General features: G+C 50.0%; 1 protein-coding gene across 1 annotated transcript; it reads right to left on the bottom strand.

Moving 5' to 3' along the window:
• Positions 1-94842: 94842 nt before the first annotated feature.
• Positions 94843-239162, bottom strand: RTN4R (reticulon 4 receptor). Its single transcript, XM_084649197.1, has 2 exons — positions 238800-239162; positions 94843-96561 (listed from the first exon to the last, which is right to left on the bottom strand). Exons 1-2 carry the CDS (start codon positions 238819-238821, stop codon positions 95132-95134), a joined length of 1452 nt encoding a protein of 483 aa, XP_084505323.1. The 5' UTR covers positions 238822-239162; the 3' UTR covers positions 94843-95131.
• Positions 239163-256583: the final 17421 nt, after the last annotated feature.

Consider the following 256583-nt stretch of genomic DNA (forward strand, 5'->3'; position numbering starts at 1 on the left):
TAGAAACAGAGCCCCATGCAGCTGCAGAAGGTGCAAAATCAGACCTTCTCTAATAGACAGGCAGGCTGGTTTGGCGGGTGGGGCACTCACTTAGCCTGTGGGCAGATTGGGTTCAAATTCCTGCTCCACTACAGCCTCCATGTGTGACACTGGGCATGTCTCGGTGCCTCCATTCGCCTCAGTGTCATGGGGATAACAGCACAGGGGGGTGCGATGGTAGATCCATTAGAGATAGTGAGGTTCTCAGTTCCTGTGTTAATGGGGGCCATCTATCTACCTAAGATAGATACATTTCCTGTCATGGGGCTGTTGGAGCGGATGGTGCAGCCAATCTGACTGCTAGGTAGGGTGAATGGTTTGAGAGGAAAACAGCTTTTATACAAAATGGGGAATAACGGGCTGGGTTATAGGGGATCTGGGAGTTATAGTGGATCACAAATTGAATATGCGCCGACAATGGGATGCAGCTGTGAAAAAATGCACCTATAATTCTGGGGTGTATTAACAAGTATCAGATATAAAACATGGGAGGTTGGTGTCCTGCCCCACTCGGCACTGATGAGGCCTCAGCTGATCTGATGTGTCCAGTTTTGGGCATCACACTTTAAAAAAGATGTGGAGAAGCTGAAGAGGAGGAGCAACAAAAATGATAAAGCAACCCACCTCCAACCAGCAGGCGTCGGCTTTCCCTTCCCATGCTCCTCACCCGACTGGGCATGTTTAGTCTTGAGAAAAGAAGACTGAGGGGGGACCTGATAACAGTCTTCCAGTATATTAAGGGCTGTTAGAGAGAAGGGTGATCATTTGTTCTCCATGTCCGCTGAAGGCAGGACAAGAAGCAGTGGGCTGCAGCAAAGGAGATTTAGGTTAGCTATTAGGAAAAACTTTCTGACCATAAGGATAGTCAAGCTCTGGAATAGGTTTCAAAGGGAGGTTGTGCAAACGCCATCATTGGAGACGGTTAAGAACAGGGATGGTCTAGGATGACTTGGACCGGTCTCAGCACAAGGGGCTGGACTAGATGACCTCTCGAGGTCCCTTCCAGGCCTGCATTTCTATGATTCTATGATAAACCAGACACTCCACTCCACTGCACATCACCCTCAGTGCTGCAGTAGGGGGAGAGATTCTGCTCAAGACGTGGGAAAAATTCCTGTTAAGGGTTATCAAAGATAGGGCGATGACGTGGGGGGTTTTAGTGGGTTTAAGAGCAGCAGACAGGGGCCTGGATTTAGGACTCAGCACCAGCAAAACTGCTCTGTGTCTCCAGGACATACGTTTCATATGCAAACTCCTAGCAGCCTGGGACAGTAGCAAGATTGTTGTGTTTGGTGCAGAGAGTTGGCATGGCAAAAATGTGGTGAGCGTCCAGGTTTCCTTATATTTCTTTTCCTAAAAAAAAAAGAGAATTCTCCCACAAAAATTGTGGTTAAGTAATATCACCTTGATCCAGAAAACAAGGTGAGTACATTAGAATGAACCCCCTAAGGATTAAATGGAAACAGTGAGTCAAGGTAGTTAACAGAAGGATTCATTACCCCCAACAGGTCAGACATCCAGTCAATGAAAAAGCTGACACGTGAAAATCCAACTAACCAAAGCCAGTCGCCCTGGTGACTTGGAGACATACATGTATCTACCAACACTTCAGCACCCACAACCTCATCTCCATATGCCTTGTCAGTGTCACCATGGTGGCTTTGCTGTGTCTCACTCTGGGGCCAACCAATGAGGAGAAGCCTGGATGGGGAGGATCTAACAGCCTGGAAGGAAAGATGGCAGCACCTGAAGAGGAGAAGAGGGAGAGTGTTACCATCTCTGCCTCCATTCCTTAGCTCAGATCCAATTTTTCCTGACTGCACCAACAGCCATGCCTCTTCCCCATGCCCCAGTCACAGCCCTCAATGGACACTCCAGCCTCCTGGTCTCTGACAACCCCATGGTCTCAGGCAGGACCCCAGAATTCCTACACCCCAGGCTCAGGTAACTGCTGCCTGCAACCAAAACTTGGCATTTGGAAATTTGACATCACTCTGCTCCCTTATTGCAAGGAGCCTGTCCCAGGAGTGGGGCGCTCGCTGATAAAGATGGTGGCTGCTGTTTGAAGGCTACTGTAGAAAAACTCAGTCACCACAGCTCCACTTTGGACTTGTTTATCAAACTCTTTATTAATTACAAGTAATCCTGTGTGTTATTGTTCAGCTAGAAGTGGCCTCTGTACCCTCTCAAGCACAGAAACATTTTATTACAGATCCCAGTTCCAACTTCCTTCTCAGAACCTGCTGGGTGCTACGTTCTCCCAACATGGGCTCAATGCCACTTTCCTGGTAACCTGGACCCATCCAGTCCCCAATGGACCTGTCTCTGGTGTCTTGACAGCATACTCCTGGCTCCTATAGCCAGGTTCTGAAACAAGCCACCTCCAACCAGCTGGCATCAGCTCTCCTTCCCCATGGTCTTTGCCCAACAGCTGACGTTGGAACTAACTTGCATGCCAACCCCTAGAAACCAAATGGGCCTTTACAGCATCCACATATGTTACCTCACTCTCTCATGTCTGCCCAGTGCAAGCAGGCCTTTAAATCTGGCTTTGGGCTCACCAGACCCTGGTGTCTACTGCCAGACACAGAATCTTGTCCAGTCCTGCTTTGTCAAGACAGCCACCCCTGCCCTTTCTTCTGGGGTGCAACTCCACTTTTCCCAGTGGGAACCCCCACAGCTTGGCTGCTGGGAGCATCCCTCGCTCCCCCGGCCCTCGCCCTGTACTGCTGGGTCCGGCTCTCCAGCCTTGGAGGTGTCAGCAGCTCAGCTTCTCCACTCATCCCCTGCACTTAGCCCTGGATCTCTGGCTCCAAGCCAGCAGGCAACTCCCGCTGCTCCTTCTCCTGCCTTCAGCCCGCTGACCTGGGGACACCAACAGATAGCCAGCAAAGCCATCTTGCTGATTTCCTGCCTTCAGCCTCCCCCAGGAGACCCCTTCTCTCTCTGGCAGCTGTCCTCTCCTGCCCTTCTTCTGGTTGACTCCTGACTGACCTTTATAGCCTCCCTGGTTCTGCCCCACCCTCTTAATTGCCCCACCGAGGAGCCCCTGCACTGGAACAGGAGAGCGGGGCCCAGTTCCATTTAATGGGCCTGCTCCATGGACCCATTTCTCTCCCTCTGTCACTAAGAACAGGTAGACAGACAAGGCGTGGGAGGGAATATCTTCTATTGGACCAACTTCTGGTGGTGGCAGAGAAGAGCTTTCAAGCCACACAGAGCTCTTCTTACGCTGCGTACAACTGTTACCAGGCAGACACATCACAGTGAAAGCTCCCTCTGCAGCCCGTTGTCTGTTTCTCTCTCAGCTCTTTATTTGCTCATTTCAGTTTTCTCATCTCCAACAATGCAAATCGATGTAGTCAGCTTCCTTCCTATTGAGAGCCACTGGCTCTTTCGGGCCCCTATTGGGGATCCTCGTAGAGCAGCAGAAAATCCGTTTTTTTATAAGTGTCTCCTCTTGCTGGGATTTTAACAGAACTGTGTGACCATTTCTACATTTACATCTCAAGCTACATGGCAGCAGACAGGGTCCCTTTGCCTGGCATCCAGAGAGAAAAGAGAATGAGCTGACACCAATCGAATGACACCACAACACATTGCTTGGAAAGCGGGAGAGAAGCAAAGGAGAGAACCAAACGTCTGGCCGCCATCTGTAGTTTTTAGAAGGTGCTCAGCTGCCTCAGCGAAGGAAAGGAAGGAAGGAGAGAGAGATGCCTTTGGGCTGAAGGGGGACTTCTCGGTCCCTCGGCTTGATGGGACTTTAAAGATAATGATGAATTTCACCCTTTGCTGAGGTTTGGGCACTCAGTGGTTGAGTCCTTCCAGCCAGATTCCCATGTAGAAATGGGGCCCTCAGAGGGTGGCAGTCAATTCACTTTCCACCATCTTTTGGGCTTGATGGTACAAATGCTGACGGAGGCTGAACTTCTCTGCTGTACCAAGGGACAGCCCTGTTGGAGGGCCACGTACGCCTTCCAGCAGGCTAACATGGGGAAAGGGTCTGCCGCTGGCTTACTGCACAGGGGTGAATTTCACCCAGGCAGTGAAAATATGCACCGGGGTGTGGTCATGGTCAAATAGTCATGGGAAATCCCTCTGCATGCCTCTGTGTTACTCAGCACTCCACTGTGCGAGGCTGAGGAAGCTCCTCCTCTTTGGTCCATTGCACCCACAAGGGAAGTCAGCACCAGATATTGAACCAGGGCCCTTCTGGATCTAAACACATGAGCTTCTGCTGTAGCAGGTTTGTCTGTGGCCCAACCACTGCTAGATGGGGACAGAGCACCATACTGAACGTGTGTGGGCTGCACCTGCCCTCTTGTGCCTTGCACTCACGAGTGCACGTATGTTTGAGCTCTTCCTGATGGAAGAAACCACCCTTTTCCGTCTGATGCCACTGCCCACTCAGAGGTAATGCCATAAGGGAAGGGCCTGCAGATTTATACCCTGCAAAGGACCTACTTCCTCCAACTGGATCAGCTGCCCTCTTGAGAAGCCAGCCAGAGGGGTGCATTGCACAGATGGACAGGCCCTCTGCGTGCAGACTGCTGCTTCCCACAATTCCTGGAATCGCTGAAGCGTCCCCGACTGCTGAGCCGCAGCCTCTAAACGTGGCTAACAACAGCCTGCCTGAAGAAACATCAAAGAGGGCCTTTCCAGCTGCACTTTCAAAAACACAGCACTAAGCAGCCGCAGATGGGAGCAGGGGTGATTAAATATGCATAATCTAGCAGATCACAAGGTAGCGCTTAGCTGTCCTCTAATTAAAAGGGAGCTGGTTCTTAATACAGTGAGGAAAGCTGCCAGTGGAAGATGTGTGCAGCCAGATTTTCCCCAATTGAGACTGAACCGTTTACAAGGGACCCTCCAACCATTCCTGCCTGGCTCAAAGGTGCTAGGGGGCTTTGCCAGGTTGCACAGCATTGTGGAGAATCCCAGATGGTCTCTGCACCGCGTAGTCAAACAAAGTGTGCCTGGCTAGAGCACGGCAGAACCACGGTCCCACGGCTCAAGGTCATAGCCCTGATGGGATGGGAACTTTGAGCTGTGCCCTTGCTGTGTAAAAACTATCCCTGTAATGAGCAGGAAGACGCTGACACCCACCCCATCCATCTCTCAGAGCCGGGATGAATTAAGGAACTAGGGGAATCTTGTGCAATAAAGGACACGGTGGGGTGTAGCTGTGAACGCTTGTTTGGTTTGTGGGAGCGATTGTTAGTGCAGGAACCAGAGCCCTGATAGTGCAACATTTCCTCACCAGCTGGGGGGGACCAGAGCTCATACAGCCCCCTCCCCACACATTCCCCTGCTGCACAGCACTCCTCCCTCATACAGCCCCCTCCCCACACATTCCCCTGCTGCACAGCACTCCTCCTCATACAGCCCCCCGCCCACGTTCCCCCTGCCCCACAGCATTCCTCCATTGTACAGCCCACAAAGAAGGGGGAGGAGCTTGGGGAAGAGATGGAGAACGGGGCAAGGCTTCGAGGGAAGAGGTGGAGAAGGGGCAGTGTCTTGGGGGAAGAGGAGGAGCAGGGGCAAGGTCTTGTGGGGAAGAGGTGGAGCAGGGATGGGGCCTTGGGGGTCCACTTACGAGATGTTAGAAAGGTGGCAACCCTCCCCGTCCCCCACAGAACTCCTCCCCATGTAGCCCTCCTCCCCAGTATAGCCCTCCTTCCCCCCAACAGCCCTCCACATAGCTCCCATCCCCCACAGAATCCTCCTCTCCTTTTACACCATATAGGCCCCCATGGTTACCAAAGGCCAAAGGCCTCTTTCCTCCCACAGCCCCCATGGTTACCAACCTTGATCCTTGGGCCCACGTGGAAAGCTGCTGGTTAAGCTGCCTGTGTCAATCCCACCTCTCTGCACATCTGCCCTGGGCTGATCGGTGGGCTGGATCCCAGTGGGGCTGGGGAGTGGGGCTCAGGCACCCCACACAGTAGCCACATTGCTTACTGCTTTGGAGGAGCCTTCGGGCTGTTTTCAGCAGCTTGGCTTCTGGGATGACACGTCTCCAGTGTGGCCAACCCCAGCGATCATGGGGCTTTTCCTGAAACAAGGTGTTCCCAGCCCTTCCAAGGCACTGGCCGGGGGGGGGGGGGGAAGCGCTCCAGCCCTGCTGCAGGGACCTGGCAGAGCTTCCCAGTCCCCCCCCCCAGCACATTAGTGAATTCTATGCCCCCATTTCCAACCTCCCCCAGCCCAGCAATTAATTCCACCCCCACATCAGTTCTGTCATCCTCCCCTGCTCCTCCTGAACATTCAGAGGCTCTTTATTCCCCTCTGCCCAGCTGGGGAGCAGCAGATCTGCCCTGAGCTGCTGGTCTCATTCAGCTCTCTCGTCACTCCCTTACCCCATATTCCCCTCGGAGCTGCTGGGTGGAGCGGGAGGGCTCTACCTGTTTCCTGCTGCAGCACTGATTGGCTGCTCTTCCCAAGAGGTGGGGCTGTGGGGGAGGCAGACAATCAGAGGGGGAAATTCCCATGGGGGCAGAGCCTTTTGATGGGTCATGGCTGGACAGCCGGCAGCCCTGGCCACCACTCTGAGACCCGGGAGGTGGAAGCGCTGTGTCTCAGACAGAGCTGGTCAGGAAGCAGATTTTGTCTGGGGGGAAAAAATTTGAGATTTTGAAAAAAAAAAAAAAAGTCATTCTGAACTGGGATGAAAACCCAATATTTTGATTATTTTTTTGCCAAAGAAAAATCTGAAACATTTGTTTTGGGTCAATCTAAATGTTTCATTTTGATGTTAACTCCTTTTTAAAAATATTTTTTCATTGAAAATAAAGTAAATTACAATAGTAATAATACTGCTTATAATAATTGAAACGTTTCATCGGGAATGACATTTTTGAAACAGTATTTTTCCCCACGTGTTTTACTAAACAAAATGTTGTTGTAATCGGTATACTTTCCCCCCAGAATTGAAAAGGCATTTTCCGGCTGGAGAACGTGGAAAACGTCTGTATTATTGAAAAGTATGTATGATGCAGTTTCCTCACTCACTTTTGTGTTGTTACCCATTGGATGTGCAGGGGTTAATTTCCTTCTTGGGACAGAGGATAAGCAATGAAGTGGCTGGGGGTGAGAAACATAGGCAAACATAGGCATTTAACACCATTAATTTGGGCTTGGATAGGGACTGGGAGTGGCTGGCTCACTACAAAAGCAACTTTCCCTCTCTTGGTATTGACACCTCCTCCTCAATTTTTGGCAGTGGATCACGTCCACCCTGATTGAACTGGCCCTGTCAGCACTGGTTCTCCACTTGTAAGTCCCTTTTTTTCATGTGCCAGTATAATAATACCTGCATCTGTAATTTTCACTCCATGCATCTGAAGAAGTGGTTTTTTTCCCATGAAAGCTTATGCCCAAATAAATCTGTTAGTCTTTAAGGTGCCACCGGACTCCTCGTTGGTTTTGTGGATACAGACTAACACAGCTACCCCCTGATAATAGGCATGTAGGGCTTCTACATGAATGGTCTATAATGAACTGTCACCATGTGAATAGAGCTACCTTGGAAATACAATGGAAGACCATGGACTGGACAATTAACTTTTAATGGTGGCAGGCTGAGGAGTGCAGGATATGTGAAAACAGCCTGTTTGGACCTGAAGCTTGTCACAAACAGCTGAGATGTGAGCAGACTGTAATGAGACTCCAGCTGCCCAGTGCACGGGGGGCCTTCCCAGGACATCTGGGGAAGCAGAGAGGTGGTGCTGAGCATGTAGATTTTGCTTTACCATTCTAACCTAATTCTCCTAAACACTGTATTCCAGGTGACTAATAAATTCCAGCTCATTTTGAAAAGGCTGCCCTGGGTCACTGCAAACAGCTGTTGGTTGCTTCATTCCCGAGAAAGGAAGTCTCCAACAGGGGTGCTGAGCCAGGGAGCCAGTCTAGGAGTTTCAGAGTAGCAGCCGTGTTAGTCTGTATTCGCAAGAAGAAAAGGAGTACTTGTGGCACCTTAGAGACTAACCAATTTATCTGAGCATGAGCTTTCGTGAGCTACAGCTCACTTCATCGGATGCATAGTCTAGGAGTTGTGTGGCTCCCACCTGTAACAGGTAGCGGCCCCATGGCCAGCTCTAAGGAGGGGACACTCCCAGAGAGACTATGTTGAAGGTCAGAGGCAGAACCCAGCCTGTGGATCTGTGGCACTGATTGAAAACACTTCAGATGATAATTTTCTGGCCAGTTCATAGAATAACAGGGTTGGAAGGGACCTCAGGAGGTCATCTAGTCCAACTCCCTGCTCAAAGCAGGACCAATCCCCAATTTTTGCCCTAGAACCCTAAACGGCCTCCTCAAGATTGAACTCACAACCCTGGGTTTAGCAGACCATTTCTCAAATCCCTGAGCTATGCCTCCCCTCCCCAGGAGAACTGAGTTGTAGTCTCAAAACATAGCTTGACGGGAGGCGCTGACTGTGGCGAAGCTGTTTGGTAACAAGCTATTTCTGTATGAGGGATGCCCGCTGGAGACCCTGGAGCAAAACTGAGCAGCTTTGCCTGCAGCCTCACTGCAACTGTCCAGGCCACGAAACACCTATGTTGGGAACATAGCCACTGGGCCCCAATGTAAGGAGGCAGACTACAGCCAATGTCAGAAATGCAAGAAGGACCAGCACTCCCCCAGAAAAGGGAGAGTCTGACAATAGGACCTGGGATAAGCCCAGGAATGTGAGGCAGGAGTCATGCATTTCAAAAAGGCTAGAAAAGAAAATGGATCAATCAATCCATGTTGCCACCCCTCCCCGCCTCCCACCTTTCTCAGCTCCAGCTTGTGTGATTCATTGGGGGAAGGGGATGCACAGCAAGGGGTGAGGAGAAATCAGGGCAGGTGTGAGGGCAGCACGTTGGGGTGATTCTGTTGCCCCAGTAGGGGCAAGCAAGTAGCCCAGTGCTTCTTCAAAGTGTGGCTGGGGGTCATGAAAGGATACGAGGGGGTCATGAGACATTGAAAATCTACGGAGGGGCAGACAGGCCAAACCTAAGCAGTGCTGCATCGTGCTCACAGATGTATACATGTCACGTCAGCCGGGCTCACGGAGAAGCACCAGTACCCCAAGGGACACTCGCGGGGTCACTTCTCCAGGTGACACAGGTAAGATCCCCTGGCAGGAGGAGCCTGTCCCAGGCCTGTGCGTCTGTGTAGGGCCCAAATACGTGGCTGCTGCGCCACCACCGCCAGGAGCAGAGGGCCAGGCTGAGAGCACCAGCAGCAGCTGGCAGAGAGCCATATGGCCCCCTGTGCATTGTCCTCCAGGGGCTGCCGGTACCCGGAGCTGTCCAGGCTGGATGGGCACCTCAGCTATAGGATACACTGAGCATCTGCCTGCCTACCTCCGCCCCACTTAGCACCACCTGCACCTGGTATTGGTGCCTCTCCCTGAGTCCAACTGATACTGGACAGCTACTCCCCTTCCCCACACCAGGCCTCCTCCATGCTTCCATCTGCACTCCCCCACATCGCCAAGCAGCCCCCTTCATTGTATCCCCTCTCCACCCACCCCAGTAAGTCCCTTTCTCCATTCTCCCAAACACATCTAATGCCTCTTTCGGCCCAGCAAGCCAGCTGCTCAAGCATCTGACCCCAACCCACCTGGCCTTCCTTCCCTCAGGGGTAGGACCTGCCCCCACCCCCAGGGTACTGTGAGAGAAATTTCTGGGGTGTCCCTGGTGGGATGGGCTTGCTTTCAGCCCCCAGGCCCAGCCTGGGGGTTGCATTAACAGAGGTGAGCCCTACTGGGGTCACAGCATGGACGAGTTTGGGAGCCGCTGTTCTAGCCCAATCCCTGTGCTGTGGAAATCAAGAGCCACAATGCAAAGTCCAGCGGCGGGTAGAAGAGGCCGCGCTCCCATTCTCCACAGACAGCTGGCATGAGGCGGTAGCACCACGCTCTCAGTGCTTTGTGGAATCACCTATAAATCTCTGACTGCAGTGAAGCTACAGCCCAGAGGAAGTTGGCTCAATGTGTTAATCCAGTACTGGAAGGGTTAATTACCGCAGTGTATGTGTGGGAGATACCGTGGATAACCAAGCCAGCTCCTGTGTCTCCTGGTGGCTAGAGCTGCCTGGAATCAGCACAGCGCATTGTTGCAGCAAATGTTGTAGTCTGCACCTGCCTGACAGTCCCTCCATTGGGCAGGAGGGCAGAACTGGCCTTGGAACGTATGAAGCTGCAAAGCGGCTGGAGGAGTGTGCTGACTTCTCAGTTGGTTAATCCTAATATTTATTTATTTATTAATTATTTGTGTCATGACAGCCCCTAGGAGCCCCAGTCATGGAGCAGGGCCCCACTGTGCTAGGCACTGTGCAAACACAGACCAAACGACAGGCCCTGCCCCAAGGAGCTCACAGTCTAGACCAGAGACAACAGGTGGATATAGACAGGCAGACAAGGAGCTCACAGTCTAGACCAGAGACAACAGGTGGATGTAGACAGGCAGACAAGGAGCTCACAGTCTAGACCAGAGACAACAGGTGGATATAGACAGGCAGACAAGGAGCTCGACGAAACAATGAGACTGTACTGGTCAGCACGATAGGCAGTGGTATCAGCATACCAGCAGCTTTGCTGTGATCGAGTTTTTTGTAGGCCTGACGGCAGCAGTGCTGGAACCAGGGGAGCCAGGGAGCCACGCGACCCCCCCCTCCCAATGTGTTAACAATAGTAACGTATGTGCTCTCTGCAGGATATTTAAGTAGTGTTTTAATTCTTTCCTCACTTTGGCCTTGCCCCCCCCCACAACTTTCTGTTGCCCTTGCCTGACGGCGAAGGAGGGCTCTAAGCTCAGCCTCCTGTTTGGGTCTCACTTCTTTCTGTTGCAAGTGGATTCTTCAGTCCGGAGCTCTGGATTCCTCCAAAGAGCAGGGGTGGGCCTTTGTACTCAGCCAGGCTCCTCTCGGTTTGGGGGCTAATAAGAAGCATGGTGTGGAATCCTGGCCCCATTGAAATCAATGGGAGTTTTGCCATTGACTCCAGTGGGGCCAGGATTTCACCAATGGCATCTCACCACAGGGAGCAGGGGTGGAGAGGCCTCTGCAATTCCCTCTAGGCGCCCCCGGCTTAGCTATTTTGGGTGAGGTGTTATCCTGAACACTCCACCCTGCCGCCAGCAATCAGTGCCTGAGAAAGGGAGAGCAGGTCTGAGACACGTCGCAAAGGAGCTCCTCATGTTCAGCACGACCTACCCTCCATGGCACTGGTGGGATCAAAGAGACACTGACTCACAGTCAGCAGTACACAGACTGCATGTTAAGTAGCTGCACGCAGCCCCCAAAGGAAGCTTCCTATTAACAGCAACCTTTGTTCCTCATTAGGGATGAGTCTGTAATTTATCCCCCAGCAGAACAGAGAGGACGCTGAGATGATGTTCTGCAGTGCTGCCCATCCCAGCCATAATGATGCACAGTCCCCCACCCCCTGACTCTCCACCCCTCTCTCTGCCCAGGGTTAGGCTGGAATACCCAGAGCTGGGATGGTAGTCAGGGAGAGATGGGCTCTGGGTTGGATCTGGGCTTCCACCCTTGGAAAAGCACTTAAAAAAAAAGATCTTGAAAAAAGAGAGAGAAATGAGAAGAAAAAATGACAAAAATGAAAAACACCAGAAACATGTTTTTAATGTGAAAAGAATTTGTAATGTGTTTTAATGTGTATAAAGAAAAATGTGGGAACCTTTCGAACCTGGGGAATGAAAAGAACTTTGTGATTTCAATATTTTTGGTGATTTTTTTTCTCCCATTGCTCCTAATTTCAGGGGCAAAGAATGCCCAATGTACATGTCCACCCATGGGCTGCAAGCACATAGCTAGGGGCCACAGGAAGCACTGGGACTGCACTCAGTGCAAAAAGAAAAGTTTGTGCGTAAGTCTTCACAGGATCGGGGCCTAAGGGTATAAGCAGATCTCTGATGTGTGCACTGGATGTTGTGTAATTGTGGTAGGGTGTACCAATCCCGCACTGGTGAGGCAAGGGTTAAGGAGCTGCTCTGGATGCAGGAAGCCAGACCCCTTTCCCCTGCTGGGCACCCTCCCTGTGAACAGCATTCAAAAGGGCATGGCTCAGCTCAGCCTGGGTGGATGGAGCAGGAGAGTAGTTGGGTGCAGTAGCCTCCTGCAGAGACACTGCTGGACCTCATAGCCAAGCTACTGCAATGCAGACTCTTCAGCTGGACAGACCAAGGGTGATACGTTGCTTCTGGCAGGGGAAGGTGCTCTGGAGACTGACCTGAGAGGATGCCAAGAGGGATCCGAAGGCAGACCCATGACATGATGGAGGAATAGAACCTGGGGTAGGAAGTGACCCAGGAAACTGGAGTAAAGGTGCCAGTCCCTAAGACATGTGTATGGACTATTGTTTTGAAGGGCCCTGGGTTGGAACCTGGTGGATCAGGGTGTGCCTGGGTTTCCCTACCCCACTGCAGACTGTAACCACCAGATACGGCAGCCCTTACTCTTGCCACTAGGATACATAGTTCACAGTGTTGCCACTAGATGGTACTGCTGGCCTCGGACACCCAAACACCCCACATCAGTAAAGCAGAAAAGTGTGTGTGGCAATTTGGCTTGATCCCGTCTGAAAAGAGGGCTGAGAAGGCAGCAGATGTGTCACAGGTGTAAATGCCTCTAAAGAGAAGGGGCTAGTTAAGATGAACCAAGCTACAGTGGTGAGGGGTCATGGCATGAAGTCAAGAAACGGAAAAGTTAGGCTGAAGAGCAGTACTGACTCCCTGGCAGAGATTGTCAGAATGTGGAATCATCTTCCAGGATGAAGAGCACATTAAATATCCACATTGCCTGGGGTATTTAAATCGAGCTAGGACGCAGCACATGGAGATGTAATAGCATCCCTGTAATACGTTGCACGTCTGTAGCGTCTCCCATCTAGTTTTACAAAGCCCTTTCCAAATGTGCCAGCAGCTAGGAATGGGCGACAGGGGATGGGTCACTTGATGATTTCCTGTTCTGTTCATTCCCTCTGGGGCACCTGGCATTGGCCACTGTCGGCTGACAGGATACTGGGCTAGGTGGACCTTTGCTCTGACCCAGTAGGGCCATTCTTATGTTCTTATGCTATTATTCTCTTTTCACAGGTAGAGTAACTGGGGCACAGGGTGGTTAAGTGATGCTCCAGATTTACTCAGCAAGAGTCCCACTGCACGGCAATAAAAGCCTTGCGGTATGACCACTGCTGGCCTGGGTCAGCTGACTTGGGCTTGTGGAGCTCAGGCTGCGGGCTATAAAATTGCAGTGTAGACTTTCGGGCTCAGGCTAGAGCCCGGGCTCTGAAACCTCCCACTGCAGGCTCCAGTCTGAGACTGAACATTGACACTCCATTTCTATAGTCCCAGAGCCTGAACTTGGCAAGCATGAGTGAGCTGACATGGGCTCCAAGACATGGTGCCATGGGGTTTGTTTTGCAGTGTAGACCTACCCCAGGACAACACTAGAATCAGGATTAGAAACTAGATCTCCCAATTGTTATTCCCTGGTCTCCAGTGGGATCATTCAGTGCTGGGGGGAGGGACTAGACCATCCAGCTGCAATGACTGTGATTTTATACTTGCAGTGTTGTTGTAGCCATGCATCTCCCAGCATATGAGAGAGGTAATATCATTTATTGGACCAACTTGTGTTGGTGGACGGGACAAGGGGGAAACTAGACTGTCCAAGCTAAATACAAGGTGGGACAGATTGTTACATGTAAGGGGTTCACACATGTTGTAGAAGACCACTTAAAATGAAGGGGGCAGTTAAAACTGCTGTAGTCATAGGTCAATGGAGAGTTAGTAGGCAGCAGACTGTGTTACATATTGTTGTAATGGGGCATAAAAACAGTGTCTCTGTTAAGTCCAAGGTTTTTAGTGTCCATCACAGTTATGAATTTAAGTTCCCAGGCTTGCCTTTTGAAGGTGTTTTGCAGGTTTCCTTTGAGAAAGAGGACTGTGAGGTCAGATATAGAGTGATTGCTTTGTGAAAAGTGTTTGTCCACTGGTAATATGGTATTTTTGTCTTCGATCATTTTCAACCACCTCCCGTCCATGAAACTTTCTTTGGAACACTCCCACACTAACATCAATTTCCTGGACACCACAATCAGCTTCAATCAGCTTGGAAAAAACACAACTAAGGGGGGATACGCTAGAGGTCTGTAAAATCATGACTGGTGTGGAGAAAGTAAATAAGGAAGTGTTATTTACTCCTTCTCATAACACAAGAACTAGGGGTCACCAAATGAAATGAATAGGCAGAAGGTTTAAAACAAACAAAAGGAAGCATTTTTTCACACTATGCACAGTCAACCTGTGGAACTCCTTGCTAGTGGATGTTGTGAAGGCCAAGACTATAACAGGGTTAAAAAAAACTAGATAAGTTCATGAAGGATAGGTCCATCACTGGCTATTAGCCAGGATGGGCAGTGATGGTGTCCCTAGCCTCTGTTTGCCAGAAGGTGGGAATGGGCAACAGGGGATGGATCCCTTGATGATTACCTGTTCTGTTCATTCCCTCTGGTGCTCCTGGCATTGGCCACTGTCAGAAGACAAGATACTGGGCTAGATAGACCTTTGGTCTGACCCAGTATGGCTGTTCTTATATTCTTAACAATGGGACCTTACAGACAACTATATATGAGAAATCTATGGATCACTGCACTTACCCTTCATTGACCCAGTAACCACCCAGACACACCAAGAAACCCATTACCTACAGCCAGGCACTCAGATACCACAAAATGACTGAAGAAGCAATACAAGATACACACCTTAGTGCACTTAAAACTGCCTTCACCAAACAAGGACGCTCCAACAGAGAAGTAAATTGCATCGTAGAACGGGGCACCAGAATACCCTGAGAGAACTTGCTTCAATACAGAAAAAGACCCCACACTAGGAGTAGCTGTCACCTACCACCCTACACCAAAACCCATAAGGGGCATTATGAAACAATTACAACTCATCATTGATGGGGACCACATCCTGAACATCTTTGCAAAACTCCCTCCTCTGCCCTTCAAACAACCATCCAATCGCACCAAGCTCATCCTCAGAAGCAAGCTCCCCACAGACCAGGACACACCCACTCAGACCAGCACCAGACCCTGCCAGAACAACAGTTGCAAAACCTGGAGACATCTCTCCTGCAAAACCTGCAGATAGCTACGATGATCAATAACCCCCACAACACACCTTTCAAGATCCATGGGTCCTACACATGCCTATCACAACATGCGGTGTACCTCATCCAGTGCATTCAATGCCCCAACAACAACTATGCAGAGGAAACCAGGCAATCACTACACTTCTCACAGGCACTAGCCGCTCTCTCCACATAACCTTGGTCTGCCATGCTTGTGAATGCTCCCAGATATCAGCCTCCATCAGGCTTTCCTTATCCTCCCCATTAAATGAGATTTCAGTCACTCACTGCTCTCCCAGTGGTAATACAGGATGCATCACATTTATCTTGACCAGCTTCTGCCTGTGCCAGGAGGCGGGAAGAAAGCCATAGGATTTATGAGTAACCTTTTTGTTTTTTCTCCTGTGGAATGTTTTCAACATTTAAAAATCATTTGAATATTATGCAAATGGCAGTGACTTGGCTCCTAAATATAATGAAAAATGCCCACTCCAGCAGTCTGTGCCATATGGAAATTACCTCTGCTGAGTTGTTGCAAAATAAATCACTGTTAAGGGAAGGATGGATTGGCTGAAAGTGAACAGCTGATTTGCAAGAAAGAAAAGACTGTGGGTTAACCCTTTCAGTTTTCGTCTGCTCTCTGGTTACCACCATTAAGAAAATGCTTTCCACACCATAGTTCTAAAGCAGGTACTCTGGAGAAGGGCAAGAACTGTCACATGCACAGCATAGTGTCACTCCATTGGCCAGCAGGCATTTAAGTAGGTGTCTAGGTAGCTCAGTGCTAGTAGGATGTCTCACAGCAAAGCTACCAAGGGAGGTCAGGGGAGGTCCCTGAATTACTTCCATTTTAGCAAACTGCAGGCAACATGTGACTTCTATAAATGCTGCTTGTGAAATGCTTAGGAACCTGTTAAGACTCCTAAACAAGCTGGTGCCTCTGAGGGGCTGTTGGGAACCAATTCAATCTCCTTTTGAAACAAAGAGTAACGACTTCAGTATAAAGTTACAAGTGTAGATGATTATTATTGGCCATAAACCATACAGTCATCCAGGGCTTTGCAATATTCAGTGAGATGTTCCCTACCAAGAGAGTCTGAGACAAGATAAATGAAACACAGAACAGTTCAGACAAGGGAGGGTGTGGGGAAATTATTGGGAAGCAGCACAAGACAAGAAGAATCCTTGGAAGGGGAAATTTAGGGATGGGTTTGATGATGGTGAGAGAGGAGCTGCTTGGCACAGAAGAAGAGAGATAGTTCTCATGCTGATGAGTAGCATGAGCCAAGGTAGGAAGCCAGGAGTGGGTGAGGGAGGGAGGATTAGGAGTGTGGAGAGTTAGAGGAAGAAAAGGAGGAGAAAAGATCAGAGCTGTAGGTGGGGCCAAGATGACAGGGCTTTGAGGAGAGGAGAAGAAGATTGAGTGTGAGCCAAGGAAGGGACTGAACACTGGTAGGGGGTTGGGGATTCATGGAACTGGAGCAGCAGTGGTGGGGAAATGGATTTGGAAGCAGCATTTTGGGTAAAATGGAGAAAGGGGTTGACTAGCGAGGAAAAGGTGAGAGGAGAGGTGATCAAGGGTTTGAGCAGTGGGGAGAGAAAGGAAAGAAGAAATTCTGGGGGAATTAAAGAGCATGATTACAATGTAGCCAGATCCATAGACAGATAGATAATGAGGGGACCACCTCCTGTCAGCACTGGCCATTTCATTTCCCACTTCTGGCCAGCTCATGTCAGGATCTCTCCCTGAAATCCCTCTCCTGTCCAGCCCTCTAGGAGATCCTCCTCCAACTCAGGTGTGCAGTCAGTGACACATGCTTTTGGTCTCTGGAGTATGAAAATATAGGCCTAAATTACTAAGAATTCGGCCTCTTTGCAGAAACAGCAGCCATTTTGTGCTCAGCATTGCTACAGCCACTCACAAAGCGGGGACACACACTGCGCTCTCTCTTGCTCTCTCTCTGTGTCATAAACATTTTACTTGTTCTTTCTTCTTTTTCCTTCTTCTAAAATTAAAGACCTTTTACACAAAGGACTTTTTGTGTTTAGAAAAATAACATAAACTATCAAAGCAGCAAAGAGTCCTCTGGCACCTTATAGACTAACAGATGTATTGTAGCATAAGCTTTCGTGGGTGAATACCCACTACATGCATCTGAAGAATCCATCCAATGAAGTGAGCTGTAGCTTATGCTCAGATAAATTGGTTAGTCTCTAAAGTGCCACAAGTCCTCCTTTTCTTTTTGCAGATACAGACTAACATGGCTGCTACTCTGAAACAGGACTCTTTGCCGCTTTTACAGATCCAGACTAACACACCTACCCCTCTGATATAAACTATCAAACACAGCAGGTGGTTGTATAATTTATTGGCCTATCCCAGCACTTCTCAACCTTGGGGCTGTTGTCTGGGGGGAGCTAATGTTTTCTAAGGTTTCATTTAAAAGAAAAAATATCTTTAGTTCTGCTACATTTGAAGAAAACATTCCAGATGTAAATGCTGGCATGGCAATAGTGGCTTTATTGACTACACCACAATGGGGAATGTGTAAATCAGGAGATTTTCCATAAGCATGTATAAATTAGACTTTTAATATGTTTTTAAATGTGAAATTATCTAATTTATATACAGGGGATGGAGTCACTGGCTTTTCCTACAGATGGTAAAACAAACTGTAAACACAATGACAAATGGTTAGGGATCAATCACAGCAAGCAGTCTGTATGTGCTTTGGTCTTGCTGAAGCAGCACAAAGGATTCTGGGATGGAGATGCATAGGATTCTGGGACATGTGGTCATAATTGAAAAGGGTGATTTGGGGGTCATAAGAGGAAAAAAATGGGTGATTTGTGGGTGGAGGATGGACAGAGCTCTGGGGTCTATTCTTCTTTAGTCCAATGGGCTCTTCGCTTATCCAGTGTTTGGGCTTGCATTGCAGTGGGACATTGGATCCATAGAGGGAAAGGAGAAGGGATAAAAGGCAGGTGAAATGGGGATTTATGCAGGGGGAGAGGAGGAGACAGCAGGGGGAAAAGACAGATGAGTTGGCAAGAAGAGAAAGGGAAAGAGAGAGAAAAGACAGGTGTGGGGGAAAGCAGAGAGTGGGAAGAGGGTGAGGGCCAGAAGACAAACTTGGATGTGCGTGGAGGAAAGGGAGCAGGGGAGCAAACAGATCACTCACTGGGCTCTGTGAGATGCCCTTGCTGGCTAGGAGAGAGACAGAAGGACTCCTGAGAGGCAGGTGGCAGAGATGGCTCCAGGCCATAGGGTGCAGTGCACCTTGGAGCCCTTGGGGTTCTCATGAGAGGGAATGCCCTTAGACTGTGAGGGGATGCAGCTCCCCTAGACAAGCTAGGCAGGCCGGGGGCTCCCCCTGCCATTGGAGCTGTCCCTAGTCTGAGGGGAGCTTGGGGTGCAGCTTATCAAGATGGAGCCAGTCGAAAGCTCCTTGCTGCCAGACATATTTCACCAGCGATGGGATTAATCACAGACAGAAAAGTTCTCCAAGCCTGGCCCCAGCCAAGGCTGAGTGAATGAACAAGGGCATCTAAGCACTCCAGGCCACAGGTCAGGGGGCAGGGGAGAAAGCAGACTGGCATTGAACTGATCAGACGAGAGCCCTGGTGAGGGATCTTCTGGGTGACGCCTACAGCCAGGGATAGACGGACACATTGAGCTATAGGGAGAACCTCTTCCTGACTCACAGGGCTGAGGGCAATGGTGAATTGGGATTCGTAACTGATTGCTAATCTTGGAGCAGGAATTTAAGGGAAATCCTGGAGCATGGGCCCATGAGCTCAGTGAAAATAAGACGGCAGCCAGATGTCAAGGGCACCAGATCTCAAAAAGCCCAGTTTGGGAAATTAAGGGACCTCATGTTAAGGGACTTCTGGGTTGAGGTGTGATGTAGGTACAGCCCAGAAGCTTTAAGCCAGCACCGCCTAGCCTGCATCCATAGCCTATTATGCTGTGATCAAGATAAGCAAGACCAGACTAAGCCAATAGTGGGAGGGGAGACCTCCAAGGAAAGGCTGTGAGCAGCAGAAAATGCCAATGGGGGAGTCACTAGATGGTGCTTTTCCCATTGAGTCAATACTGAGACTGTGACATCCCTGTGTGATGCTAGGAGGTGACGTGCTGCTGGAGGGGCAGTCATTTGGATGAGATGTAACCTGAGCAGCTGATCGCTTGTGATCCTTCCAGCTTCCATGACCCTTTAGACAAGATCTGGCATGTTAACCCTAGTGTCCTGGCCATATTTCAGTTTGAACGACAATCTCCCTGTGTTCAATCCCCCTGCAGTTTCACTGGGATACCGGATTCTTTTCCCCTTCTTGCCATAAACTGGTGTGGAGCAGCTGAACTCTCAGAAACATGGGTGCATTGCACCCTGCAAGGTAAAGGAATTCCTTTATGTAGCCCGTACAGTGTATTGGTGTAAATTTCTATTTGGCTCTAGAGAGAGAGGGCTTGTGTAATTATAAGATGATGATGATAATGATTATTAAGAGTTAATGAAAGACCTGAAGTATCATAAGTGAGGAGAAGTAAAATGAGAAGAAAATAGACAGCAGTAAGAAAAACTTGGAGGAATGCTAGGTAAAAGTTTTATTGTCACCCAGAGTAAAAAGAAACCACAAAAATAAATCCAGGGACAGAGCAAAACTCAGCGCAAAATAAGGATTGGCCACATTTTAAAAAGGATATTGAAAAATTGGACAGGGTGCAGAAAAAAGTCACAACAATTATTAGAGAACTGGAGAAAATGCCTTCGAGCGAGAGACTTAAAGAGCTCAGTCTTTTTAGCTTATCAAAAAGAAGATTGAGAGGTGACTTGTGTTAGAGGGCTTATTCCTTCACCCACTTACTTCCCTGGTCCTTCTCACATGAACAGAAAGCAACAATACCCGAAGTCCAAAGGTGCAAACAATTCGATGTTTATTGGGGTGAACTTCCAGCAAGCATGATTCCAGTTTCCTTCCTTAGTATCCTCCTTCCCAGCTCTGACACCACAGAGCCTTACACCTGTGTCCCTGTTCCCATTCCTACCCTTAGCCAAACATGATTCCAACTTCCTTACTCCCATTCCCATTTCCCCCTTTAGCAAAACATGATTCCAATTTTCTTACCCCCATTCCCTGTTCCCATCTCACACACCCACATGCCCACCCCCACCCACGCCCAGTCACTTCCTCATTGACTACAGATTATATAGTAAAACTTGAGTTCTGCTTAGCTATACCTTAACCAATCATCTTCCTGAAATTTAACTAACCAATCCTAACATATTGTAACATGATTATGTAACCAATTATATCCCACCACCTTAATTAGTTTACACCCAGCAAAATTAATTATACAGCAGACAGGAACAATCACAGAACCAGACAGAGATTATACAGACAAACAACAGCAAAGTGGGAACTATAATGACAAGACAATACAGAAGTGAGGATTTCACATCCCAGCTATTGATAAGTGAGTTCTTGCCAGACAGGATGCTATCAAACTAAGTTTCCTTTTACATTTTCTAGGCACTTCCCTTTCTCTGGAGGTGATAGGAACTATCAGGACAGGATTATATTCCTAACAGCCGAATAGCACCTTATTTCAGTGTGACTAGTTTGGAATGTGAGGATGTGACTGTTCGCTTCCCAGCTTATGGCTGCCTCTGCTGCTTAGCCAAAGGCCTTAGCCTAAGAACAGGGCCTCAGACTGTCACAGTAAGAGAAGGCCCTTACACCAGCAGACAGTGATTTTGATTCTTTCTTTTATACCTCTAGAACTAGCCAAGTGATAAGAATACACCTAAATTCTTAGAGTATAGGCCTTTACAGACAGGCCTGAATATCTATTTCCTAACAACTTGATTGCACTGTCTAAGGACCTTCACGGGGAGAAAATACTAGGAACTAAAAAGCTCTTTACCGTAGCGGAGACAGGCAGAACAAGAACCAGTGGCTGGAAGCTGAAGCCAGACAGATTCCAGTTAGAAACACAGCACACATTTTTAACACGGAAGGTGATTAATCACTGAAATAACTACCAAGGGAAATGGTGGATTCTTGTGGAGTCTTCAGACCGAGACTGGCTGCCTGTTTGGAAGAGATGTTTTAGTCAAACACAAGTTGTAGGGCTCCATACAGGAGTAACTGGATTAAATTCTCTCTGTGTTATATAAGAGGTCAGACTACTAGATGATCTGATGGTCCCTGATGGTCTTAAACTCTATGAATCTAAGACAACTGATAAATAAAGGATGAACTCAAATGACAGAAAATAATGTGATGGCTAAATTCACCCTACTGTACAACTTCCTCTCAGTAGGTATAAAGAAAAGAACAGGGCCATGTTTACACTATGGCTCTGTAGCTATGCCTCTGTAACCCCATGGTGTGGATGCAGACTACAGTCACAGAATGGATTTTTCCATCATGGCAGGAAATCCACTTCCCTGAGCAATAGTAGCTAGGTTGATGGCAGTATTCTTCCATTGACCTAGCTGCGTCTGGGGTTAGGTTGGCATAGCTACAGCACTCAGGAGTGTGGATTTTTCATACCCCTGAGTGCCATCGTTATGTTGACCTAAATTTTAAGTGTAGACCATGCCTAAATGGGTGGGGAATTTTCACACTTGAATAGAGAGGTTTGAGGCCATGTCTACACTATAAACTTTAGTTGATGCGAGTTATGTTGAACTCTGGGGGAAAGGAATAAAAATCCTTGTCAAGAAGAAATTGTTATCTCTATGCTGCTTGGGATTCAGGGCGAGGGCCAGATTTCTAAGGGTATGTCTACACTACGAAATTAGGTCGATATTATAGAAGTCAGTTTTTAGAAATTGATTTTATACAGTCAATTGCATATGTCCATATTAAGTGCATTGAGTCGGCGATATGCATCCTCACTACCATGGCTAGCATCAACTTACAGAGTGGTGCACTGTGGGTAGCTATCCCACAGTTCCCGCAGTCTCCACCGCTCATTGGAATACCAGGTTAAGCTCCCAATGCCTGATGGGGCAAAAACATCGTCGTGGGTGGTTTTGGGTACGTGTCATCTGTCGCCCCTCCCTCCATGAAAGCAATGGCAGACAATCGTTTTGCGCCTTTTTTCTGCGCAGACGCCATACCATGGCAAGCATGCAGCCCGCTCAGCTCAGCTCACCAACACCGCCGCTGTTGTGTCCTGAGTGCTGCTGGCAGCAGACGGTGCAGTAGAACTGCTAACCACCATCATACACTGCTTCCGCTGCAACTCTGCTCTGCTGCTATTGTCTCAATAGCGAATTTCCCCATGTTGTCTGTCACGGGCTCCTGGGTACATATGTTCTTTTTTGGGAAATGTGTGCAGTGCTAATCGTCATCCTCCACCGCTTCCGCTGCAACTCTGCTCTCTTGCTCTCATGAATCCACCTCACAGGTCCTCTCGTTGTTCCCTATAAATATCTATTCTTGTGGCATCCGTCATCAGCCACCGCTTCTGCTGCAACTCTGATCTCCTGCTCTCCTGAAGACGCCATACCACGGCAAGCATGGAGCCCACTCAGATCACTGCACCAGTTATGAGCATTGTATCCTGCAGTATGTGCAGAACCAGAACCTGCAAAAGCAGGCAAGGAGGCAACGGCAGTGTGGTAACGAGAGTGATGAGGACATGGACACAGACTTCTCTCAAAGCTGGGCCCTGGCAATTTAGACATCCTGGTGGCAATGGGGCAGGTTCATGGCGTGGAATGCCGATTCTGGGCCCAGGAAACAAGCACAGACTGGTGGGACCACATAGTGTTGCAGGTCTGGGATGATTCCCAGTGGCTGCGAAACTTTTGCATGCATAAGGGCAGTTTCATGGAACTTTGTGACTTGCTTTCACCTACCCTGAAGAGCACCCTGGACAGTAGTAAGGAGCTGTTCAACTGTTCAGCTATAGGCTGAGCAAGTGCAGAATGGTGGTAGAATGTGCATTTGGACATTTAAAAGCTCTCTGGCACAGTTTACTGATTCAGTTAGACCTCAGCAAAACCAATATTCCCATTGTTATTGCTGCTTGCTGTGTGCTCCACAATATCTGTGAGAGTAAGGGAGAGATGTTTATGGTGGGGTGGGAGATGGAGGCAAATTGCCTAGCTGCTGATTACACGCAGCCAGACACCAGGGTGATTAGAAGAGCACAGCAGGGTGTGCTGCTCATCAGAGAAGCTTTGAAAACCAGTTTCATGACTGGCCAGGCTATGATGTGACAGTTCTGTTAGTTTCTCCTTGATGAAAACCCGCCCCCTTGGTTCACTCTACTTCCCTGTAAGCCAACTACCCTCTCCTCTTCGATCACCGCTTGCAGAGGCAATAAAGTCATTGTTGTTTCAAAATCATGCATTCTTTATTAATTCGTCACACACAGGGGGATAACTTAGCCAAAGGGCCAAAGTAGCCCAGGAGGGGTGGGGGAGGAGGAAAGCACCGGGTGGGGTGGTGGAGGAGGGAAGGACAAGGCCACACTGCACTTCAAATCTTATTGAATGCCAGCCTTCTGTTGCTTGGGCAGTGGAGTGGTTGGGTGCCCAGAGGGCCCTCCCCCCGCCCCTGCGTTCTTGGGCATCTGGGTGAGGAGGCTATGGAACTTGGGGAGGAGGGCGGGCAGTTACACAGGGGCTGCAGCGGCTGTCTGTGCTCCTCCTGCCTTTCCTGCAGCTCCACCAGATGCCAGAGCATGTCAGTTTGATCCCCCCATAGCCTCAGCATTGCCTTCTGCCTCCTCTCATCACACTGACACCACCTCTCATCTTGCTCCCGCCACCTCTCATCTTGCTCGTCCCTCCTGTCCTCGCGTTCATTTTCTGCTTTCCTGGACTCTGCCATTGTTTGCCTCCACACATTCTGCTGAGCTCTTTCAGTGCGGGAGGACTGCATGAGCTCAGAGAACATTTCATCGTGAATGCGGCTTTTTGCCTTCTTATCTGCGCTAGCCTCTGGGACGGAGATGATAGGGGGAGCGTTGAAACATTTGCATCTGTGGGAGGAAAAAAAGGGAGAGTAGTAGTTAAAAAGACACATTTTAGAGAACAATGGGTAGACTCTTTCACGGTGAACCAAGCTATTAACAATACTATAGCACATGTGCTTTCGGTACAAGGTCGTATTTTGCATCTTATATTGAGGGCCTGCCAGTTTGGTGTGGGTGATCACACATGCAGGGACGGGCAACAGAATTCGGCTTGCAGGCAGCCACGGTAAGCCACAGTCTTTCAGCTTCTTCAACCTTCATAACATGTGGGAATGGTTTCAAACAGCAGCGTCCTCCTGTCCCATACCAAGCACCCATTGGGTTAGCCATTTAAAAGGAGGGGCTGCGGTTTTTGGGTTAACGTGCAGCACAAACCCAACTACACACACCCAATTCTCTGGGATGATCGCTTCACCCCTCTCCCCACCGTGTGACTAGTATCAGGGAAGATCCCTGCCAGCCAAATGCGAACAGCTCACCATGAACACCCCCCGCCCCACCGCGTGGCTAACAGCGGGGATGATTTCTTTTCAGCCACAAGCAAACAGCCCAGCAGGAACAGCCACCTCTGAATGTCCCCTTAATAAAATTCCCCTATTTCAACCAGGTGACCATGAATGATATCACTCTCCTCGTCCCCAAAATCCTCATCTCTGTTGCATGAAACTCATGCCTTGCCGGGTGTCCACAGACAGGGGTGGGGTAGTGGTAGGGGCATCCCCTAGAATTGCAAGCAACTTATCATAGAAGTGACATGTCTGGGGCTCTGACCCGGAGTGGCGGTTGGCCTCTTTGGTTTTTTGGTAGGCTTGCCTAAGCTCCGTAAGTTTCATGTGGCACTGCTGAGGGTCCCTGTTGTAGCCTCTGTCCATCATGCCCTTGGAGATTTTTGCAAATATTTTGGCATTTTGTCTTTTGGAATGGAGTTCTGATAGCACGGATTCATCTCCCTATACAGCGATCAGATCCAGTACCTCCCATTTGGTCCATGCTGGAGCTCTTTTGCAATTCTGGGACTGCATGGTCACCTGTGCCGATGAGCTCACCACTCTGGCCAAACAGGAAATGGAATTCAAAAGTTCTCGGGGCTTTTCCTGTGTACCTGGCTAGTGCATCTGAGTTGAAAGTGCTGTCCAGAGCGGTCACAATGGAGCACTCTGGGATAGCTCCTGGAGGCCAATACTATCAGGTTGCATACACACTACCCCTAATTCGACCCAGCGATGTCGATTTCAGGACTAATCCCCTCGTCGGGGAAGAGTACAGAAATCGATTTTAAGAGACCTTTAAGTTGACAAAAATGGCTTCGTAGTGCGGATGGGTGCAGGGCTAAACCGATCTAATGCTGCTAAATTCGACCTAAACTCATAGTGTAGACCAGGGCTTAGCATAAGCAAGAGATCCCCAGCTGTTTAGTCTGGGTTAGTGCTAAAGGACATATAGAGTTTGTGTAATACAGCAGCTTCTATTGTCTTTGAAATCTGAGACTGTGACTGATTTGTGGGTGTATGTGTACCTGATCTAACCTTGTAAATAACTCTTATTTCTTTTCTTAGTTAATAAATCTTTAGTTAGTTTATTACAGAATTGGCTACAAGCATTGTCTTTGGTGTGGGATCTGAGGTACAACTGATCTGGGGTAAGTGACTGGTCCTTTGGGAGTAACCTGAATGTTGTTGTGATTTTTTGGTGTAAGGGACCATCTATCACAGAAGCAAGTTTGCCTCGGTGGGAAGATAGACCGGAGTGTCAGCAGAAGTAAAGGGGCAGATTCCCCAGCCCGGTCAGGAAGACATCAGGTCTTTAGGCCTTAAATATTTCTGAGCTATGGAGTCTAACGGCTGCCTGTTGGGATGGGTTGGGATTGGGATGGGTTTTGTTGCCTTCTCATTGTGGGGTCAGTCCCCTGTTTTTGCCAAGTCCTCCTGTGAGGCTGGTGTGAGGAACATGAAGTGCTCAAGATAAATTGGGATGTTTTAGACCCAAATGGCTGAATATCAGGGCTTCACAACATGATGTCAGCTATCTGTGTTTCCCTAGCAACAGAAGCTGACATCACAAGTACCAAGGGGCAATTTAAGGCAGGAAACTCAGGAACTAGCCCCTGCCTCTGAAGTGGCTCAGCAGGGCAGCGATCTCATGAGTAGCCAAGGGCCAGTGGGAGGAGAACAACTAGGAGTACTGAGAATGAGGGGCGATCAGCAGGTTATCTCAAGTGCTTATATACGAATGCACAAAGCCTTGGAAACAAGCAGGGAGAACTGGAGGTCCTGGTGATGTCAAGGAATTATGATGTGATTGGAATAACAGAGACTTGGTGGGATAACTCACATGACTAGAGTACTGTCATGGATGGTTATAAACTGTTCAGGAAGGACAGGCAGGGCAGAAAAGGTGGAGGAGTAGCACTGTATGTAAGGGATCAGTATGACTGCTCAGAGCTCCGGCACGAAACTGCAGAAAAACCTGAGTGTCTCTGGATTAAGTTTAGAAGTGTGAGCAACAAGAGTGATGTAGTGGTGGGAGTCTGCTATAGACCACTGGACCAGGGGGATGAGGTGGATGAGGCTTTCTTCCGGCAGCTCACAGAAGCTACTAGATTGCACGCCCTAGTTCTCATGGGTGACTTTAATTTTCCTGATATCTGCTGGGAGAGCAATACAGCAGTGCACAGACAATCCAGGAAGTTTTGGGAAAGCGTAGGGGACAATTTCCCTGGTGCAAGTGCTAGAGGAGCCAACTATGGGGGCAGCTTTTCTTGACCTGCTGCTCACAAACCTGGAAGAATTAGTAGGGGAAGCAAAAGTGGATGGGAATCTGGGAGGCAGTGACCATGAGTTGGTTGAGTTCAGGATCCTGACACAGGGGAGAAAAGTAAGCAGCAGGATACGGACCCTGGACTTCAGGAAAGCAGACTTCGACTCCCTCAGGGAATGGATGGGTAGGATCCCCTGGGGGACTAACATGAAGGGGAAAGGAGTCCAGGAGAGCTGGCTGTATTTCAAGGAATCCCTGTTGAGGTTACAGGGACAAACCATCCCGATGTGTAGAAAGAATAGTAAATATGGCAGGCGACCAGCTTGGCTTAATGGTGAAATCCTAGCGGATCTTAAACATAAAAAAGAAGCTTACAAGAAGTGGAAGGTTGGACATATGACCAGGGAAGAGTATAAAAATATTGCTCGGGCATGTAGGAATGAAATCAGGAGGACCAAATCGCACCTGGAGCTGCAGCTAGCGAGAGATGCCAAGAGTAACAAGAAGGGTTTCTTCAGGTATGTTGGCAACAAGAAGAGAGCCAAGGAAAGCGTGGGCCCCTTAATGAATGAGGGAGGCAACCTAGTGACAGAGGATGTGGAAAAAGCGAATGTACTCAATGCTTTTTTTGCCTCTGTCTTCACTAACAAGGTCAGCTCCCAGACTGCTGTGCTGGGCATCACAACATGGGGAATAGATGGCCAGCCCTCTGTGGAGAAAGAGGTGGTTAGGGACTATTTAGAAAAGCTGGACTGCACAAATCCATGGGGCTTGACGAGTTGCATCCAAGAGTGCTAAAGGAATTGGCGGCTGTGATTGCAGAGCCATTGGCCATTATCTTTGAAAACTCGTGGCGAACGGGGGAAGTCCCGGATGACTGGAAAAAGGCTAATGTAGTGCCAATCTTTAAAAAAGGGAAGAAGGAGGATCCTGGGAACTACAGGCCAGTCAGCTTCACCTCAGTCCCCAGAAAAATCATGGAGCAGGTCCTCAAAGAATCAATCCTGAAGCACTTACATGAGAGGAAAGTGATCAAGAACAGTCAGCATGGATTCACCAAGGGAAGGTCATGCCTGACTAATCTAATCGCCTACTATGATGAGATTACTGGTTCTGTGGATGAAGGGAAAGCAGTGGATGTATTGTTTCTTGACTTTAGCAAAGCTTTTGACACGGTCTCCCACAGTATTCTTGTCAGCAAGTTAAAGAAGTATGGGCTGGATGAATGCACTATAAGGTGGGTAGAAAGTTGGCTAGATTGTCGGGCTCAGCAGGTAGTGATCAATGGCTCCATGTCTCGTTGGCAGCCGGTGTCAAGTGGAGTGCCCCAGGGGTAGGTCCTGGGGCCGGTTTTGTTCAATATCTTCATAAATGATCTGGAGGATGGTGTGGATTGCACTCTCAGCAAATTTGCGGATGATACTAAACTGGGAGGAGTGGTAGATACGCGGGAGGGCAGGGATAGGATACAGAGGGACCTAGACAAATTGGAGTATTGGGCCAAAAGAAATCTTATGAGGTTCAATAAGGATAAGTGCAGGGTCCTGCACTTAGGACGGAAGAACCCAATGCACAGCTACAGACTAGGGACCAAATGGCTAGGCAGCAGTTCTGCGGAAAAGGACCTAGGGGTGACAGTGGACAAGAAGCTGGATATGAGTCAGCAGTGTGCGCTTGTTGCCAAGAAGCCAATGGCATTTTGGGATGTATAAGTAGGGGCATAGCGAGCTGATCGAGGGACGTGATCGTCCCCCTCTATTCGACATTGGTGAGGCCTCATCTGGAGTACTGTGTCCAGTTTTGGGCCCCGCACTACAAGAAGGATGTGGATAAATCGGAGAGAGTCCAGCAAAGGGCAACAAAAATGATTAGGGGTCTGGAACACATGACTTATGAGGAGAGGCTGAGGGAACTGGGATTGTTTAGTCTGCAGAAGAGAAGAATAAGGGGAGATTTGATAGCTGCTTTCAACTACCTGGGAGGTGGTTCCAGAGAGGATGGTTCTAGACTATTCTCAGTGGTAGAAGAGGACAGGACAAGGAGTAATGGTCTCAAGTTGCAGTGGGGGAGGTTTAGGTTGGATATTAGGAAAAACTTTTTCACTAGGAGGGTGGTGAAACACTGGAATGCGTTACCTAGGGAGGTGGTGGAATCTCCTTCCTTAGAAGTTTTTAAGGTCAGGCTTGACAAAGCCCTGGCTGGGATGATTTAATTGGGGATTGGTCCTGCTTTGAGCAGGGGGTTGGACTAGATGACCTCCTGAGGTCCCTTCCAACCCTGATATTCTATGATTCTATGATTCTATGAGTTCGTTGGAGCAGGAGCAGGACAGGTGGCAGAGGAGAGAATAATAGAAATGTCGACTGAGAGGAACCTCAATGAGTTATTAAGTCCAGTCCTGTGCACAGTGACAAGACTAAGATGAAGGAATCCAGGAGGTGGGGATTCACAGATTACAAGGCCAAAAGGGACCATTGTGACCATCAAGTCTGATAGCATAGGCCAGAGGTCTGTCCCAGAATATTCTCCGTTTGGACTAGTGCAGATATTTCAGAAAAACATCCAGTCTTGATTTAAAAATTACCTGCAATGGTGGCTCCAACACGACCCTTAGTAAATTGGTCCAGTGGTTAATTGCCCTCACTGTTAAATATTTATGCCTTAATGTCAGTCTGAATTTGTCTAGATTCAACTTACAGCCATTGTATCATATTAGACATTTGTCTGCTAGACTGTTGAGCCAGTTATCAATTTTTTCTTTCCAGTGCAGATACTTAGAGACTGTGAACAAATCACCACTTAAACTTCTCTTTATTAAGTTAAATAGATTGAGCTTCTTGAGTCTATCACTATTTCCAGTCTTTTGATCATTCTCATGGCTCTTCTCTAAACCCTCTCCAATTTTATCAACATCAGTATTCCAGTGGTGGTCACACTAGTGCCAAATACAGAGATAACAGAACCTCCTCATTCCTACTTGAGATTTTCTTGTTTATACATGTAAGGATCACATTAGCCCCTTTGGCCACAGTGTTATACTGGGAGCTCATGTTCAGCTGATTATCCACCATGATCCTCAAGTGTTTTCCAGAGTCACTGCTTTCCAGGATAGAGTCCCCCTCCTGTAAGTATGGCCCACATTCTTTGTTCCTAAAGATGTACATTTGCCACATTAAAATTCATATTGTTTGCTTGTACCCTGCTTACCAAGTGTTCCAGATTGCTCTGTATTAGTGACCTCTTTATGATTTACCATTCCCCCAATCTTTCTGTCATCTGAAAACCTTAGCAGGGATAATTTTATGTTTTCTTCCAGGTGTCTGATAAAAATGTTCAATAGCGTAGGGCCAAGACCCAGACCCTAACAATGCGGGACCCTACTAGAAACACACTGGCTTGATGATTATTGCCCATTTTCAAATACATTTTGAGACCTGTCAGCAAACCAGTTTTACTCCATCTGCTATTTGATTTTGCATCAATCTAGATTCTTAATCAAAATGTCGTGCAGTTCCAAGGCAAACGCCTTACAGAAGTCTAAGTGTATTACATCAAGACTATTACCTTTATCAACCAAATATGTAATCTCATTAAAAAAAATGAAGTTAATGTGACAGGATCTATTTCCCATGAACCCATGATGATTGCCATTTAATTCTTCATTAATCGAGTCCTGTATTAACTGCTCCATTATTTTTCCCAGGACCAAAGTCAGGCTGACAGGCCTCTAATTACCTGCATCATCTCGGGTGCCCTTTTTAAATATTGGCACACCAGGAGCTTTTGTCCAGTCCTCTGGAACTTCCCTTGTGCCCCATGGCTTATTGCAAATTGACATGAACAGTCCGGCAAGTGCCTTAGGATGGAGATGCAGGTGATGCGTCTTGTAAGGAGCTCTGAGATTTGGTGGACCCAGGACCCCACCCCCGCTGACTATAGCAGGCATTGCTCAGAAACCTGCACCCAGCACCTAAGTGACAGAGAACCAGGTTTGCAGACAGTTGGCACTAAAACATGATGCTGTACAGGAAACTGCTGCCTGTATTCCCTGGGCACATGGCTAGAGAGAGGTAGCATGGGCTAGAGGAAGGAGTCACGAGCTCTGCTACTGATCACTGCATGACCGTGGGCGACCCCTGTGCCTGTGACCTCTCTGTGCCTCAGTATCCCGTACCTGTGAAATGGAGGCAATGCTAGGTGTTCTCTGCCGTTCTGAGGTGGTGTGCAGCTTCATTGGCTCCTGATTGTAGAGTACTTTGAAGTCATAAAGTGCTAACTAAGTGCTAAGGATTGTCAGGCAGGCATTTTTTGTGTTCATTTTGTAATGGAAGCTTAGCGTTTCCCCTGTAACTGGAAGCCCCTTTGAATCAGAGGGACAACACTTTTTCTTGGCTTCATTAAGCCCCATTAGAAACTTCCCATTGCTTTGTTTAGTAGCTGAGCTGGACTGAAATTCACTGCCCAAGTCACTAGTTGGACTGAACTCCCCTCCCTCCCAAGTCGTATTGTTGCTGTTGTTTGCTGCGGTGCCTTTTTACCAAGAGAGGCAGGGCACAGGCCTCCCAGGGGACCAGCCCCAGCCAGATGCTTTTTGTCTCTAACAAGCAGCAGGCTGCTAAGTTGACTGCAGGCACTGAGTCAGAAATTGTAATTCTGTTTCTCTTCATCCCGTGGGGAATTCTCTTCCTGCCTGCTGAATGCTGGACGAAAAACAGCCCTCCCTGGCACCATCAGAGCCCAACAATCAAAGCAAAGCAAAAGGCTTGAGAGACACAGATAGGAGGCCGGCTCTGGAATCTATTTTCTGCCTCCCTTCCACTCCCCTCATCTCCTCTAGCAGGCATTATCGCCTTCGGTGGCACGACACAGAGTTCCTGACATGCTGCGAAGCAGAGAGGTTTATTTTGAGGTTCCCGGTCAAGGTGTGAAATTCTAATCATATTCATTAAGACGCCTACGCTCACTGAGACCTGAAGGGATTTAGTAGGTGAGGTTTCCTCCCTCCGGTGCCATATGGACCATCATGCAGCTGCAGTGTGGGATGGCACCCACACTTTTGTTCTGACCCTGAGAGCTCAGGTCCAGATGCTGGGGGGCCAAGTGTCCATTGGCGTCAATGGGAGCTGTGGATGCTCAACCTCTCCTCCCACCCTTCAGCTTTCCTCTTCCCCACACCATACAAAACACAGCTCCCTCCCCAGTCCCTCTGACCATGTCAGTCTCTTCATGGCCTCTGTGTTTGCCAAGCTCCTTGATCCAACCTTTAAGGCTCTTTCTCTCTCTGATCCATCTTATTGTGTGTGCTTGTCTCTGCATCCATTGTTACTTTGCCCCTCTGTCCCAGGAGTCCGACCAGCCTCAACCAGACATTTGGCCTGTTTTCCCACATCCATCTTTGCACATGATTCCATATGCCCTTTGCAGATGGATGGAGCGCCCCCCTTCAACTGATCCTCAAAGTCACTGTTGGTTAGAAAAACACCTATCTGGAATGGACTAGCTATTACTTAGTCCTGCTTTGGTGCAGGGGACTGGACTAGATGACCTATTGATGTCCCTTTCAGTTCTACAGTTCTATGATTCTACTCTCAACTCCTTTGGATCCCCTTTGCTGTGGTGTCTGAAAGAAATCGGGCAACTAACAGCAGCTTCGCCTGAAGCAACCATCAAAACAGACAAGCCAACCAACCCCAAATCCTGGCCAGTAACTGAGGAAGCCATGAACATGAGTGATCTTTGCAACCATGAGGTCTTAGCACTGCTGCCCTCGATCTCCATCTCCCCTTCCAGCCAACTGTTGGTGACACTCACTTGTCAAGTCATGTATGAAATTGTGATCTCCTCTAGACTAAGACTGTGTCTTTCTATGTTTTGTACCATGCCTAGCACAATGGGGCCCTGGTCTGAGTTGGGGCAAAACAAACTGGGATCTATTGCAACACAAATATTAATAAATAATAATAATGCAATCAGAAGGGAAATAGAAGTAACCGGAAGTTTATTTCTAGAGCTGGTCAGCAAATGGGCTTTTTGTCTCATCCACATTTTGATTTTTCATCAAAAAACCCCCAAGAGTTTTGGGTTTTCTCTGAAAAGTTTGCAAAGAAAACTTACAATTTCTACAGAAATAGACACTTTGCAAAACATTTTGTTTTACTCAAAAACCCAATTTTTCATTGAAAAAAGTTTTAATGGAAAATTTTCAACTGCCCCTCATAATAATGCAACCACCAGAGTCACAGCTGTAAGAGGAAGATTATTTCTAGAGTTGTTTGGAAAATCCATATTTTGCATGGAAAAATTGACACAAATGAAGAAAGATTTGTTTTTGCTGAAATTTTCTGCAGAATATTTTGGCTTTTCATCAAAAACCCTGAAGTGGTTAGCCTACCAGTTTTGTTGAAAACTTGACACTTTTTGTGAACATTTTTGCTTAGCAGAAACCCCAATTTTCCATCAAAAAACAGTTGAAATGGGTTAATTTCATCCAGCCCTACTTATTTAAAATGTCTTCTCCATCTCCTACTTTAGCACATCACAAAAATTGCAGTTCAATTTGCCTTTGAAATATTTGCTTTCTCCAGAGTACATCAAGTAGCCTCAGTCTGTATCCCATTACTAGCCTTCCTTCTTCTCTCTTGGGTTTTCAAAGTGGATGATGAAAGTCTTATATGGTTGAATTGTACCTAGGCAGGTGGTTTGGCAGCCCTTCCATATTCAAAGTATTAGTTATTGGAATACGTATGTATTAGCTGAGCCAGCATGGGAGATGCTTCTGCTGTAACTGTGGCTGTGAATGACACTGTTCTGTATAGACACTACCTAATGGTGGGTTATAAATGTTTGATCGCTGCGACTTTGTGATGGGTACAATATGCATGAGCTGTTGAGGTCATCCTGGGGAAATGCCTACAAAGCCTCCATCCCACTCCACACTGGCCTGCTTTCTGTGAATACCATGGGAAATGTTTGAGAGCGTTTCAGACCGTCATTGGGACGGCTCCCTTGGTACCAGAGGCTGTCCATATTCCTAGGACTCTAAGGGGGAGGAAACCTATAACAAACCCATTTAGAAACACTGACCCCTCACCCCTATGGTTTTTCTATACATCACATTGGAGGCTTCCTTTAAATCAATGGCATTGTTTGCTTACTCCTTAATTTGGTATCTTCTGATAGCAAAACTGTCCTCGTCTCCCCTCAGCCATGAAAAGGGGGGAAGGAAGAATCTGGCTGGAGGAAATGCTGACAGTTTCATGCTGTCCTAATGGTTTTGCAGTGAGGCTGGGTCTAAGGGAAAATAAAGTTCATTTGGGAGCAACCCAGACCTGTGCTATGTACCAAGCGCTATCAGGACAATGTAACTTTGTACTGGGAGAAGGAAGGGCTGGCATGCCAGAAGACAAGTGGTAAATGTTCATATTGCTAGCGATTAAAAGCGTTGGTGAGGTGGATTGATATTGAAAATGGTGAAGCCCCGCATGTCTGTTACAAAGCTAGGCAGCCAACCTGCCAATCCCAGGGAGTGCTCCTGTGCTAGCTATTGCTGCTGGCTGGGCCCTGTGCTGGGCTTACTAACAAGATACTGCACCTGGCAGGTACGTTCTGGGTGTTCACCAGGAGTCATGGTCAGCAGAGGTGCAGTATACAGTGAACATGTGTCCCCCGCACTGTATACCGTATAATTGTATTACCATAGCATCTAGGAGCCCCAGTCGAAAAACACTGCAGAGAGCACAACTGGGAAAGCCCCTGGGTCAAGGAGCAAAAATGTTCACCCAAAGTTTCCATGAGCACCTTGCAAATACACACACGCTTGGAAGGAAGCCCAGCTCTTCTCCTGCATATTCCTGCTGACATCCTTCCTGTGACTAGCAACTCCATCCAGCTAGAACCCAGGAGTGTAGTGGGATCTGCAAAAATAGAAAAGGATGTGGGGAAGGAGGGTTTCTGCTCTCAAAAGAAATGTTTATATCCTGTTTGGTGATGGCATACCTGGGTGGGTTGGTAGCTTTGATTGGATACTAACCCCTCCTTAGATAGGCAATCCAATCTGAGAGTTGCTACATCACATCGGACTTATCTCCTACTTACTCTTATGCTTCTAAAGTTCTCCCAAAGTCCAAGGGCAGGGTCTTTCTCAAGTGGGACCCAGATGACCTGTAAGAGCATCTCTCCTCAATCCCAGACTGGAATCCTTCTCCAGTGTCTGCAAGCTCCCTGTGCCCCAAGGCAATTGTCTGAGCCATGAGGCCATGTCACGCTGGTGAACAGCAAATTAAGTTTGTAGCCATTAATAAAGCGTATTAGGGGAGTTTGCTATATCTATTTCTGAGAGCTAAAGAGAAAAATCTGTCTGCGCTGCTTTGCATGGAGATAATTCCTGCCTGCTCTGCTGACAGGGAACCCCAGCCCTGTGCTCTCGATCACGTGGGCAGTCAGGAGAGGTGGAACAGGAAGCAATCCAAGTGTTAGCAGGAGGACAAGTAGGGAGCCGCGTTACAGCCACGCCAGGCTGGGATTGGATGGATTGTCACTGTCCAGGGTTTTCATTAATGTTTAATAAGGAAAAATGATTCTCGAGATTGAAACTAGAAGGAACAAGCCTGGCTATTAAAACCCCAGGCCTAGTCTTTCAACCTTCCCCCTCTCTGAGGAAAGTGCCACAGTGGAGGGGGTGCTGCAGCAGCAGATTCCCCAGCATGCTCTCGAAGACTATGTCAACACACACAGCGGTGTGTAGAGTACATACACAGCATGCCTCCCTCCCAGCACAGCTCTAAATAGTAACATAGATGGGGAGGCACTGCTTAGGTGAACAAGGTGAAGACAGGTCAAAACCATTGGGTATATTCCCTACACAGCCCTCCACATGCCCAAGCAGTGCCTCCCATGTCTACACTGCTAATGTTAGCAATGTCGTGTCCAGCAGCTGGATCCTTTCCCCACTGCTCCCCCCACCAGAGCCTTTCCTCACTACTGGCTAGGCAGGCCACTCGTTGGCTATTAAACTGGACAGTTCTGCTTTTCTAGGGTTCGTCCCCCGTCCGGTACTCAGACAAAACCAGATGTGGTTTTGCCTGATATTGGGGGGCGGGGGGGAGAGACACCATTTTGAAGAGCGCCCCACCTTGTGTGAGACCTCGCACACAAGGTGACACTGGCGGGGCAGAGCAACGCGAGCTTTGAAATAGCACCCCCCATGGGGCATGACCTCACATGTACCGTGTGTCCAACGTTATGCCGACAGACGTCGGGGTCACACGGGCAGGGGCAGGCCCAGGTCATTCCCGGAAATACTGGAATGTCCCACATGGTGGGAATGTTACTGCCAGAGCCTTTTCCTTCTGCCTTCCCCCTGCCAGAGCCTTTCACTGCCCCGTGTAGCTGCACACCACAGTGTCATGTATCTACCCCTATATACACGCTGCTGCCAGTGTAGACAAGGCCTGACCAGCCTGGTCAGTGTGGCCAGGGACTTGCTGAAATAACAGTGTATGTAACTGAAGGCTGTATGGTAAGTGTGCGCACAAAGGGCAGAGTAAATGTCATACCAGCCTGGAGATCAGGGAGACAGTCCAAATCTCACCACAGCAGCTACTTGCTGATGAAGTCCAGGTTCATGATTGCAGGGGATGGGCCAGGGTGCTGTCAGTGGAATTCACCATCTGATTGGGCCTACGGCCCTGCCTGCATGGGCCTGGTATCACCACATCTAGGCAGTCACATTGGTGCAAGTCCCTAATGTGAATGTACTGCCCCAGTGCAAAACAGGGCTTACCCAAAGCTTGTTGCAGTGTGTTACCAGATCCTGCTGGCCAGGAGCAGCACCTGTGTATTAGAGATTTGGATGATACAAATGTCCGTAATGCAGACAAGGCTGGAATGCATGACTCCCTTCAGAGAGCCTTCTCCTTGAGAACTGAGCTGTGTAATGGCCCCAGCCGCAGGCTGTAGGGAATACACCATTTAAAGATGGCTCCTCTTAAGTCAGCAGCTTTTGTCTCTGGGAAGGAGAAGTTTGCTCCTCTTTTTTGAAGCAGTTGAGTGAACCTCTATATCTGTGGAATGGTGCCCAGGAAGCAGACACTCTGCTAATCCTTTCTCCCTGGTTTACACATGCTCAGAGTAGGAAGGTCTCATCCCAGAGGTGAATTTCCTTTGAAGCTGGAGATAAATCTGTTCTGTCATTGGAGTTGCTGGAAAGGGGAAAAACATCAAGAATCTTTTTTTTTTAAGCTGATGCTTGTTTTGGGGGGCTGAGACCTGTCCTGCAAGTTCATAGCATGTGTAGGGGAGACCTTTATGATTCAGAAAGTTGAAGAAACAACAAAGGGGTCATCCATTTTGGATTTGGTGTTGACCAACAGGAATGAATTAGCTGCAAATGTGAAGGTGAGTGGGAACTTGGGAGGAAATGATCATGACCTGATAGAATTCAAGATTCTAGGAAAGGAGGACCTGAGAACAGAAAAACAAGGACACTGGACTTCAGCAACAGCAACAGACTTCAGAAAGACACTGGAGTTAAGAAAGGCAGATTTCTTTTGGTGGGGAGGGGTAGCTCAGTGGTTTGAGCATTGGCCTGCTAAACCCAGGGTTGTGAGTTCAATCCTTGAGGGGGCCATTTAGGGATCTGGGGCAAAAATGGGGATTGGTCCTGCTTTGAGCAGGGGATTGGACTAGATGGCCTCCTGAGGTCCCTTCCAACCCTGATATTCTATGATTTCAACCAATTCAGAGAAATAGTAGGCAAGGTCCCATAGAAAGGCCAATTAGAAAGAAAAGGAGTCAAAGGGGGCTGGCAGTTCCAACAAAATATAATACTAGAGGCTCAATATCCAGCTATTCCAATGCAGAGGAAAGATAAGAAGAACTACAGGAGGCCAATGTGGCTGTACAAGGAGCTTTTTAGCTACCTTAAAACCAAAAGGGATGCATACAGGGAATGGAAGGAGGGGCATGTCACCAAGGAAGGATACATGGGAATAGCAAGAGTGTGCAGGGACAAAATGAGGAAAGCCAAGGCAAAAATGCATTACAACTGGCAAGGAATGTTAGAGATAACTAGTCAGACAGATAGGTCAGACAAAAAAGAAAGATCCAGGATGGGGTAGGTCCGCTGCTCAGTGGAGAAGGTGACCTGGTAACGAAAGATGTTAGGAAGGCAGAAAATAACATGAGACCAGATGACTACCAAAGTGACCACAGACAATAAAGGGGAAGGGATGCAGATCAGAATAAGTAAAGAACACGTCAGAGATCTTCTGACTAATCTGAATGAATTTAAGTCAACAGAGCCAGATGCTGTTCACCCCAGGGTACTGAAGGAATTAGTTGAAGAAATCTCAGAGCCACTGGCAATAATATTTGCAAACTCATGGATGACAGAATTGGTCCTGGAAGACTGGAGAAGGACTAATGCGGTACCTATCTTTAAAAAGGGGAAAAGGAGGAGCCAGGGAACTATAGACCAGTCAGCCAGACCTCGATACCTGGGAAGCAACGAGAGCAATGGATAAAACATTCAATTTGCAAATACCTGGAGGATGAAGGGATGATCACGAGCAGCCGGTATGGATTTACCAAGAACAAATCATGCCAAACCAGCTTGATTTCCTTCTTTGACAGGGTAACTGGTTTGGTGGATAGGGGAATGCGGTGAATACAATATACCTGGACTTCAACAAGGTTTTTGACACAGTCCCACATGACATTGTGCTAAGTAATCTGGAGAAATGTGGGCTTGGTGGAACTACCATTAAGTGGATACATAATTGGGTAAACAACCGCAAACAAAGAGTAACCATTAATGGAATGATGTCAGATTGGAGGGAGGTCTCAAGTGGGGTTCCAGATGGATCTATTCTGGGTCCATTGTTGTTTAACATCTTTATTAATAAAAGAAAAGGAATACTTGTGGCACCTTAGAGACTAACCAATTTATTTGAGCATAAGCTTTCGTGAGCTCCATTGGTATGAAGGCCTTCATAGACCACAGAGGTAGATTTATGAATGTCATCATGGATGCATTGGGAAAGTTCATGATGCCAAGGATTTTGCCATTCAGGACTCTACATTCATGAACAAGCTGGAACACTATTCCCACACAATGGCATTGTTATAAATGGAGTTACTGTCCCCACCATTATTCTGGGGGACCCCGTATACCCCCTTTTGCCTTGGCTTATGAAACCATACCTGGATTTCAGAGGCCCTAGCAAAAGAAGGTTAAATTACACTCTTAGCAGGTGTAGAACAGTAGTTGAATATCCTTTTGGGAGATTGAAATCCTGCTGGCGATGTCTACAGACCCGTTTGGATACCAGTGTCATCAGTGCTGTCCACATCCCTGTGGCTTGCTGTGCTCCTCACAATCTGTGTGAAGCCAGAGGTGAGCTATTGCCCCCCGAATGGATCTATGAAAGTGAGGGGCTGCTGAATCGGTACGCTCAGCCTGAAAGGGCACCTACCAGCCCTGGAGCTGGCGTGCCCAGGCAACAGCAGTCAGGGATGTTTTGTGATCCCTTGTTCTGGACTTGCATTAGGGAGAATAGTACCTTTCTGAATGTGCTTGTGGGCGAGGGCTAGTTGATGCGGGGGGGGGGGGGTTCAGTGCTTGAGGAGAGGTGGGGGCTTGATTGCTGTGCAATGTACTTATGAATGACACAACAACTTATGAAATGGGGTGGCGTGGGGAACAGTTCACAGTATGGATTCATATAATGGTGTGACTGAAGTGTGGATTGCTGTACCTAACCACAGAGAGGAATAGTGTTTGTGTATTAATTCCTAATTGTTCCGGATCATGAGTTTCGCTTTCTTATTTCAAATGGTGATTGTATGATGAGATGCAGTGGTAGCAATTAACTTTCTTAATGATGCAAAAAGCTTTATTTGTAAATGTGTTAAAACAGTACAACTGTCACCCACTGCCAGGCAGGCCAGCTGCCATTGCAACACCCAAACACCAGTTACAACAGAACCATTCCAAAATGAACAAATGAAAGTGCATCAAGTCCAAACAAGACAGAAACCCCCCCTACCACTGCACTTCCCCAGGACCCACATTGTCCTTTCCCTTTCCCAGTTTCACATGCACTTGGCACCTGGGGAGGGCAGTGGAGGCATCCACAGGAAAGGGCGTCAAGATAGAGGACTGCATGGGGCTAAGTTGTCTTGCCCAGATGTCCATGGGGCCCGATTGCATGGGCCACTCAGCCATAGAGTTTGCCAAGTGATTTCTGGGCTGAAGGTATGTCACAGGGGAATCGGGCCGTGGTCACGGAGAGGCAGCAGGAACTGGTACTCTTGCAGCCATGACTGAGATGAGATGCTCAAACAGTTCTCTCTGCTGATCTCTGTCCTCCTCCTCCCACATTGAAACCCTGTCCTGTGTTTCTGGTGCTGGACCTGCTTGTTGGCCCTCTCCAGAACCTCAGTCATCAGCTCATCACGGAAATACCTCCTCTTGGAACAGCCCATGAAGGTCCATTGGGCCAAGTTTGTACGGCACTGGGGTCGAGCTGTGGAGGTCCATCAGCCAGTAGAGGTTGGGAGGCCTGCAATAGGGCAAGATGCAGAAGGTTATTGTCTCAAATAGCTCAGTGTAGGAGCCCAGAAATCATTCTTGTGGAATTTCAAGGACATGGAATCATAGATTCATAGGAATGGAAGGGACCTCAAGAGGTCATCTAGTCCAGTCCCCTGCACTCACAGCAGGACTAAGTATTATTTAGACCATCCCTCACAGGTGTTTGTCTAACCTGCTCTTAAAAATCTCCAACGATGATTCCACAACCTCCCTAGGCAATTTATTCCAGTCCTTAACCACCCTGACAGTTAGGAAGTTTTCCCTAATTTCCAACCTAAACTTCCCTTGCTGCAATTTAAACCCATTGCTTCTTGTCCGATCCTCAGAGGTCAAGAAGAACAATTTTTCTCCCTCCTCCTTGTAACAACCTTTTATGTATTTTGAAAATGTTAAATTTCAAAACTGAATTTCAATATATTGTGAGCGCGCAGCTTTAGTCGACGGAGTCTCCCTGGACACAACCTGAAGAACTGCGGTTACAGAAGTGCAGAGACAATGGTGAGTTAAAAATTTGAAGCTGCTTTTGGTTTGCAAAAGTTGCATAACTGCTCGGGCTGGGGGAGGGAGGGAGGGAGCGGACAGTGTCCTTGCTTTTTCTATCCTTTCATAGAATCATAGAATCATAGAATATCAGGGTTGGAAGGGACCCCCGAAGGTCATCTAGTCCAACCCCCTGCTCAAAGCAGGACCAATTCCCAGTTAAATCATCCCAGCCAGGGCTTTGTCAAGCCTGACCTTAAAAACCTCTAAGGAAGGAGATTCTACCACCTCCCTAGGTAACGCATTCCAGTGTTTCACCACCCTCTTAGTGAAAAAGTTTTTCCTAATATCCAATCTAAACCTCCCCCACTGCAACTTGAGACCATTACTCCTCGTTCTGTTATCTGCTACCATTGAGAACAGTCTAGAGCCATCCTCTTTGGAACCCCCTTTCAGGTAGTTGAAAGCAGCTATCAAATCCCCCCTCATTCTTCTCTTCTGCAGGCTAAACAATCCCAGCTCCCTCAGCCTCTCCTCATAACTCATGTGTTCCAGTCCCCTAATCATTTTTGTTGCCCTTCGCTGGACTCTCTCCAATTTATCCACATCCTTCTTGAAGTGTGGGGCCCAAAACTGGACACAGTACTCCAGATGAGGCCTCACCAATGTCGAATAGAGGGGAACGATCACGTCCCTCGATCTGCTCGCTATGCCCCTACTTATACATCCCAAAATGCCATTGGCCTTCTTGGCAACAAGGGCACACTGCTGACTCATATCCAGCTTCTCGTCCACTGTCACCCCTAGGTCCTTTTCCGCAGAACTGCTGCCTAGCCATTCGGTCCCTAGTCTGTAGCTGTGCATTGGGTTCTTCCGTCCTAAGTGCAGGACCCTGCACTTATCCTTATTGAACCTCATCAGATTCCTTTTGGCCCAATCTTCCAATTTGTCTAGGTCCTTCTGTATCCTATCCCTCCCCTCCAGCGTATCTACCACTCCTCCCAGTTTAGTATCATCCGCAAATTTGCTGAGAGTGCAATCCACACCATCCTCCAGATCATTTATGAAGATATTGAATAAAACCGGCCCCAGGACCGACCCTTGGGGCACTCCACTTGATACCGGCTGCCAACTAGACATGGAGCCATTGATCACTACCCGTTGACCCCGACAATTTAGCCAGCTTTCTACCCACCTTATAGTGCATTCATCCAGCCCATACTTCCTTAACTTGCTGACAAGAATACTATGGGAGACCGTGTCAAAAGCTTTGCTAAAGTCAAGAAACAGGCCTCTGCCTTTCAGGCCTCTCACATTCTGGAGGATATCACTGTTCTTGAGGTGCCCGGTTGGTAAAGAGATATAATTCCAAGCTGAGGGTGGGAAACTATGCAGCTATGTATGCAACCAAAGTATTCGAACCTCTAGTGACTGAATGGCACATCTATGAATGGAGTGGGCTGGTCAGCTACTCAGGTGGCTCTGGAAAATATGTCCTTCCCTGCAATGTGACTGATTACCTCTCTGGAGTTCATGCTTCAGCAAAAGTTTGCACCTATCAGCACCCAGGATTGGGTCAGAATTCATGAGAGAATCAACAGGATGCTGCATTAGCTTCCACATGGCTTACCCTGTTACGACTGCTTGCAAAGATGCAGAACTCCCCAGCCTTCCTCCTCCCCACCCTGGCACATTTCTATACAAAAGTTCAAACCCCAATTGTACTTGGGACCAGTGATTTCATCACTGATGGACTGCATGGACTACCTCAAACTGAAATGGACTAGATTTGGATATGGATCACATTTCCCCAAACACACATACAGAGTCCATTGACCTTTGAGTGGTTACAGAGCAGAAAACTTAAATGCATGGAAATGGAAGGTTTTAAGAAACAGGAATGGTCCTAGCAAAAATCTGTGCCTTTCCAGTAAGAATACTCCTTCCAGGTGTTCTGTTTGCATTTCCTGATCAGGATTAGGATGTAGAAGGCCCGGGGTCTCGCGAAATGGTGGGGGTAGCAGCCATGAGGACAAAACTCACTGCAGTGGTTGTTGGCAGACAGCTGTTTCTTCTGCTGATTTCCTCCCAAATTCTTTTCCTGTTAAGAACCCCAACAGGGAGGGATGGCGGGGGGAGGAAATAGCCCATCTTCTCATTATGATGTCCAGCAATAGGCTTTATTTCCAACACAACAATTTTAGTTAATTCATTCATCCTTGCCTCCTCTTGTTTACGAATCACAATCATAACACAATCCTTGAGTGGTATCAGTCAAACCCTTTCTGTTTAAATTAATTCAGTCCTTCCACCTCCTTCTCACATCTTTTCCTAAACAATTCCTTATAACAGATCCTTGTGACAACTGACGAACTTTCACTCACTTTTCGTAATCGAGCTCACAATTAGGGTACATTTGTAGGCCCAGTTACCACAACATTTCCCACCATCTCAGAACTAGAGTGCGGGCCAGATTCTGCTGGGTGGATCCCAATGTGCAGCATGAAGTGCGGGGCAGAAGGAATCCCAGCACGGAAATCCACCGTGACACGCTCATGACAATCTGAGAGCTTTGCAAACTAGCTAGAGGAGGAGAGATATCTGAGCTGCCCCAACTGCACAAACACACTATTGCCAGCTCATATCTTTCAGGGGCCAGCAAAACAAGTGATTTTCTAGGAAGCAGTAAAATTCATTATTTCTTGCATTCCTTTCTCTTCAGCGAAGGAGGGATGTGGCTACAACTTAGGGAACTTCCATGGTCTGCAGATTCAGAGAAGCATGTGCTTTGATGCAGAGGTTAGCAAGAAAAAACAAATGCAAACCTGGCTGCATGGTGCTACTGTTTTTAGGAGGACAAGTAAGCCCCGAGTATCAGACACAAGCCCTATGAAAGCTCGGCTTTAGACCGGTCCATTCTTTATTGGGCAATTTCCAATTAGGCTTATTACATGGGTGATCTAATCAGGGCTGAGTCTGGAGCTGTTGATCATTACATGTTTATAGTTTCTTAGAGACCTTCGGGCGAGTATAACTTGATTATTTTGCAATGGATGCACTAGGGGCCAGCTCCACACATGCTGCTGTCTCTTTCTTCACCAGATTAATGCCCCTAAATTAGAGCAATCAACAGAACATACAAACAAATACATTGCAAGCTCAGCCCAGTAAAGGGCAATTGCTCTCCTAATCCCACGCTTAGACTGAACCACAGCAACCCCAGAGCCAGATAGCAGCTCATTCAGAGGTTACTCCTTCCTTTGGGGCATGGGGTATATTCACACCTGCAGACAACGAGGGAAGAAACCCACAAAGGAGGTGTGTATATAATGCATCTGCTCAACCTACCTGCCACGTGGAAAGCAGAGAGCAGGGAAATGTTCTTAATGCAAACCAGGCAGGGGTAAGAGGTGGGGAAGCACCTTTCCCCCGAGGTATTAGTTGGTTTTAAATACTTCCTCCATAATGTCTCCCCATGTGGGTACTTAGAGCCCATGCCCAAGTCAACTCTTCAACTTCACTTTGATAGATTGATCTCCCTCAGTCTCTCGTGATAAGGCAGGTTTTCCAAACCTTCAATCATTCTTGTAGCTCTTTCCTGAAGCTTTCCAGCTTGTCTACAGCCTGAAGGGTGGACCCCAAAACTGGAATCATAGAATATCAGGGTTGCAAGGGACCTCAGGAGGTCATCTAGTCCAACCCCCTGCACAAAGCAGGACCAATCCCCAATTAAATCATCCCAGCCAGGGCTTTGTCAAGCCTGACCTTAAAAACTTCTAAGGAAGGAGATTCTACCACCTCCCTAGGTAACACATTCCAGTGTTTCACCACACAGTATTCAGCAATGATCTCCTGATGTATCCAAGAATTGTGTTCGCCCGCTTAGCAACGTCATCCCACTGAAAGCAAAGGTTCAGTTGGTTATCTAGCTTTTCCCCTAAGTCACTGCATTCCAAGATCCTGTCTCCCATCTTGGCAGTGTGACCTACATTCTTTGTTCCATGATTTATGACCCAGCATTTGGCTGTAGCAAGATGCATGTTGTTTAAATGAACCCATCTTACCAAAGGATCCAGATTGCTCTATGTAACTGAGCTGTCCCCAGGACTATTTACCACTACACCAATGTTCATGTCATCTGCATACTTTACCTGCAATGATTTTATGTTTTCTTTCAGATCATTAATAATTATAGTGAATAGCATTGAGCCAAAAACAGATCCCTGCGGAACCCCAGTTTTCCCGTTTACAATTACTTTTTCAGATCGATCAGTTAGCCAGTTTAAAATAATTTATTGTGGGACACATCGCATTTGTATAGCACTAATTTTTTATTTATAATGTTGTGTGGGACTAAAATCGGTAAGTAAATCTGCAAATAATATCACCCCTGAACAGATGCTAAGTGATTCACCCAAGGTCACACAATAGGACAGTGGCAGTCAGGATTAGAACCTGATATTAAAACTCGTCTTCTAAACTTTAGACCATGCCCTCTCCGTGACTGTCTTGGTCCTTTGTAACATTTCATACACAAAGCACACATTGGGGTGGAGCATCTGATTGGCCAGCTCCTGCCTGGATCATGTTTGACTTTTCGTTTAAGAAAGGAAAGTTGACTGACATTGCCACAGCCAGCTTCTCAGTATATGGCAGATACTCTGGGGGAAATAAGAGTGAGCTGAGGAGTAACTGTGGATGGGATTCCAGAGAGTAACTGTGCCTCTAAGGGTATGTCTACACTGCAATTAAAGACCCATGGCTGGCCCATGTGAGCTGACTCAGGCGAAGGGGCTCGGGATAAGGGGGTGTTTCATGGTAGTGTAGATGCTCGGGCTGGAGTCTGGGCTCTGAGATGGGGAGGGTCGTAGAGCCCAGGCTCCAGCATGAGCCTGAATGTCTACATCTCAGTTAAACCGCCCCATAACCCAAGCCCAACTCAGCTGATATGGGCCAGCCGCAGGTCTTTAATTGCAGTGTAGACAAACCCTAACTCTCCAGGTTGCTCGTGTCTGGATGGCGTCTAATCAATATGAAGCACTGCATGCTGGGGTCTCCATGGGCTTCCCTATTACAAATGTATAGCTCCATGAATTCTCAGGCCAGAAGGAACCATTATGATCCTCTAGTCTGATGTCCTGTTTAATGCTGGCCAGAGAACTCCACCTAGTGACTCCAGCATCCAGCCCATCACTCCTGTTTGAACTAGAGCAGTTGCCTTAATGACTGCAAGTGGTAGAGAATCTACCATGAATGAGGCCAGTTGTGGGCCACCTGGCTGAACTCCATATTGGAGCTTAGCTTGTGGACTGGGCCACTCCTTTTGTAGTGGAACAGCAAGGGTCTTAGCAAGAGTCTTAGAGACGAGCATCAGCACCGACCATACACCCAACAGGTACAGAAAAGAGTTCGGTTTACAGAGTCCTGTTAAAGTCCACTTTCTTCCTTTCTCCTCCCAGCTGGAGGGGCAAAATGCTCAGCTTACCATGAGGAAGGACCTGCCCCAGTGACCGGTCTCTCCAGTGCTTCCCCTCCTGACAGTAATGTCCATGTTTCCTAGGAGATTGGCTGTTATGACATCTCATGGACCATTTCATCCCAAGTGACTCTTCTAGTCACTTCCCTTTTGTTTGATCTTCCTCCTATTGGTCAGGATTCAGACTCTCCAGTGCATTGTATGTCTCATTGCACAGCATGTCTATCAAATCCTTGTGGCAAGCTAGTCAACGAGATACTTTTGCACAACTCGCTTAGCGCCAAAGGCTGAAGCCATCTGAGCGTAACCAGGAGCTCTGGTGTTCTTGGAACATGAGGAATTCATGATGCTCCAAAAGACCCATTATGATTCTGGAGCTGCATTTGTATCTCCGGAGCTGATTTGGATTCTCTCACCTTCAGAGATCAATCTGTTTTTTTCTTTTAAAAGATTTTTTTTTTGCAGTGAAACTACAGAATACCCCACCACCTTGCCGTCCAGACACAAATAATCTGAGCCTCACAAGCGTGTCTAATTCACATGAATAATTTATGCAAAGTAATAAGTTCTTGATGCCAATAAACAGCATAAATACAACTCCCAGAGACCACATTACCAACTAGAATTCATTTCTATGTCGAGAGGAAATTGTTATGATCAAGTAAGGAGAGAAATAATCTCCATCAATAACACTTCCTTATTATCTCATTGTTTTATTCGTGCAGTGATACATGTCCGCATAGCGTACAATTCATCCAGCCGTCCCGGGGTTGGCTCGGAAGTTATTTCAGCAGGTATGAGACTCATCATTTCTCCTCACCAGACACACACCCTTGGAAGCTTTTCTTGTTTCGCATGAAACATTAGATCACTCTTAGCAACAAGCCGAGCAGACCCTAAACATCTGTTCTGCTGCCAATGCCGAGACACCGTCTCTCTCGTTTGTAAAATACATATTTTCCTTCATTCCTCCTCAGTATTCACTGCATGAGACATAAAATACCATTACACGAGACCAATAGCGCACCGCACTTTGGCAGTAACCGATCCAAGGAGCTACTTTGTACCACTAGCTGCTCTTTATTTCCATTTTTATGCACACTTTCTGCAATTCAGGTCCAGATCCCCATTCCCCTCTGCAATTCAGGTCCAGATCCCCATTCCCCTCTGCAATTCAGGTCCAGATCCCCATTCCCCTTTCCTCCCCAGCTTCTGCCGTTTTAGCATTCTCAAATGAACTCAAAAGCTTCATCCAGTCGTCTGACTAAGTGCTGCGTGTGTTGCCCAGTCTACGTAGTAACGTTACTTCGAATGTCATTTTCGGACGTTTATCCTAATAACTGTAAAATTGCTTCACAAAAAATATCCTTTTCCTGGAAATGACCAAAGGAACCCTTATGGGGTGATGTGTGATGCCAGCTGGAGTTGTTCACATAATTTCATCACACCATTGGTAGATATGGAGAGTGTATATTATGCCACAATCCCTGATTCCCTAATTTCATGCACTTCCATGTCTGATGGGGACTCAGGATGTCAGCAAATAGGTAGAAATGATGAATATTTAATACTTTGTGCTAGTTTTTTAGGGCCTTACCACACATTTATCTAGCAAGATTTACAACAGGGACAACATTTGCCTGCATTTACTTACCAGCCCAGAGTAGCTCCCTCAGCAAGAATCTCTCTTTCTTTCTCTCTCTTTTGTTCAGCATGGAGAAAATCAGCTCCCTTTGTCAGGGAAACACTCCACTCCCCTCTACAGACATTAATTGCAAAAGCCAGGGAAAGGGTGTCAGTTTGAAAATGCTTGCTGGCTAAATTAAAAGTGTGAAGCTAAAGAGGGCCCAAACCCAGGGAGAGCACGGATATTAGTTCAGCACTGGACCTGTGTGCTTTTCCAGCAAGCTACAGTCCAGTCCTGGAGCAAGTCCCCTACCATGAGCAGCCCTCTAAAGCAGCAGGCTGCAGACTGTGGGGTGGTTCTGTGCAAACTTGAGTCCCCCAGCAGGGCACTTACTGCTCCTTGCATTGTTCATTTTTATATCACATTCCATTTCCTCTGCGCTTCAGGTTTCAATATTCAGCAGGTTTTTGTATTAAGTATGCGGAACAGAGTCACAGCTTGTGGGGGGAAGCTGGAGGGTTTGCCAATGGTATAGATGGTAAAAGGGGACTTACAGCTCTTGAGAGATGTGGGATATGGTTTGAGATCATGGCATAAAGAAATTAGCTGCATGTGCCTGCTAAACTGATCATCAGTGAAAAAAATGGAAACAAGTTGACATTTAAATTGTCATCCTTAAGTTTCAGGGTAAACGCTCCATGAGATGCATGGGGCAGATCTTTTGGAGCGGTTGTTTCAGGCTGTCTGCAGACTCAAGCAAATATCATGGCAGAGGTTACGCTCATTTCATCATTCCAAGTTTGTTTTCATAACTATTAGAGAGATTTTTCAGATGAAAATTCTGGAACATGATTCGCAGTAAGGGGTGGTTGCATGGCAATTTCCTTGGCTGCATAATCACGGAATATAGGGCACCCTGCTATAGTGGATAGATGTTTAAAGTACTTTCTGTGGAGCCTCTTGGGTTCATCTCCATTAAGTTCCACCTGGATCTTCCATAATGATTAAGAAAAACACCCTTTTGAAATTATCCTGTTGGGAAATTTCAGTTTTCCCATGCAACATTTTGAAAGTGTTCCCTCCAACACACACATTTCCCAACTTTTTCCAGTTGGAAAACATGGAAAAATGGAGGTGGGGAAAACTCACTTTTCACTCTTAAAAATAACTTTCACATTTTAGTGTTAATGCCATCAGAGAGAAAGGAACATGTTCAACACGTTCGGACTCTTTTCTGATTGGCAAAAGTTGCAGAAACACCAAGCGAGCACAAGTGGGTTCTCCACCCCTCCCCATCTTTCCCACATTGTGGAAGTATCAGAAAGTGGGGGAAATCCCATCATTTCAATATGAAAAAAAAATAATCAACATTTCTGAATTGTCTTACCAAAACTTTGCATTTATTTTTTTCCAGAAAATTAAAAATCAATAGCTGAGAATGAAATTCTTCCTCCCAAAAAATTCATTTTCAATGAAACCCTATTTTCTGAGGCAGCAGTTCACACATGGCCCAATTAGCACAGAGCTGCAGCTCAGCTGTGTGCTAAAGGCCACTGGGCCGCATGGCGGAGTCTAGGTCTAGGGTCAGGGCTGCCAGCCAGCCCCATATGGCGGGCATCAGGGCTGCTTGGGTCAGGGCTGCTGGCTGGCCACGCGTGGCAGGGGTCCGGGGTTGGATCTGGGGCTGGCAGCAGGGGTCCAGGGTTGGGTCCAGGACTAGTGGCTGGCCGGCCCTGTGGAGTCGGCGGCGGGCTGCCGCCCTGCCACTTGGCCCTGTGCAGCTGAGTCCAGGGTCAGGGCTGCCACCTGGCCCCACATCCAGGGCTCTGCTCCTGGCCCCACTCTGTGAAGGGGTCTCTGGGGAGAGGCACTGGGCACAGGGATCTGTGAGGGAGGTAGTCGGGGATGGGGGCTCTGTGGTTCTCCTGAGGCCCAGGTAACACATTGGGGGCCACAAATGCAGACCACAATGATAAATAGGTTGAGAACCACTGTTCTAAGGGAAAAGAATTTCTTCTGAAAAGTTTCAACCATGTCTTGCTAACACCATCTTGACAAACCCTTGTGTAATTAACGATACTTGTCCCATATTTCTCTCACCACATCCCTATAGCTCAGGCTACATGATTTTCCCTGTGCTGTAACAGACCTGACTTTCAAGTACCCAGCACCATGTTTTACACATCCCAGCGGCCCTTCTCTTAAACTGAGCATATTCCTGTCCCCTGTCAGCATGAAGGATTTCTTTCTCTGTAGACACAAACCAGAACATTTACTGAATCCCCTTCTTTGACCCAGCCCTGTTGGGATGACTCTCAGTACCTGAGCTTAATCCCTCGTGGCATTTTTTTGTATCCTCAGTGCAATCTCCACAGACCATAGAATAGCAGGGTTGGAAGGGACCTCAGGAGGTTGTAGTCCAACCCCCTGCTCAAAGCAGGACCAATCCCCAATTTTTGCCCCAGATCCCTAAATGGGCCCCTCAAGGATTGAGCTCACAACCCTGGGTTTAGCAGACACACACACCTCCCCCCACCCCCAGGTCCCCCTTACAGAAACCCAGGTAGACTATCATGGCTAGAAGAAGCCTATTTTTGTCATTCAGGCTCTGCTCTGAGTCTGGGTTCAACTCCTGGCTCTGCCACAGGCTTGCAATGTGATCTTGATCGAGTCACTTAATTTCTCATCTCCAAACTAGGAAAAACAACACTTCCTTTCTCCCACCCTTGGTCTGTTTTATCCACTGAGGCAAGGCCTGTCTCTTACTCTGTGCAGGTACCATGTACAGGTCTCTGACTGTCTCTGTGCAGGTACCAGGCCTTCGCTCCTATAGAACAATCATCATAGAATCCCTCAAGAGTTCAGTTCTCTTGATATTCAATAGCTTGGATGCTACCAACATTCAGCTCAATTTGCCTCACTCAAGGAATCCAGCCCCTCTTCCAAGCCTCTGCTGTGCTGGTACACCAAGAACAAGCACTTGTAAGCCTGTGGGTAATTACACCATCTAGTGACTCCTCCCAGAGCGGTAAAGTCTGGACAAATGCTGACTACCTGGACAGTGAGGGTCAGGGGTCCTGCCTCTCCTGTTCCTGGCTCTTGCAGTGCCCCTAGCTGCCACTTTCCCCATGCCCACCCTTGGGGGCAATGGATCTTATCCTGGGAATCCCTGCAACGTTACAGAGTGGGGAAGGGCATCATGGAGATGGGTTGCTCTTCACCCTGCCCCTGTGCAGCCTACTCCCCAGGCCCCACCCACCCCTCCTGTGCTGCCCCCTAGACCTGCCGCTGTTGGCCCCACAGCTCTCACAGATGCCGAGGGGAACATCTGGCGTTTCCATTCCCCTTTCCGTGGCTTTCACACATGGGCTCAGCTGGGCCGAGCTCTAATTAATCCCCCCTCCAGTTTGTTGACTGTTTAAAGGCACAAACATTGAGCTGTGCGAGGTCTTGGCACCAGTCCAGGCGCCGTGTGATGTGCCGGGATACGATAGGCGCCTTCAATGGGGAGCTTTATAGTACCACGCCAAGCTTCAAACAAACCTCTAATTAATTCCTTCACAAAGCTCTGCCGTTCTTGTGGCCTCCAGCACTATCGGGAGGCTAATTAACCCAAGCCTCCTTCTCCTCTCTTGCTTCTCAAGATTGTCAGGTTTTACTTGTTGAATCTTAATTCCTTTCATCAGTTGTAACAATATCCTCTTGTTCACGAGCATCCTCGAACTCTTAGCCCCACTATGCTGGCTCCGGTTCTTTCTGCCTCTGGGACCTCGATGTAGAGATGCCTGAAAATTGCCAAGTGTTTTTTCCCCTGGAAATGTTGAACATTTGTCATTCTCCCCACCCCACACACATCCCTCTCCAGTTCCCGTGAACCCGGTTTCTGTAACAATTTTCAGTTTTCAAAACTGATTTTTTTAAATAAAAATGGAGGAGTTTGCCAAAAAGTTTTCAGTTTCATCAAAAACCTGGCAAATTTTGACCAAGATGAACATTTTCCACCAAAAAACCCCCTCATTTTGGTCAGAAGGCCTTTCTTCATGGAAACCATCTCCAGCTTGATGGGGAGCCTGGTGATAGTAATGGGAATTAGGCACCTAGGCACTTTTGAAATTCCCTAAACACCTCTGAAAATCTGACCCTAAGTCATTTTGAAAATAGGACTTAAGCTCCTAAATCACTGAGGTGCTTTAGAAAATGTTACCCCTAGTATCTCTGTATCAGGGCAGGGGAGTATGGCCCAATCACTTCTTAGTGGCTGAAAGGACAAGCAACAGGGGGGAGGGGGCAGAGAGGAGTGAACGGGGGTGGGGTCTTGGGGGGAAGAAGTGGTGTGGGAGCAGGGCCTCGGGGGAAGAGGAGGCACAGGGGACCAGGGCCCCAGTTTGGGCACCAGTGGCCCCCACATATTTAGGGAGTTTCTGCTGCTCCTGCTCTGTATGATTCAGTTCCCCACCTGTAATATGGGCACAACAGCACTGCCCTACCACGCAGGCTTGGTGTGAGGATTGTGGCAAATTGCCAGCACTACTTTGATGGGTCTTGCACTTTCTCTTCTTGGGGAGGGTTCAGGGCACCGTTTCTCACCCTTGAACTGGGGTATTAACTGCCCCACTAGTGTCCTAGAGGAGGGGAGTGGAGAGGGAGGGACCAGAGCCCACCCTCTACTCCAGGTCCCAGCCCAGGGGCCCTAGGGACAGCAGTAATCTACTTGAACGAGCGGTTCCTTCCCCTGGGCTACTTCCCTCTCCTGCCCTTCAGCTTGTGGGGCTTCCTGCTCTCCCTCTGCACAAACCAGGTGTCCCTTTACCTAGGGTCTTGGTCTTCTTAGCCCACCGCAGCACTTCTCCAAACTCTCCTCTGCTTCCCTCCAAACTGCTCTGTGCTCTAACACCACTCCACTCCACTCCACTTCAACTCCTCCAAACTGCTCTGTGCTCCAACACCACTCCACTCCACTTCAACTCCTTCCCTTGTCTGATTGGAGCAGGGGGGTTTTATCAGATGACTGGCTTCAGGTGCTCTAATTGGCTTCAGGTGTTTTAATTGGCTTCAGGTGCTTTAATTAATCTATAGCAAACTTTCTTCCCTCTACAGGGAATAAGGCTCCCTTCAAACCCTCTTCTGCTGCCCTCTGGCCATGCTGTATCACAGGATAAACACATTAAAGATTATGAGGCACTATGTTACTGCCATAAACGGGGGCCATGTCATTACTTAACATCGAGATATTTCGGTAGGTATTTATTACTGGTATTTTCATAGCACCTGGGAGCCCTAGCCACAGACCAGGACCCCATTGTGGCAGGCGTTGTATAAACACAAAGAGCTGACTATCTGAGTAGAAGTTGGAGCAGCCCTGAGGCCACTTATGAGGGGGGCTGAACTGTCCCCGGGGGGTGAGTAGGTAATGAGCAGCAGAGGTGGGGCTTTGCTGTCAGGACCAACTCCAGTGTTAAGCTGCGTACAGAAAAGAAGTGAGAAGAAGGATGGGCAACAGAAGGGGCACTAGGGTCAGAAGTGAAGGCATCTGAAGAGTGGAATATACACAGGTTTCAGTTCCAAGGGGCCGAGAATCCCTGCTGAGATGGGAAGAGAAATTCATGAATAATTGTGACCCAATCAGATACTATAGTGATGAGCACTGGGAAAAAGGAAATGAAGAATCCCATATTCACAGCAGGGTTTGAATGATGTGCAGGAAACGAGGGAGGGGCCATACAGCATGTAGTGACTCTAAAAAGAAATACAGAACAGCTGTCTCATCATTGAGCACCCTCCCTCCTGCGTAGTGAATAAGGCAGGGGTCCCAGGGGAAAAATAGAGTGATGTGTAATTAGAAGCTGTATAATAATGCATGCACACAAGGGGCTGAATGAAGATTCAGACTACCATAAATCTGGCATTGCTTGACTTTGTAAACTTAGTAACATTCTTTTAATATAACTTTATTTGTGTATGGAATTTTCTGATTCAGCGTAAAGCCACAGATGTTTGGAGTGGATGATGCTTGCAGTGTTGGAAACCCGAACCTGATGATTTTTTGCTACTGCATGAGAATCCACAAGAACCTATCCTTCACTATAACCAGCAAATCTTGGGAGACAGGCCAGTCCTTGCCTACAGACAGCCCCGCAACCTGAAGCAAATACTCACCAAAAACCACATACCACACAACAGAACCACTAACCCAGGAACTTATCCTTGCAACAAAGCCCGTTGCCAATTGTGCCCACATATCTATTCAGGGGACACCATCACAGGGCCTAATAACATCAGCCACACTATCAGAGGCTCGTTCACCTGCATATCCACCAATGTGATATATGCCATCATGTGCCAGCAATGCCCCTCTGCCATGTACATTGGTCAAACTGGACAGTCTCTACGTAAAAGAATAAATGGACACAAATCAGATGTCAAGAATTATAACATTCATAAACCAGTCGGAGAACACTTCAATCTCTCTGGTCACGCGATCACAGACATGAAGGTCGCTATCTTAAAACAAAAAACCTTCAAATCCAGACTCCAGCGAGAAACTGCTGAATTGGAATTCATTTGCAAATTGGATACTATTAATTTAGGCTTAAATAGAGACTTGGAGTGGCTAAGTCATTATGCAAGGTAGCCTGTTTCCTCTTGTTTTTTCCTACCCCCCCCCCAGATGTTCTGGTTTAACTTGGATTTTAACTTGAAGAGTGGTCAGTTTGGATGAGCTATTACCAGCAGGAGAGTGAGTTTGTGTGTGTATGGGGGTGGGGGGGATGTGAGAAAACCTGGATTTGTGCAGGAAATAGCCCAGCTTGATTGTCATGCACATTGTGTAAAGAGTTGTCACTTTGGATGGGCTATCACCAGCAGGAGAGTGAATTTGTGTGGGGGGGTGGAGGGTGAGAAAACCTGGATTTGTGCTGGAAATGGCCCACCTGATGATCACTTTAGATAAGCTATTACCAGCAGGACAGTGGGGTGGGAATAGGTATTGTTTCATATTCTCTGTGTATATATAAAGCCTGCTGCAGTTTCCACGATATGCATCTGAGGAAGTGAGCTGTAGCTCACGAAAGCTTATGCTCTAATAAATTGGTTAGTCTCTAAGGTGCCACAAGTACTCCTTTTCTTTTTGCGAATACAGACTAACACGGCTGTTACTCTGAAACCTATAACCAGCAAGTGTCCCGGACCAGTCTAATTTCACTTTCCAAGGGATATGCAACAAAAGAAACAGCATCAATGATGAAAAGCACATTTGATTTTGGGGGGAGGGATAGCTCAGTGGTTTGAGCATTGGCCTGCTAAACCCAGGGTTGTGAGTTCAATCCTTGAGGGGGCCATTTAGGGATGGGGCAAGAATTGGGGATTGGTCCTGCTTTGAGCAGGGGGTTGGACTAGATGACCTCTGAGGTCCCTTACAACCCTGATATTCTATGATTGTCACTTTTTTTTTTTTCAGTTTTAGTGACCTGAGACATTATTAGTTATGCAAGTGACAAGTTAGATTATGGATACATGTGGCCTAGCAGGTCACAGGCTGTAGGTAGAGTTGGGGTCCAGTCTCAGCTTTGCCTCTAGCCCGCAGGGTGAGCTGGGACCAGTCACTTCCCCTCTCTGTGCCTGGGGATTGGTAAAGTGCTGACTTCTATGGAGGAAATTTGCTATAGAAGAGCAATATAATGTTATATATGGTATAATGTTATATCTACACATTCTGTGACAGGGTGCTGTGAGTAGCACCCTAGGCATGGGGTTTGCTGAAGCTGGGAAGAGTCCAGGCTTAATTGATGCCAATTATAGTTTCCATTGTAGGATTATGAGCACCTGGGTGGTAATCACTGGGCTAATGAATCATAGAAACATAGAATATCAGGGTTGGAAGGGACCCCAGAAGGTCATCTAGTCCAACCCCCTGCTCGAAGCAGGACCAGTTCCCAGTTAAATCATCCCAGCCAGGGCTTTGTCAAGCCTGACCTTAAAAACCTCTAAGGAAGGAGATTCTACCACCTCCCTAGGTAACGCATTCCAGTGTTTCACCACCCTCCTAGTGAAAAAGTTTTTCCTAATATCCAATCTAAACCTCCCCCACTGCAACTTGAGACCATTACTCCTCGTTCTGTCATCTGCTACCATTGAGAACAGTCTAGGGCCATCCTCTTTGGAACCCCCTTTCAGGTAGTTGAAAGCAGCTATCAAATCCCCCCTCATTCTTCTCTTCTGCAGGCTAAACAATCCCAGCTCCCTCAGCCTCTCCTCATAACTCATGTGTTCCAGTCCCCTAATCATTTTTGTTGCCCTTCGCTGGACTCTCTCCAATTTATCCACATCCTTCTTGAAGTGTGGGGCCCAAAACTGGACACAGTACTCCAGATGAGGCCTCACCAATGTCAAATAGAGGGGAACGATCACGTCCCTCGATCTGCTCGCTATGCCCTACTTATACATCCCAAAATGCCATTGGCCTTCTTGGCAACAAGGGCACACTGCTGACTCATATCCAGCTTCTCGTCCACTGTCACCCCTAGGTCCTTTTCCGCAGAACTGCTGCCTAGCCATTCGGTCCCTAGTCTGTAGCTGTGCATTGGGTTCTTTCGTCCTAAGTGCAGGACCCTGCACTTATCCTTACTGAACCTCATCAGATTTCTTTTGGCCCAATCCTCCAATTTGTCTAGGTCCTTCTGTATCCTATCCCTCCCCTCCAGCGTATCTACCACTCCTCCCAGTTTAGTATCATCCGCAAATTTGCTGAGAGTGCAATCCACACCATCCTCCAGATCATTTATGAAGATATTGAACAAAACCGGCCCCAGGACCGACCCCTGGGGTACTCCACTTGACACCGGCTGCCAACTAGACATGGAGCCATTGATCACTACCCGTTGAGCCCGACAATCTAGCCAGGTTTCTACCCACCTTATAGTGCATTCATCCAGCCCATATTTCCTTAACTTGCTGACAAGAATACTGTGGGAGACCGTGTCAAAAGCTTTGCTAAAGTCTAGAAACAATACATCCACTGCTTTCCCTTCATCCACAGAACCAGTAATCTCATCATAAAAGGCGATTAGATTAGTCAGGCATGACCTTCCCTTGGTGAATCCATGCTGGCTGTTCCTGATCACTTTCCTCTCATGCAAGTGCTTCAGGATTGATTCTTTGAGGAGCTGCTCCATGATTTTTCCAGGGACTGAGGTTAGGCTGACTGGCCTGTAGTTCCCAGGATCCTCCTTCTTCCCTTTTTTAAAGATTGGCACTACATTAGCCTTTTTCCAGTCATCCGGGACTTCCCCGGTTCGCCACGAGTTTTCAAAGATAATGGCCAATGGCTCTGCAATCACAGCCGCCAATTCCTTCAGCACTCTCGGATGCAACTCGTCCGGCCCCATGGACTTGTGCTCGTCCAGCTTTTCTAAATAGTCCCTAACCACCTCTATCTCCACAGAGGGCTGGCCATCTCTTCCCCATTTTGTGATGCCCAGCGCAGCAGTCTGGGAGCTGACCTTGTTAGTGAAAACAGAGGCAAAAAAAGCATTGAGTACATTAGCTTTTTCCACATCCTCTGTCACTAGGTTGCCTCCCTCATTCAGTAAGGGGCCCACACATTCCTTGGCTTTCTTCTTGTTGCCAACATACCTGAAGAAACCCTTCTTGTTATTCTTGACATCTCTTGCTAGCTGCAGCTCCAGGTGCGATTTGGCCCTCCTGATATCATTCCTACATGCCCGAGCAATATTTTTATACTCTTCCCTGGTCATAAGTCCAACCTTCCACTTCTTGTAAGCTTCTTTTTTATGTTTAAGATCCGCTAGGATTTTACCATTAAGCCAAGCTGGTCGCCTGCCATATTTCTTTCGACTCATTGGGATGGTTTGTCCCTGTAACCTCAACAGAGATTCCTTGAAATACAGCCAGCTCTCCTGGACTCCTTTCCCCTTCAAGTTAGTCCCCCAGGGGATCCTGGCCATCCGTTCCCTGAGGGAGTCGAAGTCTGCTTTTCTGAAGTCCAGGGTCCATATCCTGCTGCTTACCTTTCTTCCCTGTGTCAGGATCCTGAACTCAACCAACTCATGGTCACTGCCTCCCAGATTCCCATCCACTTTTGCTTCCCCCACTAATTCTACCCGGTTTGTGAGCAGCAGGTCAAGAAAAGCGCCCCCCCCATAGTTGGCTCCTCTAGTACTTGCGCCAGGAAATTGTCCCCTACGCTTTCCAAAAACTTCCTGGATTGTCTATGCACCGCTGTATTGCTCTCCCAGCAGAGATAATGAGATAATGGGGAGGATATAAGTGAAAGGAACAGGAAGCAAGGGGGCACTTAGAGTGTGAGCCTGGGCTGAGGAGTGATGGCTGTGGGAAGCCCCCTTTTGCTGTGATCCTGTGTTACTTTGCAAGAAAAGAATCATAACATATCTTGGTGACAGCTAACATCCGGGGGGGTGTTTGTGAGACCACACAAACTGGCCTGGCAGCTGAGTAAACCAGAGGCACCAGTGACAACCACTTTTCTCTTGACACTGTGCACTAGATTCTCATCTCACTTGCACCAGAGACTCTGCATTTGCTAGACTTGGTGAGTTCACTGTATCCTATCTAGACATGAAAAAGCACCAGTTAGTTCAGAATGCAACAGCCCCTCAGCACAGCAATGCAGGCCCCATGTTACCAGTGCACCAGTGCTCTGCTCCCTACTGAAAGCCCTTCTAGGACTGGCCCATGGTACCCAAGGAAGCACCTCTGCTTGTACAGCTCTGCTCACCCCAAGCTAGCTACATTCCACACCAGCCAAGGAGTTTGACCACACCCAGGTGAGGCTGGTGAGTGTAGGGGACACCGTGTTCTTGGCAGCACGCCCTCGGCTCTGGAGCTTGCTGCTGAAGCAGGTAAGAATGAGCCCAGCTCCATGTCTTCCTGGGCATGGCTTGCCCACAATCTAACACAACGCCTGGGGGCATCTTGGGGAGAGACTTATTAGCAGATTGTTTAAAAGCCACAATTGTTTTGAAATGTGGGAGTTGCTCCCATGCTATGATGACGAGCATAGGCGTTGACTTTTCTGTTTCCCAGTGGGTGCTCCGCCCCCACTCCACCCCTTCCCTGAGGCCCCCTGCTGCACTTCACCCTCCCGCAAGCACCTCCCAAATGCCACCAAACAGCTGATTGGTGGCCCCTTCAAACAGCGATGGCTAATAGGTGCTGAATGCCACCGTTTTTTCCCCTGTGGATGCTGTAGCCCCAGAGCACCTATGGAGTTGGTTCCTATGATGACGCGCATGGCAGAGAAACCTAGACAGGCAGAAAATTCAGGGGAGGACTCCAGCCCAATGCTGGCGCAATGCAGCCCAGTCCCTGTACAAAGGCCCCATGGGGTAGAGAGGGACGGTCCTTATCCCATCACAGTCTATTAGTGCCCTCTGCTTTATTACCCTCCTCTTGCTAAAGCCATTACAATGTTGCCTCTAAATAGCTCGTCCTGATAATTTACTAATTGAGTTAACTTGGCTGCAGGGGCTCTGCTGCTGAAGGATGTGGGATTTGATTAGATAAGACCATTGCCTCTTGCAAAATGAAAAACACATTAAGAGGTTTTTCTAGGTCAAACTCGACTGTTCCAGGCTGCTCTTTGCCAAGTCATGCAGCACCTGGAGCCGATTCCCGCCCAGCCCAGGCCAGTCAGTCCTTACAGCATAGCTAATGGAGTTCTCCTTCCCTGGGGAGAGGGCTGGATGGGAGAAATGGCCCCAAACTGGATCCAGTCTCGGCCCTCTGACCAAAGTGTCACTGCCCCAAGGTTTTCTCTGGGTTGCCCCGAGAGTCCAGGTTGGGTTCCACGGAAGATCAGGCAGGATGGGACCAATTGGAGCAGTCCGGAGAGGTGCAGGAGAAACACACTCAGCATTTGGGTATCAGCTCAAACACACTTCTCCGTTTCCCATGAACCAACAGAATGTTCATTTTGTCAGTGGATAAAATGCAGCTTCATGGCCAGCTCTCCCCTAGCCCGCTCTGCTGGCTCTGACCCAGCCGAATGGCTTGCTCCGGAGATCAGTGCACAGCTGGAATTCTCTGACCCCTCTCCTCGGGGCCACGGGAAACATCTGCATACACTCCCTGCTGCAAAGCAAGACTGTTTTTTGGGGCAAAGGCAACTATCCCCTTCCCCCGCCTGTGGGTCCTGGGTCTCCTCTAGGTCATCAAGGGCTCTCAGAATAATTCCGGGTCTTCCTGAGACACCTGCTTCCATGAGCAGTGAGCTCTGGGGGGGTGCAGGGGAAGAGCCTACCCAGGTCACTGTCAGGAGTGAGGGCTGGCAGCTGGGCCTTGGGGCAGCTGGGTCTGGGGCCAGCTAGCGATGAGCTCAAGCCCCTAGGCCACCAGATGGCCTGATTGGCTGAGTAGGATTGCTAGGACTGCTCCTAAGTCCTCCAGTCATACTCAGCCAGGGGCTCCTCAGCACCTATGCCTGCATCTGAGATCCCTCCTGTGCCTGCCTTGTTCCTGGCTCAAGTCCTGTTCCTGCCATACTCCACTGTCTGATTCCAGCTTTGACCTTGGCTCTGACTCCTGGACCTTGACTCTGGCTCTGACCAGTAGGCCAAACTGCCCATGCTACGGTGCATGGCAGCCACACTCAGGCCCACACTGTGCATTAACTAGGAACAGACAGGATGAGGTGTGAGAGCATTGTTAATGCTATAGGCCAGGTGATCTGCCAATAATCCATGCAGCATCCAGCATTCCATTTACCAGGAGCTTTATCCTCCCGGTAGCTCTCTGGGCCTGGGCAGCACTGATGGGCTGGCAAGGAGATGAGTTGCCTTCTTGGACAGGTGTCTTCTAAACACAGTTCTGGGAACAACAGTAACCATCAATGCTGAGAGTGCGAGTAGTCCATGAGGAGCGTAGGGTGACTCAACACACACTGCAGGGCCAGAGAGAGGAAAGAAGCTGTCCAGTCTACAGGATGAGTCAGCACCGGGGCAGTGGGCGGGAAGGGAGCAGTGAACTGCCCAGGAATGGGACAGGACAGACTGACATGGTAGTTGGCTAATCATGGAATCATAGAACTGGAAGGGACCTCGAGAGGTCATCTAGTCCAGGCCCCTGCACTCACAGCAAGACTAAGTATTATCTCTAGACCATCCGTGACAGGTGTTTGTCTAACCTACTCTTAAAAATCCCCAATGATGGAGATTCCACAACCTCCCTAGGCAATTTATTCCAGTGCTTAACCACTCTGACAGTTAGGAAGTTTTTCCTAATGTCTAATCTAAACCGCCCTTGCTGAAATTTAAGTCCATTGCTTCTTGTCCTATCATCAGAGGTTAAGAAGAACAATTCTTCTCCCTCCTTCTTGTAACAACCTTTTATGTTACCATGTCCCCTCTCAGTCTTCTCTTCTCCAGACTAAACAAACCCATTTTTTTCAATCTTCCCCTTTCTGGACCTTTAATCATTTTTGTTTAACTTTCTCCAATTTGTCCACATCTTTCCTGAAATGTGGCACCTAGAACTGGACACAATACTCCAGTTGAGGCCTAATCAGTGCAGAGTAGAGCGGAAGAATTTCTTCTTGTGTCTTGCTAACAACACTCCTGCTAATACATCCCAGAACGATGTTCGCTTTTTTTGCAACAGCTTTACACTATTTACTCATATTTAGCTTGTGGTCCATTATGACCCCCAAATCCCTTTCCGCAGTACTCCTTCCTAGGCAATAATTTCCCATTTTGTTTGGGTGTGTTAGGATAAAGATATTCAGGCCAGTCTGCAAAGGCCTGTACTTTAAGTATTTAGGTGTATTCTTATCACTTGGCTAGTTCTAGAGGTATAAAAGAAAGAATCAAAATCACTGTCTGCTGGTGTAAGGGCCTTCTCTTACTGTGACAGTCTGAGGCCCTGTTCTTAGGCTAAAGCCTTTGGCTAAGCAGCAGAGGCAGCCATAAGCTAGGAAGCGAACGGTCACATCCTCACATTCCAAACTAGTCATATTGAAATAAGGTGCTATTGGGCTGTTAGGCATTATCAGGACAGGATTGTATTCCTATCACCTCCAGAGAAAGGGAAGTGCCTAGAAAATGTAAAAGGAAACTTAGTTTGATAGCATCCTGTCTGGCAAGAACTCACTTATCAATAGCTGGGATGTGAAATCCTCACTTCTGTATTGTTTTGTCCTTATAGTTCCCACTTTGCTGTTGTTTGTCTGTATAATCTCTCTGGTTCTGTGATTGTTCCTGTCTGCTGTATAATTAATTTTGCTGGGTGTAAACTAATTAAGGTGGTGGGATATAATTGGTTACATAATCATGTTACAATATGTTAGGATTGGTTAGTTAAATTTCAGGAAAATGATTGGTTAAGGTATAGCTAAGCAGAACTCAAGTTTTACTATATAATCTGTAGTCAATGAGGAAGGGTGTGGGTGGGAGGGTGAGGGTGAGGGAAATGGGAGCAGGGAATGGGGGTAAGAAAATTGGAATCACGTTTTGCTAAAGGGGGAAATGGGAACAGGGAATGGGCGTAAGAAAGTTGGAATCATGTTTGGCTAAGTGTAGGAATGGGAACAGGCACATAGGTGTAAGGCTCTGTGGTGTCAGAGCTGGGAAGGAGGATACTAAGGAAGGAAACTGGAATCATGCTTGCTGGAAGTTCACCCCAATAAACATCAAATTGTTTGCACCTTTGGACTTCGGGTATTGTTGCTCTCTGTTCATGCGAGAAGGACCAGGGAAGTAAGTGGGTGAAGGAATAAGCCCCCTAACAGTGTGCAATTGATTGTTCCTTCCTAAATGGTTGCATTTGTCCTTCTTGAATTTCACCCTATTTACTTTAGACCATTTCTTCAGTTGGTCCAGATCATTTTGAATTTTAATCCTATCCTCCAAAGCACTTACAACCCTTCCCAGCTTGGTATCATCTGCAAACTCTGATCCCACTGAGAGTTACCAAAGAAACTACAGCATCTGCTCAAGAAACTCCCTGAAAAAGCACAAGATCAAATCCGCACAGACACACCCCTGGAACCCCGACCTGGGATAGTCTGTATACTACCCAAGATCCATAAACCTGGAAATCCTGGGCGCCCCATCATCTCAGGCATTGGCACCCTGACAGCAGGATTGTCTGGCTATGTAGATTCTCTCCTCAGGCCCTATGCTACCAACACTCCCAGCGACCTTCGACACACCACTGACTTCCTGAGGAAACTACAATCCATCGGTGATCTTCCTGATAACACCATCCTGGCCACTATGGATATAGAAGCCTTCTGCACCAACATTCCACTCAAAGATGGACTATAAGCCATCAAGAACACTATCCCCGATAATGTCACGGCTAACCTGGTGGCTGAACTTTGTGACTTTGTCCTTACCCATAACTATTTTACATTTGGGGACAATGTATACCTTCAAATCAGTGGCACTGCTATGGGTACCTGCATGGCCCCACAGTATGCCAACATTTTTATGGCTGACTTAGAACAACGCTTCCTCAGCTCTCGTCCCCTAACGCCCCTACTCTACTTGCGCTATATTCATGACATCTTCATCATCTGGACCCATGGAAAAGAAGCCCTTGAGGAATTCCACCATGATTTCAACAATTTCCATCCCACCATCAACCTCAGCCTGGTCAAGTCCACACAAGAGATCCACTTCCTGGACACTACAGTGCTAATAAATGATGGTCACATAAACACCACCCTATAGCGGAAACCTACTGACCGCTATTCCTACCTACATGTCTCCAGCTTTCACCCTGACCACACCACACGATCCATTGTCTACAGCCAAGCTCTGCGATACAACTGCATTTGCTCCAACCCCTCAGACAGAGACAAACACCTACAAGAGCTCTATCAAGCATTCTTACAACTACAATACCCACCTGCGGAAGTGAAGAAACATATTGATATAGCCAGAAGAGTTCCCAGAAGTCACCTACTACAGGACAGGCCTAACAAAGAAAATAACAGAACGCCACTAGCCATCACCTTCAGCCCCCCAACTAAAACCCCTCCAACGCATTATCAAGGATCTACAACCTACCCTGAAGGATGACCCAACACTCTCACAAATCTTGGGAGACAGGCCAGTCCTTGCCTACAGACATCCCCCCAACCTGAAGCAAATACTCACCAGCAACCACATACCACACAACAGAACCACTAACCCAGGAACCTATCCTTGCAACAAAGCCCATTGCCAACTGTGCCCACATATCTATTCAAGGGACACCATCACAGGGCCTAATAACATCAGCCACACTATCAGAGGCTCGTTCACCTGCACATCTACCAATGTGATATATGCCATCATGTGCCAGCAGTGCCCCTCTGCCATGTACATTGGTCAAACTGGACAGTCTCTACGTAAAAGAATAAATGGACACAAATCAGATGTCAAGAATTATAACATTCATAAACCAGTCGGAGAACACTTCAATCTCTCTGGTCACGCAATTACAGACATGAAAGTTGCGATATTACAACAGAAAAACTTCAAAACCAGACTCCAGCGAGAGATTGCTGAATTGGAATTCATTTGCAAATTGGATACAATTAACTTAGGCTTGAATAGAGACTGGGAGTGGCTAAGTCATTATGCAACCTATTTCCCCTTGTTTTTTCCTACCCCTCCCCCCTGTTCCTCAGACGTTCTTGTTAAACCCTGGATTTGTGCTGGAAATGGCCCACCTTGATTATCACACACATTGTAAGGAGAGTGATCACTTTAGATAAGCTATTACCAATAGGAGAGTGGGTTTGTTGGGGAGGGTGGGGAGAAAACCTGGATTTGTGCTGGAAATGGCCCACCTTGATTATCATACACATTGTAAGAAGAGTGATCACTTTAGATAAGCTATTACCAACAGGAGAGTGGGGTGTGGGGAGAGAAAACCTTTTGTAGTGATAAACACCCATTTTTTCCTGGTCTTTGTGTATAAAAACATCTTCTGTATTTTCCACAGTATGCATCCGATGAAGTGAGCTGTAGCTCACGAAAGCTTATGCTCAAATAAATTGGTTAGTCTCTAAGGTGCCACAAGTACTCCTTTTCTTTAAGTGTACTCTGTATACCATTATCTAAATCATTAATGCAGATATTGAACAGAACCGGACCTAGAACCGTTCCCTGCGGGACCCAAATCATTTTGCTCTTCCAGCTTGACTGTGAACCACTAATAATTACTCTCTGGGAATGGTTTTCCAACCAGTTTTGAACCTTCCTTATAGTAGCTCCATCTAGGCTGCATTTCCCTCGTTTGTTTATGAGAAGGTCATGCGAGACAGTATCAAAAGCTTTACTAAAATCAAGATATACCACGTCTACCGCTTCTCCCCTATCTACAAGGCTTGTTACCCTGTCAAAGAAAGCTATGAGGTTGGTTTGACATGATTTGTTTTTGACAAATCCATGTTGACTGTTACTTATCACCTTATTATCTTCTAGATGTTTGCAAATTGACTGCTTAATTATTTGCTCCATTATCTTTCCAGGTACAGAAGTTAAGATGACCGGTCTGTAATTCCCTGGATTGTCCTTATTTCCCTTTTTATAGATTGGCACTATGCCCTTTTCCAGTCTTCTGGAAGATCTCCTGTCTTCCATGATTTCTCAAAGGTAATTGCTAATGGCTCAGATATCTCCTCAGTCAGCTCCTTGAGTATTCTAGGATGCATTTGATCAGGCCCTGGTGACTTGAAGACATCTAATTTGTCCACGTAATTTTTAACTTCTTGTTTCCCTATTTTAGCCTTTTCTGATCCTACCTCATTTTCACTGGCATTCACTATGTTTGACGTCCAACCACCAACAACCTTCTTGGTGAAAACCGAAACAAAGAAGTCATTAAGCACCTCTGCCATTTCCACATTTTCTGTTATTATTCTCCCCACCCCACCCCACCCCTGTTGTTGAGTAACAGGCCTACACTGTGCTTAGTCTTCCTCTTCCTTCTAATGTATTCGTAGAATGTTTTCTTGTTACTCTTTATGTCTCTAGCTAGTTTGATCTTGTTTTGTGCCTCGGCCTTTCTAATTTTCTCCCTACATACTTATGTTATTTGTTTATATTCATCCTTTGTAATTTGACCTACTGTCCACTTTTTGTAGGACTCTTTTTTGATTTTTAGATCATTGAAGATCTCCTGGTTAAGCCTGCAATGATCCTTTCCTGTTCTTCTTTTAGCCTCTGCCATAGTGCTAGGGGAATTTTCCTAGGGATGTGAATTGTGGGGGTGGTTGAGCCCTTCATTCTCTATCCTGTACTCTGGTAACTGCTTCCCTATCTCCTGGAAGACGTCCTCAAACTCTTCCTCCAATGTTCTGGGCCCCTGCTCCTCCAGTGAGTGCACCTCCTTGACGAGACCCAGAGCTTGACACCCTTCTAACCCAATAACGGGGGCTCTTTTCCCTGCTGCTATTACAAATTGCAGCTTTTCCCATCTGTTATTTAGCCATACATGTAGTTCACACACTCCCTTAGTGGGGATCCGCTCACCACTGTAAGCCCTGAGTTTTACCCACTTGCCCCCCGATACCTGTGGCTTTTTCCCCCAGTGCTAATAACCATTGTTTTAGTGACATACTGACTTGTGCACTGGTGTCCAACTTCAAACTAATACAGGCCCCATTTGCTTTCAGGGCGACTGTCTCATCATCTGCTGCTACACTGCCCATTGCTCCTGTGGAGAATTCCTCTGAGTGAGTGGTGCTGTCGTCACCCTCCCTGTCCTTGCTGTGCATACTCAGCTGGGCTTGCAAACTCCCGCATCGAAATGGAACCTACTGCATTTGGTGTATCTTTTCCCATATGCCAGGCATTGTCTTGGCGTGGGCTGGTTGCTGCAGTGTGCAGCTCCATGTGCTGTTTTGGCTAGACTCCAACTTTGATCCCAGCCTGCTTTTCTGCCTCAGGATTCATTTCTTACCGTATTTTTCTCTCTCATGTCCACAGTGTCCGAGCACTGTCCACCCTCTGTTTGTTTCATTCTGGACTGCGTGACTTCCGTTTCTTGGCAAATTGTTTTGTCACAGGTTAATTCCAAGTCTCTTGGTAGATTCTCTCTATGTTGTTCCCCATCATTTAGCCCCCCACAGTTCTCCAAAAAAAACTGCAAGATTGGATGTTCAGCCCTAGATCAATCACAAACTCTTTTATGGTCTCACCTTCTCTTGTACTCTCTGTTTAAAAGCATCTCTCTCCTCTGTCTCATTTTTCCATGGAGTGCAGAGCTCCTTGCATCTCTGTGCCTGTGTTAACTGAAAATGGTTAAACTCATCAAGTGCTTCAGGACCAGCTATTGTCAGGGATAAAGCAACCTTGTGACCATCCTCCTGTCTGCTGGCCCCCAGTGCTTGCAGATACAGAGTGAAGGGCTCTTTAAACCTTCTCCAATTGTTTTCCACATTTACAGCCAGTTTCAGCTCAGGTGGGGCTTTTAAGGGTTCTCCTTGTCCACTCTGGGTATTTTCTTAAGGCTGGTCCACACTGGAAAGAGAACACCTGAGTGACTCAGCTATGCCAGCTTAACCTCCAGCGTAGACAGTGCTAGATCAGCAGAAGAAGTCTTCCATCAACCGAGCTAATGCCTCTTGGGGAGGTGGATTAACTATGCATTGTAAGTGTAGACATAGCCTTACTTTCTCTTTACACAATGCAGTGTTCAGTGATCACACCGTTTGACTGTGCCTTTGAGGGCAGAGCATCCCAGACAGAAAGTTGCTATGCACAGCCAGATGCATCTGGGCACAGAACAAAGCAGGTCTCTTGCAAACACCTTATGCACTAAGCGATCATGGAATGCTACAGCCTGCTGAGCATTCCACGATCACTCAGTGCATAAGATGCTTGCAAGAGACCTGCTCTATTCTGTGTCCAGTTCCATCTGTCTGCATACCAGCAGCACCCACCCAGAATGTCTGCCTGGAAAGCTCAGCCCTTGAAGGTACAGTCCCCAGTACTACAATGGCCAGGCCTATAGAACGACACCATGGTGGCTGCTACGACTGCAGCCTCTGCCAGCCTGTCAATCTCAGCTCTTCAATCTGGTTAGACGGGGCTTTCCTAGAAACAGCCAACTCTAGAGAGTGGCTCTCCGTATCAGCCCCCTGCATAAGCAGGTGCATATTTGTATGGTGTCAGGGTCAGGTGTGAGATATTTATTCCACAAACATCTGGCAGGTTGGAGGCTCACTTGTATTTTCAGCTGTAATTGTCCTGCTGTATGCATGCCGGTGAGTCATTAGGGCTTCCTAGGGAACGCTCCAGCTCCTCCTGAAATGATGGCTTTCCTTCAGCAAAGGTTCGATACGGGAACACGCTCAATCCATTACACAGCCATGTCAAGGATTCGAGTACCTGCTAGTCAGACATAGTAAATACACAGGCCTCAGGATGTTTCCTTTTCAGGGGGGATTATTGCATCAGCACAAGCACGCCTCTTCTTCCAGCAACGCTGTTCACTCAGGCCCCAAAAGAGATTTGACACAGAGCAAGACCTAGCCATTGGTGGCAGGGGTACCCCAGTTACTGGCTGCCCAGTGTGGCCCTTTCTGGTGATCTCACAGTTATGTACCCACTCCTACTGGGGCCCAGCTGGGACCTTAGTTCTGCAAAGCAGAGGAAATCCCTAACACCCCCACAATACTATATAAAGGCAAATGGGGGCAGGGACCACAGGGATTGTAATAAACTTTCACCATTTCCTTTTCTTTGTTCCCAGTTTTACACAATGGGTTAAATTCCCCGATGCGACCTGGAGTTATTCCAGAGGGAACTTGCTTAATGAGTTTAAGGATTTTCCTCTCTTTAAATATGCCCAAAACTCCCGCTGAACTCTGTAGGCACCTAAACTCACGATGTGCCCAGTGTTGGCAGTACAATTTCTCTTCATGACTGTGTTTCTGCCTCTGGGCATGCACCCTGCTTCCTCCCTGTGGGCATCTGGGCACCTGTCTCCCACCTAAGCCCCAGTGCGATTCACAAACCAGGGGAAGACAGGGAAGACAGGCATTTGGCTGCCTGCAAGACCCAATCTGGTAGGTGCTTTCTAAGCATGCCCGCCACATCATGTTCCTTTGGTGACGACAGAGATAGCATCTCCCTCATAACTCTTCTCTTAGTCCTCTCCCAGGGGCTAGTTTAGGCAGCTCCCCACCCAGCCGGACAGCTTTTGGTGACGGCAGTCTGAGGTGCTTAGCTCACCTGGCCCATTGTACAGGGCCTAACTCAGGCTTCGTGAGTTGCAGTGATTTTCCAGGGGCCTGAATGTGAGATGTTGAGGCACTGAGCATCACAAGGCCTAATTCCTTGTGCGCACCCAGGCTGCAGTCTTCATGGGTCTCAGTTCCCCATCTGTAAACTGGGGTCGATAGCGCTGTCCTGCTGCGCAGGGGGCACAGTATGGAGAAATACATTAAGGACTGCAAAGCTCTCAGATGCTGTGGTGATCAGGGTATAGAAGTCCCTTAGATACCCATGTAGTGTGAGGGAAGGGCCAGTTCAACCTGCCCACTCTCCCCCACATCTCAGCTGCCTTCCCAGGGCACAGGGGGTACAGTCTACACAGCAACTAGACACCCACAGCTGGCCCACGCCAGCCAACTTGGGCTCATGGGGATTGGGCTGTGGGGCTGTTTCATTGCTGTGTAGATTTCTGGGCTCAGGCAGCAGCAGCACGGGCTGTGCAGGGTGGGAAGGTCTCAGAGCTCGGGCTGTAGCCCAAGCCCATAGAATCAGATAATATCAGGGTTGGAAGGGACCTCAGGAGGTCATCTAGTCCAACCCCCTGCTCAAAGCAGGACCAATCTCCAATTTTTGCCCCAGATCCCTAAATGGCCCCCTCAAGGATTGAGCTCACAACCCTGGGTTTAGCAGGCCAATGCTCAAACCACTGAGTTACCCCTCTCTCCCTGTTTTTCCTGGCTGTGTAGACACCCTTTGTGCCCTTCTGGCCTCTTTCTATTACCATCATGTTCTAACATCTGAACTGAGAGCCTGCATTACTTTGTCCTTGGGGGCATGGAAGTGGGGAAGGAGCTCAGCCATCCAATACAACTTAAAAACAAATCAAATGTACGTCCAAACATAACAACAACAAATGAACGTAAATTGCAATGGATGAACGTCCCTCAGAACATTCATACATGGCTCTGTTCCTGGAGGAATATGTTGGATAAAAGCTTGAAAAACTGGCTTTAAATTGATTCTTTTAATTATGTGCAACTTTAAGGAGCTTCATGCTAGCAGGAAAAAGACATGTCAGGTTGTTCATTTGGTGGCTATTTTCACACTTCTCAGCTCAGCGAACACTAACAGCTGGTTGAAAATTTTCAGACAGAACATTTTTATGTCAGAAAAATTAAATTTTGTTTCTAAAAAAATGAAATGAGACCTTTCAATAAGGTCAAAATGGAACATTTCAATTTTTTGTTTGGAAATTACTTTTCATTCCAACATTTGCTATTATAAATTAAAATGTTATATCAAATCAAAAAGTCAAAATTGGTCTGCAACATTTTGATTGACCCGAAACAACAAAAATTAAAAATTTCATTCCACAGGAAATTTTGAATTTTGTTTTGTTTTGTTCCAGTTCAGAACAATTTGGGGGAGGAATAGCTTGGTGGTTTGAGCATTGGCCTGCTAAACCCAGGGTTGTGAGTTCAATCCTTAAGGGGGCCATTTAGGATCTGGGGCAAAAATTGGGGATTGGTCCTGCTTTGAGCAAGGGGTTGGACTAGATTACCTCCTGAGGTCCCTTCCAACCCTGATATTCTAATCATGTTTTTCTTTTCTAAAAACAAAAGCAAATTTTGAACTGTTGGAAATACCATAGAATCATAGAATATCAGGGTTGGGAGGGACCACAGGAGGTCATCTAGTCCAACCCCCTGCTCAAAGCAGGACCAATCCCCAACTAAATCATCCCAGCCAGGGCTTTGTCAAGCCTGACCTTCAAAATATCTAAGGAAGGAGATTCCACCACCTCCCTAGGTAACGCATTCCAGTGTTTTTCCTAATATCCAACCTAAACCTCCCCCACTGCAACTTGAGACCATTGCTCCTTGTTCTGTCATCTGCTACCACTGAGAACAGTCTAGATCCATCCCCTTTGGAACCACCTTTCAGGTAGTTGAAAGCAGCTATCAAATCCCCCCTCATTCTTCTCTTCCGCGGACTAAACAATCCCAGTTCCCTCAGCCTCTCCTCATAAGTCATGTGTTCCAGTCCCCTAATCATTTTTGTTGCCCTCCGCTGGACGTTTTCCAATTTTTCCACATCCTTCTTGTAGTGTGGGGCCCAAAATTGGACACAGTACTCCAGATGAGGCCTCACGAATGTCGAATAGAGGGAAATGATCACGTCCCTCGATCTGCTGGCAATGCCCCTACGTATACATCTCAAAATGCCATTGGCTTTCTTGGCAACAAGGGCACACTGTTGACTCATCCAGCTTCTCGTCCACTGTAACCCCTAGGTCCTTTTCTGCTGAGTCATTTGGTCCCTAGTCTGTAGCAGTGCATTGGATTCTTCCATCCTAAGTGCAGGACTCTGCACTTGTCCTTGTTGAACCTCATCAGATTTCTTTTGGCCCAATCCTCTAATTTGTCTAGGGCCCTCTGTATCCTATCCCTACCCTCCAGCGTATCTACCTCTCCTCCCAGTTTAGTGTCATCTGCAAACTTGCAATCCACACCATCCTCCAGATCATTTTTGAAGATATTGAACAGAACCGGCCCCAGGACCGACCCTTGGGGCACTCCACTTGATACCGGCTGCCAACTAGACATGGAGCCATTGATCACTACCCACTGAGCCCGACAATCTAGCCAGCTTTCTATCCACCTTGTAGTCCATTCATCCAGCCCATACTTCTTTAACTTGCTGGCAAGAATACTGTGGGAGACCATGTCAAAAGCTTTGCTAAAGTCCAGTGGAACAGCAGGTCTGGTTTTCTGTTAGCTCTAGTGACCAAAGGTCACTAGATCTAAGCCTAAGGGCATGTTGAAGGACCATTCTGGTAGCACACTTATGTATATCTTGTTGCTACTCCACAGTGCTTAATTTGCAATGAAAGAGGTGCTGGGGCTCAAGCAATTAGGTGCCAGGAATCAAGCATTTTTTTTTAACTTTCATAACTGATGTGTTTCAGAGTAACAGCCATGTTAGTCTGTATTCGCAAAAAGAAAAGGAGTACTTGTGGCACCTTAGAGCCCAGTGGTGCTGGGGCTATGAACTACCACGCCTAGAGGTGCTGGGGATCAGCTCTGGCAAGCCCTGGCACAAATTAATCATTGCTATTCCACATCCCATCTTGTTCAGGGTCTCGTTCATTATTGTTCCCTGCAGTACATTCTCCAGGCCTGGCCTTCAGATGTCTCAAGCAACAAAATGTCCCCCTTCCTTTGGGAGATTATTCACCTGTCCAATAGGCCTCAGTGCTAGGAATTTTATATCCACCCTAAATGCTCCTTTGCTCCCTCTCTGTCCATGCTATCTACTTACACCTCTTTGGATCAAACAGTTTCTCTGTGCCTTCAGTGTTTATATCTGTCAAATGCTTGTAGAGGGTCATTACAGCCCTCTCACCTGATGCAGGCTTGTGGCTGTCTGATTAAGAACTCCCATGTGTTCCCCTGATCTGCAGAGTTGGTGTCTGCATGGAGAAGGAAGGCAGTAAGGTATTATGGCCATGCAAAGGGAGTGGAGTAAGCACTGAATTAACGTTGCCTTAGGAGTTTTGATTGATTATTCCGGTTTTTCAGGTCCCAGCTCAGCACTGTCCTCAGGTAGCACTCAGCTGTTGTCAGCCTGGCTCTCACTCACACCTGTGCCTGCCTCACCACAATATAGGCAGACCATGCATAGTTGCATCAGGAGGAATGGCAAGGAGACATGAGCTGAGGGTCAAGCAGCCAGCTGTTAACCCCCAGGTTTATGTTTCCATCTCAGCCAGCTCACAGAATCATAGAATCATAGAATATCAGGGTTGGAAGGGACCCCAGAAGGTCATCTAGTCCAACCCCCTGCTCGAAGCAGGACCAATTCCCAGTTAAATCATCCCAGCCAGGGCTTTGTCAAGCCTGACCTTAAAAACCTCTAAGGAAGGAGATTCTACCACCTCCCTAGGTAACGCATTCCAGTGTTTCACCACCCTCTTAGTGAAAAAGTTTTTCCTAATATCCAATCTAAACCTCCCCCACTGCAACTTGAGACCATTACTCCTCGTTCTGTCATCTGCTACCATTGAGAACAGTCTAGAGCCATCCTCTTTGGAACCCCCTTTCAGGTAGTTGAAAGCAGCTATCAAATCCCCCCTCATTCTTCTCTTCTGCAGGCTAAACAATCCCAGCTCCCTCAGCCTCTCCTCATAACTCATGTGTTCCAGTCCCCTAATCATTTTTGTTGCCCTTCGCTGGACTCTCTCCAATTTATCCATATGAATAGAGGTCAATGCAGTGTCTTTCTTGCTGTGTGGGTGAAATATGGAAGTGGTCAAAGGATTTGTCTGAGACTGTACCAGACCAGAAACCTCTGAGGCTGTAGCAAGGAGACTGTAGCCTTTACTCCTGGACGTGGATGGACCTTGCTACCACACTCCATGCCTTTGTCATCCCTAGACTGTGCAGCTACAATGGGCTCTATGAGTGGCTGTATTTCAGCACCATTCAGCTAGTGCTGAACACAGCTGATCGTTTGCTGAATGGCCTAGGACCAGCCTACCTGACAAAGGCCTCTCTCCTGACATGGTATTGCCACAGCTGAGCTGGGCTGGTGCACTTGAGTCAGAGCTCCCTTGATACAGAGGAGAGGGAACTGGCAGGGCATTTCAGTCGGCTCTCAGATTGACTCACCCATTGGTCTGGAAGATCCTCAGTATGTTGACCTTCCAAACAAGCTTCTTCACTGCAAGGATAGGGCATATAAAAACAGGAATTTAAAATTACATTGGCTACATTCAGTCCTGGACCAGTGACAGTTTCAAGGTGTGATATTTCATGAAATAAAAGTGTTATCTCATCCAAGTATTGAGAATCCATGGTTTCCATTTTGATTAGATAGAATGAATTGGAGTCTAGCTATGGTAGGTCCTGAGGTACATTTACCAAAACCTGGTCTAGCTATATTTAAATGTAAACACTGAGGTAATCTGAATTCTCAGCACATAGACAAGACTGTATGCATGAGTTTAAAAATCTCCTTTGATATTTACATCCCCCTGAGGCAGAGATCTGTCTATGGTAACTAAGCACCAGCTTTATCAGACAGGGAGCAATGAAGGAGAATAAGGACATTGCAGGGAAGCTAAATGGTTTATTTGGATAGCTCTTCATCCCAGAGGATACTAGGATATCGTCCTTGCCCTTGACAAAGCTACTTTAGAAAGTTATGACAAAAGAGGAGAAACTGGAACAAACTGATCAATTAGACAGCTCCATTCAAGAGTTCTGAAGGGATTTACAAATCCAGTGGCTGGGCTGCTACCACAGTAATATGCAATCAGCTTTTCTACTACAGGGCAGGAGGTTATCCAGTGTTGTACCTATCATTCAAAAGAGCACTTAGGATGAGCCTGTGAATTACAGTCCAGAGAACCTTACCGCTACACCAGGAAAATCAGCTGAAAAAATAAATAATGAGAGAGTTATAAAAATCTGGATGCTCATAGTATGATGAGGACAAACAGGCATGGCTTCTGTCATGGAAATCACCCTTCTCCAATCTATGAGAATTATATGAGATTGTTTATAAAAGAGTGGGAAAAGTAGATGTTTGGATGTTGTTTGTTGGCACTGTACAAAAGTCCCTCACGAGAGTGTATTGTAGCCTGGAAATAGCCACAGGGTGAAAGGAAAATTTCTGGTGAGGTTCAGAAATGAATGAATGAAAATAAAGAGGAGGTAAAAATGGTCAATTTCATCATGTAAGGAGGGTAGCAGCAGGTGCCTCTAGGTCCATATTAGGACCAAAGCTTTAACAAATGTATTAGGCCTTGCCCAGACTAGGAAAAAAGTCCTCCTTCCCATCATGTTAACCCAATGGAGCTAGCTTAATGTGCCTGAAAATCCCTCTTAACACCAGTGTGGACACCATTTAACACCTTCATCTCAATTTGGACAGCTGAACTCATACAGCCATAATGGTCTGGGACAGAGGGTTAGCAGGAAGGTGACAAAATGTGAAGATGACACAAAATTATTTAGTCAAAACTAGAGAAGACTTCTAAGAATTGCAGAAGCACCCAGATAAATCAGGCAATGGGGCAAAATTGTGGCAGATTAAATTCAGTGTAGGGAAGGTAGAATCATGGAATCGTAAAACCATATAGTTAGAAGGGACTGCAAGGGTCATCTAGTCTAACTCCCTGCCAAGATGCAGGATTTCTTGTGTCTAAACCATCCAAAACAGATGGCTATCCAGCCTCCCTTTAAAACCTCCAGGTAAAGGTGTTGCACAGTCACTGTTTGATAGTAAGCTCTTTGGGGCAGGGACTTTCATTTATTATATATCTGTACAGCACCCAGCATGATGAGTTTATTCCAAAGCCTCCAGATGTTACAGCAGCAAAGTCGGCACAGGGAGATTTGCTCATGCAGCTTGGCTAAGTGTCATTACAATAAATGAACATGTCAGGAAAGGAAAGCACATCCTTGCACGTTGGGTATCTCCGCAATTGCTAATAGGGTGCTAAGCTATGCCCTCAGATATACAGCTGCCATGGTGATGTCACAATACCAGGTGTGACAGTAGGTGCAGGTGGCATAGTGATGTCACATTTGTAGGTGATGAAGGCACAGGTGATGGGCTTGGTCCCATCACACTTGTACCTGATATAGGGGTAAGTGGCATGGTGATGTCAGAGCAACCATTAGGCTGGAACAACACTCCTGCAACTGGTCTTGACGAGAATGATGTGGGAGAGGCAGTGTTGCCCCTACCCTACCCTCACTCTTCACTACTCAGCTCTGACTACTGAGTTGCATAGAGGTCTCGATTCCCTAGAGAGCCAACCATCCTGTTAACCAGTGTGGCGCCATTCCCCAGTAGAGCAGTGTGATCAGTGTGGGAATTTGGGGTATATTTTTATGATCCATGTGTGTGCTTCAATTTACCCACCCCCTAGGAATGCATTGCTATCCACTGGGTACAAATCCATTGACTCCTCCTAGGGAAGAAGGCCAAGAGTCAAGTAGCCTGGTTAGGGTGGCCAAATGTCCCGTTTTGGCTGGGACGGACCCTTTTTTAAGCCCTGTCCTGGCCGACCCAACGTTTTTTTCTTTGTCAAAACTGGGCATTTGTCCCATTTGTTATTGCCAACTGATCATCATTTGGCAAGAGCAAACAGGACAAATGCATGGTTTTGCCAAAAAAGTGGGGTCAGGGCATAGAGGAACTGTGGGTTCAGGAGAGCGGCCAGCCTCACTCAGGTGGGCGGCAGGGGGTCTTGGGCCAGCCCTGCATGCAGGAGATAGAGGAGGGCCTCAGGCTGGCTCCGTGCGGAAGAGTGGTAGGAGGTGGGGACATCGTGCCAGCCTCATGCATGGGGGAGAAAGAAGGGGAACCTCAGTCCATGCTGGCAGGAAGCAGGGAGGGCTGGGGTTGGGGGGAGGGAGCTTGCACCAGCCCCGTGCAGTGTCCCGTTTTCCCTTTGGGAAAATAGGATCGCCCTAAGCCTGGTTGGGATGGTATGAAGATTCCACCAAGATCTGAATGGAATCAGCACACAGGAAAGGAGGATCCAGAGTGGGAGCTCTGATGACCGAATATTAAGTGTTGCCAAGGCAGGTTGAGCATGTGAACTCAGCATGGTAGGAGCAAGAGACAGATGGAGGAGCTGTGTGAACAGACTATGTTTTAAGGTTGCTGCTGAGAACACAGAGAGGCATAGAACAGACCCTGTGACAGGCAGGTGCCCAGTCTGTCCCCATTCCCCACTGGGCAGGTGCCCATCATGACCCCAGGCCCCAGTCATTGTCACAGGGACTGGAACCAAGGTGTTCCCTGTTTGGTGCCCTAACTGCCAGGTTTTGGAATCATTCTTACTCATTCTCTGGCCCAGTGACTACTCCAGTACTTTATACACAGTGGAACTGCTTCAACAGGGGAGACTGAGCAAGCCCTTCACTAGATTATCCTACAGGCTGGTGGTCAAGGCATGCCCATTGGAGACTTCAAGTCCCTTCTCCAGAGCAGTGATTCAAACCTAGGTCTCCCACATCCCACGGTGATTCCTTAACCACTGGGCTACTGGAGAAAAGAAGGCAGCTCCTCCTCATCTCTGAGAACATCACCTACCTCCCCTCGGGAGCGTAGTCCTAAAAACCAGGGAGTTTGTTTGGATAGCGGCAATTTGTTCTAACATTTCTAATTTTTTTTTCTTAATTTTGGTTTTGACTGAAATTTTTTTCGGAATTACCATGAACTGGTGAAATGTTTTGTTTGACCCAAGCCTGCATTCTTCAGAGGAAAAAGAAAGATTTCTGCTGAACAGTGTTGCCCAACTGTACTCGGAATAGCCTCAAGGCTCCTCAGCTTGTCCTCAGGAGGTGGGTGTCCAATGGGTTGTATTTTATTCATTGCCTTTCGTGACATTGGCTGGTCCTCTGAAAGGAAATAGGAGGATGGAAGCCTTGAGTAAATCCATTCCCCCACATTTCCAGACCACAAAGTCTTCTACCTCTAGCAGGACTCACATCCATGGCACTGTGGACAGCTGAGCTCCAGCCCTTAGAGCAGCAAGAAAAGCTTCAGGCCCAAAGATTTTCTTTGCATTCTGTCAATCCCTTTCCTCTGTACAGTTTCCCATACAGGTCTGTGGTGAGAGGTTGTCCATTCCCAAAGCTCCGACCTCAGCTTGCTTTCAGCTGTATAATGGCACGAATAAAGATGGGGAAATATGGGACTTATACAGATTGGTCTTGATGAGGCTTTGCTCCTGCCTCAAGCATTTCATGGCCATGGCCGGTGGCTTTGAGAGGAAAAGGACAAACTCTTCCCTCTAATAACCATGTCCCAGGTGATGGGGGTGAGTTCCTTTCTGTGGCAAAATCACAAATTTGCTCAGTGAGTTAAAATTCTCTCTTGCAGCTGCAAAAAGCTGTAGCCCCTGGTGGAAATAGGGAAATGTGCTGAGAGAATAACAGCAGACCCAGAGGTAGGCAGTGGTGTTGTAGCCATGCTAGTGCCAAGATATTAGAGAGACAAGCTGAGGGAGGTAATATCTTTTATTGGACCAACTTCAGTTGGGGAGAGAGAGATGCTTTCAAGCTTACATAGAGCTCTTCTTCAGATTTCAGGCCCAGAGGTTCAGTTTGGATAAGCACCTCGGAATTTAGATGCTTCTCGGAACCATATTTGAATTTTTCCCCACCTCTTCAGGCTGTAAAGCTGAAAGAAAAAGATTTCTCAAAGATTGCCAAGACCTCTTACTTCTGGGCAGGCCAGCGGACCCAGGAGATCCTCCATCTTAATTGTTTCTTGTTCTTCCAATCCATACCAGAATCTGGAAAGTGCAGGAATCTCCAGAAAATAAAACAACCCCTGAACAAATATTGAGTGAAATTAACCAAACTTTTCATATACCAAAAAGACATTTGGTTTGTTGTGGATGAGGGATTGGGAGTGGGACTTAGTACATAAGCCTATTTGTTGGTCTCAGAGAGAATGTCGGGTTTGATTTTTGATACTTTTATATCCTTACTAATATGTGTGAAAAAAGCGAAAAGACACTGAGTGTTGCATTTCCCACAATCAGTTGTGGCTTTTAGTACAATGAGAAAAGATAAGGAAGTGTTGCTGGGTATAGTGGAAGTGTAATATATGAGCGTACACCTGAAGGACAGTCCTGCCTCAACTCCTCTCCTGAGATAAGGTCAAGCAACCAGTTGCGAGGGGCAAGGAGGATGTGGGGAGAAGGTATAAGAAACACTAAAAGCCAAAGAAAAGCCTGGCCTTGGCCATTACACAACCTCACTCCCTCCCCCTCTCTGATGTGTGGAAAGAATAGCAAATATGGCAGGCAACCAGCTTGGCTTAACAGAGAGTCTTCGGTGAGCTTAAATACAAAAAGGAAGCTTACAAGAAGTGGAAACTTGGACAGATGACTAAGGAGGAGTATAAAAATATTGCTCAAGCATGCTGGAGTGTAATCAGGAAGGCTACAGAACAACTGGAGTTGTAGCTAGCGAGAGATGTGAAGGGTAAAAAGAAGGGTTTCTACAGATATGTTAGCAACAAGAAGAAGGTTAGGGAAAGTGTGGGACCCTTACTGAATGGGGGAGGAAACCTAGTGACAGACGATGTGGAAAAAGCTGAAGTACTCAGTGAATTTTTTGCCTCAGTCTTCACAGACAAAGCTCCCAGACTGCTGCACTGGGCTGCACAGTATGGGAACAGGTGAGCAGTCATCAGTAGTGAAAGAACAGGTAAAGGACTATTTAGGAAAGCTGGACATGCACAAGTCCATGGGGTTGGATGCACTGCATCCAAGGGTGCTGAGGGAGTTGGCAGATGTGATTGCAGAGCCATTAGCCATTATCTTTGAAAACTCTTGGTGATTGGGGGAGGTCCGAGATCATTGAAAAAAGGCAAATATCGTGCCAATCTTTAAAACAGGGAAGAAGGAAAATCCGGGGAACTACAGCCTCACCTCAGTCCCAGGAAAAATCATGGAGCAGGTCCTCAAAGAATCCATTTTGAAGCACTTTGCGGAATCATAGAATCATAGAATATCAGGGTTGGAAGGGACCCCTGAAGGTCATCTAGTCCAACCCCCTGCTCGAAGCAGGACCAATTCCCAGTTAAATCATCCCAGCCAGGGCTTTGTCAAGCCTGACCTTAAAAACCTCTAAGGAAGGAGATTCTACCACCTCCCTAGGTAACGCATTCCAGTGTTTCACCACCCTCTTAGTGAAAAAGTTTTTCCTAATATCCAATCTAAACCTCCCCCACTGCAACTTGAGACCATTACTCCTCGTTCTGTCATCTGCTACCATTGAGAACAGTCTAGAGCCATCCTCTTTGGAACCCCCTTTCAGGTAGTTGAAAGCAGCTATCAAATCCCCCCTCATTCTTCTCTTCTGCAGGCTAAACAATCCCAGCTCCCTCAGCCTCTCCTCATAACTCATGTGTTCCAGTCCCCTAATCATTTTTGTTGCCCTTCACTGGACTCTCTCCAATTTATCCACATCCTTCTTGAAGTGGGGGCCCAAAACTGGACACAGTACTCCAGATGAGGCCTCACCAATGTCGAATAGAGGGGAACGATCACGTCCCTCGATCTGCTCACTATGCCCTACTTATACATCCCAAAATGCCATTGGCCTTCTTGGCAACAAGGGCACACTGCTGACTCATATCCAGCTTCTCGTCCACTGTCACCCCTAGGTCCTTTTCCGCAGAACTGCTGCCTAGCCATTTGATCCCTAGTCTGTAGCTGTGCATTGGGTTCTTCCGTCCTAAGCGCAGGACCCTGCACTTATCCTTATTGAACCTCATCAGATTTCTTTTGGCCCAATCCTCCAATTTGTCTAGGTCCTTCTGTATCCTATCCCTCCCCTCCAGCATATCTACCACTCCTCCCAGTTTAGTATCATCCGCAAATTTGCTGAGAGTGCAATCCACACCATCCTCCAGATCATTTATGAAGATATTGAACAAAACCGGCCCCAGGACCGACCCTTGGGGCACTCCACTTGATACCGGCTGCCAACTAGACATGGAGCCATTGATCACTACCCGTTGAGCCCGACAATCTAGCCAGCTTTCTACCCACCTTATAGTGCATTCATCCAGCCCATACTTCCTTAACTTGCTGACAAGAATACTGTGGGAGACCGTGTCAAAAGCTTTGCTAAAGTCAAGAAACAATACATCCACTGCTTTCCCTTCATCCACAGAACCAGTAATCTCATCATAAAAGGCGATTAGATTAGTCAGGCATGACCTTCCCTTGGTGAATCCATGCTGGCTGTTCCTGATCACTTTCCCCTCATGCAAGTGCTTCAGGATTGATTCTTTGAGGACCTGCTCCATGATTTTTCCAGGGACTGAGGTGAGGCTGACTGGCCTGTAGTTCCCAGGATCCTCCTTCTTCCCTTTTTTAAAGATTGGCACTACATTAGCCTTTTTCCAGTCATCCAGGAATTCCCCGGTTCGCCACGAGTTTTCAAAGATAATGGCCAATGGCTCTGCAATCACAGCCGCCAATTCCTTCAGCACTCTCGGATGCAACTCGTCCGGCCCCATGGACTTGTGCACGTCCAGCTTTTCTAAATAGTCCCTAACCACCTCTATCTCCACAGAGGGCTGGCCATCTCTTCCCCATTTTGTGATGCCCAGCGCAGCAGTCTGGGAGCTGACCTTGTTAGTGAAAACAGAGGCAAAAAAGCATTGAGTACATTAGCTTTTTCCACATCCTCTGTCACTAGGTTGCCTCCCTCATTCAGTAAGGGGCCCACACATTCCTTGGCTTTCTTCTTGTTGCCAACATACCTGAAGAAACCCTTCTTGTTACTCTTGACATCTCTGGCTAGCTGCAGCTCCAGGTGCGATTTGGCCCTCCTGATTTCATTCCTACATGCCCGAGCAATATTTTTATACTCTTCCCTGGTCATAAGTCCAACCTTCCACTTCTTGTAAGCTTCTTTTTTATGTTTAAGATCCGCTAGGATTTTACCATTAAGCCAAGCTGGTCGCCTGCCATATTTACTATTCTTTCGACTCATTGGGATGGTTTGTCCCTGTAACCTCAACAGGGATTCCTTGAAATACAGCCAGCTCTCCTGGACTCCTTTCCCCTTCAAGTTAGTCCCCTAGGGGATCCTGGCCATCCGTTCCCTGAGGGAGTCGAAGTCTGCTTTTCTGAAGTCCAGGGTCCGTATCCTGCTGCTTACCTTTCTTCCCTGCGTCAGGATCCTGAAGGAGAGGAAGGTGATCAGGATTCAGCAAGGGCAAGTCATGCCTGACCAACCTGATTGCCTTATATGATGAGATACCTGGCTCTGTGGATATGGGAAAAGCGGTGGACATAATATACCTTGACTTTAGCAAAGCTTTGGATATGGTCTCCCACAGTATTCTTGCCACCAAGTTAAAAAAGTATGGATTGGATGAATGGACTAGAAGGTGGATAGAAAGGTGGATAGATCGTCAGGCTCAATGGGTAGTGATCAAAGGCTTGATGTGTAGTTGGCAGCTGGTATCAAGCAGGGTGCCCTATGGGTCAGTCCTGGGGCCAGTTTTGTTCAACATCTTCATTAATGATCTGGATGATGGGATGGATTGCACCCTCAACAAGTTAGCAGATGACACTACACTGGGGGGGGAGAGATAGATACACTGGACGGTAGGAATAGGGTCCAGAGTGATCTAGACAAATTGGAAGATTGGGCCAAAATAAATTTGATGAGGTTCAACAAGGACAAGTGCAGAGTCCTGCACTTAGGATGGAAGAATCCCATGCACTGCTACAGGCTGGGGACCAACTGGCTAAGCAGCAGTTATGCACGAAAGGACCTGGGGATTACAGTGGACGAGAAGCTGGATGTGAGTCAACAGTGTGCCTTTGTTGCCAAGAAGGCTAATGGCATATTGGGCTGCACTAGTAGGTCCATTGCCAGCAGATCAAGGGAACTGATTTTTTCCCTCTATTTGGCATTGGTGAGGCCTCATCTGGAGTATTGTGTCCAGTTTTGGGCCCCCACTACACAAAGGATGTGGACAAATTGGAGAAAGTCCAGCAGTGAGCCACAAAAATTATTAGGGGGCTGGGGCACATGACTTATGAAGAGAGGCTGCGGGAACTGGGCTTCTTTAGTCTGCAGAAGAGAGGAGTGAGGGGGGATTTGATAGCAGCCTTCAACTACCTGAAGGGGGGTTCCAAAGAGGATGGAGCTCGGCTACTCTCAGTGGTGGCAGATGACAGAACAAGGAACAATGGTCTCAAGTTGCAGTGGGAGAGGTGTAGGTTGGATATGAGGAAACACTATTTCACCAGGAAGATGGTGAAGCACTGGAATAGGTTCCCGAGGGAGGTGGTGGAATCTCCATTCTTAGAGGTTTTTAAGGCTCAGCTTGACAAAGCCCTGACTGGGATGATTTAGTTGGGATTGGTCCTGCTTTGAGCAGGGGGTTGGACTAGATGACCTCCTGAGGTCTCTTCGAACCCTGATATTCTATGATTCTATGAAATGGGGTGGTACCGAAACCCCCAGACCCAAGACCCTCCAAACCGGACCATGACCATAAGTTGTAAGGGGTGGGACCAGGGGCAAGAAGGAGGAGGTAGGAACAGGGACAAAGGGAAAAGGTCTCTACCAATGTGCAAAGCTATGATATGCTTGCTTGATTAACCCCAGTAAAGATCGCATTGCCTGAACTTTGGTCTTCTGCTTTCTGTCTGCTGAAGGGAAAACCGCTAACAGTGGGGTGCAATCTTATTGCTTCAGTCAGTCATCCAGCTCTAGAAATATCCAATTCACTGGTATCTGTGACACCCCCAGACTGGCTTGAGAATACCTGAGCCCCACCCCCTTCCAGGCAAAGTTGGAGTCTACCTGTGATGGGGAGATGGTCTCAGGAGTTAAACACCAGCTAGCATGAGAGAAGTTTTTACTGTAACAAATCCACTTGGGGAAATTTTTAAAATTTAAACTTTTACTGCCCAAAGCAATGCAGAACATTTAATCCCGGCATCTTGAAGTCAACTTGAAACTCATGTAAATGTGTGAGATAATAGAATGGTGAGCATGTTTATGATCCTATACTGCTGCATCTTGTTTTGTGTTCAGAAGCAGCCTCTAATTGTTATGCATAAAGGGACTGTGCCTTACAGGTATTCCAGCCTTAATTCTGCACTGTGGAAGAGAGGAGGATGAACACAGTTAATGAACTAGTAAAAGTGATAGATTCCTGTCTGGGTGTCAAGCTGCTGATCGGCTGTTTGTCAAGAAACAACAAAATGTCACCAGGATTTGTAAGCAATTGTAACCATTATATACAGCGCTGTGACTAAAAATCACAGAAGATAACTTTCCAAGCCTGCTGCTCCGAGTGTGTGTTAATATAACCACTGGCTCTTCTTGACATTTCTGCGAACAGCTTATAAATATTCCATGGGAGCAGCCGCTCCTGCTGCTGCTGATGTTGGAGTGTGAATGGAAATACCAGGGGGCAAAAGAAGAGGTGCGTGGGCCTTATTTAACAAGTGGCAGTCAAATAGGAGTCATCAATCAGGCTATTCCGGGGGCTTTGTTCCAACTTAATCAATGAATACTCCCACATCCTAGCCCTGACCTAGCAATGGAGGCACCTCAAAGCATTTGGAGAGCAGTGCAAAGAATGACATTAACTTCCTTTTACAAATGGGAGAACTGAGATGGGGTCAAGTGACATGTCCAAGGTCATACATTCTGGAAGTGCCAGAACTGGGATGGGAACTCAGGAATGCCTGATTGTCTGGCCTGTGTTGCAGCCACTAGACCTTGCTGCCCTTCCTTATAAGGACCCAAATGTTCAGGCAATAATCCAAAGTTTATCCATCCTCTCCAAGCCAAGTGATAAAATTGTGTTTTTATGGCTAAGGTACTGACTTGACACCCAGGAGATCTTCATTAAGTTCTTGGCTCTGCCATACATTTCTTCTGTCACCTTGAACAGGTCACCCCAGGCCAGATTTTCACACTCTCATCACCCACAACAAGATTGTAAATACAGCTCAGCACCCAGTGTGCTGACTTCAAAGTCTGGCCCTGATTGTGGGTGCTAAGCCCTTCTCAACATTCTACCCTTGGTCGCTTTGCCACAGGTCCCCTGTTCAAAGGGGAGATGATACTCCGTCAACGGCTGTTGGGAGGCTGAGTTCATCTACACTTGGGAACTGCTCGAGTGATGGGCCAGAGAAATCGATAGGTGGGATAGCCTGAGTCTGCAAGAGAGCTCCAGCATTGTCCTACCCACAGGCATCCTGGGACTATTGAAGCACTTTGCCATGACAACTGAATGATCTAGTTAGAAGTGCCCAATGTATGTCCATACACAGCTCACCACAGCGTATAATAAGGCCCGCAGCCTACTTCAACACAATATACTAATGACTGATTCATTAGCGTTTTGTCATCATGTTTACATCACTTTAGTTTACACAAGTGTGTAGATGGACCATAGTGGACATAGAAACACCCTCTCAAAATATACACTAAACAAGTGGAAATTAAAACATAAATCAGTACAGGTGACTTTCAATCTTTTTAACATAGGTAGACTCCATATGGCCCACACAAGGCTCTGCTTAGGTTATGTGGCCCTCCTGTGCCACAAGACTGGGCACCACTGAGCTGGCTGAAAGAGGAAGAATAATGTTATGACCAAGAAAATAATACCTGGAGCTCACCATGCTAAGACTCGGCTAATCTGCTCTCTTGCTCCTGAGCAGAAGCTGATCGCTATGGGGGTCAGGATAGAAAATCTCCACCATGCTCAGCAATGCAGTTGGCCAGGTGCATTCTGGGATGGGGAAGGTGCTGTCCTTGGAAGCATCCAGGCTGGTGGGACACCAGGCCTGGCGGAGCTGTGGTACAGTCCAGTATCGCTGCCCCTCTGCTTCCAGCATGACAGAGGCAAAGATAGCTTTAAAAAATACTCCTCCAAAGGCTGTGAAATCTTCATAAAGCTCCAGCGTTTGGGTCACTCTCAGCCCAGAGGCACCCATGAAAGCTCCTACTCCAGCTAGTGACAATCCCTGAGTAAACACTCCCCCAAAAAACCTCCTATAGTGCTGCATTGCCCCCAAACACTGCTCCACACCCAGCCCTCCCCTAGCATGGCTCCCCCTCCTGAGCTCCTCATGGAGCCCCTCAGCAGCTGAGGCTCCCCGTAGCAGCCGCAGTGGCAGGTGGCATCCTGCAGACCAACGCGATGAGCGTATTGTCCCGTGGCCTCTGGCTGTACAGCAGCTGCTCAGATCTGCTGTGGTGCGCTGGGGGCTCCATGCAGGATGGGCCCCTGGGGCTCTTCACGGGGATGTGTAACGAGGGTGAGTGATACACACGAAGAAACTGAGCTTTGTTTCCTGCTCACAGTGACAGGAGCGGGGTCAGGCTCCAAAGGGCTAGTACCCCTGCCCTACAGCAGGGCTGGCATTGCCCACGCCAGGGGCTGTGCTGTCAATGCTCATGAGTTCCTCACCAGTCCCTTGATTTCTGCAGGGCCTGGAGCTACCTGGCCACGAGCCCAAAAACCTTCAGCCTGCTCACAGCTTTCAGCTCTGCCTGGGGGAATCCCACTCGGATTGGCTGTCTTCCACACTGCCCCGCCTCCTGGAGAAGAGCAGCCAATCAGACTTTCTGCAAGAAGCAGGCAGAGCCCTCCCCCCTCTTCTCCGGAGCCAACACCATTCTCACAGGATGGGTGTGGGGATAGAGGAGCACAAGGAACCCAGCGGCAGCCTCTCACCTCCCATCTTGTAAGGGACAGGGACATGGCTTCTGCCTTCCCGTCCCCACCATTCTGCCTCACTCCTGCCCCTTCCCCGTGCCAACTACCCACTGTCATCCACAGCAGCAATTCACAGTCATTCGTGATGACAATGAATAATCCCTGGGCAGGGAGAGTACGTAGGAATGACCCTACAGCCTGGTGGGCCGGGCAGTCCCCTCAGTGCTGGGAGACCTGAGTTCGAGTCCCTGCTCCAAAGACTAGCAAATTATTTGTACAAAAGAGAACAGCTTCAAGATGAGAGAGCGCCCGAGAATAGCCCGTAGCCCTGTGCATTAGGCATTTTCCTACAGTGTGGAAGACTTAGCTTCAACTCTCTATGCGGGGTGGGCGCACTGCGCCTGGTCTCTCACCTCCCTGGAGAGTACCCTGACCACGGGCAGGAAAGTGCTGTGGAAGTTCTTCACGCCCTGTGTTTTGGGAAGCTAGACCTTTGCTTTTCTGAAAGCACCAGAATCAAAAAGAAAATGTCAAGCTGGGGCAAATCAAAAAGTTTCATTTTGCCCCAACTTGATGTTTGGTCAACTTATTTGGTTCGACCCAAGACAATTTTATGTGTGTTTCAGAATTGGCAGCACCCTGAAAAGGCCATTGTTCAGCCAGAACTACTCACAGTATTTTGGGGCCTGACATAAGAATCTGGAGCACTTGGGCTTGGCTGTGCTACTGATGTGTGCGGGGGTCTGACAGGGCTGTGGGTGTCACCTGGCTCTGGGGAGGAGCCGTGGGAGAGAGCTGCCTTTCCCATTCAGAGCTGGGGCTGTACAGGCTGAGAGAGGAGGTTGCAGCAGCTACAGGATTTCCACTCAGTGCAACCAAAGCAGCTGGGCTCTGCTTTCTTTCCAACCTCTCACAAGCAGCTGGAGCTGCCTCCCCATGGGCCTTTAGCTGAGTTCCCCTTGGAGCAGCAGCTGCAGCAAAGGCAGGTGCATGTCTGATGCAGCAGCAGCCTCAGTGTGCAGCAGCTGCCAGCTTTGTCCCAGCCCAGCTATTGGACTTTAGAGCAGGCCCATGGCACCACCATCTGTGAGGTCAGTAAGTCCTGTGCACTGTGCTCACCCCAGCAGGCACAGCAGTGTGCTGCGGATGGTGGCCCTGCTCAGGGAGGACCATCTTTAGCTTGCACCCCACAGGTAGCATGTGGGTTTCCACAAGACATCCATGTGTTTTGGGGGGCAACCGAATGGCCTGTCCCCTTCAGCTCAGCACACAGTGGAGGATATTGAGTTGGATCCATCCACATTTCAAGGTGAAGAAAAGGACTAAACATAGTCTGGCAGTCTCCTCCCTGAGATCCCAGGCTGTCTCTATTAACAGGGTTCAGAGTAACAGCCATGTTAGTCTGTATTCGCAAAAAGAAAAGGAGGACTTGTGGCACCTTAGAGACTAACCAATTTATTTGAGCATAAGCTTTCATGAGCTACAGCTCACTTCATCGGATGCATGCTGAAAATGGCCCACCTTGATTTTCATACACATTGTAAGGAGAGTGGTCACTTTGGATAAGCTATTACCAGCAGGAGAGTGAGTTTGTGTGTGTGTGTGTGTGGGGGGGGGGGGCGGAGGGTGAGAAAACCTGGATTTGGGCTGGAAATGGCCCAACTTGATTATCATACACATTGTAAGGAGAGTGATCACTTTAGATAAGCTATTACCAGCAGGAAAGTGGGATGGGAGGAGGTATTGTTTCATGGTCTCTGTGTATATAATGTCTTCTGCAGTTTCCACAGTATGCATCCGATGAAGTGAGCTGTAGCTCACGAAAGCTCATGCTCAAATAAATTGGTTAGTCTCTAAGGTGCCACAAGTCCTCCTTTTCTTTCTATTAACAGGGGACTCCCATGAGGCCTGACAAGCAACCCCCTGCTCATCTGGGCCTCTGACGTTAGCCAAACCAGAGTGCTGATCCATGCAATAAGGAGAGCCTGTGAATGAAATCCTGTTAGCCAAGAGGAAGGGCATGTGTGCTGGAATTCAAGAAGGAAGGTGGGTCCATGAATGGGATCAAGAAAGAAAGGAAGAACTAGGTCCTCTCGGGATGCTACAGCCATGTGCACAGGAAGAGCCCTGTCCTGCCGCCGAGATCATAAAGGGGAACTCTGCGCAGTAGTGTTTGTGAATCTGATTGCTGTGGGGACTACTAGGATCTAAGCCAAGGGTGTGGCAATGCTCAGCATCAGGTAACATGCTGCCATCCCTGACGCCCTGTGCAATGAATGGGGAGACAGAGACACCACAGAGCGCGATCCACAAAAGCCAGCAGGCCAGGTGGGGAGTAGCCCAAGGGAGATCCCGTGACAGGGATGTGTGTTAAATCCTGTCCTTCTGACAGACATAGGCACTGACCTCTGCCAGCAATTCACAGCCATGAAGCCTCTCTGGGGTTGGGTGCCTAAGGCGTTGTTTGCAAGAAGCCTGGGGGTAAGGAAGAGGCTCTCTGTTGTAACATTTAGCTTACTGGTCAGGGCACTCACCTAGGCTGGGAGAGAACGCTGGTTCAAGTCCCCACTCCTCCAGAGAAGGAATTGAAAGAGGGACCTGCCACCTTTTAGGTGAGTGCTCTAAATACTGGCCCAACTGACTCTTTAATCTGGTCCCTGGTGGGGAGAGAGAGCGCAAATCTATACCCTGGTGGTTTGTGCACTCCCCACAGATGTGCCAGACCCGGATCCAGTCTCCTGCTCCAATGACTCTTTCATTATTCAGCCACAGTGGGTCAGCTTCATCAGGAGAGACCGAGGGGGACCCACAAGAATACCCCAGAGCCTAGGAGTTAGAACCCTCATTTGAGAGGTAGCAGAGCCCTTCTCAAATTCCTCTCCTTCTAAGGCAGAGTGGGGAAATAAAAGGGGGAGGGGGTCTCTCAGATGGCAGGTGAGTGCCCTAACCACTGGGCTAAAAGTTATAAGGGAGGGAGTGACCCAGACTAGGGGTCAGGGCGGTGCTTGGGCCACCCTGGACTGGGGGTTGGGGTGGGGCAGTTCTGCCAGGGCTCCTCCGGCCATCGTGGGGGCAGAGGGGTTGGGGCTCCAGCCGGCAAGGGGGGATAGAAGTAGCAGGGTAACGGCGGGGCCTCGAGTGGAAGGGGCGGGGCTGGGAGGGGGCTAGCCTACCAAAAAGGGAGTTTTACATGACGCCCATGAATGAGAGTGTCCACAAGGTTAATAAAGCTGATTTAAATTCACCCCTCTGGTGACCCACCGCAGCTCCCAGATTCCCACCCTGCACCCACAGTTAGAGCCCTCACTCCCTCCTGCACCCTAAGCCCCTTCCCCAGCCCAGTGAAAGTGAGTGAGGGTGGGGGAGAGTGATCCACCGAAGGAGGGGAATGTAGTGAGTGGGGGCGGGGCCTTGGGGAAGGGGCGGGGCTAGGGTGTTCGATTTTGTGCGATTAGAAAGTTGGCAACCCTAGGAGTCCAGCTTCAGCAAAGTCACACTTCACTGCTCTGGTGACAGGCCCTACCCATCATTACACTCTCTTCTTGCCCGTGGTTTTTTCCAAGCGTTGTGCTGCGTCCCTTGTCCTTGCTTTCAGGGCCATAATGCCACTGGGCCTCTGTGATTGAAGGGCCTGATCCTGTGATGCGCTGAGCAGCCAGTGACGTCACTGGGTGCTCAGGGCACTGCAAACCTTACAGGACCAGGACATGAAAGGCTGCCTTTAGACACCATGTGTCCAAACCAGTAGCACACACGGCTGCCGGGGGTCACTGTGGGGCAGGCCGGAGAGGGGAGCCTGAATGCTGCATGTTGTGAGCTCTGCCCCCTTCTCCCCACTGGCCAGCCAGATGAGACGCCAGCGCCCGTGAGCAGCTGGAGCAGCCCAATGCCAGGATTTGTCCACCAGCAGGTGGCTGAAGCAGGAATCCCTGCTGCCACCCCCTACACACCTCGTTTGGAAAGTCCCAGCATTGGGCTAATTCCATGATCTCCAGGCAGGCCATAAAATCACGAGCTACATAGCGCCACAACTGCATTCCTGCCCTCCATGTTGCTGCCCCTGCCACTCCAAGGCAGGGAGGGCTATGGTGTTGGAGACCTGGGGGCCCTGTGCCCTGGTGGGCCTAGGGCCTCCAACTGAGGACAGATGCTGCGCTGGCTGGGAATGCCGCATGCAGGATCCTACGGGCTTAAGGGGAGGCTGGTTATATTTTGGAATTTAAATACACTGTTGTGTCACCCTGCCACCCTTCTCAAGCCTGTCACAAGAACCCAACTGCGGGGCAACCCAAGGCCAGACCAGGAGCCCCTGACAACAGTGGCTGTCAGGTGAGGAAGTGAGGGGCAGGGTGCTGGTCCTAACTCTGCCACTGATTCCCCATGTGAACTTAAGCAACTCACCTAGCCGCTGTGATGCTGTAAACTGGGGTTAGAAATTCTGCCCTGCCTATGGGGTTGACAGGGTTTATTGGTGCATCTTTGTGGAGGGCTTTGAGATCCTCGGATGAGAGGCATTAAGGATGGGCCAGCTGCTGTTATATATCAACATCACCAATACACAGCGAAAGCACCTCCTGCCCCTTCTCCTCCCCTATCCTCCGCCACCCCCTGCCTTCCTGGCTATCTCCCCCCACCCCTGCTCTAGTCCCATCCCTGTCCCACCATCTGCCCCTTGGCCCTCCCAGGCGAGGTGAGACCCAGGTGCAGAAAGGAGACTACAGCAACGAGTGACAGAAACTGAGCACAATCACTCCAAGCTCCAGGAAGCAAAGCAGGGCCCTGAACCCAAACCCATGTGCTGGGATGGGAGGGTTATAGCAGCATTTGGTGACTATGCATTGGATAATGGGGGTCTTGATCCTTAACTTAAACTTGCTTACCCAGAATCGAAACAACTTTGGAACATCTATGCTAATCTATAACGCTGTGCCCATCACTGTGGTATCTGGGTGCCTCTCCCCGCCACCACCACATATTTTTCCCCCCTTTTCAGCATTGTTCTCCCAAAGCTTCTCTCAGCCCACTCCACTGCAGGCCATAGACAGGGCTTAAATTCTCACCGAATATTTCCTGGAGCCCCAGGGCTTCAGCCCCACAGGAGGTGCCAGGCTTAGGACTTCTGCCTCTTGGGGTGTGCCAGGGATCGGGGCTGGATTGGCATGACCTTGACATTCAGGGGGGTCAGATGTGGGATTCAGTTTTGGCCCAGTTCAGAGACACAGGCCACTCAAGAGGTTTAGATGTGGATCCAGAGTGGAGTGTGTTTTGAACTTGGATGTCGTTGGTGCATCAGTGCAGACATTTTTGCTCTACTATGGCAAATATTTGTCTGTGAAACCCACCTGCTCAGAGTCTAACAATGGAGTAATAGATTTTAAGGTCAGAAGGGACCACCCTGTCATCGAACCTGATCTCCTGTATTTCACAGACCACCAATGCCACCCATCCAGCCAGCCCTGCACCAAACCCAACCCATCGCCATGGTATCTGAGCCAGAATTAGACCAAAGTTTTGCATGCCAGTACCTGTCTTGTTATAGTATTTGGTTCTTTCCTCCATGTGTCAGCTAGCTAGCTTCAGTTCATTCCATAATTTTCTGTCCTATCCATTTCCATTTCATCCTCCTCCATAGCTCTTCATCTGTGAATTTTTTCTGGACCTCTGATGTTGAGGATTTGTCTAAGGGAGCTGCTTCTAAAAATTTGAAGTTTAGTTAGTAAGATTTTAATAAGTCTCCAAGTTTCAGTACCATATGGTAAGACAGATTTTACAATGGTGTTAAATATTCAAAGTTTACTTCAGAGGGCCAGGTTTCTGTTACTCCGGCTCGGCTTTAGGGTTACAAAGGCATGTCTGGCTTTCGCTAGTCTGGCTTTCGTGTCTTTGCCTGTCCCACCTGCTTTGCTTACGGTGCTGCCAAGGTATGTGAAGTGTCAGACCTCTTCTCTGTCAAGCCCAGAAAAATGTTATGGGTGGTTCTGGTGCGTTGATTCCTTTTGCTTTTGGTTTTCTCAGCAGGCCTAGGCCTGTAATCTCCAGGACAAGGGCAGTGGGGCAGACCAAAGATGATGGAAAACACGTAACCAAAGCAGAACTGAAAGCTATCAGAATTACATGGGAAGAAGCTAAGACTGCAGCAAGGGACTGCCAAAAATGGAAGGCAGTGGTGAAGGCCCTATGACTCGCACAGAATAAAGAGGCAAAGGTCAAGTCATTACGTGCCACCTGCATGTTACAAATCAGGCTTAGGTGCAAATATACAAATGACTTCACCCTCTCACTGAGGAAGTTACAGATCACAGAGGAAACCTAGCCACTTTATGGGGAAAAGCAATCCATCTTCTAATGATTTCCCCCACAGCTCTGGAATAACCTGGGATACAAGAGACAGGTCTGTTTTTAATACAAAAGAAACATACGGATTTCTATCCAAGGTACTTTATGGGCCCATCACCATGGTATCTGAGCACCTCACAGACAGCAATGTATTTATCTTCATAACACAAGGGTGCATTATCCCCATTGTACAGATGGGAAAGTGAGCTGCAGGGCTAATGAAGTGAATTCCACCAGACCTCCTGGGCAGGCCACCCAGATCTCCTTGATACCTAGCCATTGCTTGGCCACAAGGCCATGTTTATTGCCTAGCAACAGCCTGTCTGGGGCTATGTTTCCTGGTTGACACACCCAAATGTGAACACAGCATTGCTCTGGAAACACTTCCCGAGTATTAGCAGGCAGATTCCTTAATCACAGGGTTGGATTCAGTAATTTGTACAGGCCTAAAGAAAAATGCACCTTGTGACTCCTGTGAGCACTCAGGATTGCTTAGTCACCATTCCTACACCAAAGAGTTTGGAACATTTGGCTTGGAGGGGGCTGGGTTAATATTTTCAGCTATTCTGAGCATCTTGAAATATGCATGAGATGTTGGGGGAAGCTGTAGGACAGGTGGGAAGGGAAGCTGGAGCATTAGCTCAGCATGTTTAATTCAAGGAAATCCTTTGTTGATGCCAATTAAAGACTGCATAATGGTGCAAAGTACATCTCATTTATTGACTTCACATTAGATATTGGACGCTACCTCCCAGGCCTGAGAGTTAAATGGGAAGATCTGAGCCCCTTTTATTTTCCAAGCTTTTCAGTTAACCAGCATGCTTCACCTCTTGTGGATGACGACAGCTTAGGAAAAAGAAATCTTTATTTTATATTTTTTGTATACTTGTACACAAGTAAAATAAAATGCATATCTATATATACTGCAATCTCAGTGAAGGAAAAGGCAGCATTCTTCAACAAATGCTGCCCATAAACATGGCATGACGGAAATGAACACAGTAAAACTGCAATATTCATAAACATAGGAGTAAAGTAGCATCAAATGCATCACCTCTGCAAATGGGAACTTGCAATGCCGTTCAGTATGAGTTCAAGTTACAAACAAATTTTAAACATTCTTTCAGGAGCATTTTCTTACATACTCTTTTGTTTTGTTTTGTTTTGTGTGTGTGTGTATGTGTGTGTGTAAATTATATTTCTTTACCATCTGCTTTAGCAAAAGCTACTATGTGAGTAAGGTTTCAGAGTAACAGCCGTGTTAGTCTGTATTCGCAAAAAGAAAAGGAGGACTTGTGGCACCTTAGAGACTAACCAATTTATTAGAGCATAAGCTTTCGTGAGCTACAGCTCACTTCCTCAGATGCATATCGTGGAAACTGCAGCAGGCTTTATATATACACAGAGAATATGAAACAATACCTATTCCCACCCCACTGTCCTGCTGGTAATAGCTTATCTAAAGTGATTTCCAGCACAAATCCAGGTTTTCTCACCCTCCAGCCCCCCACACAAATTCACTCTCCTGCTGGTGATAGCCCATCCAAAGTGACAACTCTTTACACAATGTGCATGACAATCAAGCTGGGCTATTTCCTGCATAAATCCAGGTTCTCACACCCCCCCCCACCCCCATACACACGTGGGGGGGGATGTGAGAACCTGGATTTATGCAGGAAATAGCCCAGCTTGATTGTCATGCACATTGTGTAAAGAGTTGTCACTTTGGATGGGCTATCACCAGCAGGAGAGTGAATTTGTGTGGGGGGCTGGAGGGTGAGAAAACCTGGATTTGTGCTGGAAATCACTTTAGATAAGCTATTACCAGCAGGACAGTGGGGTGGGAATAGGTATTGTTTCATATTCTCTGTGTATATATAAAGCCTGCTGCAGTTTCCACGATATGCATCTGAGGAAGTGAGCTGTAGCTCACGAAAGCTTATGCTCTAATAAATTGGTTAGTCTCTAAGGTGCCACAAGTCCTCCTTTTCTTTATGTGAGTAAGTGCAGTTTCAAAGACCAAAAGGTATAATAACTCACAGGTTTCAGGACAAATAAATTATGTACATCTTGGTTTTGTCTTTTTTTTTTTTTTTTTTTATAAAGGCATCCAGTTAACTTTTGTGTAACAAAGCTTTCTCGGGGTGTATAGCAGTTTGCTTCACTCTTGCAACATTTATGGAGGTCAGCAAAATTCTGGTGTTAATGTGTCATTGACCAAGGGAAAGAGTTGCTTTTAGCAGAGCAACAGTAAGCTCCACACCAAGAGGGGAAGCAAAAGACTCAGGCTTGAATGTAATGTAGAGCTGTTTCCTTGCTGGGTGAGGCGGCACTGGGCCTTCGACTTGTTTTTTTTAGAGCACCCCTGCCTCTTTTTGGTTGGGACTGTGGAGGGTTGAATGGGAGCTAGGAATTCTGGTTTCAACTTGGTCAATGGAGGGTCTACAACGCTGGGGAAGGTCCCAAAAGGGGAGTCGTTTATCTGCTTGTTGCTTCCATTTTTGGAAGGGTCCGTTTCGATGTACTTTATTTTGGACATGTTCTCCTTATCTTTGAAAGGGTTGTTGGGGGACGGCCGGCTGCTGTGTGAAGATGGACCTGCCTTACCCTTGGCTTCATAAATAAAGGATTTATCAGTTTCCGGTTGGCAGCACTTCTGGGAGCCGTCCCGGGAATTTAGTGGGGAGTCGGTGGTTGGCAGTTTGCCAGATCTGGTCTTAGTACTAAAAACACTTGTTCTTATCTGATTGAAAGAGTCGACACATCCTTCCAAGTCGCTGCTCTGCAGTCTTTTGAGGTCTCTCCCTGCCAAGTTAGCGGGCAGATGGCACTCCAGCTCTGATGAAGATCCTTTAAACTGTTTAAACCAATTCCAGAGGGACTGAGCCTGACAGTCACAGATCCACTGGTTGCCATTTAAACGAAGGTATTGGAGGGACACTAAGGGAGCCATTGTTTCTCCAGAGAGCACCGTCAAGTTGTTATTGAACAGATACAAGGTCATCACTTTCCCAAGGTCATGAAAAGACCTGCGGTGAACCAGGCTGACTCTGTTCTGGTGCAACAGGAGCCGATCCAGGTTGATCAGCCCACGAAAGACATTCTCTGATAAACTCTTAATTTTATTACCATGCAAAAACAGATAGGTGAGATTTGCAAGATCTAGGAAAGTGTCATCCAGCAGGTTCTGCAGGTTATTATCCTGAAGGTAGAGATGCTGCAAGGAGAACAACCCTCGGAAAAGCCCTGTGGATAGCTCCAGGAGCCCACAGCGATCCAGGTGTAAGGTGTGAAGGTGAATGAGACCCTGGAAAGTGGTGGGATTGATGAACTTCAAGTTCACATTGTCACTGAGGTCTAATTCCTCTAGTTTGTCAAGCCCATAAAATGCCCTGGACTCGATGAGGCTGATGTTGTTGGAATGGATCCAAAGGATAGTCATGTTGCGGCAGGAACTGAAGCTGGTGGACCTCACCAGGGTTATCTTGTTGTTGTGCAGGAAGATGCGTTGGGTCTGAATGGGGATCTCAGTGGGGATTACTGTCAGTCCCTGCTGCTGACAGCTTATTGTGATCTTGGGTTCACTGTAGCATACACACGCCCCAGGGCAAGATTCCACTTCCAACTGGATGTTCAAGCAAAGCACCAAAATCAGCAGTTTGCTTCCTAAAGGACAACAAAAATAGAAAGTAAATTAGAGTCAGTTACAGGAGAGCATTTTTCTCTGCAACTCATGTATTAGGCTGAAATTCACCTTTGCAAGTGCATTGCATTAACCACGTGGTATTCGCAAGCAGTGTGTGCCAGGCAGCCAAACAATTACAATAAAGAATTAAAACTCTTCTGCCACTCAACACAATAGTTAAAATCAATGTACGCGTGGAGAGAGAGTCTGAATACTGCATCAGTCTTTCACATTTGGGAGGCCTCAGAGTTAGGCCACAAGTGGAAATTAGTGTTCATATCATTTCTGCATAGTGTGGTATTGCATTGTGTGTTGTGACGATCAGGAAGTGGAGGGAGGTTCTGGATAAATGTCCTAACACAGAGACAGTCCCTACCCCAAAGTAGTAAATAGCCTTACTCCCTTGGGGCATTTCTTTCCATGGCAGAATCACTGCCCCATTAAGCACTATTCAACACTAGGACCAGGTCTACGCTACAGCCCTATATCGGTATAACGACGACGCTCAAGAGGGTGACAAATCCACACCCCTGAGTGATGTAGTTACACTAACCTAACTCCCGTGTAGACAGTGTTATATTGGTGGGATAGCACTATGCTGGCTGCATTGCTGTACATGAAGACAAGCCCTCTGCTCAAGAGTGGCCCAGGGCTGGGATGGCAGAGGGTGCAGTAGGCAGGCATGGGTTGCATTGTGCCGGTGTTACCCTTTTAGTTCCTCTTAGTCTGGCACACCACAAGCCATGCTGCACCCTCTGCTATCCCAGCCCTCCCCCAGCCCCCCCAAGCAGGTACATGAACGTACAGAAATGTGAACTAGCATCTCTTCTTGTGCCTTTCCATCAGCTGTCTCTCTGCACTAACCCCTTTGTTCTGCAGGAAATGATTGCATCCGACTCTCAGAAGAACTGACAAGCCAAGCATGTTTATAGAGAGACACTAGGGCATTGGGCTTCATTTCTGCCTCTTCTAATACTGACCATTTTGCAGCCAAGTGCTGTGTGATCTCATACCTTGGCCTTCCCTTTTCTCCAAGAAAGTCCATGGAGTACCTCTGAAAGAGCAGCGGGGTATGGCTTATTTTTGCCAGAGGGTGACACTGTGCTGGGGGGAGGTTGTGCCCAGCCAGATTCAAGGACCCCTGAGAGTTTGCATCACAGGAGAAAAGGAGTACTTGTGGCACCTTAGAGACTAACCAATTTATTTGAGCATAAGCTTTTGTGAGCTACAGCTCACTTCATTGGACGAAAGCTTATGCTCAAATAAATTGGTTAGTCTCTAAGGTGCCACAAGTACTCCTTTTCTTTTTGCGAATACAGACTAACACGGCTGTTACTCTGAAACCCATCACAGGAGAATCTTTCATTTGTGCTTTGCATGCAATGAGTGTGAAATGGCAACACATTTGCATGCTGAATCTCAGCCCCACTCCTTCCCAGAGCCCAGCCCCACAAGGTGCTGGGGCCCAGACCCTCAAATGGGAGTTACATGCCTAAATACCTTTAAGGATCTGGGCTTGTGTGCTTTCAACTCTCACTGAAACTGGTGAGAGCTGAGAGCAGTCAGCTCTCACAGGGCCCAGCCCCAAATACGCATTAGCAAAAAACTCACAATGCAAGCTGGGTGACTTTTGAGGTGCATGCATGATCAGATTAATCTTTCATGAGCCCTGGCACCTGGACCGTGGCCCCTCCTTTGCCCCCCCCAAAGCCTGTCTCCTGCTTGGCATCTTCCCCACAAGGCCCTGCCTTGCCACTTGCACAGAGGGAGGGAGCAGAGAGGAGCAAGCAGGGGGTGAGAGGGTGGAGAGGAGCAAGAGATGGGCAGGGCCTCAGGGGGAAGGGGCCAAGTGGGGGCAGGGCCTTATGGCAGAGCACAAGTGGAGGGGGGAAGGGGCAGTGCCATGGTCCGGCACCAGGGCCCTTTCTGAGTGTGGGGCCGGCACCATGGCGCCATTTTAAACCTGGTACCGGGTGCATGCCTGGTAGTGAAACGAGGCACACTACAGGCAACAGATCCAGTGAGTTCTCCTCTCTCCGTAACCCAGAAACCCACAGGGAGACATTGCAGTGCACCACCGCTCACAGCAAAAGATGCATCTTACCCTGGGCCCATTACACTAGCGAGAACTACAGGCTGAGACTAGCCTGAGGAACCGGGGAAGGCATTTTTAACAGGGCCCTCCTAGTAATTCGCTGCCATGGAATGAAGGTGGTCCCTCTAACTAATCTGCTGAGCCATGATCTAAAAGCAGCACATGCCCCTTTGTGAAATGCCCCGTGCCATTTGGGCCACGTGATCGTGTTCCTTTCTGTGTCACGTGTCTCCTTTCCAGCTCATCACAGCATCTGGAGCGAAGGGACAAAGAGCATCTTTCTATGTTCGTTTCTAGGGCAGGTTTGGTCTTTGTGACGAAACCGGAAATGTTGGTCATGCATTTTAATGCCTCTTTATAGCTAAATTTAAAGTAGTAGCTTGAGAGTAGAGATCAGAGAGTCGGGCAGACCAAGACACTGACACAAAACTGGACAAATTAGCAAGACACAGAGAGAGTCCTGGTAGTTCCAGCCAACATATGTGCAGTGGAATCAAAACACCGCTCTCGAATGGCGGAATGCATTTCACAGGCAAGCCTGAAAGCTGATACTGTATCTAATGCAATCTCCTCATCTCTGAGTCTAAGTAGCAACTTCAAACTCAGATGATAAGAGCATAAATCATATGGAAATTCCACCAAACTGTTTACTGAAGCAACGACAAAGGTATCAAAGTGGCTGAGGGGGAAGAGTCTCTTTCACGTGATAAAAGGCTGGAAACCAAGACACATGCTTTACTCCTGTCATAAGAATTCACTCGGCACAGCTAATAAATCGGTAGCTGATCCAATATTCCCACACAGACATGAGATTCCTATACATCATATTTCACTTGGGAGATGACACCGACCCAGCACATTGGGATAATATGAGTCTGATATTATTATCTGCTGTGCCTCCCTGGAAGGTTGCATGTTGAGCTCAGTATTATGACACATTCTGGCTGGCTTGTCATGTTTTGACACATCCTTTCCCATTGTATGGAGTAAAGTAACACAAGGCAACTGAAGTCTCCTGCCGGGGAGGTGTCACACCAGGAGGAGCCTCCTGGGAAATTAAAACAATCCCGGCATCTCTCTGGCCAGCACGATTCCTCTCCCGCTAAGAAAGAAAAATTGCAGGAAAGGACATATGTTTTTCTGGAGGTTTCTTCAGCATCGTGATTCATAGCATCAGGGGGTCAGGGATGGCGCTCGAGTGGTGGAATTCAGTCAGCACCACAACAGCATCCGCTCCATTGTAACACAGCATCCAGCTATATGTATTGCCTGGGAAATCAGGGCTGCTTCCAGCTCTTCCTCACCGGCATTTACAATAGTGCAGGGCCTAAAAACCTACCTGGGAGCAAATCGAACGTCTCCCTGGATGCATCACAGGTGCCCTGCCAGTATGGGAGGGAGGCACAATGTAACCAATGCAGACGGCAGATTTTAGACAGGGGACGGGACGGGAATGCTTGTGAATATACCCCTCCTCCTGCGCACAAGGGATCGGGATGGCATGTCAATATACGCCCGGCCCCCCCGCATCCCCATCCCCATCCTTAGAGCTATATCACCTGCTTTCAGTACTGTCCATTCAGGTGTTTTGTACCGTTGTGCAGTGAGGGCCCCGCAGGTCCCTGGTGGTGGACACAGCTGCTGGCTGTCTGCCCTGGCCTAGCCCCAATCTCTTGGCCTACGGAGCCAGAGGTGTGGCAGTGTTTCTTCCCAGCCCACAGGAGCAGAAGGAAGGTGACAGGTCTTGCTTCTGCTGCTGGCAGCCTGTCAGTGGCTCTGATTCCTGGCTGCTAGAGAAGCAGCAGACGGGAAGTAATTCCAGGCGGCACAAGCCTCTCTGCTGCTCTGGCTTTTAATTAGTGAGCTCGGTGCTAGCAAGTGGCTCAGATAAGCTCATTTCACCACAGACAGCTCCTGTCAATGGTCTCCCAAGCCTTTTCTCGCTTCCAATTTGTTTCCCTTTGTTGGGCTGGGCCCTGTGCTCACAGGGCTCATTGACACTTAGCTGCGCCGGTCACCAGGAGCCTGACCGTCTTCCCCAGCCATCAGAGAGGGACCCAGGATAGGCTGCTGAGGTCCACGCCAGTGCTGCAGCCCCCAGCAATGGAAGAGTTCAGCGTAGGGCTGCCAATTTTGGTTGGCCGTATTCCTGGAGGCTTTGACCCATGACATCATCTTTAATTAAAGATTCAGCTTTAATTCCTGGAGACTCCAGGACAGCCCTGGAGGGCTGGCAACCCTGGTTCAGTGGGGCAGGGGCACTCGCTCTCCTCCCAGCCCCCACTCTGAGGGAAGAGCAGCTATGTCAGTCCTTGAACGTGCACTGCACTTGCCACCCCAGCCCAGGTCCCAGGGACGATCCACCCCAGGAAGACCAGGAGCTCCCCTAAGATGCGCCTTTGTCTCTGCATGTCATCCCCTCTGCCCCCGCTGCCATGGCATTTCCTCTGGAAAAAACAGCCCCCTCCCAGTGTCCCAGCCTATGGGCGGGGCTTTGACTGGGAGCTGGAACATGGAGCCGGGATCTGTTTAAAAGACATGTGCGTGTTTTTGATTGTGTGTGGGTAGTAGGTGTGTGGGGATTTGTGTGTGATTGTGGGTGGACGACATGTGTAGGAAGCGTGTGGATGTTTGTCTCTGCCACCATTTGTGATCTGATCACACGCCTCGCAATATTTGATTTCTTCCTTAAAGCCCCAGCTCTTGGACTGAGGTGAGATCTTGTGTTTCCACTAAAAAAAAGTAAGTTTAAAAAAAAAGTTTCTAGCCCTTTTGGCTGAGAAGAAAACTAGGGAAACATGGCCCCTAGATGCTCAGAAGGCAAATCGACAGAACGGGGATTATTTAGTTTTAAATCTTATGATTTTTGGAACCTGACTCATTATTTTTGAAAGCTGGGGCCGGACAATGCAGCTGTGTGCAAGTGTGTAGGCTAGTGTGTTTCCAGGTGTATGTCATGTGGGGTGTGTGTTTCTGAATGTACCTGTGCATGATAGTATGTAAGAGGTATGTGTGTTTTTCTGTGTGTAGGATAGAGCGTTTGTGTTTGCGCATTTGTCAGTGTGCATGTGTGTGTAGTAGGTGGGCGTGTTTGTGAGTGTGTGTTGGCAAGTGTGCTATGTTTAGTAGTAGCAGTAGTATTTGTACTGAGGTAGCCCCTTGGAGCACAGTCATGACCTAGGCCCCACTGTGTCGGGCACTGTACAAACAGAATAGAAAGACAGTCGCTGCCCCAAGGAGCTAACAGTCTAAGGGTATGTCTACACTACGGAATTAGGTCGAATTTATAGAAGTCGGTTTTTTAGAAATTGGTTTTATATATTCGAGTGTGTGTGTCCCCACAGAAAATGCTCTAAGTGCATTAAGTGCATTCACTCGGCGGAACGCTTCCACAGTACCGAGGCAAGCGTCGACTTCTGGAGCGTTGCACTGTGGGTAGCTATCCCACAGTTCCCGCAGTCTCCGCTGCCCATTGGAATTCTGGGTTGAGATCCCAATGCCTGATGGGGCTAAAACATTGTTGCGGGTGATTCTGGGTACATATTGTCAGGCCCCCATTCCCTCCCTCCCTCCATGAAAGCAAGGGCAGACAATCATTTCGCGCCTTTTTTCCTGAGTTACCTGTGCAGACGCCATACCACGGCAAGCATGGAGCCTGCTCAGGTAACCGTCACCCTATGTCTCCTGGGTGCTGGCAGACGTGGTACTGCATTGCTACACAGCAGCATCAACCCCTTGCCTTGTGGCAGCAGACGGTACAGTATGACTGGTAGCCGTCATCGTTTTGTCTGAGGTGCTCCTGGCCACGTTGGCCGGGAGCGCCTGGGCAGACATGGGCGCAGGGACTAAATTTGGAGTGACTTGACCAGGTCATTCTCTTTAGTCCTGCAGTCAGTCCTATTGAACTGTCTTATGGTGAGCAGGCAGGCGATACGGATTGCTAGCAGTCCTATTGCATCATCTTCTGCCAGGCAGCCATGAGATGTGGATGGCATGCAGTCCTTCTGCACTGTCTGCTGCCAGCCAAAGATGTAAAAGATAGATGGAGTGGATCAAAACAAGAAATAGACCAGATTTGTTTTGTACTCATTTGTTTCCCCCCCTTCCCCCGTCTAGGGGACTCATTCCTCTAGGTCACACTGCAGTCACTCACAGAGAAGGTGCAGCGAGGTAAATCTAGCCATGTATCAATCAGAGGCCAGACTAACCTCCTTGTTCCAATAAGAACAATAACTTAGGTGCACCATTTCTTATTGGAACCCTCCGTGAAGTCCTGCCTGAAATACTCCTTGATGTAAAGCCACCCCCTTTGTTGATTTTAGCTCCCTGAAGCCAACCCTGTAAGCCATGTCATCAGTCGCCCCTCCCTCCGTCAGAGCAACGGCAGACAATCATTCCAAGCCTTTTTTCTGTGCGAACGCCATACCAAGGCAAGCATGGAGGCCGCTCAACTCACTTTGGCAATTAGGAGCACATTAAACACACCACACGCATTATCCAGCAGTATATGCAGCACCAGAACCTGGCAGAGCAATATCGGGCGAGGAGGCGACGTCAGCGCGGTCGCGTGAGTGATCAGGACATGGACACAGATTTCTCTGAAAGCATGGGACCTGCCAATGCATGCATCATGGTGCTAATGAGGCAGGTTCATGCTGTGGAATGCCGATTCTGGGCTCGGGAAACAAGCACAGACTGGTGGGACCGCATAGTGTTGCAGGTCTGGGATGATTTCCAGTGGCTGCGAAACTTTCACATGCGTAAGGGCACTTTCATGGAACTTTGTGACTTGTTTTCTCCTGCCCTGAAGCGCATGAATACCAAGATCAGAGCAGCCCTTACAGTTGAGAAGCAAGTGGCGATAGCCCTGTGGAAGCTTGCAACGCCAGATAGCTACCGGTCAGTTGGGAATCAATTTGGAGTGGGCAAATCTACTATGGGGGCTGCTGTGATGCAGGTAGCCCATGCAATCAAAGATCTGCTGATATCAAGGGTAGTGACCCTGGGAAATGTGCAGATCATAGTGGATGGCTTTGCTGCAATGGGATTCCCTAACTGTGGTGGGGCCATAGACGGAAGCCATATTCCTATTTTGGCACCGGAGCACCAAGCCGGCGAGTACATAAACCGCAAGGGATACTTTTCAATTGTGCTGCAAGCTCTGGTGGATCGCAAGGGACGTTTCACCAACATCAATGTGGGATGGCCGGGAAAGGTACATAACGCTTGCATCTTCAGGAACTCTGGTCTGTTTCAAAAGCTGCAGGAAGGGACTTTATTCCCAGACCAGAAAATAACTGTTGGGGACGTTGAAATGCCTACAGTTATCCTTGGGGACCCAGCCTACCCCTTAATGCCATGGCTCATGAAGCCGTACACAGGCAGCCTGGACAGTGGTCAGGAGCTGTTCAACTACAGGCTGAGCAAGTGCAGAATGGTAGTAGAATGTGCATTTGGACGTTTAAAGGTGCGCTGGCGCAGTTTACTGACTCGCTTAGACCTCAGCGAAACCAATATTCCCACTGTTATTACTGCTTGATGTGTGCTCCACAATATCTGTGAGAGTAAGGGGGAGACGTTTATGGTGGGGTGGGAGGTTGAGGCAAATCACCTGGCTGCTGGTTACGCGCAGCCAGACACCAGGGCGGTTAGAAGAGCACAGGAGGGCGCGGTACGCATCAGAGAAGCTTTGAAAACCAGTTTCATGACTGGCCAGGCTATGGTGTGAAAGTTCTGTTTGTTTCTCCTTGATGAAACCCCCTGCCCCTTGGTTCACTCTACTTCCCTGTAAGCTAACCACCCTCCCCTCCTCCCTTCGATCACCGCTTGCAGAGGCAATAAAGTCATTGTTGCTTCACATTCATGCATTCTTTATTCATTCATCACACAAATAGGGAGACGACTACCAAGGAAGCCCAGGAGGGGTGGTGGAGGAGGGAAGGAAAATGCCACACAGCACTTTAAAAGTTTACAACTTTAAAATTTATTGAATGCCAGCCTTCTTTTTTTTTGGGCAATCCTCTGTGGTGGAGTGGCTGCTTGGCCGGAGGCCCCCCCACCGTGTTCTTGGGCGTCTGGGTGAGGAGGCTATGGAACTTGGGGAGGAGGGCGGTTGGTTACACAGGGGCTGTAGTGGCAGTCAGTGCTCCAGCTGCCTTTGCTGCAGCTCAGCCATACACTGGAGCATACTGGTTTGATCCTCCAGCAGCCTCAGCATTGAATCCTGCCTCCTCTCATCACGCTGCCAGCACATTTGAGCTTCAGCCCTGTCTTCAGCCCGCCACTTACTCTCTTCAGCCCGCCACATCTCCTCCCGGTCATTTTGTGCTTTCCTGCACTCTGACATTATTTGCCTCCACGCATTCATCTGTGCTCTGTCAGTGTGGGAGGACAGCATGAGCTCAGAGAACATTTCATCACGAGTGCATTTTTTTTTCTTTCTAATCTTCACTAGCCTCTGGGAAGGAGAAGATCCTGTGATCATTGAAACACATGCAGCTGGTGGAGGAAAAAAAAAAAGGGACAGCGGTATTTAAAAAGACACATTTTATAAAACAGTGGCTACAGTCCTTCAGGGTAAACCTTGCTGTTAACATTACATACATAGCACGAGTGCTTTCGTTACCAGGTCGCATTTTGCCTCCCCCCACCACATGGCTACCCCCTCAACCCTCACCCCTCCCTGTGGCTAACAGCGGGGAACATTTCTGTTCAGCCGCAGGCAAACAGCTCAGCAGGAACGGGCTCCTCTGAATGTCCCCTGAAGAAAAGCACCCTATTTCAACCAGGAGACCATGAATGATATCTCACTCTCCTGAGGATAACACAGAGAGATAAAGAACGGATGTTGTTTGAACGCCAGCAAACATACACTGCAATGCTTTGTTGTACAATGATTCCCGAGTACGTGTTACTGGCCTGGAGTGGTAAAGTGTCCTACCATGAAGGACGCAATAAGGCTGCCCTCCCCAGAAACCTTTTTCAAAGGCTTTGGGAGTACATCCAGGAGAGCCGCGAATGCCAGGGAAAATTAATCCTTTCACATGCTTGCTTTTAAACCACGCTTTTAAAAGGTACACTCATTGGAGGTCCCTTCTCCGCCTGCCGGGTAAAGGAGGCAGCCTTGGGTGGGTTTGGGGGGTACTGGCTCCAGGTCCAGGGTGAGAAACAGTTCCTGGCTGTCGGGAAAACCGGTTTCTCCACTTGCTTGCTGTGAGCTATCTACAGCCTCATCATCATCATCATCTTCTTCGTCCCCAAAACCTGCTTCCATTTTGCTTCCATCTCCATTGAAGGAGTCAAACAACACGGCTGGGGTAGTGGTGGCTGAACCCCCTAAAATGGCATGCAGCTCATCATAGAAGCGGCATGTTTGGGGCTCTGACCTGGAGTGGCCGTTCACCCCTCTGGTTTTCTGGTAGGCTTGCCTCAGCTCCTTAATTTTCACACGGCACTGCTTCGGATCCCTGTTATAGCCTCTGTCCTTCATGCCCTGGGAGATTTTGACAAAGGTTTTGGCATTTCGAAAACTAGTAGCACGGATTCCTCTCCCCATACAGCGATCAGATCCCGTACCTCCCGTTCGGTCCATGCTGGAGCTCTTTTGCGATTCTGGGACTCCATCATGGTCACCTCTGCTGATGAGCTCTGCATGGTCACCTGCAGCTTGCCACGCTGGCCAAACAGGAAATGAGATTCAAAAGTTCGCGGTTCTTTTCCTGTCTACCTGGCCAGTGCATCTGAGTTGAGAGTGCTGTCCAGAGCGGTCACAATGGAGCACTCTGGGATAGCTCCCGGAGGCCAATACCGTCAAATTGTGTCCACAGTACCCCAAATTCGACCCAGCAAGGCCGATTTAAGCGCTAATCCACTTGTCAGGGGTGGAATACGGAAATTGATTTTAAGAGCCCTTTAAGTCAAAATAAAGGGCTTCATCGTGTGGGTGGGTTCAGGTTTACATCGATTTAACGCTGCTAAATTCGACCTAAAGTCCTAGTGTAGACCAGGGCTAAAACAAGAGGTGGATACAGACAGACAGGGGAACACAAGGAAACAATGGAAATTGCTCAGCATGATGGGCAGTGGTCTCTGCACACCAGGGGCCTAACCTTTGACAAGTCTGTTGCAGGCATCACAGCAAAAGCAAGTGTTAAGGAGGGACAGTGAGGTAGCTTTGGGGATCTTTGTGGGGAGCTCCTCCCAAACATGAGTGGCCGCCGGAGAGAAAGCATGTAGATGCTTCTTTGAAAATGCAGCAAATGGGTGATGGAGACTAACATCTCTGACTGTTTGGAGGTGGGAGTCAACATCTGGACAGCGAATAACAGGGAGGTGGGGATAGGCTGTGAAGGGCAATCAAAGTAGAGATAGGCAGCATATATTTGATGCAACAGAGAGGAGGGAGCTGACACGGCCAAAGCAATAAACTAGGAGACCGCAGCAATGTCCTGAATGGGCGTGAGTCAGGCAAGACGGCATTGGTCGAGAACAGAGAGGAGGACGGTGCAGTAATGGAGGGGTGAGATGACGAGCGTTTGGATGAGGATTTTAGCAGTGGGGATGGACAGAATCTCACAATTGTTCTGCAGCAAGAACAGGCAAGATTTAGACATATCCTGGATGGGAGGCGCTAGACAGAGGTCGGTGTCGAAGATGACACCCAGGCTACCAGCCTGAGTAACAGGCAGGATGGTAGCACTTCCGAAGAGGCTGAGAAAGGAGGGAATGGGGAGGATTTGGGGGGGATTTTAAGAGCTTTTTCAGACAGTGTGTGTGGGTGTGTACTAGGGGTGTGTGCGTAGGTGGACAGTGTGTGTGCATGTGTTTCCGTCTGTATATATGTATGGCCTCCGCCATCTGCCTTTCCTTCTTTCCCTCCCTGTCCCTCCCTCCATCTTCCTCTCCTCCTTTTTCTCTCATCTCCTCCCTGCCCTGCTTTCTAGTTTCCCCACCTTGGGAGCTGACAGATAATGGAGACCCAGCCTGGGGAAACAATAGCCGTGTCTTTGTGGCCTGGACAGCATGTTGTATTCTGTCCATCACCATTCACACCCTGCTGCCTCTGATTACCCCGAGCAAAAGCAGAGAAGAAAGAATCAGAGCTTCAAAGCTCAGCCTGTATGAACAAAGCACAGATACAGCAGGGATGTCACATATACCAGCCAGGACAGTGGCCTGCAACCTCTCAAACCTATGAACAAGGTTAATTGAGCCTGAATAAAGGGGCCCAATCATGGGAAGGGCTGAGCATCTGCAACTCTTGGAGGCCCCAATGGGAGTGGTTGGTGCTCGGAATCCCTTAGGATTGAGCCCCTTAGGTGATGTTAGTTGCTGAGAGAACAAGTGCTTGGGGGATTTTACTTCTGTGAGTTAAAAGGAGGCCTGGTGTCATAGCCTGCTCATAGGGTTGCCAACTTTGTAATATTTAAAAACCGGATACTCCAGCAGGAGTGCCAGAACCTCCCCTGCAGCCCCACCCCTTCCCCCAAGGACCCGCCCCTGCCCTGCCTCTTCTCCTGAGGCCACACCCCAATTCGCTCCTCTTCTCCCCTTCCTGCATTTGGTCGCTGCTTTTTCCCCACTCCCCGGCCTGACACAGGTAGAAGGCAGCCCCAGTTGAGTAGGGGCTGGCACAGGTGACGGCTCGGCACCTCCCCATCTCCCCCACCCATGCTAACTGGACTTTGGGTGTCCGGTCAGTAGATCTGACTGAATACGGTCAAGTCCCCTTTTCAATAGGACTTTCTGATTGAAAACCAGACACCTGCCCATGCCCCAGACCGGAGCAAGGCCTTGGCTGTGTGTCTGTTAACCAGCCCATTCCCTTCTCTGTATGCAGAGGGCCTGCAACCCTGCAGGACACTGCCGGCTACACCACTCTGGGAGTCGGAGTCCACAGGGTGGACCCTGCCAGCACCCAGCTGAGAGGTCACTGGTGGGGCATGGCCCCTGATGTTGCCACCTGAACAAGAGAAGGCAGGTAACCAAAGGGATGGGCCTGGGGAGGAAGAGCAGGGGCCCAGCTATGGCGGTGCCTGACTGACACATTTAGAACTCGTTTTCCCAGATTTCTGCATTGCAAGCCCAGCTGTGGGTTCCAGTTCACCACAGGGCCCCATATCCGTCCAGTCTAATGGCCCTGGATTCCATCCCACAGATTGGGAGAAAGGAGACAGCAGACTCCTCCACACACCCAGCATGCTCCCCAGCTGCTACAGAAGGATCAACCACTGCACTTCAACACAGAGCCCCAGCCAAAGCCCCACTTCCAGACCAGGCACACCACCTCTACCGCTGTTTCAATCGCCACCCATCCCTGTGGAGGTAAAGACCCTCAGGGTGAGATTGATTTCCAGCTGCAGAAGAGACTATTCCCTTCTCCCTTCCAGATCATGATTAAAATTTTACTGGTTTAAAACACAGTTCCAGTCAAAAGCAAAAGATAAAAAGAAAACTCAGCACCTGGCACCTTCACTCCTTCCAAGAGCTTGGCTTGGAGTTTTGCATTTGTTCCTCCTAAGCTTTCTTTAAAGCCAGAAACCTCCTCCAGTCAAACTGCAGCACTTCCCCTTTGTCTTCTTACAAGTGTTATGACTCATGGAACTGGGAAGCAATTAAAGTGGGTCCATTAGCTGCCTTTCTGCTAGTCCCAGGTGCGATTGCATTGTCAAACACAGCAATTAGAAAGAAAAGGCTCCTGGGGCCTCTAATAGACACTTTGCAAACTTTCTAAGATGCCAAAGCAAAATGCAATTTTCTGTAGTTTGCAAAGCCAGAACCTTCCCCTCCTGCTTTCCTCTTGTCTCTATTGATTTGGAGATATTATAATGCAGCTTTACTATAGCGGAGGGTCAATAATCATTTGAATTCACTCCTGGGTGGACATAAAGGGGCTACTTTATAATACAAAACCTTTTGCTGATGCAAACAGCACTTTACTTTTGTTTATAGCATATGGCGTGAGGAGAGTGACTTAATTCCCAGCTTTCAGAGTAACAGCCGTGTTAGTCTGTATTCGCAAAAAGAAAAGGAGTACTTGTGGCACCTTAGAGACTAACCAATTTATTAGAGCATGAGCTTTCGTGAGCTACAGCTCACTTCCTCAGATGCATATCGTGGAAACTGCAGCAGGCTTTATATATACACAGAGAATATGAAACAATACCTCCTCCCACCCCACTGTCCTGCTGGTAATAGCTTATCTAAAGTGATCATCAGGTGGACCATTTCCAGCACAAATCCAGGTTTTCTCACCCTCCACCCCCCCACACAAATTCACTCCCCTGCTGGTGATAGCCCATCCAAAGTGACAACTCTTTACACAATGTGCATGACAATCAAGTTGGGCTATTTCCTGCACAAATCCAGGTTTTCTCACATCCCCCCCACCCCCAAACTTGTGTGTGTATGGGGGTGGGGGGGATGTGAGAAAACCTGGATTTGTGCTGGAAATGGCCCACCTGATGATCACTTTAGATAAGCTATTACCAGCAGGACAGTGGGGTGGGAGGAGGTATGTTTCATATTCTCTGTGTATATATAAAGCCTGCTGCAGTTTCCACAATATGCATCTGAGGAAGTGAGCTGTAGCTCACGAAAGCTCATGCTCTAATAAATTGGTTAGTCTCTAAGGTGCCACAAGTACTCCTTTTCTTTAATTCCCAGCTGTAAATTGCTATTGTTTGAAATTCACCCTATGGCTTTTAAGCCCATTTTGCAAAGTAATGTCAGTTTATCCCCTATTTTTGACTGAGGCGGAAGGATTTTGAGGGGAGCAGGGATTATGTGTTTTAGGTTGAATATGTGCTGGTAGGTTAATGGGGTACAAGTTGGGGCGGGGAGGGGCTAGTCTCATGCTAGTAATTACACTGCCCAGAAATTACATCCACATGGAGTGGGGAACAGTACCATATAACCTGATAGGAGCATTCGGGGAGAATCAACCTTATTACCACACCCCCATGGGGGAGAAGCATCCCCCATGACTGCTAATGGGAACCATGCACCCCCAGCTGGTGGGAAGAGAACAGATCCAATTTGTGTCTAGGGTACTTATAACCCCATATTAGCTACACACTTAAGTGCTACATGCTGAGCCAACCCTTTGAGCTCCATCTCTATCAACCTTCAGGGCTGCATGTGTGTAGAGAGCCTGTACAATTTAGCTTAACAAAGAGGGGTGGCCTGATTGCAGCCTATAAGTATCTACATGGGGAACAAATATTTAATAATGAGCTCTAACCCAATCCAGTGGCTGGAAGCTAAAGTTAGAGAAAGTCAGACTGAAAATAAGATGTACATTTTTAACTGAGAGAGTAATTAACAACTGGAGCAATTTAATTTGCCAAGGGTTGTGGTGGATTCCCCATTGCTAACAATTTTTAAATCAAGATGGGAAGTGTTTCTAAAAGCTGTGCTCTAGGAATTATTTTGGGGCAAGTCTCTGGCCTGCGTGATCTAGGAGGTCAGACTAGATAATCACAGTGGTCCCCGCTGACCTTAGAATCTATGAATGGGACCTTGGTGGTACCATAATATACATTAATAAAGAAGACATACTTGAAAACTATGTTAAAAGAATGTTATTTGGTTTGCAAAGTCAAGCACTGAAACGTTAGGAAATGCCAGTCCATCAGCGCAACCTTAATTCTGTCTCCTTGTACATCTACCTTGTGCACTGAATGAGGCGTGATCCTGTGGAAAAAATAATAGATGATCATGTAATTAAAGATTGGTCCACAATGTAAATGCGCAAGACGAATAGGCAACTGTAAAGCTGGCATTTCCTTCCTTTTGAGTGCTCAACTTTGCAACCTCAATAACATTCTTTTAAGTTTTATATTTGGTATTTAATATCTTAGGGGGGGTATTTTTAAGGAAAAAAGGTAAACACAAGTTCTATGGTGTGCAACCAGGGTGGATAAAAATCAATGATTTAAAAAAAATTAAATTCAAAATCTGTTGTTTTATTTAAGTTAGATTGTTTAAAATTTAAATTAAATACATTTTTTCTTTTAAAATAAACATTTAAATAAAATTAAAATTATGACAACATACATGAGGACTTAAACTTACCATAAACGTTAAAATAATTTAAATTAAATGAAGAATAATAATATTCAAGCGGCATACGTTTGCTGCCAAAGTTTTAAATAAAGTCAAAGCACTGAACTGGTGGAAGTTGCTGGCTAAGAGTATGTTGAAGGGATAAACCAGCATTCAACAGCAGTAGCTTCTTCTGCAGGTGTAGAGGGAATATTTTCTCCATTTCAGTTTATTCAGTTAGTTCAGTTCAATGACTAGTTCATTCAAAGTTAAGAAACTGATTGAGAGTTAGGAAAGCTTGTTTGCCTCTTCCAGTCTATAAATAAAATCTAAGTGTGACAGCATGAGATTCACTAGTTCTACAATTTCAACGGACACATGGTGACCAGAAACAATCAGTTCAATGCACTAACTACAGATCACATTTCCTGTGTTTCATATATCAGTTAGGTTTCAATGCAAAACATGTTTTGATAAACTTTCTTTTTTTATGTATCCAGCACATTTAAGGTAGATTTATTTAGCTAATAAAAACAATTTTAAAATGCTGTGTTTGTGCATTTTTAATTGAATTCCAAATTCCATCCAAATGCAGCTGGACACAAATCAAAGTAAAGCATTAATCATCACCTTGTAAATAAGAAATGCAACATTCCCCACTTTCCAACATAATAACAATGTAAAAATGAAGAATCTGAATAAATGTATGTTAAGCAATGTAATTGCTTAAATAAACGGTTAGCAAAAAGAAGTATCAAATTATACCAGCAATACGAATCAACCTTTCCTTAAGATAATTAACTGTAAAAATACAAAACAAGGTTTAAATTGATTCTTTAAAGCAAAATTTCTTACTTCTACCCCCCATCATGAAATGTTAGCAGGGTTTGAACCCGAAACCTTCAACATAGACTACTACAACTTGAGCTAAGTGATTAGCTAATAGTAGTAAACAGCTGTTATCTCAGAGGGGAATCACAGCTTGCTGGGGCCATGTGTTAGTTCTGCTAGGAGTTACCCAGGCTGGCTCTATTTCCCCCTAACTACTCCAGTGACCCTCAGGAGTTCCTAGTACTTTGACAGTAGTGGCAGTCCAGACTTGGAATGCTTTTGTTTAGTTATTATGTTGGTAGGCTGTAAGCATTTCCCTAAGGAAATGGTGATTTTTTAACAGCTGATATTTCAGTAAATCTGAAAGGAATTTTATGGGGATCAAAAAAGGCCGTTCTCTAGCCTGAGGGCTTTTCCCCTAACAAATTTCAAAAGCCTTCTGCAAACCATGGAAAAGTGAAAGCTTCTCTAAGAAAAGGTTGAAGGAATCTTTCCATTATGAAAAGTGTCAGGCAACTTAATGTCACTAGGGCTCAGCTCCCCCCTATGAGGATAACAACACCACCACCAGTTCAGCTCATATTTCCCTATTCTGGGCAGGGAATGAGAAAGCCGCATTCTGTGGCTATGGAATTTGCTGTAGAAAACCACCTCTTCTTCCCAAAGAATCATGCTCCAGAATCTCAGCTTTCCTTCACACAAAAATGTTCCCAGATCTCAGCTGCACAGAAAACCTTAAAATGTGATCAATGCAGTAACATCTTCCTGAGTCTGGAGACAGCCTGAAACAATAGCTCTCAGTGGCACGAACCACCCTATTTAGCTTTAAGAGTTAAAGGGTCATTACAAAACTGGGCCTCGCGCATGGTTGTGCAATTGGGAGAAAAGGGAGCCAGGAGCCTCTCTCCTTTCTTACATCTCCCTCACAGGGCTCAGTACGTCCTTGTGCTTAGCAAAAGCAAGTAGGCAACATAGTGCTGTGGTAGCACAATACCTCCAGGAGCTCATGCTGTATCATTCTGCCTGGAGTGTCCTAGAGCTCTCATTCAGGCCTTCAGTGTGAGGTCACTGCTACAGTGTGTCACTGTCCTGCATAGAAACAAACTGTTTAGGTCCTGAATGACCAGTATCTAAAGTAGTGCAGGGAGTGGGAGAAACTCCACTACCCTAGAGAAGCACCGTGTTTGCCCTGTGCCAAGACAATGACAGTTAACAATAATCATCTCCTCCAAAACACTCTCATACAAAGTGCTCTACAGCCTGAATCCACAATTCTAGAATCCCTAGGGATACATATCCCAAATCAGCCACTTCTGGAACCCAGCAGTGATCCCGCATCAACAACATGGCCCAGCAAGGAGTGTCCCATGAAGATTAATGTTTCCATGACACTGCAGGTGGAGCATAGGAAGAGAGAATGGAATCACTGAGCTGGGATCTGGCCCAGATATGAGAGTTAACAGGTCCTTTGCTCTTGCATACAACACAGTGGATTATCCTGAATTATCACAAGAAGCTAGGATCCTGGCCCTTCCCGCAGCGCAGTCGCCCCGTGCTCCAGGATGCTCACTGGCTCAGCACGGCCCCGGAGTGATGAGTCCCACCAGCTGAACCCCCTCTGCAAACCCTGAAGCACAAGAACCACCTAGCATCACTCTGGGGGGACTGAGTCTGAAAACAGGCACGTTTCCAATGGCCAGAGCCGCTTCTTGCAGACGCAGATCACACTGCATGTCTCCTATTACTGGGCTTGGCAGAACTCCATTTTTTAATTTTGTATAATTTTGACAGATAACGTCAATGTTTATTTTTAAACAATTTTTTTTCCATTCCTGAAGACTGAAATTTTCACAGTTGAGCAAAATTATGAGTTTTAAGCATTTTCTTTTATTTTTATCTATTTAGATTTTCACACTCGTGGGAAATGATGGGGGGGTCAGACGGAAATTATTTAATGACCATGGACGTTGAGATTCACAGAGTTAAGGCTTTATAACCATTAAAACACAATTTGTCCACATCACTCGCTAAACTATACAGAGTAAATATCCCTTAACTCAAACTCTGACTTCTCAAGCAGCATTTTTCTTACTCTGCCCATCGATACATTTTTATTGTTAACAATGGAAATATATTTGCTGGTTTGTGTGGGCAATCTCGAGTTGTTTCTAAAATTACATTTGACCCCTTAGAGACCTGGGTTCTATGACCTCCATGGACTTGCTGTCTGACGGCTGGTACCTTATCATAGGGACAGAGGTTTTTAAAGGCACCCAAAGATGCAACTAGGCATCTAGTGGGGTTTACAAAGCACCTGACCTTCTGGGCATGTTTGAAAATCCCACTAGGGTTGCAAGGGACCTCAGGAGGTCATCTAGTCCAACCCCCTGCTCAAAGCAGGACCAATCCCCAACTAAATCATCCCAGCCAGGGCTTTGTCAAGCCTGACCTTAAAAACCTCTAAGGAAGGAGATTCCACCACCTCCCTAGGTAACCCATTCCAGTGCTTCACCACCCTCCTAGTGAAAAAGTTTTTCCTAATATCCAACCTAAACCTCCCCCACTGCAACTTGCAATTACTCCTTGTTCTGTCATCTGCTACCACTAAGAATAGTCTAGATCCATCCTTTTTGGAACCCACTTTCAGGTAGCTGAAAGCAGCTATCAAATCCCCCCTCATTCTTTTCTTCTGCAGACTAAATAATCCCAGTTCCCTCAGCCTCTTCTCATAAGTCATGTGCTCCAGCCCTCATTTTTGTTGCCCTCTGCTGGACTCTTTCCAATTTTTCCACATCCTTCTTGTAGTGTGGGGCCCAAAACTGGACACAGTACTCCAGATGAGGCCTCACCAATGCCGAATAGAGGGGAATGATCACGTCCTTCGATCTGCTGGCAATGCTCCTACTTACACAGCCCAAAATGCTGTTAGCCTTCTTGGCAACAAGGGCACACTGTTGACTCATATCCACCTTCCCGTCCACTGTAACTCCAAGGTCCTTTTCTGCAGAACTGCTGCCGAGCCATTCAGTCCCTAGTCTGTAGCGGTGCATGGGATTCTTCTGTCCTAAGTGCAGGACTCTGCACTTGTCCCTTGTTGAACCTCATCAGATTTCTTTTGGCCCAATCCTCTAATTTGTCTAGGCCCCTCTGTATCCTATCCCTACCCTCCAGCGTATCTACCTCTCCTCCTAGTTTAGTGTCATCTGCAAACTTGCTGAGGGTGCAATCCACGCCATCCTCCAGATCATTAATGAAGATATTGAACAAAACCAGCCTCAGGACCGATCCTTGGGGCACTCCGCTTGATACAGGCTGTCAACTAGATATGGAGCTATTGATCACTACCTGCTGAGCCCGACAATCTAGCCAGCTTTCTATCCACCTTATAGTCCATTCATCCAGCCCATACTTCTTTAACTTGCTGGCAAGAATGCTGTGGGAGACCGTATCAAAAGCTTTGCTAAAGTCAAGGAACAACACGTCCACCGCTTTCCCCTCATCCACAGAGCCAGTGATCTCATCATAGAAGGCAATCAGGTTGGTCAGGCATGACTTGCCCTTGGTGAATCCAAGCTGACTGTTCCTGATCACTTTCCTCTCCTTGAAGTACTTCAGAATACCTTTGAAAATCTGGCCTTTAGTCTTTGTGTGCCTCAGTGTCCCATCTGTACAATGGGGATAACAGCCCTGCTCTTCCTCAGAGGGGCTGCAAGGAGAAATCGGTTAGACACTGTGAGTTGCTCAGATACTAGTGTGATGGGGTCACATAAGTACCACAGGTAGAGTGGGAACTTCTCTGTACCACCGCTAGCCCTTCCCCTGGCTTTGTCTCCTTCTTTTCACCTGTCCTCCTCCCATGGGCGGCAAGTGGAGCCCACCTTTGGGGAGGCTAGCCCCCGGCTGTGCCCCTTCCACCCGCATCCTCCCCATGGCCGGAGCCCCAAGGTCCCCTGCCTCCCCCACAGCCAGAGCCACAAGTCCTCCCTGCCCAGAGAAGCCCGGAGTGCCCCCACCCCTTGGCTGCAGGAGCCCAGGGCCTGCCGAAGCCCAAACCTCCCCCACCCCCACCCACCTGCCTGGAGGAACCCCAGACTAACTGCAGCATGGAGCAACCCCCCACCAGCAGCCCGGAGTGCCCCCCACCCCCTCGGATGGAGGAGCCCCGGGCTGGCCGAAGCCTCACCGTGCCTCCCCTCCCCTCCCCGGACCCAACCCACCCAGGGGAAAAGCATCTGTTAGAAGACACTTTTGATATGCCACGTGCAGGTTCTGGGGTGGCTGAGGAGGTGGTATGTCCATCCTCAGCCGCCCCACAACCTGCATGGGGCATAATAAAGCAAAAACGTCAGCACCAAACCCCGCAACCGGAGGTCCAGCAGCCACGGGAGACTCCCCTGACCTATTATATCTGCCTTCCAGGACCCCTCCCATCTCCCTCTTCTTTGAGTGTAACTTTGGCTCAGAGGACTTGGCTGTATTTCTTCTGAGTCCCCTGCTTCTTTTGTCAACATTCCCCCCTCTCTGTCCCCACAGAGGGATTCCTGTTTTACAGGCTCATCTAAGGACTTCCAGATCCTTAATTTAATTACCAGCCCTTTCTTATCTGAATCACCCTGCCTCTGTTTGCAGACAAAATGGTGACTCCCTGCCCCAGGGCACAAGCTGGGACCAGCAGCTCTCCTCTGATGAACTCACCTTCTACTACTCAGGCTGCAGGGCAGTTAAGAGCTCTGCCTGTGGTTAGGGTTAGGACATGCGCCCCAGCAGAGATCCTGAATGAAACTTGGGGGGTGGGTCGGCAGGAGCCCCACTCTTGCCCCCACTAAATGGCGCCCCTGGGAAGGGAGCCACAAATATATCTGACCTCAGCACCCTGGTTTGTAAAAGTGCATCTAAAGCTGGACAGGCTGCAGCACCAGCCTATGGGGCTGGAGGTGGCTCACTTGCCTAGTAACCCAGGGCAGCAAGGGCAAGCACACGACGGGCAGGCGGGAAAGAGCTGCTCACCCTAGGCCCAGGTGGCAAAGCCAAGCTCTGTGAGATGGTGGAGCCGTGGTACGAGCAGCGTGGCCAACTCTGGTGGTTCCATCGCGATGCTTGTGATTTCGGGGAGGCGTTTCCCTGTCTCATGAAAACATGAGGAAAGGTGCCAACTCGCAAATTGTCCCTTATAAAATGGCCACCAGCTCTTCAATGGAGCTGAAGCCGGCAGATGGTGGCCATTTCCCTACAATCTATCTGCACGGGGAAGGGAGGCTGCCCTTAATATAGTTGGCCGACGCCCGCCACCGTTCTCAGTGAGACTGAAGCCAGGGCCACAGGCAACATGGCTGCCAGTTTATGGGTCAGGGGCTGGGCAGGACACAGGGACTGTGGGGCAGCAGAGACACTGCAACAGGGATTGGAGAGTTGGGGGAGTAGGAAACTGGGGGAGCAAAAGGAGGCAGATTTAGGGGGTCTCGGGAGGGAGGGGGTTCGGAGTGGGGGACGTAGGAGAGGAGAGGGAAGCAAGTGGAGGAAGGCCGGGAGGCACGACAGGGGAGGGGGAGTGGAGGGAGGCCCAGAGCAGGGGGAGGCGGGCAAGGAGTGGGGTGGGGGCATGCTGCTCAGTCTGAGATAAAGAAGGGCGGGGGGGGGAGTCAAGGAAGTGTTGCTTAAAAGGTTAAACCATCCCATATAGTTTTTATGGTGACATCGCTTATCTGAATGACTGATGCAAGTTTAAAGTATCAGTAACACACCCACCCGTAACAGGAATAGAAGTTCTGTGTGCAAGTGTGACTCATGATGCATTAATTAGGTCAGTGATTCTCAAACTACCATCCAGCCCTTCTTTTGTCACAGGAAATAGACGAGGAGGGGCGAGAATCAGGCCAGTGCGAGGAAATGGATAGCGGCTGCCCTTTCTCAGGGGCAAGCAGGAGGCTAACTGGAGTCTCCATCCAAGCAGTCAGGGAGAGAGGCTGTGTGCATTCAAGGTTGACTTTTCAGCCTGACGCTCTCGCATGTGCACTGGCAGAGGATAGAGGGGCATTAACAAGTCAAAAGACCAACTACAACAGGATTTTTTGGTAATTTCATGATTTGGGGCTGGTGGGGGGTCTGACTCATGATTTGTGAGCTAGGGGAAGGTGGAGTCACAGGATATCTCTCAAAGCACTCCTGGTTTCACCATCCACCAGAGAATCCAGCCCCATCCACCAGAGAGAATCCCAAGGAGAAGGAAATCAGCCCAGCAGCTTCCTTCCCCAGTAAGCCTGTGTCTTCCCCATCATCGTTTTTCCCACAATGCCCTGCCATCGCTCCCTGTGCCCTCACAGCTGTTCATTCCCCAGCTCCCCAGTATACATTCCATGATGCGCAGGGTATGTTCTCTTATTCCCAGCTAAAAACCAGGGCTGAGTGCTAATACGCGTGTAAATCTGAATGCCGCTGCCCCTTATCGGATGTCAGCATTGTCTCCTATGCAATTTCAGCATTCGACACACTTGACTGTGCTATGCAGCTCCCTCCTCCTCTCTCGCCAGATATGAAACGAGACATCCACAACTCTGTAAACGTATTTCCCTAAGATGTGCAGACTCTGTGAAGCCAAACTAAACATGAATACAATGGGATGCTAATAATACACCTTCCTGCTCGCATGGAAACCAGCAAGATAGCACTGGGGAAAAGCTTCCAATCCCCAGCCGATACAAGGCTCTAGACTGATGAAGCCCTGCAGAATATACTGTATGGAAGGAACAATTAATTGAGTCCTATATTTTAAGGCCAGAAGAGACCATTATGATCATCTAATCTGACCTATATAACACAGGGCAAAGAATATGCTTTTCATAGAATATCAGGGTTGAAAGGGACCTCAGGAGGTCATCTAGTCCAACCCCCTGCTCAAAGCAGGACCAATCCCCAATTTTTGCCCCAGATCCCTAAATGGCCCCCTCAAGAATTGAACTCACAACCCTGGGTTTAGCAGGCCAATGCTCAAAGCACTGAGTTATCCCTCCCCTTTTGACATGGTCTCCCACAGTATTCTTGCCACCAAGTTAAAAAAGTATGGATTGGATGAATGGACTAGAAGGTGGATAGAAAGCTGGCTAGATTGTTGGGCTCAATGGGTAGTGATCAACGGCTCGATGTCCAGTTGGCAGCTAGTATCAAGCAGAGTGCTCCAGGGGTCGGTCCTGGGGCCGGTTTTGTTCAACATCTTTATTAATGATCTGGATGATGGGATTAATTGCACCCTCAGCAAGTTCACAAATGACACTAAGCAAGGGTGAGAGGAAGATACGATGGAGGGTAGGGATAGGGTCCAGAGTGACCTAGACAAATTAGAGGATTGGGCCAAAAGAAATCTGATGAGGTTCAACAAGGACAAGTGCAGAGCCCTGCACTTAGGAAGGAAGAATCCCATGCACTGCTACGGGCTGGGGACCAATTGGCAAAGCAGCAGTTTTGCAGAAAAGGACCTGGGGATTAAGTGGACTAGAAGCTGGATATGAGTCAGCAGTGTGCCCTCGTTGCCAAGAAGGCCAACGGCATATTGGGCTGTACTAGTAGGAGCATTGCCAGCAGAACAAGGGAAGTGATTATTCCCCTCTATTTGGCACTGGTGAGGCTACACCTGGAGTATTGTATCCAGTTTTGGGCCCCGCAGTACAGAAGGGATGTGGACAAATTGGAAAGAGTCCAGCGGAGGGCAATGGACATAATTAGGGGGCTAGGGTACATGATTTACGAGGAGAGACTGAGGGAACTGGAGTTATTTAGTCTGCAGAAGAGAAGCGTGAGGGGGGATTTGATAGCAGCCTTCAACTACCTGAAGGGGGGTGTTCCAAAGAGAATGGAGCTAGGCTGTTCTCAGTGGTGGCAGATGACAGAACAAGAAACAATGGTTTCAAGTTGCAGTGGGGAAGGTCTAGGTTGGATATTAGGAAACACTATTTCACTAGGAGGGTGGTGAAGCACTGGAATGGGTTACCTAGGGAGGTGGTAGAATCTCCATCCTTAAAGGTTTTTAAGGCCCGGCTTGACATAGCCCTGGCTGGGAAGATTTTAGTTGTTGTTGGTCCTGCTTTGAGCAGGGGGTTGGACTAGATGACCTCCTGTGGTCTCTTCCAACCCTGATATTCTATGATTCTATATCACCTAGTGATTCATGCACCAAGTCTGTAATTTCTGCTTGAGCTGCAGCATATCTCTTGGAAGTATACCCAGTCTTGATTAAAAGACTCACTCCAGTTGATGGAATGCTTACCATATCCCTTGATAATCTGTTCCACCAGTTACTTACCCTCATTGTTACAAATTTGCACCGTATTTCCTGTTTGAATAAATCTAGGTTCAACTTCCAGTATTTGGATTTTGTTAGGATTTTGTCTACTAGATTAGAGCCTTCTAGCTCTCTAATCAGGATTAAAATCACCTCCCTCCTCATACCTTAGATTCCCCTGTTTACACATCCAAGGATCATGTTCATCCTTTTTGCCACAGCATGGCACTGAGAGCTCATGTTCATTTGGTTATTCACTGTGGCCCCTAAGTCCTTTTCAGAGTCACTGTTTTCCACAATATAGTTCCCCAGCTTCTAAGTGTGGCCTATATTCTTTGTTCCAAGGTGGATGACCTGGCATTTCGCTGTATTAAAATGCAGGTTGTTTGATTGTCACCAGTTTAACAGATTGCTCTGTATTGGTGACCTGTCTCCATTATGTATCAACAATCTTTGTGTCATCTGCAAACATTACCAGCAATGGGTTTATATTGGCTTCCAGACTGTTCATAGAATATGGAATAATGTTGGGTTGAGAACCGATCCTGTGGGACCTCACTAGAAACCCCTGACTCGGTGATGATTCCTCATAAACAATTACGCTTTGAGATCTCAGTTAGCCAGTTTTTAATTCATTTAGCTACATGGATTTTGTATAGTGCTAATGTTTAATCAAGTGTCATACTGCACTAAGTGAAACACCTTACAGAAATCTCAATATATTACAAATACACAAATATAGCAGGGACCATCATTTTTTCTGTGTTTGAACAGCACATAGTGCTAGAGGCACTGGAACGAGGGGACCAGGGGGCCATGGCCCCATCACTTTTTACCAGCCATAAGGGCAAGCAATGGGGGGAGGGGGTGGAGAGGAGCAAATGCAGGGGCAGGGTTTTAGGGGGAAGAGGCAGTGCGAGGGGGAGGTTCTCAGGGGGAATAGGTGGCGCAAGGGTAGGGGTTTGGGGAAAAGGGGCTGCATAGGGGAGGGGGCTTGGGGGAAGGGACAGCATGAGGGCAGGGGCTTGTGGAGAGGGGGCGGCGTGAGGGCAAGTCCTCAGGGGAAGGGGCATTGTGGGGAGGGACAGGGCCATGATTTGGCACTGGTGGCCCCCCAACACTTTTAGGGAGCTTCCATCACTCCTGCAGTAGGGACTTGTAGGGGCAATCTCAATAGAAAATAACAAATAAAGCATCTTTAACCTCATCAAAGAAAAATCTCAGGTTTGTTTGAGACCTATTTTCCATGAAACTATGCTGACTGGTATTTGCTATAATTCCATCCTTTAGTTTGTATTTGTTAAGCCCTTCTGGTATTTTTGTTTTGCTCAGGATTGATGTCAGGCTAACTAGCAGATAATTACCTGGGTCAGTCCACTTGCTATTTTTAAATGGTGGCATGACCTTGGCTTTCACCTAGTCCTCTGGAATATCTCCAGTTTTCTAGGATTTATTAACAATTAGAATCAACATTTGGAGAGCTCTTTGGCCAGGTTTTTAAAATATCTTGCACTGAGCTCCTGGGAGGAGGAGCAGATGAGACAGAGCCTTGGCAGGGCTCAAGTCATTACCTATAAATCATTCTGGATTGATGGTGTCTAGTGGCAGACGGGGACATCTGCAGAGACAGGATCCATATTGTCCTTTGGCAGCTTGCTCTAGTGCTCTGGCCGGTTTCACAGAGGAGTAAACATTTTCTTAGCATTGACTCCTCCAGAGGTTCCTTGTGCTTTCTCTAGGAGCTGGTTCCTGATGCCCGAAGGCTATTATCTCTCTTTTAGAACAACAGAGATTAGTTACTGATCCAAAGTGTCATTGGTTAAAGATCATCCAAGTCGGAGGGCATATTGTTGCCATGTTGCTGCCTTTTCATGATGGTTGAAGGCATCACTTGTGGGTGGCACCAATTTGCCAGGAATTCACCCCCTGTTGGATCTGATTATTTAATGAAAAGAACCAAACTATTGAGAGCTGTTTGCCGAAAACAAAATTCACTTCCTGGTCCCGAGCTGGCAGCAACCCATTAAGCTGTGTGCCCCATGGTCGCTTTGCCAGTCCTCACATGGCATTTCCAGTGCAGCAGAAACCCTCCATGCTATTAAGGGAAACTTTCATGTTGCTCTTGCCTTTTGGAAAATGCACAGGGAAGTCACGCTGTTTAAGTGTTCCCTATTGCTGGGATTTTAGGAGGCAGAATCAGCACTTGCAGGAAGAGTAAGTGCCCCTTGCCATTTTAGTGCTAGTAAAAATCAAGTAATTGAAAGAGTCAAACAAGGTAACATTTTTCAGATTACAAAAAGGACATTTTATTACCAAACACCTAATTAACCTGTGTAACTCACTGCCCCAAGACATCACTGAGCACAGCAGGATTCAGAATAGGATTAGCAGGAGTTCAATCAGAGCTAGCATGGGTATGTCTCTTCAGACTGGGAATTACTCCTTCAGCTTGGAGTGCAGACACACCCTCAGTGTCAACAGATTCCCACCCACGTCTGTACGAGCCCCTTTTAGGCATGTATATGCTGCAATAACCTCCAAGAAATGACCTTTTCTCCTCCCACTGCTACAGCTCATTCTCAGAATGCCCTCCTTTGCTTCCGTCGGTTGTTCTGGACTTTCCCCAGAATTTGCACATCTCTAGGGAGGTTTAGTGCTCACGCCTGGAGCAATCTTCTCTCTAAGGCAGTGCAAAAGAGCGCTCTTGCTGGGGGCACTTCATGGCCTGTGCATTGGGAAAACACCTGCTTTTGTTTCTAGAACGCTTTTGATGCAGCCTAGAATCCTGATGGCCTCCACTGCTGAGCCAGCACAATGCACCCCCCCTCCCATCCTCAGGATGCTGCTCTCAGAAATGCCTTTCATTATCACAACCTTCCAGCTCTGTTACCCAGCAGCCTAGAGGTCACCTTAGGAGATCTCAGCTCCCAAATGCATAGCTCAACATTAGCTCATGTTAAAATCCAACAGCTATTGCTTTCTCCTCTCTCCTAATGGCTTTAAATCCTGCTGAAGGGAGGGCCTGTCTTTGAGCCCTTGTGATACTAGCTGGTCCCCAGAGACTATCATCCAGGGGCTGGCTAATCCTGGATGTGGAAGGTCCCTGTGGGGAGATTCGCTGTGGATAGACTAGAGGCATTGCTGGCTACTGGTCCAGTTCAAGATCACTGTGTGCAGTAAAGCCCAACTGGCCCCACTTCTTCTTATAAACACCTCCTCCCTAAGTGCTGAGTCCTGGAAGCAGCAAGGGCAGGTGGTATGCAGCAGCAGGCCAGGAAGCCTGGAGTTCCCCACCTGCCCACTGTGGGCTTAGGGAGGGCACTGCCAGTGATCCCAGGGGCTCTGTACTGGGTGCAGGCAATTGGGGGTTAGAGGCATGCTCTCTAGAGAAGGAAGAGGAGTATGGGTCATTTCAGGGCAAGTGGACCCATCCTCGGTGCCCTACAGAGTGTAATAAGAATGAGCTCCAAGGGGTTCTGTAGGGACAACTAAAATGCTGCAGACTGTAGGGAGACTCTCGCAGCATTTCTAGGACAGGCTAGTGCCCACTAGAACTTTCTCACAAGGGGCAGTTCCAGATTTGTCTCTCCGAAGGCCCCACCCTGCACTAGGTCAGTCACACAACACAGCTGAGCTTGGAGAGTTCCTAGCGTTCACCAAGTTAATGACCAGTTACAGAAGCTGGAGAAGGACGTTAACAGGCTAGAGGCAAAGGCGAAAAGGGAGGTTTTACAAGGAGTTGTGAGCAAGGATGCGCTATATCCTTGTCTAGCACCTTCCACCTCAGGGTCTCATGAATTAATTAAGAGAGGAAAATAACATTATTTCTAGGATACAGATGGGGAAACTGAGGCACAGAGCAATCTAAGAGACTCTCCTAAGCTCACACAGGAAATCTGTGGCACAGCTAAGAATTACAGCCATTCTCCTGCTGTTTGGTCCTCTGCTCTAATCACAAGCTCAGGAAAGTCAATGATGGAGAAGAAATCTAAGGTGGCATGGACTACCAGGGAGATAGCTCTCACGCCCACATTGGACAGAAAGTGGGGAAGAGAAGAGGCCAGTGCCAGGCAGAAGAGAGATAAACGCAAAGGAGGAAGAGAAAAGTAGTGCATTGAGGGGGCTAAAAGTAAGGGAAATTTGGGACTGGAGTCTTAAACAAATAGGGGAATGGGTGAATTGTTTGAGGGTGAGGCGACTGGCTGGGCTTATGCTGCTTCTAAAGAACAAGTGATCCCAGACAAATGGTCTCCAGAGAACCACTCCAAATCCTCAAATGCACAAAAACCCTTTGCCTCACGCCCAGCCCCTGATCCTCACAAGGAAAAAGAGGAAAATCCTGCCTTTCAGACTGAATGTTTGTGCTACACAAATCCATTTCTACTCAGACACAGTGGCAATGGCTATGTTAAAAGATGATAGATGGATTAGATTCGATTTTATTAAAACATTCAATCCAGTGTCTCCTGAAATTGTACTCGATGCATGAATTCAGACGAGGTTGGCTGGAACCGCTGTCATGTGGACAGAAATATGGCTGGATAATGTGAACTAAAGCACAATGCTAACGGGAGATGCAGTAAGTGGAGGGGGTTGTGTTGTCAGGAGCTGCTGGGATGAATGTGAGAGCCAGACTTATTAGACACCGTCATCAACGATCAGGAGGAGAGAAGAAAAGCACGTTCATTCAATTAGCCGTGTCAGTTTCAATGGAGACAGAGGAACAACGTTAAAGGGGCTGTAGAGGTCAGGAATGTGGGAGGAAAAGGCCAAGCTGATTTTGCCTGGAAAAATGCAGCTATTTCTTGGGGAACAGAGTAACTCCCCCTGCTCTTCTGGGTGAGAGGAAAACCTGGGAAGCCTTAATGCTATTGCACCTTCTTCTGCCCTGCAGACCTGTGTGCCCTCGTCCCATAGGCCCTGTGCCCTGCAAACATCCCAGCACCACTTTGGAATCTGTATCATTCTTTTTGCTCACAGAGGAAATATTTAAAGGGAGAACTGAGGTTTTATATTGACCCCCCTGACACTAGCATTACCAAGAAAGCACATGAGAAGATAACTCTGAAATGCTTTTAAACTAGAAGAAGCTAGAACCAGAAAGTCAAAACATCACCCACATTTGCCTTGACAGAATATGACCTGTGCAGTGACTTCCCAGAGTGAGATTACAGAACTGTCACTCACCACCACTGCAGAATATTGGAATCAGTGGATCAGTCCAGTGACAAATGTGTTGCCTTAACTTTCAGTGTGGGCCACTCGGATCACCTCTCTCTTTCCACGGGTTTAGCTCATGACAGGCAACGAGTCTCTGACAAAGCAGGGTAAGCTTCTGAGGCCTGGCTCTGTATCCGTGTTGCCATCGCTCATGATTTCATTGCAAGTCTCACAATATTTGGTGCTCTTCTTAAAGCCCCAGCTCCTGGAGTGATTTATTTAACTCAGCTTTCATTGTTTTTAAAGTCAGTCTCTAGCAATCTAGGTTGCAACGAAAAGCTTGAAACCATGAGCCTAAAGGCTCAGAAATCAGAAAACAAACAAAAAGAATCCAAGATTTTTTTTTAATCTAATGAGTTTTTTAAACCAATCTCACAATTCTGATTGGCAATGCAGGTTTACTAGGAATGAGATTTGGATAAAGTGAACCCCCCACATCACAAAGCTCCTGCCAAATGGGGGGACAAACCTCTCCTGAGGTTTCACAAACCTGATTCACATTTTCCAGGATTATTTCCCCATTTCTCTCGGCCTTTGCACTGCCTGGCTCCCAGAACTGGAAGCACCTCAACAAGAAAGGCCTCTCCTACCGCATCTCCATGCCAGCAGAAGCAGGAAGCACTGGGAATCTCACAAAAAAGCCCAATCTCCAGCCTCAAGAGTCTCAGACAAGTCTGGAACAGGGTCCCAACAGGTATAAAACCTCTGGGGGAGGAGGGTTATTCTAACTTTCCCTAGCATCATGGACTTTAGAGGTAGCACAGTCCATTAGACCATCCACAGCCAGTGAAGGATGGGTCTTTACATGGCATTGTCTACTGTGTCAATAGAACCGTCTAGCGGTCTAATGCAACTCACTGTCGGGAAGGGTCCTTTCATTTTATTCTACTGTCCCTTGGTTCCCCCACGTCCCATGATTTCTTGTTTTATCACCTTGTGCCATTCATAGCATCTAGCTTAACCCCAAGTAATTCTTATCACTCCCTGGTGTTTATCCCCGTCAGCTCCATGTAGACAGCATATTCCCCTTGGTCACTGAGGGTTTGCTCATCTATCATCTTAATAGGTTCGATCGTCCCTAGCTTATAGATCAGAACATGGACTCAGCAGCCAGGAATGGCCAGGCTGCATATATACCGAGTCCCAGTGGAAGGCAACAAAGATTTTGTTTTCAGTTAAATTCTGGGTTATTTCTAATTTGCGGGGACAAGGGAAAATCTCTCTCTGCCAAAAAGAGAAACCAAACATCAGAGTTCCCAAGTTCCCACATGGTTTCATACTCCACCCCATGTTGCTCCCCTCTGAATGGATCATTTGGACAAACCCACAGGGAGATAACTGTAAACCAGGGCCTGGCATTGTCACAGATGCTTGCTAAGGAACTTTCTGCCCTTCCTGGAGCTCCCTGTAGTTATCTGGAAATGGAGCAGCTTGAGTTGGACTAGCCTGGGAACCCCCTGCTCCTCTAGGCGAATGAGTGAGAGGCTGGTTATGAAGCTCGTTGCAAAGGCTGAAAGGAATGGTAAACCCTCTGAAGGGAGAACCTAACCCCTGGAGACAGACAGCCCAATCCCCACACCCTAACACCTTTGATGTGTACTTCTACACTGCGGTTGCATGTGTAGCCGCACTGTAGCCGGCTGGGATAGACGTACCTGTGCTAGCTCTGATTGAGCTACACAGAAGTGAGGCTGTGTCAACGGGAGGGGCTAGCCACCGTGTAGAAACCCCCTCTCCCCATACAGCCTGATGGTTAGAGCACCTAGGGTCTCACGTGGGATGGTATTCAGCAGCTAGCCTGAGTTCCCATCCTTGCTGCTGCAGCTACTGTGGTATTTTTAGCACACTAGCTCCATCAAAGCTAGTTCGTGTCCATCCCCCCCGGGCTGGGAATGACCCCTCCAGCTTCAGCGCAGACCTGCCCCCAGTCAATGGGCACCCCACCCTGTGCTCAGCGGGCAGTGCCAGCTCCAGCCGCTAGACTGAAAATGCCCATTCATCAAACTTGATGTGGGAAAGCGTTGGTTTTAATGAAAGTTTCCTGGGCAAGTTTCTCAGGTCCAGGATGGGATTTCTGGTCAGAACAAGAGAGAGCAAGATCATAGAATCATAGAAGATTAGGGTTGGATGAGACCTCAGGAGGTCATCTAGTCCAATCCCCTGCTCAAAGCAGGACCAACGCCAACTAAATCATCCCAGCCAGGGCTTTGTCAAGCCGGGCCTTAAAGACGTCTAAGGATGGAGATTCAACCACCTCCCTAGGTAACCCATTCCAGTGCTTTGCCACCCTCCTAGTGAAATAGTGTTTCCTAATATCCAACCTAGACCTCCCCCACTGCAACCATTGCTTCTTGTTCTGTCATCTGCTACCACTGAGAACAGCCGAGCTCCATCCTCTTTGAAACCCCCCTTCTGGTAGTTGAAGGCTGCTATCAAATCCCCCCTCACTCGTCTCTTCTGCAGACTAAATAACCCCAGTTCCCTCAGCCTTTCCTCGTAAGTCATGTGCCCCAGCCCCCTAATCATTTTCGTTGCCCTCCACTAGACTCTCTCGAATTTGTCCACATCCCTTCTACAGTGGGGGGACCAAAACTGGACACAATACTCCAGATATGGCCTCACCAGTGCCGAATAGAGGGGAATAATCACTTCCCTTGATCTGCTGGCAATGCTCCTACTAATACAGCCCAATATGACTTTGGCCTTCTTGGCAACGAGGGCACACTGCTGACTCATATCCAGCTTCTCGTCCACTGTACTCCCCAGGTCCTTTTCTGCAGAACTGCTGCTTAGCCAGTCGGTCACCAGCCTGTAGCAGTGCATGGGATTCTTCCTTCCTAAGTGCAGGACTCTGTACTTGTTCTTGTTGAACCTCATCAGATTTCTTTTGGCCCATCCTCCAATTTGTCTAGGTCACTCTGGACCCTATCCCTACCCTCCATCACATCTACTTCTCCCCCCAGCTTAGTGTCATCTTCGTACTTGCTGAGGGTGCAATCCATCCCATCATCCAGATCATTAATGAAGATATTGAACAAAACCAGCCCCAGGACTGACCCCTGGGGCACTCCGTTGATACTGGCTGCCAACTAGACAGTGAATTGTTGATCACTATCTGTTGAGCCCGACAATCTAGCCAGCTTTCTATCCACCTTCTAGTCCATTCACCCAATCCATACTTCTTTAACTTGCTGGCAAAAATACTGGCAAGATACCCCCTTCTGCCCCCAAATAGCCTGGTGATTGGAGCACCCCCTGGAGATACAGGAGACCCAAGTCTGAGGCCCTGCTCTAGCACTCCAGCCTATGCAGTCAATCTCTCCCAATGAATATTCACTACTTAGACAAAGTGGAACAGCTCCAGTGGGGGACTGAGAGTGATGCCTGTACCAGAATGGCCAGGTGACTTGGACAGTTGCCTGGCAGAGGGGACATCTGGGTTTCAGGCCTGGGGCTGAGTAAGGATTCAGTTCTGGGTCTCCTATATCCCAGGGAGGGCCATAGCTGCTGGGCTGTGGCTCCCGCACTCACCTTTCCATGTCCAGTGCTGGAAGATCTCGGTTTCAGGAGTGCAGATGGGGGCTCGGCTTCGTCACAGAGCTGCCTCCTAAAGTGGAGCGACTCTGAAAACAACTCCGCCTGTCACGCAGCGCCAACATGCAGCTAGGGGCTGAGAGGATGCCAGCATGTCAGGAAACGGGCCCAGCCTCCAGCTCGTGGCTGTCTCAGCTCCCACCAGGGATCGCCGCTTTACAATTTGGGGCTCCTGAATCTCAGTCTCCTGCCCAATGGGAATGAGGACCCCAGACTCCAGGTGACCATTCAAAGCAGCAGAACCCCAGCATTATCTTTCAAGGGGAGATAAGAGGCTAGTGCCCGAATGGCTTGGGGAGGAGAAGTGGGGAGCCTAGAGGAAGGGGTGATTGAGACGTGCTGGCCAGAGGCTCTAAGCCATGTCTAGAGGGGTCCCCCCACCACTCACCATGAATTGCATTAGCCTGTCGTCTCTCCCTCCTGCAAAGGCCTTGCTTCAAAGCTTGTGATGGCCCTGCATTTAGCAGGGCTGGCCGCACCAGCAAGCACCGGGTCTGATCACACGCCCGTTAAGCTCATGCCCCGCAGTCTCTGCAGATTTCTGCTGCACTGCTCATTCTCTCCGAAGTGAAGGCAGGAAGCCAAAGCTGCGTAATCTGCGTGGGCAAGTCCCCAATGGCTTCCCCCATCCCAGCTCACCGTGCAGCACCTCGCTTCCTGCTGGGCACGTGACGGAGATGCCTGTGCCCTCCTGGCCTGCTGGTGTTCCTCATCGTCACTCGGCTGCCACGTCACACCAATCCCCCTGCAAACCCAACTGCAAAAGCCATAGCTCCCGGCCCAACTCCTTCCCTCCAACAGGAACAGCTAGCAGGGAAAAACCAGCCAGCACACAGCCCCCAGAGCTGATTAACACATGCACTTCCCCTCTCCTCCTCTGCTGGGCTAGCGTCTCCGGCTGCACCAGCCAGGGAAGGGTAGATTACAGCTGCTCGTGCTTTCCTCTAGAGCAGCCCCGCATGGCTGAACGATGTAGCCCTGGACTCGGAGCTTTCCAGAGGGTGTGAATGAGCCCAGGTTTCTACAGAACTTTTTATCTAAAGTCGTTTGGCAAAGCACATCCCAGTGCCTGTGGCTTGTCCACAGTGCGTGTCAGTGACACAGGGGCCTATAGCACAGGAATTGCACACACAGGACTATGCACACACACCCAGGCCACCAATTCCAGTGGCGACCTTAGAAGTGAGGAAGGATCGTTCAACCGTCAGAGCACTAGGCTGGGACTCAGGAGAGCTGGGGTCAAGTCCCTGCTCTTCCAGTGGCTCCTTGGATAAGTCATGTAGCTGCTCTGGTTCCAGGGCCCAACTTTGCAATGGAGTAGTAGCCCAGCTCTTCAGCACAGGGGAGTCGGTCAGGTGCTCAGGTTCCTGGTGACCAGAGATCTGGAAGAGAGAGAAGGGGGGCAGGCAGGGAGCCTGCCTCTGACTGCAAGAGAGCAGCACAAAACTGTTCACACTTTAGTGCCCAAATCCTCTTCAGCCAAGCCATGGCTACCTGAGTGACGGCACTACCTGTTTCAGAGTAACAGCCGTGTTAGTCTGTATTCGCAAAAAGAAAAGGAGGACTTGTGGCACCTTAGAGACGAACCAATTTATTAGAGCATGTTTCCACGATATGCATCTGATGAAGTGAGCTGTAGCTCACGAAAGCTTGTGCTCTAATAAATTGGTTAGTCTCTAAGGTGGCACTACCTGTGTCACTCACACGGCCTTCATTGGACGACCCGACGCGTGTTAACTGCCACCTTCTTTTCCAATTTCCTTTTGTCCAGAAAAGACCTGCTGCTCTCCATTCGCCCCAGTTCTGCTCACGACTCAGACCCTGCAGTTCCTGACCGTTCGTCCCAGCCACACTCCGGCTACCCCAGCATTTGTGAGCCATGAATGATAATGTGGCACAAATAGGCTTATGGCAGCCCAGGTTTCAGATTCAATGAGCTGACTGTGAGTGGGTTATGCAACCCCCACTTCTCCGCAGCCTCCTCCGCGGATACTCTGGAATATAACAAGCTGCCTGCCCACTGGCTAGGCTTCCCCTTCACAAAAGAAAACGCCATGAACAGCGGCTATTCCCCAGCTCATTGCAGGGAGGAACTAATTACAGCATTTGTGATTCTAGGCACAACCAAAGCTGTGAGGTTGAAGAGCAGCTTCTGCAGCTCAGGAGCCTTCTTGTATGCTGTCCCCGCCAGCACGCTCCAGCCTAAACCACTCGAATCAGAAGTTCCCTGACTCCAAGTCCATCAGAAGGAAACTGCCTTTTCTTGCCATTACAGAAACAATGACATTATAAAAAGGCCAAATTTGATTACAGGAGGGATAGGGCAGGGGCGGGGGGCGGGGGGCGGGGTGGGGAGGCTGAACCAGCTGTGATCCAGGGCTTTGCAGGGAACGCAAGGCCAGGAATACTGGTCTTCCCACGGTCAGATGTGCCACTAAATCTCATCCAGGAGGAGGGGCAAAGAAATAGTCACTGACATTGGGTCATCCAAGGCCTCTCCACCCCTGGGCCTTTTGGGATGGAGATAGCATGTCATTTACAAGACACTTCCATTCGATTCCATTTGGCGAGTTCAGCCACTGATTGTGTCAGTTCCCAGAGTGTCTGTTTCTGGGGCAGAGACCAGCATTTTGTTCTGTGTTTGTACAGCGCCTGACACAATGGGGTCCTGGTCCGGTACTGGGGCTCCTGGGAGATAAATAAATGCATTAATAAATAGTCTGTAGTGGGTTCAGTGAACTTGCTGTCTTTACCGTTTTGGTGAGTGGTGGGACACAGGCAGTTTGGATGAGTATCCCATGTAGGAACCAGCCAGATCGTTCAGCAAAAAAGCAAAAGGAAACTTCTAACAGCAGCGACTGTCTGCAGAGTTATTTTTGTTACAAGAATGTACAGCCTCCCTGGAAACATTATGACATGTGTCACCAAACAGTTCTATCTGGAGGGCTGGGAGGGACGGGGGAAAGAAAAGAAAAGAAAAGAAAAGAAAAGAAAAGAAAAGAAAAGAAAAGAAAAGAAAAGAAAAGAAAAGAAAAGAAAAGAAAAGAAAAGAAAAACAGAGTTTCTGCTTCTCTGCTCTTCTTTTTCTGTGTCTCTACCAATTCTGCTCTCAGTTCCCCCATATAAATCAAGAATGACTCCAATGAAGTCAGAGACGTGACTCTGGGTTTGCACCAGTCCCTGTCTGTCGCTCTCAGATTCATTGTTTCCAGCTCAGAAATCTTTGCCACTCACTCTTCTGAGGACTGGAGAACCGTCGGATTGGGAGGCCCGGTTCCCATAGCAAACCCAGCGTTTTCAGATGGAGGGGCTCAGGCATGGCATTCACTAGTGCTGAAAAGAAACCCTTTATCTCTCCATAGGCATGAAGGGCAGACAGAAGCCTAATGCCCTGTACAGTTTATAATTCATGAGCTTCTTCAAAGCAGGAAGAGGCTGCCAGGGAGAGCCTGCCAGCTGCCTTTCACTCCCTCACTCAATAAATGAGCTGGAGTCGTTGCAGACCAGAGCTGATTCGGTCACTGTTTATCAGCTGGTAGGTTTCAGGTGTGGTTCAAGGGGCTGGGGAAGTGTGATGCTGTTAAGGGAGGGAGGATGTGCTGCTCTCTGGCCATGTGTGCTATGGGGCAGCTGGACTGTTCTCAGGGTCAGCCTATTCAGACAATCAGGGCTGAGTTGTGGTGGGTTCAGAAGGTGCAGCCTGTAATTAGCAAGTCCTGAGCTCCAGCAGGCAGAGATGTGCTGGAAGGGACAGCACTTCTAGCTATGGCCAAGAGTACTGCATCCAATGGTGCAGGGACAGATATCATACGGCCCAGGGGACAGCAGAGAGGCTGGAACTAAGGGTGCTGGGGGGGACTGCTGCACCCCCTGGCTGGAAGTGGTTTCCATCATATCCAGGGTTTACAGTTTGGTTCAATGGCTCTCAGCACCCCCCCACTATACAAATTGTTCCAGCACCACCGGGGGACGGTGCTCTGACAGATGCATTGTGGATATTGTCAGGGGGAAATATCTAGGTTTTGGCAGCCAGTGGAGGGAGCAGCTGGGGCTTCTGGCACATGGAGAGGCATGGGAGGCAGTTTGGGATTGGGGGACAAGCAGAATAGCTCGGTGTTTCTGCTAAACCAATCAGCAGTGAAACTGTTAACACAGATATATTGCTGTTATTAGGTTTCAGAGTTAATACTGGTTTTCAAGAATGGGGCAGTTTCCACTGCTAGAGCTATTGTTTCAGACTATCTGTCTCTAAAGCCATCACTACATCAGCTACCCTGGGCTCAGGAGTAGAAGGGCCAGGAACATAATGTTTTAATGAAAGCTCAGATTCTGGAGCACTGAGCAGCAGCTGGAGCTGCACCAACTGCCTTGTGCACGGAGCATCTGTCAGAGTCAGGGCCAGTTACACAGTGTAAAGCTGGAGTACGTGAAAGCAGAATTTGGCTCCTGGAAGGAGATTTAGTCCTGGATTTTGAAGTGGACGGGAAGCTGCTGCAGGTCTCGGCCACCAGTGAAACTGCAGATTTACCGCATAAAGAAGAGAACCCAGGATCATCGGTGCCCAGGGAGTTAAAGGAGAACTATTGGCTACCAGCAGGATTCAGGTTCTATGCACAAGATAAAACAATCTGTCAGCAGCGCTACATATGGGCCACTCTGACCTATTCTGTCCCGCAGAGGGCAGTGCTGGGTACTGCAGACCAACCGCTCCCTGCACCTCTCTGCCAGCTGGGCATACCCCAGCTTTGCTCTGTGCAGCAGGACAGCAGGTGCCACAGCTGGCTACCAGTGTATGAGGCTCAAGCACGGACGGCACTGCCAGCAGCTACAAGAAGCCCAGACATGCACATAGGGGAGGAGAACTCCCACTTCCAGTTCTGACAACACAGGCCGCTGTACTATTACCAACTCCCAGGGGCCAGCAGTCAGGCCCCCAAAATCATGAGCGTCCCTTTTTTTTTTATAACTTTTGGAGTGTGAATCTTTGGGGCCAATTATCCCAGCTTTCCCCACAACCACGAGGTTCTAAAAACTGACTTAAAATCCCATGACTCCTGGAGCTGGGGCTTCAACAAAAAGACCAAATATCAGGTGACTCTCAATAAAATCCTGAGGGCTGGCAACACCGAGCAACAGAGGAGGGACCGGCGCAGAAGTGAGGGGTGGATCCAGTGAGCGGAGCTCATTGGGGAATACAGAGACAGAATGCCAGTCGCCAGGCCTAGTTACCCAATGAAATCAGAGCCGCAGAATGATCAAGCTGCACTCTGGGGCTGGATTCTGCTCTTGCTGACCCCAGCGTTAACCAGAGTGACTCACCTCCATTGATACATGGCAGCGTCAAGCTGGATTGGGCACCTTCCCTCCAGGAGTTCCCAGTTTCCCATAAATATTAGAGGCCGGTAGCCTGCTGCTATTCCCCTGCCTTTCCATTCCAGTCCATGGCAATAGCCATAACATGCAGCTATGCAGAAAAGAGGAAGCATCACTTCCCACCCCCAGCCCAGTGCCAGGCAGCCCTTTGGCTGTGTCAAAAGAAGCCCAAAAAGCCTTTGGCATTGCAACAGCATCCACAGCTGCCAGTGAAAGACAGGGCAGGTTTGCAAACTCCAGCACAGAGCAGGGAGGCTCAGGGATTGCAGCCAAGCGCAGCTGGCTTCCTTGGCAAAATGCAGCAGCGGGTGGGCAGGCACGCCTGGCACTCAGCATCTTCATCAAGGAGCCGTCAAAGGCCTGAGCACCCCCGGGGAAGCATGAAATAACCAACAGTTTGGGCTGAAGAGGGATGAGCATGCGGGAGCAGGTCCTCGTGCCGTAGAGAGGGGAGCCAGGGACCCCCGCCCAGTGCACTTGGTACTAGCGTTTGCTGTCAACTGTCTGGGGGCCGTTATTTGATGGGCAGCTAGACCGATCTCAGTGATGCCCCGCTCCCTGCCACATCCTGCCAGCTCCTGATTGCCTCTCCAAACCAGTTTGAGCAAACAGAGTGTTGATTGAAGGAGCTAGACCGAGGGCCTCAGGGACCTTGACTACCACAGAGGAGATGCTGCATCAGCAGATACAGGGCAAACTTTCCCACCCAGCTCCTTCTGCCCACTCTGACCTAGGAAACCCATTTCAGGGGGGAAGGAGACAGCTTGGGCTCCATGGCTCACTCGCTTTTTGGCTTCTCTGCCCAGATGGACACCCATGTCCTGTCCTGAGATCCACAACTCACTTCACACAGGCCTCTAGACAGCTTCAGCTGCTGCCAACTTCAGGGGCTGCCAGCCAGGCTGCTGAGAGGGGAGGGAACCCCAAGGCTAGAGGGGGACATTTACCCTGTGCAGAGAGTCAGCACAAGGACTATGGTTTGAGTGGGATTTGAGTGGCACTTCAGCCTGGTGCTGGCACGCTGCAGGAGTGGATTCCACCCATACTGAAGAGCTGCTTCCAAGGCCTGGTCTGTACGAGAAACTCGTACCCGTAAACCTGTGTCAGACAATTCACACACACACCTCTGTGACCGACATAGCTATGCCAGCAAAAGCCCTAGTGTAGATGCAGTTCGACAGGCAAAACAGGCCTTTTGCCAGGATAACTTACTCCATTTGGGGATCATGTTTAAATTATACAGGGAAGAGAACTCTTGCCAGGATAAGCCACAGCTCCACTAAGGAGTCTGCCAGGATATAGTTGGGGTTGGTCCTGCTTTGAGCAGGAGGTTGGACTAGGTGACCTCCTGAGGTCTCTTCCGATCCTAATATTCTATTCTATTCTATTCTATTCTATTCTATGATATTTCTACTGGTACATCTGTACCAGTGAACCCCTTTGAGTGTGGACATGGCCTAAGACACAGTGGTCAGCTTGTGCAGGGAATCAGATCCTCTATGGACAACATCTGGACTGGCAACCAAGTCCCTACAGTTTGGGGCTGGATCTGAAATAACGGGAGCAATGTGAGGCAGAGACGCACAGGCAGCGTCTCTCACTGCAAACGGGAAGAATGGAGGCCATGTCTGAAGGCAGCAGCTCTGATGAGAACAGTCTTGTTTAACCACCACACGTCACTCTCTGCAAAGCGCCTTCCTTGGGATCTAACCAGCTCCTGGCTTTGTGCGGTAACCTCGCTGCACTGGAAGCACAAGCCCAGCATTGAATGGAGCTGTTGGATTATTTGGATGTTGATCAGCAAGGGCACCGCACTCTTTGGTTGCCACATTCACACCCAGGGATGGTCAGAGACCTTTACCCTCAAATGCAGCAGCACAGCTAATGGGGCTAATGAACGTTGCACCAAGGTGGGAATCGCGGAGCAGTTCTGTTCTGTGGAGGCAGCATAGCAGAGTGGGTCATTCACACAACTAGCCATTAGCCACCTGACTGAACCTGCCGGGTGACCTCAGTCAAGTCGCTTCCCTGGGCCTTGATCCCCATCTGTGACGCAATGGGGATAATGCCCTGGCCTGCTCCTCGAGACATCCAGGGATGATAACGCCTGATGGAAGTGCCAAGAGTTAGTATTACTTATGGCAGGTCACCAGAATGAACTGCACAGAAGTAGGATGAGGGTATTTTCCACTCCAGCCTCCATTGTGTTGGCACCAGAGGCATCAGCAAAATGGACCTGTGCTAGCAATGAAGAGGTTTGGGCCACCCTAATCAGAAGGACTTGGAAACAGCCTAAAAATGGGTTACAGACCGCTCTGCCTTGCAGGGGATCATGCATCCAAGGAGCTTACCTCTGTCTGAGCTTACCTCCATCGCTGCACTCACGGTGGGGACTAATCCCTTTGTTATTTAGGAAAAATTCTGTGCCTCAGCACCAAGCCTATGTCCCTTAGTCTGTCCTCAGAGTGGATGCTCTGGGAGGTTAGAAGTCAGTATATTCAGATCTTAGGAGACAGGAAAGAATCAAGGGACCCCTTTGGGAAATGTACATGTGCAGGTTCACCTCTCCCACAACACGTAGGCAAGTGTAACTCAAAGTGAATGCTGCTGTGGGTGGCAATGGCGCTCAGCTCTTCCTGTATCTATCATATTTCTTCTTGAATCTACAAAAGCCTTGTGCATCTTTGGCAACTCCATCATCGAACCCCCTTCCTGTCCAACTTCCACTGCTGTTTCACAGCTATGTGTGAATGTACTCCACACAACTCGCCAAAACCAGATTTCGCAGCTCGAGAAGAACGCAGTAATTCCTGGTTCTGTGGAAACACGGTATTTCACGGCTCAGTGAGAATGCCCCGTTTCACAGCTCTGAGAACACCCCTGAAACACAGCTGCATGAGAACCCCCCATTTCAGAGCTCTGAGAACCCCCCACTTCACGGCTCTGATCAGGACCCATTGCAGGGTTCTGGGAACAACCCATTACACAATTCTGAGAATTCCCCATTTCATGGTTCTTAGAAAACCCTGATTCACAGCCATGTGAGAACACCCCATTTCACAGCTCTGAGAAAGCCCCATTTGACGGTTGTGTTAAAATGTCCCTTTTCACCCCATTTCCTGGCCGGTGAAGACACTTTCCCATTACAGTTATTTGAGAAAGACAGTGAAGAGGGAAAGTTGCTTCTTGTATTAATTACATTCCATCTCATTTGCTCAAGAACTGCACTGGGAACACATGAAGAATTACAACATTAATTAGGGAGTAAACAACCCCAGCTCATAACAATAGTCTCCTGGCTTTGGCAGCCATTTGCTAATAATGAAATGCACCAGATTTCATTGCAAAATGTAACAATGGGAAGCGGCACATTCTGGGTTTAATATTTCTCTTCCAGTGCAGAACATCCTTCCTTCCGTCTCTCTTTGTGGCCTTGATCTCGCATCTGAGCCCCTCCCACTGATGTCACCAAGAGCTTCTGTGGGCAAAGACTTCAGGGCCTGACCAGACTTTCAGGGACCCGGATCCTTTTGCTCATGCTGAAATGGCTGTCGTGCTGCTCCGGGAGGTGACCATCTACGTCACACATCAGAGCAATGGCCAGAGGCTACTTGCTCTGCCTCTGCAGCTCTCCCCAACCAGGGACCCAACAGCCTGTGCATCCTTAATTGACAGAATTAGCAAAAGCTTATATGAAGAATACTTCATTCCTCAGAGTCTAATTTCCTGCTGTATAAATAATACATCAGCAGCAGCAGGCTCTTCAAAACCAGATGAACATTCACACTGCCATCCTATTGTGAAAAGACTTAGCAGAGGGGTTTTCACAACAGCCAGCCCCCAACAGCATTGCACCACCTCTCACACCCACTGATTCAACTAAAGGGGATGTGAGATGGGAACCACACGTGTGGGTTTCACGCCCGCCTGTGAGATCGCACCTTTGGATGAGCACGGCGTTCGCGCCTCTGGGTGTGAGCACAGGGCTCACAGGAATATCCATTCGACACAAAACAGCTGCCATTTAGGTTGCAAAGCCCAGCCTCTGTTAGCAAGCACCAGAACCACAGTGGCTGTGCAGACTTAAGGCTATCCCCCTCTGCATGTACACTACGATACTGTCTTGACCAACATAGAATCATAGCGTCATAGAACTGGAAGGGACCTCAAGAGGTATCTAGTCCAGTCCTCTGCACTCAAGGCAGGACTAAGTATTATCTAGAATCATAGAATATCAGGGTTGGAAGAGACCTCAGGAGGTCATCTAGTCCAACCCCCAGTTCAAAACAGGACCAACCCCAACTAAATCATTCCAGCTAGGGCTCAGCCCGGCGCCCCCTCCTACACTCCGAACCCCTCGGCCCCACACCCCAGCCCAGAGCCTGCAGCCCCACCTGCACCCCAACCCCCTGCCCCAGCCCAGTGAATTTGAGTGAGGCTGGAGGACAGTGAGAGACAGAGGGAGGGGGATGGAGTGAGCAGGGGTGGGATCTCAGAGAAGGGGTGAGGCAGGGGCGGGGCAAGGGTGGGGCAAGGGTGTTTGGGTCTCTGCAATTAGACAGTTGGCACCCTAGTGCCAACTGCAACTTGTTTCTAACTGTTGTATGAAATTTCCTATTTTTGTTTAAAGCAGACATCCCATCATGAGGCACCACATGGACCCCCACCCTAGCTATCAGCAGGATCTACCTACAGGGCCTTTCTAGTCACAGAGAAGGCTTCTACCATGGGAACTAAAGGAGCCCCTACTACCAGGACAAAGCTGTTATCCTGTGTGTGGATCAGCCACCTGCGTGAGTGGAAGCGTGTATGTCTGCAAAACACTTTGTCGGTGGCCTCCATGACTATTTGTCAATGGAAGGAGAACCTGGGAATCAGGAATCCAGGGCTTTATTCCCAGCTCTGGAGGGAAGCGTTACTGAAAAGGTAGCGAACCCCAGAGACTAGGCACAAACAAATCTAGGCACTTTTAAAAAGTTGCTGAAACATGCCAGACTGACAGGGGTCGAGGACATTCTACCGTTCAGGGCAATAATGCTATCACGTCCCACCCGACGCCATCCCCCACCCTCCTTGGGGTATTCCCCCGAGTCACTGCTTAGCCAACCCATACATACTGGGCCAGATCCCTGCCTGGTGTAAAGCAGCATAGCCCTTTGGCTTCTATGGAAGTACATCCATTCACAGTAGCTGGGGATCTGGTCCATTATTGTTCTTTTAATCCTTTTCTCTTCAACCCATCCTTGCAACCCTGCTTTGTGCTTCACAGACAAATATCAGGAACCAGCTGGATCTGCCTGTAGTCACTAAAACCATCCAGTGTAGCATGAAATCATGGAGTCTGCCTGGGCTGTTGTACAGCAGCTCTGCCTCTGAAGATTCAGACAGCAGGTAAATCATTAGCTGCCTCGGGATTATGCAAGTGCTTGCAATGTTCTGAATTTGCGGGGGTTTTAAAAGGTTTGCAAAGGAGAAATTAGAAGCGTTACTTTCCCTGCTTGTCAGAGAGGGGCTGGCTGTGGGTCTGCGCTGGGAAGGCAAACAAACACGCTTTGGAAAATATAAAATGAATTTAAAAAAAGGGAACCTACAAGAGCCAATCTGAAGGGCATTTGCAGTACAAAGGTTTGTATTTCTCTGAGATGGGATTTTATCAACAGATACTGTGCAACTGCAAGGGATGCAATACCTGAGAAATATCTATCATCTATCCCCAAACACACCCCTCTGTTTATCTATCTATCCATCCCCATCTCCATCCCCATCCATCTATCTACCCATCTATCCACCCACACCTATACACAACACTCTGGTTTATCTATCTATCCATCCCCATACACACCCTTCTATGTATCATCTATTCACCCCTATACACACACCTCTATCCATCTACCCATCATACACACCCATCTATCTAATCTATCTATCCACCCCTACACACACCCCTCTGTTTATCTATCTATCCATCCTCATGCACACCCCTCTATCTATCTATCATCTATTCACCCCTATACACACACCTCTATCCATCTACCCATCATACACACCCATCTACCTAATCTATCCATCCATCCCCATCCACACCCATCTATCTATCCACCACCATCCCTCTGTTTATCTATCTATCCCCATACACACCCCTCTATCTGTCTATCCATCCTCATGCACACCCCCTATCTATTATCCATCCATCCTCATACACACCCAGCTATTTATATATCCATCTGTCTATCCACGCCCATAAACACCCCTCTGTGTATCCATCCATCCAACCCCATACACACCCATCATCTAATCCAATTCAATCCAATCTATATACCTACCTACCTACATACCTACCACCCTTTCCCCATCATTGTTATCTATGTCCCATGGGTAGGAACATCAGGCTCCTGGCAAGTGCTGGTTTTGATGTGCGCTCACCCCAGGATCAAGGAGCATCTGATGCAAGAGGAGCCCAAAATGTCCCCTGCCCAGCACACTGCCCCTAGGTGGAGCTGAGATCATGACCAGGGCACTGCTCCTGCAACTGGGCCCAGGGCTCTCCTGTGTGAAGGTTGAGCCCAGTCCCATCACAGCAAGCGTGGGAGAGGAGTGCTTGGGGCTGTCTCTTTTGTCTGGGGGCAGGGAGCGAGGCAGAGCTCTCAGTGAGCAGATTGTGCCAGCTCCTGAATGTGTGCAGAGGGTCCTTTCCCCTTGGCACACCCCTCAGAGTACAGTTCCAGCTGCAGACTCTGTGCCCCTGAACCACAGAGCTCCTGGAGACACAAGCTACCCCCCAGGATCAAGAACAGAGTTAATCTCCTCCGTGTATGGCCAGCACACTCACTATATGCTGGCAGCTCAGGGAGTGCCCGTCCTGGGGCACTCCCTGGGCAGTGCAGCTCTGAGCTGCCCGCATGCAGGGCTGATCCCTTGAACTGTGCAGTGTGGAGCAGGGCTCCACAGGGACACTAATCCTCATGGCACCAAGGGGAAGTACCCCATCCCTACAGAAGTCCAGCCCAGGATTAATACGCCACCTCCCTGTACAGTCACCACTCCAGCCCGTGAGCCCAGGAAGGAGCGTGGCCAGTAACTGCAGTGCCCCTTGTCGCTTGGACAGGGCTCTAAACATCCTTACTTAGAATCATAGAATCATAGAATATCAGGGTTGGAAGGGACCCCAGAAGGTCATCTAGTCCAACCCCCTGCTCAAAGCAGGACCAATTCCCAGTTAAATCATCCCAGCCAGGGCTTTGTCAAGCCTGACCTTAAAAACCTCTAAGGAAGGAGATTCTACCACCTCCCTAGGTAACGCATTCCAGTGTTTCACCACCCTCTTAGTGAAAAAGTTTTTCCTAATATCCAATCTAAACCTCCCCCACTGCAACTTGAGACCATTACTCCTCGTTCTGTCATCTGCTACCATTGAGAACAGTCTAGAGCCATCCTCTTTGGAACCCCCTTTCAGGTAGTTGAAAGCAGCTATCAAATCCCCCCTCATTCTTCTCTTCTGCAGGCTAAACAATCCCAGCTCCCTCAGCCTCTCCTCATAACTCATGTGTTCCAGTCCCCTAATCATTTTTGTTGCCCTTCGCTGGACTCTCTCCAATTTATCCACATCCTTCTTGAAGTGTGGGGCCCAAAACTGGACACAGTACTCCAGATGAGGCCTCACCAATGTCGAATAGAGGGGAACGATCACGTCCCTCGATCTGCTCGCTATGCCCCTACTTATACATCCCAAAATGCCATTGGCCTTCTTGGCAACAAGGGCACACTGCTGACTCATATCCAGCTTCTCGTCCACTGTCACCCCTAGGTCCTTTTCCGCAGAACTGCTGCCTAGCCATTCGGTCCCTAGTCTGTAGCTGTGCATTGGGTTCTTCCGTCCTAAGTGCAGGACCCTGCACTTATCCTTATTGAACCTCATCAGATTCCTTTTGGCCCAATCTTCCAATTGGTCTAGGTCCTTCTGTATCCTATCCCTCCCCTCCAGCGTATCTACCACTCCTCCCAGTTTAGTATCATCCGCAAATTTGCTGAGAGTGCAATCCACACCATCCTCCAGATCATTTATGAAGATATTGAATAAAACCGGCCCCAGGACCGACCCTTACTTGGGCTGGGGGGAAATGGATGTGTCCAAGCGGCCCCAGGACCGACCCTTACTTGGGCGGGGGGGAAATGGATGTGTCCAAGCGGCCCTGTGCTGCTGGGCACAGGCTATTCTCTGAAACCCATGATACGAGCAAGTCCTCTGGAAGAGACCGGGAGAAGCTGCCAGTTGCAGAGCCCCAGACTAAGTCCTTGCTGAAGTCACATTCCTGGCCTGCAGAAAGAAAAGGAGGACTTGTGGCACCTTAGAGACTAACAAATTTATTTGAGCATAAGCTTTCATGAGCTACAGCTCACTTCATCATATGCATGCAGTGGAAAATACAGTGGGGAGATTTATATACACAGAGAACATGAAACAATGGGTGTTACCATACATACTGTAAGGAGAGTGATCAGGTAAGGTGAGCTATTACCAGCAGGAGAGTGGGGAGGGGATGGGGGGAGAAACTTTTGTAGTGATAATCAAGGTGGGCCATTTCCAGCAGTTAACAAGAATATCTGAGGAACAGTGTGTGGAGGGGGGGAGAAATAAACATGGGGAAATAGTTTGACTTTGTGTAATGACCCATCCACTCCCAGTCTCTATTCAAGCCTAAGTTAATTGTATCCAGTTTGCAAATTAATTCCAATTCAGCAGTCTCTCCTTGGAGTCTGTTTTTGAAGTTTTTTTGTTGAAGAATTGCCACTTTTAGGTCTGTAATCAAGTGACCAAAGAGATTGAAGTGTTCTCCGACTGGTTTTTGAATGTTATAATTCTTGACATCTGATTTGTGTCCATTTATTCTTGTACGTAGAAACTGTCCAGTTTGGCCAATGTACATGGCAGAGGGGCATTGCTGGCACATGATGGCATAGATCACATTGGTAGATGTGCAGGTGAACGAGCCATTACCATACACACTGTAATGAGAGTGATCAGGTAAGGTGAGCTATTACCAGCAGGAGAGTGGGGTGGGGGGGGGACCTTTTGTAGTGATAATCAAGATGGGCCATTTCCAGCAGAAGGGGCTGCCCCATGCCAGAGACACACTGAGACACTCCTGCAGCCAACACCTGCAGGCAGGAGACGGCCCAGCTACAAAAGGGGGCATGAAGTTACCCACCCTCCTGTGGCAGGGAGTTCTACAGATATATGTGCTGCCTTTGGCTTGTACTCAATGCGCAGCCTGGCCATTTCAAGCAGCAACCCCTTAGCTCTTACATGCCAGAACAGAGTGAAAGGAGGGTCCGTAGAAAACAGAGCCATCCCCTGTTGCCCTCAAGGCATGCCGTTTGTGCAAGGCAAATGGAAACCTAGCCCAAACACAACAGACCCAGGGCCAGTTTGAAATGGTGCTGCTGATAAATTATTTGTGGGTGAGAAGCGACGTGTCCAGGGGGAGCTGGAGCGGGGAGCTGCGAACCCGGATGAGTTTGCAGCGCTTTAATTATGCAAATTGACAAATGTCTCTTCGCTGAGTAATTCTGCGAGCCCTGCAAGAGAGCAAACCCGACAAAATGGCGAGACTGTTCCTGGAGCTGCCTGTCAGCCTCACAGGCGCATGCCGAGCAGGGGCCTCCCCACTCCCCTCCCCGCTACTCCTCCCCTCTGGCAGGCCCAGCAAAAGTCTTCAAGCAGCCGAGGAAGCCAAGTCTCCTGAAGCCCAGGCAAGCCAAAATCACTGTAAGCATCACAGCCGTGAAGCAAAGGCCAGTGAAGAGCAGCAAGGGGCCGAATCCACATCTCTGACTCCTTTATCCCTGAGAGACTGAGGAGGAAAAATAGCCATGTGTCCGTCTGTCCATTTCTGCCACACTCAGCAGCAGGGTGTCAAGGGTCAGGAGCACGTCCCCTTGCAGGTCCTGAGCATCAGCAGAGACCCTGCCCCGGCAGTCCTGCATCCCACTCAGCACTTGGGGTAGAGCTCGCTCCAAGCTTGTGGACAATGGAAAGACACCAAGTGATGGGGTACCTACCCAATCCATGGATGAAAGTGGCTCATGGAGACACGTCCCTGGTGACCAGTGGCTCTGATGGGCTGGAGTGTTTCAGCCCATCACAATGAGGCCCTTGTGAATTGTTGTCCATGCAGAATGGACTGTGCTCCCTGCTCCGTGGGGTCTTCTCAGAGCCAGGAGGTCCCAGGGTTTCTGTCTGGAGACAAGAGGGCAATGCTGCCCTGGCCCTGGACAAGGGGACACGTCCCTTCATGTGACACACCCAGCTGTCTCTTTTGGTCACTATGGCCGTTCCACACCTTGCACCTGTATACGTCAGGCCAAACACTCACCTCTGCTTTGCCCTAGAAGTCAATAAGAAGTGCAAGTGCACCACTCCTGATGGATTTGGCCCGTGGCCCTGATCCTATGTAGTGTGCAGGACTGCCTGGGAGCTTGGAGCGCTGAGCCTCTTGCAGGATGGGGCCTTCTTTGCAAAGTGCACTTTCTTCCTGGCGAGTCACATTCTTTTGGCTCTGGCAGTGGTTCTAAGAGCCCAGTGCTGTGTTCCAGGCCTTTTCTGTGTCCCTTGCTTTCTGATGCTCATCAGCTCCAGGGTTAACATCTCTCTTTTAGGACATCTCATCCCGGTAACATCTCAGTGAGGAGAACAAGCTGTGACTGTGACCTTGAGCAGAGATCAGAGGTCACTGCCAACTCTCCCCATTCTTCCTGGCCCAAATAAGTGAAGGCTCCATTATTCTCTGTCTCAGCACTGGAGACAGAAAGCGGCATGCCTTTAAAAAAGGCTTTTCTCATCAATCATTTACTGGATTTATGCAGCTTCACTTAGGAGCCTGATTTCTGTTTCCTCTCAATTTACTGCATTTGAATTGTTTGCAAATAGGCACGTGAATCATCGACTGGAGCAGACACTAGTTGTTTTCAAGCTGCATTTGGGCAGTCCGAAACAGTAATTTTGAGATGCAAAGGCTGGTTTTGCTACATTACTTCAGATCATATCTTCCTTTTCCTGGGCTACAAATTTTAGAAGTGCCAGAGTCACTTTCAGTACTCAGAGGTAGATACGGGGGGCTCAATTCTGCACTGAGTTACACTGCAGAACACAATTTGATGCCTTGGGGGAGTGGGGGAATGGGGAGAGATACATTCCCAAATCCTGGGCAGGAATCCAGACCCCAGAACACACGGGATCACCTTTCTTTCACTTTAGGTCTGATTTGCCATTCTGACCCATTCCATGTCCTGAATCTTTAAGCAACATCCAAATGCCACGCTGCTGTAAAATTACTGTTGAATCTACTGCAGAAAACCATGAAACTCTGCTATTTCAAATGTGAAATCTCTCCTTTTGGGTCCACCGTGTTTCAGCAGCGTGGGTGGGTGGCTGGTTTAAACTTGGGATGATATTTTATTTAAACACAGGTTTCAGAGTAACAGCCGTGTTAGTCTGTATTCGCAAAAAGAAAAGGAGTACTTGTGGCATCTTAGAGACTAACCAATTTATTTGAGCATGAGCTTTCGTGAGCTACAGCTCACTTCATCGGATGCATGCCGTGGAAACTGCAGCAGACTTTATTTATACACAGAGAATATGAAAAAATACCTCCTCCCACCCCACTGTCCTGCTGGTAATAGCTTATCTAAAGTGATCATCAGGTGGGCCATTTCCAGCACAAATCCAGGTTTTCTCACCCTCCACCCCCCCACACAAATTCACTCTCCTGCTGGTGATAGCCCATCCAAAGTGACAACTCTTTACACAATGTGCATGATAATAAAGTTGGGCCATTTCCTGCACAAATCCAGGTTCTCTCACCCCCTCACCCCCCTCCCAAAAACCACACACACAAACTCACTATCCTGCTGGTAATAGCTCATCCAAAGTGACCATTCTCCCTACAATGTGCATAATTAAGGTGGGCCATTTCCAGCACAAATCCAGGTTTTCTCATATCCCCCCACCCCCATACACACACAAACTCACTCTCCTGCTGGTAATAGCTCATCCAAACTGACCACTCTCCAAGTTTAAATCCAAGTTAAACCAGAATATCTGGGGGGGGGGGAGTAGGAAAAAACAAGAGGAAATAGGCTACTTTGCATAATGACTTAGCCACTCCGAGTCTCTATTTAAGCCTAAATTAATAGTATCCAATTTGCAAATGAATTCCAATTCAGCAGTTTCTCGCTGGAGTCTGGATTTGAAGTTTTTTTGTTTTAAGATAGCGACCTTCATGTCTGTGATTGCGTGACCAGAGAGATTGAAGTGTTCTCCGACTGGTTTATGAATGTTATAATTCTTGACATCTGATTTGTGTCCATTTATTCTTTTACGTAGAGACTGTCCAGTTTGACCAATGTACATGGCAGAGGGGCATTGCTGGCACATGATGGCATATATCACATTGGTGGATGTGCAGGTATATGAGCCTCTGGTAGTGTGGCTGATGTTATTAGGCCCTGTGATGGTGTCCCCTGAATAGATATGTGGGCACAATTGGCAACGGGCTTTGTTGCAAGGATAAGTTCCTGGGTTAGTGGTTCTGTTGTGTGGTATGTGGTTGTTGGTGAGTATTTGCTTCAGGTTGCGGGGCTGTCTGTAGGCAAGGACTGGCCTGTCTCCCAAGATTTGTGAGAGTGTTGGGTCATCCTTTAGGATAGGTTGTAGATCCTTAATAATGCGTTGGAGGGGTTTTAGTTGGGGGCTGAAGGTGACGGCTAGTGGCGTTCTGTTATTTTCTTTGTTAGGCCTGTCCTGTAGTAGGTAACTTCTGGGAACTTTTCTGGCTCTATCAATCTGTTTCTTTACTTCAGCAGGTGGGTATTGTAGTTGTAAGAAAGCTTGACAGAGATCTTGTAGGTGTTTGTCTCTGTCTGAGGGGTTGGAGCAAATGCGGTCGTATCGCAGAGCTTGGCTGTAGACGATGGATCGTGTGGTGTGGTCTGGATGAAAGCTGGAGGCATGCAGGTAGGAATAGCGGTCAGTAGGTTTCCGGTATAGGGTGGTGTTTATGTGACCATTGTTTATTAGCACTGTAGTGTCCAGGAAGTGGATCTCTTGTGTGGACTGGACCAGGCTGAGGTTGGTGGTGGGATGGAAATTGTTGAAATCATGGTGGAATTCCTCAAGGGCTTCTTTTCCATGGGTCCAGATGATGAAGATGTCATCAATATAGCGCAAGTAGAGTAGGGGCTTTAGGGGACGAGAGCTGAGGAAGCGTTGTTCTAAATCAGCCATAAAAATGTTGGCATACTGTGGGGCCATGCGGGTACCCGTAGCAGTGCCGCTGATCTGAAGGTATACATTGTCCCCAAATGTGAAATAGTTATGGGTAAGCACAAAGTCACAAAGTTCAGCCACCAGGTTAGCCGTGACATTATCGGGGATAGTGTTCCTGATGGCTTGTAGTCCATCTTTGTGTGGAATGTTGGTGTAGAGGGCTTCTACATCCATAGTGGCCAGGATGGTGTTATCAGGAAGATCACCGATGGATTGAAGTTTCCTTAGGAAGTCAGTGGTGTCTCGAAGGTAGCTGGGAGTGCTGGTAGCGTAGGGCCTGAGGAGGGAGTCTACATAGCCAGACAATCCTGCTGTCAGGGTGCCAATGCCTGAGATGATGGGGCACCCAGGATTTCCAGGTTTATGGATCTTGGGTAGTAGATAGAATATCCCAGGTCGGGGTTCCAGGGGTGTGTCTGTGCGGATTTGATCTTGTGCTTTTTCAGGAAGTTTCTTGAGCAAATGCTGTAGTTGCTTTTGGTAACTCTCAGTGGGATCATAGGGTAATGGCTTGTAGAAACTCGTGTTGGAGAGCTGCCGAGCAGCCTCTTGTTCATATTCCGACCTATTCATGATGACAACAGCACCTCCTTTGTCAGCCTTTTTTATTATGATGTCAGAGTTGTTTCTGAGGCTGTGGATGGCATTGTGTTCTGCACGGCTGAGGTTATGGGGCAAGTGATGCTGCTTTTTTTAAACACAAAAGCCCAAGATTCCAGCTCATTTCAGACAAATCCTCTGGAGGGAAAATATGCAAATATTTTCAACACCAATCTGTGCCCGGGTCCATTAATTCTCTGCCGAACTGCTTTACCTGCTGGAGCAGACAATAATTCAGCAAGGTAAACAGAGCCTTTTAATTTCATTTTGGGATCATGGACGGAAACAAACTTCTTAACAAACGCAAAGTAGAGAGTGCTGCTGCTGTCCCTTATTAGCATGAGTACGCTCCCATCGTCTTACGCTGCACGTGTGCATGAGTACGCTCCCATCGTCTTACGCTGCACGTGTGCGTGAGTACGCTCCCATCGTCTTACGCTGCACGTGTGCGTGAGTACGCTCCCATCGTCTTACGCTGCACGTGTGCATGAATACGCTCCCATCGTCTTACGCTGCACGTGTGCGTGAGTACACTCCCATCGTCTTACGCTGCACGTGTGCGTGAGTACGCTCCCATCATGTTACGCTGCACGTGTGCATGAGTACGCTCCTATCGTCTTACGCTGCACGTGTGCGTGAGTACGCTCCCATCGTCTTACGCTGCACGTGTGCGTGAGTACGCTCCCATCGTCTTACGCTGCACGTGTGCGTGAAACTAGGCTGCTGGGAAGTCAGCATGTGGCACAAAGCCACTGTCGTCCTAGGATGGTACTTGGTGCCAAGCGGGCAGCTCTTAGGGTGGGTATGTAGGATGCAGAATGCATTGTCCAGCATTCATTATGTAACATAAGAGAGAAATGTCCTCTTCCCAGGGGGCAGGCTATTCCTCCGGCTAGGGACTGCTCACCCCCAAACCCAATGGAATCCAGGGGAGTGGGGCAAGCTCCATGCCCCACAGCATCCAGCCCTAAAACTGCCAGAATGGAAAGAACCAGTTCTTCTGCCAAGCACCCCTCAGTGCAAAGCCCCAGGGGCACCTCCTGGGCAGGGTTCTCGGCGATGGAGACTCCCAGCTAAGCGGGAGTCAATGGGAGCAAATCCAGCCCTGCCAGGGTGCTGATGCCCATGGCCCTCTTCATCTTGGGGAAGTTTGTGGCAAGCACGTGCACACACACACACACACACACACAGCCCCATATACTGCACACCCTCACATCCACACACACGCAGAGTTAGTGTATGAGAGCAGCGAGTAGCAGTCCAGTCCTCCCCATGGGGCTCACCACAGGGCCCCCATCCTCCCGGCACAGGCTGCCCATCCACACAGAGCAACGCCCGCAAGCAGCTCTGAGTCACTCGGCCAGAGGGAGGTTCCTCACAGCTGTCCCACCGTGCTCGCCCCCGGTGACTGTTGGACTGTGCCAGACGCCCATCCCCAGGGAGTCTGGGCCCTGCATGGAGGCTCTGCCCCAGTCCCTGGTAAACCCAGGGACATTCCCCAGGGCCCTCTGCCTGTGCACGGTGTGTCACGTGGGTATCCAGAGGAGAGAAGGTAGAGACTGCTCTACGCTGAAGTCCAAACCTGCACACACACAGCAGGGAGCCTGGGCATCCCACTCCTGCCCTGCACCTAGCGCTGACCAAGAATGCTGATGAGCCCCCATGGCACAGTGCCTGGCTGTAAATCCTCCCGGATGACCTTTCGCCAAGCGCAGCTCAGTGATTTGCTGCTTTCCCTGCTCCTGCCTCCACTGCCAAGCAGCGTCCCTCACCCACGCAAGCATCTAAATCTGCCACACGGACAGGCTCCAGGCTCTTCCAAGAAGATGTCTGCAATGCCCTGGCATCTCTAGGCAATGGCACATACAGCTGTTTCCAGTGCTGGCCCCTCCCACCTGCTCACACACCCGCCAAGCTCGGCCTGTGCAGCCCCAGGGGGAAACCTCTGCCCCATCTCTGCCAAGGGACAAGTTTGGGCTTTTCCCAAGGGCTGTGGGTGCCTCCTGCAGAGCACCGTGCAGAGCCTGTTCCAGAGCGAGCTGCATGTGCTCAGTACTTGCGTCCCTCGACTTGGAATCGGAGGGGGACCTGCAGGATAGGTATTAGTTGAGCTGGGGGGTTGCCCCAACTTGGAATAGCTGGGGCAGGATTGAGGGCTTTGACAGCTGTGAGGGGGGAGCTCAAGACTGGAAGAGCGGGGCGGGGGACTTGGGGGGGTCAGGAGGGAGAAAAATCAGCAGAGCTCAGGGCTGGAAGAGTAGGAGGGGGCTGTGGATCAGGTTTGAGGGGTGCCAGCAGAGCTGTGGCGGGGAGCCCATGGCTGATTTGGGGGACATGGGCTGCACTAGGACTGAAGGAGATGGAGAGCGTTCTGAGGGACCATCCCATCTGATGCCATCGGAAACCATGTCCTGGGGCTGGTCTGGGTTTTTCATGGATTCCTAGATCCCAAGGCCAGCAGGTCCACTGATATCCGGTCCAAGGTGGTGTTTGGCCTTCCCTTGATCATCTTCCCTTCACAACCATTGCAAGGGCCATCCTCCCAAGAGAACACGCAGGTCTCCGCTGGACATTTCCATACCAGCAGAGCCGAGGCTCCCTCAACTTGTCTTCAGCTGGGGCAAGGGGCATCAGGCCCCTCACAACCCCATTTCCTTTCCTGTCACAGCATGCCCAACCATCTGAGCACCTGCACACCTTCATGTCCGTGGTGGGGCATGCACGGATTTCCTTTCCTGTGGCTGGTCACATCTCTGTTCCATGCGTCAGGATGAATCGAATGATAGTTTTATACACTCTCCCTCTTAACTTGATTAGCATCCTTTTTATCACAGAGAATTGGGGTCAGCTCCTGCCATTTGCACCACGCAGCTTTGGTCTAATGCTAGGTATCAAACAGGAGGGCACCATGGTCAGCAACGGCTGACGCAGTGAAGGAATGACCAGCTCCCTTAAGGGACCTCAAGAGGTCATCTAGTCCAGTCCTCTGCACTCCTGGCAGGACTAAGTATTATCTAGACCATCCCAACCTGCTCATAAAAACCTCCAGAGATGGAGATTTCATAACCTCCCTACGCCATTTATTCCAGTGCTTAACCACTCTGACAGGAAGTTTTTCCTAATGTTCAACCTAAAGCGTCCTAGCTTCAGTTTAAGCCCATTGCTTCTTCTCCTATCCTCAGAGGTTAAGAAGAATAATTCTTCTCCCTCCTCCTTGTAACAACCTTTTATGTACTTGAAAACTGTTATCATTTCCCCTCTCAGTCTTCTCTTCTCCAGATTAAACAAACCCAATTTTTTCAATCTTTCCTCATAGGTCATGTTTTCTAGACCTTTAATCATTTTTGTTGCTCTTCTCTGCACTTTCTCCAATTTATCCAAATATCTCCAGAAACGTGGCACCCAGAACTGGACACAATACTCCAGTTGAGGCCAAATCAGTGCAGAGTAGAGCGGAAGAATTTCTTCTTGTGTCTTGCTAACAACACTCATGCTAATACATCCCAGAATGATGTTCGCTTTTTTTGCAACAATATTACACTGTTGACTCATATTTAGCTTGTGATCCACTATGACCCTCAGATCCCTTTTCACAGTACTCCTTCCGAGACAATCATTTCCCATTTTGTATGTGTGCAACTGATTGTTCCTTCCTAAATGGAGTACTTTGCATTTGTCCTTATTGAATTTCACCCTATTTATTTCAGACTATTTCTCCAGTTTGTCCAGATAATTTTGAATTATAATCCTATCCTCCAAAGCACTTGCAACTCCTCCCAGCTTGGTATCATTTGCAAACTTTATAAGTGTCCTTTCTATATGCCATTATCTAAATCATTGATGAAGATACAGTATTGAACAGATCCAGACCCAGAACCAATCCCTGCAGGACCCCACTCGTTATGCCCTTCCAGCATGACTGTGAACCACTGATAACTACTCTCTGGGAATCGTTTTCCAACCAGTTTTGAACCCGCCTTATAGTAGCTCCATCTAGGTTGCATTTCCCTAGCTTGTTTATGAGAAGGTCATGCAAGACAGTATCAAAAGCCTCACTAAAGTCAAGATATACCACATCTACCGTTTCCCCCAATCCACAAGTCTTCTGACCCTGTCAAAGAAAGCTATCAGGTTGGTTTGACAAGATTTGTTCTTGACAAATCCATGCTGACGATTATCTTCTAGATGTTTGAAAGTTTATTGCTTCATTATTTGCTCCATTTTCTTTCCGGGTACAGAAGTTAAGCTGACTGATCTGTAATTCCCCGGGTTGTCCTTATTTCCCTTTTTATAGACGGGCACTATATTTGCCCTTTTCCCCAGGTGTCCCCAGGTGACAGAATGGTGAACATCCTGCAGATGCTGGAGAGCTGTGAATAGCCAATAAGCAATCATGGACCCCTGGTGGCATCTCTTATCAGGGCATGGTGGCATGGCTGGTGCTGCAGCTACTTCTAAAAATGCCACATGGTCCCTATGATGAGGATGAGGAGTTGAATAAAGACCATCTTAAAATAAGTCTTTCAGGTGGGGTTCAGTAGAATCATAGAATCATAGAATATCAGGGTTGGAAGGGACCTCAGGAGGTCATCTAGCCCAACCCCCTGCTCAAAGCAGGACCAATCCCCAACTAAATCCTCAGCAGACAGCTCCCCTAGGAGAAGGGAAACTCTAATTTCAAACCCCGGGTATCAGGCTTGGGCAGCTGACTTCTAAAGTTCATCCAATAGATGAGCTCATGTGAACTGATGTCAATTTATATTATTCAGTGAAGTGAACTATAAATGCCGGAGGCGCGGCATGTTGTGCTTTTTTCAACTGTCACTCCTGTGATGGCGTCTTATTGGTATTTTACAACACTGCAAAAATCCCCACATCCAGCAAACAAAGGCCCGAATTCTGCAGACCTTTAAGCCGCTCTGCAGCGTCACTCACATGAACAGCCACAGGGTTCAGCATCAGGGACTCCCGTTATATTTTGATTCAAAATTTTCTCTCCCGGTGGCATAAAATCTTTGTCACGTCAAACCAAAATCAATTCCGCGATAACAATGAGAAGTGAACCAGGTTTTCAACACATTAGCAAAGTTGTTGTGAACTTCTTTAACACACAACCCAAAGCGTTCAACAATTGCAGCCTAAAGCTAGGCTCATCCACCCAGATTTAGGCTCCTAAATTTGGGATTGTGAAAAGCATCTAAATGACTTAGAAACTGTGATAAATGGAGGGGCGGGGGAGGAGCTAGCTCCCTTTTATGAACACCCAGCCAGCCAAAAGAAAAGGAGGACTTGTGGCACCTTAGAGACTAACAAATTTATTTGAGCATAAGCTCAAATAAATTTGTTAGTCTCTAAGGTGCCACAAGTCCTCCTTTTCTTTTTGCGGATACAGACTAACACAGCTGCTACTCTGAAATCAACCAGCCAGTTAGCTATAAAGTCCCTGTTGGTGGCTGTTCTCTGCTTGCTTTACCTGAAAAGGGTTAAAAAGTCCCACAGGGTAAAGGAAAGGGAGTGGGCACCTGACTAAAAGAGCCAATGGGAAGACTAGAACTTTTTAAAATGGGGGAAAAGACTTCATCTTTGTCTCTGTTATTGTTCTCCGGGAAAGAGGGTAACAAGGAGCAGTTATTCTGTGAGAAGCTTTAAGCCAGGTCTGATCATAGATCATAGATCACCAGATCGTACCTAGAACTATTTATTTGGAACCCCCACATGTGTAAGTCGATCAGAAATCTTTAGAAAGACGCAATTAGGTTTATTTCTGTTTTTTCTTATGGCTAGTGGACTCCTCTATGCTAACCCCAGATGCTTTTGTTTGCTTGTAACCTTTAAGCTGAACCCCCAAGAAAGCTATTCTGGGTACTTAATTTTTGGAATTGCTCTTTTAAAATCTAGCAAAAGCCTAAGTTCCAGATATATTTCCTTTCTTTTTGTTTTTAATAAAATTTACCTTTTTGAAGAACAGGATTGGATTTTTGTTGTCCTAAGAGGTTTGTGCATGTTGTTTGATTAGCTGGTGGCAACAGCTAATTTCCTTTGTTTTCTTTCTCAGCTCTTCCCCAGAGTGGGGGTGAAAGGGCTTGAAGGTACCCCACAGGAAGGAATTCCCAAGTGTGCCTTCCTGGGTCCCAAGGATTTTTTACACTTGCAGTATCTACCCAGCCAGGGTCAGAGAAAAGCTGTAACCTTGGGAGTTTAATACAAGCCTGGATTGGCAAGTATTAATTTTTAAAATCCTTGCGGGCCCCCACCTTCTGCACTCGAAGTGCCAGAGTGGAGAATCAGCCTTGACAGAAGCACAAGTCCCAGTGACTTCATACTGCAAATTCTAATGGAGGAGCACACTCTGGTCAAAGCATTTCCGTTTCTGTGAGGCAAGTGAGGCCGTTCAATATCTCAGAGGGCGGGGTTGGTTGCAAAGATACCTCTTTGCTTATCAATTTTGCATCTGAGTTTGTGCTGTTCTCACAGTTGGGATGTTAACGAGGTCTTTTTCAGCACAGATAAGCATTTGAAGTATGGAATGCCTTAGAAAAAACTCTCTGTGTAAAATCTGATGTTCTACTAACAGTTAGGAACCAATTCAAAAACAAAGTACAAAACACCCACTTTAGCAATTGAAGACTGTGAAGCAGGAAGGAAGTAAAGAACTGGCAACGTGGAAATTAAAAATCTGATTTAAATTTTAAAAAATCAATTTAAATACAAGGGTCGTGATTTAAATAAATGACTTATTTTGTAAACTGCAATTAGTGCACACTCTGAGTTTTATGCACATCACAGCCTTTATTACTGGCCGTGGCTTCATAACCCAACCTGAGCCCTAGTCTACACTAGGACTTTAGGTCGAATTTAGCAGCGTTAAATCGATGTAAACCTGCACCCGTCCACACAATTGTGTGTTTATTTCGACTTAAAGGGCTCTTAAAATCGATTTCCTTACTCCACCCCTGACAAGTGGATTAGCGCTTAAATCAGCCTTGCCGGGTCGAATTTGGGGTACTGTGGACACAATTCGACGGTATTGGCCTCTGGGAGCTATACCAGAGTGCTCCATTGTGACCGCTCTGGACAGCACTCTCAACTCAGATGCACTGGCCAGGTAGACAGGAAAAGAACCGCGAACTTTTGAATCTCATTTCCTGTTTGGCCAGCGTGGCAAGCTGCAGGTGACCATGCAGAGCTCATCAGCAGAGGTGACCATGATGGAGTCCCAGAATCGCAAAAGAGCTCCAGCATGGACCAAACAGGAGGTACGGGATCTGATCGCTGTATGGGGAGAGGAATCCGTGCTATCAGAACTCTGTTCCAGTTTTTGAAATGCCAAAACCTTTGTCAAAATCTCCCAGGGCATGAAGGACAGAGGCCATAACAGGGACCCGAAGCCTAGTGCCACGTGAAACTTAAGGAGCTGAGGCAAGCCTACCAGAAAACCAGAGAGGCGAACGGCCGCTCCAGGTCAGAGCCCCAAACATGCCACTTCTATGATGAGCTGCATGCCATTTTAGGGGGTTCAGCCACCACTACCCCAGCCGTGTTGTTTGACTCCTTCAATGGAGATGGAGGCAACACAGAAGCAGGTTTTGGGGACGAAGAAGATGATGATGATGATGAGGTTGTAGATAGCTCACAGCAAGCAAGCGGAGAAACTGGTTTTCCCGACAGCCAGGAACTGTTTCTCACCCTGGACCTGGAGCCAGTACCCCCCGAACCCCCCCAAGGCTGCCTACTGGACCCGGCAGGCGGAGAAGGGACCTCCGGTGAGTGTACCTTTTAAAATACCATACATGGTTTAAAAGCAAGCATGTGAAAGGATTTATTGCCCCCGGCATTCGCAGCTCTCCTGGATGTATTCCCAAAGCCTTTGCAAAAGGTTTCTGGGGAGGGCAGCCTTATAGCGTCCTCCATGGTAGGACACTTTACCACTCCAGCCCAGTAACACGTACCCAGGAATCATTGTACAACAAAGCATTACAGTGTATGTTTGCTGGCGTTCAGACAACATCCGTTCTTTATCTCTCTGTGTTATCCTCAGGAGAGTGAGATATCATTCATGGTCACCTGGTTGAAATAGAGTGCTTTTCTTCAGCGGACACTCAGAGGTGCCCGTTCCTGCTGGGCTGTTTGCCTGTGGCTGAACAGAAATGTTCCCCGCTGTTAGCCACGGGGAGGGGGGAGGGTTGAGGGGTTGGCCACGCGGTGGGGGGAGGCAAAATGTGACCTTGTAACAAAAGCACATGTGCTATGTAGGTAATGTTAACAGCAATGTTACCCTGAAAGAGTGTAGCCACTGTTTTATAAAATGTGTCTTTTAAAATACCGCTGTCCTTTTTTTTTTCTCCACCAGCTGCATGTGTTTCAATGATCACAGGATCTTCTCCTTCCCAGAGGCTAGTGAAAATTAGAAAGAAAAAAAAACGCACTTGTGATGAAATGTTCTCTGAGCTCATGCTGTCCTCCCACACTGACAGAGCATAGACAAATGCATGGAGGCAAATAATGTCAGAGTGCAGGAAAGCACAAAATGACCGGGAGGAGAGGTGGCAGGCTGAAGAGAGTAAGTGGCGGGCTGAAGACAGGGCTGAAGCTCAAATGTGCCGGCAGCGTGATGAGAGGAGGCAGGAGTCAATACTGAGGCTGCTGGAGGATCAAACCAGTATGCTCCAGTGTATGGTTGAGCTGCAGCAAAGGCAGCTGGAGCACAGACCGCCCCTACAGCCCCTGTGTAACCAACCACCCTCCTCCCCGAGTTCCATAGCCTCCTCACCCAGATGCCCAAGAACGCGGTGGGGGGCCTCCGGCCAACCAGCCACTCCGCCACAGAGGATTGCCCAAAAAACAGAAGGCTGGCATTCAATAAATTTTAAAGTTGTAAACTTTTAAAGTGCTGTGTGGCATTTTCCTTCCCTCCTCCACCACCCCTCCTGGGCTACCTTGGTAGTCATCCCCCTATTTGTGTGATGAATGAATAAAGAATGCATGAATGTGAAGCAACAATGACTTTATTGTCTTTGCAAGCGGTGATCGAAGGGAGAAGGGGAGGGTGGTTAGCTTACAGGGAAGTAGAGTGAACCAAGGGGCGGGGGGTTTCATCAAGGAGAAACAAACAGAACTTTCACACCGTAGCCTGGCCAGTCATGAAACTGGTTTTCAAAGCTTCTCTGATGCGTACCGCGCCCTCCTGTGCTCTTCTAACCACCCTGGTGTCTGGCTGCGCGTAACCAGCAGCCAGGGGATTTGCCTCAACCTCCCACCCCGCCATAAACATCTCCCCCTTACTCTCACAGATATTGTGGAGTGCACAGCAAGCAGTAATAACAGTGGGAATATTGATTTCGCTGAGGTCTAAGCGAGTCAGTAAACTGCGCCAGCGCGCCTTTAAATGTCCAAATGCACATTCTACCACCATTCTGCACTTGCTCAGCCTGTAGTTGAACAGCTCCTGACTACTGTCCAGGCTGCCTCTGTACGGCTTCATGAGCCATGGCATTAAGGGGTAGGCTGGGTCCCCAAGGATACATATAGGCATGTCAACATCCCCAACAGTTATTTTCTGGTATGGGAATAAAGTCCCTTCCTGCAGCTTTTGAAACAGACCAGAGTTCCTGAAGATGCGAGCGTCATGTACCTTTCCCGGCCATCCCACGCTGATGTTGGTGAAATGTCCCTTGTGATCCACCAGAGCTTGCAGCACTATTGAAAAGTACCCCTTGCGGTTTATGTACTCGCCAGCTTGGTGCTCCGGTGCCAAGATAGGGATATGGCTTCCATCTATGGCCCCACCACAGTTAGGGAATCCCATTGCAGCAAAGCCATCCACTATGATCTGCACATTTTCCAGGGTCACTACCCTTGATATCAGCAGATCTTTGATTGCGTGGGCTACCTGCATCACAGCAGCCCCCACAGTAGATTTGCCCACTCCAAATTGATTCCCAACTGACTGGTAGCTGTCTGGCGTTGCAAGCTTGCACAGGGCTATCACCACTCGCTTCTCAACTGTGAGGGCTGCTCTCATCTTGGTATTCATGCACTTCAGGGCAGGGGAAAGCAAGTCACAAAGTTCCATGAAAGTGCCCTTACGCATGCGTAAGTTTCGCAGCCACTGGGAATTGTCCCAGACCTGCAACACTATGCGGTCCCACCAGTCTGTGCTTGTTTCCCGAGCCCAGAATCGGCGTTCCACAGCATGAACCTGCCCCATTAGCACCATGATGCATGCATTGGCAGGGCCCATGCTTTCAGAGAAATCTGTGTCCATGTCCTGATCACTCACGTGACCGCGCTGACGTCGCCTCCTCGCCCGGTATCGCTCTGCCAGGTTCTGGTGCTGCATATACTGCTGGATAATGCATGTGGTGTTTAATGTGCTCCTAATTGTACCGTCTGCTGCCACAAGACAATGGGTTGCCGCTGCTGTGTAGCAATGCAGTACCACGTCTGCCAGCACCCAGGAGACATACGGTGGCGGTTAGCTGAGCGGGCTCCATGCTTGCCATGGTATGGCGTCTGCACAGGTAACTCAAGAAAAAAGGCATGAAACGATTGTCTGCTGCTGCTTTCACGGAGGGAGGGAGGGAGGGAAGGGGGGCCTGATGACATGTACCCAGAACCACCCGGGACAATGTTTTAGCCCCATCAGGCATTGGGATTTCTACCCAGAATTCAAATGGGCAGCGGAGACTGCAGGAACTGTGGGATAGCTACCCACAGTGCAACGCTCCAGAAGTCGACGCTAGCCTCGGTACAGCGGACGCACCCCGCCGAGTTAATGCACTTAATGCACTTAGAGCATTTTCTGTGGGGACACACACACTCGAATACATAAAACTGATTTCTAAAAAACCGACTTCTATAAATTCGACCTAATTTCGTAGTGTAGACATACCCTGAAGAAGGCAACCAACTAGCAGCCTTCATATGGCACAAAGAAGTTAAAGGAGAGTTTATAGGAGGTCACAGCAGCCAGCAATGGGACTAAAACTCCTCTCTCCAATACAGCAGTGCTACACACAAATGCCTTTCAGACTGAATGTGCCAAATATATGTGCTTTGGTTAGTCCCTCTTTAACCACTACACCATGTTTCTCTTCTAGAGCCAGGGATAGAGCCCGGGATTTCTGCTCACCAACAGGATAGTGCTGTCTAGCAACTAGTTATGTAACTAGGGTGACCAGCCGTCCCGTTTCTAAAGGGACAGTCCCATTTTTGGGGACTTTTTCTTATATTGGCGCCTATTACCCCCCCACTCCCATCCTGTTTTTTCACAGTTGCTATCTGGTCACCCTATATGTAACCCACGGTCAAACTCTGTGCTAAGCCCTCCTCTTCTAATGGCTGCATCACACAAAGCAGAGCAAGTGTCCCAGTAAATTAACTAGCAGAGGTCTGTGCTGGGGCTCTGCAGGGCCTGGGTTCTGGCCCGGCTGTGCACTTGTGGACAGTGGTGTTTATGGCTGTGGGGGCAGAGCTCGTTCCGGTTTTGAGAAACAAGTTTACTTCCTTCCCCCAGGGAGAAAACACCCTTTCGCACAGACTTTAAAGCGAGATGTAACGGTACCCTGTGCGTCGCAGCATGGCACACAGCGCAAGGCCGGGGTTCCACACTGCAACCGTTTCTCACCGGTTTGGATGGCTGTGGCACCGCATAAGGGCTCAACGGGACAGCGGGTGCCTGGCACGGAGAGGAGATGGCAGGAAGTGATGGAGTCTGGTTAAGGGGAGGAGGGAGCTGGCCAGTAGAGCAACGTGGGCAGGGATTCTGCTTTGTCCAATTCATAGATTCCAAGGGCAGAAGAGGGCTCTGGGTGCTTGTCTGCAAGCGCCAACTTTCTCTCCAAACACAGACTCTGCCAGCACACAGCAAGCTGCATCGCTGCCAGCAGGGAGCGATGGCTGCGATGGCCCAGCACGGCCTGCTGGGGTATGTGTGTGTGTGTGTGTGTGTGTGTGTGCGCGCAGCACCCAGCACAACTGGAATACAAATACTATAATAGGAAAACTCCCACAGTGCATTGTGAGTGGATCTCCAATGAGACTCCCCCCGGTGCATTGTGAGTGGATCTCCAGTGCTTGCCAGCCCTCCCCAGAAACGAATGCCAATGCCTATAAACACTGACTGTGGCAGGAGTTTTGGTGGGGGTTTATAATAACCCATAGGAAACATTTATGTAATGAACCACGGCTCTCAGAGACACAGACAGGGGGCCGGAGCAGTGACCTCCAGCACAAGCTCAGCCACTTCAGCTCCAGAAAAATCCTACTTGCCTTGGGCAAGTAGTAATTTCCTATCCTTGCCATGGGCAGGGACTAGAGGAACACCCCCATGTGCTCTAACCCAGCGTGGTACATTTGCCATAGAATCATAGAATCATAGAATATCAGGGTTGGAAGGGACCCCAGAAGGTCATCTAGTCCAACCCCCTGCTCAAAGCAGGACCAATTCCCAGTTAAATCATCCCAGCCAGGGCTTTGTCAAGCCTGACCTTAAAAACCTCTAAGGAAGGAGATTCTACCACCTCCCTAGGTAACGCATTCCAGTGTTTCACCACCCTCTTAGTGAAAAAGTTTTTCCTAATATCCAATCTAAACCTCCCCCACTGCAACTTGAGACCATTACTCCTCGTTCTGTCATCTGCTACCATTGAGAACAGTCTAGAGCCATCCTCTTTGGAACCCCCTTTCAGGTAGTTGAAAGCAGCTATCAAATCCCCCCTCATTCTTCTCTTCTGCAGGCTAAACAATCCCAGCTCCCTCAGCCTCTCCTCATAACTCATGTGTTCCAGTCCCCTAATCATTTTTGTTGCCCTTCGCTGGACTCTCTCCAATTTATCCACATCCTTCCTGAAGTGTGGGACCCAAAACTGGACACAGTACTCCAGATGAGGCCTCACCAATGTCGAATAGAGGGGAACGATCACGTCCCTCGATCTGCTCGCTATGCCCCTACTTATACATCCCAAAATGCCATTGGCCTTCTTGGCAACAAGGGCACACTGCTGACTCATATCCAGCTTCTCGTCCACTGTCACCCCTAGGTCCTTTTCCGCAGAACTGCTGCCTAGCCATTCGGTCCCTAGTCTGTAGCTGTGCATTGGGTTCTTCCGTCCTAAGTGCAGGACCCTGCACTTATCCTTATTGAACCTCATCAGATTTCTTTTGGCCCAATCCTCCAATTTGTCTAGGTCTTTCTGTATCCTATCCCTCCCCTCCAGCGTCTCTACCACTCCTCCCAGTTTAGTATCATCCGCAAATTTGCTGAGAGTGCAATCCACACCATCCTCCAGATCATTTATGAAGACATTGAACAAAACCGGCCCCAGGACCGACCCTTGGGGTACTCCACTTGATACCGGCTGCCAACTAGATATGGAGCCATTGATCACTACCCGTTGAGCCCGACAATCTAGCCAGCTTTCTACACACCTTGTAGTGCATTCATCCAGCCCATACTTCCTTAACTTGCTGACAAGAATACTGTGGGAGACCGTGTCAAAAGCTTTGCTAAAGTCAAGAAACAATACATCCACTGCTTTCCCTTCATCCACAGAACCAGTAATCTCATCATAAAAGGCGATTAGATTAGTCAGGCATGACCTTCCCTTGGTGAATCCATGCTGGCTGTTCCTGATCACTTTCCTCTCATGCAAGTGCTTCAGGATTGATTCTTTGAGGACCTGCTCCATGATTTTTCCAGGGACTGAGGTGAGGCTGACTGGCCTGTAGTTCCCAGGATCCTCCTTTTTCCCTTTTTTAAAGATTGGCACTACATTAGCCTTTTTCCAGTCATCCGGGACTTCCCCGGTTCGCCACGAGTTTTCAAAGATAATGGCCAATGGCTCTGCAATCACAGCCGCCAATTCCTTCAGCACTCTCAGATGCAACTCGTCCGGCCCCATGGACTTGTGCACGTCCAGCTTTTCTAAATAGTCCCTAACCACCTCTATCTCCACAGAGGGCTGGACATCTCTTCCCCATTTTGTGATGCCCAGCGCAGCAGTCTGGGAGCTGACCTTGTTAGTGAAAACAGAGGCAAAAAAAGCATTGAGTACATTAGCTTTTTCCACATCCTCTGTCACTAGGTTGCCTCCCTCATTCAGTAAGGGGCCCACACATTCCTTGGCTTTCTTCTTGTTGCCAACATACCTGAAGAAACCCTTCTTGTTACTCTTGACATCTCTTGCTAGCTGCAGCTCCAGGTGCGATTTGGCCCTCCTGATAACATTCCTACATGCCCGAGCAATATTTTTATACTCTTCCCTGGTCATATGTCCAACCTTCCACTTCTTGTAAGCTTCTTTTTTATGTTTAAGATCCGCTAGGATTTCACCATTAAGCCAAGCTGGTCGCCTGCCATATTTACTATTCTTTCGACTCATTGGGATGGTTTGTCCCTGTAACCTCAACAGCTCTCCTGGACTCCTTTCCCCTTCAAGTTAGTCCCCCAGGGGATCCTGGCCATCCGTTCCCTGAGGGAGTCGAAGTCTGCTTTCCTGAAGTCCAGGGTCCGTATCCTGCTGCTTACCTTTCTTCCCTGCGTCAGGATCCTGAACTCAACCAACTCATGGTCATTGCCTCCCAGATTCCCATCCACTTTTGCTTCCCCCACTAATTCTACCCGGTTTGTGAGCAGCAGGTCAAGAAAAGCGCCCCCCCTAGTTGGCTCCTCTAGCACTTGCGCCAGGAAATTGTCCCCTACGCTTTCCAAAAACTTCCTGGATTGTCTATGCACCGCTGTATTGCTCTCCCAGCAGATATCAGGAAAATTAAAGTCACCCATGAGAATCAGGGCATGCGATCTAGTAGCTTCCGTGAGCTGCTGGAAGAAAGCCGGAAGAAAGCCTCATCTACCTCATCCCCCTGGTCCGGTGATCTATAGCAGACTCCCACCACTACATCACTCTTGTTGCACACACGTCTAAACTTAATCCAGAGACACTCAGGTTTTTCTGCAGTTTCGTGCCGGAGCTCTGAGCAGTCATACTGCTCCCTTACATACAGTGCTACTCCCCCACCTTTTCTGCCCTGCCTGTCCTTCCTGAACAGTTTATAACCATCCATGACAGTACTCCAGTCATGTGAGTTATCCCACCAAGTCTCTGTTATTCCGATCACGTCATAGTTCCTTGACATCACCAGGACCTCCAGTTCTCCCTGCCATGGGCAGGTGCTAGAGAGACACGCCCACCCGCTCTAAGCCAGCGTGGTACATTTTGCTGTAGTGTTACCAGGATTCAGTGGTTTTCAGTCTGAGGCCAGATGTGGGGACAGAACATAACCCCGGCAGAGCTGGGTGACCCCAGTAAGAAGACCAAGCTCGGCCTCCTGGTCTTGCCCTTCTTCCTGTCCCTTCCTGTCCATTGCCCTCTCCCTGCCCATACCCAGACTGGGCCTGCCTTGTGCAGTGGCTGGGCACAGGGCCCAGCTGATGGGAGCACGGCCGGCCCCCAGCTCTCTACCGCAGTCAGGAGCATGTTTACAGCGTGATGGCATCTGTTTTGTACAGCGAGGCCTCACACAGCACCCGGGCTCTCCCAGGGAGAACACGCCGTGTGAGGCCAGCCCAGCAGCCACAGGCACTCTACATGCTCAGAAACTGCAGCCGAGTGGGAAAGGTCAAGCGCTAAAAGCCGTGGTGCGGCTCCTCCCAGAAACACTTGACAACCAGAGAAGCACTCGCACTTCTATTTAAAGAGGGGCCTTTCCCACGGGGAGAACCGTGGCTGCGGAGAGCTGTGGGCCAGCGACTGCCAGGGAACACTCTGCTTTTAGCCAACCCCACCCCACCACTGCGGAAACACCAGGAAGGGATGGGAGAGGGAGCTGTGGGGGGAGCACCACATGGAAAAACAATATGCCAAGGGAGGCAGGATGCTCATTGGTTTGTGCCAGCCAGAGTCCCGGGTTCTGTTCCCTGCTGTGACACAGGCTCCCTGCATGACTTTGAGCAAGTCACTTTGGGAATGTCTACACAGCACACGAAGCCCGGACTCTGACTTGGGTTTGAGCCCAAGCCTGCCTTCTGGCCACACACAGATCAGCCTGACTTGGGCCAGCAAGGACTCAGGACATAGGTCCTTGCTGTGGGGAGGGTCAGAGCCTGAGTCCTGCAGAGACTTGGGTACAAGCCCTGTCATTTCGCAGTCTGGACACGAGTCAAGCTGCAGCCCCGAGTCAGAAGGTCTGCATAGTGCTGTGTGGCTGCATTAGCATGGCTGTAAGAGCCATTGTAAACCCAGAAACACTGAGTCCACCAGCCTGGGTCCCCCAGCCCCAGAGTGATCCATGAACTGGGGCAAGACAGGTGGCAGAACACCCATCTCGCCTGCAAAGCCTGTGTGTGTGCGTGCCCACTCAGTTCTGGGCAGAGGAGTCGGTGGTGATGCCCGCCTTATAACTTTTAGCCCAGTGGTTTTCTCCCCTGAAGCAGAGAGGAGGTAACTGAACCTGGGTCTCCCACATCCCAGGAGAGTGCTCAGACCACTGGGCTAAACGGTATATGCTGGGCACCACCACCAGAGGCTCTGTGTAGCGCAAGACAGACCCTTCACTCATTCCAATCAGAACCAGTTTAGGCACCTAAGCCACCCGACTCCAGGAGAGGGGTTCCCATTCACAGACCCCCTGCAGGCCAGATCCAGGCCCGTATCTCCCTCAGAGAGGCAGGGGTTAAGCCAACCCATCTCCCATTAGCTAGCTTATGCAGCCCCTGCCTAACGTGACGGCTGTTGTGTACAGGGAGCCCGGGTGCCTGACTACGGCTCTGGGAATCACTGTGTTCCTGGGATTTTTTAGGAGCTTACAAGTTGGCTGTTGCCACACTCATTGTTGCCAGGCCGAGGCGTGCAGCTCTGTGGGGCCAGGGCCATGTTCCCAACAGCATTTGCTCCAACTGGCCTTGGCCTGGGCTCTAGGCCTTGGGAGCATCTCTGCAAGGCCCAAGTTTCTTCCAAAACACAGACTCTACCATTGCTCCCTCCTGCCTGTGATGCAGCTTCTGCCAGGTTCTCCGACTGCCCTGGCAGCTGGGGGTTGGGCGGGCATTCAGAGGAGACATCGTCTCGCCACTCCTTATGACAGGATACTTCAGAGGTAGCTAAGGGTGCATTGGCCTCCTCCAGAGAGGAGGTCCCATGCCCCTCCAATCAGTGTGAGCAAGGGAGAGACGTCTGTCATGGAGGAAGTGCAGTCCAGTGGGGAGGGCCCTAGCCTGTAACACACCATTTCCTGCTCCCCCATAGTCTGGGTATGTGAATTGGTGCAAGTCATGAACCCCTCTGGGCTCCAGTCCCCATCTGTGCAGTGGGGAGAACAGAATTTCCTGCCTCCTCTCTCTTGTCTCGTCACACTGTGAGCTCCCTGTACAGTGCCCAGCACAACGGGACCCAAATCTAGTGTAACTAAGGCAGGTCACGGTTGCCATGATGCACATTTCAGGAGTCAATGGACAGTTATGCACCAGGAGCATAGAACTGGGTGCACTTCCTGCTGTGGCCCAGGTCAGAAGACACTAGGGCAGGGGTTCCCAAACTGCGGCACCTGTGTCATTTGGGGTGAGTTTGTTGGAAATGAGAGGCTGCAAACTCTAGAACCCCGGCTCTGTTTCCAAGAGGGTCACATGCCCTGAGGGATTCTGGGAAAGACTCAAGAAGCTGCCTTCAGCCAAAATGGCGGATAACACTGGCCGACCACGCCAGCCTGGCCACTCCATTTCGTGGCGCATGGTGTTCTGTGCAGACATGTGTTCTGCCATCCCAGGCCTGGCCTCCCGCCTGCACTGAGCCACACACATCAAGCTCCTGAGGGGAACTCGGGAAGTTTCATATCACTCGCCGGCATACAGGGCCATTCTGAGCAACTGCAAAACCTGCGCCGTGGGGAAACTGACATCAAAGACCCCCTCGGGAAGCTGCTGCCGAGCAAGAGCTCCCTCTGCACGCCCTGCCCTGCAGCAGCTGCAGCCTGGCCCCTGCAGGACTCTGCCACGAGCTACTTCCTGTCCCCACTGGCAAGCTGCAGGGTGGGGGAGTGGTTGGGTCTAGGGGATAAAAGCCAGGTCACAGGACTAGGAAGAGCTCCTGGGTCCTCAGCCACAGAACCACCCGCTGGCTGCAGTTTGATTCTCCTCCCAGCAGGGGGAGCACCTGGGAAGTTTGCCCTGCATGGCAGGCACCCAGGGGCTGGAGCTGAAGCTGCCTGGTGCCCCCATAAACCCGCAGCACTTCCAACAAGACTCCCCACTTCTCTCTGCTGGCCTCTGAGCCTCCCAGACTCTTACACCCCCCGAACCTCCCGCCTGTTCACACACACACCCAGAGCCCCCGTCCTTTTACACACACCTCAGAGCCCCCCATCATTTCACACACACCCAGAGCCCCCGTCCTTTTACACACACCTCAGAGCCCCCCATCATTTCACACACACCCCAGAGCCCCCGTCCTTTTACACACACCCCAGAGCCCCCATCATTTCACACACACCCCAGAGCCCCCGTCCTTTTACACACACCCCAGAGCCCCCGTCATTTCACACACACCCCAGAGCCCCCGTCCTTTTACACACACCCCAGAGCCCCCATCATTTCACACACACCCCAGAGCCCCCGTCCTTTTACACACACCCCAGAGCCCCCATCATTTCACACACACCCCAGAGCCCCCGTCCTTTTACACACACCCCAGAGCCCCCATCATTTCACACACACCCCAGAGCCCCCATCATTTCACACACACCCCAGAGCCCCCATCATTTCACACACACCCCAGAGCCCCCGTCCTTTCACCCCACCCAGACCCCCCTGACCTTTTACCCTTTTACTTACACACACACACACACACACACACACACACACTGCCCATGGACAGCACTCGCTTTTGTTGTCTCAGGGAGCCACTCACCAAGTCGGATATTGCCTTGATTTACGTTACATACAAGGGCAGCAGACCGAGCTTCGGCTCATGTTCACCAACACTCTAGATGCAAATTAGCAGGAACGTCAAACTTATATTAGACACGTTAGACAGCCAAGCCGCTGGCTGCAGTTCACCAAGACACATCACGCCATTTATGCCGTCTTCAGTTGCTCCTCCTCGGCCGAGTGACACGAAAGAAAAATCAGCGCAATGGCAACTTCCTTGTGCGTCTTTCTGATGCGCTGCCCATAACCCTGCACTGTGTGTAAAAGCTGCTGGACTCCAACATTATAGGCCTTCTTGGGCACTTATTTTACTGCAGAGCCTGGAAATACTTAAGTTAATCGTACTAAAGCTGAAAATTAAATGTGCACAAAAAGAAGAAATCTGCATGTGGTATGTCAAACATCCATTTTTTTAAAGAAGCTACAATGTGAACCAATAAAATTTGGAAACTGCTACCCTAGACCACACACTTCTGCTGTGCCTGCCTCTGTAGGGGCTGCCTCTACTCCATACACCTTTACAGTGTACAGCTCTGTTCCATCCTCGTCTGTAGGGCTTGCCCCTATGCTGTACCCTTCTCTTCCATACCTCTCTATCCCACTGGCCTGCGGCCCATGGGGAGCATTTTCCATTAACACTGCATGCCAACTGTCCACTGGGACCATCTATCTCAGGGGTGGGCAAACTTTTTGGGCCATGGGCCACATCTGGGAGGGGAAATTGTATGCAGGGCCGGGGCAGGGGGTTGGGGTGTGGGAGGGGGTGCGGTGTGCAGGAACGGGCTCAGGGCAAGGGATTGGGGCAGAGGAGGGGTGTGGGGTGTATGAAAGGGCTCCGGGAAGGGGGTTGGGGTGCAGGAGGGGTGCAGACTGCAGGAGGGGGCTCAGGGCAGGGGTGCAGGAGGGGTGCAGACTGCGGGAGGGAGCTCAGGGCAGAGGGTTGGGGTGCAGGAGGGGTGTGGAGTGCGGCAGGAGGCTCAGGGCAGGGGATTGAGGTGCACGGGGGTGCAGGGTACAGCAGGGGGCTCAGGGCAGGGAGTTGGGGTGTAGGAGGGGTGCGAGCTGCAGGCAGGGGGCTTAGGGCAGGGAGTTGGGGGGCAGGGGGTAGGAGGGGTTCGGGCTCTGGCCTGGCGCCACTTACCTAATGCGGCTCCAGGGTGGCAGCGGCGCGCTCCACGGCCAGGACAGGCTCCCTGCCTGCCTGCCCTGGCCCCACGCCAAGCCACGCTGCTCCGGGAAGCGGCTGGCCCCACGTCTCTCCGCAGCCCCTGGTTGGGGAGGGCACAGGGTTCCGCGCGCTGCCTTTGCCGCAAGTCCAGGTACCTCCCCCGAAGCTCCCATTGGCTGCGGTTCCCCGTTCCCAGCCAATGGGAGCTGCAGGGGCTGGTGCCTGGAGGCAAAGCAATGCACAGAGCCCTCTGCCCCCCCTCCCGCCGCAGCCCCAGGGACGTGGTGCCGGCCGCTTCTGACTGTGGCGCGGGGCCTGCGGCACCACAGGAGGTAATCCCGCGGGCCCAATCCAAAGCCCTGATGGGCCAGATCCAGCCCCTGGGCCGTAGTTTGCCCACCCCTGATCTACCCTGAAGTAAATCTGCAGTGCCTCTCGTGAATGGGGTGACTCTGCATGGACCCCACTGTCACCAAGATCAGACCATGGCCCATGCAAACCTCCCACTGCGTGGGCAACTCCCAGAGTCTTCCAGGTCTCACGAGATTCTGACGAAGATCCAGCCCCAGGTATCTGGACCCCTTAAAAGCCACCAGTGCTGCGAAAGGCCAGTGAGACCAAGAAAAGTCAGACCAAGAAAGCACCAGAAGCATCCTGGAGCCTCAGAGGAGCTGACAGCTCCTGGATGCACTGCCACGGGGTAAGCACACACTGTGCTGTGCCCTTGGGTGGTGAGCAAGTGGACGTTCCCCACGCGTGGTGGCTGGCATGAGTGCCACCAGCCCTCTGTAATTCACCTGCATCTGCCCAGAGAGCAGGGCCCTTTCGCCTCCTGGAGGGGTTGCTGCACTCGGAACATGGAGCAGGGGAGCCTTCAGATTCAGGGCCAGATTGTTAGCCCTCTTATAGCTGCTTTGGGCTGCTGGGACGTTGCAACGAACCCTAGGCAGGTTCTCTTGCCCCAGAGGAGTCCTGCTGCACAAAGGAAACCCCAGAGCATTCAGCTGGTACCGTAGCTCCGTATACCCCCCTGACTCACACCTATCTTGTGGTGTTGTGGGGCCAGGGCAAGGATCATAGCTGTGACAGAGCATCCCTATACTTCAGCAACCCCCAGCAGCTGGAACAGTCCTTCAAGGGCCCTGGGCAGCCACCACAACCTAGAGCAGCCCCAAGGCTGCTCTAAATGGTGCCCAAGGACCTGTAATACTGGATGTTCCACCCCCTGAGGTGCACTGAGGATGTGGCTCCTGGGGTCTGTGCCGGGGCCCTGTCTGCTATTCATGAAGTCCATCAGTCCTGCAGTATTCACCAAACCAAGCCCCCTTTGCAAACCAGCCAGCACAAGGCCTTGCCTCTCTCCCTGGACTACCCAGAGAGCATCAGGAAGGGCAAGTAGCACAGTGTGGCCTGGCCCTGGCAGAGCTGATGTCTGTGCTGGGTGAGGGTTGCCCATGGAGGATGCTGTACATTGTGGGGACCTGACACCCCACGGCTCTGGCTCTGTGCCCCTGGCTGCTAGTGCCACAGTAGGGAGTTTAGTGCCTGCGCTCTGGGCCAGGTCACTCACGCCCCCTACAGGCCAAGGTTGATTCCAGCTTCTGGGCAGAGTCCCTGAGGCTTGGCCTCCCCTCCGAGGAAATGGGGAGATTGCTGAGTCGGTGCCATCCTGGCTCCTGTCGACACCCCCCAGAGTGTCTCTTTCCCTTTGCACAGGGTGGGTGGGCTTTCCCATCAGTCACAAGGAAACATTCCCTATGTTCTATTGTTCAATGGGAACCAGCGGCACCGCAGCACATCTGTCCGCCAAGGGCGCCACGACCCTCCCAGCACTGTCCCCTTCGCTGGGCTTGGCTAATGGTGGCTCCCTTTCTCCCATCTCTGCCAAGACCCCTCACAGAGGAAACAATCCCCAAGGAATGAGACTGGAGTCCCTGGCAGCTGCTTGACCACATGTCAGACCTGCTCAGTGATGGCTGCAGGGTCACTGGGGCCAGACCAGCAGCATGGCCTCCCCCTGCTCCCTATCCAGCCACTGGGAAGTTGATCCATTCGGTGGGCACCTGAAGTGGGGCAGACTGGCATCATGGGGGGTGGATAGTGGGAGGTGAGGCCAAGATGCCACGACATGGCGCTTTGGTGAGTTAAGCTCTCCTTCCATAAGCCTGGGGCCCCTGACACCTCCAGATCAGATCCATGCTATGGGCACGGCATCCCCTGATGCCCACAGGGTACCTGTGCAGCACCGACCAAAAGTGAACTCTCCTGTGAGTCTATCCCCCATCCCGCCGTCCAATGGTGCCAACTGGCCAGCCAGGGTGTGGAACTTAGGCATAGACACCAGGTAGCCAATCAGGAAAATGGGCACCTGGGAAAGGTCACTGGAGACGGTGCCAGGTGCAGACCTGCATGGCACCCAGTGCCTGGATCTGGCAGATTTCAGCCTGTGTCCCCCTGTCCCACGTGGGCACATTAGCCCCAACAGTTCTGGGAATGAGCCATTTCTCCAGTGTCACTCCCGTTCCCAGATCTGCTGAGCAGGGTCTAATCGGATCCCCCTGCTTCTCTCATCCTTCTGCAGATGCTGGCATGATGTCGAGGGGCTCACATGGGCAGTGCCCGGCCCCTCTGTCCAGCTGCGGGGCTCAGGGAATGCCCCTCATTTGGCACGCACGGATCCCAGCTCCCATTAAGTTCCTTCTCTTCGCACGCACGTGATCAGTTTGGAATATCAGGCAGTTCTGACACACCTGAATCCAGTGCATGTGTCAGATGCATCTCTTGGGCCCTGCAGCAGGGGCTGCCATCTAAAGGGGGATCCTAGACAGCTGCTCAAACTGCCCACGTTCCATTTCATCATCTCGCCCCCAGGACCGTGTGACCAGGGCCTTCCCAAGAGCCAAATCCTGCCCGCAGGCCCCAGAGAGTCCAACAGGCCACCTAAGACATGAAGGCAGGGTCATTCTCGCTCACTGGCACCCAGCCCTAGCCCTGCCCGTGCCAGGCCAGGCCACACCTCTCTGCTAGGGATACATCCCCCTCTCTTGGTGCCCCTGGAGCCCCAGCCTGGCCTGCCCTGGGTAGGCCAGAGGGCACTGTCACCCCACCCTGCTGCAAGGAACGGGCACAACAGGAAACACTAGGTATGGGGAGGAGGGGCCCCAGGTCAACCCTGTAGTCCTTTCCCCAGGTGGGGGAGAGAGATGGGGGGGCTGGATCCCAGAGGGCAATGGGTGGGCAGCAGGCCATGAAGTGGATCTGATGAAGAGTGGAGAGAAACCTGCTCAGTGAGGGAAAGAAGAGGAGCAGGGCCAGAGGCTGCAGGAGAAGGAGCCGGAGAGAAGGGGAATGAAGCCAGGAGAGAGGCGGGGGGAAGCACACCCCTTGCTGCTGGGGGTAGTCCTGGGGCTGTATTCATTGCTCCCCACAGCAGCCCTCTCTGGGGCGCAGGGCAGGGGAGGGCTGGCGCTCTCAGTCTGTACGCTACACAGGTAGAACGCCCCGATCCAGAATGGGGCTGCTGGGAGATAGGGGCATGTTACCTCAACTCACAGCTCTGCATGGCCAGCCCCCAGCCTCCTGCAGCTCTGACCTGTCCCTAGGGTCACTGGAGGCCACCACTGCAACAGCCCGCCTCACTGCTCGCCATACCGGGAATCCTGCGAGGGTCCCTGCCTTCCCCTCACCTGTCCTGCCCACCTTTTCTCCCCACCCCGGGACAGAGTGAGGTGCAGCCGTGACCAGCATTTTCCATTCCTTTGCCAGGGGTCTCCACCGTAATCTGGAGCCGAAATAACTGGCTCTGGTGTCTGCATCTGGATCTGGGTTGCAAGCGCTGTCCTGCGCCCGAGAGTCTGTCAATGGCCTTTCTCTGCCCCCATTGTTACGGGATCGTGGTGCCTTGCCATCTCTAGGGCATTTGCTGGCAGGCATGGCTGGACATTTCTTCAAGGAACAAGCAAATCAGTGGCCAAGATTCACATTCACATGGTCTGTTCCCTGATTGGAGGGATTGTGCAACTTACCAACGCAGCAGGACAGGGCTATGCAACTGGATTGGCTGTTAGCTAGGATTGCACCCCTGGATCCCAAATCCCCTTCTCATCTATACTCGTGTGAGTGCTCGGCTGCAAACTTCACACTCTGCCAATACCCCAGGAGAATGTCCGCTCCTCGCTTGGTCCTCGCACGTGGGCTTAGACCGCAGCCTTCACAGCTGCCTCAGTTCACACTTTTCTGTGGCTATTACTTATTAACAACACCGCCGCCCCCCGCACTGCCCTCAGATCCCCTGCCTGTGACGTAACGCTAACATTCACACCTCAGTGTTGCCCCCCCACCTCCCTCCAGAAAGGCTTTGGCAGCATCAGCGCTGGCCAGGCCGTCAGAACCTTCTCCGTAGCCGTGCCAGGGTCTCCTGCCCCCCAGCCCAGGCTCAGCCTCCCAGCAGCCTGCTAACGACAGAGCCAGCCTGCCCGCTGAGCCGGATCCTGCTCCGCGTATGGAAGCCGGACATCAGCCAAGCAGCCCAGGAAGCCTTCCACAGGGAGCCCGGCCCCCCACACAACCAGAGGCGTGGAGAGTTGCTGACCTCTGTTAGAAAGGCTCCTGGTCCATTCCCAGTTCCCCACCGGAGTGCTGGGAAAATGCTGAGTTTTCACTCTGCCATCGTTTTTGCAGCGAAATGGAGAATTTCTGCGAAACCTGCAGAACTCAGTGGACTCCGGGAACAAAGGGTGCAATGGTCAGCGGAACCAGGGCACTTTCCGCAAGACAGCCTGGTCGACAGCGCTGAGAGAGCGTGCAGGGCAGCAGCGCACGCATGCCTGTTACACACACACACACTGTATGCCCACACCGTCCACACGCGCACGTGCACACAGATGACACAGAGACATGTAAGGAGGACCAGTTGTTCTGCCTATTTACCCTTGGGCTCCCATTTGCAGGCAGGTACCTCAGGGCTACGGACACCTCTGAGTCTATAAAACTCAAATCACTCAGCCCTCCTGCATGGCTTCCTGACCCATCAGTGCAGCCCCTCCCCAGACCCACACGCCTGGTGGTCAGCAGCCTAGCACTCCATGCTGTCCCTGTTTGGTGTAGGTGGGGCTCCCATTCCTGCCAGGGCAGGTTCCAGAGCTTCCAAGGCTGCAATCTGCCTCTCCCCAGCTGTCCTTGCCAGCGGGGGGACCTGGCTGTGGCCTCGCACGGTCCCTGTGCACAGTCATCCTCTCGGGGTTGTTGCCGGGTGACAATCAGAGCAGCAGATTCCTCTGTAGTGCTGTGGCAGAGCCATGCCCATATGAGCCGTTACGCACATCCTCCAGAGGTAGCAGCACGGGCAGCGTGAGCAGGGCTAAGAGGGGGAGGGATGGACTCTTCTGGGGAAACACCCTGATTCTGTCCCTTTTCTATGGTCAGGGAACCCCCCACACCCCAATCAAATAACCCCCACAGCCTGATAATGCCCAGCACACAGCACCACACCCCACCACCCCCGCTGCCCCTGAGGGGCCAGCCACATGGCCCCGCTACCAGTGCGGAGCCAGTGTCATACTGAGTGTATGTGACCGAGCCAGTCACACTGACACTTCCACCCCCAGTACCCTCCCACCGAGCCAGTCCCCACGCCTGCTACCATCCCACCGAGCCAGTCACGCTGACACTTCCACCCCCAGTACCCTCCTACCGAGCCAGTCACGCTGACACTTCCACCCCCAGTACCCTCCTACCGAGCCAGTCCCCACCCTCACCACCATCCCACCGAGCCAGTCACGCTGACACTTCCACCCCCAGTACCCTCCCACCGAGCCAGTCCCCACCCTCACCACCATCCCACCGAGCCAGTCACACTGACACTTCCACCCCCAGTACCCTCCCACCGAGCCAGTCCCCACCCTCACCACCATCCCACCGAGCCAGTCACGCTGACACTTCCACCCCCAGTACCCTCCCACCGAGCCAGTCCCCACCCTCACCACCATCCCACCGAGCCAGTCACGCTGACACTTCCACCCCCAGTACCCTCCTACCGAGCCAGTCCCCACGCCTGCTACCATCCCACCGAGCCAGTCACACTGACACTTCCACCCCCAGTACCCTCCCACCGAGCCAGTCCCCACCTTCACCACCATCCCACCCAGCCAGTCACGCTGACACTTCCACCCCCAGTACCCTCCCACCGAGCCAGTCCCCACCCTCACCACCATCCCACCGAGCCAGTCACGCTGACACTTCCACCCCCAGTACCCTCCCACCGAGCCAGTCCCCACCCTCACCACCATCCCACCGAGCCAGTCACGCTGACACTTCCACCCCCAGTACCCTCCTACCGAGCCAGTCCCCACGCCTGCTACCATCTCACCGAGCCAGTCACGCTGACACTTCCACCCCCAGTACCCTCCTACCGAGCCAGTCACGCTGACACTTCCACCCCCAGTACCCTCCCACCGAGCCAGTCCCCACCCTCACCACCATCCCACCGAGCCAGTCACGCTGACACTTCCACCCCCAGTACCCTCCTACCGAGCCAGTCCCCACCCTCACCACCATCCCACCGAGCCAGTCACGCTGACACTTCCACCCCCAGTACCCTCCTACCGAGCCAGTCCCCACACCTGCTACCATCCCACCGAGCCAGTCACACTGACACTTCCACCCCCAGTACCCTCCCACCGAGCCAGTCCCCACCCTCACCACCATCCCACCGAGCCAGTCACGCTGACACTTCCACCCCCAGTACCCTCCCACCGAGCCAGTCCCCACCCTCACCACCATCCCACCGAGCCAGTCACGCTGACACTTCCACCCCCGGTACCCTCCCACCGAGCCAGTCCCCACCCTCACCACCATCCCACCGAGCCAGTCACGCTGACACTTCCACCCCCAGTACCCTCCTACCGAGCCAGTCCCCACGCCTGCTACCATCCCACCGAGCCAGTCACACTGACACTTCCACCCCCAGTACCCTCCCACCGAGCCAGTCCCCACCCTCACCACCATCCCACCGAGCCAGTCACGCTGACACTTCCACCCCCAGTACCCTCCCACCGAGCCAGTCCCCACCCTCACCACCATCCCACCGAGCCAGTCACGCTGACACTTCCACCCCCAGTACCCTCCTACCGAGCCAGTCCCCACGCCTGCTACCATCCCACCGAGCCAGTCACACTGACACTTCCATCCCCAGTACCCTCCCACCGAGCCAGTCCCCACCCTCACCACCATCCCACCGAGCCAGTCACGCTGACACTTCCACCCCCAGTACCCTCCTACCGAGCCAGTCCCCACGCCTGCTACCATCCCACCGAGCCAGTCACACTGACACTTCCACCCCCAGTACCCTCCTACCGAGCCAGTCCCCACGCCTGCTACCATCCCACCGAGCCAGTCACACTGACACTTCCATCCCCAGTACCCTCCTACCGAGCCAGTCACACTGACACTTCCACCCCCAGTACCCTCCTACCGAGCCAGTCCGCACCCCTGCTACCATCCCACTGAGCCAGTCACACTGACACTTCCACCCCCGGTACCCTCCCACCGAGCCAGTCCCCACCCTCACCACCATCCCACCGAGCCAGTCACTCTGACACTTCCACCCCCAGTACCCTCCTACCGAGCCAGTCCCCACGCCTGCTACCATCCCACCGAGCCAGTCACACTGACACTTCCATCCCCAGTACCCTCCTACCGAGCCAGTCCCCACGCCTGCTACCATCCCACCGAGCCAGTCACACTGACACTTCCACCCCCGGTACCCTCCCACCGAGCCAGTCCCCACCCCTGCTACCATCCCACCGAGCCAGTCACACTGACACTTCCACCCCCGGTACCCTCCCACCGAGCCAGTCCCCACCCTCACCACCATCCCACCGAGCCAGTCACACTGACACTTCCACCCCCGGTACCCTTCCACCGAGCCAGTCCCCACCCTCACCACCATCCCACCGAGCCAGTCACACTGACACTTCCACCCCCAGTACCCTCCCACCGAGCCAGTCGCCACGCCTGCTACCATCCCACTGAGCCAGTCACACTGACACTTCCACCCCCGGTACCCTCCCACCGAGCCAGTCCCCACCCTCACCACCATCCCACCGAGCCAGTCACACTGACACTTCCACCCCCGGTACCCTCCCACCGAGCCAGTCACACTGACACTTCCACCCCCGGTACCCTCCCACCGAGCCAGTCCCCACCCTCACCACCATCCCGCCGAGCCAGTCACGCTGACACTTCCACCCCCGGTACCCTCCCACCGAGCCAGTCACACTGACACTTCCACCCCCGGTACCCTCCCACCGAGCCAGTCCCCACCCTCACCTCCATCCCACCGAGCCAGTCACACTGACACTTCCACCCCCGGTACCCTCCCACCGAGCCAGTCCCCACCCCTGCTACCATCCCACCGAGCCAGTCACACTGACACACCCTCCCTGGGGCACCACAGCCCAGAGCCAGCCACACTCTCTCCACCTCCGGTACCACCCGACAGACCCAGTCACGCTGACACTCTTCCCATTTCTGGAGCCATCCCACAGAGCCAGCTGCACTCAGACCCCATACGTGCCCCCAGTACCATACAACAGCCATTCCACGGATGCTATTTAGGGTTATTTCTTGGTCTCTAATTTTCAGTGACATCTGCCCTGTCTTGGCCGGGGACAGATTAGGTGACTAAGTAGGTCCCTTCCATTGCTTATTTGTAGGAAGCTGATTTCCCAGGGACCAGGCTTTTATCTAGGCCATGATACAAGGGTGGTGAGAAACAGGGATGATCTAGATAATACTTAGTCCTACCATGCGTGCAGTGGACTGGACTAGAAGACCTCTGGAGGTCCCCTCCAGTCCTATGATTCTATCTCTATGCTGTACTGAAAACACATTTAAAATTGTAGGCTATCACTTAAAATTTCAGGGATTCTTCCATGTCCTGTCTGCAGGCTGCGGGGCTCTGTAGGGAAGTGTGTGATCTGGACCTGCCAGGCCAGCAGCAGGCAGACAGCCTAGAGTAAGGAGGGGTGGGCTGGGCCTCGCTGTCTGAGGGAGCAGCCTGCTCTGTCTCTCTCTGGTTTGCGGTTCCTGTGTGTCATCGTTCTGGACTGTAAGAAACAAAGGAGGGTTAGGTCGCAACCTTCAAGCAAGAGCATGTTGCATTTTTAACTGCATGCATCCTGTAAACATGACGACGTCTAGCAGCAAAGTTCCTCCAACATCATGCTGGGGCACTGCACTGCCTGAGAGACAAATGCCAGCCCCTGACTCAGCCCCACAGCTTCCTCCTACCAAGCTGGCTTTTCCTGCCAGGACTCCAGGCCAAATATTGACCCGCAGCCCAAGATCACAGCCTCACGCTCTATGATGGGGGGGTCAGAAGGCTCAGCTCCCAGACCAAACAGTGATCAGCATTCCCCTTGGGATCTGATTTGTCCAACAATACAGTGGTCTAAAATACATGGCAGTCTGAGACGATCAGGCCAAATCAGGGTCACCCCATGCCCATGATTCCACCCAGGACTCCAGTCCATATGATCCCACTAGTGTCTTTTCTGCAGCTGGCTGGAAGAGCAGGATTTGGTGCTCTGCACATTCAGGAAGAGCGCTGGATTCTGATGTGCTCCTTGCTGACCTGCAGAGATCACTCTGTGTGTGCCCTCGGTCAGCAGGCTCCAGGAAGGGCTGGAGACAGCTCAAGATGTGTGTGCCAAGAAATCGGTGCAAATGGGACATTTCTGACAAGGTTCCCTTCCCTGATGGCGGGTGTTTGCGTTGCAATACACAAACCCGGAATGCCACCAGGGTCTAAAGTCACTGCAACAGTAAAATACAACCCTTCTTTCCCCCAAAGGAAACCTCCACCGGCTTCTCGCTCAGTCACCTGAGAACAGGCCAGACCCACTTGCAGTGGGGTATGGAGTTGAATTTGGGGCCTGTGTATCTCTAGGGCGTATGGCCATCAGGACTCACTCGTGGGAGGCAGAAGGGGTTCTAGTCCTGCCTTTGCCATTGGTGCACTCTAAGGCCTTGGGCAAGTCACACAATCTCTGTCCCTCAGCTGCAAATCAGTGCCTGCCTGAGTGATGGTGTGTGAAGTGGCAGATGCGGGAGCTGCGCTAAGTGTCATCATCCTCGTCAAGTATCAATTCACCAAGGGCCCTGGGTGGCTGAGCGGGGACAGTAGCAGTGGCTGGAAATCTGCAGAGCTGTGGGCATGGGCTGCCAGCCTCACAGGGAGAGGGGCAAGGGAATGTGGCTGGAACAAAGCCCGCCCCACCCCAATTCCATTTCACACTGCATTCCCGACTCCATAAACCCGGCTCCTCGCCCCAGCTCATCTCTCAGCAAAGCCATTCTCTGCACTGAACCACTGAGAAAAGAAAGAGAGTGAGTCACGTCTCACAGCCGCCGTGTGCATGGTGGGGGAGGTTTGGGGGGGAGGCGGCTGCTCACTGGCACTGGGCCAGCCAGCTTCAGCTGAAAAGAAATCCATTTTCCATTTCACAAGACAGCGAATCCCATCTCTCCCTGTGTCCCGGCCCCACAGTTCTGCCAGGGCAGGGCTTCAACCAGTAATTGCTTATTACGAAATGCAATGGCCAGAAAGCGTCACAGCTGAAGTCCCACTGGCCTGGCTGAGGGACAGCAATAAACCAGTTAGTAAAGAATCGTTACTGCCCTCATGCCCACCCTGCCATGCCCAAGCCCAGGGAGGCATTTGCTGCCACCGCCCAGGGTTTGCACATTACTGCACCTCAGGGAATAATTTGAATCCATCCACCGTTTGCAGTGGAGAAGGGGCTGAGAAGAGCCAGAAACTGATCTAAGAGCTGGAAAAAAGGAGAGCCACCTGATAATCTGATCCAAGAGAATATCAAGAGGTGACTTGATTACAATGTATAGTGCATCTGAGTGGGGAGAAAATACCAGGTTCTTCCATCCATCAGAGCAGGCAGAACAAGAACCGATGTCTGAAAGCTGAAGCTAGACAAATTCCAATTAGAAATCAGGCCCACATGTTTAATAGTGCAGGTGATTAACATTGGAACAAGCTACCAAGGGAAGTGGTCCATTGTCCTTCTCTTTATGTCTTCAACTCAAGCCTGACTGCCTTTCAGGAAGATGCTTTTGCCAAACACATGTTACAGGGCTCAGGACAGGAGCAAGTGGGTAAAATTGTCTGGCCTGTTAGACTAATTGATATACTGGGCCCTTGTGGGACAGTCTAAACCTAGCCTAGATCTTCCCAGCCCACAGACACGCCAATCTGCCAGCTGGGTGATAGAGATACAGATCCTGTCCTCCTCCAGATACAGCCCCAGGCCCCTCAACCCACCAAACAGCCCAGCAAAGTAGAAAAGCCTTGCAGTGTTCAGGATATCTCAGTCCGTGGGCTTCCACAGCCTTTCCCAGGACACAGTCCTGGCAAGCCCCGGCCGTTCAGAGCAGGAGACCCAGAGCTGTAGAAGCAGAGAGGCAGGAGACCTCTCAGAGAGATGGGCCACAGACTCTTTGGGGGCTCTAAGGACAATCAACCCCTTTCACACATTTGGAGCCCAGAAGTGCCCATTGTGACCCTCCAGTCTGAGCCCTGAAGAGCACAGGGCAGAGACCCCACCCAGGGGTGCCTGCCTCCAGCCAGGCGTTCCCCACTACAGCATATTGACACTGAACTCTAGTAACTGACACGCAGCCGACCCAGACCCTGAGGGGACACGCTCTGGGAGAGCAGCTACCTTCTGCATAGGCTTCCCTTCCCCAGCAGCCTCACAGGCATTAACGATCTTCCCACCACAGGCCTTCCCCCCACTCAGACCACCCTGCAGCCTGACGTCACAGGAGTTGCTTTCGTTGCCAGTCACTGCACCCCCTGCTTGTGAGTCAGTGAGGGCTGGGGGAGTCTGGTCAGTGGGAAAACAGGCTCAGTTCTGAGTCGTGGCAGTGCTGACGACCATCACAGTGGAGGGCAAGAGCTGGGAGGTGAGCAGGGGATGGCCCTATTCAGGGGTAGCTGACAGAAGTTCACCCCAGAGAGCCCGCAATGTCCCACAGTGGGCATGGACCACCATCCTCTCCCAGGACACAGCGGCAGATGGATGGAGGGAGTCCCAGCAAGGCATGGGCTGGGCACCTGATTGTGCCTGGCCCTGGCCGGGGGGGCGGGGAATGTGTCACCTGGTCCCAGGGTAACTGGAGACATGCTGCTCCAAGGGCTCCCCTGCTCAGTCTCCCGTGGCCCAGATGGGGTGTGGGAGGCGTTGTTTCATCGGCAGTTTTACAGAGCTCCTCTGGGAGGAGGCCATCTCTGTGAGACACCCGGCCCATCGCCTGGCAGGGGGGCAGGACTGGGCCTACACTACAGTACCTACTATCCGTCACCTCTGGGTTTAGATGTCCCAGCCCTTCCGGGGGAGACAATTCAACAGATGACACATCCCCTGCCAGGGAGTCTCCTGATTTCAGCCCAAATCGTGCCTTTCACACTTTCACCCTAGGATTCCAAGTTCTGCTCTTCCTGAGCAGCACCTCCTGTCACCCTCCTCTTTGCCACCTACACCCTTCAAACAGCTGGAGACTTTGAATGTTACACACACACCAACCATCGCTGGGGCGAGCTGCAAGTATTTTCCTCTTGTTTTTCAGTGTATTTTGGGTAACAACATGCCCAGAAATAACGCAAGATTCCAAGTGCGGTCACCCCAAAGCCACGCGGACACAGCCTGCCCTTCCCTGCTGCACGATGCAGGGATCCCAAATGCTGTTGGCTTGTCCAGTTTCCACACTGTACCACCAACTCAGCTCTAATTTGCTGTTGTACCGTCTCACTATGGTCCTTTCGTTACTCCTACCCAGGGCTGGCCCTGTCCTTGAACATCTTTGTTTTGTATCATTTGCTTGTAAGCTGACTCTCGCTCCATTGTGTTGTGCATGAATTTCTAGACTCTCCTAGTCATTTTGAATTATTTCTCCACTTTCCCTGTTGTTTGCAACACCTCCCAGTTTAGCACCATCTGTGAATTTCATTACCATGTTGTTTATTCCTTCCTCCAGCTCACTAATGAAGCTGTTAAATAAGAAGTACCAGTCACTCCGCGTGCCCCTCACACCCTATCCCCAGACACAGCACGCCCCATTTCCAGGCACTGCCAGTGACCATACCCTCTACTACAGATCCGTCAGAGCATCCTCGCTCTCCAGGACAATGCCTCACCCCAGTCAATTAGAAGTAGTTTGGCAACACAGATTTCCTGGGACTCTGTATCCGATCTCCCACAGTGCCTTCAGTCTGTCATTCGAGCCATAAAAGTAAAGCTCATTTGGGAAGGAACAGTTTGCCACTGGAAAACGCAGGTCTGTCGAAACCAAATTGGTTCATGAGAACGTGTCAATTTTGACATCATTTTTGATGGGGAGATTTCAGAGCAATTTCTTTTTAACTCATTTCCATAATGTCAGAATGGCTCGTTTCAGCGTGTTTGTTTTGTTTCACAGCCTGTATTGTATTAAACTTACTATGTTAGACATGTTTCAGAGTAGCAGCCATGTTACTCTGTATCCGCAAAAAGAAAAGGAGTACTTGTGGCACCTTAGAGATGAACAAATTTATCTAAGCGTAAGCTTTCGTGAGCTACAGCTCACTTCATCGGATGCATGTAGCTCACGAAAGCTTATACTCAAATAAATTTGTTCGTCTCTAAGGTGCCACAAGTCCTCCTTTTCTTTTTATGTTGACATATGTCTACCATACTGGATATTGCCTAGACGATATGTCCATGCTCCCTACCTAGCGCCCTCACTTACCTCTCAAGGGGCAGAGTGGGAGGAGCATGGGCACCTTTGAACCCTCCCCCCTCTAAAGATGGGAAGAAATCAGGCATGGGTGGATCTCCCTCCACGCAGTATGGGGTCAGCCCCCTCCATCACAGTCTCCTGAACCATGCGAGGCCTCTCCACTGGCCTGGGGAGCAGCAGGTGAGGAAGAGCCAGGCAAAGGGCTGGACTGGCTGGGCAGGACCAGAGAGGGAACGTGCATCATCCTCACACAGTTTCACAGAGGGGAAAGGCTGGAAGGGGCCATTAGATCATCCTGTCTGGTCTCCAGTCTAGCACAGGCCATCGCATTTCACCCAGATCCCCCTACATTGAGCTCAAGAACTTGGGTTAGCCAGTCCCCGGGAGACTAAACTGTTATGTGCCACAGACAGTGAACAGGAGAGACCAAGATGTTATCAGAAGGCAGGGAATTGTCTAGGCGAGACATGCCCAGATGGTCCCAGCAGGTGATCCATGCTCCATGCTGCAGAGGAAGGTGAAACACCCCCAAGGTCCCTGCCAATCTGACCTGGGGGAAGATTCCTTCCTGACCCCATAGCTGGCGATCAGTATGATCCTGAGCAGGTGAGCAAGACCCACCAGCCAGGCATCTAAGAAAGGGGAGTCTCTGTATCACCTCCCGGCATCTGTCCACCCCGCCTGATGACTTGTCCCCAATGTCTGATGTTTCTGGGGAAGGCAAAACAAAATACAGACCACATTTGGCCAATTATGCTTCAGGGGAAAAATTCTTCTTGACCCCTGCAATCGACTGGTTGGAGACCTGAAGCATGAGATTTGAAGTGATTATAGCCCTTGTCTTAATGCAGAGCTGCAAGTGTTCTGGGCATGTTGAGGGTAATGCAGAGCTTCCCATGCTCCCCATGGCTCAGGAAGGGAGGGGATGAACAGGGGGATTCACAGACTCCAAGGCCAGACGGAAACTCAGCCAGCCAGCCCAAGCCCACCCACAGGCCATAGAATTACTCCCTGAAGCTGGATGAAAGTAATCTCTTAGAAAGATATTGAATCTCATTTTAAATCTTCCAAGCGATGGAGTCCATCACCTCCCCAGTGAGCTGTTCCAGTGTTTAACCACCCTCACTGCTAGGAAATTGTGTCTTATTTCAAGCCTGAATTTGTTTAACTTTAACTCTCAGCCATTGGAACGTTTTGTGCCTTTGGCAGTGAGGCTGCAAGCCCCCCCCCCCCCAATCAGATCTCTTCTCTATGTGTCAGTACCTAGACAAGTGATAGTGTCACCTCTTCCTTCCCCCCCTCAGCACGAGCCCAGCAGAGTTGATAAGGCAGAGGAATAACATGGCCTGAGGCTACAGAGATAGTCCTGGTCTTGCCCTGATCTTGGGGATTCTCTGGGGGTGGGGCTGGGTCTCGTGGCCTGTTCCATGGTAGGGCAAACCTGTGCCCCTGGATGATACAAATAGGGAGGAAGCCATGAAAGGATCCTCACAGTTTGCAGATGACACAAAAACGGAGAGGGGGGAGTGGTAAATAGTGAAGAGGACAGGTCACGGATACAGAGTGAGCTGGAGCACTTGGGGAACTGAGTGCAAGCCAACAATCTGAGTTATAATACGGCTAAATGTAAATGCATATACTGTACCTAGGAACAAAGAGTGTAGGCCACTCTGAGAGGCTGGGGGACTCTACCCTGGGAAACACTGACTCTCAGAAAGATTTGGGGGTGGATAATCAGCTGAACATGAGCTGGGACCAAACTAGCTGATGTGATCCTGGGATGCATAAACAGGGGAATCTCAAATCAGACTAGAGAGGTTAATTTACCTCTGTATTTGACACTGGTGAGACCACTGCTGGAATACTGCGTCCAGTTCTGATGCCCACAATTCAAGAAGGATGTTGATAAATTGGAGAGGGTTCAGAGAAGAGCCGCAAGAATGATTAAAGGATTAGAAAAGCTGCCTTAAAGTGACAGACTCAAGGAGCTCAATCTACTTATCTTAACAAAGAGAAGGTTAAGGGGTGACTTGACCACAGTCTATAAATACCTAAATGGCGAACAAATATTTAATAATGGGTTCTTCAATCTAGCAGAGCAAGGCTGAACATGATCCAGTGGCTGGAAGTTGAAACTAGACAAATTCAGACTGGAAATAAGGTGCAAATTAATAACAGTGAGGGTAATTAACCACTGGAACAATTTACCTAGGGTTGTGGTGGATTCTCCATCACTGACAATTTTTAAATCAAGATTGGGTGTTCTTCTAAATGATCTGCTCTAGGAATTATTTTGGGGCAGTTCTCTGGCCTATGCTGTACTGGAGGTCAGGCTAGATGATGACAATGGTCCCTGCTGGCCTTGGGATCTAGGAACCTCTGAGATCTTCTTCCCAGGGTGACGTGGGTCATGAGCGCTGTCTTCCTGATCCCATCCGGCAAGCTGCAGTAACAGATCGGCAACGGCCCTCTCTCTGTCTGGAGATGAAGGTGAATTCCTGCACCCTCCCTTCTCTGAAATTCATGGCTCAACACAGCACCCAGCCGGCTGCTCCATCTGATCTGCTAGTCAAAATAAAATATGGCTACTTAATTATTAATTACTTCATATGCAAAATAGGGATCATAGCAAGGCAGGGGGAGAGGGGCTCGCATTGTTCCTCAAAAATAAATATTTAACATGGTACAGAACAACATGAATTTTTAAAGAGAAATTTTTGTAACTGCTCAAGCAATCGAACAGCTAAAGAAGAAGATCTCCCAGCCATGGTGCCAGCTACTCAGTGAGTTCTAGCAGAGCCCTGGTGGGGGCAAGGGGTGGGACCTTAAAAACCACCGTAGTCCGATTACAATCATCCCTTCTTCTCCCAATGCAGTCTGGCCCGATTCTACGGGCTGGAATAGCTGGACCCAAGGCACTCCCTAGCTGATAGTTTGCAGAAAGCATCGAGCCTGGACTTTATTCAGGAAAACACCGGCTGCTATAGACATGTTGGAACAAAGGGCTTGTCTTCGCCACCGCACGACATCGATAGGAGCCGATGCCATCACTCCACCTCGACGAGAGGTGGAAGCGATGTCAGAGGGAGAGTGTCTCCCGCCCACAAAGCACAGTGTAGACAGTGCTTTAAGTCTTTTTTCACCCCCTGAGCGAAGTCAGTTACATTGACTTCAGACGTAGTGTAGATAAGCCCGAAAAGAGGGGAGGGGCCCGCTCCTCTCACGACCACAAGCCAACACCACAGTCCTCTCCTCCCCTTGCCAGATGCACAGAGCTCCAGCCTGCCCTGCCTCTAGGCTCTGGGGGCCATCAGGGAGCAGGGCCCCCAGAGTCAGGAGCCTGGGCACAGCACCACTCGGGGTCCATCGATGCTGGAGCAGGAGGTATAATGGCAGCTGAGGGGACGTACCCGTGCTGGCCCAGACCGTGCAATGGTGCTAAACGTACCTGTTTGTAGCAACGGCAACAGCAGCGGCGGGAGGGGCTGGCCGGCGTGATTACGATCCCATCTGAGAGCCTAGGTACATGCTTGGCGGCTAGCCCTTCCCACCTCTCACGCCGCTGCGGCTACACAGCTCTCCATGGCATCCGGCTCTCTCTGCAGCACGATGCCCTCGGCGCCCAGCTCTCTCTGCGGCACGACGCCCTCAGCGCCTGGCTCTCTCTGTGGCTCAGCACCTCAGCACCTGGCTCACTCCCAGAGTGTCTCTTTCCCCAACTTTGCTTTATTGGGTCCTGACTGCTGGCTCCAGGAGTCTCAATCGGAGCAGTTCTGCCGGTCAGGCTGCAGGGTGCTGCAGCTGCTCCAAACGTGAGCAACCCCCACAGACAGATTCCCTGGCCAGAAGAGACCTTTGGACTATCCTGACTGACCTCCCTGTATCACACAGGGCAGAGCAGCCTCCCAATAATTCCCTTTCAGCCAGAGCAGATTTTAAAAAATCCACCCTTGATTTTAAAACTGACAGTGACGGAGACTCCCCCCAGCCCACTACCATCAGCACCACAGAATGGAGTCTGAGGTATGGACAGGGGAACAGAACCCTCTGCCCCCAGGCCCATCTCTCTGCCCAATGCCCCCTGGATGGCACAGAGTGGGTTCAATCCCAGTATATCCCTGGCACCTCTGCCAGTGGGGTTGCTGTGACTAGGCACTGGATTAAGAACATCACCTGATCCCAGACAGGCCACCATGGAGCCATCAGATGGGAATGACAGGCGAGCACCACCAGTTTGGGCCAGGCACGGCTGGCATATCCACCATGAAACAGCAGGGGGTGCTGAGCAGCTGCCAGACAGCCAGTGGCTACCCCATTCGGCAGCATTTCCAGGGAGTGGCACTCCCTTTGCGTCGGGCAGAAGGAGTTTTTAAGTGTATAAAGAAGATGGAAATGATAGAATTATCAATGGTGTAGAAAAGGCAGAGGTGTTCAATAAATATTTCTATTCCATATTAAGGAAAAAGCCAGATCATATGTAGTCATACCATCCAATGATGATGACACTTTTTCTGTTCCACTAGTATTTCAGGAAGATGTTAAACAGCTGCTACTAAAGCTGGACATTTAAAATCAGCAGGTCCAGATAACTTGCATCCAAGAGTTTTAAAAGAGCTGGCTGAAAAGCTTGCTGGACCATTAATGCAGATTTGCGATAAGTCTTGGAGAATTGGGGAAGTTCCAGAGACTGGAAGAAAGCTAATCATGTGCCAGTTTTTAAAAGGGTAACCAGGATGACATGGGTAATTATCTACTTTCAGTCTGACATTGATCCTGAGCAAGATGGAGTGCCCAATATAGGACTTGATTAATAATGAACTAAAGGAGGGTAATGTAATTAATGCCAATCAATATGGGTTTATGGAAAATTCACCCTGCCAAACTAAATGGATTAAAAGCTGGTTAACTGATCAGTCTCAAAATGCAATTGTAAACAGGGAATCGTCATCATGCCAGTGAATTTCTAGTAAGGTCCCACCTTTCACCATTTACAGTTTTTATCACTGGCATGGAAGGAAATGAAAATCATCACTGATCAAGTTTGCAGATGACACAGAACTTGAGGCCATGGTAAATAATGAAGATCACTGAGACAGAGCAATCTAGATTGGTTAGTAAACTGGATGCAAACAAGCAATATATGTTTTAATATGGCTAAATGTAAACGTGTACCTTGAGGAACAAAGACTGTAGGCCCCATTCACAGGATGGGGGATTCTGTCCTGGGAGGCAGTGACTGTGAAAAAGTTTGGGGTCATGGTGGATACTCAGCTGAATATGAGCTCCTGGTGCGACGCTCTGGCCAAAAGGGGCAATGCGATCTCTGGGTGCATAAACTGCAATCTCGAGGAGGAGCAGAGAGGTTATTTTTCCTCTGTATTTGGCCCTGGCGCGACCGCCGCTGGAAACCCGTGTCCAGTTCTGGTGCCCACAGTTCAGGAAGGATGTTGATAAACTGGAGAGGGTTCAAAGAAGAGCCATGAGAATGATTAAAGGATTAGAAAACCTGCCTTATAGTGACAGGCTCAAAGAACTCAATCTATTTAGCTTTGCACAGAGAAGGTTAAGGAATTATTTGATTACAGTCAATAGTACTTATACCGGAACAAATCTTTGATAATTGGCTCTTCAGTCTAGCAGAGAACGGTCCAATGGCTGGAAGATAAACCTAGCTAAATTCAGACTGGAAAGAAGACGCAATTTTTTAAAAGTTAGGGAAATGAGCCATTGCACCGATTTCCCAGGGGTCGCAGTGGGCCCTGCATTGTTGGCCATTTTAAACTCGAGACGGCTTGTTGTTCTAAAAGCTCTGCTCTAGGAATTATGTGGACGCAGTTCTCAGTCCCGTGTGATACAGGGTGTCAGATGAGCTGATCACAGTGGCCCCTTCTGGCCTGGGAATCTAGGAATCTCTGAGTCCCCAGGCAGGCATGACAGAGCTGTGCCATGAAGCCTGGCCTGACGCGGCCCCCCTGTCCTGGCTGTGCAGGTGCTGACATCCTCTCAGAGCCATGCACTCTTGTGCATGCCTCACGGAGGGTTCTCATTGAGCTACAAAATAATTAGGCCCTCCAGAGTGAAAACACCAGAGGGAACAACAGCGACCGCCATGACGCTGCCTTGGATGGGCTCCTGGTGGGGCGCTGCAGAGGACCCATGCAGAGCTGCTCTGGGTCCCTCTCGCAAGCAGAGTGGCCCTACAGGACATTGGGGAGGAGCAGAACCCGGGGTGCGGCTGGGACAATGGGTTTGTGCAGAGCATCCCCTCAGCATAGCTGGATGGAGGGGGACACAGAGTTAAAGCCTCCTGGGGAGAGAACGGGGTCCCAGCACCCACAGGCCGGGCGAGAGCAGCTGGAGACACACAGGAGAACGTGGCTGGAGGGAGCAGACCCCTGGCGGCTCTGGCCCAGCACCTCGCCGCTTTATGCGCACACGGCTCTTTAAGTGCTCCTGAGATAGGGGGATGTAGATGGAGCTGCCTTTCCTCCAGCTTCCAGGCCACAGGCATGCCACCCAGGGCCCAGCGGAGCCCATTATTACTAGGAAGCACAGAGCTGGAAGCTCAGAGACCAGTTCCCCCAGCCTGCTGGGCCCCGGGACAGGGAGAAATCAGGCCAGCCAGGCCTATGTAGAGCTGGTGAGAGGCTCTGTGAATCTGCCTCAATTTCTCTGATTTGTTTCAACAAAAACCTCAAAACAAACAAATGGAAATATCCAACCAATCATAATGTCTCCTGTCCACATTTCCCAGCTCAAGCCTCTCCCCTTCCCAATGCCAAACACCTCAGGACTTTCCAGTGTCCGTGAATGCTATTTCTAAAACGTTTAAAACTGCCTGCAATCCAAAGGGAAAGTTTCATTTCTGGGCCAATTAAAGCTTTGTTCAATCCAAAGCAATTCTTGGTCATTTTGCAGAGTTGCCAGCAGCCCTACAAATCCATGATGGGCCCAACTCTGATCCCAAGGCTCAGCCTGGCCGGAGCCCTGGGGATGAGAACTGCAGCGATAACACAATCCATTGTGACAGGTTTCAGAGTAACAGCCGTGTTAGTCTGTATTCGCAAAAAGAAAAGGAGGACTTGTGGCACCTTAGAGACTAACCAATTTATTAGAGCATAAGCTTTCGTGAGTTACAGCTCACTTCCTCAGATGCATATCGTGGAAACTGCAGCAGGCTTTATATATACACAGAGAATATGAAACAATACCTATTCCCACCCCACTGTCCTGCTGGTAATAGCTTATCTAAAGTGATTTCCAGCACAAATCCAGGTTTTCTCACCCTCCACCCCCCCACACAAATTCACTCTCCTGCTGGTGATAGCCCATCCAAAGTGACAACTCTTTACACAATGTGCATGACAATCAAGCTGGGCTATTTCCTGCATAAATCCAGGTTCTCACATCCCCCCACCCCCATACACACACAAACTCACTCTCCTGCTGGTAATAGCTCATCCAAACTGACCACTCTTCAAGTTAAAATCCAAGTTAAACCAGAACATCTGGGGGGGGGGGTAGGAAAAAACAAGAGGAAACAGGCTACCTTGCATAATGACTTAGCCACTCCAAGTCTCTATTTAAGCCTAAATTAATAGTATCCAATTTGCAAATGAATTCCAATTCAGCAGTTTCTCGCTGGAGTCTGGATTTGAAGTTTTTTTGTTTTAAGATAGCGACCTTCATGTCTGTGATCGCGTGACCAGAGAGATTGAAGTGTTCTCCGACTGGTTTATGAATGTTATAATTCTTGACATCTGATTTGTGTCCATTTATTCTTTTACGTAGAGACTGTCCAGTTTGACCAATGTACATGGCAGAGGGGCATTGCTGGCACATGATGGCATATATCACATTGGTGGATGTGCAGGTGAACGAGCCTCTGATAGTGTGGCTGATGTTATTAGGCCCTGTGATGGTGTCCCCTGAATAGATATGTGGGCACAGTTGGCAACGGGCTTTGTTGCAAGGATAAGTTCCTGGGTTAGTGGTTCTGTTGTGTGGTATGTGGTTGTTGGTGAGTATTTGCTTCAGGTTGCGGGGCTGTCTGTAGGCAAGGACTGGCCTGTCTCCCAAGATTTGTGAGAGTGTTGGGTCATCCTTTAGGATAGGTTGTAGATCCTTAATAATGCGTTGGAGGGGTTTTAGTTGGGGGCTGAAGGTGACGGCTAGTGGCGTTCTGTTATTTTCTTTGTTAGGCCTGTCCTGTAGTAGGTAACTTCTGGGAACTCTTCTGGCTCGATCAATCTGTTTCTTTACTTCTGCAGGTGGGTATTGTAGTTGTAAGAAAGCTTGACAGAGATCTTGTAGGTGTTTGTCTCTGTCTGAGGGGTTGGAGCAAATGCGGTTGTATCGCAGAGCTTGGCTGTAGACGATGGATCGTGTGGTGTGGTCAGGGTGAAAGCTGGAGGCATGCAGGTAGGAATAGCGGTCAGTAGGTTTCCGGTATAGGGTGGTGTTTATGTGACCATTGTTTATTAGCACTGTAGTGTCCAGGAAGTGGATCTCTTGTGTGGACTGGACCAGGCTGAGGTTGGTGGTGGGATGGAAATTGTTGAAATCATGGTGGAATTCTCAAGGGCTTCTTTTCCATGGGTCCAGATGATGAAGATGTCATCAATATAGCGCAAGTAGAGTAGGGGCTTTAGGGGACGAGAGCTGAGGAAGCGTTGTTCTAAATCAGCCATAAAAATGTTGGCATACTGTGGGGCCATGCGGGTACCCGTAGCAGTGCCGCTGATCTGAAGGTATACATTGTCCCCAAATGTGAAGTAGTTATGGGTAAGGACAAAGTCACAAAGTTCAGCCACCAGGTTAGCCGTGACATTATCGGGGATAGTGTTCCTGACGGCTTGTAGTCCATCTTTGTGTGGAATGTTGGTGTAGAGGGCTTCTACATCCATAGTGGCCAGGATGGTGTTATCAGGAAGATCACCGATGGATTGAAGTTTCCTCAGGAAGTCAGTGGTGTCTCGAAGGTAGCTGGGAGTGCTGGTAGCGTAGGGCCTGAGGAGGGAGTCTACATAGCCAGACAATCCTGCTGTCAGGGTGCCAATGCCTGAGATGATGGGGCGCCCAGGATTTCCAGGTTTATGGATCTTGGGTAGTAGATAGAATATCCCAGGTCGGGGTTCCAGCCATGTGTCTGTGCGGATTTGATCTTGTGCTTTTTCAGGAAGTTTCTTGAGCAAATGCTGTAGTTGCTTTTGGTAACTCTCAGTGGGATCAGAGGGTAATGGCTTGTAGAAACTCATGTTGGAGAGCTGCCGAGCAGCCTCTTGTTCATATTCCAACCTATTCATGACGACAACAGCACCTCCTTTGTCAGCCTTTTTGATTATGATGTCAGCGTTGTTTCTGAGGCTGTGGATGGCATTGCGTGTGCTGACTGCACCCAAAGGGGTGGCAGATGTGTTGCAGCACAGCTAGGGTGAACCACAACTGCTCTGGCTGGGACTGGAAGGTCCCCAGGATGGAAGCGGAGGGAGCCTCTTCTCCTGAGGTCGGGGGAGCCGAGGGGTTTGGAGAGCTTGGGGCAGCTTGGAAGAACCCACCAGCGTTTTGCTCCTGGCCTAGACACTGAGGTCCTGTCTACACTAGATCTGCTGCTATGGCACACCTGTGCCATGGAACACTTTCAGCATAGACACTATGTAGGTGGTCTCCCATCACCGTGGTTAATCCACCTCCCAGAGAGGTGGTAGCTCGGTCGACAGACGAGTTCTCCTGCCAGTCTAGCACTGTCTCCACCGCGGGTTCGGCTGGCTCACCGCCATCCACAGGGGCGTGCATTTCTCACACCCCTGAGCACTGCAGCTGGGGTCGACTTGCAGACCAGGCGTGAGGCTGTGGAGACCCATCCCCCTGCCGTGCAGTGTGTGGAGTGAGCGCTTGTCCCTGCAACCCATCCCCCCCACAACAGACCCAGCATAACCCTGCACGGCTGCTTTGAAGCGAGAGAGTTAAGGAGGCTCTGTCCCAGAAAGGATCCTGTGGACGTGTCTGCTCCAACCCACTCCCAGGCTGGGGACCCTTCTGGGAGGGGGGTTACACCAAAGCTATTACTCTCCCTCTTGATATACGGCTTCCATAAATCTGGGGACTATAAATGAGGGTAACTGTCTGCTTTAAGGGCTGCCTGAGCTCAGCCAAAGGCAGTCCAAGTTGGGAGCAGACACAGATCTGTAGCTACAATGCAAGCGCTCTGCCTTCAGGCCCCTCCACCCAGGGGCCAAGTGGGCAACAGGCAGCAAAGCAGCTGGCAGGCAATGATAGGGGCTGGGCATGATGTGTCATCATCCTGGGGCGGGGGGCAGAGAGCGGAACTGGCCACAGCCATTGGGAAAGCAGGTGGCTCCTGGGGATGCCAGAGCAGCAGCAGCATGGGATTGGTCCTGTGGGGGCAGAAATGTGACACCCATCAGTCTGAGCAAGGACTACATGCTTTGAGGATTACTCCAGAGGAGAGAGAATTGGCGTGGGGTGGGAGGCAGGTGGGCAGGGGGCGTGGGATGAGGTACGTGGCACTGGGGTTGCAGACTGGAATGGAGGGGCACTCCTTTTTTACAGCTCATGGTGGGGCAGCCCTGCCTCTTCCCAGACCCCGTTCTCATCGTCTCCTCCCGCAGTGGTGAGCTCACTCAGCCCTGGGCTCCTGGCTGTGCCTAACCCCGAGCACAGCTGGCCAGCGCACTCCCCGCAAGCTCAGCAGTGCAAGAGCAGCAGGCAGCGGGCTCCCAGCTGGCCACCTTACGGGCACGTTCCTATCTCTCAGTGCAGGGAGCTGCCTGGGTCTGGAACCCCTCCAGATGGCCCCACAGGCCACTGGACAAACTGGGCATCTAGGGTGCTGCTTATTCTGCAGCTCCAGGCTCTGGCGCACATGCCCATCCGTTCCCCTGTTTCCCCCAGCTGCCCCGTCCTGGGGTTTTCCCAGCCCTTCTCCTCCAAGCAGCCACACTCCTTCCCCTGCCTCAGCTCCCTCCTCTTTGGTAGGGATAATTGACTGCCCAGTGGACCAACGACAAAGTGACATTTCCCTCTGCAGTGGCGCCAGTCTCTTGCACCACAGCACACGGGATCCTCTCCATCAGCCTTGGAAAGTTCAAAGGAGAAATAAAGCAGGTCGTAAAGAAGATGCATTGCTTCCCTGCACTTCCTTGACAGCATTTTCCCCTTTGGAGGGTGTGCGCTGGAGCGGACAAAGAGCGCAGCCCTTGGAGCGCAGCCAAGACAGCAGCAAACTGAGTCCTGAGCCTTTCCATGGAGATGTGCTGCGGACCAAACGGAGCCACATCAGGTCTACCCCAGGGAGGCTCAGATCAGAATTTGGGTCTCTAGTTACACACTGACCTTACGTACAAGACAAGCAGGGTCACCAAGTGACCCTTCCCTCCATGCATAATTGCACAAGTGCATTGTGGGGCATCTGCTAGCCCCAGATGGAGGTGGGGTCCCCAGCCAGATGGCCCCTAGTGATTCCTACAGCTGGAGGTGGCAGAAATCAAAGCAGAGACCAAGCCCTGCCCTCTGTGTAAATCTGGAGGTGTTCCACTGAGATCCCTGAGCTCCTCCAGGTTTGAAATGGTGGTAACGCAGCAGGGTTTGGTCCAGCGGGGCTGATTCTGAGCTGATGCTGATGTAAATCAGGAGTAACCCCAGTGCAATTAATGGGGAAGATCAGAATCAGGCCCAATGTCGGCACCTCACCCTCAAAGACCCCTACCAGTCCCCCCGGTTACAGCCAAGTCCAGCCCAGACTTCATGCAGCCTCTTTCCTCCCTCCTCTGCACAGCTCCCTGGAGACCCTCTGAGGCGTGCAGCGCTGCCAAGCCACCTCACCCCCCTGCGCCACATGGACCATACCACTGCCTCAGCCAGCCAGGCGCTCACAGCACGCCGGGAAAGTCTCCCCTTTCCAGGCACAAGAGAGCCAGCCATGTCCCAGGGTGCGAGCAAGGACTTCCAGAGCCCTGGTGGCAAATGTGCAGAGCCCCCCGCCCCACCAGCTGCATCCCAAAGCATCAGTCAGGCGTAGAGCCCATGGGGGCACTAGCGTGGTCCCTACATCAATACAGTGGGGAGGAGCTCAAAGCCTCCCTGGGGAGTACATGCTCGCGCAGTGCATGGCTGGAGCAGGGGATAGGGGATGAGGGCCAGCAGTGTGAGGGCCCAGCCATGGGATGCACGGCCAGGCCGGGATCCTGAGGGTTTAACCCAGGAAGCCAGTGCTGTTTGAGTGGGTCCCCTGGTGCCTGAGGCATGACGGGTGCTGACATGCCCACGCATGTTAAGGAATGGGGCTCTTTAGTGTCATGTGATCAGGAGCAGAACACCGTGGAGAACAACGGGCCAGACACCACTGGAGTCAGGGTGACGCCACCAGGGCCTCCACCCCACACGAGGGCTCATAGAATCATAGAATATCAGGGTTGGAAGGGACCCCAGAAGGTCATCTAGTCCAACCCCCTGCTCAAAGCAGGACCAATTCCCAGTTAAATCATCCCAGCCAGGGCTTTGTCAAGCCTGACCTTAAAAACCTCTAAGGAAGGAGATTCTACCACCTCCCTAGGTAACGCATTCCAGTGTTTCACCACCCTCTTAGTGAAAAAGTTTTTCCTAATATCCAATCTAAACCTCCCCCACTGCAACTTGAGACCATTACTCCTCGTTCTGTCATCTGCTACCATTGAGAACAGTCTAGAGCCATCCTCTTTGGAACCCCCTTTCAGGTAGTTGAAAGCAGCTATCAAATCCCCCCTCATTCTTCTCTTCTGCAGGCTAAACAATCCCAGCTCCCTCAGCCTCTCCTCATAACTCATGTGTTCCAGTCCCCTAATCATTTTTGTTGCCCTTCGCTGGACTCTCTCCAATTTATCCACATCCTTCTTGAAGTGTGGGGCCCAAAACTGGACACAGTACTCCAGATGAGGCCTCACCAATGTCGAATAGAGGGGAACGATCACGTCCCTCGATCTGCTCGCTATGCCCCTACTTATACATCCCAAAATGCCATTGGCCTTCTTGGCAACAAGGGCACACTGCTGACTCATATCCAGCTTCTCGTCCACTGTCACCCCTAGGTCCTTTTCCACAGAACTGCTGCCTAGCCATTCGGTCCCTAGTCTGTAGCTGTGCATTGGGTTCTTCCGTCCTAAGTGCAGGACCCTGCACTTATCCTTATTGAACCTCATCAGATTTCTTTTGGCCCAATCCTCCAATTTGTCTAGGTCCTTCTGTATCCTATCCCTCCCCTCCAGCATATCTACCACTCCTCCCAGTTTAGTATCATCTACAAATTTGCTCAAGTCGAGCCCCTCCCCTGAGGAAATGGTTATTCCAGGGCCACCCATGGTGACACTGAACCTGGGACTCATCTCCTTGCCCATTCACAGCCTGTTAGCACCTGAGCAGCTGTGGTTCTAGGGCCATGGGCTGGCACCACTGACCCCAGGTCTAGTGCTGCCCCCTAGTGCCCATCATGGCAATAACCCAGACAGAGCAGAGAGGCCCAGCAAGGTGCAATAAGGGTGCAAACCAACTGGACAAACGTCCCAAACAGAACACCCACCAGGACACAACCTGCTCGTCTGTTTCTGCATGAAAAATCTAATAAAGTCACTGCCGTGAGCTCGGGCTGGGGAACCATCCCTCCCCGCCACTGGGGCTGTCAGCCCCTTGTAAAACATGACATACAACTGAAACTTCATCCTGGGTAGCAAACAGAGTTTATTCTGCTGTAAAACAGAAATGTGCTGCAAGAGGCAACGAACAGCGGCCCAGGGACCTGTGCACCACTGAAAACACACACACATACATCTTGGCAAACAATTGATTTTGTTCCCCACCACCGCCATCCGTCTCTGCTCCATTCCGCTGTCGTTTCTGGCTGGCAGGGAGAATATGAGTTTTAAAGGTCACCACTTAATGATGTTAAGGAGTCATCTTCTTTTTCAGGCAAAGCACTGATCAATTTATAATATTTCTGACCGTTCTCCGGTATCGGCGCTCGCTGTGGAGATTCAAGAGGATTTTTTAAATGTTTCAAATATACTTAAAGCATTTTTTGAACTCAAGTTGATAACTCATGTCCGGGACCAAAGCTGGGTGAAACTGACACATCACGCAGCCAATTTGCAGGCAGGAAGCCAGAGGAATGAGAGATAAAGTGCAGTTTGGATTGTTCTACAACATCAAGTGCTCTTATAGCCTTACACAACCGAATGCAGAGCCAGTCCAATAAAACCACCTTTCCTCTCCAGCGCCTGTGGCACAGCGGGCTCCAGTCAGAGCCAGCTCAGGCTTGGCTTTCTCCAGTGTCCCTCATTCTCCAAGGCTCCCTAAACGGTCAGCCCTAGCGCCTTAAAAGCCAGTGCTGTGGCAGCTCTCAGGCAAACAGGGCCGCTACTGTGCACTTGGCAATTCCTCAAGAGGGTGAAATTCACCATAGTACCAAGGGCCAACACCAGGCCCACACACTCCCTGCCCTGGGCCCCATACACTCCCTGCGCTGGGCCCTGTACTAAACCCACATGCCCCCTCCATTGGCCACTGCACTCACCCCCACGTGCCTCCTGCACTGGGCTGTGTACTGGCCCTGCACTTCCCTGCACTGGCCTCTGCACTGCTCCATGCTCCCCTGTGCTAGCCCACTTACGATTGCCATGTGCCTGGTTTTCAACCAGAAAGTCCAGTCGAAAAGGGGACTTGACAGTGTCCGATGTACCAACCGGACACCAAAAGTCCGGTTACCGCGGGCAGGTGTGGGGAGGCGACGGGTCATCAAACCGCACCAGCCCCCACTCAGCTGAGGTCACCTCCTACCTGTGTCTCAGTGGGCAGGCAGCCACACCATGTCAGCTCCAGAGCAGATCCCGCGGGGCGTGGGGGCAGGGGAGGTGAAGAGGATCTAGCTACAAGGAAGGATGAGGAAGGAGAGCAGCACGTGATGGGGGGAGGAGGGAAATGAGTGAGTGGGGTGTGGGGCCTGGAGGAAGAGGCAGGGCAGGGGTGGGGCCTTGGGGGGTGGAGGTGGGGCAGAGGGGTCTGTTTGTCAGCAATTAGAAAGTTGGTTACCCTACCTGCACTTCCCCTGCGTGGGATGAGGTACGTGGCACTGGGGTTGCAGACTGGAATGGAGGGGCACTCCTCTTTTACGGCTCATTGTGGGGCAGCCCTGAGCCATAAATTCCACACGGGGAATTTTGCTCAAACAGCTCACGACACGAGAACCCATTTTAGGGGAGAGGCCATCGGCTCCCTGGGGATGGGGGGTTCCCACCCAGCTCTCCTGGAGTGCTGCAGGGCTCAGGGGCCAGGCACAGACACCATGATGTCCCTTCAGTTTCTTTCTTTCTGGCAGATAGTTTGGGATCCCAATGTGGGGGGCGGGGGAGGGAAGCCGGAACAATTTGTACAGAGGGGGTGCTGAGATCCATTGAACCAAGCTGTAAACCCTGGATATGATGGACACCACTTCAAGCCAGGGGGGTGTGACAGCCCCCCCACCCCACCTCCCCAGCATCCGTAGTTCCAGCACTCATGGAGCCTAGTTTCCAGCTGAGCCATCCAGAGCCATTGGCCCTCAGTCTTCAGAACAGCTCCTCTGACTGTGCAGCAGCTCCACTGTGGGTCTGATGGGGGTCTGTGGAGTCAGTGAGAGTTTTCCCGTTGATCTCCGTGAGCTGGGATCAGGCCACACTGCACTGCAGACCCAGAATTGGGAGCCAACAGACTTGCACCCATGACCACCAGAGCACTCGCAGCTGATATCCTGCCTCTACCGAAGTTGATGGCAAAATTATCAATTGGGGTCAGGATCTCACTCCTGGTCCAAAATACTCAGTCCCCCCTCTCCTAGATGGGCAGCTTATAAACACTGGATCAGCCTGAGTAAAATATCCTTAAGTAAGTGGATATCCATGTGCCCCATGCCACACGGCAAGGAGCACGCCTCGGGAGCTCACCTCCAGAACCTGTTACCAAGCAGCGATGGCCTTAGGGTGGAGCAGACATCATCTCCTGGGCATTTTGCAGCCAGAGCACAATACAGGAACAACCCAACACAAGTCCCGGGAGATCAGCGCAAAGGGCTGAGGCGCTCCCGTCTCTTCCTCAGATTTCCCCTTTCAACCCACCCCAAGTCAAAACTTTTAACCAAAGCGTTTTCCCCTCTCAGTATCTTAACAGAAAAGATAAACAATTTGAATACATAATCTTCCGAATGAACCCACTAGCTCCATTTGAAATTACACCAAAGAGTATTTAATTTGCTTTTTGATCTGCTGCCTGGAACGGCAGGCCTACCAGAGGAAGTGTGTTTATAATTTATTCAGCAGCCAGAGCATTCTGGAGTCTTTTAGAAGTCCTCACAAAGAATGCCAGGGCTGGGTTGTTGGGTTTGTTTGTTTTTTTAAAAAAACAAAGTGATCAGGGTTAACTCGGAATTTCTAAAACATCTCAGAAATGTTCAGACTTTCAAACCTCTCCAGAGAGTGCTTTCAAAATCTTTTCAATTCTTGTTCATTTTGTTCTGAAAAGTAGATCCCTCCAACACATCTCACAAACAAAAAATACACACATAGAAACCAACAGCCCTACCTGCAGTGCTCGCGTTAGGCATCAGATTCTGCAATTGTTTGATTCTTTCAAGAATGGCAAGGAGTAAATTACCTTACCAAACCCCAGACTTTTATTTGTTTCTGAACAATTCAAAGAGAAAATAATCTATCTTTTCACTAATCAAGGATGGGAGCTTAAATCAGTGAAATAGCTTGGATTGTTCACACAAGGAAACAAAAACAGGTCAATATTTGTTTCCATTTCCCCTCTAGCTGGATTTTAAATGAGCTCCCAGAGTCAGTTTTATGATGGTCTCAGCTGAGCCAAGGAGGAGAGGAGTTTTGAAACATGTGAGGAAGCAGAGAGAAGTATGGGAGAGCATGTGGCTGGAAGTATTGGGAGGGGATCAGGACACACCTGCCCTGTCTCCTGGAACCTGCCATTCACTATCACTGGAGGGTAACCAGATCTCCTCCCACGGAGCACACCTGCAGTAAACCTGTGCCATATCCTCTGAGCTGGGCTGACTCCCACCAGGGGAGTCAAAGGAAAGAGATAGAGCATTGTGGGAATCCTGCATCTCAGAACTACTTCGGCCGTGTCTGCTCCAGTAATGTGTGCATGATCCTGTTACCCTTTTTAGGATCTGAGCAGTTCACAAAACATTTGGGGAACTGTGGGTTATTGCCATTCAAAGGGGAAATTGATGATGGAGTCAGGTATTTGGTGCAGTCCTCTTTATTTACAAAGAATATACGAAGTCCTGTTTCCCTGAACACAGCAGGAGTCCAACAAGACAGCATCTTTGCTCACAGTTCCAAGCCACTTTCCAGTCAGCACTCAGCCCAAAAGCGCTCTCCCTATCCTTTTCTCAGGACCACATTCCTAGACAGGGCTTGTTCTCTTTCCACATGTCTGGCTTGCCTGCTTCTCTTTCACAGCCACACAAACCTTCACAAAACAATAGCCAGTTAAACCTCACAACCCACATATGCCTGGCTTGTGTCTTTGTCTTGAGGAGTGACATGTGCCTGTAACTGGCGCGGAGGCGTCTATTGTTTGGGCAGTCTGGTTCCATAACAAAGCTTACCTCTTTCTTACAACGATCTTAAATGAAGGGCAAGGGCTATGCCCAACCCATAACAATATACATTGGGGTAATAAAGACACTATAAAGGGTTAACTTCAATAGCTATTCCCAGTTGGTGCCTCCAGCCTGGGCTCGTAGGATGGTGCATTGTCCCATTCCAGCATTGGTGTAAAAAAGAAATACTGCAGTGAAGCAGTCCAGGGTATTCCGAGGGGGAAAGGGACAAGCAATGGGAAATGCAGGCTGTAGGGCAGCACACATTAGCTGTGAGACCCGTTGGACAGGACGACGCACAACAGCCGTGGGGGCAGCCCTGTATGTTGGGCACAAAGTGGGCAGGGCCAAACCAGGATTGCCCCTCAGTGGTTAGCAAAGATCTCAGGGGATCCTCATCTCACAGCTGTTCCGCTTCCAAACTGACTGGTCTCTTCCAATCCTTAAAATTCAAAGCTGCCTTCCTCAGAGCTCTGACACAACTCATGGCAAACATCCAGACAGCAGCAGGCAATGAGCTTCATCTCCAGCCAATATGGGCGGATTGCAGCCCCCTCCCTTTAATGCCGATGGGGAACCCATCTCAGAGTTGCTAGATAAGCATCTTGTTCATGTGCAGGGGTGAGACGGGGTGGAGGGGGGGGAAGGAGGAGGTGGTACTCTCTGCCACCTTGGCATTTAACTGCCTCCCACCCAGCACGATGCACGGGGCCTCTGTGACATAGACTGAAAACTTCACACCTCTATTTCTCCGCGGTTCCTACTCCACAAATCCCAGAACCACCAGCCCCCCTTTCCCCATCCAACCCCTCCTGCCCTTACCAAGCTGTTCCACACGCCCCCTTCCTCCCCACTCCAGCCACCATGGACGGCCCAACCCGCACTTGGCTCAGAATGCCGGCACCATGGGGTTCATTGCACAGGTCTCATCCTCCCCATTGCCCCAGAATCAGACAGCATGAGCCGAGGTGGCCTGGCCCCCCGGTGGATAAGAGCATTCAGTTTTCACAGACATCTACAGCTCATGAGGTTAATGCTCCAAATCAGGCTAGAGAGAGACGTCAAAGCACAGAGATCTTGGGAGGCACCAGACCGCGTTTGGATACAGAGTCATTACCGCAAAATGCAATTCGTTTTGCAGGGCAGTTTATGCTGAGCTGTAGAAATCATAAAGGGGAACTTAAGGCAAAGCCTGTGCTCAGTTTTGGTGTAAAGATTGCAAGGCAGAGCAGCTCTCTCAGGGCTACTCGGAGAGTCCTGCACCAGCTGGGGGGAAAACTGCCAGGGTCAGTTGCAGCCCTGAAGATCTTCCCAGTTTGCCCATTTGCATTTTTGAACAGGACTCTTCTCTGTCTCCTGGTGACTCGCCTCTGCATTACATCATCCATGTAAGAGCAGCCCGCATCCCTATGCGCAGAAAGTGACCACCCAACAACTCCCAAACAAGACCCCTTTACAAGTATCTCTAGAACCCTTTCCCACACCACACACTGACTCAGCTCCCACAATAAAGAACGAGGGGCTTATAGCATGGGGAATTATTTTGGAAAAACCTCTTAGCATTTTGAAGGGAACCACAGAATGGGAACCGAAGAATGGCATTGCAGAACAGTGGGAAAAGAAACATTTGATCACTGTTGGCGGGGGACTACATGGAGTGGGACCATAGGTACTTGTGTCTTCTTCTGATTTCCCTTAGCACCTGTAGCTGAATAAGGGAAGACAGCACCTGCAGAGATGCTGTCAAATCTTAGAAAAAAGAAAAAAAGCTAGCGAAGATCTGTTCCACGATGTATTCAGTTCACCCCACTAGCTTGCCATGAAGGCAGAGCTGTGGAGGGAAAGTTTCCTGGAGCAGCCTCCAAAGATTGAAGTGGAGTGCCTGGATGGCCCAGGATGGGAACATGATGCAGACACTGCAGAAGCAAATGGCTGGGCTAAAGCACCTTTTGCTGCAAAGGTCAAGCTCTGCACCCCAATATTCCAATGCCCTGCAAAGTGTGGAAAATACACCATGCTGGGGCGACCCCCATTTCAATCAGCTGCATTACAGGTCCTTCCCACTCCACAGGACAGGAAGCAGGAGAACCCTTTCCAGTGCCTCAACATACATGACTCTGTGCTCCTCAATCCCAATGTTCATAAGTTTGCACTAGGTTCCTTGTTCAACTGGTTTTAGTTCATTGTGTATTGTCACTTGTCTGACAAACTTCATTAAGGTATAGCTCAACCCATAAATGGGAAGCCAACTAAAATTCATTTCCCTGCTTACAGAGCATTCATTCACCACAGCTACCCCAGCATCAAAGTAGGATCATCTCTGACCCTACTCCCTTGACCACCTGGGCTATGCTGCAGGGACATCCTCCCTGGTTGCCCATGATTTTGAGAAAGTCTCTCCAGGTTCTATCCCCACCCATTCTCCAGGATTTCTCCCTTGCACTCTCACAGATGTGGTGCAAAATCCAGCAGGCACTTAACACACGATGCACAATGATAGGTAACAGCCAGACTTTTCATTCAAGAATGCCACCTTCCTTTCAGCCTTCCAAATCATTCCCCACTGACGTTCTGCAGCTACTCAGGGCAGAGGTAAACCGACCCTTGCTCCTGTACAAGCATCCAGTGGAAGGGTTCTTCAGCCAGGGAAGCAGAGGGTCAGCTGGGTCTCCCAGAATGAGAGGAGGAATCGTAACTCCATCAGTGTCCACAGTGATCTAAGGAGGTCCCTGGCTCATTGCAGCAAACAGGCCTGAGCTCACATACCCTGGCACCGTGGACCTGATGAGATCACCCCACATTACAGTGGTGAATCCTCCACAGGGATCAATCAGGCCTTCCAAGCACCATGGAGATATACCCTTCCTGTTGGTAAAGTCTTTACCCTGGTGTGGGAGGTGAAGGATAGGCACCTGTGTCCTAGCAACAGCCCCTATACAATTGGGGAACCCCGTCCATGCAAAGCTGTCAACCTTCTATGCATTGCCTGGCAGCACACACCTCCGTGACAACAGCTCGGACACTCGATCTCCCGCTCCAAACAGGCTAGCTAAGCTACTGACAGGTATCGGGGTGGCAAGCTTCCACATCCCCCCGCTTCTTCATGCTGTGGGGAGCTCACACGTTGGTGTGATGCCACTGCAGATCCGGGGTGAGCTCTGTGCAGATTCCTAGCAAAGATCTTTGTCATCCCGAGATTCTGCTGCCTCTGCTGGTCATTCCAATTCTGCAGCACCAGCCTGTCCCACCAGTCACTGCTAGTGCAGCACTCTACCTAGTACAGGTGCCCCCAGGTACAAGCTCTCCAGACTGCTTAATTTCATTCTCCTGCTCCTCCTCCATTAGCTGGGCCACTGCAGCATCAACTGCCCCATGAAACAGCCGAGCCGCCAGCGTGATTGCAAATGCACCTGTGTCACCCTGCCACAATAAGAGTGCTCAGCGCTGGGCCCTCCGTGCTGCCTGACGCCAGTTTGGAAGTGGCTCTGGCAAAATGAATGGAATGGCAGGAGAGCGATTGTGGGAGTTTGTTCGTTTCATCCCAAGTCCCAAAATGTCTGTAGCTTCCGGTGGTTTCCCACAATGCAGCCCAAGACAAAACACAGAGCACAGAGCAGAGCAGTGGAACAGTGCACCATGGGATATCTGCCCAGGACGCTGGGCAGTTAATCCGAACTAATGCAAAACTGTGCGGACGAAATTTAAATTCACTACAGTTAAATTTCTGCCTTTTAAGCAAACAAACCCCATTGATGGAATATCCACATGTCCTAAAGGGGTGTTTTAAACTGATTTCATTAAACCAGGCAACCCCAGCATGTGGGGGGGAGGGCTCTGATTTCCCAGTGGCTCATAGCAATTTGGCTTAAGTTGATTCTTCACCGACTTCACCTAAAGCAAGATAAACCACTCCCATCATAGAGAGAGCGTGTGTGTCTACACAAGGGTTTGCACTGTTTCACTAAACCAGTTTGTAAACGGCTTCAACTTTCTGGTATAGGTGACTGCGGGGGCCAAGGTGCAACTGTCACTGAGCCTGGGGATACAGAGCAGAGATGGGGCAGGGACTCCCAGTCCATACCCTGCTCCAGAGGGAGCTGCACAAGACCCTGAAAGAGGATGTACTACTTTAATTATCACTAGTGTTGTAGTCACACCCTGGGATGCCAGTGTTGGCTCCGCCATGCTAGCTGCTGTTACAGACAAATGCAGAGACAGTCCCTGCCCCAACGAGCTTCCAATTAAAGGTCCAATTGAGCCCTTCTTTCACCAAAAGAAAAAATAGATTCCCTGAGCTCCGCTCCAGATGTCCAAGATGCAAGCATCCCTGTCCCAGACTCCAACCCCGGACCCCTGCCATCCCAGATCCAAGCATCACAGTCCCTCAGTCCACTCATCGAGAGAGAAACAGCCTCACCCCTGATTCCTGACCCCTGACATTAACCACCCACCCCTGGCCCGTTACCCAGGATCTAAATGTGCCGATGGCTGACATCAGAGTCCTCCATGCCCCAAATCTGGGAACAGAGGCCCAGGCAAAGAAGCCGGATTCTCTGCAGCAGAAGGCCATTTGTGCTGCAGCTCTCATGCCTGGGTATCTGGCTTGGGGAGCACTGACATACGGGAATGCCATGCTCTGGAAAAGATGAGCTGGAGTTTCTTCCAACTCCCTGGGCCAAGTACACCGAGGAGGGCTGGGGAAAGAGAGCCGAGTGCACAGAGCCAAACTGGGCTGTACTACCCTGGGGCAGAGCACCAGGGAGCGGGATGAGGGAGCACGAGCGGCAGGGATGGCAAGGCAGGATGGGATCCAATAGGCCTTTGCCATCTCTGCTTTGATGACGCACACCCACTCCTCCCATCCACACCCAGGACCCAACCACACCCCACATGCTACTCCCCAGGCAGTACCACCGCTGGGCTGCACCTTCCTGCCCCCAGGAGGCCAGTAATGAGGCAGAAGCAGCCTGCTGCTCTCTGGCCTGAGCAGACACCCCAGCCGCTTAGAGCTCTGGAAAACTCACACGCAGGCTGCAGCCCCAGACGCCTGCCAGAGTCAAGTTCAAGAATGAATTAAAAGTAAGAGGGAGAAGTTAGGAGGTGCAGGCCAAGGGAGAAGGGGTCTGAGATGTGACTCTCCCTCATCTTTCAATGAAGGAGAGAAAAATGCAGGATCTGCCAGGGGCTGCAGAGGAGAAGGCTCTCACACGGCAGCAGGTGGGATGGGAGCAGGCCTTGGGGGAGAGCAGGTGTGCATAACAGAGCTCTGGCTGGGGGCTTCGCGTGGCAGAGAAAGTGTGCATTTACCAGCCAATTGCCTGCGTCTGCTGCAGCGCTGATAGAAGAGGAAATTCAGGAAAGGAACATGACAGATTAATGGGCCAGAGCTGAAATACGAGATTAGATTTTTCAGAATATGCCTGAGTATTCCAGGTGCTCTTTAAATTTGTACAGTCTAGTTACTCTATTATGTAAAATTTAATTGCCTACAAAATCCATATAGCCTGCCTCGTGAATCCACTCTCAGCAACCAGAGAGGGACGTTGATTTGCAATCTTTATTCATGCTGGTGCTAAAGCGAAATATAAACTCTCCTTCGTGATGGAAGTTTGCTACATAAAGTCCCACTGACTGTGGTCTGGATCCCATCCCCACAGCCGAGTGCACAGCACGGCCCCGAGCAGAGCACGCGGGCAAGGAGCTGCGCTTCCAGAGAAAATGTCTGGCTCCAAACACAGCATGCTGCCTGCTCTGAGCCTGTTTGACCTGTCTGCCTCCCAGCCCTGCCCCATTGGCATTAACCTCACCAGTGGAGAGGAGGCCACCTGCGGCTTGGCCAGCCAGAGCCAATCCCGGTGTCCCTAGAGAACGCCTGGCTGCTCGCAGTGCACTGGGTGGAGGGAGCTGTGGCCTGACCCTGAACCCCCGGGGCCTGCCAACTGATCAGGGAGCTGGGCCCTGTGATCTCCCAGGCCCAGCGATTTGTGACGCTCCATGGAGATGACACTGCGGAAGGTGCCAAGCCTGAGCACAGGAGCCCGCGAGCCTCGTTAAGCCAGTCAGCAGGGCAGTGCACGGCATCACTGCGAGCCGGGTGCAGGTGTGTACATAGTAGCACCGCTCAGAGGCCTTGCTGTGGCGCAGGGCAGCACCGGAGGTGCCCCACAGCCTGCACGGAGCGGGGGAGAGTGGCAAGCTGCACCCAGAGTGATCGGAGGGGTGAGGAGCACGCGGGGCAAGGGGCACACGGCCTTCTAGCCCTATTGACTCCCTTTTGTCACGTCCTTTCTCAGCAGTGGCGCCATCATGGCAGGATGGGCAGAGGGACTAGAAGGAAGGGCTGGGGGAGGGGCTGCAGTCCTTGGCACTAAGGCCAGGGGGTTGCTATGACCATCCAGAACAGGCCAAAGAGCTGAGCCAACAATTCCCACCATGCACCCACAGCTGCTGTGTGAGCCAGATGAGCCAGGAGAATAGGATCAGGCCCAGGCCCTGTGACTATTACCCAGAATTCCAGGTTGGCCTTGGCAAATGGTTCAAACAGACATGGGAACAGTGGGCTGGGGCACAGGATATGGAGCTTAGAGTGGGCACAACATTGGCTCCTGTCCCGCCCAGGATCAGGGGTGGGGGATTCAGATTCATATACCAGGTCCTGTCTCAGATTCAGGATGACCCGGTCCAGAAACCAATGGGCCTGCAGCATATCACTGGGTCTCAGTCTCATAGCACAAACTATGCCATGGCCGGTCGCACCGCCTCCCTGGCTCTGGAGCCTGGCAGAGGTCAGGGATCAAACAGAGCAAGGAGACCAAGCCCCCTCTCCCCAGGAGCCATGGGGCCTGAGGGGCAGAGCTGTCCCGGCCTGGCCTGAGGGCGAGCTGGCAGCTTGGGGAATCGTTGAGGAATTCAGTGTGTGCTGCTCCCACCCCATGAGAGACAGGGCAGGGAGCTGCTCCAGACAGAGCCGCACTACTAGGCACCCTGACGGCTCACGAGCTAACCAGGCAATGCGGAGCCAGCACAGAAAACAACATAAGGATCTTCTGCATCTTGATCCACACCTTGACCCAAGCCAGGCTGTGATTGGGTCGAGTCCCTTCCTTGATTTCCCTCCTCACTAGCATCCTCCTGCCTTAGCCCAGGATCTCAGTACCTCCAGCAGCTTCGCAGCCCATCCTGGGTGCCAGAGGCCCTGCATCCTGGAGACTACGATTGGGGCAGCCTAATGTGCACAAGCCTGGGAATGAAGAATGGGGAGGACTGTGAGCTGGGAAAGGTCCAGGAAGCAGCCAGAAGGGAGATGCAGGAGCATCCGGCCATTTGGGGATTGATCCGAGTGGCACCTCCAATGTGACCAGCACAGTGCAGGCCCTGCCACCCCCAGCAGAGCTGTTTGAGAGCTGCTGTGCCGCTCGCACAGCGCGAGGGGATAATCAGCCCTGGAGACGCAATCATTGAACTGGGCTTCCCCTCCCTAGGAACCGCTCACCACCACCTCCAAGCTAGCAAGTAGCCCAGCGCGTGCAGGGAAGTGATAGCAGTGACTAATCCCCGACCAGACGTGCAGCCTTCTAGAAGCAAAGCAGCCAACAAAGGGACATTTAAGGTTGCTACTGAGCACTAAATATAGTTTATATTTAAGGCTTAATGGCTTTTCAGCATCACTAACTTCCATTCCAACAAAGAGACCTCTCCTGTATTACCCTCAGCTGAAGTGCTAACTACATCTTCATGTTAATAAATATTTAAAAACAGTGGAACTTTAAACTCCCCTGGCAGAAAGCCGGCTGCAGCTCGACTGGAGTTTTCATTTGCGCTGGAGAGAAACTGTACTGAAAATCTTTCCTTGGGTGCCCCATGCCCCTGCCCCTCACTTGCAGAGCCTCCAAGGAAAGGACTGGGGGAGGTCAGGGGCTGCCCTGTAGTCGGGGAGTGGCCCTGGCCCCCAGGCAGCAGGAAGCAAGTGGCTGCAGTTGTCCGGGGATCTTTCTTTGAAAGGCAATGTCAGGCATTTACCCCTGCCGGCGCCAGGGCTTGACGCTGCCCCCTGTACTCAGTGGATAACACTTGCCCACACGAAGGGGCAGGTGGGTCCCAGGGTTTGACCCCTAGGGCCCATGGGAAGGACTAAGCTCTGTGAGGTGCAGCAGGAGCTGCTGAGATCCCTTGTTTCCCAGTACAGCCAGTGGGAGAGAAGTGCATTCGGGGGCTCATAAGTGGGGCCTGGGTCCAAGGCCTCAGCTCTGCCTTCTCTTGCAGAAGTGCTCACCTCACCCCACAGTGGAGCTTGGGCACTGCATCATACACAGCTGGGCAGGCATAGGCAGCCTGTCGCTACAGCAGGAAGGCAGAGCCCAGAGAAACAGGCAGTGCTGGATGTGCCAACACATGCAGTGGGCAGAAGCACGGCCCACAGGGGCTGCTCTCACCCCGTGCAGCCAGAGCCGCCATGACGTCAAACGGCCTGACCCTGTGGCCCTCTCTGAGTTCAGCGCCCACCCGACCAAGGCCAGGGAGGTTCTGCCTGTGCCAGAGCTGCAGGAAGTTGGTAGGGCTGCCAGGCACAGCAAGCAAAGAGCGGGCTCTGAGGAGAACAGAGCCAGGACGAGCCCTGTGGAGAACATGCTGCAGACACTCTGAACACCCCAGAGACTCTCCGCAGGGCTCCGGGCCCAGCCAATCCTGCCAACTCCTGACCCACAGAGCTCGGAGACAGAAATGGGCCCACCCTCCCTCCTCCACATTAAGGGTCTGTTCAGTGGTGCCTCAGCTGGGTGGGGCCACGATTCAGGGGTTTGTTGTGGGAATCCCAAGGAGGCACATGCCCCTGGAGCCCAAGAATCCCCACAGCCCTGCCTGGCTCACCTGGCGCCCCGGGCAAGGGGCTGCTGTGCCCTTTATTAGGCTGCAGGTCTAGGTCAAGATGAGGGGCTGGAGCTGTCCCTGGTGCTGAAGCTGCCTGGAAGCAGTCAGCAGGGCAGTGCTGGATTCCTAGGGGCACAATGCGGTGACAGATCCTGGCAGCTGTACCCAGCACCCCCATCACTGAATGGTGCACATGCCCAACATGTCAGAGACTGGCACAGCCTCTGAGTCATGCTGCTTCCGGTACCCTGCAGTGCCCTCGTGCCCCTCCCAGCGCCTGCCAGATACCAGCAGGCCCTGGCCAGCTGGGCTTTGGCTTCACCTCCCAGCATCCGGTCCCCGGGCTGCAATAGCCTCCAGCTGGTGAGGAGGAAGAGGAGTTGCCCCAACAGCAGGTGCATCATGTCTGATGGCTGAGGCAGGTGGGGGCAGGGCAGTGGTCAAGCATGCGAGGCGGTGGGTATCCAGGAAGTCAGTCACTATCAGATGCAGCCCAGAACAATGATCAGAGTTTGAACAGGGGTCAGAAGCCAACAGTCCCAATGCAAGGGGTCAGGTCGGTGGGTGAGAGAGGTGAGCGCAGATGGGGCACCAAGGTCAGCAAGGCAAGTCCAAGTGACATAGTGTCAGGCGACACAGCAGGGGGGCAATGTAAGGTTTACACCAGGGTGGCTAGGCAAGGTGGGCTAGGCAGCAACCAGAGGCAATGTCCTGTTGCTCAGACAACTTCCTCTTCCTGTCGGGGTCTTTATATAGCCCACGTGTCCCATGAGAATTCTGTCCGTCCAGCCTGTCAGAGCCTGGGCTGTGAGCGCTGAGGCTGATGGTCAGGGTGCTGGTTCAGCGTACGGCGTGGTGCAGAGACTAGGGATGACATTCAGGGACCCAGCAGACCGGCATTCAATACCATAGTCCTGACATCGAGGTTGCTGGCAGGCCGGGGGAAGATGGAAGGAGGACATCATGCATACTTAGGGATGGAGAAGTTCAGTGATGGAAGCAGAGGAATGTGGTGAGGGGAACCAGTATAGGTGAAGGGAGATCTGGATGGGGGTCTAAACATCCTACTTCCCCTAGTGCCCAGTACACAAGCAGGTCAGCTCTGTGTCTCCTCCCACTCCTTACTGATGTCCCTCCCTTGCAATGGGACAGCCTGGCCTCCTCTGATCCACCCCCTTGTCCCTCCATGCAGCCACCCAGCCTCTTTTGCTAGTGCCCAGAGAAAGATAACAGTAGCCCAGCCTCAGTCAGATGTAAAGTTCGCACTGCAAACAAACACTTTGGCATCACATGGTGGTGGGGGACCCTTGCCGACAATGAAGATAGCAGGTCAAATGGACAAGGACACCACCTTCGTGTGTGGGGGTAGGATGGGGGGTTGTGTTTCCTCAGAGGAATTTTATTGCACAAAAGAGTCCCCCCCCACACACACACACACCTCTCTAAATCCGGCAAGCAAAGTCATGCCTGTGAGCAGCAGCCACACACCATGCAGGGACTGGTCATCTCTGCTTGGCATTGTCTGGATGTTTGCTAAGAGGGAGAAAGCACTCTACTGTCAGAAGGATTCAGCTCTGTAAACTGCATTGTCGCTTGGCTTGTATAGAAAACGTAACAAAGCTCAGCTGAAGGAAAACTTTGACTTGTACAGTGCGAGATAAAAATCCTTAGCGTTGACAAATGAATGTACCCATCTGCCAGGCACTGTATTATCTTGCAAACGGAAAAAAAAAGTGAATTGAACTTTGGTTGCTTTTCATTTCCCTACAATGTGCAGCAAACTGTGATTCCTATTCATTATGAGACAAGATTGACGTTCATTAGAGTGTGCATTAACTCCCTCATTCTTCTGCTGCCCGCAAAATTAGTCCACCGAGGGTAGGAACTAGTAATTTCAATATTGAATTCCTAGTAACTACACTGGGGGGTTCTCCAGACAAGCAAGGCAATTATGAAAAGGCCCATTTTGTCCTCAAATTGTAATATTTGAAATCTTGCTCTGGCACTTTGCTGTGCAGCTGGCACCAGAAACGGGAAATAGTAGGTCAGGTGTTAGGCACCAAAGCACAGCATGGGGGAAGCTCTTTTCAAAGGAATGCCTCCACTTAGGAGGAAAGGAAATTCTGTTTCAGTTCTACGCATCCTCGTAATTCCCTCCAGCTCCGGGTCTGTATGCATCCCGATCAAATACGGGAAGCATGTGTCATTCCTGCCTCACTTATGCCTGAGTGGTAGAAGAGGCCAAAGGGTTAATGTATTCACTCTTACACCCAAATCACATTGCAATTGTGCTATAAGCCAGTAAGCACTGGGAGATCCGCACAGTAGGATGCGAGAAATGTTGCAGTCTCCAGGTCCAGAGACTGCAAAGCAGCCTTTTGACTTAGCTGCTTGGTGCTTTGCTTGTGCATCATCTCACAAAGGTTGCCAGTACTAAAATGACCTTGGAATTTCTAAACGTTACAGGTGGCAATTTCTTAATTCAAAAAGTGTTGCAGCCAACACTGTGGAATTCTGTATTAGACCTTGTCCTAACAGGTAAAAAGGAACTGATCAGAGAATTAAAAATGAATGGTAGCTTAGGTACAAGTGATCATGACTTGATCACACTTATAATGTGCAAGCAGAATACTGTCCAGACCAGTAACATTATATACATATATACACACACACACACACACACACACACAGGGCCAATTTCACAAAGCTGAAAAAGATTATGAACCAACTCAGCTGTGACAAAAAATATAATCAGAAAAAATGATAACTGGGAATTATTTAAGAACACCTTACTAGATGTGCAAAAAGCCACAATCCCACAACTGAGGAAGAAGACAATGCAAGGTTTTTTTTTAAAAAAAACTGCTTCAGAGTGGAAGTGAAGGCAACTGTAAAAAACTAAAAGCAAACAATATATAACAAATGGAAGAAAAGGGAAGTTGATAGTAATGAATATAAATCAGAAGTTAGGAATTGTAGAAAACTGATAAGGGAAGCCAAGGAACACAAGGAGAAATCTATGTCCAGTAGAGTTACGGACAATAAGAAGAATATTTTTGTAATATATTGGGAACAAAAATAATCCTGATGATGGTATTGGTCCATTACTAAATGGAAATGGTAGAATTATGGATAATAATGCAGAAAAGGCAGAGGTGTTCAAAAAATATTTCCGTACTGTATTTGGGGGAAAAACAGATGATGTAGTCTCATAATAAGGTGACAATAACATTCTTTCCATTCCATTAGTATCTCTGGAGGATGTTAAAAGAAGCTACTAAAGACAGACAATTTTTAAATGAACAGGTTCTGATAACTTTGCATCCAAGAGTTTTAAAAGAGATGGGTGAGGAACTCGCTGGATCATTAATGTTGATTTTCAATAAGACTTGGAGCACTGGGGAAGTTCCAGAAGACTGGATGAAAGCTAATGTGCCAATTTTTAAAAAGAGTAAATGAGATGACCTGGGTAATTATAGGTCTGTCAGCCTGACATTGATCCAGGGCAGGATAAGGAGCAGATGATACAAGACTCGATAAATAACGAACTATAGGAGGGTAATGTAATTAATGAAAATCAATGTGGGTTTACGGAAAATAGATCCTGTCAAACTAATGACGTCTTATTTTGATGATATTACAAGTTCAGATGATAAAGGTAATAGTATTGACCTAACATACTTGGACGTCCGTAAGGCATTTGACTTGGTGCTGCATGACATTTTGATTAAAAAACTAGAATGATATAAAATTAACATGGCACAAATAAATGGATTAAAAACTGGTTAACAGATGGGTCCCAAAATGGAACTGTAAACAGGGAATCATCATCAAGTGGGTCTGTTTCCACTGGAGTCCTGCAGGGATTGGTTCTTGGCCCTATACTATTTAACATATTTATCAATGACCTGGAGGAAAGCAGAAAAATTATCCTTAATAAAGTTTGCAGATGACGCAAAAATTGGGGCAGTGGTAAACAGTGAAGAGGACAGGTCACTGATACAGAGCGATCTAGATAGCATTATAAACTGGGTGCAAGCAAACAATATGTGGTTTAATACGGATAAATGTATACATCCAGGAGCAAAGAATGCAGGCTGTAGTTACAGGATGGGGGACTCAATCTCGGAAAGCGTGGACTCTGAAAAAGATCTGGGGCCATTGTAGAAAGCTGAACATGAGCTTTCCATGTAACTCTGACCAAAAGAGCTAATGTGATCCTGAGATGCATAAACTGGGAAATCTTGAGTCAGAGTAAAGAGGTTATTTTACCTCTGTATTTACACTGGTGAGACCATTGCTTGAATACAGTTCCAGTGCCTCCAGTTCAAGAAGGATGTTGATATATTGGAGAGGGCTCAGAGAAGAGCCAGGAGAATGATTAAAGGATTAGAAAACCTGCCTTTAGTGATAAACTCAAAGAGCTCAATCTATTTAGCTTAACAAAGAGAAGGCTCAGGGGTGACTTGATCAGAGTCTGTAAGTACCTTCATGGGGAACAAATATTTAATTTGTTAATTTCAGTCTAGTTGAGAAAGGTGTAACATGATCCAATGACTGGAAGTTGAAGCTAGACAAAATCAGATAGGATATAAGACATAAATTTTTAACTATGAGAGTAATTAACCATTGGAACAATTTACCAAGGGTTGTGGTGGCTTCTCCATCACTGACAGTTTCTAAATCAAGTTGGTTGTTTTTTCTAAAAGCTCGGTGGTAGGAATTACTGTGGGGCTGTTCTCTGCCCTGTGTTATACAGGAGGTCAGACTAGATAATCACAATGGTCCCTTCTAGCCTCAGAAATCTATGCATCTCGGAGGGTTAGTGCTGGAGGAGTTTCTCCTTAACTATTCTTGCTGTCCTGACTGGTGTGGCAGGCCCAGCTGCATAGGTTGCTCTTGTTCCTAAGCTGACCCAGTCCCCAGGGTTGGGGGTAGGTGGGGAATCTGACAGCCACACTCAGACCCAACAGCAGCATCTACACAAACAGCTTCAGCCATCCATTACATCAAAGTTTTCCTGGGTCTCCTTACTGGTTCTGACTGTCATATAGACCTGAGGTCAGCTAAGAGCCACTCAGTTGGCAAATTCAAATCCCATGCACAGACTAGCCTGCCCTCCAGAGGTGCTGGAAGAAGGCAGGGGAAACTCAACCAAGTGTAATCAATAAGTAACAACAATCAGTAGTGGAATTAGGAGAATAATAAGAACATAGGAACGGCCATACTGGGTCAGACCAATGGTCCATCTAGCCCAGTATCCTGTCTTCCGACAGCAGCTGAAGCCAGATACTTCAGAGTGATTGAACAGAACAGGGCAATTATCAAATGACCATCCCTTCATCCAGTCCCAACTTCTGGCAATCAGAGGTTTAGGGGCACCTAGAGCATGGGGTTGTGTCCCTGACCATCTTGGCTAATAGCCATTGGTGGACCTATCCTCCACGAACTGGTCTAGTTCTTTTTTTAACCCAGTTATACTTTTGGCCTTCCCAACAACCCCTGGCAATGAGTTCCACAGCCTGATTGTGCAGTGTGTGAAGAAGTATTACCTTATGTTTGTTTTAAACCTGCTGCCTATTAATTTCATTGGGTGACCCCTGGTTCCTGTGTTATGTGAAGGGGTAAACAACACTTCCCTATTTCCTTTCTCCACCCCAGTCACGGTTTTATAGACCTAAATCATTTCCCCCCCTCGTCATCTCTCTTCTAAGATGAACAGTCCCAGTCTTTTTAATCTCTCCTTGGATGGAAGCTGTTCCAGCCCCCTCATCATTTGCATTGCCCTTCTCTGTATCTTTTCCAGTTAGAATATATCTTTTTTGAGATGGGGTGACCAGAACTGCATGCAATAATCAAGGTGTGGGTGTCCCATGGATTTATGCAGTGGCATTTTCGGTCTTATTATCTATCCCTTTCCTAATGGTTCCTAACATTCTGTTCGCTTTTTTGACTGCCACTGCACATTGAGCGGATATTTTCAGGGAACTATCCACAATGACCCTTTCTTAAGTGGTAACAGCTAGTTTAGACCTCATCATTTTGTACGTATAGTTGGGATTATGTGTTCCAACGTGTATTACTTTGCACTTATCAACACTGTCATCTGCCATTTTGTTGCCCAGTCACCCATGTTTGTGAGATCCCTTTGTAACTCTTTGCAGTCAGTTTTCATAGTGAACACTGGTGCTGCTCAGAAAGCAGCCCCAACTCTTTCTGGATAGCATGGGGCCTGCAAATTTTAAATAGAACTAACCCTCATCATGCAAACACTTGAAAGCTAAACCATTCACAGAGCCAGATGATACAGCATGATAAAGAGACTGGCAGGTGGGAGGGAGACAGAGCTCGACAGCTTCCAAAACCGGACACACTTTTGTAAAAAAAAAACAAAAAAAAAAACCCTAGGCTTTTGGGTATGTTTGTAACTAGGCAGGGATTGGCGGAGGCACTGTCCTGGGGGAGTGGACCCAGAGCTGAAGGTATTAACCCATTCCTGGCCATGCTCAGGGGAGCCCATCCCTTGGCTGCTGCTTGGACTGGCCCAGGAGTCTGAGGGCTGAGGCATTGTGTCTAGTGGGCAGGCTTGAGTACACTGTGATTCAGAGCAAAGCTTCTGGCCCTGCATAGATCCAGCTCCTCCCCCACACAGAGGAAAGCCCCACCCTCCTTTCAGTGAGTGAGCAGGTTTCCCTCCTGCACTGAGGGGCTGCTGGGCAAGGGCTGACAGTGTCGCTCTGCCACCCCTGGGTGGGCATAGTGCCCTCTGTCATGGTGCCCAGGGGCTCTGCAGGAGCCTGCTTGTTTCAATTCCTTTGTGTGGAATGTCCTTGGGGAAACACCCCCTTCCTCCAGCATCATGCCAGGGTGCTTCCCTCTGCAGAGTAGGCTGGAGGGCCCATTCCCTGCCTGGCCAACTCTGGGGGAGCCAGGGGAGGGCAAGGCTGTCCTTGTAGGGGCTCTGTGCCTTTGCCTCTGGTACCTCGTCTGCCCCAGCTATCGGACAGCGCCGCTCCCCTGCAGGGTGCCACCAGCCACTGATGGCAGGGCTCACTGCTACTGGGATTCCAGCCCACATGGACCTGTTCATGGCTTTACCCAGCTGGGTGATGGGTCTATTAATGCATCACTAACGCACATCCAGCACCCTAGGATGCTGCAAATAGGGGCAGGCTGCAGCCAGTGGCAGCCTGTCCCTGAGCCTGGACAGCCCCTTTCACGCCAATCAACCTCTGCTCCAAACTGCCGCGTAGCAGCACAGTCAGAAAGGCAACTCTGTTCCTGCCTTGCACCACACCCGGTTCCCCAGCCCCTCACCACCGGCAGCTGTTGCTTTCCATGCAGACACGGGGGTGGAGGGGAAGAGCAGAGCAGCCCTCAGGTGAGAGGTGTCCCCAGCAGCACATGCACTGGGAGCTGAGGGGTGCCAATGCTGAGGAGGTGCACGGATAGAAAATAAGCTCTCATGGCTGACATGCACTCAGTCAGCTGCTTTGGGAACAAACAACACTTAGCAGGGGAGTGAGACAACTCCCTGAGACCTCACCAAGACTGGAGGGTGCCTCAGCACCTCCAAGCAGAGCCTGCAACCCTGTGCTCCCTCCCACGTCACACAGCACGGATCCCCTGCCAGCGCTTAGCAAATCATCCACTATGGGGGAAACCGAAGGCACTGAGGGAGCCCGGGCTGAGCCAAGTCAGAGCAAGTACTTCGGCGCTGGACCAGAACTCGCGGGAGCAAGTCCTGGCAGGAACTCCCAGCACAGGGTCTGCAAAGGACAGGGATGTGATGCACAGGGGATGCCCATAGCTATGGCAGGGCATCCTGTTGGGGAGATGTTCCATTGCTTGGGGAGCAGAGAGAAAGTTTTCACAGCTGACTATCACCATCCACAGGATCCCAGGCCCCTGGGAGCAGTCCCAGGGAGAGTGGAGAGAAGCCCGGCCCTCTTCACCCTGTGCACACACCTGGGCCAGAGAAAGCTGATCACCGTGGTTTCCTTCCCTGGTGGTTTGCAGGCAGATCGCCCTGGCCCCTGGAATCACCCTCTGATTCGGGCGCACAGTTACGGATCAAGACCTGCGGAAGTGCCAGCATGCTCTTTGGGGTGGGGGGTGGAGAGGCTGCTGTGCTCAGAGCACCTGGAGAGGAGTTACATGAGATCATAGAATCATAGATCAGGGTTAGAAGAGACCTCAGGAGGTCATCTAGTCCAATCCCCTGCTCAAAAGCAGGACCGACACCAAGTAAATCATCCCAGCCAAGGCTTTGTCAAGCTGGGCCTTAAAAACCTCTAAGGATGGAGATTCCACCACTTCCCTAGGTGATCCATTCCAGTGCTTCACCACCCTCCTAGTGAAAGAGTGTTTCCTCATATCCAACCTAGACCTCCCCCTTTGCTCCTTGTTCTGTCATCTGCCACCACTGAGAACAGCCAAGCTCCATCCTCTTTGGAACCCCCTTTAGGTAGTTGAAAGCAGCTATCAAATCCCCCCTCACTCGTCTCTTCTGCAGACTAAATAACCCCAGTTCCCTCAGCCTCTCCTCATAAGTCATGTGCCCCAGCCCCCTAATCATTTTTGTTGCCCTCCGCTGGACTCTCTCCAATTTGTTCACATCCTCACTGTAGTGGGGGGACCAAAACTGGATGCAATACTCCAGATGTGTCCTCACCAGTGCTGAATAAAGGGGAACAATCACTTCCCTCGATCTGCTGGCAATGCTCCTACTAATACAGCTCAATACGCCATTAGCCTTCTTGGCAACAAGGGCACACTGCTGACTCATATCCAGCTTCTAGTCCACTGTCATCCCCAGGTCTTTTTCTGCAGATCCAGGGAGACACACATGCAGTGCATTCTAGCCCTTTGAGTAGGGGGCCATGACAGGCCAACTCCACATCTCACTGTCTGCCCCACCATGCCCTGCCAGGTGCGAATGAAGAACTTCACAGCCTTTTCCAAATAGGGAATTTGAAGTGTAATTCAGCCTCCGCTGTGCAGAGCAGCTGTCCAGGTGCGCAGCAAGGGGCGCAGCGTGCATAACAAGGAGCGATGGCCCCAGGAGACATGCTGCAAGGCAGCAATCAAGTGAGAGGTAACTAACTGTGAGACAAGCCCCGTCATCAGCTAAACAAGAGGAAATCACAGACGACTGCACCAGGGCGATTTGGCTGAGCCTCAGTCCCAGATCTCAGCTTCAGGATACATTGCACTGCCTCACTGCTCAGGTAAGTTGTGTGCATGGCAGGGGGTTTGGGGCCTTCTTAAGAGCCTTCTGGGGCCTCTGAATCTATGGGCCCAAAGTTAGAGGGCTCCTGCTAGGGCGGGGATGCTCACAATTAGCACAAGGCACAGTCACCTTAGCAAGGGTTCAGGGGCTGAGGGTCAGCAGAGCTATCTAAATAAACAGGCTTAACAATCCAGACCCTGCCAATGGCTGTGATGCAAAACAGCCCATGCCGATCCCAAAACAGACTGCTCTGGTGTCGCTCGTCTCCTTTCTGGAGGGTACAAGTAGAAACCAGCCAGCCCCTCCCAAAGCGTCCCATCCATTTCATCTTGTGTTTCAGTTTAGAAAGAATCAGGCTGCAGCACACCCAAAACAGCCAGGGCCAGGACTCCTGGGTTCATCTCCTAGCACTGCCACTGATTCTCTCTGGGACCTTGTGCAAGTCGCTTAGGCTGACATTTTCAATTCCATCCTAAATCTGGGTGACTCCAGTTTTAGGGACTCAGCTAGCGACCCTCAGGCATCCAGAAATGGAGTCACCTGAAAGTGGGGCCCAACTGGAAAATGTTGGCCTTCAGCAAACTGCCCAACCATCTGTCTGCAGAATGATCTACTGTACTGGGGCGGGTGCTGTCAGCTCATTCGTGACTTTCAATCACAGGCTTGGGGGAGGGGGGGGAAGGTGCGAGAGAAGGATCAAAAGATTATCAGGCCGAACTGTGAAGTCCTGATTGAGGCAAAACTCCACTGACTCCCACAGAGATGGAGTCCTGAGTAACAGCACCAGGCTGTCGGGACTCAGCCCGTGGCTTCTGTCTGATGGGGCTGGGTGGCGCCTGTGATGCTGGTGGACCAGGTGACAGCTCATGCCAAGGCCCCTAGGTCTCCAATGAACAAGGACAAATAGATAGCTGGAGCCAGTCTGGCTCACCTGGGTGTTAGTGCTGTTAACATAAGGGTTCGAGTTATAAACACGTGTTTCATGTTTAAACTTTATGAAAGCCTTGTAAACTGCTGCATGCATTAGTCTCTGTATCCCATGTTATATAGTGATATTTAAGTTTGTTCTAACTGTAAATCACCAGACAGGGAAAAAGCATTAGCAAGGGTGAAATACTAGTTTCCAGCTGGAGGTGTTATCTCCTGCCCAACAAAAGAAGGCCCATAAACACCAGACAAACCATTGTGGAACATCAATGGACAAAAGACTGTTGATTGCTTCCCGGCCCCCGACAAAAAGGAGACATGCAATGGAATTCCACCCAACAGCTGAATTTGCAACTCCAAGTACAAGGGGGAAATGAATAAAAAGCCCTATCAAGGAGGAACTGTCTCTTTTATGCTGTTTGGACTCTAAGGGGCAAGGATTGCTAAGCATAAGCAAAAGATCCGCACTGCTTGGCCTGGGTTAGCCCTAAAGGACATACAGAGCTTACTTATTACAGAGGCTTTTAAACTTAAGATTGTAACTCGTGTGTGTGTAGGTTTATCTGCTTTAACCTTGTAAATAACTCTCTTGTTTCCTTTTCCTATTAATAAAGCTTTAGCTACTTTATTACAGGATTGGCTACAAGCATTGTCTTTGGTGCGAGAGCTGAGGTGCAATTGACCTGGGTAAGTGACTGGTCTTTGGGACTGGGAGTAACCTGAATATTGTTAAAAGAAAAGGAGGACTTGTGGCACCTTAGAGACTAACCAATTTATTAGAGCATAAGCTTTCGTGAGCTAGCTCACGAAAGCTTATGCTCTAATAAATTGGTTAGTCTCTAAGGTGCCACAAGTCCTCCTTTTCTTTTTGCGAATACAGACTAACACGGCTGCTACTCTGAAACCTGAATATTGTTGTGATTCTTGGTGGAAGGGACCTGCTATCACAAAGGTAGGCTCCCCTAGATAGCACAAGAGACTGGAGTGCCCAAGGAGGACCGCCTGTGACTCCATGGTTAGGTTGTTATGGGGCCCAAGGAGTTCACACTTGATAACTTGTTGGTGAAATCAAAGTACAGAACTCACAGTCAATGTGGGTTCTGCGCACTGGTTCCTAACACTCTGTCCTGAGGTTGGTACCCGTGCTCTTGAGCCACTGCAGGACAGCTTGACAATGGGATTTGGAATGGGATCAGCACCTGGGAGGTGGAGGAAGGGGAGGAGGATGTGACAGCCAAGATAAGGACACCAAGGGACTTGGATTTATTACAGACAACTGTGCACTGTTGGCTGGCACAGCCCACGTCAGGCAGATCAGTATTTCTGCCACTAGGCAGGTGAAGAATGGAGTCTATTATAGAAACCATCTGTCTGGGCCTGACAGGTCTTTAAGATAACATCTGAGGAGTATGCAGATTTTGCCTGTTTGTGTGGAGCTTTCCTTTAGCCGGGCCAATTTGTGAGTCGAGCACCCGGCCGCTTGCCATGCACATCCCCTTCTCGGCCATTAGCTGACATAAATTTGGGAGGGAAGCAGGGGAAGGAGAGGCAGCCTGGACAAGACATGTTTTACAATGGGCCACAGTGTCACATTGCAAGAAAAGCAGAATTATAAACCATGTCAGCCACTTCCAGACCCGCCCCCGAGGGCAGGGGACTTCGAGGCATCACAAAGGCACATGCTGGCCCGTCCTGCAGCTCCCCGTGGTGCCTGGGAGACGGGGCTTGAGGAGACATGAGACCCAAGGTCACCAAGAGATGAAGAGAGGCAGCCTCAGTAAAATGGGGTCACTTTATTTCATTGGCAGAGCTCCCCAGCGCCTGCTATTGCATGGGTGCCTTGGAAATGGGCACGTCTAGCCCAGCCTGCCCTGCAGAGAGCACCGGGCAGGGGGGGCGGCGGCGGCATAGAAGCAACATTTGCCTCCACAGGGGGTGCAGGTTAGACACAGTCACAATGGTTCACACTGGTGGAAGCACCAAGATGGCAGGGAATCGCCAGTACAGCATGCAGGGAAGGGACACACTTGCTGCAATCCAGGGACCTTGCAGCCAGAGGCAGCTCAAGCCTTGGTCAGTGATTTCCCGGCAATTTGGGGTGAATGCTGAGGAATCAAAAGGAAGTGCTTCTCACGCCCTGTCCCAGGAACCCAGCAGCCCCTCCCACTCCCTTCCCCAGGAGCATACCCTAAGCCCCCTCCCTGGAAGATCCCACCTCTCCCCTCCCACCCCCATGCATTAGCCAGGTTTGCAGCTGCTCAAAACCCCCATATCCTTCCAGCCATCTCAGCTAGGCTCAGACTGGTAGCCAGGGGGAGAGGGTCCCTGGGCACATCAGAGGGCTCTGGCATTGACACTCGCCATTTATATCATGCTGCGTGAGCAGCTGTGTCATAAATATAAAGGGAAGGGTAAACACCTTTAAAATCCCTCCTGGCCAGAGGAAAAACCCTTTCACCTGTAAAGGGTTAAGAAGCTAGGATAACCTCGCTGGCACCTGACCAAAATGACCAATGAGGAGACAAGATACTTTCAAAGCTGGAGTGGGGGAGAAACAAAGGTTCTCTCTGTCTGTGTGATGCTTTTGCCAGGAACAGAACAGGAATGGAGTCTTAGAACTTAGTAAGTAATCTAGCTAGATATTTGTTAGATTTTGTTTTCTTTAAATGGCTGATAAAATAAGCTGTGCTGAATGGAATGTATATTCCTGTTTTTGTGTCTTTTTGTAACTTAAGGTTTTGCTTAGAGGGACTCTCTATGTTTTGAATCGGATTACCCTGTAAGGTATTTACCATCCTGATTTTACAGAGGCGATTCCTCTACTTTTTCTTCAATTAAAATTCTTCTTCTAAGAACCCGATTGCTTTTTCATTGTTCTTAAGATCCAAGAGTTTGGGTCTGTGTTCACCTATGCAAATTGGTGAGGATTTTTATCAAGCCTTCCCCAGGAAAGGGGGTGAAGGGTTTGGGGAGGATTTGGGGGGGGAAAGACGTTTCCAAGCTGGCTCTTTCCCTGTTATATATTTGTTAGACGCTTGGTGGTGGCAGCAGTAAAGTCCAAGGGCAAAAGGTAAAATAGTTTGTACTTTGGGGAAGTTTTAACCTAAGCTGGTAAAAATAAGCTTAGGGGGTTTCATGCAGGTCCCCACATCTGTACCCTAAAGTTCAGAGTGGGGAAGGAACCTTGACAAGCTGCTTCCCCAAGCAGAGTCAAGCCGAGGTTCCCTTCGCGGCGGTGCCGCCCCTGTGGTGTGCCTGGGCCCAGCAGGGAGCACAGCCAGTTGCTTAGCATCTCAGTGCCCAGCCATGTCACGTTCCCCTCGGCTGCTCACTCTCTTGTAGATTTCAGTGTCTCCTACTTATTAATTAAGGGGATTTTAATGCACCTTGTGATGGATTAGTAATGGCTCTTATCTGCATTTACAGGAAGTTGCAGGGGACAGAGCAGGGATTGAACAGTCTCTTAATTAGCAGCCAAGCAAATACAATGTGGTGAGATCATCTCCAGAGATCATCAGGGCCAGGTGCTGCCCTCCGCAGCCCTACTGGAGATGGGGGTGTAAGAAAATGACTGGAAAGGGCACCTCCAAAGTAGTTATCACTTGAAAAAAACCACTATTTACTCTCTGCTGTATACAACGCTCCCCACGGAGCTGGGAAATGAATCTATTTTCCTACTAAAGCGCATCACATGGGCATCCAGCTGTGCTATTTTTAGGGATGTTCATAAAGGCAAGCTGCACTCTGGCTTGTTATGGGAGGGTCTGTCATTAGCACTGTCCTGAACATGCTGGTTTGTTATGGGACGGTCTCTCTTAAGCACTGAGTGGCACACACGAGAGCAGCTGGCGGAACCCAATCCCCCATGCTACTTTCTGGGCTGGGCTAGCTAGGGGATCAGTCGAGAGGGTCATGGTGGTCCCTTCTGGCCTTAATACCTATGAATCTACTATTGCTGTTAACTCTTTAAAGGCCAGGCCCGAAGCCCATTAAAGCCAGAGGAAAGGCTCCCGCTGACTCCAGCTGATGGTGGATCAAGCCCTGTAAGAAGGGTGCTGTTGTAAAGGGAAAGAAAGAGGCTTCTTGCATCCAGTCCAGGCACTGTGAGCAGCTCTCGCTGCTGTGAAATGTGCCACTACGGACAATGGCTCCCCTCCCCCCAGTTATCTAATGGCAGCATCACTCCGGAGCCAACCCCAGTTGGAGAAACATACTCCACACGTCACCTCACGTCTGTCGCCGGCCACTGCTGCCAGCGAGCCTAGGCAGCACGGGGCCGGGCCAGCACTTGGCTCCCAGACTGGTGGGCAGTGCCCATTTGCCAGGGACCATGCTGCCCCACACTGCATAGAGGCACCATGGATTCATACCGCCACCTGGCACTACTTGGCTGTGTGCTAGGCTGACGCCTCCTCCAAAGCCACTGTGCACCCTGGCTAACGGCCTCTAGTGCCCACCCACGAGTCCCATTTCTCACAAACAAAGCCGCTAACGAATCCCAATGCTAAACATGCACGTTTCCATGTAGCGTCCTGACAAGCTACACCATGGCTCGAGAGAGCAGCACCCGTGCAGCACACGCTGTCCAGCGGCACCTGTCAGAATCTCCACAGTGGCCCCTAGTTTGGAGGGGAATAAACTATTGCCCCCAAGGTAGCGAAGGTTACTGAGCACAACAGGGCAAATACTAACCATTCATCCCCCCAGCATCCCTGCCTGCCAGAGACCAACACAGGCTGTGCCAGGCCAGACCAGACTGGGAACCTTCTAGTCCAGTATCCATCTCTCACAGTGGCCAGGACTGGATGCATCAGGGGAAGGGGCAAGAAACGCCACTGGGGCCCGTTGTGGAACAACCTGCCCTTGCAGGATATTCCCTCCTAACCCCTTCGCCCATAGGCTGGTCTATGCCTGAAGCCACAGGGTTTATAGCCTTGGTATTTTTATTCCTACCTAAGGTACCTGTTGATGTTCTCATGTCATATAAGTGTTCAGTCCTCCAATTCTCCCTGAGCTCTTGACCTCAGTGATACCTTGTGGCAATGAGTTCCATAAGCTAGCTGTGTGTCGCCTAAAGTAATCACTTTTTATCAGCTTTAAATGTGTTGCCTTTTGATTTCACAGAATGCCCCGTGTTGACTGGGGGAAGTGGCTGATCTACCCTCTCTGTGTCATTCATTATTGCATCCTCTGCCCTCCTGTCCCCTCTTGTTCATCGCCTTACTGCAGCAAACAGTCCCAGGTTTTCTGATGTCTCTCCACAGAGAACTCTCTTCCTCACTCGAATAATTTTAGCAAAGATGGGCGATGTGTCTATTTTGAGATCAGGTGACCAAAAGTACACAAAATACCCCCAAAGGATGGCGTACCATTAATGAACAAGAAGGCATTCTGGTTTCTCGGGGTTCTTTTCTGGATCCACTAACATGCTGCCTGCTGGTGCACAATGAGCAGAGGTTTCTTTGGAGGGCACAGAGTTACAGTCCATCTAAAACCCAGCAATATGAACAAGGAGATGAAAATAATCCATCCAGTGCGCACTGCTTTGCATCAATCAGCTCTGAAATTCCTCTGCCATTATGTTGCCCATTCACCAACCTTGCTTAGTTCCCTCTGACAGTCCTCTCTTCTCAATTAACCTAAAGGCTTTTTGCCACCTCAGAGTTCTGTGTACCAGGGTTTTGCCACCTCAGAGTTCACACCCCTTTCTAGATCAGCGATCAATCCATTATCAACCCCAATCCCAGGACAGATCCTTGAGGTCTCCCGATGTTAACGTTCTGCCATATTGAATATACAATTCTGTATTCCTACTCTCTGCTTTCTGTCTCTCAGATAGAGTGAGAGGTAACATTTTGTCATGGATCAGAAACTATGACCTTAACAGCCCCTTGTTGGGGACCTTGGCAAAAGCCTTCAGAAAGTCCAAACATCACCCACTCCTCCTCTGGCCCTGCTTTTGATGACATGCTCAAAGAATTCTGCAGACTGGAGATGCCTGGTTTTCCTTTACAGAAACCATTAACTCCCATCACACCAGGATCATTCCAGTGTTTTTATACCCGTCTTTAATTATTGCTTCCCAATGTCTCTAGTGCAGAGAGCCAGCTCACTGCCCTAATTCCCAGGGCTGCTCTTAGTTCCTGTCATTTAAAGGACAGGCAAACACACGCTGCCTTCCAGCCCTCTGGCACAGCTGCTGATTTTAAGGAGAGATGGCATATTTTTTCTAGCTGCTCATTCTCAAGGCCCATCAGCCTGCTCAGTTGGACCAGCTGGGCCTGGTGACCTGTGGGTCTTTGATTAATCCATTTGTTCCAGCTCCTGTTTTTGCGATGCTCAGTCTCTGGTAAGGTCTCATCTTTACTACCTGGAGATAGCAGGTTTAGGGTAAGCAGCCCCCCACACTCTCTCTGGTGAGGCCTGATGCACATTAAATCAGAAGATGGACAGGTGAGTAACATGAGCTCATTGACAGACAGAGAGCAGGGAAACAGAGGTTGCAGGCCTGCCTTTTCAGGGATGCTCAGCACTCACCACTCAGTGGTAGCTGCAGGCTCTCAGAACTTCTGCCTGTCAGACTCTAAATGACCTGCCTGACAGCAAGTCAGTGACAGAGCTGGGCCTGGAACCCAGGCCATCTAGCCCCCATGCTCTACCCACTAGACCACACCACCTGCTAGTGTTGAAACAGCAGCATGTGCTTCAAAACTCCATCTCTCACCCACAGGCATGGAGTGGAGGCCAGTGCATGGCCACACGGCCCTTGGGGCTGCTTGCCACAGGGTATGTGCTCCCTCATGCTCAGGGGAGAGGCGCACTGGGGCTGCACTGTGGGGAAATTTGCACAGCTCCATCCCGAATGTTCCCAGAGATTTCTGGATCTGTGGCCTCAAGGCTGCACCTATGACCAGCCCTGAGATCCAAATTCATCAGAATAACAACAACGTTCCCCACAGAGATGCCCAGTGGCGCGAGCAACGAGAATGCAGCGGGGGAGCTGCCCAGACACCATCCCAGGGCATTTACATCGGAAACACACCACCTCCCAGGGACATGGCATTGGCCTAGGAGAGGAGAGAGCCTCTACTCTGGCTGCATTCCATGCCTCACACTCATGCAGTGAGCACCGGGCCAAGCTGCGCGCACACAGCACGACACCTAGCTGGTCCTTATCCCAGCATTTGCTCCTGAATCGCTACAGAGCTTGCTCTCCTGCAGATCTGGCTGGATCCGTCTCCAAAGAGAGAGCAAATTCCCCATCTTTGTGGTGTGTGTGGTGCAAAGAGCCCTCTCCTCCTCCCCCTCACAAAGCAGACACAGACATCTCTTTCTACCAGCAGGGCACTGCCTCTCTCCAGGCACACATGGGTTACACACACCCAGACGATTATGGCAAACAAATCCATGGGCCACGACCTAGCAAATGCTCTGGGAGATGGCCACCTCCCAGCAGCATGGCAGGAGCTCCCAGCTGACGGGCTAGAATCCCCGCATTAACTATAAGACTAGCCAAGCACTGGGAAAGCCAAAAATAAATCCTAGCCGAAGAAAAGCATTTCACCCTGGAAGAACCTGTCCATGCAAAGCCAGTCACTCCTGGGTGGCTACCAAGGGGCAGGATTGGCGTCATTTATTCAGCAGCTGGTGCAGATATCTCTCTCCAGCCATGCTGATCCCTGGGTTAAATCCAAAAGGCACAAGCCGCATTCAGAGACAACCCCACTCCTCCAGCAGGGACACCAGAGCCCAGACAGCCACATTCCCACCACACACAGGCAGTCAGCTGTGACCCACCCCAGAGCCCATGCAGCCAGATTTTGGGCAGCTCCACTCCATACAGGACAGGAGCTCTGTCAGGGCCAGCATTCCCTGGACGATGGGGACCAAAGTGGGGCTGGGGACGCTGCTCAGATAATTTCTGCCTAATTTCCAGGCCTTGCGTTTCAGTCAGTCAAGGACATGGCAGCAGCATCAACCCCAATGCGTCAAAAATCATGAGTGTGAGATTTTTTTAAAACACCTTTACACAGAGAAGACAATATTGTTTATTTGCGTTCTGGGTTTTGAGCCTTCAGGGGCCACATTTTCCAGCTCTTCTCCACAGCTGGGAGGGCAGAAATGTACTTTGCATTTTGAAATGCAAGTGGAGATCTTCCCAGAACCTCAGGACTCCAGGAGCTGGGGCTTTAAGTACAACACCGCCCTATGCCAGAATTGGCCTCAGTGCCACTGGATTTGGTGACAGGGCCAGATGGGAGCAAGGGGCCCAGCAGAGATGGGGAGGCAGAGGGACGGGGTGGGGAGTCAGTACAGAGGCGAGTCCAGGCTGCTCCCAGATCACCCATCGTGACAGGGTTTAGCGTAGATCGTGCTCGAGATGTGAAATCAGGGAGTGACAAATTATCAACCTGCAGCAAATGGCATCCTCCACAGACCTTCCAATTCACAGCTCCCACCACTTGGCAGGTGGGGTGGAGGGGGCGCAGAGCCAGGGCTCCCCAGCTGGGCGGAGCATGGGGAAGAAAGCTAGGTCAATACCCCGGACCCAGCAACTGAGCAACACCTGGGCACCTGCAGGTGGGTTGCTGAATGATCAAGGCAATGCCTGAGCAGCACCACACTATAGCAGGGCCACAGACTCCCCAAGTCCCAGAAATGCCCCTCAAGAGCTCCAGCTTCCCTCTGGCCTGCGGGCGGGAAGGGGAACCTAACACCGCCCCTCCCCACACACACACACACACACACTCTCCAGGGCTCTTTGGAAGCAAATCCTCAGAAGCCCAGTGCCTGGGCAGAGCCCACCCTGGGAAGCGGGAGGGCAGTGCCAATCACTGCTGGGAGACAGCCAAGCCCCTGCAGAACACCCGGCTCGGTGGTTCACAGCATGGATAGGTCCCACTCAGCTCCCCTTCCTTGCCCTGCGCACCTTTCTGCTGCCCCCTGCCCTGACAGGCTACCAGGGACACCCGCCGGCCGAAGCGGCTTTCCAAGACTCCCCGCAGAAAGAGGTGCCGTGTTCCCCGAAGCGCCCACCCGCAGTGATGGATGGAGAGAGGCTGCTAATAGGCCATCTCCGCATCAACTTCCTTGTGCCAGAGCAGTTCCTGCAAGCGGTTTCCCACAATCCATCATTGCTTGTGTGGTTAGCACGAGTGCGCCACACTGCGAGGTGCTGCAATTACTGTTATTAATTCCTCCCTCCCATCAGGAGATGTTCGCTGCAAATTGAGAGAGGGGGAGGGGGAGACGTTATCGCTCTCGCTAAATCAGGCTCTGACAAGGAACTGACAGGTGCACTTCCAAGTGTGCCAGAAGTGGCTGGAGCCATGTGTTGCGGGGCTACACACCTGGGTGGAGGGAAGGGCGCGCCCTCCAATAATGCTTCCACATTTCCTGGGCATCTCAAAGCCCGGGGCTGCAGGAAACCTGCCCTCTCCCAGACAGTGACAGTTAATCGGTTAATAGATTGAGGAAACGCCTCTGGTACTTCGGAAGGCCCTCTGCCTCGATAAATCGTTACCCTCCTCATTCGGGTTTGTGGCCCTCTGCAGCCTAGAGACTCTAAACCTGGTCTGGAGTCTAGGAGAAATTCTTTGGTTCTTTTATGGCTTGCCCAGGATTTTCAGTGGTCCAAGGTATTGGATATTAGGAAAAACTTTTTCACTAGGAGGGTGGTGAAACACTGGAATATCTCCTTCCTTAGATATTTTTAAGGTCAGGCTTGACAAAGCCCTGGCTGGGGTGATTTAGTTGGGGGTTGGTCCTGCTTTGAGCAGGGGGTGGGACTAGATGACCTCCTGAGGTCCCTTCCAACCCTGATATTCTATGATTCTATGATTAAAGCCCCAGACATCCCAGGCAGAGGCACCTTGGGCCGGCAGCACATTTGAGGCAACATGGTGCTGACCCACAGCATCCCCGGGGAGGGGCCCCGGAGCCACCAAAGCCCATTTTCCTGCCCATCCCTCCCTGCAGAGCACAGTAGTGAGGAAAGCCGCTAAGCAGCTGCATGGGATGTGGCCACATCTTTGTACTGGCTGTGCAGGTAAAGGCCGCTTTCTTATTTGTGTAGGTCCTACATGCTCATTTCTTTCTTGCTGAGCATAGGGGATCTAGTGCCGCGTAATGCTCTGCAGAGGATACCACCCTGACTGGACTCAGAGAGCGATACCCAGCCAGGTTTGCTGCTGGGCGCACACGCCCTGCAGACAAGCCAGTCACGATTTGGGATTTGTCAAATGCATTTTGCAAACGAATTCCAGCCTGGGGCTGGGCAGGCAGAGCTGACGTGCCAGCTGTAGGGGGGCGGGCTGGGGACTGTCTCTGGGAATAATCCCTGTGTAGTAGGGCTATGTGTGACAGACAAGAGACATGATGAGTATAAATCACGCACGGACTCTAGCATGTGTCCTTCTGCTCCAAAGCCACCAGCCTTTGCCCTGCCAGCTACAGGAGAACTCCCTTAGCGAGCAGCAATAGCAGGTTTGTTATCTTCTCTGAGGCCCCATCACTCTCTTATTCAAACAAAGACCCCATCCCCAGCAAGGGCCATTCTTCCCCGGTGCCCACAGTCTCAGGAGTAAGCCCCTGTGCTTGCGAAGGCCCCAAGTCCACACAGGACACTACCACCCACCCTGATTTTTGATAGGCCTGTTCTCCCTGCAGGGAGCCTCTCCTCTCCGCTATCCAGCCGCAGCTTCCGTCTCACCCTACTCTCAATGGCTTGGTGCCCCAGGGCTCTGCCCATTGGCAGAACACAGGCCCCTCCACCTTCCCGTGCTCCAATCCCCACTCCACAGCAGGTAGGGACATGCAGCCCAGCGACAGGCAAGCAGCAGCCCAGCTCAGAAGAGGGCCCTGCAGCTCCCCAGTTCCCAGAATTGGCACCAAGCTCCAGGGAACACAAGAGAGGGAGGCCAAACTGACCCAGAGGCCCCCTGGCTCCTCTGAATGGGGTGCGGGCTGCAGCCATCCCTTCTCAGTGGGTCAGGAGAGAATGGGATCCAATGGACAGAAATGAAGGTCTCCCTGGGGTTTCATACAAACAGCTCCAATGCGATGCGCTGTTTGTATGCAGCACAAGTAGACTCCACGAGTGGGAAATAAAAGCTTTCTGAGCATTCCCCACCTGACCAAATGGCTGCTATTGAATTGTTTGGAGACTGCAGACATACCCATCCGGAGTGCACAGACTAACGTGTTCCCTCCAAAGGGAAAGGCACAGACAGCCCTCTAGTGTAAAGCCAAAGCTAACAGCATGTGTATTGGCATGGAAAACACTAGTCACCAAACTGCGCTTGCATGGGGAAGGAGACGCTTACAGAGAGACACAACTTGTGCTCCACAGCCAAACTATAACTTCCTAGACCCCTAGGCAACCTCTCAGCTGCTGGGTGCCTACGGAAACATCCCAGGCATAAAGTTCCCCGCCGCTTTTCGACTATCACTTACATGTGCAGAGAGAAAGAGCCCGTTAAACTCAATATTTCCTATTACAGTCTCCAGCGCTGCCTTTTGTCTGCGGAGGCACATAAACTGGACTGCTGAATTCACACCTTGCTCCGCAGCCCGGCAGTGGCCCCTAGATGCACAGAAGGGTGGGGAGCTGAATTCAGGGTCTCCAGAGATCCCCTGCCACATTGAAATCAGGCTGAGCTCACACCTGATCCACACACACATTGCTGAATTATGCACAGGGTGCGTTGTATGCAGGTCTCATCATTTCTCCCAGCCCTGAGAAAGACACACAATTAAAATCAATATTTAAAATAATCAAGTAAGCACACACCACCGTGAACAGCTACACAATTCACTCCGACAATAACACCCAGGCTGCGGAGTCCAGGGCTGTGCAGCAGTGCTGAGAGCCCAAATCTACCCAGTCTTCAAAATCTAATGAAAACACACCAGTTTTAAACACTTTCCCAAACAGGGCTCACAAAATCTGCCACTTTGATGTGAATGCTCCCAGTCTCAGACTAATCAGTCACTTTTACTTTCTCTTTAGTAGCTAAAGACGCAAATGAACTCCCAGCAAACTGCACAGCTTCAGGAGAAGAAAGCAGCAGCCAGATGGTTCTCAAAAAAACCTTTGTTCTTACCAAAAAAGGAGCTAACCAATTTCCCCCACAGAGCAGAATACAAGAGACAATTCCACGAGCCAGGAAAGTGATTTTCAAGTGCAAATTTAAAGGGCCGATTTCTTTCTGTAAGAGCACTACACGCACCTAGGGCACAATATAAGTAATAAACAGCAATAATAACTGATCAGTTACTTCAAGGCCACATTCTTGCTGTGTTCTCAATGCAATTTCCATGCAGCGAAGCAAGGGAAACATGAGTTTTAAATATTAAGTGTAAACAGTCATTTGCTTCCAGTTTGAGAAGCAGCATGTGAGTAAAAGGGAAAGTGTGATTGTTAAAATGCAATGAGGTTAAAACATCCATCTAGGCTAGTCTCAGGAAAGGAAAAACTATTGAGCTTTCATCAGGCGGGGACGGAGGGATGGTGGGGGGACTAGATGGAGGAGCAGCTGGGGGATGAAAATTCCAGGAAATGTCGTGAACTTGCACTGAAATATGTGAATTAAAGAAAATGGAGCAGAGTTTTGTGAGTGTATCTGATCAGTTGGAATATTAGCAAAGTTTGTGGCATTTCTCAGGTTTTTCCACTCTGGGCTGTTTGCCAAGCAATTCTGCTTCAATTAACAGTGAAATGGAGGAACATGCTGGCTGGGGCAGTGACCTACCTGGCAACAAATGTGCCTCATGCGCAGCAGGACCACAAGAGATGGAGAGTCTCCGTGACACCCCAAGCAGGGAGGCTACTGAGCCGCTGCCCCCATCTCTGGCACGGCCCCAGATCCCATCCGAGCCTCGCTGGAGTGAACAGGGCCATAACTCCCAAGGGCCAGTGGGGCCTATAGCAGGCGCATGCAGGTACCTCCACTGTGACCCCCGCAATAAGCCACCTACCAGGTCCTCCTTGGGGCCTGAGACAGCGCTTGCTGAAGCTGATGGAGACCCCCCCCCTTTGGTTCCAGTGGGCTTTGGCTCAGCACCCGCCCCACCCAAATCCCATTTAATTTCCCTGGCACAAGGCCAGCACTGGTTTTGGCTTAGCCAACCCCACACTGTCAAAAATCACAAGCCAGGCCCCCAAAACACCATGAGACCTACTTAAAAATCAAATCTGAGGGCACCCTATTTGTCTTCTGGTTCTTGAGCCTCTCGCTCACACTCGGCTCATGTTTCCCACTTTTCTCAGAAAACACAAGGGCTAGAAACTGATTTTTTTTTCTAATAGAAGCTGAGATTTCCACCTAAATCCCCTGACTCCAGGAGCTCAGGCTTTAAGAAATCCATCCCAGGCTTTAAGAAATCCATCCCATATCACAAGAGTTGGTGACACTTTTGCTTAGCCCAAGAGCTGAAATGTAAGGCCCTGGGGCTCTGAGAAGGACAGACCATAGGCAACAGAACACAGCTGATGCTGAAACAGCACCAATCCTGGGACTAGAATGTCACTGCTAAAGAAGGGACCCTCCCGCCCCCAGGCACAGACACGCCTGCTTCTCCTTTGGAATAACCAATACTAAGATATGAATAAGTAGTAGAGGCTACTTTGTCATCTCCACCCCCTTCGCCCTATGACTTCCAAACCCACCAGAGAGCCTTTGGGGAGACAGGTCAGCACCATTATCCCCAAATTAAAGATGGAAAAACTAAGGCACGGGAGGGTGCGGGGGAAGGACACAGTCACAACGAGTCAATGGCAAAGCTAAGAATAGGATGTAGGAGGCCCAGCTCTTGGTGCCCTTCTAACAATGGAGCAGATATGAACAGTCTGAGCATGTGCAGAATGCCCAAGTACACTGTGTCTGGCTAAGGTAGACGCAGAGTGCCCATCATCACAGCAGACTGCACACACAACATGGCCGTTGTACACACTGGATTCCATTCATCCACTGCTATTCCAGCTTTAGGCCAGGGTAAACGTACTGAAATCTATGGCATTCCACTGGCCAGCACAGAACTGGAGTTGAGCAGCAGTCAGCCAGGGGCTCGGGGTATATAATTTGTGCAGGGGACTCAGACAAACATAAGAAGACCCAACTGCAGACATAGCTGGGTGGCGAGGGAGCCTGTATTAAGTCTCAACTTTTTTACACGCATGTTCTGAGACTCGCCATTTCCTGCTTTACACTGTTTATTTTTTCAGACCAACATTTCATGGCTCTCCTTGGCCGCTGGTACCTCCCAAAGCTGGAACAGTGAATATTGAAGTGGGGAGACTGGGATTTGCAGAGGGCAGAATGCAGGCCACTTTGCCCCACACTCACTGGTGTCTGTCCTGGAGAAGCCCCAGAACCCCATACACTCAAACCCCACCAGACAGCGGCGGCCCCAGAATGCAGCTCCAAACACCCACACTCAAAGCCTTTCATGCAGACATGGAAAAAAAATCCACCCCCGAGCTAACCCCTGGTGCAGGCAGCGCTAGGTAGATGGAATGGGAATTCTTCTGTCCACATAGCTACTGCCTCTCAGGGAGGTGGAGACCGGGGAACCCCTCCTGTCGGTGGAGATTGTGTCTACACTAAATGCTCCAGCACTGCTGCAGCATCTCAAGTGCATTCAAGCCCTTCGTGCAATTCCCAGCGTTCACAGGCCCCTGTATGGTCGCACAGCTTCTTACAGCACCGTCTCTGAGAGGCACAGGCTATTCCTGCTGCAGGGTGTGCCTCCCGGATAAATCAACTCCTTTAGAAACAGCAAAGGAGGAGTTTGGCTCCTGGCTCTCAGAGATATGTCTTAGTGAAAGCAACAGCAGCAGAAAGCATTTCAAATCCAGGGGGAAGCGAGTACACACCTAATTAAGCCGACTCCTTCCCCCTCCTTTGGTCTGCTGTGCAGTGTGGATAGCGTGCTTGTGCTGTGCTCACAGCCTCTTGAAAAGAAGCCACTGTACAGCAGAATGAGGAGCTGGCACAGGAGCCAGGCACATTGTGTTCATGCGGGCTCAGAGCTCTAGTCTCTTCATTAGGGATGCTGGCTCCATCCACGCTCCCAAGCCTCCTCCAGTCCAGCCAGCAACAGCCCACACCTTCACCTAGGCTCCAAGCACCGTGCTTCCATCTCAGCACTTTCTGCAAGCGAGAAGTGGCTCTTCGGGAAGCAGCACACACCGATGCAGGCGGCGGGAGTCTGCCCAGGCTCCCTCGGGAGCACACGTACATGCGGCCAGGGGCAGCTTGCAGGGGCGATTGCCTGCGCTTTGCCACTCAGACCGGGTGCTGCCACCACATACACAAGTACAGCAAATAGCAGCAGCAACACGGCGAGGAATGCACACCCGACCAGAGCATTCCTTGGGCCCTGCTCCCCAGAGCTCCAACTTCCCATTCATCCCTTCACTGCCAGTAGCTCCAGCCTATGGCTTTTGTGGGGTTCACAGTAACTAGATGCTACTGGAGGGGCAGTTTTTGCCTAGAAGCCAAAGTCATCCCTGGTGTAAATCCATGAAGTCAATGCAGTTACACCAGGATTGCACAGGAACCTGGCCCTTATTTCAGCTGGAGAAACACATGCAAAGGATGAATGCCAGACAGCCGTTTCCACTCTAACTTGTCTGCAGATCCTGGCTGGTCCTGCTGAGCAGGACGCGTGTCACGTTCTAAAAGGGGAAGGGATCTCAGTTCCATTGCAAGCTGCCCTGTCCCTCCGTCCCAGCCTCCCACACACTTGGGCCTACAATCTTCTCCTGCATAGGGTCCCGTGAGGCTCCGAGTTGATGCCAGCTCAGAGCAGCAGAGAGCGGCATGGAGGTAATTAACGGAGGACATGGCAGAGTTTGAAGACGGGGCTGGCATGTCGCATCTTATTGGTAAGCAGCCCTGGAACACACTGCTCACGAGCTAGAGAGCTCACGAGGGTCACAGCAGCTCTTTGTCTCACCAGATCTAATTAAATCATTTTCTAGCACAGCCTTTTCCAGCGCTCCGAGTGAGAAAACATCACCAAACCAAGCGGGGGCACAACACCATCTGTGCTGATACAATCCAGCGTGGCAGAGAGCAGCACCAAAGCACTGGGGCTCACAGAACCCTACGATCACAACTTCTGTACGTCTAGGTATCCCATCCCAGTATGGCCCAAACGATACAGGTTCCAAGAGGGGGGCTTTTGAAATGCCATCTCCCTGATAAATTATGTAACAAAAACTGTCCTGAAAGCAATAAAGGGTCAAATAAAGAGTTGACGAATGTTACCTCCTGGTCAGAGCAATAAAATGCTGCTCATCTCCTCCATCAATGAATACGTATTCTCCAGGCTTAGTTTCTTGGGGGAATAAAGGTTTTAAAACAGCTGTTTTCCCACTGAGGAATCCTGGAGACGAATGGGGATTTCATAGGCAGACAGACCCTCTGAGCTGTAAACGGAAGGGGTGTTAACAAAGGCTTGCTGTGAGCTAAGGCAGCAGAGGAAAAGCTTCACTGACCCAACTGCCCCTGCAGTGTATTTCCAGCCTAGAAGGTACCTGGGAACCCTGGTGTGAACTCTGGGAAAGGCAGTCTGGGCTCAGTGGGGGCAGCCAGAGCCCCACAGTTCACTCGCTCAGGGCCTGATCCTGGGGAGCACATCCTTCAAGTACACATGGCATTTCACAGTCATCTTCCCCACTCACATTTAGGACCAGCATCTGAGGGTATTCAGCACCCCACAGGAGCAGGCCAGGGCTCTCCTTTAAAAGTCCCTGTGCACCTGCCATGCTGTATGAACAGAGATCCTGTAGCACCTTTCCTGTATTGAATGTCCTGGCTTTTCACGTGATGCTGATGACTGTTGGGCACTCGTGGGGGGCCACAGTGCAGTGAGCATGCCCTGTGCAACCCTGCCTACTGCCACGAGAGAGAAAGCGTTCTACTCGGGTTCTTCTGCTGCCCCCACCTCTCTGTGGTGCTCTCTGTAACTGGGGCACAGCACACCCGGTGCGCTGACAGCTCCCTGCAATATAATGGCAGGCAGAAAACCCACAGGTTACCACCGGATCAGTGCCAGGAGTGTGCGCAGAGCCAAATCCACAGAGTGCCCAGGATACAGGCACCCATTCAGATCTAAGGACATTTGTGCACAAGACTGTAATACATTATAGAATAGGTGACTTCTGAAACACCAATGCCCCCTAAGGGTCCTCAGCAAAAGCCACCATGGCAACCTACTCCCAAGCAGAAGCACAGTGGCTGTTTCAAAATTAGATGCCATTCAAACTCTCCGAAGAAGCTGATTGCTGTTTGGATTGGAGCTGGGATCTCTCACAAGAGCATTGCAAATAAACCAAACACTGTGCCCTCCAAGAAACAATGCTAGGTGATGCTGGGGTCGCTCCCAGAAAGGAGGAAGCAACACAGCACAGTGGAGACTGCACACACAGAGGGGTTATTAGAGAGAGCTGTGTCACACAGATCCCTTTGACTGGCACCCTCAGCAATACTTGCTTTCTAACATGGGTTGATGTCTTCTAATTTAAAAAAAATTGCAACCTGTGGGTTGTCGGCAATGTCCCAGAGCCGGTGGGCATCTCTGCACCCTGCAGGACGGGAGCACACTTTCCAAAGTGTAGGTCTTTCAGGTTTTACCCCAAGGTGACTGGAGATGAACAAACTGACTACCCTTAGTGGCATGAGCCACTACCCAGGCACTGCGTGCTCCTGGCAGCCATCTCCCTGTTCAGCCACGCAAGGTGCCAGGTAGCCCACTATACCACTGGGACTGTCTGAGCAAACCAAACAGAGCTATTCCTTGTGGAACGAGCTTTTATTCCTTTGGGTGGCAACAGCTCATGGGGATTTTCTGAAAGGCCAGCAGCGCTGAATGCTTATTACACACAGATCTTCCCCACAGAAGGACCAATTCAATTCCTAACCTACACACCACGGTTTGTTCTCAGGCATTTTATCCTTAATCTAGTTTACTGCTGTTGAGTAATGGACATTTAAATGAGACAAAGTAGGCCAAAGGAACAATTAGTTAATGATGTATTTGTCTGGCACACCCCCTAACCCTCAATAATCTCTGGCTTTCTCCCACCCCTGCACATTCACTCCAGGTTCCCTGCATCTCTACCACTGCCAGGGAACTGCTTCCTTTCCTTCTGCCCCCCTGCCCCAGCCACATGCTGTCTCTTTGATCTGGCTTTCAGTGGCCTGTCACTCTCCCTAGCCCCTTAAGGGGGAATTCGCAAACTTTGCCAAGTCAGGAGAACTTGCATTGGAGATTTCCCTTTGTTCCACTCCTCGCCTCCCATTCGCACTCCTCCCCGGTAGGCAGAGCCAGGGATGCTGGTGACTGACCTTTCCCTTCCTCTCCCACTGCTTCTCCGCTGCCCCCTCCAGGCCCTTCCTCCCCCTGGTGTTTCAATGTAACCCTCCTTTCTGGAGCTCTTGTTCCCAGCCCAAGCGCCGAGGTTTGGTGGGGGCGATCAGAGAACCTGCTGCCTCTCTCTCAGCGCCGGCGCTCGGGAGAGGGCACTGCTGACCCCTGCTGAGCACGGAGCCCTCCGCCGGCACTGGCGGGTCTTGGGGATTCGCTCCCCGGTTTTCCTAACAGCCATGTCTTGGCTTCCCGTCCCACCTGCCATCCGCTTCGGTGCGGTCAGCGCGCAGAGCAGATGTCCCACTTTTATCAGCGAGACCGGACCCCCCTGGGAGGCAAAGACTGCTGCTTCCCCCAGCAGCCTCCTTCCCACTCCTGCTGCCCCGCAACCCCCGCTGGAGGCAGCTCAGAAGGCAGAGCCCAGATGGTGCTGGGCACACCAGACAGCCCGATGACCTTCTGGTCTCTGACCTAGCGGCGGGGGAGGGGAGCGGTTGATTCTGGATCCAGGCTGTTCACACCAGCGCTCGGACTCCGCAATGGCACAGAAGCGCTGAGCCAGGTGCCGGGGGAGAGGGCAGAGCAGGGAGCCCCCCACACATCACCAATTTCTCCCTCCTTGGGGAATACAGGGTCTCCTTCTTAGCGCCAGCCTGCCCCCAACACCTCAGCACACCGGTCCCTGCTCCCGAACCCCCCGGGAACTTGGGCTGTAAGCCCGGCTCGGACTGCCGGGGCTGGGAGCCCCGATCGCCTCCCAGCGCGTCCCCGGGCTCAATCCCATGTCCTGACATCGGAGGCAGGCGGGTCCTGGCCACTCCGCGCTCTCCACGGGACTGAAGTTGCTGCGAAGCTGCCGGCTGCGAAGTTGCCGGAGCCCTGCCCTCCCCTTGGCGCTGAAGCCGGGGGTCCCAGCGGAAGGGACACGCCTACCTTCAGCGATCGCCCTCTTCATCTTAGGGGTCGGGGCAGGCTCGGCTCGGCAGGCAAACGGGCGCCGGGGTACAGTCCTCGCCAGCGCGGGCAGGTCCGCTTTCGAACTTCAGGCCGAGCGCAGGGCGGGGGCTCTCCCGCCGCCTGAGCCGGCGCGCAGCGGGGGAATGAGCCGCTCCGGAGCCGGAGTCAGCATCCAGGCGCCGGCTCCCCACCCCAAGGCGCACGGCTGGGGCGCAGCAGACGCCGCTGCGCGCACTGGTCCTTGCGGGGAGAGGCAGCTGCGGCGCGGGGTCCCTGGGAGCCGAGCGGGGCGCGGGAGGGGAACGCGGGCTGCCGGGCGGGCTGCAGCGCGCTGAATGTTTTATGGGATCATGTGGTTTGACGTGGAGGAATCAGCCGAGCTCGGATTTCCTGGCTGGAGAGGGGGCTGGGGGACAGGGCGGGGCGGCTCCGAGAGCGGGGCGCAGCGTGGAGCGGAGGGGGCGCACGGGACTGGCAGGGGGCGCCGCCCGGCGGTGGGGACTGGGGTCCCGCGGCTGCGGCCTGCCCCCCGGACGGGCAGGGGGCAGAGGGGAGCGAAGCGGGGTCGTGCGGAGACCCCGGGCCGCGCACTTGGGGAGGGGGGATAACGGGACACAGCGGCCAGCCCGGCCCGCCTGCAGGGCGGATTTGCTGTGCAGGAGTCCGACCAGAGCCCCAGTCGCTCATGGGGCGGGGGTCCGGGTAGAGCGCCCTGGAGGTTGGGGGGCAGGCGGCAGCCCACTGGGGGCGGCGGGGCCGGGGGCTCGTTGCTGATGCCAAGGTGCCCCAAAAGGGAGCTGGCCGGGGCGGCCGGGCTGCTCTCCCCATCCCGCACTGCCCCTGCCAGGCCGGGATGCCACCGAGGGGCCCTGGAGCAGCGGCCTGCTGGTGGTTCTCCGTGCCGGCGGTGGGGCTGTGCCGTTGACGGTGCTGTGAGGAAGCCAGCTCATTGCCCCGCCAGCAAGGGGCTCCGCTCCCCAGGCTCTGCGCTGGCCCCTAGAGGGCGATCGCCAGCCCCGCCATGAGGGGTGGTTTCATGGGAACCAGCGCCTGGCTGTGCCAAGGCAGGTGCCTCCATTCATTGATCCCGGAGCCGCCAGCTGACCCAGGACCTGCCGTTCTGGATCAGACCCCGGGGCCCTCCAGCCCAATCTCTGGTCTCTGCCAGAGGCAAGCCCCTCAGGAAGGTGCAGCGGGCCCTGCAATGGAAGTCATGAGACACCTGGATTCCAGAGCAAGCTCCTGCCTAGCCCCCTAAGTTAGAGGTCTTGCAGGGTATATATCCTACCCCAGCCCTTGGCTGTGTACCCCTTCTGCCAGCGGTGCCCACCAGGGCTAGTCGGCACAGCGTTTCTAGAGGGCCTGTTCTACAACAAAAGAATTGCTGGCTCCAGTCCCCACATTGCCTGGCTCTGGGACATTAAAGAGTAACCTACTTGATCACTCTAGCAGGTGGTTCCCTCCCACTACACCACACCCCAAGCACTCAGAGACCTTTGGGAACATGGAACCACAGCTATCTTTATCTGGGGTGAGGGGAAGGGGAACACAGGCAAAAGAAACAAGGACCCCATATATGTTTGCCTTTAAGAAATAGAGCAACACCAACCAATACGCCAGGGATTGGGTCAGTGCCCTCGTTCCAGGTAACAGATGGCCAGCGGATGGAGTTCCAGGCTCCTCACAAACCCCTCCAGTGAGTCTGGCCTGGTCTACACTTAAATGTTAAGTCAACCTAGGCACAACGGCCAGGGGTTTGAAAAAACCACAGCCATGACCAGCATAGCTCTGCTGACCAGCCCTCTAGTGGAGACACAGCTATGTCACCAGAAGAATGCTTTCATCCACATAGTGACCCTTGTTCAGGGAGGCGGTGTTCCTACACGGATGGAAAAACCCCTTCGGTCACATGGTTATGCCGGCATCGCTAAGGTGATGTAGCTACACTGGTGTCGTCTTGGTCATTCCAGTTTTCAGCTGTGTCTGCACTTAAACTGCTCCCTTGGTGCAGCTGCTGCCAGTGTAGCACTTCAATGTAAACCTTGTGTGAGAGGAGGGGTTCTCCTGTTGCTGTAGCTAGGACAATGGAAGAATTCTTCTGCCAGCCTCGTCCTGTTTAGGCCGGGGGTTAATCCGTGTTCTCAGATGCTGGTTGCATGTGTGTGTTCTCTCTGGGAGCTCTCCCAGCTCTACGCAGGTAGCCGGCAGCAGACCTCAGATGAACCACCCAATAAGACCACAAATCTGGCTCAGTAGCGAAGGCACCTGGCTAGGTTTATAGTCGATGAAGCACGGTATTAGCACCCGATATGTGCTCCAAGTACTGCCCATGTCAATTGACTCTGCTCCATGAATGGCGGGACTTTCCATTCCCCCCGTGGCTGACCAATGACACTCCCTCTGAGAGCCCTCTTTGTACACCCGCACAAACGTAGCCAGGTACCACCCTTGGCCTTGTACCTGTTGGTATGATTGAAACACCTCTCGTCATCGCACTGTCATCCTGACCTTATCTTTCAGAGAGGCCCTGTTGCCTTTGGGGAGTGTGTTTGTACCATACTTGGTATCGGGGTTTTACAGACTGTGCTTCCCCGAGTGCCCTGTGCCCAGCACTTCCCAGGAGCATGTGTGGCTCCGCAGCACCAGCCCTGTTCTGGCCAGGTTCTGGGATCGAGCAGGCAGAGCCTGACTTCTGCTCACGGCCTGACTTTTGCTAACTTGGCTTCATGCTAGCAGGGCCTGACCACTACTTTAGTGCAGGCCTCACACCGGGCCTCTTATGCCAGGCCTCAGGTCCCAGGTTCTCTCTTTCTACTACATTTAGCTTAACACCATTGCTCGGGGGGTGGGTTTTCCACACCCCTGAGTGAGGTCATTGGGTGGACCTAACTTTTTAGTGTCGACCTGGCCTTAGTGGTAGCCCAGGGGCAGCTCTCCTCCAGTACAGAGCGTCAGGCCCAGCTCCAGGTCAATGATCTCAGCTCTGCTTCCCCCACCTGCCCTCCCAGGGTGCTGTGGAGTCAGCTGTGCCCTGCTGCTGGGGCTGGGCCAGTTGGGCCTCAATGTGGATTTAGTTCTGCTTCTGCTGGCCGAGGCCCACAGTGTTTCCAGGTGGGGAACCAGAGCGGAACACAGTGTGCTTCTCTTTTGGAGCCTGACTGCTCTGTCACCCTCCTGTGCTGGGGCACACGTAGTTCCTTCTAGGTAGCCATGAGCTGGGCTGGGCTGGAGCGTCATGCCTCAGTTGCACCTCTCCTTACCTACCCCTAAATGTGCCATGCATTCCATGCTGATGTATAGAAATGGAAATACACCCAAAGGAATGGCGGGAACATGGGCTTCTGGGCTGACCCACCCAGCCTGCAGAGCACAGGTAGGGCGATGCTTGTGTCATCCAGCCCGTGACTTCTCGAGAGTTTTGCTGATATCTGGCTCGAGTAAGGAGGGACATGAATTTGCCCTTCTTCTAATGTCACTAGCCACGTTTATGATCTGCTACCCACCACATGGCTGAATGGAGTACCCCACGTTGGACATAGTAAAAACCCACAGCCCCCAGCCATTTCCACCATCCCCTGCCCCGGCAAAGGCAGGACTGTTTCCACACTCTACTCTCCAGCACTTCATCCAGTCTTTGTCCCCAGTGCTGGCACTCCCTAGACTATTCCACAGGTGAATACGTCTCACTGCTAGGAGCTGACGATTGCCCCCTGAGAGAGGCTACTGTCGCTTAACTGAAGGCGGTTGTTACCAGTCAGGATTGAGGAGCATGAGCAGCGTGGGGTGAGGGTCAGAGCTGACACAGGAAATGGTGCTGCCACCCACTGATGAAGAGGGAGACTGGAGTAGGAGGGAATGTTGCAGATGATGTGCATTGGCAGACCAACAATGCAGGCCAGGCATGCCCTGGATAAAGACTGAGAAGGACTGGCAGAACTGGAATGGCAGGGGGACTGCGGGTCAAGATTGAGGGGCATTGGCAGAGCCGCTGTGGGGAGCCCAAGGCTGGAGTAGCAGAGAGGCTGTATTGCCACATGTTGGCAGAGGGAAGCTTGTTCATCCCACACTGCCGAGTCTTAGCCCCTGTTCTCTCTCCTTCGTTGTCATCAGCATTAACATTTACCAAGTCTTTAACTACAGGAGTGTTGAGTGCAGTGAAACACTGATTGTCTTAATTCCCAGAATTGGGTTGAAGAATTCAAAATAGGGCCTGTCCCAGCTTCTGCTGTAGCTGCAAAGGCAGGGATCCAGGACTTCACGTTAGGCTGGCCGCGTTACACTCAGCAGCAGAGTTTTGAAAAAGACACCCGGGGCTCAACCCTTGGCAGTGCCTGAGCTGAGCATGGGCATAGCCAGCAGATCAAGGGACGTGATCGTCCCTCTCTATTCAACATTGGTGAGGCCTCATCTGGAGTACTGTGTCCAGTTTTGGGCCCCACACTACAAGAAGGATGTGGAAAAATTGGAAAGCGTCCAGCGGAGGGCAATAAAAATTATTAGGGGACTGGAACACATGACTTATGAGGAGAGGCTGAGGGAACTGGGATTGTTTAGTCTGCGGAAGAGAAGAATGAGGGGGGATTTGATAGATGCTTTCAACTACCTGAAAGGGGGTTCCAAAGAGGATGGATCTAGACTGTTCTCAGTGGTAGCAGATGACAGAACGAGGAGTAATGGTCTCAAGTTGCACTGGGGGAGGTTTAGGTTGGATATTAGGAAAAACTTTTTCACTAGGAGGGTGGTGAATCTCCTTCCTTTGAGGTTTTTAAGGTCAAGCTTGACAAAGCCCTGGCTGGGATGATTTAGTTGGGGATTGGTCCTGCTTTGAGCAGGGGGTTGGACTAGATGACCTCCTGAGGTCCCTTCCAACCCTGATATTCTATGATTCTATGGTGGTTATGCCACCTCTCTGACCCATGCAATCCCGAGCCTGGCTGGGACTGCTTTGGCCAGCAGGGACCGTTCCCTCCTACATTACGAGGAGTAATGGTCTCAAGTTGCAGTGGGGGAGGTTTAGATTGGATATTAGGAAAAACTTTTTCACTAAGAGGGTGGTGAAACACTGGAATGTTTTGCGGATGACACTAAACTGGGAGGAGTGGTAGATACGCTGGAGGATAGGGATAGGGTACAGGGACCTAGACAAATTAGAGGATTGGGCCAAAAGAAATCTGATGAGGTTCAACAAGGACAAGTGCAGAGTCCTGCTCTTAGGACGGAAAAATCTCATGCACCACTACAGACTAGGGACTGAGGGTATGTCTACACTACGGAATAAGGTCGAATTTATAGAAGTCGGTTTTTTAGAAATCAGTTTTATATATTCGAGTGTGTGTGTCCCCACAGAAAATGCTCTAAGTGCATTAAGTGCATTAACTCGGCGGAGCACTTCCACAGTACAGAGGCTAGAGTCGACTTCCGGAGCGTTGCACTGTGGGTAGCTATCCCACAGTTCCCGCAGTCTCCGCTGCCCATTGGAATTCTGGGTTGAGATCCCAATGCCTGATGGGGCTAAAACATTGTCGCGGGTGATTCTGGGTACATATCGTCAGGCCCCCGTTCCCTCCCTCCCTCCGTGAAAGCAAGGGCAGACAATCATTTCGCGCCTTCGAGGTCTAGGTTGGATATTAGGAAAAACTATTTCACTAGGAGGGTATCAGAGTAGCAGCTGTGTTAGTCTGTATTCGCAAAAAGAAAAGGAGTACTTAGAATCATAGAATCATAGAATATCAGGTTTGGAAGGGACCCCAGAAGGTCATCTAGTCCAACCCCCTGCTCGAAGCAGGACCAATTCCCAGTTAAATCATCCCAGCCAGGGCTTTGTCAAGCCTGACCTTAAAAACCTCTAAGGAAGGAGATTCTACCACCTCCCTAGGTAACGCATTCCAGTGTTTCACCACCCTCTTAGTGAAAAAGTTTTTCCTAATATCCAATCTAAACCTCCCCCACTGCAACTTGAGACCATTACTCCTCGTTCTGTCATCTGCTACCATTGAGAACAGTCTAGAGCCATCCTCTTTGGAACCCCCTTTCAGGTAGTTGAAAGTAGCTATCAAATCCCCCCTCATTCTTCTCTTCTGCAGGCTAAACAATCCCAGCTCCCTCAGCCTCTCCTCATAACTCATGTGTTCCAGTCCCCTAATCATTTTTGTTGCCCTTCGCTGGACTCTCTCCAATTTATCCACATCCTTCTTGAAGTGTGGGGCCCAAAACTGGACACAGTACTCCAGATGAGGCCTCACCAATGTCGGATAGAGGGGAACGATCACGTCACTCGATCTGCTCGCTATGCCCCTACTTATACATCCCAAAATGCCATTGGCCTTCTTGGCAACAAGGGCACACTGCTGACTCATATCCAGCTTCTCATCCACTGTCACCCCTAGGTCCTTTTCCGCAGTGGCACTTCAGAGAATAACAAATTTATTTGAGCATAAGCTCACATGCATCCGATGAAGTGAGTTGTATCTCACGAAAGCTTATGCTCAAATAAATTTGTTAGTCTCTAAGGTGCCACAAGTACTCCTTTTCTTTTTACTAGGAGGGTGGTGAAGCACTGGAATGCGTTACTTAGGGAGGTGGTGGAATCTCCTTCCTTTGAGGTTTTTAAGGTCAGGCTTGACAAAGCCCTGGCTGGGATGATTTAGTTGGGGATTGGTCCTGCTTTGAGCATGGGGTTGGACTAGATGACCTCCTGAGGTCCCTTACAACCCTCATATTCTATGATTCTATGATTCTATGAAATCACCGCTTTTTTACACCCCAACAAGGCAACCCAGCTCCAGCGGCTATCATAGATCACCTGGCTTCCAAAATATCACTGGCATATACAATGGTTTGGTCAGATGAAAAATCTGGGCTTGAGTCACCTTCTATGTCATTTACACTAGTGCAAAATGAGTGCACAAATGGATGTGAAATACTTTCAGGTCAGAACTGGAGTGTGTCACACCCACTTTGCAATGGCCTGCATGACACACAAAATCGTTGGTCTTAATGAGAAACTGTGAAAGGTGGATTTGCCGCTTGTAGCTAGAGGTGAACAAAGAACTGATTTTTTGGTTCTGGAGCCAAACTGAAAAAAGAAAAATAATTGGTTCCATCTGATCTGGAACAAATTTTGTTTTGTTTTATTTCCCCTTTTCAGGTGTTTTTCACCATTTTTAAAAGTTAGCTAAATTTTTAAATGAAATACCGTTTCCAAACAAAAAGTCAAAACATTTCATTTTGATTTGGCTGAAACAAACCATGTCAACATGTTCCCATTTTTTCCCATTTTTTCCAGCCAAAACTATTTGCCAAATTCAGCACAAATTAGTTTTTGATGTCCTGAAAATTGCATTTGTAGCAAATTTATGGTCTCCCCCCCCAAAAAAAAAATTGTCCAGCTCTACATTTAGCTCCTCTAGCCATTGTTATACTCACTAGGAAAGCTACCTTCAGCACCACAAATGGAGACAACTGGCACCAAAGACTGATAAGGAACCTCCATATGTATAGTGAGAAGCAGCTTTAACTCCTACAGAGGTAGTTGGCTTGTGGGTACAAATTCATGAGATCCTTAAGGCCCATTCTGCTAAGGGATGGGAAAGCCTGACCATGTACATGGCTGGCTGAAATAGCTGCCAGAAATGCTTTAGGCATGGACAAAGATAGGCTCAAATTCATCAGGAACAAAGAGAAAACTAAAGTAATGGGGACAGGAGAAGAGCAGAAGTCGTTTAGATTATTCATTAACACGGACTTGGAAAGGATTCCAGTTAAAGCCATAAAACTCCTTAGCAGAAATTCCCAAGCCTCTAAGAACGCTGGTAAGATGTGCTGGAAAAACAAGAAACGAAACCATCCAGTGAAGCAGTTTTGTGTCAGGATCTCATCTTGTGTAACCCTTCTGCCAGGTGTTGTCAGCAGCAAAATGGGCCAGGTTCAATTTTCTAAGGGTTCCTTCTACATCCCTAACTAACACCGGCTTGAGTCCCCACCCAGAAATGGGTACCCTTGGTAGGCAATTCTTTCCTTCTTGCATAGATATGCTTGTAGGATATTATAATTTAGAAATGTTCCCTCATAAGGGACAGTATTATGAACATAGGAATTTGGAGATGTGCTCTGAAAGCTGTGGTTGGGAACACCACATGGCTGTGTTCACCAGAGACACTCTCCAGTTTGTTTTCTTAAAGTTTTATTCCTTTCTCATTTACTGGTTTATTTAATGAACCCCAAGATTGTTACATGGTATCAGAAGTGCTGAATAAGAAGGAAACTGCAGTCATTTTGAAGTTAACTCCTGTGTTTGCAACTGAAAGCAGAGACAAAAAGAGGCACCAGAGAAGCAAAAGGAGCGCCAGGCATTGAGGCTTTTGCGTGTATTTGGTAAGCACAATAGAAGCTGGACTAGCTTAAGAAGAGGGGGGGAGCAAAAACTGCACGTGTTATTAGATAGTTGTTAGCTGTTTACATATATATGAGTTCATTTGTTTTTCTTTAAGAGGGAGGATCTAGAGCTACATTTGTAGAAGATTATAATTTAGAGATGCTCCTTCATAAGGGACAATATTGGGAACATAGGAATTTGGAGATGTGCCCTGAAGGCTGGGGTTGGGAACACCACATGGCTGTGTTGACCAGCGACACTCTCCAATTGGTTTTCTTAAAGTTTTATTCCTTTCTCGTTCAGTGGTTTGTTATTTAATGAACCCCAACATTGTTACACCCCCTTGCAAGCACTGAGTCCTGGGACTTAACACAAAGAGAACTTTATTAGAGGAGGGAGGAAAAAGGGGGGACCCACAGAATGAACGTGGGAAAGCCAGCAGTTAATAAACTCCTATGAGGCAAGACTCCCACCCCCGAGGTGTCTTTGTAATAGTCCCTACCTTGTGGCCTTCCCCAGAATCCCATAGGTAGGCCACAGCCCTTCCTGTGGCTTCAAGCAAACCCACAGCTGCTCCAATGCCACCTGCCACCTCAAAGCTGCTGAGCACTTCAGAGAGGGATCCATAGCATCTAAGGCTCATGACAAATTCCTCACTACCAGAGAATCAGTCTCAGCAGAAACGGGGACTTTCCCTCCTTGCCTCCTCTCTTTCCTGGGTCCCTTTCCTAGTTGTGCCTGGCTGCAGTCTCAGTCAGAGTGATCCCAGCACATTTGGTGTCTAATCCCTTGTTCCTTCATCTTCCAGCGTGGTTAGTCACATGTTATTGCTCCCAAACTCAAAACGTAACCAAAAATACCCCAACTGCCACATACCTGACCTGCAAATGAGGCCCATTCAGTCAATGTGCTGCTCACCCACAGTCGCTGGCAGAGAGCTCCCCTTCCAATGGAGCCCCTGCCCACCTGGAGTTCATGAGCTGGTCTGGGTTTCTCTCTATTCACCAACAGGTGTCAGTAGTGAGCTCCCATCTCCTCAGGCTTCAGCCCACAGGGCTTAAATTGGATTGTAAACTCCTTGGGGCAGAGAGCATCGTTCTGTTGTGCTTTGGTATGATGCCTGGCACACTGAGTCTCTGGTTTGTGATTGGGCCCCCAGCACTGTCCTGGTACAAACAGTAAATGATAATAAGGACACCCCACCCTGCCTTCCTGCAGGGAGAGGAAAGCCAGAGCCAAGGGAAGACCAAATGGCTGCCTGCTGGTGAGGCCTCACCTCAGCAGGCCTCTTCCAGAAAGCTGGCTGGGCAAACTCGGAGATCCAGCCATTGACCCCATGGCCTCCAATGTCCCCTTTCCAGTTAAAAAGATTGGATTCTTCCAACAGCAGATTAATTCCCTTTCCCTGAAAGTCCAGAACTCCTTAGCTAGGGGGTGGGGTGCAGCTGTGGGTAGTTTAACCCCAGTGAGGGACCAAGGCTCCATGTCCAAAAGGCTCACATGTTGGGCTTGGTCAAAAGTTTTCCACTGAAACTGTTTTTCAAGAAAATATTGGCAAGTTGTTTAAATGATTTTGCGCGTGTGTGTGTGTGTGCATGTGTGAAGTGTCAGCTTTCCAAGGAAAATTATGATTTTTCATCCTAAAACTGAATGCCAGAAAACTGAAATATTTAGATGTGAAAGTGCTGCTGTGGTGCCTCATGGGAATTGTAGATTGAGTACCTTCTGTTCCCATTCTCCTTCGTCGGCTGAGCTCCCCGGTTGAACTACATCTCCCATGATGCATCGAGGCAAGGAATTTCCATGACGCCCTGCCACCCCTTGCAAAGAGGATGCATCATGGGAGATGTAGTCTGTTGAGCAAGCACGGCACAGAGGAGAACAGAAACATGAGGAACCCAAACTGCAGTCCCCAGGAGGCACAGTGGCAACATTTTGAAAACAAAGTATTTCAGATTTTGGTCAATATTTTTTGGTTTCAGGTGAAATTTCAGTGTTTGAATTTGCTCTGAAAAATCAAAATTTTCCATGGAAAAAAGAACATTTTTGATGAGCTCTCATCTCCTGAATATCTCATACTCCCTGCCTTTCTTGGCAGCAGGGAGGCAGCCAGATCCTTATCCTTGGAGATGTACCCCAGCCAGGATGGCATCTTCCCCTCCAAGTGAATAATGGTTGCTAGCCATTGTGGCCTGACAATTGGCCACTGAGGGTTAAGCTGGGGAGGAATAAGCCATCAGCCCATACTGGCCCCATTCCTTAGGCTCCTCAAGCTCACCAAGGGCCCAAGAAAATGCCATTCCTGAACAACTGGACTCTGAGGCTATAGAAACCTCCAAAGGGTCAGGGTAGGATGTAAAGGTAACTCTTCAAACACCTCCCTGAACATGGAGACAAGAGAGGCCAGAGGGCTCTATAGCTCCCAAGCAGGTACTAAAGGCTGGGGCCATGCTACAGTCTTGGACCTCTGACATCTGTGATCAAATTGCTAATCCTGGAGGAAATATACAGCTCTTGGATGAAGGCCAAGAAAGTTTGTGCACAGAGGGCAGATCTGGGAAGATCTTGTGGTCTCCTTTGCCTATCCATGTTTGTCTGGCAAACTTCCCCTCCCCCTGCTGCTTGACCCCCAAACTCCCTGTCACCCTTCTGCCCCAGCATCTTGTAAAAGCAAAAATAAGGATGCTGATACTTTGCTCTTCCATAGGCTCTTTCATCCAGAGATCTCACAGCATGTTAAGATATCCCCACAGCACCTGAGCTCCAGACGGGCCCATGGAATCTCAGGGAGCCAGGCTGCCCTTGCTAACACCATGCCTTGGTTTGTTGGTGGCTGCATCCCTGCTGCTCAAATCAAAGCCCTCTCCTGCTGCACTCCTCTCCAGCGATTAGGGAGCTCTCTCTGGGCTGCGAATGACTACGCTCTTGCTGCTGCCTCAGTAAACTAGGTGCCCCATCAAATAAATGGCTATTTAACCAAAGGGAATAAAACTGGAGTGGAGGGTTTTGTTCAGCTGTCTGGACCAAGACATGTGGGACTGTGCAGACTGTCCATTATTTTGGTGAGAGAGCATGTTTTGTATGACAACTGTTTGCAATTAGGCTCATGCAGCAGATGAATAATCGCTTCCTGTTTATTCGACAGAGAAATTGTTCTGCACCTTGTTTGGATGGGGTGACAAATAGCCGGGTGGAGTGTGCAGCGTAAACAAGCTCTCACAGGCATTGGGAGCGATAAACGTACATATAAATATCCCCCAGGGACAACTCCCCATAAATTTAGCAAGTCTAGCATAAAGCAAGTAATTCAATGAAATAAACTTCAGCTGCTGGAGATGCAATGTGGTCTCCATTCAGAGGCACCAGCTGTGAGACCCCCTGGATCCCAGCTACACCAAGAGGCTTGAACTGAATTCTGAAGTTGGGGGGGGGGGGGGGGCGGGGATGAGCCATAAGCAGGGGCTGCTCCACTCCAAGGTGTGAAAGCCAATGGCACCACAGCCCCCGCAGAAGAGAAGCTTTCTCGCAGTCAGAAAATAAAAACCAGCTTCAGAAGATGAACAGATTTTGGTTGGGAGGTGAGGGAAACGAGGGCCAAGAATAGAAGGGAACAGTGGGCGGAATTCTGACTCCCTGCTGCATTCAAAGCAAAGTACAGGACAACTTTCAGGAAAGCAATGGGCCAGACCTGTGGGGAGATAGTACAGAAAACCCAGCGCTGCAGGGCTGTTAGTGGCATGGCCGTTCTGCCCCAGAAGAGGAAAGGAGCATCAATAAAGAGAAAAGAGAGACATTGTTTGCCCAGCACAAAAGAAAGAGATATCATTAGATTTATCCCAGGCAGGCTACAGAGGCACAGAATGATGGATCCTTTATCACAGACTTTAATGGAGAGACATGAAAGCAATGGACAGGATACTGAGCTAGGTCTGACATGGGCATTACACACAATGAAATGTAGGGGAAAGTAATTTGAAACGTGGACAGATGATCCCGATCAAACCATAACTCTATCCTTACGTATGCTGGATGTACAGACACACACACATCTATACGCACATGCATATCCCAGTGCATGTAGGAATTATTAGCACCATCTATTCAGTGAAAATGGGAACTGCAGTGGATCCTTCCCATAGTAGCAGAGGTGAATAGGATGGGGAACTAACTGTTCTGCTATTTGTTTTGGTTAATTCAAAGTGCAGTATTTGTAATCACTTGATTTCATGGCGCTGGGTGCCAGGTTTCAGATGCACGCACTCACTTCTATATTGGTCACTAGAACACACCTGGCAGCATTTAAATCCAGGAGGTGAGGGGATCTTGGCATGGGTACTCTGAAGGTGACCTTGGCATGGGCACTGTGAAGGGAAGGTGAGCAACAGCCAGAGGGCATGCTGCTTTGGGGATTTTCCAGCAGTATGGATTGGGTTGTTTGCAGCTGCCGGAATTTGTATTTTAGCTCTCTGAGCATCCTTGCTGCATATACTCAGCATTGCTCCTTTGGCCTGGGCAAAAATGGGGCTAGAGGTGGGCAGGGCTGGAGCCATGTAGGCACAAAAAGCAAAGGGGATTGCAGGCCACATTAGGAATGTGCCCACGGTACTGGGCATTTGGGGAAACAGACTCTCGGAGAGAGGACAGGCCCAGCTGGCCCAGAGGTGGTTGTGGTGGCATTGACATTTTTTACAGAAATACTGTAGTTTTCTATTCAACTATTTGGGTTTGTCAAAAAACCAAAAGCTGGTTTCAAGGTTTCAATTTTTCTATGAAAACCTGAAAATGTTCATGGAGAAAACCACAACCCTTCTCTGAGTCGCTCCGAGAAGAGCGTTGGTAAAGACCACGTGAGAGGAAGGTTTAGACACAACAATCCTGCATCTTGGCCGGGGGTTAGACTAGATGACCCTGCAGTCCCTTCTAACACTATGGTTCTATGATTGACAGGCCAGGAGACCAAACCCTTCACACAATGGGTGCCCAGGGGCAGTAGCTTCCCTCGGGTTGTCTCCAGCCACTGCATCTCAGCCCTGTGCCATCTCTAGGGGGCAGAGCACTGCCCAGTGCCATCTCTAGGGGGCAGAGCGGAACCATGGGCTGTTCAGTCCTTGGCCTTTCTGCTCAGACTGTGCTGTTGCGAGCTGTAGGGAGCCAGGGTGGCTCCCCTCCGAATCAGAGGGTAAACAGCCACCCTCTCAGCCTGAGTGGGCGGGGCCAGACCAAGCTTATGCCAATCCCCGGAAGGGGAGGGGTGGGACAGGAAGTACAAAGGGCGGGACCCTTTGCCCAGTGAAGAGAGCACCAGGTAGGGAGACAGACACAGGCTGCTCCCTCGCGATCCTGCTGCTGACCCAGGTGAGGCCCTGGGCAAGGAGGAACCTGACCGGGAGGAAGGCCTGTGGCAACCAGGACTGCCAGCCGCTGAGTACCCGGAGGACCTGGAGGGGCCCGGCTGTAGCCCGGGCCAGCGTGAGTCCGACACAGAGGGGGAGCTGGAGCTGCCAGCAGCGGAATACCCGGACGAGCTGGGGGGACCGGAGAGACCCGCTTGAGAGACCGGGGAGGAAGCAGCCCAGGGGCAGAACTGCACCGTGGGGTGGGTGTGTTTGGTCAGCGGGTGCAGATGGCCTTCGGCTCCCGCCACTGACCGGGCCCTGGGCTGGAACGCAGTGGAGTTGGGTGGGCCTGAGTTCCCCTACCCTGGCCAGCCTGCCTTGGGTAGCAGAACTGTGCGCCGCAGCCTCGTGCCGGCGCTCCCCTGCCTGAGGGGCGCGCCGCAGCCTCGTGCCGGCACACCTTCCCCGCTAATTCCCCAGCGTCCAAAAGGTGTGACGAAGGTGTGCCAGTGGGACCATAGCTCTCCATCGCCCCCTAGGGGCTCGGAGGACTGACTGAAACCTGTCACAAGTGGTGGAGAATGTGGGCAGGCGATCCCTATCCCTGCAGAAAGGGGTTAGTGCAAGGGGGCCTCTGAAGCTCCCCTACTGGAAAGATGGAAAGGCTTATCAAGTTCCCGGCTGAGAGCCAGCAACAGCAGCAGCACCAACTCATACAGCAGCTGGGCACCCACCAGCAGCAGTTGCTTCAAACCCCGGGGGCCCAGCACCAGGAACAACAAACCCAATGCTTCCAGCAGCTTGCAACCCTGTGGGCAGGCCATGGTGGTGCTCAACTGGAGCGGGCAGCCACCCCGACCCCTCCCGCCGCATCGATCCATCTGGCCAAGATGGGGCCTGAGGATGACCCGAAGGCCTATCTAGTGACCTTCGTGCAGGTTGCCTCAGTGGCTGGTTGGGCGCCTGACCAATGGGCAACACTCCTCGCCCCATATCTGACGGGGCTGGCCCAAAAGGCTTACCATGGGCTCCCAGATGATGAGGCCTGCATTTATGCTCGAGTGAAAATAGCTATCTTGGATGCCTTCGACATTACCCCGGAAACTTTTCGGTGACGGTTTCAGGAAAAGGTCTACCCACCGGGCGCCAGACCCTGGGCAGTGGCCCAGGAACTGAAGGACGCAGGTACCCGATAGCTCCAACCCGAGCGTCAAACCACAGCTGAGGTGACTGAACAGGTCATCCTCGAACAATTCGTGCACATCCTCCCACCCCAGGGGAGGGCTTGGGTGTTACGACACCGGCCACAAAGTCTGAGCACGGCCGTCGCATTTATGGAGGACTTGCTTGAGGAAGAGGCCCTGTCAAGGTTCCTCCCCCACTCTGAACTCTAGGGTACAGATGTGGGGACCTGCATGAAAACCTCCTAAGCTTACTTTCACCAGCTTAGGTTAAAACTTCCCCAAGGTACAAATTAATTTTATCCTTTGTCCCTGGATCTCCACTGCCACCACCAAGCTCTAACTGGGTTTACTGGGAAACATAGTTTGGACACGTCTTTCCCCCCCAAATCCTCCCAACCCTTGCACCCCACTTCCTGGGGAAGGTTTGGTAAAAATCCTCACCAATTTGCATAGGTGACCACAGACCCAAACCCTTGGATCTGAGAACAATGAAAAAGCATTCAGTTTTCTTACAAGAAGACTTTTAATAGAAGTAAAGAAATCACCTCTGTAAAATCAGGATGGTAGATACCTTACAGGGTAATTAGATTCAAAACATAGAGAATCCCTCTAGGCAAAACCTTAAGTTACAAAAAGGACACACAGACAGGAATAGTCATTCTATTCAGCACAGTTCTTTTCTCAGCCATTTAAAGAAATCATAATCTAACACATACCTAGCTAGATGACTTACTAAAGTTCTAAGACTCCATTCCTGGTCTATCCCCAGCAAAAGCAGCATACAGACAGACACAGACCCTTTGTTTCCCTCCCTCCTCCCAGCTTTTGAAAGTATCTTGTCTCCTCATTGGTCATTTTGGTCAGGTGCCAGCGAGGTTACCTTTAGCTTCTTAACCCTTTACAGGTGAGAGGATTTTTCCTCTGGCCAGGAGGGATTTTAAAGGGGTTTACCCTTCCCTTTATATTTATGACAGGCCCCGATAGGACCGGCCGCCCGCCCCCCAAACCCTGGGCCCAGTGCACAGAAACTTGAACGGAGGGGGCCCACCTCCCAAACAAACGCACTCCACCGTTCCCGATGACCAGATGGCGGCAGGACCGAGTTTTCCCGACGCCCTGAGTCCACACTACTCTCCAGCCCTGGACGCTTAACCCGACCACCTGGCCCCAGCCCACTCTGCGGCCCCACTGGTGCCCCCACGCGGCCGGCGCACCCAGAGGTAAGACCTTGTTTCCGATGTGGCGAGTATGGTCATCTGCAATGGGGCTGTCCTGCAATGGACTGCAACTTTGGCCTGGTGTGCACCGGGGAGCGACGGGCCCGTCTGTCCTCCGTGGCCAAACTGACAGCTCCCATGGAAGTCGCCGGGGTCCCCGTGGTGGGTCTAGTTGATTCGGGCTGTGGGCAGACCCTTGTCCGCCAGGCGCTCTTTTCGGACACCAAGCAGCCCATTGGGGAAGTACGGATTCAGTGCATCCACGGAGACGTAAAATCATACCCCACGGTTCGGGTCCCCATCACGGTGCATGGAGCAACTCAGTTAATGAATGCGGAGGCCTATCCAGTGATCCTGGGCCGTGAATGGCCAGACTTCGTCGAGGTGCTCCAATCCCTACCCACCAAAGAGGCGTTCGAGGGAGCCCCGCCTGAGAAGAAGACAGGACCTGACTTGAGCTCCGACCCTGGAGCTGACCCAGGTCCCACCCCCGGGCAGGATGGCCTGAAAATGGCTGGTCCCCGTCCTGACCTGGTGGACTTTAGCTGGGATCAAAGGGAGGACCCTACGCTCCAGTTTGCCTATGAGCAGCTGGCCCAGGTGGATGGTGAGGTTGTGGAGGCGCGGTGCACCACCCAATGGCCCAGGTTTGAACTCAACCACGAGTGGCTCTACCGGCTTGACCGAGACCCCCAGACCCAAGAGGTCCGGACCCAACTCATGGCCCCCCGCATTCATCGTCGAGCTGTCCTGAAGCTTGCACATGACATCCCAGCTGCCGGCCATTTAGGGCAGGAAAAAACTGTGGCCAGGGTCCTGGCCAGGTTCTTCTGGCCCGGCGTCCACCGTGAGGTGAAGGATTACTGTGCGTCATGCCGGACTGCCAACATGCAGCCCCGGCAGGGGTACGGAAGGCCCCCTGGTCCCGTTACCAGTCGTAGGTGTACCATTTGAGCGGGTAGCAATGGACCTGGTCGGGCCTTTTCCAAAAAGTAAGGCGGGCCATCAATACATCCTCATCCTGATGGACTATGCCACCCACTTCCCCGAGGCTGTCCCCTTAAGAAGTATCACCGCCCGCAGTATCGCTGCAGAGCTCGTGAAGATCTTCGCAAGGGTGGGCCTCCCACGGGAGATACTCACTGATCAAGGGACCAACTTCATGTCTAAGCTGTTCCGCCAGGTATGTGCCCTATTGGGGATTAAGAAATTGCAGACCTCGGTCTACCATCCCCAGACTGACGGATTGGTTGAATGGTTTAACCGGACCCTGAAGGGAATATTGCGGCGTTTCCCCACCCAGGACCTCCGCCAATGGGACCAGCTGCTCCCTCCTTTACTACTGGCAATTTGAGAAGTCCCACAGGCATCCACGAAGTTCTCCCTGTTCAAGCCCCAATATGGGCGGCGACCCCGCGGGGTGTTGGACCTCTTGAGGGAGACTTGAGAACACAACCCAGCCGCAACACAGGGTCTCTTGCAATACGTCTTACAACTGCAGGGGCGGCTGGCGCGGGCGGGCGAGCTCGCGAGGGAGAACTTAAACACAGCCCAAAGAGCCCAGGAGCAGCACTACAATCGGGGCGCCCAGGGTCGATCATTTGGGCCAGGGGACCAAGTACTCCTCCTGCTCCCCTTGGAGGAATCAA

This window comes from Lepidochelys olivacea, assembly GCF_965140295.1.
Source record: "Lepidochelys olivacea isolate rLepOli2 genome assembly, chromosome: 15".
NCBI lineage: Eukaryota > Metazoa > Chordata > Testudines > Cheloniidae > Lepidochelys > Lepidochelys olivacea.

What these genes read in the sequence shown, in the direction of transcription:
- RTN4R (XM_084649197.1), bottom strand. Translation starts at nt 238,821, where the DNA reads ATGAAGAGGGCGATCGCTGAAG. An exon ending in GAAGAGGGCGATCGCTGAAG is followed by an intron (nt 96,562 to 238,799) that starts GTAGGCGTGTCC and finishes GTTGTCCTTTAG; the next exon opens with GAAGCAAACTGCTGATTTTG.